We start from the raw sequence: 246620 nt of genomic DNA on the forward strand, positions 1-246620 counted from the left end.
TAAAAGTAACACAGCATTTCAGAAAAAGAACATCATACCAACAGTAAAATATGGTGGTGGTAGTGTGATGGTCTGGGGTTGTTTTGCTGCTTCAGGACCTGGAAGACTTGCTGTGATAGATGGAACCATGAATTCTACTGTCTACCAAAAAATCCTGAAGGAGAATGTCCGGCCATCTGTTCGTCAACTCAAGCTGAAGCGATCTTGGGTGCTGCAGCAGGACAATGACCCAAAACACACCAGCAAATCCACCTCTGAATAGCTGAAGAAAAACAAAATGAAGACTTTGGAGTGGCCTAGTCAAAGTCCTGACCTGAATCCTATTGAGATGTTGTGGCATGACCTTAAAAAGGCGGTTCATGCTAGAAAACCCTCAAATAAAGCTGAATTACAACAATTCTGCAAAGATGAGTGGACCAAAATTCCTCCAGAGCGCTGTAAAAGACTCGTTGCAAGTTATCGCAAACGCTTGATTGCAGTTATTGCTGCTAAGGGTGGCCCAACCAGTTATTAGGTTCAGGGGGCAATTACTATTTCAAACAGGTTTGGATTTCTTTTCTCCCTAAATAATAAAAACCCTCATTTAAAAACTGCATTTTGTGTTTACTTGTGTTATCTTTGACTAATAGTTAAATGTGTTTGATGATCAGAAACATTTTGTGTGACAAACATGCAAAAGAATAAGAAATCAGGAAGGGGGCAAATAGTTTTTCACACCACTGTAACACTTGAAGCAGTAGCCCTAATAAAGCTGAGGAACTGCGTTGCCAATACTGGGAAAGGTAGGGTAAAGGGGTGCGGGGGGGGGGGACATAGGGAATAGCCAAGGATAAACCAAGGTAGCATGGAGGTCTATGCCTATATCACACGGTAACATTAAAGTAGACCATTTTGATATTCCTGTTCTCCCTTAAACAATACCCATGTGACCCACTGAGCCCTATAATCAGCTGCGTGTTTTGCTGTGAGTGCCGAACGTTCCTCGAAATTTTGTATCTCATCTACTTTCAATAACCAATCCTTAACTGTGGGCACTTGTGGTGACTTCCAATACAAAGGGATCAGTAATTTGGCAGAGTTGAGTAAATGTGGAAGAGCCGAATTGTGAAAATGAGATCTATCTTCTGGTGACATATGAAACAAGAGTGAATAGGCTGGGTCATCTAGGTTCCTACCATTAGCAATATGTGAGCAGAGCCTAAGGACTGTGTTCCAATACGGTACAATCAAGGGGCAGGTCCAAAAAATATGGAGTAGGGTGCCCTCTCCCCCCTTACACCTCCAACAGGAGCTTGTTGTATTTGGGAACATCTTATGGAGCCTGGAGGGTGTGCGATACCACTTAGTCAAGATTTTATAATTCAGTTCTTGTATCCTGCTACATCTAGAACTTCTCATCAAGGAGCATATTATAACTCTTGCTTCATCCTCTGTGAGGCTGATGTCTAAGTCCTTGCTCCACGCTTTAAAGAAAGGCAACTCAAGTAGGCTTCCGAGATCTAAAAGATTCTTATATATAATTGAGAGAGTATGCTTGGGTGGTTCTTGAACATTACATAGGGCTTCAAATCGTGTAAGATTCCTGTCAAAGGTACAGTCTCCCCCTTGTTTATTATAAAAAGTTTTGAGTTGATTGTACTGTAGGTGCATGAGGGGTGTGAAAGGGCGTTGCTGCTCTAGCTTATCTTTAGCCACCAGTTTACCTTTGTCTTGCAGGTGGATGATTTGTAGCTGGTCATCTATAAGCCAAGATTTATACTGTTCCCGTTGGAGTGCTGGCAGGAAGTCAGGATTGTTCGTAAGTGGAAGCAACGGTGAGGGATATGTAGTAAAACTTGTCTGTTTGAGGCCGTCCCAAACTTCCAAAGTGTTGTTCAGCAAAGGATGGGTTTTGGTTAGCAGCCTTCTATGGATTTTATTGATCCAAGGGAGATGCAGGAGGTGTGTGGAGGTTCCTTGCTGTTCCACCTCTATCCACAACTTGTTGTCTAGGTGATGCGACCAATCAAGTATCCTATTGAGGATAGTCGCCTTTGTAGTATTTGCGGAGGTCAGGCAATGCAGTTCCTCCCGATACTTTGGGTCTGGTCAGAATTCGTTTGCTCAGTCTGGGTTGTTTATCTAGCCAAACAAATTTAGTGATTGCCGCTTGAAATTTATCTATCCAGCCAGTAGGGTGCTTGAGTGGGAGCGCCTGAAATAAATAAAGCACTCATGGAAGCACATTCATCTTGACTATATTCATTCTACCGAACCACGAGAATGTGCAAGATCTCCATCTCTTTAAATCCGACTCCAGTTTCTTAAAAAGATGGGCATTGTTGAGTTCCACCCATGTGTTGTAGTGTTTCGTTAATTTAATGCCCAGATAGGTTATTTCAGTAGACGCCCATTTGTAAGGAAAGTTCTGGGAAAGACCTTGTATGCTTCGTGCCGGCACAGAGACATTGAGAGCGTATGATTTGTTATGGTTTATCTTAAAATTGCTGACAGTCCCATAATTGGACAAAAGGTTGTTCAAGTTTGGTAAGGAGATGATGGGGTTGGTTATAAAGAACAGCAGGTTGTCTGCATATGCGGCAGTTTTGTGATGTCGATTTCCTATTTCCAGCCCCCAGACATCTGGGTTGTTACGTACAGCAATTAAGAGAGGCTCCAGCGTCAGAATAAACAGGGTAGGGGAGAGAGGGCAGCCTTGGCGTGTACCGTTTTGTATGGAGATCGGGTTAGAGAGTAGGTTATTCACTTTAACCTTAGCCGTAGGGTTAGTGTATAAAGCATTTATCCATTTACATAGTCTAGGACCAAAACCAAATTTTTCCAAGCATTCAAACATGAACCTCCATTTAACCCGGTCAAACGCTTTCTCCGCGTCTGTTGACAGTAGAAGCATTTGTTTGAATCGGGTCTGAGCATGATACAATTAATTTATTAACCTGTTCGTGTTATCCCTCGCTTCCCTATTCGGTACAAAGCCAACTACTTGTTCCGGATCAACCAACTGTTCAAGTATGCGTTGTATTCGTTTCATAATAATTTTGGCCAGTAGCTTTACATCATTGTTGATTAATGATATGGGTCTGTAGCTCCCCGGGTCAGTAGGGTCTTTATTGGGTTTCAGCAAGAGAGTAATTTGGGCTTCTAAGGATTGGGGTGATAGTGTGCTTCCTGTTTGCAACGCATTAAAGGCCCTACATAAATGTGGGGACAGCAAGTGCTGGCATTCTTTATAATATGTCATAGGAAAGCCATCTGGGCCTGGGCTTTTACCAGTCGGTGTTGAAGAGATTGCAGTTACAATCTCCTCCACCGATATGTCCAGGTCCAGTTGAGCACTGGCGGTCTGTGAAAGTCTGGGCATATTCTGCTGGTGAAGGAATTGTGCAACAAGACGTTTCTGAGTGTTTTCATTGTCTACAGACTTGTTATCCGTCTGATACACTTTCGTGAAAAATTTCTCGAATTCTGCTGCTATTTTGTCGGTAAGATGGACCATGTCTCCTGTCTCTGTTTTGATTTTAGGAATGTAATTTTTAGCAAGTTTTTGTTTCAAAGCACTAGCCAACAACCGACTACATTTGTTGCCATGTTCGTAAAATTTGTGCTTAATTAATGTGTGGATGCGGTTGGCGTATGCGTTAAGTCTAACATTTAGTTCCTGTCTAGCCTCGGCAAGTGTTTGCGCATGCTGCTGAACTGAGGATTGCTTGTGCAAAAGTTCCAGAGACTTAATTTTTGCCAGTAGCACTTCTATATGTCGTTTGTGTGATTTTTTCCGTCTGGCCCCTATTTCTATCAAAGTGCCTCGAATTACACATTTATGGGCCTCCCAACAAATGACTGGTGAAACCTCAGGCGTCAAATTTTCTTTAAAGTAGTTCTGCAAATTAATGCCTATTTCTTTGACCAACTCCGGATCCTTCAGAAAGGTTTCGTTAAACCTCCAGGATTTGTTACGGTTGCTCAAATTTGGAAGGGATAATTTGACAGAAATAGCGGAATGATCGGAAAATGTTTGGACGTGAATCTGCGAATCCTGGACCTCAGCCAATGCATGTTGCGAAAGAAATATGTAGTCTATACGGGTATAGATGTTATGTCTAGCCGAGTAAAATGTGAAATCTTTGTCTTTAGTATGTTGGGTACGCCAAACATCAACCAATAGTAGTTTGTGTAGCAATTTTCTAATTTTAGTACCGGTTGTGGGTGGGGAGCTGGACTTCCCGGAGGAGCAGTCCAGATGTGGCTCTAATGGAACATTAAGATCTCCCCCTTAAATAAGAATTCCCGACATGAACTGTTCCAACTTCTGAGTGATTCTAGAGAATTCTTTGCCCTGATCAGTGTTAGGCAAGTATATGTTAGCGAACGTGTATGTTTGCTGTCCTACTGTACCCTTGATAAATACATATCGCCCATCATTGTCACTCTTAATGGCATCGAGTGAAAAATTCAGATTCCTAGAGACCAGTATCGCCACGCCTCTTGTTTTTGTGTCTTGGGGGGAACTGGTATATATGTCTGGAAAAAATGGATTGTTCCACCTGGGTATGTGCCCCTTCTTGAAATGCGTTTCCTGAATAAAGGCTATTTGTGTTTTGTGCCGCTTTAATTCAGCAGAAAGGAGTATCCGCTTTTGTGGGGAGTTTAGTCCGTTTGCGTTAATGGAAATTACAGTAAATGTGTTACGTGCGTCCAATGACCTAGATGATGCCATGCTACCAGTAGGTGTCACAACAACAGTAGCTGGGAATAAGAAAGGAGAGGGTTAACAAGGGAAGGTCGGTAAGTGACCAAAATAACTATTTACACTTTTCCTTCCACCTGCAGTGAAAGGGGTGATATACTCTGCTACCTACTGGGTTAAATGAACTCCAGGGTAGTATTGGTTGGAGATATGAGTATTAAGGAGGGGAAGTGGTGTGTGGTGGGTGTTGTAAGCGAGAACCCCGCCCCCGGGGCCCGGTCACCTCTCTTACAATGGGCCTATACATCAAACCGGTAAAGAGCAGTTAAACAGTGCAGTATAATGTACCCCCTATATCAGCTCTCTTTTACGCCTCTAGCCTGCCGCCTCCCACTCAGCCAGCTCAGAATAAAATCATGCCCATCACAAATAAGAAACCAAACAATTGAAACATCAACAGTAATAGACCAAACCCAAGTCCGAACCAAAAAAAAATGCATAGAACTAGTAAATGAAAAAGGGGGCAAAAGACTGGCTAACAGCATATTATCCTGTCTGCATACATCAAGCACTGTTAAAGGACAAGAATAGGTCTTTCAAACGTAGGAGAATAGTATCTGGCAAGTTCCAGCAATAAAAAGTATTGCCCAATTTAACACACATGGGCCTCGAACATTTCAAACAAGGCTATGCATGATAATCAGCAATTGGTGCTCCCACAAACGGCCTTGTGCTCCGTTGAACGTGGACGTGGGAAAAAAAAAAAAAAGGGGGGGGGAAACTTATTCGCTGAGGATGAAGAAGGGTAGGCCATCCATCCAGAAGGCAAAAAGACAAAAGGCTGCAGGTCGGACATATTGCAATAGAAGGGTACACTCCCAAGATGTAGGCCCGTAGCTGTTAGTAGTCACAACAACAAGTCAATTGCGGCAAAAGTAATTATAAACTCAGGGCCTAAGTGGCCGCTTAATCAGAAAAAATTACCCAACAGTTGTTGCAGCATGCGGTATAAGTGATCCTTCCTTCGTCAATCGGAGCTAACCCTGTTGAACAGGGTCATGTTGCGAATCTTTGGACGATGGCCCATACACATACCGCGCCCAATCGGAAAGGTCTGGTGGAGGAACGCCCAGGTTGCGAAAAAATTGTTCTCCATCGTCAGGTTCCTTCAGGGTGAAATTCTTACCGTTGTGGCGGGCTATCAAAGCGAATGGGAAGCCCCATTTGTACTGAATATTGCGCTCCCGTAGCTTGCCTGTAGTCTCCCGTAGCAGTCGTCTCTGCGTGATGGTAGACAAAGCTAGATCTTGGTACAATTCTATGCTGTCTTCTGCAATTCGTAGGTTTTTGACCTCTCTTGCTTTGGATAAGATCTGCTCCTTTGTAGTGAACTTGTGGACACAGCATAGAATGTCACGAGGCTTATCCGGCCTGCCACCAGCCACTCTATGAAACCGATCAATAGGCATGTCGTGATCTTTGTCCTTCCCTAATAAACTGTTGAAGAGCTCCACGAGCAGTTGCTTAGCCTCAGCAATCGGTATGTCCTCCGGTATACCCCGTATCTGGATATTATTCCGTCTGCTTCGGTTCTCAGCGTCTTCTAAGCCCCTCCGAAGCAGATAGATTTGTCTGGCATGCATCGAGATGGCCGACTCGTGCCTAGTAAGATGAGATTCTATCTCCGCTTGGCGCGTTTCAATTGTGTGAAGCTGCGTTGCAAGCGTGGAGATTTCCGTTTTAATGATCTCGGTTTCAGTGCGCTGAGAAGTTTTGATACTCGCCAGGAGCTGGATAAGATCCTCCTTCGTGGGTAACGCGGCTATTATCTCCGGTAGCCCTCCCGCCTCAATGGCCGTTTTCTGTGGTGACGCACCTTGCGACGAGGCCTCACTGTCTTCCGCCATATTGGTTGCGTGCACGGAGGGATCCGGCTGTTTCTCAAAGAAATCAGCTATTTCCTTCGACTTTTTAGTCGCCGGAGCCTTCTGGTTCAGAGGGGTATTAGTTATTTTGGACGATTTGCCCATATTCCCAGCTTATTGAGGTAGTTAAGCAGGGTTCCCGGGTCCCGGTGCGAGGAGCTGCTAGGATGTGCGTCTGATCAGCCAGCCATTCAGCCACGCCCCCCCAGCTTAGGGTTTTGTCAGGATATGACTGTTTTAAGTGTTTAAAGTAGTGTACAAGTATCACACATACATGAGCTTATGGTGTGGAAATACCTATGTCATTTCAGAGTATAAAAGAAAGTTTTTTTAAAAAGCAAACAGTTCAAGGAAAGAAACAATGCAAGGACACAGCAATCCACTTAAAATAGGTGCCACTGTGACATTGGTACAAATCTATTTTCTGACATCCAGGGTATCATATCACCCATACATTGGCTATTAGAGACCCCAGCACCATGGATATTATACAATGTACTGTTTATATCAACCACTGCCTGCTAATGACAGGTGCTTTTATGAGCAGGATGTGTCGGTGAACTGCCACAAGGGATCATATCACTGTTTCCATTACAAATAAATCACTCTACCATATCAAATTTTATTCCTGAACCAACAAGTGTATTTTTTTTATTGGTATGTAGGCAACAATCTCAGGTCACTGACCCTGATCCTGTGCTTTCAGAAAGAGCCAGCACTTCACAATGTAACTCTTTTCAGATAAGCTTATGTTTCTCACACTCAATGTAGGAGCCTCGGTGGGACTAAGATTTTTACTGTTGCCTGCTATTCTTATATCTACCACTAGGCATGGGAGCATTTTTAGCAATGCTGGAGGATTGGCAAGGGACCAGATCACTGGTACCAGAAAAATGTGTTGGAGGGAAATCAGTCCTGGAGCTTGTACTGGAAGTTGGGCAGTTGTCCCTAGTGTAAATAACAAAGGCGGGGCAGTCAGCCCTGGAGCAGGCACTGGAGGCTGGGCAGCTGGCCTCGAGGACCTGTCTGCCGTGGCTTCCACTTGCTACCACTGTTGGCGGCAGTGATCCTCCTGCTGTATGCAGCAATTAACCTGCCATTGACTCAGTAGTGGTTGCAAGCAGATTTGGGTGGACTTTCAGTTCCTGCTGATGATCTGGGATGTCCTCCAGCTCCTGATGTTGATCCAGGTGGTCCTTCATCTACTGACCCTGGTGACTCACTGGCAACTCATCTGGAGGTAGTCTGTAGGAAATGATAAATCTCTTCCAAAACCTGGACTTGTTATTGTCTGCTCCATATACTGGGGTTTGTCTCTTTTTTTGCATTTCATAATAACATCTGGTTTTGAACCTCAGTATTGTTAATGATTATTTATCAATTGGCTCCTAACAAACCAGCAATGCCTGGCTGCACGGAGCACTCTGGAGCACTGTAGAGCAACTGATGCAAACTGTGGATCCAGAGCGGTCAGTCAGCTTAAATTAGCATGTCAGGAGAGGGGTGTTGTGGGTGATATTTGTTTCAGGCACCCTTAGTTGTCGGCCCGGCTCTGCTAACCTGTCCCTAAAAGGAAAACTCTACCCTGAAATGAACACTTAAGCAACAGATAGTTTATATCAAATCAAGTGGCATATTAAAGAAACTCATCAAACTGATACAGTATGGTACATTATATATATTTAAGTAAATATTCCCTTTTTACATCTCTTGTCTTGAACATCAATTTTGTGATGGTTTGTGTGCTGCCTCAGAGATCAGCTGACCAGAAATACTGCAGCTCTAACTGTAACAGGAAGAATTGTGGAAGCAAAAGACAGAACTCTGTCGGTTAATTGGCTCATGTGACCTAACATGTATTGTTTATTCGGTATGTTTTTGTGCACTGTGAATCGTACGATTCCCAGGGGGAGGCCATTATTTTTGAAAATTGCTAGTTTTCTATTTATGATTACCCAATTGCACATACTACTAAAAAAGTATATTATTATGAAAATGGTTTATTTGCATGAATCAGGGTTTTACATATGAGCTGTTTTATGCAATATCTTTTTATAGAGACCTACATTGGGGGTATAGTTTTCCTTTAACTTATGCATTAGAGTGAATGCTGGCTCTGTGCTTAGGGTTGGATTTCCCACTAGGTGCAGAGCGCAGCTACACCTTTTGTACATCTTGCTTCTGTAGCACTTGTGTCTGAGGTCATGACAATGTGACTGGTATTTAAGGGTTTAGGTAGAAAATTAGTAAAAAAAATTTTCGAAAATTCGCCTGCGAAGTCAAAAATGTTGGACGTGCGTCGGAAAAGTTGCTCACGTCAAAACCGGGTGTGTCAACATTATTCGGACGCCCATTGACTTTAAAAAATTCGAGTTTCGCAAATTATTCACTGTTTCACAAATCTCGCTGGGAATTCGCAAATTTTTCGCCGACGCAAAACAAGACAAATTCGCCCATCACTATAGAAAATAACTACAATTCCCGTCATCCACTATTATCTGCCTGTGAAAGATGGTTACTGCTTTTATATTAACAAGATACTTGAAAGCCCCAGCTGATTTCAGGTTTAAAGAGTTACACATGGTTAAATAAGTTGCTCCATGTAGCTGTCTGGCTTGTTCTGGCTTTAATTAGAGTGATGGTCATGAGTGATCTTTTTTCTGATAGGACCAAGTGAATGTGTTTAGCCAGCTGGCAACTAAAACACTTGCAAATCAAGAAAATGTGTTGGCTGTTGTGAATCTCTTTTTTTTTTGACCCAAATAATGTATAATAGTTAATATCACCTCGTGCATATTTCCAGTGAGTTTGACATTGCCAAATATTTGTCATCCCCATTAAAAAAAAATAACCTTTTTTCGTTTCAGAGTTATCCATTTAAATTAGTTCTGGACACAAATGTGGTGCGATGGACTCCTCTCATTCACAAAGGCCTCCACTTCCAAATGGTTATGTACTTAAGAGAGTCAGAATAGCATAAAAAGTAATAAAATATGATTTAGAACAAGAAAACATAAAGGTTGAACGAAGACTATGCCCGAGACAATATATCATAAAGATTTTTTCCCCTTTTTCTTCAGCTTTTTTTGATTTGTATCCCATTTGTAATGTCTGCAAGTAAGATTACTCTATGTACAGACCGTTTGTAAACAATAGCAAAATATTGCCAGGTGTCTTCTCTAGAAGAGACAAAATAGATGAATCTGGCCCAAATTTTATGTGTGATCAGGTCATTTGAGTTTATATTTTACTGCTTATATTCATACCGATGCACTCCGGTCTCCAGGCAAGAGTACAGGAGAACTGTTTCTGGAATAGTTTATCCTCTGAAAGTATTACAAGATTATTGTAATAGGGCTAGTAACACCAGTGGATATTCCCCAAGTATTTATACACTAAGTAGAATGCTCTTGAAACATCTGTACTATTTAAAAAAACATTTAAACAAAGGATTCCGTAGTCCATGAAGATATTCTTGTACCACATCAAGAATAACATCTAATTAAACATAGTATAATTAAAGGAGACATATAGGAAAAATGAAACCCCCATACATTTTAGGCAATAATGTATACTATATGGTGCTGCTTTTATATTGACTGTAAATTAATATCTTTAAATATAGCCCCTTTATTGGAACTCTCCATAGATTTCTCTGGTCCCTGTCTGTGTTTCAAATGAGGGGTGGGCGTGTCCTAATAGTGCCTGCATGAAGCACAGTAGAAGGGGGACAGCCAATCGCAGCCCTGCAGTCACACAAGCACAGACAGGCTTCAGTTCCCTATCAGGTCCTGCTAGCTGCTGATTGGTTCCTATCCTACAGTGCAGTGTGCTGTTGGCTCCCATACACAGCCTGGGAAAGGAGACAGCAGGAACTGGAACCAATGGGCGGGACTAGTAGGGTTTTTGTAGAAAGTTTCAATAAAGTAACCAGAAATACTTTAACACACACATTCCTTCTATATCTAAAAGAGTTAAATGCACTGGTATATTCTTTTTTTTTTATTTACAAAATATGTCTCCTTTAAAACTTTTAATTTAATTTTGATGCATATATAAAATGCTGAGGTTATTTAAAATTGTGTTGTTATGTTCTATAAACCCAATAATTACATAAACAACTTTATTTTAAGGCAGACTAGTATGACACTGGCAACTAAGCCCTAGCTTGTCAAGATGGTGTTGGCAGCCACAGGAGGACCCATGGCAAGACATAAGCCAACTACCCAAGATTTAAAAATAATGTGTTTTTTTTGCATACACCTTTAATTATATATTATATACTGTATATATAGGGGATTAGCAGAAGCAGGGGCCAAAGGGCCAATTTAACAAGGTTTTAGCTCTCAAACCTTGTTTTTATAAAAAGACAAACCCTCATTTCTTCTAATCTGAATAGATGCCATTATGTCTGCTGGAGGAATCTACTGGTGTATAAAACCCCTCTGTCTTCTTATTGTAAGGCTTGTGCCACTTGGAACATAATCCCAATTGATCTGTACCCATCCAAGGATCCCGTTCTTATTTTTAATGGAATTAGACAGGCTAATGACAGGCTCCTCAGCAGCTGTTCTCCAGCACAGACTATACCTTGGGGTATATTTATCAAAGAGTGACGTTAGACATCACTGCTAGAGTGAAATTCCGCAAAGGCTTATTTATTAAAGGATGAACTTTCACTTTCACCCGTTGATAAATACTCTTTTAAAAATCCCATAGAAATGAATGGAGATAGGCAGTATTTCACGCTAGTGGACTGTGGCGATCTCTAATTTCACTCTTTGATACATATACCCACAAACCTTATAATCTGTAATCGTGGTGATTACATGCACAATATTTACAGTGAAATGCTTCAGTAAACATCACCTGTGCAAGGCAATATATTTAGCAACTCATATTAGTAGGGAAGTATTTAGCCCCAATGCAGTCCAAGGCACCAAACCTCAGAGTGCCCCCTTCTTCTTGCCTATTATGGAAGAGAGGGGCACCTGCCTTGCCTCAGATCCACTGCCAGATTTAATGACAAGTGTCAAAAGGCAGCAGTGCCAGACCTTAGTTTGTGAGTGCCCAAGGTAAACCCCCATGTGCTCCCCCCTCCTACTCACCTCTTCCGCCCAGTCCCTTCCAGCGCAAGTGCACTGATCCCCAGGATTTAAAGGGGTATATTTATCAAACAGTGAAGTTAGTGGTCGCCACAGTCCTCTAGAGTGAAATTCCACCACTCTCCATTCATTTCTATGGGATTTTAAAAGAGTATTTATCAATGGGTGAAAGTAAAAGTTCATCCTTTGATAAATATGCCTTTCAAAATCCCATAGAAATGAATGGAGAGTGGCGGAATTTCACTCTAGAGGACTGTGGCGACCTCTAACTTCGCTCTTTGATAGGCATACCCCAAAGACGGGTTGAAACTACGGGAAGGGAGACAGAAGAGGTTCATGCCCAGCAACTCCCACCATCGTTCCTTAAGGGTGCCTATCCCGAGTTTCGGTCCTAGTGGGCAGGCTGGAGGATTTTTAAAAACATTTTTTCTATATAGACAGAAGGGGGCCACCCAGACACATATGGAAGTTTTTGTGAGTGGAAAAAGAAGGGAGCATGCTAAGGTCTGGCAATGATGCAGAGTGAAGTTTACGCCTTTCAGTGGTACAGGTGCAAGTGCTCCATGTATGGGCCCCATGAGTCCAATTGTGAGGATTTTTCACTTGATTTGTTGGTATAGTATCATAGAAAGTTATACAGAATAAAAACCATTGGGAATTTAGAAAAAGTATTAGAAAACCAAAAGATTTTTTTTAAAATATAGATCCCTAGTTGGAAATTAAGCAAATTGTGTTTAATGTTTATATATGAAATGACTGGCAATGTGTAATTATCCTACTGAAAACGGCATGGTTTTATTTTAGGCGCGTAAGTGTTCCATAAACACTTACACATGCCTCAAAAGCCACCATAAGTCTTCTAATTAACAGAAACAGCTTTAACTTACTGATTGTGACGGAATTTTGAGATTACAAAAGCCTCTGACACATATTCTCTTAGTGAATGACAGCATTTCCGAATGTAACACTGAACTTCTCTACACCCTTCCTCCTAAAAGTCACTCATTCTAAGACGAGGATGCTGACAACCTTCTACAGTAAATCATTTCACACCTCGGCCGTCTGTTGTGCTATCTCGCAGATTACAGTATATATTTGTGGCGTACCGGACGACCCCTTCTATGTGGCTTCCATTCATAGGGCCCAGTGGTTTATGTATCACACACGTCTATCACAAGGACTTAGCTGAGAGGCTTTGATAAACACGTTCTATGTTCTTAAGCGTTTTCAGAATCTGTAAGTTGATCAACTGCTCAGAGTTTTAATTGATATTAGACTGTATAATATATACTGTACAGTGGTGCAGGAAAGTTTGTGAGCCCTTTTTTTTTTCTAAAGAACATCATTTGATTTTCAAAGAAGTCCTAAAAGTACATGAAGAAAACCTAATTAAACAAATGAATGAAAAAAAAAAATATATTTGGTCATGTATTTATTGAAATAAAAAGATCCAATAATATATCCGCGTGTGACAAAAGCAATTCGTACTCTCAAATAGTTGGTGTGACCCCCTTGTGCATCAATAGCTGCAACTAACCATTTTGTGGTAATAACTCGGAGGAATTCTAGCCCATTCCTTCATACAGAACAGCTTCAGCTCTTGGATGCTGGTGGGTTTCCTCCCATGAACCATTTGCTTTAGGTCTTTCCCAACATTTCAATTGGATTAAGGTCAGGACTTGGCTATTTTAAAACATTTAACTTTATCCTTCTTTAACCATTCTTTTGCTGCATGACCCACTGTCTCTTGAGATTCAGTTCACAGACAGATGTCTTGAAATTTTCCTTTAGAATTCTCGGATATAGTTCAGAATTCATTGTTCCATCAATGATGGCAAGCCAGGCCCAAACTTATGTTGGAATGTAGTGTTTTTCTTTCTCTAACTGTCAGGACCAGCCAGGATTTAAACTCTGAGATGTTTAATCCTGGGACTGTGCACTTGCCAGTTGAGCCACTCACGGCTGCTCCAGACCAGTCCACCTACTTGTGTATTCATTGTGTTCTTTCTGTCTGCTCCCTTGTCTCTGCCCACCTCATTAGTTCCATGTGTTCTTCATCCTGTAATCATGAACCTTTATAAGCCTGTCCCTGACAATTGCTCGTGCTTCATAGCCCAGATCTTGCTGTTCTGATTCCTGTTCCTGAGTTTGCTGTTCCTGAGACTCTCCCTCTTTCCATGATTCCCAGCCTTGTTCCTGTGCTCCTGTCCCCTCCTAGCCTGCCTTATTGGATTTCCTGGTTGCAACCTCTGGCTTGTCCTTGGACTCTGTTTTCCTTCTGCCTAACCCGACCTTTTGGCCTGATCACTGGACTAGAGTTTATGCCTGCCGATTCCTTCTGTTTCCGGCTCTCATATTTCTTTATATTTTCATTGTGCACCTGTTTAATTACTTTGTCTCATTAAATCCTGCATTTACTTTACCATGACTATAAGACTAGGTTCTGCCATATACAGGTATACACCGGGTTTCCCACCATACCGATTGCTTCACTTCAGTGTCTGATCATTACTGTAGCACTCCTCATTTAAGCCATAAAAACATCCGTCCACAAAACATTCTTCCATTATCCTTCTGGTTTGTCCTCATGATCTTTAGGAAACTGTAGACAGACAGCAATATTTTTGCTACCCTGCCATATACACCATTGCTGTTCGGTGTTCTACTGATGGTGGACTCATGAACATCAACATTTGCCAATGAGAGACAGGCCTTTAGTTGCTTAGAATTTACCCTGGGTTCTTTTGTAACCTCAAAGACTATTAGACGTATGCAGTTGGAGTTATCCTTGATGGTCAACAACTTCTTGGTAGGTTAACAATTGTCTGACTGTTGATTGGTGGAGACTTTAGATATAGTTTTGTAATCTTTTCCAGCTTTATTGGGAATCAACAACTCTTTTTCTGAGGTCCTCAGACACCTTTGTTTGAGCTGTGATACACATCCACTGATTTGCTCTATGTGTGATCCCTTTCTTTATATGAAAGAGGGTCTCTTACTCACTCCTGATTGTCATCCCATTGACTGAAAACACCAGACTCTGATTTCACCTTCAAATTATATGATACTCCTAAGGATTTACTTACTTTATCCACACACATATGTTATTGTATAGTTTATTTTCAATAAATAAAGTTGTGTTCAGAATAACAGCAGTGTTTAAAAAAGTGAATAAAGCTCAAAATCCTTATAATAGCTTTAATTTCCATAAACAAAAATGCATTGGGAACATTGTACATTCAATTCCAAATCAAAACATGAAAAACATTTATCACATTTGTGTTATACCCTTGCAGACAGTGAAGAAAAGAGAATATTAGGCTGTTCCAAAAAAATCTTCTGCATTTCTTGCATTTGCCTCAGAAACAGCATTTTTGATATCGCCCCCCAAGTTTTCTATTGGATTAAGGTCCGGGGATTTGGCTGGCCAGTGGCCAGTCCATAACCTAAGAAAACCAAACATAGATTGGAGCGCTTGACAAAGGGGCGTGTCCCAGAAACGTTGCACATTGCATTAAGTAAAATTGCAAGGGCTTGCCCTGCTAAATGCATCTCTTGTGTGCCAGTGAATTTCTCAATGCGTTGTAACGGAGGTTGACGATTTCCCCATCACTGAGCACCAAGAAGGAGGATTTTGGGAATGTAAGGTGTGCGGATTCTCCACCTGTCTGTTGTCACCAAATAGGCAACCTGGTTCAGGTGCTCATCCCCCGAACCCTCCGCTTAACAATATTTATCCAAATTGTGCAGGTATAAGGGTCACTAACAGCTCCTCCTCAATAGCCCGAGTGCAGCGCCCCGAATCCTCAGCAAGGGGAGACTTTAACACATCAACACCCAACGACTGGTACGCACTCCATGGGACTTCAGGCAGTGGTAAAATCCAAATAGCTTTTATTTGGAAACCAAGATGTAACCGTACTCACAGGTAACTTTAGTTCTTCTTTGATCTTCCTGGAGCTGATCATTGGCTTTGCCATTTTGGATATTCTTCTATCCATTCGAATGGTAGTTTTACATTATGTTCCATGTCTTTCAGGTTTTGGTTGCCATTTTAAAGCATTTGAGATCATTTTAGCTGAGCAGCCTATCATTTTCTGCACTTCTTTATATGTTTTCCCCTGTCCAATCAACTTTTTCATCAAAGTACGTTGTTGTTCTGAACAATGTCTGCAACAAGCCATTTTACTCAGATTATCAGAGAGAAATGCACTATAACCAGCAGCACAACATTTGCTCCTTCCTTTCTTGCTATTATTATTTGGGACACTGCTGTTATTTGGAACAAGCCTCAATCAATGATTCAGTGACACAGAATCAGCAGCATGTCATGACTGTTGAGTCTGTTGGTTTTCAATTACTCTCCTACATCTACTAGTAAATTGCCATGTAGAAATATCATTTCTACCAAAAACAGTGATTGATCGGTTAGTGATGTCGTATTGCCGTTATTCTGAACACAATTTGACATGACCAAATTTAATAATTTTTGTTTCATTTGTTTAACTAGTTTCTCTTTATCTACTTTTAGGACTTGTTTGAAAATCAGATGATGTTACAATGTTTTAAGTCACATTCATATAAAAAGATAGAAAATTTCAAGCACCATGTACAACAGACCAGCTGTGGGTTTCTGTTAGTGAGCTGTTCCTTCCTCCAATGTACCCCTCTAATTTGTATGTATACAAGGAGGATTCTGTGTATGTAGGCTTGCACCAAATGCACTCATTTAGGGAATCATCTGAAGTGGATCCGAACCCTAATTTACATATGCAAATCAGAGCACAGAAGGAGAAAAAGAACCGCACATGCAACTTTTTTTATTTTTTTTTACCAATTTTATTGTTGTGTAGCCTGAAGTCACATCATTTTAAGGATTAGGTTTGGTCAGGCACTTGGATTCAGCCAAATCCCACATGATAAAGCAGAATTTCAACAAAATCTTACATTCCGTTTAGGTACACCAGACTGCTGTTATGTTTTGGCAGAACTGATCAGTTGTGTTTCAGAGGGTAGGTAGAAGACGCCCAATTTTATTAATTTTAGGGATTTGATACTACCATCGGAAGATCTTAGTCATCAAAGGCTCCAAGTATCAGATCAAAGAAAGTTGATTGTATTTTTTGTCACAGACACCAACAATTGATTCCAAGGCCTGTGCAGACCCATAATGTGGTCTTCACCTGTAGCTATTGACAGCCTTTCTGATTGATATGTGAATAGGCTCAAATATGGAGGCCAATGCTGGATCTCTAATAAAGCTACACATTGCTTACACATTGATTTGTCAAGTGAATGCCATTTGGGAAATATTTTGCCTTAAATTGTGTAATCCTTCTACAAGTAGCAGCAACACCCAAAAGAGGACCACACTCATATGCATCATAATCTGGCTCCACACATACTTTTGTAGCATACTGAGGCCAGTGTCTTAAGCTCCCCATAGACGCGACGATTCTTCTTGCAGAACGACCGATTTTAGGGAAGCCGGACCGAACCTTCGAAATTATCGTGCGTTTAGTGGGATTCGAACGATCGTACATCTTACGATTTTTCGGCCGACATCTGTCAGGAAATTGATCGGCCAGGTCAAAAAAATCTTTGTCGGTCCCAGTGCAATCTATCTATGTTTGCAGGGCCAAGCAGGCAGCTCCCCTTTGTTTTCCTGGCAAATTGGTCTTTTTAGTTGATGGTAAATTCCTACGAGAAAACCGTGGTCTCACGATCAGGATCTGATCTTTTAAAAATCTCAACATCTATGGCCAGCTTAAGACACCGACTCCTATATGGAGCCAAAAGTCAAGAGTGACCAAGAAAGCATGTAGTAACTGCCCGTGTATGACTTTTCTTTCTACTCTCTCTATTCTTTATACTTCAAAACAGTTAATTTGCTTAAATCATTACTTAATCTAACAGTCATCTCCAGTCTCTAACAACTTGACCAAAAATGTCTAATTTTCAATCAGAACGCATAAAACAATAAATACATTTTTTTAATCTAATTGTATGACCAGAAATCAACACAATTCAGTTAGTAGATAAGGACCAATTAGCTGCTATAGAAGTTACAACATGAAAAACTGTATCCAGCTAAGAGGTGTTTTAATTCTTACTGTAGGGATTTTTGCAGATCACTTCTAATTCCAAGATCTTTTTGGGCAGCCTTGCATGTTTAGATTAGGGGACTGTGAGACCCCTTCCAAAATGTTTTAGCTTGCTTTTCTTCATGTAGCTTTTGAGATATGTTTAGGAGCCATCCCTTTTAAGCTTCAGCTCCTTGGTTGTCTTTCATTAGTATCCAGATCCTGCTGCTATTTGGAGGAATACATTCTTCCCTCTACATCTATGTCACTAAGCCCCAAAGCATAATTGATCCACATCCATGTTTAACAATTGTCAAGGCATTTTTTTTTTCAGTTGCAGTCTTTTTTTCCTCCTCCAAACATACCGTTGGTGATTGTGGAGGACTATTTTTTATTTTGTAAATCCACAGCACTTGCTTCAAAGGGCCTCTGGCTTGTTTTGTATAACTTGTTTGACGTTTATGATGAGGTCACAGGTAGGGCTTCCGTCTAAATATACTAGTAAACCCCCAAAGTAGTGCTGCTCTGAGTCCTCTGTCAAAAGAAACACAGCATTTCTTTCCTTCTATTGTGTACTCATGGGGCTTCTGTATCAGACTTCCTGTTTTCAGCTTAAACCTCATTGCCCTGGGCAAGAGCATGCTCAGTTTGCTCCTCCCCCCCCCTTCTCTGCTGTAATCTGAGCCCAGAGCAGGGAGAGACTCAGGCAGGAAGTGATGTCACACCATGTTAATACTGCAGCTTCTATCCTAAACAAACAGTGAGTTTCTAGAGCTTCTTACTCAGGTATGGTGAAACATTCTACAGAATAAATATAGCATTCTAGCTTGCACTATTGCAGCTAATCTATTGGCAATAAACTGCCTCTGTAGCTTTCCTTCTCCTTTAAAATAAAAACAAGGCAAGTTCCCCGCCTAAAGAATACATGAACCACTGTCCATTTTGCGTTCCGTGGCAGCTGCTAAACTGGACAAAGGCAGATCACATAGGACAAATTCCTTCTCATGCAGCCTACTAAATTGAATACTTTACTATCTTGGAGGGCACATCTGTTCAATACCGAAGTTCTAATGCATATTCTATGTTTTTCACTTTATATTTTGTTCCCTAGATAATTTGAGAAAATTACAGTTAACTGGACACACACTGGTTTCCCACCTTGTTAGCATGAGCAATAAAAGCTTAAAGCAAGTGTCTCTTAATTGACTATAGTTGTAAACTCCACTAAGAACATTTGTAGAATATGAGAAAATCTGCAGATATGGGAAAGCCCTCAAGCAGAAGTGGAAACACAAACACAATAAAGGTATTAACCGATTAAAGGCACAGGGGGACCTTAAAGAAAAAAAAAATAAATAATGATGAAAAGGTTTACAAGTAGAGAAATGCCAGACCGAAAGCTCTGAACTGCAAACATGATCAACCTTCAGGCATCAACTTCCCATCTCAGCAGGAGGAAACACCAGGGCAGCAACATATGCAACGCAGACAGACATACTTCTCTCCACTTACTTTGATGTAAGTTAATATGTGCATATATATTTAAAAACATGGTAGAGTTTATGTGCGGAGCTTTGATGTTTAAGTTGATGTGTTAATGAAACATGCAAAGTGCTAAGGTTCTGTTGCTTTTAGCTGCAACACTGCATATTTTATGTTTGAAATTGCACTCTAAACAGTAAAAGTAGTTGTCTGAGGTCCTCAATCATAGTAATATAAAATGTATACATAATATGTACAGTATATGATAAATGTATACAATTGATTATAGCTGTGTGATAATACAGCTTACTGTGGTGAGGAACAACGATCTAGAGCAGGGGTCCCCAGCGTTTTTTTACCTGTGAGCCACATTCAAATTTAAAACGAATTGGGGCACAACACAAGCATGAAAAAATTCTTCGGGGGCCAAATAAGGGCTGTAATTGGTTATTCGGTAGCCCCTATGTGGACTGGCAGCCTACAGGAGTCTCTACTTGGCACTATACCTCGTTTTTATGCAATTAAAACTTGCTTCCAAACCTGGAATTAAAAAAAAAAAGCACCTGCTTTGAGATATTGAAAGCAACATCCAAGGTCTTGGAGAGCAACACGTTACTCACGAGCTACTGGTTGGGGATCACTGATCTAGAGAAATACACTTTTAGGGTGTAGGGGAAGAACCTTTGAGAGTACTTCTGGCACAGTGCGAATACCCAGCATCCTACATCCTTCATACACTCACGTTTGAAAGGAAATCAGTTACACTGTCTAATTTTCTTGGGGTGCAAAAGAAGTTAAGAGAGCTGTCTGATTTAACTGGCACTGTATAAACTAGTTATACCTGAAAGGCAGTGAAAGGCTTGTTAAATAACTAAAGGGGTAGCACCTTTTAGTTTTGTTATATAATGTCCCATTCTCAATTGGTTTTTATTTTAAACGGTTTCAGTTTTTTAATTATTTGCCTTTCTCTTTCCACACTGCAATTAAAAATGCTATCTTGGATGTTGTGTGTCACCAACACAGGCTGCCCAAAATCTATTGCTCTGTGAGGCTACAATTGTATTATTCTTTTATTAGCAACCAAATAGCTGCTGAAATTACACAAAGGAAATCTACCAAAAAATAAATGAAATAGTTAAAAACACATTTTGCAGTGATCAAATATGCTGCAAAGAGGGACTAAGGGTTAATCAAGGACTTAATCTCTTGTAGAGGAAGCATCTCCAATCAGAAGCCTCTTGCATAGGGAGCCCTCTCTGAAGGTCATACACGATAAGATCCGCTCATTTGGTGAGGTCGCCAAATGAGCGCATCTTTCCCCGATACGCCCACCAACGGCAGAGCGATATCATCTTAATCCAAACGTTCGGTCCTAGGGCCGAACTATCAGATTACAACAAAGAGACTGGACGCCGACGGGATGAGGACCGCATGAACAAGCTGATGTGGTCCTCGATCACCAAAAAAAATCAAACCTTCCCGAAGGATATCTTGGCCAGATATCGAACAGGGAGACCCATTGGAAGCCCCCATACACTAGCAGATAAACTGCCGAGTTGGTCTAAAGGACCGATATCGGCATCTTTAATCTGCCGTGTAAAGCCACCTTTAGCCTTAACCCTCTTTTGTAGGAAACCCTGTAGAGAAGGTCTTTCAAGATGCCTCTTGCATAGGAAGCCCTCCCACTGCTGTGAGTTCACTGCACGGTGAAATTTGAAGGATGGCTTCCTATGCAGGAGGTTTCTGAAAAGGGCTTCAGCATAAGAAATTATATTTCATTCGCCAGAGCGCAAATTCACCAGGCGTTAGGTAGTGAAGTATCACTAGAGTCTATCTCCTTCGCTAGCGAAGTTACGCCAGCGACCGTTGGTAAATCAGTGAAGTACCGAAATTATGTCACGCCGGCGAATTTTCGCTCACGTTAATCACGTCGTCCTTAAATTCAAATTAAATTTGCCAAGTAGTATTTTATGCAGTATTGAATACAAAAGAAAACTACTCTGAAAACATATGATTTGATCTTTAAAAAGAAGAGCAATTACAAAAAGCAGCAATTGAAGAACATTTGCAGACATGGTCCTTTATTTCTGAAGTGCCACAAAAAGATTTAAGTTGAATTGTACGTTACAGTCTTTAATGAGGGTGAATGGCAAATATATTAACATGCAAAGAAGATCTGACTGTGGACATAAAAAAAACTGGGTCATTAGTTCATCTTCTCTCTTTTTTCTGCTTCATTATCTTCTTGCTTTCCTCTCTTCTCCTTTTGTTGACAGGATTGCGAGGGTCATAGATTTCAAAAGTATCTTCATCCTGCATGTTTGCATCTTTTACCTTTCCGCTCTTCTCCTCAAACTGCAGGACGTGAGACAACCTAAAACGAAACAAGCATTGTGATTGAGCATGTGGAGTTAATGATACCCATAGTCAAATCATATTGGTCTCCTAGTAACTGGCACCTTGGGAGATGTAGCTTTCCATGCTTCTTATAAGAGAACTATATCCCTTGCTGGCTACTTGTTAATTATTATAACACAAAAGCAGGTCTTTGAGAGGTTATAAGGATTGTTAAAGGAGAAGGAAAGGTTAGAACTAAGTAAGCCTTATCAGAAAGGTCCATCTAAATATACCAGTAAACCCCCAAAGTAATGCTGCTCTGAGTCCCCTATTAAAATAAACACAGCATTTCTTTCCTTCTATTGTGTACACATGGGCTTCTGTATCAGACTTCCTGCCTTCAGCTTAAACCACTTCCTGCCTTCAGCTTAAACCTCATTGCCCTGGGCAAGAGCATGCTCAGTTTGCTCCTCTTCCCCCCCCCTTCCTTCTCTACTGTAATCTGAGCCCAGAGCAGGGAGAGACTCAGGCAGGAAGTGATGTCACACCACATTAATACTGCAGCTCCTATCCTAAACAAACAGAGAGTTTCTAGAGTTTTTTACTCAGGTATGGTAAAACATTCTACAGAATAAATATAGCATTCTAGCTTGCACTATTGCAGCTAATCTATTGGCAATAAAATGCCTCCGTAGCTTTCCTTCTCCTTTAAGCCCAGAAGAATGTAGAACAATTGCAGCAAGCTCGGCCAATGCTCCCTATAAAGAGGATACAAAGCAAGTGGGTAATAAATGACCCATCTGTCTGTTATTACTTCTATTAAATAAGAAAAAAAATGAATGTATTGTTGTGTGTGTTTATTTTATCGAAAAGAAACAAAGATAAACTCATAGCAACTGAGACATAGTATACTGTATCATTGAAACTTAAAATTAACAGTGACAGGAACCAAAATCTGGCACAAAGAGAAATAAGTAGGGGTGAAGGAAAAAACAGTGGGGTAACTCAGTAGAGGACATATCGTAGGCAAATTGTGGTATATTAGACAAATTTCTTATGTCTCAGCTTTTAGAAGGTGAGGGTCTTCTAGCCATTCCAGTGTTTTAGAATAGATGCTGTGGGCACTTTCCAGGGAAGCACTGTTGCTTTTCTAGCATCTAGCATAAAAAAAGCATAGTCTCAATAGGATATGTTGGTATCTTCCAGAAATAAGGTTCTCAATTAAGACCAATTTCTGGGAAGCCAACCTTGGGTAAGATTCCAGAGAATGAGAGGTATTAGGTTAGAGCAGTGATCCCCCAACCAGTAGCTCTCGAGCAACATGTTGCTCACCAACATCTTGGATGATGCTCTCTCTGTGGCATCAAAGCAGGTGTTTAGTTTTGAATTCCAGGCTTGGAGGTAAATTTTGCTTGCAGAAAAACCAGGTGTACTGCCAAACAGACCCTTCTATATGCTGGTAATTCAAGTAGAGGCTGCCAAATAGCCAATCACAGCCCTTATTTGGCCCCCCAGGAACATTTTTCGTGCTTGCGTTGCTCCCCAACTCCTTGAATGTTGCTCACAGGTAAAAAAAGGTTGGGGACTCCTGGGTTAGAGGGTTAAAATTGCAACCTTTCATTCATAGATCATTTTTATAAAGTGATAGAGAAGAAATGTAGTACAGGTATAGGATCCGTTATCCAGAAACCAGTAATCCAGAAAGCTCCAAATTAAGGAAAGGCCGTCTCCCATGGACTCCATTTTATCCAAATAATCCAATTGTTTTTTAAAAATAAACACTTTTTACAGTACAGTAGCTTGTACTTGATCCCAACTAAGATATAATTAATCCTTATTTGAAGCAAAACCAGCCTATTGGGTTTATTTAATGTTAACATGATTTTCTAGTAGACAAGGTATGAAGATCCACATTAAAGAAAGACTTGTAACCTGGTAAACCCTAGAATAATGGATAATATGTTCGATACCTGTAGTGAAAATGTGGCTAAAGTACTAATATGTATTTATATTCCCATTATTTCAATGACATTTCGACTAGGTTATTGGTCAGGTGGAAACCATCAGCAATGACCATCACTTTGCCAAAAATATTTATTCAACCCCCATAGGAAATAGGACTTTCTAGAGCTGAGGTTTAAATCTAATTTAAGTGATACCTTGGTTGACATCAATATGTTACAGAAATAATCTGCTGTTTTAAACACCTAAAGAAGAAATTCATAAACATTTAAATGTGTCTTTTTACGGCAAATCAGTAAAAATTGTGAAACGGAGTTTCAAATATGCAAATGTTCAAGATTCAAGTGCAAAAACCTGAATAAAAAAATTTGGCATTGAAAAGCTGATGAGTTCATGTAGAAGTCAATAGGAGTTTTTTGAATTATAAAATTTTCAATTCAAGTTTTCAAGATGAATTTGAAATTCATCTCCTTAAAAAAGGGTATAAGGTGATTTCACTGCATACAAGTTTTTTTTCACATTTATAAGTGATCAAGTTTCTAGGTTTCTAGCTTTTTTTTTATATAATTTAGAGTCGAGAAGACTTCCGAGTTTTGAATGATTTTCAAATAGAAAAACAAAAACATTTGAATGTTAATAAATCTCCACCTAGGTGTAATGGTTGTAATAACAGACAAAAATGAACATCTTTACATAGCGAATCTGAGTTTAATTGAAGTTGACACTGCGGGGCAAATTTACTTATGGTCGAATATCGAGGGTTAATTAACCCTCGATATTCGATTGCCGAATTGAAATCCTTCGACTTCGAATATCGAAGTCGAAGGATCTAGCGCTATTCCTACGATCGAACAAATAATCGTTTGATCGAACGATTAAATCCTTCGATTGTTAGGAACGATTAGATCCTTTGATTGTTCCTTCGAAAAATTGTTAGGAAGCCTGTGGGGACCTTCCCCATAGGCTAACATTGGCCTCGGTAGGTTTTAGGTGGCCAACTAGGGGGTCGAAGTATTTTTTAAAGAGACCGTACTTCGACTATCGAATGGTCGAATAGTCGACCGATTTTTAGTTTGAATCGTTCGATTCGAAGGTCGAAGTAGCCAAAAAAACATTCGAAATTCAAAGTTTTTTTCCTCTATTCCTAAATGGGCCCCTGCGTCTCAAGTGACAATAGTCTCAAATAAAAGCAAAGCGTTAAATACTGTATTAATCTTTTTGTTCAGATTTGCCAGCGAACAGTCATTTTTGGAAAAATCATACATTTTCAAATTTATTATAAAGGAATATTATAGAAAATGTCAGTCATCTTTGTTAGACAAGGTTAAGAATCAAAAACAGCCATTTTTTAGAATAAAGAGTTACACAGGAAATATAAGGAGCAAAAATGTTTCCTTAATGTCCGAAACAGGAAGAAGTTTTAAGATATTATACAAAACAAACAAACAAACGTGTGGTAGACATAATTTAACCTGTCTGAATGAAGGAAAAATGGTAAAGTTTTGATTTATAACATTAAACAGAACCCAGTTATAGCACTTATTGTATACCGAATGTGTGACATTATAATACTTATGGATTTGTGCCCAGAACACATACATTTTACATTTCCTTTTAGCACAAAACAAACGAATGGTTCGAAAAACTTTTCTAAATTCATCGGTTTGTCTTTCAACATGTTTGACTTGTTAGATTTTTCAAACAAAACAGCTATTGTGATTTTCAGGATAATAATCTGCTGACCTATCCTACTCCATAAATCACAGGGAGCTAAAACTTAATGGCAGCACAATATTCCCTAAAAATAAAAAATGTACTTTTGCCAAAGAAAATTTATGAAAATAAGGTATCTACTCCCCCGGCCCAAAAAAAAAAAACTTTGATGGGATGCACAAGGCATATTTTACATTAAAATACCGCACAGAATGATGCTTATTAAAAAAAGGAGTTTTGAATGTGTAAGTAACATTAAAAAGAGAAAATATTTTTAATATACATTTATCAAAAGTCGAGGGTGAATTTTCAAATTAAAAAAATTCGAATTTCAAGCTATTTTTTTGTTTACTTCGACTAGGGAATAGTCCAAATTAGATCAGAATTTGCAAAATATTTGAAATTTTGAATATCGAAATTTATCATGTACTGTCTGAACCTGCCGAATTGCTGTTTTCGCCTACGGGGGACCTCCTAGAACCTATTTGGAGTCGATTGGTGGACTTTGAAAAAGCAAAGTATTTTTTGGGAAAAACATTGAATCGAATTCCATCGAATTCACTATTCCTTCGATTCGTACGATTCGAATTCGGCACCTATTCGAAAACGGACCTATTCGACCAAAAAAAAACTTTGACTTCATTTCGGTTGGTCTTTTTGAATTCGAATTTCGAACTTTTTTCAATTAGAAATTCGACCCTTGATAAATATGCCTCTTCAAGTTTGTATCACTTTATCCAGCAAACGCAAATAAACTATTATTTTTCAACAAATTACCTATTTACCTATTTAATTTCAAGGTTCAATGAATGGCATTTGGCTTTGAGTGAGAACTAAACCCACTGTATTTTATAGAGCATCTCTGCAATCTGCTGTGTAAACATGTGCCTTTTTGCCCTATCCAGCTTAAATGGCTGCCCCCTTGCATCTTATTTACTGTATATAAACTGGAGTAATATTTCTGAGGCAAACATTATTTGTACTAACACAGGGTAACAGTAGAGTATATAAATACATAAAACACATTTTTTGGTGTTACTGCTACTTTATGCTACCCGAAATAAAGGTTACAAAACATCATTTCACAGGTTGGTCACACATGTGGGAACATTTGGCTGATCTGATCATTGGTCCTGCCTCTTGTGCACTTGATGATTAAGTCTCCGAAATGTTTGCTACAGAAACAAAACAAAGATTTTTGCAGAAGCAGTGGCGTGGACTGTCCCTTTCTCTCTCTATAATGAATTACTAAGTAAGGCTCATACTGCAGCTGAGTAGACATTGTGCACCTCCAAACTAGTTTTTTAATATGTTTAATAAGAAAGGAAAAAAGCAATTTGATTGATCACAAAAGATGCAATTGGGGGCCCTATATCGTATTGGTTCTGTGTAATGGTTTCCGTTTGTAAAATTAATGACACTGGAGACACAATAATGTGAAAGGCACTTTTACAGAAAAGAGGAATATTTTCTTTAAATGTCATTATGTCAATGGCATTTTAAAAACGTTGCCACTTTTATTTAAAAAAAATGTTGTTAGTTGTTTTGTAACTCAAAACAAGGAGAAATGTGGAGGGTTTGAATGTTATAGACTGCTGCCAACCCATGTTAACCAAAAAACTGTTAAACACTTAAATGTTGACTAACGCAAAAAGAGTGGTAGGTACTAACTAGTTTACTGTTAATTAGTCTGCATGTCTATGTAACCATAAATACTCAATGCATTTTAACGTTGTGGTGTAAATAAAGGCTATCCTGTTTAAACCATTGGAATGTTATCCCCAGAATCCAGTTTCCTGAGAATGTAATTTTTTTTTCCAAAAAAATGCATTTTTTGATAGAAGTGCTACCCAGACCTCCTGACTTGACTCACTAAAGATTGCTTAGGACATCAGGCTGCTGTGTGGTTCATAAAGCTACAACTTGACTCCCAGGGCCCATTATTCAGGCAGGCTAGAATTTAGGATGGCTGTAATGCCAAAAGGTATGCTCTTAAAAAAACAACAACCCTGGAAAACAGTTCCTGGGGATTTTGAAAAAGGGTAGGTATACCTAATCCTTGATGAAAGAATAACAATGAGGAATAGGAAGTTTAAGGAAAGTTAGGCAAAGAGGAAGTCAAAATTAAGGAATACAGAGCAAAGTAGTGTGGAACTAAAAGATGCATCTTGGTCCTTTCATTGACTGATATAACCTAGAATGTAGGTTTGCCCTTACTTTGGTGTGAGCATTGTGAGCCAGTAGGTGGTCCTTAGTAGTTTGAAACATCAGTTGTTCTATTTAGAATAATCCAATGGTACATACTACTAGAAAAATTATGTATTATGAAAATGGTTTATTTAGTCGCGAAATTAAGTGGATTTACTTATGTGCCATTTTATGCAATATTTTTTTCCTTAAAATGTGCAGGGGTATAGTTTTCCTTTATTGTTGTCAGCTGACTGCAAATGCTTCTTTCTTCATAGTTATTATACTGTACCGTATTGTTAGGATCAAAATAAAAAGAATATGATAAAAAAGGGTTGAGTCTGAATTGTTGATTATTTCTTCTTTAAAAGCCAGTATACCCCCATCAAAAATAGTTATAAAAATAAGGTTTTGGTTATATCTTGCTCAAAACATGGCAAAATGTGACAATTAAAGCAATGTCACATTCTATTTCCTGTCCCTACGAGGTAAGGTAAAAAACCCTCAGCAGTCTACTGAGAAGCCCTCTTTATAAACAAACCCCTCTCCTCCCCCAGTTGCTGCCTATAAGTCTGTGAGATAAGAAGCAGCACATTATAAATTGGGATTCTTAAACTGGCCATAGATGCAACGTTTTAAATGAAGGTTCATACTATTTACAGATTGTGTGTGGAGTGTCCCGACGTTTTTCAAACCATGTCAATTGGTCGTTTAGATGATCTAATGATAATATCTCCCCATGTATTGACGATATCAATGGCCGAGTGTCACTACAATTTGTTGGACATAACTTTTGCACAATCTGTTAGTTAATGGCCAGGACATCATCTGATTTGTTCTTTTTACTACTTTATATAATCCGAATGTTTAGTTGTATTTCGGGAGATCAGATATAGATAAAATCTACACGTCTAAGACCAGTTGGACTGCTTACTGGTCTTCAGCTTGTTGAACAATTGGCTGCTATTTTAAATTTGAATCAATTAATCAAAGCAAACTCTGAAACATTTTAGACAGCAGACCATTGTAAAGTGGCACTCTTCACATCCTACCGAAAAGAAAGGCTCAAATGTATTTTTATTTTTTTTTTACTTTTTTTTGCTGAATAATCTGAAAAAATATTGTTAAATGTTTCTAGGATATGCACATAAATACCAGACATTTCTCTTTAAAACAGTACATGCTGTTTGAATAATATTTGGTTTATAAGCATCATTTTGTCTTTGGCTATTAAACTATGTAGCAGGATTTTCAGTGCAATCTGGGATTATCACTAGTATCTGACAGTTATACCCTTGCATCAGGCACCATTTCACCCGTCTCGGTTTGCTTTTTCTTTTTTCATGATGAGTGGAGGCTTTGAGACACAGACTGAATAGCTTACATTTCCATTCCAGACTTGATTTCCACTGTCTGACCTGTTATGACCCAAGTTCCCTAAGTGAGGCTCAACAGCTACTTAATATATCATATTTTATTTTCAAGTTTTATAGCAGCTCTTTGTGGACAGCTTTAACTCACATTCCTAGCTGTGTTTAGGTTTTCTGACAGTCTAGGGAGGACAGAGGGAAGCTGATTGTGATGGAGCTCAACTTGTAAAAAAGTGATGAATGAACAACTGCAACGCACACTAAGAGGAAACTACCTTCAAAACAAAAGAGGTCATTAGCAAGATGTTAACAGTAAAAAAACGATTTCTAGGGGTTTCCTCTCATCTGGAAACAAAACAAGTAAAATTTACTTTAGTGTGTCCATATGTAGATCACTTAATAGAAATGTTACTTATTCTTTAAGCAGTTTTGTGGTGGAAGATCTACATCCAAATCCAATAACCCAGATGGTTTCAGCATTGTGTGCCGTGAAAGCAAATAACGGGAGAACATTGTATTTAGTTACACATTGCCATGCTCTTTTTTCCAGTTTAAATGAAATGCAGATTGCATATGACAAATGCAAAAAAAATAACATTATGCGTCTGTAGTTCTGGAATTATAGTTCACAATACTTTTTAGACTGAAACAGAAGAAAAAAAATCCCTCTTAGATCCTTCTTACACATCTCTAGGAAAACCAGTTGCTTTTATCCTAATACCATCTTTATGCAGATGACCCAGATATATTAATATAGTCTAGATCTTTCTCTTCTATTTATAGGCACACCAATCTACCATCTTTGAGTCTGTTCCAATGCTGCCCACTAGTCTCCCCTCATCTTCCTATTCAATATTGGTTCCATGGAAAAGCCTTTGTTTCCCTAATTATTCTCAAATGAAAGGAAAACACTTACCACTGACATTCAAGGCCCTTAACAATTAAACTTAATATATCTTAGCTCTAATTTCAAAATATACTCCTTCCTGCTCCCTATATTTTCTTTAGGAGCCTTACTTCTTATAGACCTAGCTCATTCCTGACTACAAGATTTCTCTTATGCTTCTGCTAGTTTCTCGGTTTCCAAAAACATTAAGAAACGCCAGGCCATCCCAAGTACATGGGAGTCAACATCTAGCGATAGACTTGTATTGTACTGCATTTTCCAGTAGTATGCTTCTCGCTAGAATGAACAAGGCACAATCACAGCATTTCTAATTCATTTTGAGTGGGGAATGATTTAGCCTTTTATCACCCTCTGTTGATGAGATAAATCACTGGGGTCCATAAAAAAAAAAGGAAAAAAAGAAAAACATTCCACATAAATAATTAAAAAAAAGAAGGAGCCAGCATTTTTTGCAGTGCAAGCAAAAAAAAAAAGACAAGAATTCCATCCCTTGCCTTATTTCATTATGTGACTTGACATACTTATGTAAGAATCTGGTAAAACATTTCCTGGGCAACAGAAATCAATATATGTTGGTAATATAAAAACATATATAGACTGCAGTTTGTCATAAAAAGTAATTAAGTATAAAATTTGTTTAGCTATGCGTGTGATGTCAGGTGTGAAAAGGGAGACCTGGGTGCTCATGAGCAAGATGGTGGCCACATCAGCTGTAAAAATATTATATTAAAAGCTAGAAGCCCGGTACAGTACCTACCCACCTGGAAGAAACACTTTATTTCTTCTTCATGTGGAATATGATCAAGATATTGAAATGTGCCTATAGAAAACATAACCATTTAAAGATATCTACTGAAAATAAAAAAAGGTGATTTTATGACCAGATATACGAGGGGTTTACTCAAATGACAACCAGGTTCTAAAATTTTGTGTCAAATGAGTACTTACCTGCTTTACAGTTTTAATTCTTTCATTTTATTTTCCTTAATCTAAACCAGGGATCCCCAAACCTTTTGAACCTGTGAGCAACATTCATAAGTAAAAGGAGTTGAGGAGCAACACTAGCATGAACAATGTTCTTAGGGTGCCAGATAAGTGCTGTGATTGGCCATTTTTAGCCTCTATGTGAATAGTCAACCCACATTGAGGCTGTGTTTGGTAGTGCACATGGATTTTATACAACCAGAACTTGCCTCCAAGCCTGGAATTCAAAATAAGCACCTGCTTTGAGGCCACTAGGAGCAACATCCAAGGGGTTGGAGAGCAACATGTTACTCATGAGCTACTGGTTGGGGATCACTGCTCTAAACCAACTGAATTTAAAGTGAATGGGCAAATTTTCCACCTCAACTTAGACTCAACATAGAGCGTGCCCTTAATCAGCTTTTGGGCTTACCGTTACCATTTGGGTGCCTCAAAATAATGGAATCACTAATAAAGTTTACTATATGAATTTTATTGCCATTTATTTATACTACCAGTCTGTTACCTATTTCAATGTCTATTTGCACTTTCTCATGTGTATTTCCATTCTCATGTATAATCATTCAACTTGGATTTCAGTTAGTCAATGCTATGAGAATTATAGCATACATTTAAAGGGATTTTTATGGTGTAGTTTTTATGGTGTAGTTTTTATTTCTAAATTACACTGCTTACACTGCAAATATTATATATAAATATAAATTCACTCTATCATGTAAAATTTCATTCCTAACTCAACAAATGTATCTTTAGTTGTAATATTGGTGTGTAGGCAGCCATCTCAGGTCACTTTGCCTGGTCATGTGCTTTCCGAAAGAGACAGTGTTGCACTATGGAACTGCTTTCTGGTTACTGTTTCTCCTTCTCAACGTAACTGAACTAGTCACAGTTGGACATGGATTTTTACTATTGCGTACTGTTCTTATATCTACCAGGGAGCTGTTATCTGGTTACCTTCCGTTGTTCTGCTTATGGGCTGCTGGGGGGGGGAAGGGGGGGTGATATTAATCCAACATGCAGTGCAGTGACAACTTTATCAGAACACAAGTCACATGACTGGGGCAACCTGGGAAGCAGTCTAGCCCCATGTCAGATTTTAAAATTAAACATAACAAAACAAGAAAACAACATGTTTTGCCATGATAGTATCCCTAATATATTTTTAATGTAAGTTAGCTCAATACATTTATATAAATATTAAATCTGTACATTACTGCTTACTCTATGAGAATAGCTATGTTAGTTGTGATAGCAAATATATTTTAGATAAGACTTGCTAATGTGTTTTGACATTTTAAACTTTCTCAGAAAAACACCTTTAGTTTTCCCTTGTAAATTTTCTTGTCTAACCATTGCCAAATATAGCCCTAGCACAGTTGGTATCAAAGCACTGGAAATGGTTTGTAAGAATAAAAACTACAGCAAACCAAGCTAGGTTTGGGCAACAAATGTTTTAAATATAAAATTCGGTATTGAACGCCTAACCATGCTCCCTCCCGTCGCACAAAAAACACACATGTCTAGAATTAACTGTAACTGAACAGGATTCAGTAATCAAGAAAAATGTGGTGGTTGGTCATTTTTTTGTCAGGTATAATTTTTAAAAAGAGGTTTGTTTAATCAATCCATGTTTATCACTGAAGCAGAGGCATATTATGAACTGAACGTTATGTGCCCCTAAAAATGAGTGTTCAGTTTCAAGAAAAGAAGAATCAATCACACTTTAATATATCAGTGCAAAAACAATATTGAAATGTAGAGCTACGATTTTTTAATCCCCTAATTGAATAACTGTACACGTTTAGCAAACAGTGCATGACCCTTAAAGCTTTTCAGATGATGCTCAAACACATTGACAGACTTTTTTTTTTTTTACATTCCAGGTACAGGAGAAATATTGTGTCAATTCTGGGAATATGCAAAATCTTTTTTTTTTTTTTACATACTAGGTAAAGGGATATTGCCAACTGTCAGTTATCACTAAACTGTGTAACAATGCTACTTTGGTCTAACAGGAAGTTATTTATAAAGAGGACACGGTAAAATAAAATGGTTGAACCAACATCTTCATTTAATTAAGTTTAAAAATGGCAATATTTTCAAACTCTGGCTATTTTTCTATATTATAAATTATTATAATAGGGGTCTTCCAGCATGTAAACTGTTTTAACCTTCACTTTACCACTTGAGGTCCAGTTTTTGTGCCCGCTTTTACTCTAGCCAAAACACAGGTTAGAACCACAACATTACTGACAAATTATGGCAATTGGGTGATACTTTTATTTCGTAATGTCTATAAAAATTTTCCAGTCAAAAAGGCTACACCCAATAAAACGAGTCAACACATACAAAAATGTGCAAAATATACTTCAGGTGCACTCTTCAGAAATAGATATAGATTTGAAGCAAGGCAACATTTTTTTGATATATGTATGATCAAGAAAACTGCTAAAATGAACTAGAATTATGAAAACAAAGTGCCACGATCAGTAAATGAGGTATTACGTATTTACATTTATTTACATGTAAGAGATGTCGGTGGGTTTTCATCTTGGAATCTGAATGGCAGAATCTAAGGTGTGAACTTGCAGCACTAAGGGCAGCGGCAAACGTGGGGGAGGAAAGGAAGACCACAGAGCAGCCACTGGCAGGGGTTTGTGTAGTGGGGGTGGAGAAGGGGCAGTGGAGGCTAATGAGGGAGGAAGGTTTGTGACAGTCAGGAGCGGAAGTAGGGGACAGAAGGGTAGGGGGGCTGGTCCACAGCTCGTCCAAACCAACAGATTCACCATTTTGGCTGAAGATGCTGGGGAGAACAGCTCTGAACTAGCATGTATGGAGCAGGCTAACTTTCAGAGCACCCTGGGAGGCAGTGGCTCTAATACGTGGTGGGGGGAGTGCACGGAAGCAAAGGCAGGTTCTAGTTATAGGGGATTCAATTATTAGAAAGGTGGATAGGGTAATCTGTGGCAAGGACCCTTCATGCTGAGCAGTCTGCTGCTTGCCTGGTGCTAGGGTTCGGCATGTGGTGGAACGAGTGGGAGATTACTGGGAGGGGCTGGGGAAGACCCATCGGTCTTAGTACACATAGGTACCAATGACAAAGTTAGAGGAGGGGGTGAGGGGGCCTCAAAAATTATTTAAAAAAAACTAGGTTAAGTTAAGTAGAGGGTGAGGACTTAATATGTGGCTGAGAGATTGGTGTAGGGAGGAGGGTTTTGGGAGAACTGGGCTGATTTCTCAGTCAGCTACAGGCTCTTTTCTAGGGAGGGACTGCACCTCAATGATGATGGTGCAGCTGTTTTGGGGGAGAAGATGGCTAGACGGGTGGAGGAGACTTTAAAGTGGGAGGGGAGGGTTCAGTAAAGGATTCTGTGGAAGACTGGTTAGATGAGATAGTGGGCAAAGGAAGGGAAAATGGGGGAAGGGATTCAGGTAGTGGTACTGTTAAGGACAGGGAGGACCACATGTCATATGTTAAATATGGTACCAGTATTAAATGTATGTTTGCAAATGCAAGGAGTCTGACTGGTAAAATGGGAGTGCTGGAGGTTCTGGGGCTGGAGGGAAAATATGATGTGATTGGTGTGGCTGAAATCTTACGGGTGGAGCTCTTCACCAATTATAAAGAGTCCAGCAAATTAATTGTAGGAGCATGCTATAGACCACCTTATATAAGTGAGGAGGAGGAGGCTAAGCTCCTGATTCAAATAGAAAAGGCTGCTAGTTTGGGGAAAGTAATGATTATGGGGGATTTAATTAGCAAAATATTGACTGGAGCAAAAGTACTGCCAGATCAGTTAATGGGAACAAGTTTATAAATGTGTTGCATGACAGTTTTATGGCACGAGTTGTTGAGGAGCCAACCAAAAAAAAAATGTTTTTCTGGATCTAGTGATCTCTAATGACTCAGAACGTATAGCAAATTTGCAAGTCATTTTACCCCTGGGTAATAGTGACCATAATGTGATATCTTTTAATGTCTATTGCAAAAAACAAATATACACTTGGACAACAAAAACCATGAATTTCAGAAAAGCTAATTTTAGTGCCTCGAGGGCTGCCCTTGAGGGCATAGATTGGGGCATTATGTTTTCATCACAGAACAGAAATGGTTATCATTTAAAATATTAAATTAATTTAATAATAAATCGTTATTGTTCTCAATTTATTCCCTTAAGGAGTAAATTTAGAAGCACATAGAATCACCCTATGTGGCTTAATATAAACGTAAAGAAGTTAATAGGAAAAAAGAGAAAGGCATATAAAAACTACAAGTCTGTTGGGACAGAAGCTGCATTTAATGAATATAAACACTATAATAAATGTTTTAATCAGCAATCCAGGAGGCAAAGAAAGGTAATGAGGAGAGTATTAGGGCTGAGGCGAATAATAACCCCAAAGTAAATTAATAGTAAAAAGATGCGGGTTGAGAGTGTTGCTCATTTAAATAATGGTACCAGTATGGTTGTAACAGATACAGACAAGGCAAATGTGCTAAATCATTTCTTTTCTTCAGTGTATACAATTGAGAAGTCTGAGTTCCCAGACTCACTTTATTGCTGCACTAATGGCTCAGCTCAATCTAGTCAGTGGCTGACTCAGGATATGATTCATAAAGCTTTAATAAAAATTCATGTAAACAAGGCTCCAGGGCCTGATGACATACACCCCTGGGTTCTAAGAGCTTAGTTCAGTTTTAGACCAGCCCCTATTTCTGATTTTCTCAGATTCACTTTCATCTGGTATGGTGCATATGGATTGGAGAAAAGCTGATGTTATTCCAATATTTAAAAAGGGATTACGATCTCAGCCTGGCAATTATAGGCCAGTAAATTCGACATCTGTGGCGGGCAAATTATTTGAAGGCTTGTTAAGGGATCACATTCAAAATTTTGTCCTAGTGAATGTCATAATGAGCAGCAATCAGCATGGCTTTATGAAGTATAGGTCATGTCAGACAAATTTGATTTATGACGTAAGATGCAGGACAGTGGGGGGGGGGGGAGCAGTAGATGTGATATATATGGATTTTGCCAAAGCATTTGATACTGTGCCCCACAAACGACTGCTTTCTAAACTAAGGTCTGTTGGGCTTAATGAAGTCGTTTGCACATGGATAGGAAACTGGCTACAGGATCGGGTACAGAGGGTGGTTGTTAATGGTACATTCTCTACTTGGAGTAAAGTTCTTAGTAGGGTCCCCCAGGGCTTGGTATTGGGTCCACTTTTATTTAACCTTTTCAATAATGACTTAGGGGAGGGTATTGTAAGTTATATATCAGAGTTTGCAGATGAGACAAAACTATCCAGCCCAATTAATTCCATCCAGGATGTGGCATCCTTGCAACATGATCTTGACAAACAGTCTGATACATTAGATAGCTTTAAGAAGGGGTTGGATGGTGTTTAGCAAGTGAGGGAATACAGGGTTATGGGAGATAGCTCATAGTACAAGTTGATCCAGGGACTAGTCCAATTATTGTTATTAGTTAATTAAAGCACTAACTAAAGGGGTGGTTAGTCTGAAGCCTCTGATATTTGCCTCCGAGGGGGAAAAAATTCTGATTTTATCTCAACATTTTCTGCTACAAACTCCAGATTTTCTGATTCAGACTTTTCCATTCTCTGTGTTTAATTCCGAAAAATGTGTGATTTTTTTTAAAAGTCATAGTTTATAAAAAAAAAAATCATTTTCGTGATTTTTGCATTCGGAGTTTAGTCTTTTTAAAAAAAAAATCATTTGAAATCATTTGCCTTGTTCTTCTGGCTCTTTCACATGGGGGTTCCTAATTCCATCTAAAAAAACAAATGCTCTGTAAGTCTACACATATATTGTTATTGCTGCTTTTTAATCACTCATTTTTTTTAGTATTCAGGCCTCACTTATTCATATTCCAGTCTCTTATTCAACTCAATGCTTTGTTGCTATGGTAAATTATTCACTAGCAACCAGATCGCTGAAACTGCAAACTGGAGAGCTGCTGAATAAAAATAAATAAGTTAAAAAGCACAAATAAAAAAATCTATTAGTAAATTCTCTCAAAATATCACCAACCCCTTTAAGGGTAGGACTACACTGATGTTTTCAGCGCGATCTGACGCGCTGCTACAAAACGCATCCAACAAATCACATGTGACGGAAATAAAGTAAGAGATACAAATGTCGGATGAAGTTGCAGCGTTGATTCAACGCGACTGTCGGATGCAGACGCAGCCTGCATCCGACAGTCGTGTCACGCCGAAAACATCCGTGTAGTCCTACCCTAAAGGTTAACACATTTATATATAAATGACTATAAAATCATTTATTTATTATACATTTAAACCATTTACATTCGCTTTAAAATGAATGCCTATGAATTTTTAAACAACAGTGTTCACCCCCATACCATTCCATTTTATGGGCAGCATCTTTCCATTAAATAAACCATTTTCATCCAAATAAATATTTCCAATAAAACAGTGGAAAGCAAAATCACATACTCTTGTCACTAATAATTTAGGAGTCCTTATATCACCCTGCTGGTAACAATATCTCATGCTATAAGCCCCCACCCAAATACATATATTACAGTCAGCCTTAAAACGTCAAGACAAGAGCCAAAGAAATATCATTTAATTGATAAAATGCTTCTGATAGGATGCTACTGTATAATTCAATATGACTTTACCTTTCACGCACGCACTGTGTTATGGATGGAATAATTCCCTAAAAGTCAAGCCATACGTAGTTGAAATCTCTTGGTTTGGCTCTGTGCCTAGAAATGCCCCTAGGCATCCATTTTAATCACATAACCAGACATGCTATACGGGTTTTCTTTCTGTTATATTCCAGTGGGTTTGACTTGTTAGCCAGACGGATAAGATAAGTAGCAGGTTTCCCATAGAACAAAGAAACAAATTTAAAGGAAATCAAGGTCACCCTAACAGAAGTGGAAAAGATGTCATCATTTAGAGGTGTGGTTAACGTCTAGTAATAAAGAAGGATAAACAAAAGTTACAGTTAGATTTAAACTCTATAAAACCTTTTATAGTTTTAATGTATTTATATATAGGATATAGGATATATATACATATATATATATATATATATATATATATATATATGTGGGGTGCTGGCACAGCACGTATAATAGAATAGAGTGCCTGGGTGCGGAGCTATAAAGTAGTATACAGATGAAATGGAAGCTTGCACTCACAGGACTTAAAGAAGCAAAAAGCTTTATTAAAAAAAAACGAACTAACGTTACGGCTAGGTCCCAAGCCTTTCTCAAAGTGAGCTTTGAGAAAGGCTAGGGACCCAGCCGAAACGTTAGTTCATTTTTTTGATATGCCAAACAAGGACAGGTTGTATGAGAAAAGAAGAAAAATGGACACAAGTCAAATCCCACTGACCAGGGTAAATGGATATTTAACAGGATATTTCCTAAATACCACAAATCTACTTCAACTTCAATAATTAAAAGAGAATCTAAGCAGCATCTCTGTGACTCACAGTGTGTGACAAACTCGTACACCACTAAGCTGAGTAGTGACGTGCAGGTCGGCAAAAAAGTCGACCCACACCTGCCTGCTCCCAACTGGCACTTTATATTTATCGATCGGAGCTCGTCCCATCCATCTAAAGACAGGAAAGGGGGTGGGCAGATGCATGTCTATAACTACCAGATGCAGAAGATGGCACAGTATCCCGTGACCCGCAAACAGGGTGTGGGTGTTAACCAGAACCTGACCTATGGGCAAATCTGCGGGTGTTGGGCCAGCCCACACGTCACTACTGGCATTTTAAAAGACAAAATGAGTAAGTTGCCCAAAACCTGTAATATTGTGTAATCAATGAGTTGTCTGTGGATCATTCTTTTCTAAATTCGAGTGTGTTTATATCTGGAGGAATGCTTTCCACTCACAAGCTTTGCTACTAACTAATGAACATGGTGGTAGAACCAAAACTGTATGAACAATAAACTTGTAGAAGTCATTATGTGCAACTGCCGTTCTTCATGGCTGTATAATAGTAAATACTATGAGGTCATTTTATAGCAGCAGGTGCTCCTTATGATGCAAAGATGATACCAAGTTGATTATGCCCATATATATATATATATATATATATATATATATATATATGCTGTTTAATGGAGTTACCACCCTTAACATGGTTTAAATCAGTGATCCCAAACCAGTAGTTTGTGAGCAACATGTTGCTCTCCAACCCTTTGGATGTTGCTCCCAGTGGCCTCAAAGCAGGAGCTTATTTTTAAACTCCAGGCTTGGAGGAAAGTTTTGGTTGCATAAAAACCAGGTGTACTGCCAAACAGAGCCTCAATGTAGGTACAATCCACATAGGCCAATCACAGCACTTATTTGGAAACCCAAAAACATTTTTCATGCTTGTGTTGCTCCCCAACTCCTTTTACTTCTGAATGTTGCTCACAGGTTCAAAACATTGGGGATCCCTGGTTTAAATAATACATATTTGAAAGTTGCCTGTTTTCTGGGGTGGAGGGCCCCTTTAGTATTTACGTTTATTGAACACCGGATTGACATCAAACACCTTCAAAGGCCCCCTGAACAGCCAAATCACAACTTAACAAAACTTCAATTGGGTTTTAAGGCTTTTCTGTTTCAAAAAAAACTAAAACAATGTAATATATCACTATGCACAGTTGAGAAACACGCAGTTGTTCTGAAGTCAAAGGGGTGCTATTAGGTACTTGACATTTATTACTGTATGTTGTTGGGGTTTTCTATTCACTTATCTACTGCTGCCACAAACCCATAACTTTATTAAAAAGAAGGTAGTACATGTGTTAAATTAGAATTCCTAACAGCAACTTACTGTTTAAGCATCAACACGGTCATCTCATAGGGGCAGATTCACTAAGCGCCGAATTTGCAATAGCGTCTGATTCGCTCAGGACAACGCTAATTCACTAAAATCAGAAGATGTGCAATTATGGTGATTTATTTAGCCTATAAGATTACTCTCTTAACACTGGACTTTTTTTTTTATAATAAAAGATGACAAATCAAGAATTTTCATTGCAAACATTTTCAAGGGTTACCTGCATAGAAGTTGATGTATGCTCTTGTGTTCAAAAAATTCGAAGTTTTTTTTTTTTTTACAAAGTCATGCCATCCCTATCTAGTCAACCCATAATTGGTGCAAACTTTATTATGCAGTAATACAATGATCTGATTTATACTTCTAATCTATGCAATACCTATTAGGGGAAGAAATAGACACTGTCCTTAATGGACTGGCCAGTACACCCACCAGACATCGACCCTACCCAGCTCTTGTGGCTTTACAAGTTAAGAGTCACACTAGTTTTACCATGAGGGCAAATAAAAATGCATTACCAGCCGAATGCCCCTCAGGAAGAACAGCAGATGATGTTGGTTGAAATTGCCCTTGAATAGCTTTAAAATCTGACAGTTAAAACTAAAAAGGACTGGAGTTGCTGCAAAAGAAGGATAACGTTTGATGCACAGACCAATCTATAAAATGTTATATTATCAGCAACATATTTACTCTAATTTCTGATCAGTGTAATTTTACCTTGTTGAATAAACATGAATATTTCTGAAGGGCCGGGTCAAGTTGACCAGGCGCCCTATAAAACCCAGTCGACTAACCCCGTCCCCACATCGTTGCACCCTAGGCAGGTGCCTCTTCCCACTACTCCTAGTTCCGGCCCTGCATTTCTGGGTACCTAACTTTTCATCACTAGTATATATTTGAATATTTTCAGTACTATTCTGATATTGATCAGAATTTATCAAGAGGAGTGGAATTTGTTTCCAATGCATGCATTTATCCTCCTGCATACAAGCCTTTCAGGCAAGCAGCACTCATAGCTGCAGGGTATGTGTATGTATGAATACTCGTTCTATGTATTCCTGATAAATATCCCAGTGACCCAGAAGAGGTTAGGCAATATCCATGGCTACGGAATGATTCCACTGCGAAAGAAATCTGAGAAGTCAGGACGTCTGTGGCTGACAGTTGATTCTGCGGCTGCAGACTTGCAGACAGGTATATGTTATCACTTTTTCAGAACTGCCAGAAAATTCCACAGCATCTGGCAGTAGCCTTATAAGGATCCTTCAGACATTTAAATGTAAAAAAAAAGTTTGATTTCTATCACACTCCAGATCTGCTAAAAACACTTCCCCAAATGCCATGTTAAGGCAGAACAATCTGGGAATGATTAGCAAACACCGTGCACACTGTTTACAAAAGAATCAGATTGCTAGCTTTTTATTTATGGGGGGAGAAAGGTTTGAATAGTTCTAGATGTTTAAAAATTCCTGGTATGACACAAGTAAACACAGTATCCAAGTTAAAGGTATAAAGGCAATGGTGTGCCAAGTAAAGGAGAACAGCCATTTCTAAACAAAACAGAACAACTGCCAGCTACAGACAACCATCAGAAGTCTGAAAATGACATGAATTACAGCCAGAAAGCCACAGGTTGGCCAGAGAAGGAGTTGATAGCAGTGCAAAAATGAAATGAATACAATATGAATGAATAAATACGTGTTTGTGTATGAATGCACATTGGCTTTAGAATACATAAATCTGGATTTATGTTTTGAGCAATGGTCTTCAGTTTTGAATACTGTAAGGGGCAGATTTATTAAGGTTCGTATTGTAAATCTGAATTCGAATTTTTGGTCACAAATTCGAGTTGGGAATAATCGAAACTCGAATTTGAGATTTATCATACCTGTACCCTGGGAACAACACAAATTTGACTATACGTCACCTATAACCTGCCGAGTTCATGACGAAGTCAATGGCATAGGCCTAGTGACCCATTTGAAGATGTGAATAGCCTTCCCGACAATCGTGGTTTTTTTCAGAGAAAAAACTCTATTCGAGTTTTCGGGTCGGTAATATTCAATTGAGTTTTAGACATTCAAGTTTTTTCTTAAATAAGATACAATTCAAGTATGGAGGTCAGCCGATTTCATTCGAGGTAAAAATTTAAGGTTAAGAATTTATAGTTCACAAACGATGCGTTAAATTTTGCTTTTTACATTGGAATACATAGAGTTGTGGAAAAGTACACATTTACTTGGTGTAGGAAACAATACTTTTACTGGTGCAACAAAGCAGGGTATTGCCAAGGTGTCCTTCTGTCCGCAGCCATTACAAGGCCAACACTTGTGCGTATCCAACACACATCCCATTCTTCTAAAGTGGTAGAAATATTCACAGCCGAATTGCTGTTTAAGTCAATGGGAGACGTCCAAGAGGCAAATTTACTTCCCTTCGAAGTTGCGCCAGAGTTGACTTTGCCGCACTTCAGCAGGTGTAGATTCGCCAGGGCTGCGCAAATTCACGAAGATCCGAAGTTGCGCACACATTACCGATCATTTGCGAAGTTGCGCTAGCGATGCTACGATCAGCGGTTCGCCGTTATGCTAGCGTTTGGAAATTTGCATACAGCGTGAAATAGAAGTTTGAATGGACATGTATGCTGCAGCAAATAAATAACACTACACAAGCCCAGGGAAACTTAATAGAATTATATAGAGGTGTTCTAATGCCCTACATATGTGCCCACGGTATAGTTTAGGTGCCATATGTTAACAAGTAGGGGGGAAGGAAGGTACCCTAAAAAAAAATTCCGATCTTTTTCAGCCTATCACCCTATAAAGAGTTTGGGACTTAGAAACATTTTCAACTTTTTTTTTTTACAAACTCCTATCTACTCTATTGCACTTCCCCTGGTCTGACCTGGCGAAGTAAACTCTGGGGAAAGAGGCAACGCTCAGAAAAAAAACTTAAATTTGTGTAGTTTCGCCCCTTTGCCAGACTGCAACTTCGCCTAGCGTTAGGCTGCGAAGTTGCGCTAGTCTATCTACTTCGCTAGTGAATTTTCACCAGGGACATTTAGTAAATTGGCGAAATGACAAAATTACGTAACGCTGGCGAATAAGCCACTTCGCCGGTTAGTGAATTTGCCCCCAAGGATCAATTTTAAGTTGTTTGCAGCCTTCTTGACATTCAAGTTTTTTTTGGAGAAAAAAACTTGAATCAAATTTGATTACAATTCAATTAGAGTTTTTGGGTCATTTACATTCATTTTTTAAAATAATTCGAATTTCAAATTAATGGCAGCTTTTAAAAACTCATTGATAAATGTGCCTCTAATAATTTCACTTGACTCTTATTATAAATGCTGCAATATGAGAATATCAAGGTCCTGAATTAGGACTGCAAAAACGCAATCTTACTTTACTTGAGTAAGGTAAGATTGTAAGTACTGCTGCTATGGGGAATCATGGTTGGTGATAAACAAGTTTATCCACTCATTTATTGCTCATAGTGATTTAGGTCCAGCCAGGTCCAGCCACGGTGACCATATTTTTTGGTATTTATCCAAGCATCCTCTTCTAGTATAGATTAGTTTGTAGATGGGTAGGGCTTGATTTACTAGAGATTTCCATAGGGAAATCTTGTGTGACCCATTAATTTATATATGCCAGGGAAGGGTGTGCTATGGTGCCATGATCATTCCAGTCAACATGGTGCTCACTCCTGATGGTGACAGAATGGGAGTCAAGCTACTACAGACACATCGAGTGCTGCTTGCTTGAGGGCCCTACTGCAAAAGGCAGTGGGGGGTCATTTATAAAGTTTGCGCATCGCATATTTATCGCAAATGGTTGTATTGCCCATGTTTTTTCCTGAACGCTAATATCTTGCACTGTTCTGCCAGTCATTCTGGTTTTTGCGAATTCGCATTGTGAATACATTTTCACAAATGGCGCACAAATGAGACGGGAGTTTGCGCGAGCGCACCCAATGTGCGAGGTTGTTGTGCGCGAAAATAGCATTGACTAACTTCAATTCGCACTTTGCGAAACTGTTTTGCGAATATTTTCTCAGCCAAAGTTGTGGCGTAATTTAGTTGCAGAGTGTGTGCATAAATATGCGCAATTTGCGAATTTTTTACATATTTAAAAAGCTCTTACAGACATTCGCATTGTGAAAAAATTTTGCAATTCTGTTTGCACCACACTTATTCAGCTTTATAAATATAACCATGCACAGGGCAAATATATTCACTTTGCGAACCAATCTGCCTTGCGCAAAGTTTATAAATTACCCCGAGTGTGTTTCCCTTTGAACCAAAGGGTAGGGATGCTCTCTGTTTATATTATAAGGTTACTAGTCATGTGAAAATACCAGAAGCGCTTCTAAAACAAAAATACAACTACAAGGTTCTCACTGATTGCACTTAATTTGAAACGCAATCATTTTGCAATCTGCCCAGCCCATCAATTTGTGTTTATAAAAAGTGTCCCTGAATTTTCAAATGATCTGGTAACATGATGTTAATATGCTTACAATACACAATCTCATTAAACGCTTCATCATTTACAAAAATAATACCAATTTATATTGAGAGTTGTGTGAAAAATGTTCTGTTTAATGGGTGTCTCCGCCAAAACTGTGAAAAAGTGGCCTTCAAATCCAGATAGATTTGATGTGCTTATTGCGGTGAAATTAAAGAAAGGTTCTCAAGAGCCATGATCTTAAAAATGCATCTGATTTCAGCATACTTAACTAATTACTAGAGCTTTAATTATCACTAAAGACAACATACTTCGATATGACCAGAAAAGTTGGCCATCTGGTCCACCTGCTTCCCTGAAGCCAAAATTCAGCATAACAAAGTTCCAACACATTCTTTAGCAAACACTTGGGAAATGTAATATTCCACTATAAGGCATACATCCCACATGTTTTTATACCTAATGTGCAGCAATGTACCATAGCAAAGGAACCACCATGAGCGTCCAAATAATTATAGCATGGACATTCAAGGTCAATAAAGGTAAGGTGGTAGTATTTTAATAATTGTGATACATTCAGACTTCTCCGCAGTGAAGCCTGGTGGAAACAGCCCTGGAATGGAATATGGAAACAAGCAGGAGTTGCAGTTTATCGAGGAAAACAATATATTGTTTTTTTCAGGACAACCTGAGCTTTCAAAATATGCTAGAATGCTGGTGTAATTCAACTTCTGTAATAGGCTTCTAAGTGTCTAATAAAGTGAAAAAAAGCAAGGCCAAAACAATGCATTATTATAAAGAGCAGATTCTGGTAAATCAAAAATGGGTAAATATATCTATGTACGCCAAACTACCAAGTTGCAATTCTTTCCTGAATTTATCATTTTTTATAGAAATTGGTGAATTTTTTGAATAATGACCTCAAAGCTTCCAATAATGTAAAACAGCCTAAATATGATTGCTAGGAGTCCACTGAACAGTTGAATGCCTAATATGTATTAGTTTACCTAAGCATGTGGCATATAGGGGCCCCACCGCCACCCACCCACCCCATTTGAGCTAATAGTTCTGTCATTTCAGGTACTGCAAAATCCACACATTTACATAGTTGAGGGGGGGGGAGGCAAAGGTAGAATAAAGTACATTCACCCCAGAAAACAAAACAATATATTTTCAGAAAGAACACATTCCCCGGAATTCAAATTGGGTATGCGTTCCTTTCTACTCCAAAGAACCAAGCCGCAAACCTTTTTCTAATTTTGGTGACATTTCCAAAAATCACCTCAAAACTTCCACCCTGCAGCATTTTATTTCCCACATACTATTAGGTATCAAGACAAATCATCCCAAATATGAAAGCCTGGGATCCGCTGAACAGTTTGATGGCCAATGTACATAGGTTTATCAAAGTACACGGCGTGTAAAGACCCCAGAATCTACCTTGTGCATACTTATTTGATGGTTTACATTTACACTAATCTATAAACATTGGAAGTTTTCTGTGGGATAAAAGGTACAAAAAATTATGGTGACCGCTGAAAAACATTTATTTTTGGAAAACACACATTCTGACGAATCTAAAGTGGTTAATTAGGGCTTTCTACTTCAAACTACCATACTGCAAAGCTACGCTAAAAGCAGTGTTTTTTTTCGACATTTCTGAAAATTGCCTAAAAATATTGCAATTGGCCGCATTTATCTCACTCAATTTCTTACATACAATTGGAAAACACACTAAATATTGATGCCTCGGGTCTACAGAACAGTTTGATGCCTAATATGTATATATAAACCAAAGCAGCTGGCATGTGAGGACCCCGAATAAAAATTGTGCATATGAATTTTCTCTGCTGCCGATTCGCCTACTGTGAACAAAGACCACTGACTGTGTATTATGTGCCACAAGACCCTCCTAACAGTGCAAAGACCCCCCCCCCCCAAAACCATATATTTTTGTTAAGTACACATTCGGACTGCGTTTTTTTTTTCTTTTTATAACTTTGCTTATCAAACTTTAGATATTTCCTACTTACAATCAATAGCAGGCACTCTATTTATTTTACCAGTGTGGAAAAAGAGGCTATATAATCCCCTTTAGACATTGATATTTTATGACAATTTTTTCTGGTCTTTCACTTTTCGATTTTTCTTTAAATGCAATCCGGATCCAGGACACAATCCGGATCAGAACCAAGGCAATCAGAGATCAGATAAATTCTGATGCTACATTTTTAAAAAGGTTTCTGTTTCTTGCCTTCCCTATACATATTTATTCTCCCATTCAAATCACTGCCTGGATGCTAGAGTAAGAGTCACCCTAGTAACCTGATAAATGTAATCAGAGGATGACAAGTTTGACCTTATTTTTAGAATTTTAGGTCATACTTTATGTAATTCTCCCATACTGTCAATATGTATTATGTATTTTAAAACCCTTAGGCATTTTAAAAAATAATGTCCTCTAAAATCATTTTTCAGCCAGATCAAGCAGAACATCAAAATGAATAGTTCCATGAGCATCACCCCTCAATGGTTTTCATTTCTACATTACTAACCAGCCAGATGAAATAAAAAATCAACACCACTTTTCTGCATCATCAGATTGGCAGCATTTTCTCTCTAAATGCCTGGCATCTCCCACTGACAGCTGTTGCACATACATTAAAAAGTTGGAATCAACAGAGTCTACTTGATTTGTAGAAACCAACACAGGTTGAACTCTACTGTTAATTGGTAATGCACTGCAGTTTAAATTTGGTGGGGAATGCTCAAGGCACATCAGGAGATCAGGACACAAGCTAAATTCTCCAATCAGGAACAGAGAAATGTAAGTGCAGGTAACACACTAAGTGTTTTCCAAGTATTCTCCAAATTGTGTCATCAGTTGTGCATTAGAGCAGTGGTGGGTTTAAAAAAATCTTCAATCAAAAACCCAATTAAATATTGTAGTAACATACAGTAGAACCACCATTTTACATCCCCTGATTTTAAGTTTCCCCCATTTTATATTGTTGTTTTGTGGTCCCACCTATATATTATGCATATTTTCCACCATTTTACATTTTCCTGGATTTTCCACCATTTTTTATGGTCCCCTAAAAAATGGGGGTTCTACTGTAGTAATATGTTTCTAGCATAACACTCAGTGAGGATTATTTACAAACAGTGGGCACATTTTCAAAAAATGTAATAACCCATGGCACCAACTGAATATTAACTTTCACTATTCTTTCTATAGCTGGCTGGATAAAGCAATCACTGAGTGGTTGCTATGGGTTATTGCCCAGCCTGCTGGATAAAGCAGAAATCCATCAATTTGTATCTTATGCTCACTTAGCTAGATTTTAGTTCCGTCATTGCCAGTGTATCAGTATACACACATGAACCCTTTACCTATTGAAAATTTCTCTTTTGCGCTAATTTCAGGCTTGGCACAGACAGGAACTATGGGATGGAGGCTATTCTTTAAACTATCTTTGCCCATGTCCCATGGAATGGTTTGGTTTATTGCTTGAACAGTTCAGTGTAAAAATAAAAACTGGGTAAATACTGGCTGTGCAAAATAAAAAATGTTTCTGATATAGTTAGTTATCCAAAACTTAATGTATAAAGGCTGGAGTGACTGGATGTCTAACATAACAGAACACTACTTCCTGCTTTTCAGCTCTCTAACTCTGAGTTAGTCAGCGACTTGAAGGGGGGGCCACATGGGACATAACTGTTCAGTGAGTTTGTAATTGATCCTCAGCATTCAGCTAGTGTTCTGGCTATTATGTTAGATAGATAGTCACTCCAGCCTTCATAGATTACATTTCTGGCTAACTAACTAACTATATTTTTATTTTGCACAGCTTACAATGCCCATTGTTTTTATTTCATTTTATACTATTGCGATTCAAATTCATTAAATATTGATGCTCAATTGCAGTCTCTGCTGAAAAGGATGCCATCCATTTTGATATGTCATGGAGCATTTTTTACACCCATTTCATGATGTTATGAGTGGTTTCTACACCTATGCCTCAATCAAATAGTAATTGGAAACATCAGATATCAGTTTGGAAGTCAGATTCTAGCAAAAATTCAGACAACATACATGCCCAAAGATCATAAAGGCATGACGACGTTGATGAATGCCCTATTTTTCTGTGCCTGTTTATAAAATTCTAAAGATGGTATTCTTCAGAGTTGCCAAAAATTTACGGTAAAATAAAAAAAAAAATCATTGGTAAAATAAAAAAACATGTTTGCGGAAAATGTGTGGTTGTTTTGTTATAATTTTGAGAAGAAAGTGTCAAAGCCTCCTAAAAATCAGTGGACAAAAGAGTGTAGATTAATACTGAACAAAACGGTAAAATCAGTATAAACGAAAGGAATAGCAAAATAAACACCATACCATCCTTTATCATTCTCTTCATCTACATCTGACGCTTCTTCCTCTTTTGGTGGTTCAGTAATTGCTTGTGTGAGCTTTGATTTGAATCGATCCAGAAGAGCTAATGTCTGAACGTGAACAAGCATAATATTTAATTTAATATATAATTTCCAAATAACCACAGTAAATCTGGTCAAAGCATAACTAATAAAATAACAGCTTGATAACATTTTGTGCACCTTTTGAGTATTTTACATACAGTTAATTTATTGACTAGATTAAGGGGCAAATGCATCAAGGGTCGAATATCGAGGGTTAATTATCCCTCGATATTCGACTGGGGAATGAAAATCCTTCGACTTCGAATATCGAAGTCAAAGGATTTTGCACAAATATCGAACGATTCAAAGGATTTTAATCCAACGATCGAAGGATTATCCTTCGACCAAAAAAAGTTAGGCAAGCCTATGGGGACCTTCCCCATAGGCTAACATTGAGTTCGGTAGCTTTTAGGTGGCGAACTAGGGGGTTGAAGTTTTTTCTTAAAGAGACAGTACTTTTTAGTTCGAATCGTTCGATTCGAAGTCGTAGTCGAAGGTCGAAGTAGCCCATTCGATGGTCGAAGTAGCCAAAAAAACACTTCCAAATTCGAAGTTTTTTTTCTTCTATTCCTTCACTCGAACTTAATGAATGGGCCCCCTAGTGATTTGAACTTCATGTTAAACCCTAACTGCACTTAATACGCTTCCCTAAATATTACTTTTTTCCAGTAGAGGAGCACAGGCATGGAACACGCTACAGACTTAAAGGAGAACTAAACTCTCCAATAATAAGAAAATCCCCTACCTACAACCCTAGGTAGTCTCTCATTCCTGCTCCCCCACCCGCATAGTTAGTTATCCCTGAAATTGCCCCTAAGATTTTTCTCATGAAAAATTAGCTGGATGTGTTCCACCTATTAACCCCAATCCTCATCGAAAGAAACACGCAGGAGCAGGCCCTTGATAAAAGGATAATTATTCAGTGCATTGAATAGAAATATGCATTATCCACAGGCCAGATGAAGTTTATACCTTACCTAGGAGCTTCCTTAAATGCACAGATTTGAAGATATATAACAAAGTGCAACCAAAAAAATCATAATTTGATGAATGCAACAAAATATTACCTGCTGCTCCCTAGATACCCCTTTGTTTGTATTTTTCTTTCTGACTTCTTCATACTTTTCCTTTTCCTTAAGGTATTCTTCCAGAGCGCTGTTAGCAACTGTGTTTTCAGCTACGGGAATAAAACAGAAAGTGGCAATGTTATTGATTATAACTTGTTCAAAAGTTGTATGACCTTCTGAGACACATTCATATATGCAAGTATATTGTACCGTGCTGTCCATGAACTTGATCACACGTCAATTCAATGGCAGTCCTTTGCTGTCCAGTAATCTAAGCAATAATCAGTCCATTGTACGGAGCCTAAGCTTGACTGTATATCCTCCCTGCTTGTAAGAGTGTTAGGAGTTCTGCAAAACTCTCTACTAGTGATGTGTGGGTCAGAAAAAACTTAACCTGCAGTGACCCTATTCTGCAAAACCTTAACCCGCACCCGGACCTATTGTGCAAAATCTTCTGTGCGTGCATCTGGTTAAAAGACAGGGAATCCTCTGTAAGAGAAAAAGATTGCACTTCATCCCCAGTCTGACCAGCACCCAACGCTAACCCACAATGGTTGGCCAAATTTCAACCCAAACCAGCCCAACCGGTGGTCAAGCTGCAGGTTTATTTATTAAATAAATCTATAATGAATTAAATATTCTGCATTGTTTCTAAAATAATCAAGTTTATGTTCACTCTTCCTCTTTCAACATCTGTTTCTCTTCATTCTGTCTTCATGCAGCAGTTGGGTGTCAGATATTCATTGACAGTTAGGTCCAATACATCTTATAGGGGGGCTTCCTTTCCTAGCGGATGTATTAGAGCTCATTCAAATAACTGATTCCAGTTCAAACAAAATCTAACAAAATAACTGCAAATTCTGCATGTAGAGAGACATGATGTCAGGTGATTTTAATAGAGTGAGCTCTAATACATCTTCTAGGCAAACAGAGCCCCCTATAAGATATTTTGGATCTAACTGTCAATGATTATCCGACACCCAACTCTTGCAAGAAGACAGAAGAGAAACAGATGCTAAGAGAGGAATAGTGAAGATAAACTTTTTCTGTACTATTTCAGAAATAGTACAGAATTTTTAATTGATTGTATTTAGAAAGTTTCTTATTTCAGTATGCCGAAGTTTATATTAAATTTTCATTTTCACGAAAGTTCCCCTTTAATTAAAAAGGATAATTTTACTATTTTTGATTGATTAATAAATGAATACAATTAAATACAGTAATATTTTTTAAAATAAATAATTAATTCATAAAATGAATACAATGACATTTGGTCTATTTTATCATGTACATCTCCTTAACTATTTATATTTCTGTGCAACACATGATGTAGACTGGAAAAATGCAGGGTTGCAATGATCAAAACACAGGGAAGCATCGAAGGTATGCCAAGGTGCTGATTAATATGGAAGCCATATCTATGCAGGAGCTGAGAAAACAGAAGCAGGAAAAACCTGGCTAAAATGATTAGTGTCACCTGTGCCAACGTTATCAAGGCATTGTGCCAACACAAGTAAACACTCTGCCAAAATATAAAAAATAAAATGCAAATAGTAAGCTGTCATTCATTTGAGGGTTCGTGAGCCAACTTTCAAAGCCAAAATGAAATTCTTAAATGAGCTAAAAGAAAAAAAAAGTCCACAGCTGTGCCCAGGATTATTCCCTTTATAGTTAAAGCTATATAATAAACAGTGGTACAAAACTGCTGTTAAATAAAAAGATGGGAAGTTAAATAAATGCTTTAAAATAAATATTTTGGTACAGGTATGGGATCCATTTTCCGGAAACCCTTTATCCAGAAAGTTCCGAATTACGGAAAGGCGGTCTCCCATAGACTCCATTATAATCAAATAATCCAAGTTTTCTAAAATGATTTCTTTTTTTCTCTATAGTAATACAATAGAACCATGTGCTTGATCCAAACCAAGATATAATTAATCCTTATTGGAGGCAAAACCAGCCTATTGGGTTTATTTAATGTTTACATGATTTTCTAGTAGTCAAAGTGTGAAGATCCAAATTACGGAAAGACACGTTATCTGGAATGCCCCAGGTCCCGAGCATTCTGGATAATGGGTACCATACTTGTACAAATAAATGTGGGCATCTAGTTGGCAGGTGAGATTCTTTGTAGGTAAATGTATTCATTTGTCGTTTACACATTTGCCGAATACTTCCAGAGGAAGTCTACCCAAAAAGCGTTATTTGTTAAAGAATATAAAATTCTAAGCATACAAAGTATTTCCAATATACAGTAAATACATTAAACATGTTAAACATATATTTGTAATTGAAAGCAGTATTTATTTATTTTATCTGCACTAACTTCTGATCCTGACTAGTGTAGCAGGTCAGTTCTCTTCAGATCTTTAAGGTCTACTTCTTTAACTAACTAGTACTGAAGAACTGGGCATCAAACTGGGCATCAAACTGGCAAATAAGGTTCATGGCTGATATGTGCATAAATGTTATTTATACGCTTATGGCTTTGGGGGTATCCTTATTTGAGAAGGATCTGGGGATTTTTGCAGATAATAAGCTGTGTAACTCTAGGCAGTGTCACTTAGTGGCTACTATAGCAAATAAAGTTTTGCATACCTGTTTATTTTTGCAGAGAAAAGGGATATAATTAGTGATGAGCGAAATTTTTGGGCAAGAGTCGTGGCAAAAACGTTGCTCATAGACTCTAATGGGTGAAAAAAAAGTGGGCGTAAAAAAAACCGTTATATATTTTGTATGGTGTAGTAGGTTCGGATTTCTTAATTCACACCATGTGTTGGAAAAGGGAAAATATATTGTGCAGATTCCCATTTAAAAAAATATTTACTCCTCCAGAATATAAAAATGTTGGTATAAGTTCCCCTTTAAAGGACAAATTATTCCTCCAAACGAGAATATAGACTTATTCCAAAAGGCTTCCATCAGATTTGGCCAAAGTGCCTACTTACAAGACAGTTGTTTTAGTTATAGCATGGAATAACCAATGTTCTCCCCAGCAGCTCGTTATGCTCCAACATAAGGATACAAAAATTCCACAGCATAATACTGTTTTATTAGTAAAATTAAAGATGTGTTAAAATATTACACTCACATTTATTTCCCATAAGGATAGTTACTCACATACAAGCTTTTAGCAGGTTTCCCCAGTTTAGTCTAGAGAGGAGAGTTTTGCCGGCGTATCTTTCTCCATCATGGTTTTCCCCTGCAGCTTATCTTGAACTCCCTTCTGCCTGACGCGTTTCGCTGAGCCAATCAGCTTCCTCAGATGACTGAAGACTGGCTCAGCGAAACACGTCAGGTACAACTAAATGTGTTTGTAATATTTTAACACATTTTTAATGGGTAGGCAGAGTAGGGCACCAAGCTGGGGGGGGGGGGGGTTGCACCAGGCATGCACCTTCTCTGCCTCACCTACCTCCTAGTCCAGTCTCCGCTCTGGCCAGCATGTGTCTGTCTGTATTGCGGCTCATCTCTGTTTCACGCATGCGCGCTCACAGTTTTCCCCGCACCTGTTGGGTGCTTCGACCGGCCAGGCTGCATATGGTGCCTGGACGGCTTTTGTAGTTAGGCTTGGAAAGACATTTACATATTCTGGATTCAGTGAACATATTTTTTGTGGGTTTACCTCCACTAACAACTTTGAAGGACTGGATCAACACTGTTATACAGATGCTGAACTTTCAGGCTGGTGCTCTAAACTTAGCATTATAAAATATTAAATTGATTTTATACAGTTTAGTTCTCCTGTTTAAGGCATCACAGGTATGGGACCTGTTATCAAGAATGCTCGGGCCTGTGGTTTTCCGGATAACGGATCTCTCTGTAATATGGATCTTCATACCTTAGGAACAGTAACACCAAAAAATAAAAGTATTTTATAGGAATGACAATATAATGTACTGTTGCCCTGCACTGGTAAAACGGTTGTGTTTTCTTCAGAAACACAAATAAAGTTTATATAAACAAGCTGATGTATAGCTATGGGGGCAGCCATTCAAACACAGGACACATAGTAGATAACAGATAAATTCTGAAGAATCCCATTGTATACTACAGAGCTTATCTGTTATCTGCTGTGTATCCTGTGCCTTTTCTCGTTTTTCAGCTTTGAATGGCTGCCCCATGGCTACACATCAAGCTTTTTTTATATAAACTATTGTAGAGTTTCTAAAGCAAACACACCACTTTTACCAGTGCCGCACAACGGTACATTACAGTTTCATGACTTAAAAAACACTTTAAATTTTTGGTGTTACTGTTCCTTTAAGTCTACTAAAAAATCATGTAAACATTAAATAAAACCAATAGGTTGGTTCTGCTTCCAAAAAGAATTAATTATATCTTAGTTGGGATCAAGTACAAGCTACTGTTTTATTATTACAGAGAAAGATTTTGATTATTTGATTATAATGGAGTCTATGGGAGACAGCCATTCCGTAATTCTTGACCTTTCTGGATAACAGGTTTTCAGATAATGGATTCCATACCTGTATTTTAAAATAAATAAAATTGCAATTTATCTTACTATAAAAGATGTTGCCTGACTATATCAGTAAGTGAAATGTTATATATATATATATATATATATATATATATATATATATATATATATATATATATATATATATATATATATATATATATATATATATATATATATATATATATATATATATATATACACAATGAAAAACAAAAGTGTGAATATACATTTTGCTTTTACAATTTATAATATGTAGCCATGCCCTGGCTACACAATTAAATGGTGAAGAGAATGGGGAAATGTATGGAGAGCAGTGACATCTAGGAAGTGCTGAATGAAAAGTAAAAGTAATTGTATGGCTCGCCTCTATGCCTAGGCATAGAGGAGGGGCAGACAATATTTGATTAATAGCTGAGATTTTTAAATGAGCTTACAACAGCTATGAATGCTTTAATAAAAAAATAGAAATTGGGTTTCATGTTTAATTTGAAAAGGACTTTTAAAATACAGATTTTTGTGTCTGGGTGACAGATCCACTTTAAGTCATAGCTAAGAAATACCATAAACATACCCTTAAATCCATATGCCGACTCCTCCCCTGTGGATAACAGCACCCCCCCCGCAGCACCTGATTAAACACCTTAGGGGGGCCCTAACAACAATTTTTACAAATACCATAAACAAACCCTACCCTGCTTATGTCCCAGGGTACATAGAATGGCAGGCAGAGTATGGCACACTCAGGGAGCACAGGGCAGGCAGAGTATGGCACACACAGGGAGCATAGGGAAGGCAGATAATGGCACACAAGGGTAGCATTGGGCAGGCAGAGTATGGCATACACAAAGACCATAGGGCAGCCAGATTCTGGCACACACAGGGAGCATAGGGCAGGTAGGGTGTGTGCCAGAAGTGACATGGGCAGACCTGGTGGATGTCATCTCTGTTGCCCAGCTCCACAGTTCAGTCTCAGGTGCCCGACAGTGGGATAGATGCAGTTGTGGTGGGGGAAGGGAGCACTGTAGCCTGGGGCTAAAAGTTCAAGGGCACTTATTTCAGCTTTAAACCAACTAAAATGCAGAGTAAAGGGATCTGGCTACTTAAGTAGATTAAGTTAATTTGGGTAAAAACAGAGATCCCAAAGGATAATTGGTTAGGATAAAGGCAGGGTAAATGTGACTTGTGCTTGCAAATTTAGGAAGAAGAGAAAATACCATAAGAAAGAGAAGAGTAAAAAATATGTATGTGTAAACATTGGTCTTATTATGGGTTAGAGATAAGATCCAGAGTACAAGGAGTCTCTAAAAAGAGGAGAAGAAATATTCACATATGCAGGATTAGATAACATTCAGAAAGAATGTGGGTATCTACGAATGGAATCCATCTTGTTTCTGAATTAATCACCAAAGTCATGAGAAGAGAGTGCATAGAGGACTGAGAGGTAATCTATGTGGGTTTGATTTATTATTGTTAATGGATGTTGCATAATACTGTTATTTTGTCATTAACTCATTTGACTTACAGGTGGATCTGCAGTAATGCACTCAGGATTTTTTCTACTTAATAACTCAGGCAGAGAAGCTCCACAACCATATCCTCAGATATTACATTATAATGCGTGGTACTACTAGGAAAAAATCTGCAGCCTAGATCAGTAATTCCCATGTAATTTGAATTTTCACATAATTCTCCCATCATGTTGCAATTAATAAAGGCCAACAGAGAGAAAGTCTGTGTGGTCCAAACCCTATAATAAATGCATTTTATGTTTCATAGAAGGTACCATCATCTTCAAACAGTACCGCTTTCTTTAGGTCCAAAACAGCAAGTACAATTCTGCACTGTAATTAATCGTAACAAACAATGCACAGATTAAACTTGCCTAACGTGATCTGCACTGCAGCATATTTACAAGTTCACAAAGGGAAAGTTGTGAAAAGAATGATAACTCATCAAATATTTGATTAAGTGCTGCAAGATGTTGAGGAAATTTGGTGCTTAAAGGAATTATGCTTTTGATGTCATTTTGGCACCACTACAGTAAATGTCGCATAAAAGGAAAATATCACATTTTAAGATCAATCTTGACAGCAGCTTGGCAAGGCAACAACCACCCACTCAAATGAAGAGACCTCTAATGATCAACCATTAAAGAATATCTTCGGAGTTGGTGAAGTTTGTTTTGCATCACTAAAAAAAATAAAAGGTACACATTTAAATTTCACATAAGAGGATAAGGGTAAATTCTGCCACAGGAATGCTCACAAGTAGAGAAGCTCTATGTCAAATATGGCATCCTAAAAGTTTTACTTATACTCCCTGGTGCTATAAAGCAACACACTTTTACAACACCTAACAGAGGAGACCGAGTTCTAACAAGCATTTGCCATTAGCGGCAGATTTAGGTCATGTTGATCGTTTTTCGTTGATAGTTCTGCTTTTGTACGTATTGTTATTTGAAGTTCCTAAACCTGACTATTTTGCCACCTGACTGTCCCGTCTCAGCCTGTTAATAAGAGTTTCTAATTCTAATGGACTAATGCTGCACAAATATGGCAGCCGACTGGCAAATATTTTATGGCAAAATTATAAATAGCATATAAAAGGAAATGCTATGATAGATGTAAATAAAAGCTTTCATTTCTGATGTCATTATCTCTTTAAAGGAGACGGAAAGCTAGCAAAGCAGTTTATTGCGAATAGATCAGCGACAATAGTGCAAGCTATAACACTATTTATTCTGTAGAATGCTTTACCATACCCCAGTAAACAGCTCTAGAAGTTCTCTCTGTTTGTTTAGGATAGCAGCTGCCATATTTTCTTAGTATGACACCACTTCCTGCCTGAGTTTCCCTGCTCACTCATAGTCCCGGGCTCAGATTACAGCTGGAAGGGGAGGAGGGAGTGGGTGAGTAGCAAACTGAGCATGCTCAAGCCCTGGAGGTTTAAGCTGAAAACAGGAAGTCTGATACAGAAGCCCATGAGTACACAATAGAAGGAAAGAAATGCGTTTCTTTTGACAGAGGACTCAGAGCAGCATTACTTTGAGGGTGTATTTATATAGACCTTTCTGATAAAACTTACTTAATTTTAGCCTTTCCTCCTCCTTTAAAGACAGTTTTCTAAGGTAGTGTCGAATTGGCTAAAGGCAGTATCAGTAGCCAATTCCCTAACAAGGCTTGGTCCTCTACTGGACTTTCAGGCAAAAATGTACAATCTAAATAGGTCACAGTACCTCTTTGCTTGTTCTTAGAAAGGCATTGGAAAAGGTGTGTTTTTCCACCCTTTCCAATGCCATTCTAAAAACAAGCAGAGAGGTACTGTGACCCATTTGGATTGTACATTTTAGCCTGAAAGTCCAGTAGGGGACAAAGGGAATCTGATACAGGTATAAGACTGGTTATTCAGAATGCTCGGTACCTGGGGTATTCTGGATAAAGGATCTTTCCATAATTTGGATATTCATACCTTAAGTTTACTACAAAATCATGTAAACATTAATTAAACACAGTAGGCTGGTTTGTGTCCAAGGATTAATTATATCTTAGGCGGGGTCAAGTACAAGCTACTGTTTTATTATTACAAAGAAAAAGGAAATCATTTGAGTCTATGGGAGATGAACGTTCGGTAAAGTCTGTGCTTTCTGGATAACGGGTTTCTGATAATGAATCCCATACCTGTATCTGAGTATCAGCCCACAATCTAAATAGATGGATACCATACAAAAGGCTATATACAATTTTGGCTGTATTCATATTGTTCTACTTTCTAAGATTTTGGCTTATTTGGATAAAATGGAGTCTATGGGAGATGACCTTTCCACAATTTAGAGCTTTCTGGATAATAGGTTTCCAGATAATGGATCCCATACTGTGTTTGGTGAGACCCCAAGGTTCAAATGTCCCATTGTTTCTTTATGCACTCAACAAAATAACCTATTATGAAGATATTTTTTGCATTCACCGAGCTTCTTACTTGTTTATACAGGTATGGGACCTGTTATCCAGAATGCGCAGGACCTGGGGTTTTCCGGATAACGGATCTTTCCATAATTTGGGTCTTCATGCCTTACGTCTACTAGTAATTAATTTAAACATTAAATAAACCCAATAGGCTGGTTTTGCTTCCAATAAGGATTAATTATATCTTACTTGGGATAAGTACAAGCTACTGTTTTATTATTACAGAGAAAAAGGAAATCATTTTTAAAAATTTGGATTATTTGGATAAAATGGAGTCTATGGGAGACAGCCTTTCCGTAATTCGGAGCTTTCTGGATATCGGGTTTCCGGATAAGGGATCCTGTATACAACATATTAACCTTGATTAGTTAACCACAATTTAACCACAACCTGTTTGTTAAAAAAAAAGGTCCCTGCCTCCCAGCCTGTGCTGGAAACTCAAATGTTCACTTTAATTCCTGCTTTCAAAGGATGGACTAATATACAAAAAAAGTGTTTTGTGAGTACTCCAAGGCTAATTAAAGTATTAGTAAAGTATAAACAAAATGTGACTGACCTGGCCAAAATTGCTGAAATACACGTAAAAGGTAATTAATCATAGCACATTCACTGGCCCATATTGCAAAAAAGAAATTATTAAATGCAGGGACAAGTGCATTGACCGGCATGTGGTGGAACGAATAGACAAATTAATAGAAGGGGATTAGGAACAACTGGTGGTCTTGATACACATTGTTACCAGTGACAAAGTTTGGGTGGGGGGGGGTGGAAGTCCTCAGAATGGGATGCACCTTAATGACATGGGGGGGCGGTTGCAGTGGGTAGTTCAGTGAAAGATATGTTTGATGAGTAGAGGGCATAATAAGGGAAACTGGTGGTGGAAATTTGGTTTGGGGGATTGATATTAGCAAGTGGGTCATACATTGTATTTACACAATTTACAAGCTGGTGCCAGGATTAAACACTTGTAGTTAAAAAGTGCTACAGGTCTGGTATAATATGGTTTAGTAGCAGTAGAGCAGAATGTAAATGGCAATGCTGAAACATGGCCGAATGGGTCATTCGACTGGGCAGTAAACATAGGAGGCTATACTTTATAGAGGGACAGGAAAGATAGAAAGGAGGAGGGGTATGTCAATATATTAACCTGGATCTAAATACCAATATAAATGAAGAAGTGATGATGGAAAAGGAGCGAGCAGAAACCTTATGGGTGGAGCTTTTTACAAATTGCAAAGAGTCCAGCAAATATAATAAGTTATTATTATTAAGGGTATGTTATAGACTCAGTTATGAAGAAAGAGCGACCAGGTTGGGTTTATTTACACTAGAGAAGTGGCATTGAATGGGGGATATGATAATTGTGTATAAATGCATAAGGGGATCGTATAAAAATCTCTCCAAAGCTTAATTTATCAGTAGGTCTTTCCAGCAGACAATACATCATCCATTACGATTAGAAGAAAGGCGGTTCCATCTTAATAATCGGAAAGGATTTTTTTTTTACAGTGAGAGCTGTGAAGTTGTAGAATTTTGGCAGATACATTAGAGAGCTTCAACAAGGGGTTGAATGTTTTTAGCACGTGAGAAAACACAGGTTTCTTAAAAACAGCTCATAGTACAAATTTGATCCAGGGACTGATCCAATTGTCATCATGGACATCAAGAAGGATTTTTTTCCCCTCTGAGGCAAATTGGAGAGGCTTCAGAAGGGTTTGGATCAACTGGCAATTAGGGTGGTTTTATAAAGACCTAAAAGATTGTATTCAATGGTGAAATGTCTTTTTTTCAACCTATGATACCCCAAATTTACCTTCCTTAGCAGTCTCTGATTCTTTTATATTATTTTCTTTTTTTTCTTTTGCTGCTTTTAGCTCCCGTTTTAGCTGACGTGCTTCTCTTCTTAATTCTTCACTTTAGGAAAGAAAAAAAGGAATATGTTATTTTCTTAAAGACATTTTGGTCAGCCTTTAATTAAATTCAACAGGGTCTAAACCCGTCAGTCTGTTTTGGATTTTTGGTTTGGAACACAGGGAGAACATACAGTATCAGAAATGGTTCAGAATAAAAGCAGGAGCACTCTCTTGCATTACGGCTGGAGCCTAGATGAACACTCACAATCAGAGCACTTGTCTCACAAGACAAATATAAGGCTGGTGATCTGTGGTGGTCACAAAGCTTAGGTGAACCTTCTCAATATGATGGATCCTAAAGTTTGAATCAAAATGTAAAAGTTTAAATATGCGAACATCACATGACAGTCAGAGATATGCTCCAGAGTAGGCAATTTTAGTCTCTGAGAAGTCTGTATTATGTGCCGTGTGCTACAATTGGTGCATGTAATTGAGATACATTACATTTTTAGTGTTACCATTAACATATGGTCTGATCCAATTAAGATTTTTTTTGTTATTGATGAAGCATAGGTATCAGAAACAGATATGTAAGCACAAACAATACACTTAACCATTATATTTAAAAGTGACTGTGTGTGTGTGTAAGCCAGGTAGTTTTTCTGACATTTGTCTGGCGACTACCTCAAGAAAGACCATACCTGGGTGGTACCTATGATCAAGTGCTTTTTAAGCGCAATGCTACTAAGATAACCTCTTAAAGGGCAACTATCACAGAAAAATTGATTATTTGAGAATGGGTCCCTTTTAAATAATTTACGTTTTTTTGTGTGGCATTTGTGGATCCCTTGAGTGCCCATGAGCTTTGTGTGTCTTAAAATGGAGGCTAGTACCAATGCCTAAAATATGCTGCAGGCCAAAATAAGCAAAATATGCATTGCATGCCCAAATCTGCCAGTGTGTGAACTGACAGGCTGATCCTGTGCCAGTGCATATTAAAGACCGGGCAGACAGGAGTAGAATGTTGCGTTTTTACTATAGTTATCAAAAAATGTAAATACTGGGACCAAAAGAGAGGTTGCACTTATTACATATTAAACATATTAAAGTCATCTTGAAGATTTTAGGAAAAACATTTGTAAGAAGAAACAGGCCTTTTATTTTCTGTACTGGAAACTGAAGCATAAACCTTTTTAGAATGTTCTCAACTCCCAATCTTTTTATCTAAACTTCCTAAGGTTTTCTAGCAATCTGTGAAACGCAATATCACAAGGAACAATTTGTTCTTCGTTTATGTAGAAGAGTTTACCCAATATGATGTTATGAAATATAGTAGTAGAATTAGACAATTATGGGCAGATTTATTTTTATTCAAGGTTCAGATTGTTGGATTATCGCAGAACAAGGGTTATTCATGAAGTTTATCAAATTTGTAAAGTAAAAAGAGAATCTTGCCTAATAAAACTGGACCCTTTCTCTAATACTTACATCAACCTTCTCTTAAATGAACATATAGACTAGGGGGCAGATTTATTAAGGTTCGAATAGTAAATTTAAATTTCACAAATTCGAATTTAAAAGCACAAACTTGAACAGAAATTCAAATGTGAGATTTATCACACTTTGACCATGGAAACAGTACTAATTCAAATATTCGCCACCTACAACCTTTCACCAATTAATTTACAAGTCAATTGCTACGGTCTGTTGACCCATTTAAAGATGTTACTAGCCTTTGAGACATTCAGGATTTTTTCGGAGCACTTGAAAAACTCTAATCAAGTTTTATTCAAATTCGTATTTGAGTTTTCGGGGTAACATTCATTGAATTTTAGAAGTTCGAGTTTTTTCTTAAATAAGATCACATTTTAGTTTTGAGTAGATTCGAATTTATTAGAGTAAAAAAAATATCACATAAATTCGACCTTTGATAATTCTGCCCCTAGGTTTTTCGTTTCATGTTCAGCCATGTATAAACTTAGGGCGTTAATTTATTAAAGGGATCCTGTCATCGGAAAACATGTTTTTTTCAAAACACATCAGTTAATAGTGCTACTCCAGCAGAATTCTGCACTGAAATCCATTTCTCAAAAGAGCAAACACATTTTTTATATTCAATTTTGAAATCTGACATGGGGCTAGACATTTGTCAATTTCCCAGCTGCCCCAGGTCATGTGACTTGTGCCTGCACTTTAGGAGAGAAATGCTTTCTGGCAGGCTGCTGTTTTTCCTTCTCAATGTAACTGAATGTGTCTCAGTGGGACATGGGTTTTTACTATTGAGTGCTGTTCTTAGATCTACCAGGCAGCTGTTATCTTGTGTTAGGGAGCTGCTATCTGGTTACCTTCCCATTGTTCTTTTGTTTGGCTGCTGGGGGGAAAAGGGAGGGGATTGATATCACTCCAACTTGCAGTACAGCAGTAAAGAGTGATTGAAGTTTATCAGAGCACAAGTCACATGACTTGGGGCAGCTGGGAAATTGACAATATGTCTAGCCCCATGTCAGATTTCAAAATTGAATATAAAAAAATCTGTTTGCTCTTTTGAGAAATGGATTTCAGTGCAGAATTCTGCTGGAGTAGCACTATTAACTGATGCGTTTTGAAAAAAACATGTTTTCCGATGACAGGATCCCTTTAATAAATTAACGCCCTACGTTTATACAACAGGCTTGTACCCCCTCCCCCCCAAAGCCCTGATAAATAAAAGTGACAAGTGAATCTTTCAATACATATCACACTTATCAAGCTCTCTCCTCATTGGGAATAAATAATGAAAGGCAAAGCATTTATCAAGATAACCACTAAATGCAATTCCAAGAAAGATTCTTTAGAACGCTATACTGATTCTTAGAACTCTTAAAATAAGTTGAGCACAACATACACGAAAAGATCTGAAATGGAATTCTCTAAATAATGTAATTTTTGCGATTACAATTTCAAAGCAAGACGCAGGATACAAAGGCTCGTTTTAACGATTGCAGTAAAATGAAAACATTCAACAGCTGCGATACAAGGCAAAAAGTGTGCATTTAAAAGTATGTTTTCGTTTACATTTCATTGGCCTTTTGCGAGTTGTAAAATAACATTAGATTGCGGTGATATTCAAGGATGAAAATGGAACCTCTTTATGAGAGCATCTTTCCAACAGGTTCTGAATTAATTTTAAAAAACTGTGCACACAGGACTCTATGGAAAAAGAAATGCAACATTTTTTTTTTTTATATTTTCACATTTTCTGTCATGAACTGGGCTCACACAGTTTTACAGACCAACTTAGATAAGTTTCTGTGCCGTCATGTAATAAAAACGTGGCATCTTTAGAAGCACATATATTCACTGCTACAGGGCTGTGGTTGCTTTGGGCTGCTCAAAACATAACGTGCAACATTTCTAGCCTAGTCCTTTCAGTTTAAGTTCTCCTTCTATTAAGCCCACAGAATTTTTAAGGCCTCTAAATAAATTTTTTGGTATTCTCCATAAAGCAATATCAATCTAAAAAAACATAAATGATGGAAGGTTTAGGATCAAAAGTCATCAAACAATAACTATAAAATATCACTCATTTATTAAATGTGAACTAAACCCCATGAATGAATATGGCATATTTTATATACTGCATTTATTTCAGCTTCTCAATAGCATGAATGATCCAGGACTTCAAACTTGTCACAGGGGGTCACCATCTTGGAAAGTGTCTGTGACACTCACATGCTCAGTGGGCTCTGAGCAGCTGTTGAGAAGCTAAGCTTAGGGCTCGTCACTAATTATCCAGCAGAAAATGAGCTTCCCCTGTAATATAAGCTGATGCTACAGGGCTGATTATTAAATTCTGATGCTAATTGCACTGGTTTCTGTGCTGCCATGTAGTAATTATCTGTACTAATTACTAATCAGCCTTATATTGTGACATTTCTATTCTATGTGTACTGTATATTGTGAGTGGGTCCCTAAGCTCAGTAAGTGACAGCAGCACAGAGCATGTGCAGTGAATCAGCAGAAAAGAAGATGGGGAACTACTGGGGCATCTTTGGAGACACAGATCTTTACTGCTAAAGGGTTGTGGTTGCCTTGGGCTGGTACAGAAGCACAAAACATAATGTACAACATTTCTACCTATTTCTTTAGTTCAACTTTAGTTCTCCTTTAAGAAATGAACTACATTAGGTTAGAATGCATGCATGGAAAAGTTTATGAATATTTGAATCAGTTATCATGTAGTTATGATGTTATCAATTAATGTTGAATCTGAACATGTGTGACATAAGAAGACAATACTACATTTGCCCAATCCACAATGGGTCTGCATTTTAAAGGCAGATCGCTAGCAATGTAAGAATCCATGTTACATTGTGTGTTATGCAGTAAAATTTAAACATTGATTTGAAATCATTGATTTAAAGGATTATTATTAGTTGTTGTCATTAAAAAGTAGTCTAGTATCTTACCAGTACAGATCTACTGTAACTATAATAACCACGAGACAAAAGCTACTGAAAATCTCTTTTTGTATTGAATCCATTCTACTACATCTGAAGTAACACCACTCAATACCGGACAGCTCACGGGAACTATAGAAGGAAACTGCAAGGATTAACTTCATTTTTATGTTCGATTGCCTGATTATCCTGACTGACATGCACTATGGGTATCAATTAAAGCGATATTGACATGTTCCTATAAAAAATCATAGGAAAGTATCAGTATAAAATATGTGCTACACCCGGAATAGTCCCCTGCAAAGCAGCCGCCAACCCCACGCACCTGCACTGACCCGACCCTCCGACACTGTTGAAAGACCTTCTGTGCCGTTTCAGTAGCAATGGGCTTTCTGCTGGGTTCTGCTTTCAGCAAGATGAATGCTCAAACTTATTGTATTAGTAAAAAAAATACCAATAGCTTTTTTGCCTGCTGTGAATGCTGCGGAGTTCTATTTATTTTCTCATTCTGCTGGTCATGTCAGTTTATGCCTTCTGGAATGCTAAGTAACACCCCCTTGCTTGGCTTTTGTTTGGAGATTATAACACACTAGGGGGCAAATTTACTAAAGGGTGATGTGACTAACGCTGGCTATAATTCGCCAGCGTGACGTCATTTCAGGACTTCGCCGATTTACTAACGGGTGCTGGTGTAAATTCGCTAGCGAAGGAGATAAGACTGTAGCGCTACTTCGCACTCGAACGCCAGGCGAATTTTCGCTCTGGCGAATGGGTGTAACTACGCAAATTCACTAAGAATTTAATGAACGTTACCTCTTGCGCCAGACTTGCCTTCGCCACCTCAGACCAGGCGAAGTGCAACTGAGTAGATAGGAGTTACTCAAAAAAATTTAGAACATTTTTCTAAGTCCCAAAAAACTCTGACGACTTTTCAGTTTTTCAGGGCGATAGGCTGCGAAAGATCGTAATTTTTTTTTTAGGGTACCCAGCTTCCCCCCTACATTTCTTTACAAATGTCACCTAAACTATACACTGGGCTCATGTGTAGGGCATTGTAACAACTCTATTTTATTTTATTAAGGTTCCCGGGTTTGTGTAGTGTAATGTATTTGCTGCAACATATACGTCCATTGAAATTTAACTTCCCGCCGTATGCAAATTAACCAACGCTAGCGCAACTTCGCTTTGCTTGACAACGCTAGCGAAACTGCGCCCTGGACGCAACTCTGCATTTTAGTGAATTAGCATTGTCCTGGTAAATTTTCGACTGGCGAAGTGTGGCGATGTGAGCGAAGCCGTCGCTGGCGAATTTCTGGAGGTTAGTGAATTTGCCCCTAGGAGGGAATAAGGAAGGTTGTGGCAAACCAACATGAGACAGTTGTACAGGCAATGTTACTTACCAAGAATACTTCACAGAAGCTTGGGGGGGTCCCTCTAAATAGATCCAACAATTTCAAAGTGAAAAATAAGAATCTAAAAAAAAGTATTAATTTTTTTTTATCCCCTACTTATTATCTTGAGTAGGGATTTTTTTGCCTCGTTTCGCCTAAAAAAGGACGCCCATTGACTGGTATGGCGGTGTGCGTCAAAAAAACCCCATACACTTTAATGGGCGCCTGCGGCTAATTTTGGCGAAACGAAATGGGTAAAATTCGTCCATCCCTAATCTTGAGGCCCACTGAACAACTTCATTGCTTCTAGCATTCATCATCTAACTTAATGATCATAAAATGTCTGGTAAAGCTCAGTGCAACAAAGTAATGTTATCTTCCTTATAAAACCTGACAGCCTCAATACCATAAGGCCAAATCTGCCCGGCCACATGGCACAGGTAAGCTGTTGTGTCTGGGCTAAATTGCCAGAAATTTGAGGCATTCCACACTGGAACAATAGATCCTTGTTTTTTGCCATATGCTAGACAGCATGGTATTTTAATTTTTCATAATCACTTTAGTCTGTTTTAAGGCAGCAGTATATCTCATGTAATTCAGTTACTTTTAAAAGGCAACGTTAGCCTCAGTATTTCATTTCTGTATCATTCAGAAGGAAGTCATCTATTAAAGTGGACCTGTCACCCAGACATAAAAATCTGTATAATAAAAGTAATTTTCAAATTAAATATGAAATCCAAATTCTTTTTTTTTTATTAAACTGTTCATAGCTGTTGTAAACTCATTTAAAAATCTCAGCTGTCAATTAAATATTGTCTGCCCCCCCTCTATGCCTTAAGATGGCCATATATGCAAAGATCTGATCGTTCGAATCCTCGTACGATTGGACTTCGCCATCTCCCGACCTGCCACTAACCATTCTGATCAAATAAAGTAGTAAAAGAACAGATCAGCCGATGTTCTGCCCCTGACAGGAATCGAACGAAAGTTATGTCCGACAAAAGCTGGTGACTGAAAATCGTACGATCGTCAATACACGCAGAGATATTATCGGCAGCCAACAGAATTTTTTAACCTGTCCGATTGACCAAACGACCGATTTCTGCCGGACGAAAAATGTCAGGACTCTCTACACACGGTCCAAAAATCGTACAAATCCTTGATTCGTACGATCAGATCTTTGCGTCAATGGCAAGCTTAAGACATAGAGGAAAAAAACCTGTGTGCACTTTAAAAAACTAATATGCAGAGTGGTCGAGGGAGTCAAGTACACACAAGAGTGTGAATACAAATTTCTTGTAAGCACCGTGATTTATGTGAGATTGCCTCAAAACTTGCATCATTGTTTTTTATCCTAATTATAATTGTTTTCACTTTGACATGAAAGTGTCTTTCTGATAATCAGTGTAAAAAAAATCAAATCCACTGTGATCCAATGCTCTATGACAATAAAAAATTACGAAGCCTTCTAAAGAGATGAATACATTTTATAGGCATTGTATGAAATTTACAAGAATTTTTGTTGTTACAGGTTAGTTAAAGGTCAGTTGGAATCCATAAACTGCAAAAAAGAACTAAAATTTGAGGATTATGAAGATCTGGAAGCTGGATCAAACCTATTTACACTGTAGTGCAAAAACTGTGGGGTTTCTGGTCATACAATAATTACCGTGGCTTGCCTCCCCTGTGCACAATAGAAATGTAGGTGACTATTAACTGGAGCTTTAATGCAGCAGACATCAGCCAATAAAATTGCAAAATCACTTCACATATTAGCACTTTTAAGTCAACAAAATTAAATTTGTCATATTCTTAGGTTAAAACTGGCTATGATCATGAGGATTTTCTGAAATTGTATTGTATTTAAAGTTGTATTTACTTTTTTTTCACAATTATTCACAAAACCCCACTATAGTTGTTGGCAAATATAAAAGTAATCATTAAAATGGGAAAATTGGAGAGGATAATATATTTCTACAATATGGTTTTATCTATTCAACAGATCCAACATACAGTAATTCTCACATTCCATAAATTTATGTATAAAAAAAAACAAAGTCTGGAATATTTTAACCTTGCTTATAAAAATGTTCTTCGGTATTTCTGAGGTATATGAAATTCATTTTCTTTTTATGCACCGTGTGTGTAGAAATACTAGAGAAATCTCAGGTCACTTCAGGATAATGCTTCAAAAGAGCTGGTCCGGTCAATTCGTAACGATTAGAAATTCTTTTCAGAGAGCTGAAAGCTCAGGTTGGGAAAAGAAAGTTAAAAATTTGGTAGACTGGAGGAGAACACTAGGAATGCACAAAAATATGATACTTTTATAGTACTGAAGGAGTTGAAAGGTTTAACGCCATAAAATACCTTGCTTGGCCATGAATGTTTACGGAGGGATGCCAAGAACCTTGTAGTGCATGCTGATGCACAGACAGACAAGTCAAAAGAAATTCACACAGACTTGAGCTGACACACACATATAAAACACAGTTGTGTTTTTTTGCCAATTGCACCTTAAAGGCTTTTGCCAGCAATTTTTCTGCAATAGGTTCTAGCCGGTAAAGGCTCCCATATACGGGCCAATTAAAGCTGCCGACAAACCAAGTCAGCAGCTTATTGGCCCGTGTGTGGGGCCATCCGACGGGCTTTCCCGATCGATATCTGCCCGAAAGTTGGGCAGATCTCGATCGGGCAGGTTAAAAAATCCCTTCGGATTGCGGCCTCATCTGTGCGTGTATGCGGCCCAAGGGCCCACGATCGGATCAGCCCGATATCGCCCACTTCAATGTGGACATAGGGAGAGATCCTCTAGTTTGTCGACATCGCCAAAAGAGCGGACCTCTACATCTATGGACACCTTTTTAGTCCTGAGTGTGCAGTCTTTAGGACTATATTCTACCCAAGCTGCCTCCTTTTTTAAAGCTCCACAAATTAAATTCCTGTTTTGACCTCCTCTTTCTTTTGCTCTGCTGCTATTTGCCCTGGCCTCTGGCTCTTTAAATGAGAAGGAAAGGCTAGAATAAAATAAATGTGTAATTATTGCCCATTAAGGGGCAGATTTACCTAGGGTCAAATATCGCGGGTTAATTAACCCTCGATATTCGACTGCCGAATTGAATTCCTTCAACTTCGAATATCGAAGTCGAAGGATTTAGCACTATTCCTACGAATGAACGAATAATCGTTTGATCGAACGATTAAATCCTTCGAATCGAACGTTTCAAAGGATTTTAATTCATCGATTGAAGGATTTTCCTTCGCTCAGAAAATTGTTAGGAAGCCTATGGGGACCTTGCCCATAGGCTAACATTGGCCTCGGTAGGTTTTAGGTGGCGAAGTAGGGGGTCGAAGTTTTTTTTAAAGAGATAGTACTTCGACTATCGAATGGTCGAATAGTCGAACGATTTTTACTTCGAATCATTCAATTCGAAGTCGTAGTCGAAGTAGCCTATTCGATGGTCGAAGTAGCCATATTCCACCATTCGAAATTCAAAGTATTTTTTCTTCTAATCCTCCACTCGAGCTAAGTAAATGGGCCCCTAAATGTATGTATTCTTACCAGCAGGCATTTCATCATTCAGTTTTTCATGAATTCTTAAACTGTAATACTTTTTAAAATAAGTGGCAAGCTGATGTGAAAATGATATCCCTGCTGCAGTCTAGAAATCCGTCTGTTCTGGGCACACGCATGTGCAATTAATCTCAGAGGTGCCCTGCGCAAGCTCACAATGATCTTCAGGCTTCCCTGTAAAGAGATGACGTTCGGGTCACATGATCTACCCGTTCATCATCCCTGACCTCTTTGCCCCTGCCTGATCTCACCCGCCAATCAAAGGGAACTTTGAAGCTCCTGCGCTGGCTCGGGTTTTAATTAATAGTTTGTCAGTGAGCGGAAGAGCAGAAAACAAGCGAGTACACCCAGCGTTTAGGTCTGTGTGACTGAGGTCTGTAGTAATACCGTATATACTAGAGTATAAGCTGAGTTTTTCAGCATCCAAAATGTGCTGAAAAAGTCTACCTCGGCTTATACTCGAGTCAGCGGGCAGTAGATGAGATTGCAGTCACTTTTAATCATTCCTATTCCAACAGTTCGCTTGGGGAGAGACTGCAATATCACACAGTGCCCTCTGTTGGTTATATGAAAGAATAACAGTGACTGCAATATCACACAGCGCCATCTGTTGGTTATATGAAAGAATAACAGTGACTGCAATATCACACAGCGCCCTCTGTTGGTTATATGAAAGAATAACAGTGACTGCAATATCACACAGCGCCCTCTGTTAGTTATATGAAAGAATAACAGTGCGCCCTCTGTTGGTTATATGAAAGATTAACAGTGACTGCAATATCACACAGCGCCCTCTGTTGGTTATATGAAAGAATAACAGTGACTGCAATATCACACAGCGCCCTCTGTTGGTTATATGAAGGATTAACAGTGATGGCAATATCACACAGCGCCCTCTGTTGGTTATACGAAAGATTAACAGCGATGGCAATATCACACAACACCCTCTGCACATGGTAGTGGGACAGTGGGATAATGCACACAGTAATCCATTTGGCAATTCTCTGTCAACATCAACTTTGCAAAGAAGTCCGGTTGATCACTGGGGGGTCGCTTTGGCGGAATGTGCGCTGCTGGGAGACAGGGCTGTAGTTGTGTCTAGGCTTATACTCGAGTCAATAAGTTTTCCCAGTTTTGGTAGGTAAAATTAGGAACCTCGGGTCATACTCGAGTATATATGGTAAATCATTCATTTTTTAAATAGCGCAATTTTAAAAATTTAGCTTATGTTAACAAAATAATGTTTCCTGCACTTTTTTCACGAAGAAGTGGGGGTGGAAGTGACGTGCAATTTGAAAATGGCTGATGCAAAGTTTCAATTACGGACACATTTTGGAATAGCCATGCACGAAGAGGGTAATAATATTGCACATTATAATGCAGCGTTCCAGGAGGGGGTAATAGCTAACAGGAAGAGATAGGTTTCTTTTTCAAAGTTTCCTTCTCCTTTAACGCTCATGATTAGAATGACCCTAGCATTTTGGTATTGATCTGTAGAGACTAGAGAACTTATTTACAGACACAACCATAATACTCAAAATACACAAAACGTAAGAAAATAAAGCCATCTGAACACATCTCTCTGATCGTACAGTAACAGGTACTGACCGGGAGATGGCAGCGTTGATACAAATTTCATTATATAAACTGTTACGGGTACAGTTTATACCACTTTTTAACATAAGTTCAATACATAGTGCATGTACTGAACATACTTTTTGCATATTCGGTTTTTATTTCTTGCACTAAAAAAGTATGAAGCCGGTTTCACTTTGTACTTCCTGTCACTTCCTATCCCACATAACTTCAGAGGAGTTCATCCACGGAGAGGCCCCCGATAATGAGCTTCTCAAAGACAGCTGCTTAGAGAAGGGAGGGGTCTGTTAAATAGGGAGCACTGAACAAATTGCACGGTTTATAAAGGAAGGGTAAGGATTAAATTCTGTGACAATTCAAATTAGTACTTTATAATGGGAAAAAATATGGATTTTTAGAAATTTAAATTATACGCAGAATGCAATTCCAATACAAGTCATATTTATAGTGCTCATTTTAAGCAAATGTGTTTTTAGGTTTACACTCCCCCTTTAAGATATACTTTAATAGCTCTTAAACTTAAACTCTAAGGGGCATATTTATCAAGGGTCGAATTTCGAAGTGGAAAAAACTTAGAAATTCGACCATAGAATTGGATTACTTCAACTTAATGTTGAAGTATTTTTTATCGAATTTTAATCGAAGTTTTCTGTCGAAGTCAAATCGTTCGATCATAAGATGAAATCCTACGAATTAAACGATTTCATCGATCAATCGATTTTACTTTGACTTCTAAAAACGTAGGCAAATCTTGGCTATCGGTTCTAGAAGGTCCCCATAGGCTAACATTGCAATTCGGCAAGTTTAAGGTGGCGAAGTCGAACTTTTTTAAAGAGACAGTACTTTGATTTTCGAAGTCGAACTTTTTACTTCAAATCGAAGTCGAATTTGACCTATTCGATGGTCGAAGTATCCAAAAAATAGTTCAAAATTCAAAGTTTTTAACTTTCACTTTAACTTAAGTTTCTTCACTTCTCCCCTTGGTAAGTCTGCCCCTTAAAATTTATGTAAAATGCAAATGTGCTAAAAAAGCACCCTGAGCAATTTTACATTTTTTTTTTAAAAAAGGTTTTCTTATCCTTAAAGATTTTTTTTAAAGAAATCCTGTAATTTGCTCAACAAATATAATTTTCACAGTTCTCTTCTTTCACCTACGAGGCCTTTTAACACATGGTTCAAAGACTCAGGGATTAGTCAAATTAACAAATGACAGGTCTAACCAATTAACAGATAAATGACGTAATAGTGACCTTTAGTGTTTCATACTATTTAACATGAGGCATTTTCCTCAAGCAACATTTTTTTCCCCTCAATGAGTTCAGTATGGCTGCTTATCATTAAGACAAAAGAGGACTTCAAACATTCTGCACTGCTGATTCATTCCTCATTAAAAATACTTTTGGTGTAAAATTAATCAGCTGTGACAGCAGTGCACTCTGTATTTAACTAGACAAGACTGCTCAACAGCATACACCCACATGGACTGGCTGCAATTAGTGGACAGCAAATATTTAGGAGGTTTTTTCGCTTCTCTTATTTCTGACAGGTTAACAATACATAAAAAATAATAGAAGAAAATGTATAAACAGAATGTAAAGGAATAATGTGAGTTGTTTTCGAAAGAATCATGTCTACTGTATGTTTATAACATAGTAATTTGACTGTAAACGCACACTTTTTTGTACGTCTAAAATGGGCCTCAAGTAAAGCCCAGCTATGGGACCTGTTATCCAGAATGCTTGGGACCTGTGGTTTTCCGGATAACAGATCCTTATTTTGGATCTTCATACTTTCAGTCTACTAGAAAATCATGTAGCAATTAAATAAGGATTAATTAAATAATTATATTAAATAAAGGATTAATTATATCTTAGTTGGGATCAAGTACAAGGTACTGTTTTATTATTACAGAGAAAAAGGAAATCATTTCTAAAACTTTGGATTATTTGGATAAAATGGAGTCTATGGGAGACAGCATTTCCATAATTCGGAGCTTTCTGGATAACGGGTTTCCAGATAATGGATCCCATAACTATATAATCTTCTGAACCCACAAAAAAAAAAAAAAAAAATGGTATGAAACTGTTTTTTTTATGATTTTTGAATTGAGTGTGGAATAATCGCCCTGACTATTTTGTACCATGGCGATTGGTTGTTTAGTCGACCAGACAGGTTAAAACATTTAAGTTGTACAATGATAATATCTTTGAATGTACTTCCTATCTGACGAAATCAAGTTCTGAAATGCAAGTTCTGTATTTGGCATTCATATTTACTGGACATATTTATAAGAGAAAACAAAATCTGTTTTTCAAAATAAAAACAGACACTGCTTCGTGCACACGACTAATCATAGCAAGTTCGTACATATAAACATTTATTATAGGTTTAAGCAAGAAAGTAATTTCCGGGATGAAGGTTTCCATACGTCACTACTATTTCCTAAAAATAAATTTCGTATGATTGTTGCCCGTCAATGGCCAGAACATCACTCAATTTTTTATTTCTAACAGTTTTATTATTTTTAATGTTAATCCTACAATTCTGAATGTTATTTTTAGTTTCTTGCGTTAAAATGTATGATTGATATCTGAACATTCGCCGTACGATGAATTAATTCTGAACACATCTGGCCACCTTAAATCTACTTGTACCAATCACAATGAAGATGAAATTGTTAAAAGAAGAGAAAGATAGTCATACCATGTACGGCCAAATCCATATTTAAAGGGATACTGTCATGGGAAAAAACATTTTTTTCAAAATGAATCAGTTAATAGTGCTGCTCCAGCAGAATTCTGCACTGAAATCCATTTCTCAAAAGAGCAAACAGATTTTTTTATATCCAATTTTGAAATCTGACATGGGGCTAGACATTTTGTCAATTTCCCAGCTGCCCCTGGTCATGTGACTTGTGCCTGCACTTTAGGAGAGAAATGCTTTCTGGCAGGCTGCTGTTTTTCCTTCTCAATGTAACTGAATGTGTCTCAGTGGGACATGGGTTTTTACTATTGAGTGCTGTTCTTAGATCTACCAGGCAGCTGTTATCTTGTGTTAGGGAGCTGCTATCTGGTTACCTTCCCATTGTTCTTTTGTTTGGCTGCTGGGAAAAAGGGAGGGGGTGATATTACTCCAACTTGCAGTACAGCACAGTCACATGACTTGGGGCAGCTGGGAAATTGACAAAATTTCTAGCCCCATGGCAGATTTCAAAACTGAATATAAAAAAAATCTGTTTGCTCTTTTGAGAAATGGATTTCAGTGCAAAATTCTGCTGGAGCAGCACTATTAACTGATTCATTTTAAAAAAAAAATGTTTTTTCCCATGACAGTATCCCTTTAAGCATAAAAGTTTCACCAATGAAGTTACTCACCGAATTACATTGGTGGCCCAGGTGAATAGATAAACAAAAATGTAGGAGCAAGGCACTCTGATAGGTCACGCATAGTTCAGACCAAAAATTTAGTAAAAATATGAACATTTTATTTATATAAGCATCTCTCGCCTCGTTTCATGTCACTCGGACACTTCGTCATAGGCTTAGCCTGGGCCAAGTGTCCCAGTGACACGAAACGTGTTAGGTGAGAGATGCTTAAATAAAATGCTCATATTTTTACTCATTTTTTGGTCTCATCTATGCGTGACCTATCAGAGTGCCATGCTCCTACATTTTTGTTTATCTATATACCATGTATGGCCCCCTCAATCGTTCTCCGTCCCTTCAGTTGGAGAGAGTACCAGATTGGCTTATGAATGGCTGCCTTCACTCTTTGGTCTGAGCATGGATTCCATAAGCGCCTAACTCCTTTTATGGATAGTGTAAATGTTCCCCCTTTAAATAATTTTAAAACACTTAGTAAGCTACAGTTTCTTTGTCTGAACTAAAATAAAGAATTAGACTTCTAAATTATTGCACGTGTGTCCCAACCAAACAAGTGGATTTGTAAAATGGCATTTTAGTGCACAATGTTTTTGTAATTAAAATACTGTACAAAACCACATGTCCTGCCTAACAACTGAAGGTTTTTGTATGGCTTTGAAATGATATCTTGCACTCTGTGCTATGCAAACAATCCACTGTAATACAGATTACACTTTCTCAACTTTCATCACACTAAATTCATTTTCACGGGTCATCTAAGCATTTTTTTTTTCTGCAGATGACTAGACAAGTTCTCACAGAAAAAAACTCAATGTAAGAACACACAAAGTTGTGCCAAGCGGCAGCAGGATAAAATGCACCACACTAACAATCCACTCTTTGTACTAGGCTAACACTATACCTAAAGATATGCTTTGATGCAGAGCCAAGAAAAACCTCGGCTGGGATACAGTTTTGTGCCTAAACAATCTGTGATTGTGTTTAATGTACTATAGCAGGTCTGACTTTAGGACATTGCCAGTCATCCAATAGGGTAGAGTGCCTTCACCGCTATGCATTTTCAACATGTCCCTAATTATGTATAAAACATTTGATGGAATACATTTATTTAAGCACAGTAAAAAGTAATCGTTAGACTTAGGCATGGTTGTGTTGCTCTTCATGAAGCAAATGCAGGCATATCGCTTTGTTGTACCTAATATGTAACCTCTGACTACCCTAGGTAGACAATTGTAAGACTTTCTTTTGTTTTCTTCTGTACTTTTGTATGTCTTTTTGGAAAAGTTAATAAAAACAAATTTAAAAAAAAAAAAAAGTAATCGTTATGCATATTCCCAGGTTCAACTCATTTACAGTTTCAACCCCAATTCTCAATTTGCTAGGAAAGCTCAGAAGGAAAATTGGTATTTAGTGGTTAGTGGAAAAGAAATAGGAAAACAAAACAGTATCTGATAGATCCTCAATAACAAAGGGTTACAGCCTTTTTCAATAGAGACATAGGAAAGCGTAAGCGGCTTTTCTATGAGACTCATTAATGGGCCCCTCAAGACATCATAGCATTGTGTGTTCTGACAAGCGGCTAAAAGGTGGGCAACTTTAAAGTAGAAGTAAAAGAGCCACTGAGTACAGCTTTAAAGCCATGGCATCGATCACTATCAATTCTGGCTTGCCGAAGCTCAGAGCCGATACAGTAAGTTCAGCATAAAAAATACAGAACTTCTAGCCATATTCATATTCTTTAGTTCTCCCAAGTGGTACATTCATTCGCATAAAAGTTAATGTTGTCTTTACATTTTGTTAATCCGATTCTTTTAAACATTTAAACTTTATTCAAAATATTACTGGTTGTTAAAGAAACCCAAGACCAGGCATTTTTATCAGAAAGGCATCTATGAACTGTTGAGTGTAGGCAGGGGAGGGATCACCTCATTTTATCTGGGGTATAAGTTTGAGGGGGCTAAAGGATGTGGGATCTATACAAAAGGGACTTTGTCTTGGACCAATAAAAACCATAAGCAGCCTCCCTTGGTACTTACTGAATGTCTGGCTTATCTGTCTGATCAAAGCAGTAGTAGCTCACATTAGAGCCTGGGTAGACCAGCTGTGAAGGAAGTGAAGTTATGGCCCAATGGAATTTTTTAGAAAGCCCAGCTAATATCTGGTCATGTCTCAAGTGGAATCACTGTGGCCAGGGCCGGCCTATTGGACCAATTGGGCCCAATAGGGCCCCGCACCTCTGGGGGCCCTGCACCACAGGGCAGCACAGATAATATTTCCCTCAGCACATGATGCTGCCTGGCCTGCCTCCAACTTTGAGAATCCAGCCCACCCCTAACTCTGATAAGCCAGCCTATCCCATAGGTCTAGCCTGCCCCCAACTCTCATAGGCCCAGCTTTCCTCCAACCTTGATGAACCTGCCTGCCCCCAATCCAACCAAGCCTGCTCCCAAGCTGAATCGACCCAACCTGCCCCAAACTAATTGGCCCAGTCCACTCTCCTATTTCCTCCCTCTCTCTCTTACCCTGTGTGCCCCTATTATGTGCCCCTATTTCATCCCTCTCACTCTCTTACCTTGTTTGTCCCTTTCCTTTCTATTTTTTGCCTGTATGCCCTTATTTTCCTAAATACTTGGTGTGTCAGTAGCCAGCAACACTTTGTCTAGGGGCCCCGCCAACATGGTCCCAATTGGGCCCCACATTTGATAGGATCAGCCCTGACTGTGGCCACTGCTTTGGTCCCATACATGGGTGAATAAGTTATAGGGTATAGTTGTTATAGGGTATAGTTGTTATAGGGTAATTGAAACACTACCTACAGTTAACAGACAGCACCAGCAAAAAAAGCTCGAAAAAGGACTGATGACGGTCCTATACGTTGCTAAGTGCCCGGGTCAGATAATGAAACCTTTTAATAGAAGACTTTCCTTGCAGGTTGGATTGGCAGATGGATGTGGATGTGATTGTGTGACTTGCACCGGATTTAAGATCTGAGGTGGGAGCATGCTTATAAGAGGGTTCTTGTGAACTGAAACACACACAAACTTGGTCCATTTTATTACATATAGGGGTTCATTTGAACCTCTATCAAATTCATACACATGAAGGTTAGTTTTACCTGTTGGATGTTGTAGCACAATCTATGTTCGATATGATATCAAATGAAAAAAACCTTCCCTGAGCTCTTACAGAGGTTCATTTAAAGGTCTCCCCTGATTGGTAGCAGCCTAAAACAGTGTTATTTTACTACTGCAAATGCTAAAACTCAATTCCACAGGGCAGACACAACAAAAGTTAATGAACAGATTAATCTAGTTAGTGGATTTTTCCTCTCAAACACTTCTTGTCAGTACAACTCCAGCAGTTCTTAATTATCCATATGTCGTAGTGTTTCCTTTCAACAAATGGAATGGTTCTTGTAGGGCCTTAATCCCTGCTATTTGCAGACAGTAGGCCTGTTAAGGGAGAGTGTATGGGGTGAACTGGGCTGCTGGCCAAGTCTGGAGCAAATATGCCATGTGTGCCGTGCACACTATGTCTGACTTCTGACAGGGAGCTGTTTCTACTCAACAGGCTGAAATGATCTCTCAGATGCTCCAGCGAATAATTCAGCACATTGCATAGTCACCTATTCGCCACTTTCTGAAAACAAAAGTCTGGCCACATAAGGTTTCGGAAAGACAAGTTGATTAGGAGCTATCTACATTGCCAAACATCCTTCAAGGGGAGGAGGGTGGGTCAAATACAGTCTCTCCTTTAAAGCATAAAAAGGAAAACGGTATACAGCTAGGATAAAAAAGGTAAATATCACAAGTACAAAAACACTTTTATTGCCGGAGAATACCTTGGAATGTGTTGCAGTTGGGGTTCACCCCATTGCCACCAGGTTAAGTGGTGGAATAAACCTAGCTATAATATATTATCTGCCCAAACTAACCCATCATGTTATGCATTTTGCTGCAATTTTGTCAATACCAGTTAGATAACACAACTTGTCGGGGTAAAGAAGCAGAGTAATTACCAGGGTATGTGCATACCCCCATAAGAGTGAAGCACCTGGTGTAATAAGGTGTCTGCATATTCTTTAGGTCAGTTTCCATTCTTCTTAAGCACTTGTTTATGGTCTAAGATTTGTTTAGGTTGCACCGCCTCATTAAAATCTCAAAGGTATGCATAATCAGCATCATTATCCATCATCCTTCTGTAGATTCATCTAGGATATTTTATAAGCCTTCACTGAAAATTTCCCCCTAAATGACCGTAAAGGAAAACTATATCCCTCAAACAATGTAGGTCTCTATAAAAAGATATTGAATAAAACAGCTGATATGTAAAAACCCTGCTTCGTGTAAATAAACCATTTTCATAATAATATACTTTTTTAGTAGTATTTGCCATTGGGTAATCATAAATAGAAAACTGCCATTTTAAAAAATAAGGGCCGCCCCCTGGGATCGTATAATTCACTGTGCACACAAACATACCCTACATGTTAGGTCACATGAGCCAATTAACAGACAGAGTTCTGTCTTTTGCTCCCAAACTTCTTCCTGTTACAGTTAGAGCTGCAGTATTTCTGGTCAGGTGATCTCTGAGGCAGCACACAGACCATCACGAAATGGTGGTTCAAGGCAAGAGACGTAAAAGGACAATATTTATATATAAAAGAGATGATAGGGATCGCACTCGCAGGTCTTAGAAGAAATAAATGTATTTTTATTTGTGGACAATCGCTGACGTTTCAGCTGATGCAACAGCCATTCTCAAAGTGAAAAGTGGTTCAAACAAACGGAATAAATACCTGGTGTGGCGGGAAACAAAAGAATAGCAACTGAAAGCAGGGGGAAGTGACGTGAGAAAGACATCATCAGTGAAAACTTGACTATACGTAACAAAAAAATTATTTAGAACGAAAAATAAAGATAAAATAGAAGTGTAATAATAAGCATCAAAATAAGTGAAACGCATGTAATTAGATATAATAGGAAGAGCCGCGGTTACATCGATCTGCGACCCTCTAAGTGGTTACTTTGAACAGTGTAAGGTTCTTAACAATCAAACTTACCGGTATCCATCTTAAGTCAGAAAATTTTTTCAAAACGAACCAGTATCAATTAAGGATCAAAAGGAAAAAGAAATGTCAGACGCTATGTAACACAGTGTATCCATACAGTAGTGTATGCGTCTAATCGAGGCTGTTAAGCAGGGGGCAAGATAAGGAATAGAGGGAACGAGGGGAAAAGGAAAACTAGAGGCTTCAGAGGGACCAAAAATACAAACCCTTTTCACCCCTAATTTGCATATGCAAATTAATATTCGGATTCAGTTCGGTATTCTGCGCAAATCTTTTGCGAAGGATTCGGGGGTTCGGCGAATCCAAAATAGTGGATTCGGTGCAAACCCTAGTAATACATAATACATAATACATTTGAATTTTCCCATGGAAAACCTTATACTGAATTATGATTCGATTGCCATGCCATGTGTCACTTGCATGCCCATATCCTATATTCCTATATTTACGCCTTATATTTATATATGTATATATATATATATCTATATTTATATCTATATCTATATATAAATATATACACACACATACATAAATAAATATATTAATTAAATCGGTATGTGCAGGTATAAAAACAAGAAAAAAAAATCATGGGCAAAATGTGTTCAACAGTCAAGGAGCACCACCTACAGGATAACTTTACATCTGCAACAGTGAAACATTTCAGTAAACCAAAAGAAGGAAAGGCTCCATTTACTTGGGGGTGCCAAAAGTTAGGTAACCTCAAGTGATAGGATTGTGCTCCTATCAGCAGAAACCTGCACCGGGGTTTGTCGCCCATGTTTTTAAAAAGAGAGTCTCGGCGACAAGTCGTTCGTTTTGTCGTAACATAGAGAATCCAGGAAATTGCCAGGTACCATGCACACAATGCTATTTAAAAGCGACAGTAGCCTGAAAACGCAAAGAAACCCTTTTTAGAGCAATAGATCAGTCATAGAGAAGTATAGAAAAACGTCAGTAACAAATAGACAAGGAGACAAGTGGCCGCGACAATATGCAAAACGTAGTACACACACCATGACATGAGCGGAAATGCGTACGGAAGAACACAGATTCTACGGCGTCAAGTCGTGAGCCTGCTATCCCATGATGCAGGGCGGTACACGTAGATAGTCTTGCAATGCACAGTGGGATAGAAATTGCTTGGGAGCCAAAATCACTAGGAATATGTGCCTGTAGAGTTGACGAGACTTGCTTTTTAAAAACGTGGGCGACAAATCTTCCCGTGTGAACCAACCCTTACAGGAACTTGTCCCTTTCAATAAAAAACACCAATTCTGCTCCCATTAGGGTAGTAGAAAAAGTTACAGGGGTACCAGAAAATAGATTTCTCATAAGCTTAAAAGCGCCAAATAGTCTTTAAAAAAATAAATAAATAAATAGATGTAAAGAATAAACATTTTCCACAAATCTACACTAGTCTATACATTATTAAAGGGGGAACCATCGCAAAAAATGAAAATGTCATATAAGCTTCCACATACTGAAACAAGAAACTTTCTAAATACAATTAATGAAATATTCTGCATTGTTTCTGAAATAATCAAGTTTATGTTCACTATCCCTTCTCTTCATTCTCTCTTCATGCAGCAGTTGGGTGTCAGATGAATGATCCAATATATCTTATAGGGGGGGGGGACTCCTTTTCCGAGCTGATGTATTAGACTTCACTCAAATAACGAATTCCAGTACAAATTAAATTAACATTTTGCACAAATCCTGCATGTAGAGAGACATGATGTCTGAGGATTTTAATAGAGTGAGCTCTAATACATCTTCAAAGCAAAAGGAGCCCCCCTATAAGATATATTACATCATCTGACATCCAACTCCTGAATGAAGACAGAATGAGGAGAAACAGATGCTGAGAGAGGAATAGTGAAGATAAACTTGATTATTTCAGAAACGGTACAGAATTTTTGATTAATTGTATTTAGAAAGTTTCTTATTTCAGTATTCTGAAGCGAATATTAATTTTAAAAAAAATTTCCCTTCCAAATGATGACACTGCATTACAGCTGAAATGCTAAAAAGTATGACTTGTACTACATATATAGTGGTGTGTGTTAATATGTCTGTGTATTCAAGGACAGACTTTAAAACAAGGAAACATAAGCATCTGTTTAAGAACACACATGTACAGTAAGTTATTAAACGTGCTCCAATAAAGCCCTGCCTGCAAGAATCACACCTGTAACCCTACAGACCACACACACACACACTCAGCCTCCGAGCCATAAAATGCTGAATTAGCCACAAACCGGAAAAAAAGGAACAATAACGGCATGAAACACCTGGATATCACAAGGCAGTTTAAGTAGCCCCGGCAGTGAAAAAATAAAATCTGGTTAAGAAGAAGCTTTTAACTTCACAGAAGTGATTAGCAGCACTCATATTTTACTTTTTAATGTACAATTAGGTCATATTGAGTTCCAATATCCTCTCCAAAAAACTGGACGACACAAATGTTTTCCCCTATTGACAGACTAAGCAAAAACTGGTTTGTTTGCTTCAGCAACTCTATTATAGTTTATATAACAAGATACTGTGTAGCCATGGGGGCAGCCATTCAAAACTGAAAAAGGAGAAATGGCACAGGATACACAGATGATAACAGAGAAGCTCTATAGTATACAATGGGATTCTTCAGAACTTATCTGTTAACTACTATTTGTCTTGTGCTTGAATGGCTGCCCCCATGGCTACACAGAAGCTTGTTTATATAAACGTGAAGCAAACACGCCAGTTTTACCAGTGCAGCGCAACTGTACATTATATTTTCTTACTTTAATCGGCTTTAAGTTTTTGGTGTTACTGTTCTTTAACACCCAGGCATCTCTACTAAATTTACAGACACAGCTACAGGTAGCTGCAAACAGTACTGTTAAATGAGTGTGAAGATTTTCATTCATTAAGGTCATGGTAGAACTAGTATAGGTAAATCTTAAACAACTGAACTCAGCAAGTCCAGTTGTTTTAGATTTACCTAGTAAAGTACTGTTAAATGCAGGAAAAAAAAAACCTGGAATTGTTTTAATGCAAACTTACAGAGTTATAGAGTCAGTGTGGGTACAACAAAAAGATAATTCTCCCTTAAGTTTAACACTTAACTATATCTCCAGCATCATTGACCCCAGAGCCGGGCCAGGCAAGCCAGGTGCCCTAGGCAACCTGGCCGGTAGCGGCGCCGACTGGGCAGTTGCATGTGAGCGAGCATCCATCGAACCCTCGTGCACATGTGCCAATAAACGATTGTGCGCATGTGCAAGTACATACCTGCTCGCCTGCCTGAGTACATGCTCACGCGCCTGCGCAGAACAATGCACATGCGAAAAATACAGAGCAGAGAGGGGACCGGAGCATAGGTGGACTAGTCTATGGGTTTCAGGAAGAGAAAATGCGTGCCTGGCAACCCCCCCCAGCTTTGCGCCCTAGGCATGTGCTAACTACCTATACCTATTTCCGGCCCACATTAAGATATATGGCTTCAGAGCCAAGATGGTTTCTGATATGTATATCAGAGGAGCACAGGTGGATTGCCACATTATAATAGTGCAAAGGTTCCATTCAGGACAGGCTGAAGTGACCAAAATGCAAGCAAGTCGTATAAGAAACACTATTATGGATTGAATGACCAGCAGCAACTATACTATTATCCCAGTTTTCTAGTTATCTTAAATAATAATAATAATAATATCAGTTTTTAAAGGAGAAGGAAAGGCGCTCTTTACTTGGGGGGTGCCAAAAGTTAGGCAACCCAAAGTGATTGTATATAATTACCTCACACCCCATTATTCCAGTGAAGAACTACGGATTGGTTGGTTTACTGCTTCTTCTTTCTGCATACAGGCGAACATTTGCAGTAGTGTGAAAAAGCCGAACTTTAACGAAGAAATCGGCTATTTAGTTTTACTACGTATGTGTCTGCCCCGGGAAACTGGAGGTAAGAAGGAGGAAGTGATTGCTCCATGGTGCTCGCTGTAAGAACCCCTGGACTGCTGCAGTTTTCTCCGGATAGGAGCAGCAACTCGAGTGTAAGGAAAGCCATGGATATCCTGTAAATTATATACGGTTATAAACGGTGACTAGTGATGTCATCAGTTATAAACGGTGACTAGTGATGTCATTCTTGTCACATGACTCACTAAAACTTGTGTATTATAATAAAGTACCCCTTGTTGGAAAATATGAAGATATTAGAAGTCAACATACACACACACACACACACACCCCCCCCCCCCCTAACTTTTGGTACCCCCAAGTAAATATGCCTTTCCTTCTCCTTTAGCAGGGCTTCCATCATTGTAAGCTACTTGCTTGCCAGCTTTTAAAAATGTAGGGACAGATTTGCCAATGTGACATAAACTACCCTGAAAGCATTTCAGATCAGTTCCAAGTCATGACCTATGCATGCTGAAAATGGCTGACACATACTGGGTTACTTGCTCTGAATATTGTAAATAATTATTTGAATGGCCATATTGGTGACAGCTGTGCATAGTTACTGCAATCATCAAACCTTGTGAATTGACCAAATTCACACTTTTTACATTAGTAGGAGCAAGCAAGCTTAGTATGGAAACATTGCTAGCTAGTGGTGATGTACAAACTTAAATATTCCAAGCGGAGCACAAATGTGAGCAAATCAACATCGCTTAAAGGATCATCAAAAATGAAAAACGTGTTAAAAAGTAATTAAAATATGACTATGAATACTATTGCCCTGCACTGGTAAAACTGATCTGTTTGCTTCACCAACACTACATATGTTTATATAATACACAAAAAACATGAATATCTTGTAAATTATATCCTTACTAGACATTAAGCCCGTTAAATTAACGGGCGCTAGAACATATGTAGTCAAACATTTATAAAAACAGAATTGTTCTAGGTCGGCGAACGGTAACGTATTTACGTTTTTCAGACTATCACCCACAATGGTAAAACACGCCACAACGTAAGGGTGCGAAGTTGCACATCTATCTACCATACCTCCCAACATTTGAGACTACAAAAAGAGGGACAAAAAATTGTGCTGCGCGTAGCCCACTTTATGGCCACTCCCCCTCATAAGTCACGCCCATTTAACAAAAACACACAAATTATTTATCTATAAAGCATCCGGTATGTGCATTTTGCAGCTGAAGAGGATATCAGCCTAGTGTATGAGCCTGACATGTGACTGCACAGCCAGGGTCCAGGAATTTACCATGGCGGTCAGGGGAGGGGCAATAAGTGTTTCATTCAGGTGATTTGCGATGTCTTATTGATATGCTCAAGAATAGCACCCAGTACACAGTGAGAATCCTCTATATGGATTTCTATATAAGTTATATAAGTTGCCCTACCAAATTACTGCCACACTGAGCCTTTGCACAGAATGACAGATTGACCAGATTAGTAACAAATGCGCCCAAACTGTAATGACCGAAACACAAAACATTTCATGTTTCACATTTAGAATTGTGAAACTGCATTGCCCGACTGCATTGTTTGTTTACCTATCACTTCCCGGAATCTTCATGTTTTCCCTGCCTCCAGCGGCAGAAGTAAGGGAGAGGAGGAAGCATGAATGGGCGTGAGTAATGAATTGAAGGATCTAGCACTTCTGATGGGCACATACGTGCAGAAGAAAATAATGCCGCATGCCATCGCCTAATTTTTCTCTCACCCCCATCCGGCTGCAGTCACACTCCGCACCTCTGTCCTGGCTCCTCCCTCAGGCTCAGCCGACAGATTGTGACATCAAGCGCATAGTCTCATCTCGCGAGACTTCGGCAGTGAATGCGAGACATTGCACCCACAACCCGAGAACTGACTGAAGTCTATGGAAGCAGCATAAAGGTTTTTCGCTAGAGGGGAGGAGAGAGAGGAGCGCGACGCAAATTAAGAGTTCAGTTCCGGGACTCCCTTTGCAAACGTCACGCTCCCTTGGTTTATTGTCGGTTTCCTTTACAGAAAGCACGGTCGAGCGCGGATATCCTCCGCAAGAACCCGCAGCAGGACTTCGAGCTCGTCCAACAGGTTGGCAGCGGCACCTATGGGGATGTGTATCCTACAGATCCTGTCTCTGCGTCCAGTCCTTGTGGCACATGCGCAGTAGCGCAATTCCACGGACACAGGGACTGGACGCAGAGACACTTGGACTTTATTATATAGGATAAACGGTGAGTTCTGATGTCATCAGTTAGAAACGGTGAGTTCTGATGTCATTTCTGTCACATGACTCACTGAAATGTGTGTATTATAATAACTAATGTACCCCCAGTTGCAAAATATGAGGATATTAGAAGTTACCGCGGAGTTCCATGATCTGTATAAAAACACTCGGCCTTGTGTTTTTATATTGTCATAAAACTCCTCGGTAACTTTTAATTTCCTTATAATTTACAAGAGGGTGTACTTTATTCACTATATAAACAAGCTGCTGTGTAGCAATGGAGGCTGAAATGGAAACTGAAAACAACTGCTAGGTGCCCATTTTGCATGTTTTTATGTGAGTGTAACTTTTAACTTATGATTATTTATTGAAAAAGTGTTTACACTATATGAAGCACATCTCTCATAGCATATTCAGATTGAATTTCGCATAATAAGGATAACAGAATCCACAGATAGACACAAAATAATCTTAAACGTTTGTGAGTACCCACCTTGCCCTGATGGTGACCCCCTAGAAACTATGGTGAATGCTGGAGTGGGTTTCACAAAAAATGAACTACTCACACAAAGAGGTGGCCAAATTGGATATAATCTACTACACTATATTCCTGTCATTTTCTTTCTTGTCTTTCCCTGAGCTTCCTTGCGAAGCGCTGTTTCACAGATTTCTAAAGCATTTGAATTTTTCACCGGTTGGAGAGCGGGATAGAAATGGCTACAGGGACGAACTTCTTGAAACCTTAACGTTTTTCTTTCTACATACACCCCTTGTGCTCTACCACTGAGGCCTGTGGGATTGCCAAATCTCACAAACCTGGGCCTCCAGTTTTACGGTAAGTTCCCAGTGTCTGTTAATTGTGACTGTGAAAAGCTCATTTAAGCCTACCTGCACTAGTATGAAATTACTTCCCAAATCGTTGGTGTAACAAGCTACCTAGATTGCTATTAAAGGAGAACTAAACCCTGAAAATGAATATGGCTAAAAATACCATATTTTATATATTGAAAATGAGGTTGGGGCATAAAACATAGGGGCAGATTTTTCAAGGGTCGAAGTGAAAATTCTAATTTTTAAATTTCGAATTTCGAGGTAATTTTAGTGTACCTCGACTAGGGAATAGTCCAAATTCTAATCACATTTGAAAAAACGTTGAAAATGAGAAAATCTAAATTTATCATGTACCGTCTCTAAAAATTCGACTTCGACTATTCGCCATCTAAAACTTGCCGAATTGCTGTTTTAGCCTATGGGGGACCTCCTACTTCTATTTGGAGTCATTTGGTGGACTTTGAAAAAACTAAGGTTTTTTTTAGAAAATCTTTCTATCCGTATTGAATACGTCCAAGTTCGAATTGAACGATTGAATACAGCCTATTCACCCGAAGTTAAAAAATTCGTTTTTTTAATACATTTCGGTCGGTCTTTTTGAATTTGAATTTCGAAAAAACTCCCATCACCTTGAAATTCGACCCTTGATAAATCTGCCCCATAATGTACAACATTTATAGCCAACTTATTAAGTTAAGCTTTACTTCTCCTTTAAATCCACAAAATGAGTGCTTCTAACATGCCTTCATCCTATAACCATACATCTGAAGAACATTTGTACCTACCTGCGGCTACTTTTTCTTTCCTCTGCTTCATCAGAATTTTCTGCTTGTTTTATGGATTTGCTTGGGTCTTTTCTGAGCTTGTTGGAAATACGGTCTTTCATCTGATGCTTCTCATCACTATCCATTTCATCATCTTCTTCTTCATCATCATCATCATCACTCATTTCATCCTAGAATTAATATTATAAAAGGTCATCTGTGCACTGAATTCATGGATGCTGTGTGCAATGTTTTCAATAATAATAATTTAAAAAAAAAAAAAAAAAAAGACCATTAGTGAAAGTCATCCTTTATATGCGAGTACAGGTATGGAATCTGTTATAACACCGTATCCAGAAAGCTCCGAAGTACAGGATGGTCATCTCACATAGACTTCATTTTAATCAAATAATTTTAAAAATGATTTCCTTTATCTCTGCAATAACACAGTAACTTGTACTTGATCCCATCTAAGATACAATTAATCCTTGTTGGAGGCAAAACTATCAAATTGTTTTTATTTTAAATTTATTGAAGGTTTAAATTAATTTTTTAGTAGACAAGGTATCAAAATTACAGAAAAATGCTTTATCCAGAAAACCCCTGATCCTGATAATGGATAACAGATTCCAGACCTGTATTAAGAATATTTACCAATAGCTCCAATATATGCAGTTATTATAAGTTGGAAATTGTGCGAATACTGCTTTTAATAGATTTTATTTATTATACATGTTGTAATGGCTGCAGCAAACAAGTTTTTATCCTCAGTCTAAGTATTTCTTTTTAGTAGTAGTTCTTTGTAAATACATGCACTTGCATAGATACTAAATTACTTATGAGACAGGGGACCGTGGAATGTGCATTGATCATTTCCCTTTTTTTTTTGTATGCTTTAATTACAACTTACCCAAGATGATTACAAGATTGTATACCTATCACATCTGATCATCGATAGCATTATTGTTCTTTTACAATAGTTGGTGTGATGACCTACTCCAGCCCATTATTATTACCCTTTCTGCTGTATGTGCGATGTCCAAGGTTATTTTGCCATATCTGTAGGCAGCAGTTGTCTTACTTAATCTAATTAGCATGCACTCATCCAATCTCTATCGCAATGACTCAATTGCAATTAAGAAATGTAGGAATGAATTAATCATAAGATGATGGTCAATTATAGAAAATAATAATGGTACTTTTGTCAAACCACTGCTTCTATGCACTTTTAAGCGATTTAAGGAGTCAGGAGACATTGGGGGTTACTTCGGATTCCGGGGGCACAAGTGCAAGAGTAATAAAGGACAAAAGAGAGCACCCCCTTAGTGTTCACTCGCACTGGCGCCAGATCAAAAATCCTGTGTTCTGCACAGAGAGGTTGATTTTCCCCCACCCATCCTTCACCAATATAGCACTAACTTAGCTTTGTACAAGTGCAGGTCAAAACTAAGTGCAATGCATGTGGACAGTGTGGTTTATTGTAACTGAGCCCTATTACCTTCCATTTTTTAAGGAAAAAAACCAAAGCAAATATCCACTAGCCAAAATTCTAAATATCTATTTCCCATTGATTTCTACGACACTTTGGTAGATCGGAGCTGATGAGATCAAACCTCTGCATTATAAATACTGAAAATCGCTACATTTGGGATTGTGAAATTCAACTTGCGAATTGACTAGAAAGGCTTTCATAAATAAAAACAACTGCAGTTAGTTTACACCAGCCTATAAAAATATACAAATCTCTAAACACATCTTTGGGAGGGTGTTGGAGGGCCTTTGCCCTGGAGCATAGACTAAAAATTTGCTTTATTTCACCTTTAAGATAAATAAGATCGTTTGGGGGGGGGGGGTTTGTACCAATACTGATGCAATAGTCATCACTGAAAGTTGTTTGGCCTGTGGTAGAGTCCTGCAGCAGGTGGCATATCCGCAGGTTACCGGCAAAAACCTTCAGTACCCTGTGTATTGCAGGTAGAAGTTTCGGGAGCGGGTATAGATGCGGCGGTTCTCCGGGTTTGCGGATCTTCTCAATAGCGAGTTTTACTCATTTTTTTTCTGATCACACCCACTTCTCATGAGGTCACTTCCGGTTTACAATAACAGCACTTCCCGTTTCTTGATGGTCAGCGGGTCATGGATCGAGTACTTGCGGGTTCAAGCAGGTAAGTATGTGGGTCAAGTTCGGGTTTAACAAATTGGTTCCACGCAGGACTCTAGCCTGTGGTTTCTTATAGACTGGCAAAAAGTTTCCTGTTAGGGTAAAACACCAACTTCCCCACAGAAAAAATAGACCTATATCTAGCCAGCTACAGTAGCAGATTCTTAATTCTCTCAGTTACATAAACAAAACCGTAAAATCCTCCTTTGAAAAGCTCAAAAGGAAGTATCACAACAAAAGTTTATAGAAATTAGGTTTATCCAAAAACACATGCTACTTACCTCATCTTTGTCACTGTCTGCACTCTGAGAATCTTTTTCTCTAAATAAAGCGAACATAAGCAAATTGAAGTTTTTCCTCTTACGTTATACAATGCTTTCACAACAGATATAAAGATATTATTAATATAATTATTTTGCATACAGTAAAGCAAAAATAATGGAGACATGCTGCCCAACAGACAAACATATCAGTTCTGTGCTAGCACTGCAAAATAATCTAAGGCTTCATAAAACCTGCATCAATTTATAAATGCTTTATCCCTCTACTGAGCCTCTAAGGGGTTTATCAAAGAGTGAAGTTGGAGGTCGCCCAGTCTGCTAGAGTGAAATTCTGCCACTCTCCATTCATTTCTATGAGATTTTTAAAAGAGTATTTATCAATGGGTGAAAGTAAAAGGTCATCCTTTGATAAATATGCCTTTCAAAATCCCATAGAATTGAATGGAGAGTGGCGGATTTTCACATATTTCCTAACTGGAAAATACTAGGGATGCACCGAATCCAGGATTCGGTTCGGTATTCGGCATTTTTCAGCAGGATTCAGATTTGAGCCGAACCGAATAGAGGGAAATCTACTCTTTTTTTGTCACAAAACCAGGAAGTAAAAAAAGTTTTCCCCTTCCCACTTCTTATTTGCATTTGCAAATTTGGATTTTTTTCTCTACAAACACACTGGATTCCACAGCTTGAAAGGAAGTCATGTTACTTGTAAGAGCAATTTCCAATCCACCCATCTGATGGTTTCTGGGACTTGAAATTTATCTGCTTTCTATAGTGGGTGGTGAACTGATTCTCTGGAAAGCAGAGGGACCTCAAGACCCAGCATCTATCACTTCACAATGAAACAAGATGAAGGTTGGGGTGAAATACACTGTAAAACAAAGGTGAACTGGTCCCAAAAGCACAATCAGATGATCATGGCTACCTTTCCGGAAACCAATTATCAGGAAAGCTCTGAATTACGGAAAGGCTGTGAAGTTAGAGTTCTCCACAGTCCGCAGAGTGAAATACCCCCTCTCTCCATTCATTCTATGGGATTTTTAAAGGCGTATTTATCAAAGGGTGATAGTGAAAGTTCACCATTTGATAAATGGGCCTTTAAAAATCCCATAGAATGAATGGAGAGGCAGTATTTCACTCTGCGTTGTGGAGATCTCTAACTCTAACACTCTTTGATAAATATACCCCATAGAATCCACTTTATTCATCCAAATTTTTAAAAATGATTTCCATTTTCTCTGTAATAATATAACTGTACCTTGTACTTGATACAAACTAAGATATAATTAATCCTTATTGGAAGCAAAACCAGCCTATTGGGTTTATATACATATACACACACAAACATTTATACTTATTTTTGGGAGTGCAGATTGTGTTTATGCACTACAGGTAGGGGACCGGTTATCCAGAATGCTCGGGACCCGGGGTTCTTCCATAATTTGGATCTGTATATCTTAAGTCTATTAGAGAATCACGCAAACATGCAAATTAAATAAGACAAGTAGGCTTATTAGGGGTTTGCTTCCAATAAGGATTAATTGTGTCTTAGTTGGGATCAATTACAAGTTACTGTTTTATTATTACAGACAAAAAGAAAATCATTTTTAAAATGTTGGATTATTTGGATAACGGGTTTCTGCCCATATCCAGTCAATACCATATCACAACATAGTACAGGGGCCAAATGGAGTCTTTACTCCAATATGGAGATAACTGCAAGCAATGGGGTCACTCATATGATGCTAGCCAAAGCATAAATTGTCTGCCGGATGCCCAGCATTGAATGTAAGAAAATGCTTTTTTTTTTTTTTACATTACTCATTGGATGGGTTTTTTCAGTCTTCGTGATCCATATTTACTCAGGCCTGATTAGATATTTATTATGCAGGCCATTGTTTTTTCAACTTCAGAGTGGCAGTCAGAGAGTCAACATCCATTACTGTCTTGTGTGCAGCTATCTTATTTGTCATATACCTAAAATCTTAACCCATTTAGCAGAAACTAATGAGATTCTGTGTTATGTGTTAATTAAACTTAATTAGAAAAAAAGATGAGAGGAACATTGGCTTTATACAAATAAATGAACATTAAACAAACACGAGGATAAAAAAAATAAAACATTGGCACATTTTGTTTAACTTACTGTTTTGGTGCTGTATAATAATCCAGGGAACATAGCAGTTCATTCTCTGAAGTTTGGCATCAAAGTAGCCATAAAAGGCAATACGATTTCATACACATGAACAATGCAGTGTAATAAATTATAAGTTGATTTTGCCAGAAACTGATCTCAGCATTTAAAATCAGTTTTTATAAACATATTTGTTAGAAAATATACAAGTTTTAGCCTCCCACCTTTCCACTGCTGGAACGGAACTGAGTCGGGGGTCATCTTTCAAGAGATCGTGGCTGCTTTTACTTTTGCCTCTCATGACCTGCAGAAAGAGAAAGAAAACAATGCATTTATCATAATGAACTTAAAGCTAGCCGAGAATTTGTAAGAGGAAAGGAAAATCACATTAAAAAAAACAAAAAACAATTCTACATTAAAATCGAAATTCCTGCAAGGCAAGCAAACGCATTTTAAGTTGGGTGATCCCTGGCCAGACAGTGAATCAGATCATAAGGCATTTTGATTGCATACACGGCTGTCCAAACAACACTGATCCATTTGAATGGCCAGGAAGACTTTTTTATTGCAAGACAAGTGGAGTAGCATGCGTTTCCAGGCAAGCCAACGACCCACACAGCAGACAGCAAACAAAGTTTGTGAGGTCAAGCAGATTTTCTTTTTAAATTAAAATGCACAAGATTTGTGATGGGGTCTCATACACAACGGGATTCGGCCAAATTCCCGAATCCATGGTGAAAGATTTGGCTGAATACTGAGCCGAATCCTAATTTGCATATGCAAATTAGGGGCAGGAAAGAAAAATTTTGAAAATATTCTTGTTGTGACGAAAAGTCACATGATTTCCCTACCGCCCCTAATTTACATATGCAAATTAGGATTCAGATTCAGTTCGGCCAAGCACAAGGATGAGGCCGAATCCGAATCCTGCTGAAAAAGGCCAAATCTTGAACCGAATCCTGGATTCGGGGCATCTCTAATTATAACCAGATTTAAAATGTACCTTGCTGACTTCATTCACCTCTTCCTCATCCTCCTCTGCTTCTTCTCCAAAAGAAAGCAAATTAAAATTCCTAGAAGGAAAAGACAATTGTTTAATATTTTACAGAATATAGTTTGATAAGTTATAATTAGTTATTAATTTGATTGTGTTTTCTACATTAGCAATGGGGTCCCTCTACAAACCGTTACGAGAAGTTGAGGTTCACATAAATTTGCCCCTTATACAAAACTAGTTATGAAAGGTCTAGGTCAGAGTTTCATGATTAATAAGAATAATATGAGCTAAGTGAGTTTGCCCTTCATTAACAAATAATATAATATTTTATAAATTTATATTGTGCAATTCAGGTTTTTATGATATTACAAACATGTCTTGATTGGAAAATGTCATCTGTCTAGCTTAGATCCATTGAGAAATGGATATTTAAATTTTGGGATTTGGATAGATGCTTCTTCTCAATAATGCACGTTTTTCTCTTGATATGTCACCAGCCACTCAAATAAGTGAAGTCTGCATGGAATGCTGGGATTCAGGAAAATACTGGGAACATTCTAATAGAATTACTTTGATCAAATTGATCAAAATCAACTTGCTCTTTCAGAAATACCATGAGATTCTAGGCCAGTTCAGTTAAAAATATGTTAGAAATAAACAAAATTACAAGACATCATCCTCAAAACGTAGGATTTTTGATAAATCTGCCCCAAAATGTAACTGTGCCCCAAGAAGGCATAACCATATTGCACTGTTCTATTCATTTGTATTAACAGAAATATGCAAAGAAAATGTCCTGTTTATAAAATAGGCCTGAAGTAGCATGGTCTAATGAATTAGAAATAAAACGTTAATAAAGATTTATTTTCTTTTTAAAGGAGACCTAAAGCTTCATCAAATGTAGGCATTAAATGCTACATGTTTTGGGCATCTGTACCAGCCCAAGTCAACCACATTCCTTAAGCCAAGAAGGTCTGTGAATCTGAGGATGACCCCCAGTAGCTCCCCATCTTTTGTTCTGCTGTTTTCCAGCACATGCTCTGGGCTACTCATTAACCTGAGTCTAGGGGTGAAAAATATACAGTACAGGTATGGAACCTGTTATCCTGAATGCTTGGGTAAGAGATCTTTCTATAATTTGGATCTTCATACATTAAGTCTACTAGAAAATCATGTAAACATTAAATAAACCCAATAAGATGGTTTTGCTTCCAATGAGAATTAACCATATCTTAGTTTGGATCAAGTACAATCTACGGTTTTATTATTACAGAAAAAAAAAAAGGAAATCATCATCAAAAATTTGAATTATTTGGATAAAATGGAGTCTATGGGAGACAGGCTTTCCGTAATTCTGAGCTTTCTGGATAACGGGTTTCCGGATAAGGGATCCCATACCTGTATATATTAGTAGGGATGCACTGAATCCAGGATTCGGTTCGGGATTCAGCCTTTTTCAGCAGTATTAGGCCAAATCCTTCTGCCCGGCCCAACCAAAAATCCCAATTTGTATATGCAAATTAGGGGCGGGAGGGAAATCGCATAGTTTTTTCCACTCCCCATCCCTAATTTGCATACGCAAATTAGGATTTCGGTTCTCGGCTGAATCTTTCGCGAAGGATTCGGGGGTTCGGCCAAATCCAAAACAGTAGATTCGGTGCATCCCTGATTTTAAATGTTAAAATACAAGGCCAATTAGTAATTAATTTATATTTGTATTACATGGCAGCTCAGATACCACTTGAATTTGCATCAGTCTTTAAAAATCAGCCCTTGAGCATTATCTTATAGCACAGGCAAACTTATTCTCAACCATTTGTGACGATACCTAAAATTAGCTTCTCAAAAACAGGTAAAAGCACAGTGAGCATGTGCAGTGCCACGGACACACTTACAAAATCTAATATGGTGATCACCTGTGCACAATTTGGAAGGCCTGGATCAATACTGTTATAAAGAAAATTTAGGCTGGTGCAGTGAAGAAATTATATAAAATCCAGCATTTCTACCTATATCAGGGCCCAGCAAACTTTACTATCAAAAGAGCCCTTTTGCCCCCTCTTCCACTAAAGAAAAATAGTCTGGAGCCGCAAAACATAACACCGCTTATAAACTTTTAAAAGTTTTAAACTTTTTTTAATTGTAACTGTTACAACAACCGAATACAACAAACAGCAGTGCAGTGTGTATATGTAGGCCTACTTTGAAATAAATTTAACACTGAATCGCCCGATTAAATGCTAGTGTTCTCATCTGTTTAATGTGACTTCTGTTTCTGAAGCTCAATGCTGATCTTCCCTCTCTTGTCTTGAGTGTGTGACTGCGGTAAGGACCATGATAAATCATTTTGCTGTGGCTCGGTCTTGCCTGTCACTCCTGGGACTTCTATACAGACTTCGCACCTGCTGGCGGCTTCCTGAGTGTGCGACCGCAGTAAGCTAACCATTAGCTTAGCGTGGTCTCACACTCAAGAAGCCACCAGCAAGTGCAAGGGCTGTATAGATGACAAGACTGAGCCGCAGCAAGCAGGATGAAGAGCCACATGAGGCTCCGGAGCCGCGGGTTGCCTACCCCTGACCTATATGAATTGAGGGTTTCGTTCTCCTTTAAAAGATTCCAAATGCATTAAATATAGCATTCCAGCTGGAGACTGACATATCAATATTTAAAAAAAAAAAATGTGTTATAGGAGGGAAAAAATAATGTGAACTGTATAACTTTTGCTAATGATTACTTCAGGTTGATTTTCTCCTTTTGCAAAAAACGCCAATTGTTAACCAAAAGCACTCACTGGGGAAGAGAAAGCAATGCCCCCAACACACAATGAAGCTGCTGTAAGAAACAAAGGCAAAAAAGAAGAGCTACTGACTTTGTGCCTTTTGCTTTGGACTTCTTGCCTTCCTCTTCTTCATCCTTTTTTGTCTTTTTATCTATTCTGGGGATTATGTCATCAAAGGGATTAAAAAGCACCTGAGAGTATAAAAAAAAAAATTCAAAAATAGGATATAAAATTCTTCTCTATGGGAAAAGTTACATTCCAATGAAATGACACGCAAATGCTTTTCAATTTAGGAAAAAAGGCTAAGTCTGAAAAATAGCATTCATAATACATCTCTTCTTCACAACTAATGGCTCACAAATCAATTTTCCCAAGGAAGGAAAAAATTAGGAGCAGATTTATCAAGGGTCGAATAGTAAATTTGAATTTTTAAATTAAAAAACTTCAGATTAGAATTTTAATTCCCCTATTCAAATGCAAATTCAAATGTGAGATTTAACCAACATTCACCGAGTTCATGTACAAGTCATGTACGTTGAGCCATTTGGAAATATGACTAGCCTTCCTGACATTCTATGTTTTTTTTGTAGAAAAACTTTATTTGTACGAATCAAATACGATTCAGAACCATTTAAAAGATATTAGGCATTAAATTTTTTTCTTAAATAACACCCAATTGAATTGAGAGTATATTCGAATGAAAAAAAATTCACATGAATTCGAAATTTGACCTTTGATAAATGGCCTCCTAGTGTCAGGAATGCACTAACAACATACAACATACAACATAACATGATCCATTGGCAAAGGGCAGGAAACACTATGGGGCAGATTTATCAAGGGTTGAATTTCTAATACATGGGAGTTTTTTTTTAAAACTCCCATAAACTTGAAATTCGACCAATCAAAATTGATCTATAAAATCAAATTTTCAAAACTCGTATGAATAGAATCTGAAAACTCAAATCGAATTAAGAGTTTTCTCTGAAAAAAAACTCGAATGTCAGGAAGGCTGCAAGCAACTCCAAATTGATCCCAGGACGTCTTCCATTGACTAAAACAGCAATTCGGCAGGTTTTAGGTGGCTAATAGTCAAATTCTAGTTTTTAAAGGGGCAGTGTATGATAAATCTCAAAAATCGAATTAGAATTTTTATTAATCTAATTTTAATAATTCCCTAGTCTAAATTTTCACTTCGACCCCTGATAAATCTGCCCATAACTGTAAGCAGCCAACAAGCAGAAAAGTATTACCCAATAAATACTTAAATAATTAACTGAATACTCAAATGAATGATGAATTGTTATGAAGATTACTCAACAAGTCCACTTGCTCTGACTTTCTATTACTAGATACTATATATCATGACCCTTAAAAGAACAGTTCAGTGTAAAAATAAAAACTGGGTAAAATAAAAAAAGTTTCTAATATAGTTAGTTAGTCAAAAATTTAATTTATAAAGGCTGGAGTGACTGGATGTCTAACATTATAGCCAGAACACTACTTCCTGCTTTTCAGCTCTCTAACTCTGAGTTAGTCAGCGAATTTAAGGGGGGGGTCACATAGGACACAACTGTTCAGTGAGCTTGCAATTGATCCTCAGCATGCAGGTCAGGTTCAAAAGCAACAGTTATGACCCATGTCACTGATTGGTTACTGCCGGGTAACCAATCAGTGGAAACCAAGAGAGCTGAAAAGCAGTAAGTAGTGTTCTGGCGATTATGTTAGACATCCGGTCACTCCAGCCTTTATTCTTTTTCCTGGTCAATGTATGCTGTAAGTCCTACAACACACATGCCTGTAAAGATTGAGCTGGGTCACTCACTCATTATGTGTAAGCATAGCCATTTTCTTGCCAAAAAATATTATAAGGATAGGTGGATAGGACACCTGTAAGGAGCAGTAAATATAAACATATTTTTGCACACTAGAAGGCAAATACTGATGAAAGTACAGCAGCTACACGAATATAAAGGAGGAACACACGGTGACTACAGAGAGCAGTTGTTGTGGAACAGTAGCACATGTTTTGGTCACTTATGTCACAGATAACAGGAAGTGGAAGTTATTGGTTGAGATGAGATGAGATTAGACATGGCAGAAGACAAGTTATATTGGCTGCAATAGTACAATATAAAAACCACACATGGAGAAAAAAAAAGCCATTACACAGTCCACAATCAAAGACAGGTCAATTTGGGCACATATTGGAACAATTAGCTGGTGAATAGACCAGGAGTGGGCACACAGAACACCAAGTAAACACAGCTTAAAGGACACCAGAGATCTGGTCTAAGAGCCCGCACTCCGGTTAGGGTAACAGTAGTTTTTTTTTTCAATTGCCCCCCAGCACTAGGCCACCCACACCGGTAGGGAGCTCCTGGTATGCTCGGCCATGTTGGGACACATGCATGCGCATAATGAGTGAATGCCGCAACTTGCTCATTATGTACATGTGCTATGCACAACATGGCCGATCACACCAGGAGCTCCCTCTTTGTAAGTGTCCTAGTGTTGGCAGGGGGCAATTTAAAAAAAAAAAAAAAAAAACCAAAAACTACTGTTACCCCAATTAGCCCACACCTTTGCTTGGAGAAAACAGGTGCCCTTTAAACTGTGTTTACTACGGTTACTCCCAACTGGAGTGCACACTCTATTAGCCCACACCTTTGGTTGGGGATAATATTTTTGGTCAACAGGCTCCCTTTAACTTTAATACATGAAAAGGTAAATGTTTAACTTCACCCAAACTTCTAAGCACCGTGAAAAATCACACTGAAGGTATGGTTCGCAGAAAAAGACATTTTTCCATTGCACAAGTTGAAAAAATATTAAAGGTACCTCTGTGCATTTTATCTTGTGTGGGTTGACAGGTCTCTCATCCTCTCCAATATCAACCTCTGCTAGTCTCAGAATATTATATATGGTGTCACCAGTCACCTGTAAAGATAGAATTTATATTTATGTTCAGAAAGCTTTAGCTTGCATTCCATGGACATGTGTTGCACTGAGATAAGTCAGGAGGATGAATTTTATTATGAAAAAAAAATTTGCAAGGGGACTGCAAAGTCATACCAAGGACACATGACCTATGAAAAGGGCTCTTAGATGAATGTTTTGGCTTATCTGGTATTTAAAGGGGATGCTGCTCTGCAGGGAAAGGGCAGGGGGGAGGGACTTCCCAGGACTAAAGCAGCTTTGTTTGTTTCCCTGTAGAACAGCCAGCGACCATGTAGAGATTCATATCCGCAGCAGTCAGAGCAAGTAAATGAAGGGAGAATTTCACTGCATACAGTTAGGTTTCTTATAAACACTGTACAGATTTTTTCATTGAATGGTATTTTATTTTTGCCTTTACATACTCGACTAACTAATGACCTTTTAACCGCTAAAGTCAACAATCATTTGTCACTACTAATACTGCTTGACCTCTCAGCCGCATTTGACACTGTAGATCACCCTCTCCTCCTCCAGTCCCTCCAGTCGCTTGGCCTTCGTGACACAGCCCTGTCCTGGTTCTCTTCTTACATCACCAATCGTTCCTTCAGTGTCTCCTACAATGGAGTATCATCTTCTCCCCTACCTCTTTCTGTTGGAGTTCCTCAAGGCTCTGTCCTGGGACCATTACTATTCTCCCTCTATACTTCCTCCCTTGGCAAATTAATAAATTCGTATGGTTTCCACTACCACCTCTATGCTGACGATACTCAGATCTATCTCTCATCTCCTGATCTCAACCCAGAACTCCTAACTCGCGTCTCCTCCTGCCTGTCCGCTATCTCTACCTGGATGTCGCAACGCTACCTTAAATTAAACCTCTCTAAAACTGAAATGGTTCTCTTTCCTCCAAGAAACACCAGTAGCATCCCCGAAGTATCCATCATAGTTAACAATTCCACTATCACCCCCTCTCCCCAGGCCCGGTGCCTTGGGGTTATCCTAGATTCTGCCCTGTCATTCACTCCTCATATCCAGTCACTTATTAAATCATGTCACTTCCACCTAAGGAACATATCCAAAATACGATCATTTATCACCCAAGACGCTGCCAAAATTCTTATTCACTCTCTCATCATATCGCGTCTAGACTACTGTAACTCTCTTTTAATTGGCCTCCCCCTCCAGAGACTGTCACCTCTCCAGTCCATAATGAACACTGCTGCGAGGCTCATACACCTCAGCAACCGCTCATCCTCTGCCTCGCCATTCTGTCAATCCCTGCACTGGCTTCCGTTACCTTTCAGAATCAAATTCAAATTAATGACACTGACTTTCAAAGCACTTCACAACTCTGCTCCACCCTACATCTCTGAACTCATCTCTATATACTCACCCACTCGCTTACTACGCTCCTCTACTGACCTGCTACTCAACTCTTCTCTCATTACCTCCTCACATGCTCGCATTCAAGACTTTGGAAGGGCTGCACCCCTCCTCTGGAACGCTCTCCCACGATCTGTCCGACTTTCTCCCAACCTTTCTGCTTTCAAAAAATCTCTGAAAACGCACTTCTTTCGAGAAGCCTACCCTCACTCTGCTTAACTACCAAACGCAACACCACATTTCTCACCCACTTACTTCGATCTTGCCCACTCCCACACCTTGTGTATTACTCCCTTCCCTTTAGACTGTATGCCTATGCATAGGGCCTTCCTCACCTCTTTGTACCTGTATTGATTGTGATGTTTGTTACTCCATATATTCTATGTATGTAATTCATGTGATGTAGTTGTATAATCACAGTTACTTTACAGTGCTACGCAATACTTCAGTGATCCCCAACCAGTAGCTCGCGAGCAACATGTTGCTCTCCAACCCCTTGGATGTTGCTCTCTGTGTCCTCAGAGCAGGTGATTATTTTTGAATCCCAGGCTTGGAAGCAAGTTTTAATTGCATAAAAACTAAGTATAGTACCAAATAGAGCCTCTTGTAGGTTGCCAGTCCACATAGGGGCAACCAAATAGCCAATCACAGCCCTTATTTGGCACCCCAAGAGACTATTTTATGCTTGTGTTGCTCTCCAACTCTTTTTACATTTGAATGTGGCTCCCGGGTAAAAAAAGGTTGGGGACCCCTGCTCTACTTTAATGTTTCCATCTCCAGCTGCAGGGACAAAGATCATGGAGCCAGATTTAAACAGATAAACTGGGATTCTACAGGTACTGGTTCTGCAGAGTTGTAGAAAGTTTGTATTAAACAAAACAAAAACTATAAAATCCAAATTAGATTACATGACAGCACAGGACCCAGTGCAGTCTGCATATTGATAATTAATCAGTCTTGCTGTATCTGCTTCTAAGGCAGATATTATTTGACTTGTGCTGTTTTGATCATTATGAAGATCCCTACGCAGCCCAGACCACACTGAGCATGTTCATGGTCTTGGTCTTGCAAAGATGTTTAACAAAGTTACAAGATGGTGACCCCCCCTGTGGCCAACTTTGAAAACATAAATCATTTGTTTAATTAGGTGCAGTAAGTTCATGTTTATGTTTAGTATACAAAATACAGCATTTATAGTATTATTCTATTTTAAACTTTAGTTTCCCTTTAAGATTAAGGGAATGGCTATTGGATAACCTGATAGACAGCCATGTTTAGCGTTAAATGCTAATCTACAGAGGGGAAAAGTAATCAAAAGAAACAATGAATCTGAGCTTTACAAAGACAGGGAGAAAAAGTACAAGACTTTCCCCCATCATATGGACATTTTCTGAACAATCTGAACTGGGACTAAGAAGCTCAATGATTACTTAATTGCATTATAGAAGCATTCATAAAAAAGGGAGGGGGAGACAGAAGAGGCTTTCATTTAGCATCTGGATATAATTGCTTGTTTTAAGAGAATTCTTCCTCAATGATCATCATCTAACCTTTCCAAAGATGGTATGCTTGTTATTAAGCTCATCGGCACGACCAAGAGTAAAGAAAAATTGGCTTCCATTATCGTGAGGTCCAGCGTTTGCCATGGCAACCAGTCCTCGGCGATTAAACCGGAGACGTGAATGGAATTCATCCTGAAAATAAAAAATAAAATCCATAAGGGAAAATATAAAGGGGTCTGAATACTTTTTCAAAGGTCAATTTTTGTTGGAATACATGGAATAGGCAAAAGTAGTAATCTAATTTCATTGAATAAATCCTACACGCAAAGCTTTTTTTTTTTTTTTGTAACGTTTTATTGCAAATGTCTAAATATTCTAAATTTCTAAAAAGAATTAATTAATAATTAATTAATGTTGTATTAAAAAATATTTCCTATCTCCATAATTGAATATTATTACCAGAGCCATCTTATGCAGCAATAAGTATAAGTAGTAATTTCCACACTCCTCACAAGCAATCCTGGCATATTTTTTTCCACCAAACAGTAAAATTGAAATGATACTGGATTTAATCAATATTGGTACTGATTAATTCCATTTAAAACACAAATAATATTTAATGAATTGTACAACACATTCTGAAGGCTAGAAGAATGATAAAACACCCATTTTTTTGTTTTTTTTTAATTAATCTTTGTTTTCTTTTTTTAATGGTTTCCAGATATTTACCACAGCAACTTTAAGAAAAACTTCAGGAGCAGCTTAAGTTGTGGATATCTTCAAAACGCTTCATTCAAAAATAACCACTATCAATTACAAGACTATTTTAATGGCACTAGCTTTTCAAATGTGGAGATTGAACACCCTCTTTCGAATTTTCAAATTAAATTTTTGGTCAGAACTCAAAATTCAAGTTGGGAATAATCCAAACTCAAATTCGAGATTTATCATACCTTGACCCTGGGAACAACTCGAATTCGATAGCACGCCACCTGCCGAGTTCATGTAGAAGTCAATGGCAGAAGTCCAGTGACCCTTTTGAAAATGTCCACAGCCTTCCTGACAGTTTGTTTTCAGAAAAAAAAACTCAATCCAAGTTTAGTCAAATTAGATTCGAATTTTTCGGTAGGTTATATTTGTTCGAGTTTAAGACGTTAAAGTTTTTTCGGAAAGGAGAAGGAAAGTTATCCTGCACTTGGGGTGCCAAATGTTAGACACCCCAAGTGATTGTATTTACTTACCTGAAACCCTGGGCCGGTGTAGTTTTATGCTGATAGGAGCACCGGCCCGGGGTTTCAGTGAGCACCACGGAGCGCTTTTCTTCAGTTTCCCTCTTTCTTCGCGTGGCTGCGCAGGTGCAGCAGAAAGAAATGCCAAACTTTCACTAAAACGTTGCCTATTTCGTTCAGCTGCGCATGTGTCTGCCCAAGGAAATTTGAAGTAAGAAGCCAGAAGAGGATCGCTCCAATGGTGCTGACTGGTATAACCCCGGGCCAGGGATTGGATTGGTGGAGTATAAAACCCTTTAGAGATAGTCTTGTAACCTTTTCCATCTTGGACAAAGCTTGGGTATCAACAACTCTTTTTCTGAGGTCCTTAGACACCTTCTTTGTTGAAACCATGATACACATTCACAAATGTGTTGTATGTGTGATCAGGCTTTATTGGATTCCTGCTGTTTAAATAAAACAGGGTCTCTCACTCACACCTCATTTTCATCCAACTGAGTGAAAACACCAGCCACTGATTTCACCTTACCTACTTTTTCCACATGCAGATTTTTAATAAATATATGACCAAATATAATAATTTGTGTTTAATATACTTTTATGACTTGTTTGAAAATCAGATGATGCCTTATGTCACATTCATAAAAAATAGAAAATTTTAAAGGCTTCACAAACAAAAAGTATTTATTATTGCACAAATCGACGTTTCGACCCTCACTGGGGCCTTTGTCAAGATCTTGACAAAGGCCCCAGTGAGGGTCGAAACGTCGATTTGTGTAATAATAAATAATTACTTTTTTGCAAGACCCTGTTGTGCAACAGCTTTCATTCTACTTTTATACATATATCCTGTTAGCACCAGGGCAACAACCCAGATAAGTGAGTGCAGGAGGCATCCTATGATTTTTGTGTATATATATATATATATATATATATATATATATATATATATATATATATATATATATATATATATATATATATATATAAAATCATAGGATATATATATATATATATATTCACACACAGTTCTTAAAGCAGAAAGAAAGGAACACTATAAAAAAGACATTATCAAAAACTGTTAAATCCTCAAATTTTATCACAGTTAAACCTTAAAAAAAAAACTTAAAATAAATTGTCACAGTTATTAATGCTTTACTGTTTTAATGGACTGGCAACTTTGTCAAAGGCTTTTTTTTAAGCAGACAGTTCCTTAAAGGGACAGCATACCCCATTTTTTTCAACATTGCAACGAATAGACTGCGTGCTCTACATGTAGTTTTTGTTATTTCTTGCTCTAAAAAGAGATACATTTGAAAATGAAACTAAAGCCACATTCTACTTCCAAAACCAAAAACAAACCAGCAGTCCACTGAGAAGCCTCTGTATAATGAGCTGCTCTTTATCTAACAGACTGTAACCTGTAAACAGAAATATTGCTTACCCTAAAAGGTTTACCGAACACAGATTCACCTCCTGTTCCAGTACCTGTAGGATCTCCCCCTTGAATAATAAACTCTGGAACAACTCTGTGAAATATGGTGTTATCATAATAACCTAAAAAAACCAAAAGGACAACATATTTTAAACATAGCATAAAACTTTACTAAGCACATCACTGTTCAATAAACGTGTGGGGTTCACACTAGCAACAAATGTAACAGTCAATATGGCTCTTCTCACTGCAGACACCGCTATGGTCTATAGGAGATGGTTGAGCTACACCGTTCTATGAATCAATTTTTTGACGTTGAGCCTTAAAGTTAAATTAGCATAAAAAAATCTATCCTTGGAATGCAAAAGTCTTCTTAGTTACGTTGACAAACTAAAACTAGAATTATCAGGGTCAGGACCCTGGTGAAATCACATTCCCTGCTCCCCTGGTAGTTCCACCATGGATGACATACAAAATGTTAAACTAAAGGTGAACCACCCCTTTAAGTGGAGAGCAATATTTGGAGAAAGGAAAGAGAAGCTTAGGTTATTTCATAGGTAGAGACAAGGCTAAGCATGCTAATGATGATAAAGAAATTATTTGGAGAAGAGAATGATGGAACAAAATATAAGGACAATTAGAATAAAATATATAAGAGTATATAAGTCAATTTAGAACCTAGCAACAACCAAGTTTCCCATTCACAAATACACAAGTAGCTGCCTTTAACATGAACTTGCTGTTCCATCTGGGTCTCCCATTTACACAATATTCCATAGGAGTCCTAATGTATTACCTACCTATCAAACACGTTTCATTAACAAATATAGGAATTAAAGTTGTGCTTCTGCAAACAGATCTAGTAATCTAATGTTGTGTGTAAAAATAATTATTCAGCAGCCACCAACCAACCAGTTGTAGCTGCCATGCTTTGACCTTAATAAACAAATGCTCTGTGTTAGCACTACAACAGGCTTAGCTTTTCTTCTGTTATACATAGTATAGATTTAGGTTTAATTAAGCAAAAGACAAGTGCAGGAGCAATCTTTGAACATATTATCTCCACATATAGTTTTAGCAAAATAAGTGCGTTACCATACAGCAGGGGTTCATAACTTATGGGTTGCGACCCATACACAGGCTCCTTGCCATTAAGAATGGGTCTCCTTGCTCTCTCTTAAATGGACTGTTCAGTATAAAAATAAAAACCGGGTAAATAGATAGGCTGTGCAAAATAAAAAATGTTTCTAATATAGTTAGTTAGCCAAAAATGTAATGTATAACGGCTGGAGTGACTGGGTGTCTAACATAATAGCCAGAACACTACTTCCTGCTTTGCAGCTCTCTTGGATTCCACTGATTGGTTACCAGGCAGTAGCCAATCATAGACTTGAGGGGGGGGGGACATAGGTCATAACTGTTGCTTTTGAACCTGACCTGCATGCTAAGGATCAATTGCAAACAGTTATGAACCATGTCTCCCCCCATCCTTAAAGGAGAACTAAACCTCTTCGGTGCTAAAATCCCTCCCCCTCCAATGTGTTGCCCCTAAGTTGCTACTTAACCCTTGGCGCAGGTCCTGTCCACGGAGTTCACAGGCGACATCTTCTCCCGTGCAGTCTTCTTCCTGGATTGCCCGACGCATGCGGCAATGCAGGAGAATTTGCCGGTTCAGCTCTACTGCGCAAATGCCAAAAGTTACAAAGTTTCCGAAAAAAGAAATGAGAAAACTTTGTGCCTTTCAACGCATGGGCGGTAGAGCTGAACTGGCAGTAGAGCTGAACTGCAGGCGCAATCCAGGAAGAGGACCACACGGGAGAAGATGGAGCCTGTGAACTCCGTGGACAGGACCTGTGCCGCGGGGTAAGTAGCATTTTGGGGCATTTGCCCGGGGGGGAGGAAGGCCAGGGGGAGGGATTTTTGCGCCAAAGGGGTTGACTTTAAAGTCAATAACTGACTTTAGAATTGAAAAGCAGAAAGTAGTGTTCTGTTCTATTATGTTAGACATGTTGGACATCCAGTCACTCCAGCCTTTATACATTACATTTTTGGCTAACTAGCTATATAAGAAACATGTTTTATTTTGCACAGCCTATTTACACCGTTTTTATTTTTATACTAAACTGTTCCTATTTTTTAATAATGTGAAATATCTTCCTACAATAAGAAACCTTTATTAAAACAAAGTGCATAAGGGGGTTCTAATTCAAGGTTTAGCTTGTGAAACTGATTACCCTATTTAAAGGGGTTGCTGGGTTAAGCTTTAGTATGATGTAAAGAGTGATATTCTGAGACAATTTCAATTGGTTTTCATTTTTTATTATTGGATTTTGAGTTATTTTGCTTGTTATTCAGCTGCTCAGCGGTTTGCAATTTCAGCAGTCTTGTTGCTAGAGTCCAAATTCCCCTAGAAACCATGAATTGATTTAAATAAGAGATTGGAATATGAATAGGAGAGGCCTGAATATAAAGACAAGTAATAAAAAGTAGCAATAACAATAGATTTGTAGCCTTATGTAGCATCTGTTTTAGATGGGGTCAGTGACCCCCTTTTGAAAGTTGGAAAGAGTTAGAAGAAAAAGGCAAATAAATGAAAAACTATATAAAAAAAAATAATACAGACCGATTGAAAAGTTGCTTAGAATTGGGCCATTCTATAACATACTAAAAGTTAACTTAAAGGTAAACCACCCCTTTAAAAAGTAGGGGTACAGGTTAAATCAATAGAAAACAGGTAAACTTTTCAATTGGCTGCCACTACTGTTTTGTCCTACAGATTATCTTTAGCTGAAGGATCACTTTAGCAAGGCATCTATTCAAAAGGTAAGTTATTACTAGTACTTTAGGTTTTATTGCAAATGTATTCTGTTTTTGTTTGAGTTACCTTCTAAGCACAGCTGGACGAAGTTTCGGCATGCTTTTGGCGCCTCTTTTGACCACAATTCAATATCAATTTCTCCAGCAGTTGTTTTCAGCAAAACCTGAAAAAGTGGTGAAAAGAATCATTTAGGTGGGATTACTTCCCCTTCTTGCCCCCTTTATTTTTTGTTTCAATCTGTGGCATACAGTATCATAGGAGTTCACACCAGCTCTTCTTCACACTTGAAGGCACCACATAGTGGCAGAACTACCGGGTACATCAGATAGCTGGAAATGGTCTGAAAATGACAATAAAATAGATCTCCTTGTTTTTTTATTAGCGATGTGTTCTTTTTGGTATTTCTGACCTTATGGTCAGGATTTCTAGAAACATCTAAAAGCCAATCCTTGTAACTACATTTCCTGCAAAGTACGGTAAGTACACTTTACGCCAATAGCATCAGCTGTGTGAGGAATTTATAATACAGTACAGCTATTATAGCATAAATGATAATAATATGGCCAGGAAAACAGGAATTGGCTTATAGCAGTATCGTTTAACCTAAGCATAGGGACCTAGAAACTGCTTGCTATTATTATTATTAACAATAGTATTAACAGTATTATTAGGAGAAGGGCAGGGGAGGAGGAGGAGAAGAAGGGGAAGGAGAAGGGCAGGGGAGGTGGGAGCAAGGTTGCCAGGTTGGCGGGTTTCCAGCCAAATTGGGATACTAATTTAAAGCCCAGGCTGGTTTTAAAAGAACAAACTAACCAAGGTATGGATTTGGGCTACTTTTTGGGCTATTGGCTTGTTTGTACTTTAGAAACCAGCCAAAGTTTTTCTTGTCCTAATGTGTCAAGCCTGTGTCTCCCAGTGCATGTTGGGTAATGTAGTTTTTGCTTCATTTGTCGACTGTCAAGTTTAATTTAAGACTACAATACCCAGCATGCACTGGGACTGACTTGTGAAGTTATCGGATTTTAGGTTTTGTACCCCAGTCTCACGTCCCTCTTAAGCCTTCTCACATTTTCCGGTGACTTTTCTCAATTTGACAATTTTGGGGCAAAAATCTATTGGCCACCAAAATGTCTGAAGGTTAACCTGTTTTACCAATCTTACTGAAACTGTATATGTATTAGGGCTTTATCGGGCCCTCTACCTCCTGGACCCCCTTTGTAATTACGCCCCTGGTGACGGGTGAATTTGTCCCATTTTGCTTCATGGAAAAATTTGCAAATCAGTATAAATTTGAAATTAAGCCTTTTTCAAATTTTTACTGATTTGCAAATTTTTCCATGAAGCAAAATATAGAAAAGTTTTTTTCATTGCACATGTGCTATTTTTTGGGCTACTTTTGAAGTGCCTCTTGGCTAGTTTTGGGCTGGTTTTGTAGCCGACTTTGGTTGGTTTTGAAAATTGACAGGTACCTGCCCAGCGTCCCCACATCGTTGCACACTAGGCAGGTGCTTTTCTGCCTACCCCTAGTTCAGGCCCTGCGACAAACTACAAAGGTGCCTCAATTGCGAACGACTCCTTTCAACCAAATCTGCATTTCACTACTAGTGAAACCCCCCGTGTGAATATGGCACATGTGTTACAGGCAGTATAATCCAACCTCTGAATGAATTTACAGGACAGCAGGAGGCGTCTCCATTGAAGCAAACTCCTCTCTCTCTCTCTCTCTAGGGTTGACACTTTTGCTGGCGCCTAAACCCGAACAAAGGGGGTGGGGCTGATCGCATGAGGGTGGAGCAGTGGTGACATATGAGGCAGATACATTCAAGTAGGTGGAGTTATGTTGCTAGGGTGGGGTTATTGCATCACTAAAGGCCCCCATACACAGACCGAGTCGTCAGCTTATTTGTTCGAGTGGGGGACCATCCGAGGAGCGACCCGATCTATATACGGCCGAAAGATTAGATCGCAGCCTCATCTGTTTGTTGATCCAACTGCCCGTATTGCTTCCATTCTGATCCGATCGTTGGGCCCCATCTCAATGTGGGAATAACGCCAAACAAGCGGATCACTCTGTGTACGACTACCTTTAGATGCAACTAGCTCGATTACCATCCAGTTTTCTCAATGTTGTAAACCAGACAGAAAGTTTTGATGTCCAGTTCAAAACCACACCGGCGGCAACCCTATATCTTATCTATATTCTGCCTGATGAGTAGGGTTGCCACCTTTTCTGGAAAAAAATACCGGCCTTCCTATATATTTATCTTTTTTCCCAATTAATAACATTGGGTTTAGCCATCATTTTTACCGGCCAGCAACCCTACTGATGAGTAAAGCCCAATCCTTTAATTACAGATATGGGATCTATGATACAGAAATCAGTTATCCAGAAAGCTCTGAAATACAGACATGCTTATTTATAAAAACAGATTCTTATTTTTAATTGATTTGCTATTTTTTTTTTTGTTTCTGTAATAAGACATTAACCTCACTTGATAATTAACTGGCCAGATTATTGTTCGGTTTTCACAAGGCTGAAATAGGAACTGGATACTCGAACAGGCCTTAGAAAAGCCGAAAATTCTGAGTTCTTTTGTCACTTTAGTATTTCAGGGACTTTGCATGCCCTTTACTAGATATTTCAGCAACAGCAGGTGGGAATCACAGGCTACATATTATTTCTGCATCCCCTGGTTTCTTACCTTGCCGTTTGACGGTGGCTCCTGAATATAAATATTACTCATTGTTGTTCAGCTTCTTGCAAACAAACTCCAGCGTGCAACCTGACAGCACGGAATCGCCCACATCCAGCCCCAGAGGGGTGTCCGAGAAAATTCTGATTTCAGAATCACTGCTAAACAGACAAAAAAAAAGGCGCCCCACCTAATTATATTATTGTACACATTTTCCGACCTGAAAGCTCCAAGATAACAAGTGTCTAGCGCTCCACAAGAGTAGTATTTCTGTTGTATTGCTTGTACTACCACCTTTCTCTTGTGGCCGAAAGTAAACTTCCGGGAAACAAAAGTATTCATGTGCGTGCGCACCGCGTATTCCATCCGCACAGAAACAGGTCCCGGAATTGATTGAGTTCCGAGGAAGTCAATTGTTTAGGAGGCGCGCAGCAACTGTTTGAGGGGTGCGATTTTCTGTATTTGGTCGCTGAGAATCGTGACTTATGGCTGTTCCAGGTTAGTGTTGATTTATAGAGTAGATTTATTACAGAGGACGTCTATAGTACAGGCTCTAGTGGGAACCGGAAAGTCACTGCAAAGTGTGTATGTTTGTACTGTGCACATTTGGGATGTCCAACCTGTGGCTCTCCAGCTTCTCACCTGCAATTCTCGTCATCAGTTCCCTGAAAGTCATTATTTTATGCCCGAGATCTCCAGCCCCGACCCCGGAAGCAGAGGACAATGTCTCCATCCCGCAGTTTCATTTGGGTTTTGGCTTCAGCGTTTTTGGCGGATGTTATCAACAAGCAGTGTTCATAGGGAGCAAGTTGTAACATGCTGTGTGTGTGACTGCTCGTGCTGCACCTTGCTGCCCTCCTTTAGCATATATATTATATGTATTCCCTGTTCATAAAGAATTGTTATTGGCAGACCCAGGAACACGTGTCCCCCAGATATAGGCATGTAGTTACAGGATTAATTCATTTGTTTCAAAAATCCTCATTCGTGAGTGTAAGGAGGGCCCTTCCGTGGGCACAGGCAATTCTCATTGATATGGTGCCACATGTGCCGTAGAGTCTAAAGCAGACATGTCCAAATGCGGCCCGGTTTCAAATTTACACCAGCTCTCAGCCTCCATCATGAAATTAATAATAATGTGGCCCGCCAGCACAGTGCAATCAGGAATTAAGTAGCTGTAGCCGCAATATTTGGGCACATTAGTGAAATGATCTGCCACTTGGTCTATACAGCTGCCTGTGTGCTGAAGGTGTTAGTAATAGACACATAACAGCACATAGTGACGCGCCGCTTCACATACATCTTTAGGGCTGTAGGTGCAATAGTCGTACTGACATGCCAGTACAGTAAACATGGGGGCCCATTTACTTAGCTAGAGTGAAGGAAAAGAGGAAAAAAAACTTCGAATTTCGAATGTTTTTTTTGGCTACTTCGACCATCGAATGGGCTACTTCGACTTCGAATCGAACGATTTGAACTAAAAATCGTTCAACTATTCGACCATTCGATAGTCGAAGTACTGTCTCTTTAAAAAAAAAAAACTTCGACCCCCTAGTTCGCCACCTAAAAGCTACCAAAGTCAATGTTAGCCTATGGGGAAGGTGCCCATGGGTTTTGAGGGTTAATTAACCCTCGATATTCGACCTTAAGTAAATTTGCCCCTAAATGTGCCCAAATATTACTGCTACGGCAACGTAATTCCTTGTTTAAATGAGTTAAATGAATGTCAGGCTGAATAGTCGGCCCCCACACATTTTAACCTCACCAAATCTGGCCTTCATTGCAAAAAGTTTGGACACCCCTGGTCTAAATAAAACTTTTCATGACAATAAGCCAAACTGCCCCCATGTGCCAGAAGAGACGTGCCTAGGGTGAAACCGTGTGTGGTGCTGGCGGCACATACTTCTTTTCTCACCTACCCCTAGTTCAGGCACATGTCCCCACTACTGGCAGCTTCCTCTCCCGTACACAAACACCAGACGCACAAACCAACACCAAATATCACCAACACCAAACGACACAAGCACCACACAAACGCCACACACACACAAATGACGCACACGCCACACACACACATAAACGCCACACACACATAAACCACACACACACACAAACGTCACACACTCTGATAGGGCAAACAAACAATTATGTAATGGTGGCTCAAGGAAAAAAAGTATTTACTCAAATATATAAACCATCTGTATTTTGGAGTATAGTTTTACTTTAAATAGCTTGTATTGCTGTGTGAGGTAGTGTGTTCTGGTTAAAACTGATTTACTTTACTCTTGATAAAGTTTTCAGTCACCTTTTTATTTTAATGGCTGGAGAGGCCTTGATAAAACAAGGGCGAAAGGGAAGCAGAGTACAAATAAACTTTTGGACTGGGAAGAACCGTATCCTCCACAAAAGATTCACCCAAACATGTCTAGCCTCATATCAGATTTCAAAATTAAATATGAAAAATTGATTTCAGTGTAGGAGTCTGCTGGAGCAGCACTATTAACTGATGCATTTTGGGGAAAAAAACATGCTTTCTCGTGACAGAATCCCTTCAAATGAAATGGTTTTGCCAATGATCAAATGCATGCTTCAAGTATTTGTTCTGCTACACTTCTGAAACCTATACTCGCACATCTGTGAATGTTATTGCCTTTTTTATATGCCTTCAACCTCTATATTTAAGATTTGTAACATTTGACTACCGGTAAGAAGTGTTTGCAGTATTGAAAGCTAATGCAATTGACCATATTTGTTTTTTTATGTATTGTTGTTAAAAAAGGTAGCAAATTTGTTGTCACTCATCTTGCTGAGAACTATCATGAAATGAAAAAAAGTATAAATAGTTGAACCAGGGTTTTTTTGCACCATATTGCAGAAAATAGATAATTTTGACAGTTTCTACTCCTCCCCTTCACTTTCCAATCCTTCTATTGTCCATTTGCCAAGTTTCCTACTGTCGACTTAGAAGATTTGACACATTTAAAGGAGAACTCAACCCTAACGTTAAAAAACGCCACCCCCTACCTTACATAGACCCTCCCCCCAGCCTAAGTGTTACCCCGGGCAAATGCCCCTAACATTTTACTTACCACTCGGTGCAGATTCAGGCATCGGATTTCACGAGTGCCATCTTCAGCCACTTCAGTAATCTTTGGAATGAGACCGGCTCTCCAATTGCATATGCGCCGCCACGCCGGTCTCATTCCAAAGAGAAGAATGATGCCCGTGAACAACGATGCCTGATTCTGCACCAATGGGTAAGTAAAACGTTAGGGGCATTAGCCTGGGGTAAGACTTAGACAGGAGGGAGAGGGGGTCTATGTAGGGTAGGGGGTTTGGGTTTTTTTTAACATTGGGGTTGAATTCTCCTTGAAGAGGGTCCCAAAAGTGAAAAGAGTTTTATGGACAAATAGAAGCTCTTTAAGCACGAGTGGGTTGTCCAGTTTATTCTGGCCTCATCATTTTGTGCCACTTGTCTTGGTTGATAGGCATAGTAAGTAGTCTCACACACCGTATTATAAGGACAGTGACACCTCAGTGCTTTATGGTCCTTGAGCTCCTGCCATCCTACGTGTATCGTGCCATTGGACCCTTCATAAGAGGACTTTTTTACATATATATATATATATATATATATATATATATATATATATATATATATATATATATATAAAATTGTCTGTGGTGTCCGCACTCCTTAGCTTGTGAGCTCGAGGTGCACGATCAATAAATCATAGATAAAGGTTGGAAGGATCAGCACACTCCATTTTGCGATGAACAAAGTGTTTTTTATTAAACACACATAACTCCAACGTATAGGTTCCGCCTGGGATCCTTGATAAAGGTTCCCAGGCGGAACCGAAACGTTGGAGTTATGTGTGTTTAATAAAAAACACTTTGTTCATCGCAAAAAATATATATATAACCTGAATCAGATGCTTGCACTCTGAACCAGTTTTCCATAAACGTGGGTGCAGGGTCAAAGTATTTATGTAAAGTTCAAGAGGATCCGCACTCCTTGGTTAGTGAACCAAAAATATCTTTTTATATTTATATATTACCGACTTTTATTACATTTCCCCATAAAAGAAAGATTAGAAAGGTAGCAGGGAATCCAAGAGAATAAAGACACTGGAAGGGATGGGTGAAAAAACCATCCCTATTTCTTTGTGCAAAGACTCCAGTATCCAGAGACTGCAGTAGAGGGCAGAGCACTTGTCTCCTGAAGCTTCTAAGTGGACTGTACTGTCAATAAAATCTGGCTCAGTCCCAGCATCAGGGCTGCAAAGGAGCTTAGCGGAGAGTTTATCCTTAATAACTGAGTGTAAGGAGGGCCCTTCCGTGGGCGCAGGCAATTCTCATTGATATGGTGCCACATGTGCCGTAGAGTCTAAAGCAGACATGTCCAAATGCGGCCCGGTTTCAAATTTGTACTGTCAATAAAATCTGGCTCAGTCCCAGCATCAGGGCTGCAAAGGAGCTTAGCGGAGAGTTTATCCTTAATAACTTTCTTTGAACTTGTGATTTATTATATTTAGGGGAAAAAAATCTAATTTCTAACTTATGTAAAATGTATTTTCAGAATCCTTGCCTTTGAAACATCATTATGTATTTATAAAACACACAGAAGACTTATACTCACCCCCTATAGCTTACTGTATATTTCTGCCCAAATAAGAATTCTCATTTGAGCACTTTTGCAATTTACATTCATTATTATACATTACGATTAATCTTGCAGTTCAACTGCTGCCTTGAGCTTTCTTCCTTCCTATACCAATGGTTAGTCTGCATGTTCTCACTTTTTCTTTTGTTTGGCATGCACCTGATCTTTGAACTTTGAAAATAATGAAGTTTGATTTTAAACTTTTTGTGGTTACATTATACTGTTTATTGACTGATTGGAAGAGTGCAAGCTTTCACAAAACTATAATCATGCATAATATATTCCTCCTAATCATGCATAATATATGCATTATGTATTCATGAAGATCTTGAATATATTTTGAATGATAGAGAGAATATTTAATTTAAAATCTCGAAAGCTTGCATTCCTTTTTTTTTTTTTGTCTGAACGATGGCTAACACGGTACAGTGCTCAAGCACATTTAGAACATTATGATTTTTTTTTTTCTTCTATCTATGCAGTAAAACCCCAATTTTACATTCGCTAGTGAACTGCATCAAAACAGTTTAAAATCCAGCAACTTTAGTCTTGCCATAATGTTCTTTCTGAACATAAAAGGTTCTTGCTCAACTCACATACATTGTGACATGAGTAGCGGTGAGAACCTGTAAGTCCTGTGTTGAAATTTTTTTTTTTCTGCTTTTGGGTTGGCCTGGTCTGAGCAATTTGGCAGTTATCCACAATGTTTTGGACAGTGGAACGATCCCTACCAAGATCATAGTAATCTATAACCTCCTTTATAAAGGCCTCAGAGAGCTCTTTGAACTTATGCATGGTGATACCGCACTTTCCAACAACAAAATAATAAAGAACCAACCAACCTTAATGTCTGAGGTCATGATATTTGTTATATCTACTGTATATATTTATTATATATATGTATATATTCTAAGACCTTTATCAAGAATGATCTGTGATTTTTTTTTTTTTTTTTTAAAAATAAGTTCCAGTGTTCACTTCGCCTTTTTAAGTAGGTTTGCCACCTGTTCTATTCTGACCCGGACAGGATTTCCTATGATTGACGTGGCGATCAGGCAGTCACTGATCGCCACATCCTAGTCCCGCCCCTTACATCATGACCTGCCGCTAACATTATGACCCTACCCCATTATGTCACGGCTCCACCCCCTGCCCGGAGTTCTACGAGACAGATGGTGGCAGCCCTATTTCCAGGTAATTTTTTGTGTGCAGCTTTGCTTAGTAGCACCAGGGTCATTTATTCTATTTCGGTGGAGCCCTTTTGATAGATATATATATATATATATATATATATATATATATATATATATATATATATATATATATATATATATATATGATCCTAATGTGTATCGAAACGTTGGAATTAGGGATGCCTTTTTCAACAAGATTTGGGCAAATCCTTCTGCCCATCCGAATCCTAATTTGTATATGCAAATTAGGAGCAGCAAGAGAAATCTCCTGACTTTTTGTCACAAAACAAGGAAGTAAAAAAGTTTTCCCCTTCCCATCCATAATTTGCATATGCAAATTAGGATTTGGTTCGGTATCCGGCCGAATCTTTTGTGGAGGACTCGGGGGTTCTGCCGAATCCAAAATAGTGGATTCGGTGCATCCCTAGTTGGAATGCACAGTGGAATAAATATTCACTAAAAAGAAAAATTGGTGTGCGGATCCCCTTGACAATTATATATATATCTATATATATATATATATATAACAAACAAGGGAAAGTTATGCTCACCACTATTTTTTAAAACCATTAGGCGGGGGTGCAATGAGGGTGTGACCACAAAATACATATAGTCAACTACAAGATTCCTCTGCACTCAACCCATTATCAAATATATTTAAGACAGCGACATTTTGTGCATACTGCTACTGAAAAATGCCTTACCCTTTAAACAAAACAGGGATTGTTTGTCCATATATTGCAATATATTTAAGCTGGCCAACTACCTCAAAGTCATCCCATATCTGGCCAGTCCTACGCTTAATTTTCAAATTAAAAATTAAGCGTAGGACTGGCCAGATATGGGATGACTTTGACGTAGTTGGCCAGCTTAAATATATTGCAATATATGGACAAACAATCCCTGTGTTGTTTAAAGGGTAAGGCATTTTTTAGTAGCAGTATGCACAAAATGTCTCTGTCTTAAATATATTGATAATGGGTTGAGTGCAGAGGACCTCTTGTAGTTGACTATATGTATTTTGTGGTCACACCCTCATTGCACCCCCGCCTAATGGTTTTAAAAAATAGTGGTGAGCACAACTTTCCCTTGTTTGTTATAGTTGTGCAGGAGCAGTGACCAGCTCCGTGTTGTAGCTCCCACCCCTCCCAGCTATAGTCAGGTGATCCCACTGGTGTCTAATAAAAGGGCAGCCAAGTTTGGGAGTTTTACTTTGAAAGCAGCTAGTAAGTTGCAGGTAAAACTTAGTCCCTTTGTAAAATGTATAATTAAGCAATTGAATTCTTAATGAATCAGATGAAAATTAAGCGTAGGACTGGCCAGATATGGGATGACTTTGACGTAGTTGGCCAGCTTAAATATATTGCAATATATGGACAAACAATCCCTGTGTTGTTTAAAGGGTAAGGCATTTTTTAGTAGCAGTATGCACAAAATGTCGCTGTCTTTAATATATTGATAATGGGTTGAGTGCAGAGGACCTCTTGTAGTTGACTATATCTATATATATATATATATATATATATATATATATATATATATATATATATATATATATATATATATATATCCTTTGTGAAAGATTCGGGCGAATCCAAATCCTAATTTGCATATATAAATTAGGTGTTTGAAGGGGAGAAAAAAAATCTTCCTTGTTTTGTGACAAAAAGTCACGTGATTTCCCTCCCGCCTCTAATTTGCATATGCAAATCAGGATTCAGTTCGGCCGGGCAGAAGGATTCGGCTGAATCCGAATCCTGCTGAAAAAGGCAGAATCTCCTGGCCGATTCGGTGCATCCCTAATATAAATATTAATAGAGCAATGTAAGAGTGTGCATTTAGCCCATGCCTGGACCCGACCTTGTATTCTATAAACATACATTCCAGTGGATCTATGTAGTGCAATTTTATTTAATCCAAGAGGTATTCAAGTCCAGCTGCATCCATATAGTAAGCTTCTATACATTGTCATATCTGTTTTTGTGAGGCTGCTTTTATTAGGGAACGTCACATGCAAATTAAGCCAATACATAGCTTGTCTGAATACCCCTAATTCAATTAAGATGGTACCACCAAACAGGGCACAGTATTACTTACCTCCAGAGTCTGCCTTTCTACGTTCATGAGTTAATTCTGTTACTCCAAATAGAAAATATTTGAGAATTTTTTTTATTTTCGGTGTCCGTGCAGTGCCATTGTACTCAAACACGTTTTTAATTTATTTTGGATTAAGATCTCTGTGCAGTAACCCAAAGCAATCCTATTAAGCCAGGATTGCTGGTTTAATATAATCAAATGAAATAAGCGCACTGTTGGTTATTATTTTATTACATACATATTAATATTGCCTTTCAGCAGTAGTGTGCTCGTGTAACAGTATCGCACAGCTGCACACACCTGTGCAAGGGGGAACCCTCATATCATTATCAGTCAGTGCAGCTTTCACACTCATAAATATTAAATGTATGATTCTGAAACTCCATATCAGTGAATAAATATTTAATTTGAGAGCAGTCCCTTTCACTATCAAAAAAATTATATTTATTGATGTTTCGTGCCTTTTTTATTAATGCATTTAGTTCATGCAGAGTAGGTACAATTTCAAACAGCTGGCATTGCCTCTAGCACAAGTACTAGATCACTAAAGGAACAAAGTTAAACCCCTTAGGGCCCATGTACAGAGCACTTGCATCCAGAGCAATGTTCTTTGCATGTTAGACTATGCACCTTATGCTATATTTAAAAATCCAGTGCTAGGTGCAGGCTGCAGTGCTGCTGGGCATAAGGGAGCCCTTTACTTGGGGGCTAATTAATAATAATGTTCAAGCCTTTGGCCTCAAGCATTTGGGTACTGAAACAACGCACAAGCATTGCTATATCAGCCTCCCATGTGGAAATGATAAATACAGGGCACCTAGCTCCACTGGTCCTCTCTAGCTTGCAGATGTAATTTAGTTTCAAGATGGCATTTCAAAGGATGCCCTTGTGTAAACTCTTGTGTCCAATTGAAATGAAATGGGCTGTGTGGATTCTCTTTAAATACACCATTCTTCTCTTCTGGCTAGTCACATCTCTCTTGTAATACATTCAAGTTTTCTGCTCAGGTATCAAAAAAATAGAGAAAATACAAAACCCAATGAATCCACTTTTCCACAAACCTGCACAACATGGATCAATTTCAGACCTGTGCTATGGCACTAAAGGCCCCTATACACGAGCCGATAAAAGCTGCCGACAGACCAAGTCGCCAGCTTATCGGCCTGTGTGTTGAGCCCCCCCCCCCCCCCCGACGAGATTTCCCGATCGATATCTGGCCGACAGTCGGGCAGATGCCGATCGGGTAGGTTAGAAAATCCCGTCGGATTGCAGCCGCTTCTTTTCGTTGATGCAGTCCCGCGATCTGACCGCCTGTTTGGCCTCCGTTCTGATCGTTGGGCCCTAGGTGGCCCTCCAAAGGAGTTTTATGGCCTCTAGTCTGCTAAAGGGCTCCATAGACTTCATTGTAGTATATCATCATAATTTTAAAGGGGAACTATAGTGAAAATGAAAATTTAAAGGGGAACAATTGTGAAAATTTAATCATACAGAAATAAGAATACAATCAATTAAAAATTCTGTAACGTTTCTGAAATATTTTATCTTCACTATCCCTGTCTCAGCATCTGTGGTGCTTCATTCTGTCTTCGTGCAGCATTTGAGTGTCATATATTTATTGACAGTTAGATCCAATATATCTTATACCGGGGCTTCATTTCCCAGCAGACGAATTACAGCTTATTCAATTAACTGATTCCAGTACAAACAAAATGTAACAAAATAACTACCTATTGTGCTAATTCTGCATCTGACACACAACCACTGCATGAAGACAGAATGAGGAGAAACAGATGCTGAGAGAGGAATAGTGAACATAAACTTGATTATTTCAGAAACAATAGTTTTTAAATGATTGTATTTAGAAAGTTTCTTATTTCAGTGTGATGAAGCTTATATTACATTTTCATTTCCGCGATTGTTTCCCTTTAATATAATCAGACCCTTGAACATGATGCATAAGTAATAAGCAGCCCACTCCATGTCATCAGTTTAACAGCAATGATATAGAGTAACCTTGAGACAGGTAGTGAGTGTCTTGATACGAGGCATAAGGAAAGCACAGTTCTATGTAAATGTCTTAAATTTTTTCCATTTCAGAGTTTATCCATGTCACAAACATCAGACAGAGGTTAAGGCAGGCTGTGTGTGCAAACTAGTCTGGGACAGACCAGGAGTCAGAAACCATGACATGAAGCAAAGTAGAGCACCCCAGGAATTGGCCAATGAACTACAGTCTCTGCATCTGGTTTTTCTTAATGTGGGTGTGTGTTCATTGACGTCCTTTGGTCACACTCATCGGCAATATCCGTTTGACCTTACAATCCCTCTATATAAGTGTGATATAAGTGGAGATAGGATGTCACAGACATGTGTATGTTAAAAGCACCTGTCACACATAGATATAATTTTAGATTATATAACCACCCAGGCTAGTTTCTGACCCAAGCCTTGACTGATATTCCTACAATTCTTTGCAAAATGTCCTTTAATGTATCTGTTCATGTTCACCACTAAAATCCCAGTGTACAGACTGCCATCTTCTAAACTTACAATTCAGGTCCTACACACTGGGTTTTACAGAACCATAGGTAGAATTAAGCAACATCTGCTGTATTGCACTGGACTGGCAGGGCACCACTTTGTCCCTTTAGAACAGAGATCCCCAACTTTTTCAACCTGTGCGCAACATTCAGAAATAAAAGGAGTTGGGGAGCAACGTTAGCATGAAAAATGTTCCTGGGGTGCCAAATAAGGGCCATGATTGGCCATTTGGTAGCCCCTATGTGGATTGTTATCCTACATTGAAGCTCTGTTTGGCAGTACATCTAGTTTTTATGAAACCAAAACTTTCCTCCAAGTCTGGAATTCAAAATAAGCACCTGCTTTGAGGCCACTGGGAGCAACATCCAAAGGGTTGGAGAGCAACATGTTACTGGTTGGGGATCAGTGCTATAGAACCATGTGCAGTGCCATGACAAGTTAGATACTGGGAGCACCGAGCAGGCTTCTATTTGAAAATCCCCTGTATACGGAATTAATCCCCTGCACTCTCGGGAAAAAAAAACTTTTAAACTTTTTTTTTTTTTTTTAATTTTTAGATATTTTGGGGCTCTTATACTAACACTAGGAAGATTTGCACCTGGGTAACGATCCATAGCCACCAATCAGATGCTTACTTTTGTTGTTTTACTCAAGCTGGCTGAAAAAAGGTTATCATTGATTGGTTGCCATGGATTATTACCCAGGTAATAATTTGCCCAGTGTTAATCAATAAGCTCCTTCTTATAAACGTAGGACTTTAGCTATCTCGCTATAGCGTCAAAGAAATGGAAGCACCATTTCCAAAATGTCAGATTTAATAGAACAGATTAGCTTTAATTCTGCTCTCGGAGAAATTGGCATGGCAGTCGCCATCGTGAAAAAACACATGCGCAGATTTAAACCTGTTTTCTGTATATTGTAAAAAATGGAAACCTAAATCTAACTTTAACTTTAAAAATGATAGCTGCTTCTTTTAAGCCAGTCTGACTGTGCTCTAGCATTGAACAGTTTTACTAAAGGAAAAAAAGAGCATTGTAAAGCATTCAGCGTAAATGCAAATTGTTGTATGCAAAAAAAAGCAGATCTGAATTCTGTATAGTCTCCATTTTCGTTCAATCAATTAAAATAAAGGGAACAGTGAATGGAAACAGTAGGAGAGGGAGAAATGATTTTCAAGCTATTTTTTCATCTACAATGCATGATGGCACTTAATGGCCTTTTCCAAGAATTTGATGTGATTTAGTTCAGTTTATAGTTCAGCAGGAGTCTGGAGTGGTGATAAGACTATTCACTCAAAAAGCCTTTATGTTCTAAAAATGCATTTCCTTTTATAGTCAATGGGGTTTTCTTGTAAAAAGAGAGGTCAAGGTAGTTCTTACAAAAAAAAAACATAACATCGGAGTGTAACATCTTTCCGAGATGAAAAAAGAGTAAAATGAGAGTGGATTTCAACATTAGTATTATACATGGAGACCAAGAAGCTTTTTATTTATTTTTTTAAGTTCGCTGTTGATTTAATTGAAATGTTTAAAGAGACAAATGTATAATATTCATGTTAAATATATTTCCTTTGTTTCACTCAGGCTTTATATTAAAGTGCCATTGAACTGTCTTTGCTTCCAAAATCCCTTGCGTTATAGTGTGGCCTAATATTAAGAGGCACATTTATCAAAGGTCGAATTTAGAATTCATGTGAGTTTTTTTAAAACTTCCCTCGAAATTTATTAAAAAAATCGAATTTGTTAAACTCGGGTGAATAAGATCGCCCCCGAAAACTCAAATCGAATTCAAACCGTTTTCCTTTTTTTTTTTCGGAGAAAAAAACTCGAATGTCGGAAAGGCTGCAAACAACTCCAAATTGATCCCAAGATGTCTCCCATTGATTAAAACCGCAATAGTCGAATTTTAATTTTTTTTTAATCTATTTATTTATGATTGTTTGTCAATAAAAAAATAAAAAGCAAAAAACAAAAGTGAAAAGGTGTCGAATTTGAATTTTTAAAGGGCCAGAGTATGATAAATCTTGGAAATTGAATTAGAATTTTTAAAAAACTGTAATTGAATTTGAACAATTCCCTAGTCTAATTTGACAGTTTTGGTCATAAAAAAACTCAAAAAATCGAAACACAAAGAAAAATTTCACTCACCACTATTGTTATTAGCAGTCATGTTTTTTCCATTCCTTAGTTTCTTATTATTCTACTATTGTGTTGCATATCAGGCTTTTTTTGTACTAACCCCTTTTCCAACTCAAAAACATTCTAGAAAAATGCATTGTTTTTAAAAAATTAAAAAAATGATAAAGCTGTTAATAAAGTAAGCCAGTCTTCTGTTTTGGAGCAAGACTAAGTGGATACCAAAGGTGTATAAACTTCTAGTACTGAATATAACCATTTAGCTGTGTGTGCAAAAATTATGCAAATGTGTACCCCCTCCCCAGCCATTACACAGATCTCCCCCAAAGTCTTCCCTCATCCCCTGTACTTGGGCTTTAAATGCTGCCTTTGCATTTACAAACCAGGTATAGGAGAAGGCAGCCTTGCAAGGCAAAAGGAAAGACTAAGGGTGTTTTCACCTTTTAGTTATCTTTTAGTATGCTATGGCTAATTCTAAACAACTTTTCAATTGTTCTTCATTGTTTATTCCTTATAGTTTTTTAATTATTTGCCTTCTTTTGACTCTTTCCAGCTTTCAAATGGGCGTCACTCACCCATCTAAAAAACAAATGCTCAGAAAAGCTGCAGATTGATTGTTTTATTTCTTATCTTGCTATTCAAGTCCTCTACTACTCATATTCTAGTCTCTTATTCAAATCGCTGCATGATTGCTAGGGTAATTTGGACCCTACCAACCAGATAGCTGAATTTGAAAACTGGAGAACTATTGAATAAAAAGCTAAATAACTCAAAAACCAAACATAATAAAAAATTAAAACCAGTCGCAAACTGTCTCAGAACTCTGAGACAATACATCATACTAAAAGTTAACCCAAAGTTGAACAAACCCCACTCCAACCAAATTCTGGCTGATATTTTTTTATTAATGAATTTTCACCAAAAAATTTGTTGTGGGAAGAGAATTGGAAAAAAGAATTTGGAAAAAAAAAATCAGAATCGTACTATTATTTTGGATTATCGCCTGAAAACCACAAAATCTTTGGGTTATTGTACAAAACCCAGTGCAGATCAGGATATCTTCCAATTGCAAATGGGACATCTGCCATTGACTTCTACATGATCTCAGCAGGTTTGAGATGGAGTACTTTTATTCAGACTTTTAACACCATCTGAGTTTAATATATCCCGAAAAATTTTGAGGGTTTTTTTTTTCTCCTTTATAACTCCAACCAGAAAAATAAATGCCCCCCCCCTTAGTATGTGTGCCCAATGCTGCAGTGGGGGTCATTTATCAACACTGGGCAAATTAGCCCATGGGCAATAACCCATGGCAACCAATCAGATTGCTGCAATCATTGTTCTACTAGCAGCTGGCTTTAAAAAGCTAATGACTGATTGGTTGCTATAGGTAACTGCCCATGGGCAAATTTGCCCAGTGTTGATAAATGAGCCCCAGGGAGTCTTGTTATACGGAATACAGAACAAAGTGGGCAGGCGATCCTGCTGTGGACTGGAAGTCATGAGGTGCCTGATTGGCAGACCTTTTAGCTATATTAGATACAGACAACTAGTGGCCAAAGAGCCATACACTGTGCCAAAAACAGTCAAAAGGAAAATATATTAGAAAATTACTTACAGCAGTAAATAGAATGAAAAAAGAACAAATCACACAATAGTGCGGATACTTTCCTTGTCATTAATATTTATAATATAAATAATTGACCCTTTAAATTGAATGACCTATAATTCATTTTTTTCAGACATCATGTTATTTCCTGAATTCTCCTCCTAATTAAAAAAAACACCTTCAGATTTATGTGTATACCCAACTAGAATACTTAAGTAGAATTCACAAGGTCATGCTAACAATGGACTGATGCATAAAAAATGATTTGTGATGATAGCTCCAGCAATCTTTCAGCCCAGAGCGAAAATAAATCGAATTATCTTCCATTTTTCTTGACTTATCTAGGACCAACAAGTCATTCTTATATGGACAGAAATATAGAATTCAGTGGCAAAAAATAACTTAATGGTCCATCCAATCTACCCATTAAATGATAGATGATGGACAGATTTAATATAGATCTAACCGGGGAATCTAGAAGATTTTGTTTTCTTTTGCTATCAAAATGTCAAGTTTATATATATATATATATATATATATATATATATATATATATATATATATATATATATATATATATATATATATATATATATATATACCGGTATATATATTATAATCTGATAGCAGCTTGAGTTCATTAGAATGTGTTTGACAGCTTTAAAAATCTTAAGTCATGCTGCCAAATGGGGTGATTATGCTCAGTGCTGATACTGTTCAGCACTGAGCATTATAACCTGTTTGAATCCTTTCTTCCCAATGCAAATTTCTTGTAATGAGGAAAATAATTTAGGACAATTCAGTAGATTGTTTCATTTATATAAATTGTTTTATATTTATTTTGGGTTTAGCACTTTGGGGCATATTTACTTACCTCCGAGTTGGCGCCAGCGACGGCTTCGCTGACATCGCAAAACACTTCGCCAGGACAACGATAATTCACAAAAATCCGAAGTTGCGTCCAGGGTTCAGAACGCTTGCGAAGTTGCGCTAGCGATAATCCAATAAGCAGTTCGAAGTTACGATACTGATGCCTAATTAGCATACGGCGTGACATTAAAGTACAATGGACGTATATGTTGCAGTAATTTTCGCCAGCGTTAGTCACTTCGCCCTTTAGTAAATTTGCCCCTTTATTTGCTCTATATCTATCATTGATCATGTCAACTTTTTTCCTTTCTTAAAGGGATCCTGTCATCAGAAAACATGTTGTTTTTTTTTTTTCAAAACGCATCAGTTAATAGTGCTACTCCAGCATAGTTCTGCACTGACATCCATTTCTCAAAAGAGCAAACAGATTTTTTTATATTCAATTTTGAAATCTGACATGGGGCTAGACATTTTGTCAATTTCCCAGCTGCCCCTGGTCATGTGACTTGTGTCTGCACTTTAGGAGAGAAATGCTTTCTGGCAGGCTGCTGTTTTTCCTTCTCAATGTAACTGAGGATTATACTATAGAGCAGGGATCCCCAACCTTTTCAACCCGTGAGCAACATTCAGAAGTAAAAGGAGTTGGGGAGCAACACATGCATGAAAAATGTTCTTTGGCTGCCAAATAAGTGCTGTGATTGGCCATTTAGTAGTCCCTATGTTGATTGGCAACCTACATTGAGGCTCTGTTTGGCAGTGCACCTGGTTTTAATACAACCAAAACTTGCCTCCAAGCCTGGAATTCAAAAATACGCACCTGCTTTAAGGCCACTGGGAGCAACATCCAAGGGGTTGGAGAGCAACATGTTGCTCACGAGCTACTGGTTGGGGATCACTGCTATAGAGTGTTGTTCTTAGATCTACCAGGCAGTTGTTATCTTGTGTTAGGGAGCTGCTATCTGGTTAACTTCCCATTGTTCTTTTGTTTGGCTGCTGGGGGTGGAAAGGGAGGGCGTGATATCACTCCAACTTGCAGTACAGCAGTAAAGAGTGATTGAAGTTTATCAGAACACAAGTCACATGACTTGGGGAAGCTGGGAAATTGACAATATGTCTAGCCCCATGTCAGATTTCAAAACTGAATATAAAAATATCCGTTTGTTCTTTTGAGAAATGGATTTCAGTGCAGAATTCTGCTGGAGCAGCACTATTAACTGATGCGTTTTGAAAAAATGTTTTTTCCCATGACAGTATCCCTTTAAGTGTTTCTTTACATGACTGTGTCTTCCTTTTAACTTCAAGTATTCTCTAATAGCTCTAGAAATCTTCTGCTTTTGCGAAATGCTTCTTTCCTCTACTAATTGAATTCCATTCATAGAAAGATGTTTGATGGAGTCGGAAAACTAAGGTTGGGTGACCGAATACGGTTTATGGCAGATCAACACTATTGTTTAAAGGAAACAACAACTGCTCTTCTGCACTCAACTGTAAAATATTAAGCACATGAAGACATTTTGTTCCTATAGTTTGTTTACAAATCCGATAAAAACCCTGCATATATATAGGGTGTTATAACATATCAATAGATGTCAGCAGTGTGTGTAAGCTCTATTCTAAAAATAAAGAAACGGTTAAAAAATAATTAATGTGTAATAAATAAAGCCTTGATGGTTTAAGTAATGGATGTTCTTATTACGTAAACCTCCATCTGTGAGTTACAGGTCATCACCAATAAGCAACTTAAATGCAAACAGCAGTAGTGAAAATAATAAAAGCCATTTATTAGGACAAAAAAAGTAGCCTAACACATTTCGTGCCTTATTCACAGACCTCTTCATTTTCAAATTCAGTTCACTACTGCCTGAGATTTTGATGGTGAAGTTGCTTATTGGTGACAACCTGTAATATATCTTGTGTGACTTTTTCTTCCATACTTTTAGGGGCAGATTTATGAAGGATCGAATTTCGAAGTCTAGAATACTTTGAAATTCGACCATCGAATTAAAATACTTCGAATATCGAAGTCAAAGTATTTTTCACCGAATTTGGGCATCGAACGATCGAAGTAAAATCGTACGATCGTACGATTAAATCATTTGAATCGAACGTTTCGAACTATTTTAGCGTACGATCGAACGATTTTACTTCGATGTGTGAAGACTTAGAAAAATGGTCTGGAAGGTCCCCATAGGCTAACATAGCACTTCGGCAAGTATTGAAGTCGAAGTTTTTTTAAAGAGACGGTACTTCGATTATCGAATGGTCGAATATTCAATCAATTTTTACTTCGAATTGAAGTTGAAGTAAATTCGAAGTCAAAGTATCCTATTCGATGGTCGAAGTATCCAAAAAATTACTTTGAATTTAAATTTGTTTTACTTTGAAAATTCCCTCGAATTCATTTCGACCCTTAAATAAATCTGCCCCTTAATGGCTTAACATTAAACCACAGGGATAAACTAATATATTCATATAGTAGTTTTATGTTTTCGAACACTTCTTATAATTGCTTCCTAGTGGCCGTTTCAATAATTCCATACTTTTGTACCTCTAATTAAAGCTTTACCCAGTAAGTGCCCTTCGGTTTCCTCTTTCAAACCATAAAGCAGTCCAACTTCTCAGACAAGTGCAATAATGACCCTTATGATCATATTCGTAATTGTTTCAATGCAGTTCCCCGAAATATGTTTTATACCAGGACTAATGCAAGGTCTACTTTTAGTGATTTTGTCCCATTATGATCTACATCCATAAAAGCATTGTTAGTATTCTGTTCCATTGCAAATATTGTTTGAATACTAATTAATGAGAAAATGTATATTGCTATATTTAATAAACAACTATTTCTAATGTAACCTTACGATAGTAAATATCTGAATGAAAAGCATGAACTAGGAGGGTGATTTAGACAAGCTGTTTGTTGACAGTGTCTTGAGATCTACTGATCACCAACTAAAGCTCTACTGGTAGATCCTGATCTAACTTTTTTGTCCACCCCTGTATATTCTTGGATGTAGGACGATTAGTCTCAGTTTATTGTGTCATATTTTAAAGGAAAACTATACCCCCCAAACAATGTAGGTCTCTATTAAAAGATACTGAGTAAAACAGCTCATGTGTAAAACCCTGCTTCATGTAAATGAACCATTATCATAATAATATACTTTTTTAGTAGTATGTGCCATTGGGTAATCATAAATAGAAAATTGCCATTTTAAAAAATAAGGGCCGCCCCCTGAGATCGTACGATTCACTGTGTACACATACAAACCACATGTAAGGTCACATGAGCCAATTAAAAGACAGAGTTGTGCCTTTTGCTTCCTCACTTCTTCCTGTTACAGTTAGTGTTGTAGTATTTCTGGTCAGGTGATCTCTGAGGCAGCACACAGACCATCACGGAATGGTGGCTCAAGGCAAGAGATGTAAAAGGGCAATATTTATGTAAATATATATTCCAGTTTGGTAAGATTCTTTAATATGTCATTCAATTTGATATAAACTATCTGTTGCTTAAGTATTCATTTTGGGGGTATAGTTTTCCTTTAAGGTTTTATAAAAGGAGTTGTAAATTCAGGTTAAAATGCTCGAAGCAAATTTGATTCTAAAGTACTTTCCATTATCCTGTGGCGCTGATTGTATCTTGATTTGATGATCCAGTGGAGGAACTGTGAAAAAGATCGGCCAAGGAAAAAATTCTGAGGGTTTACTTTTCCTTTAAATCTTGCAAACATTTGTTGTTTTTTGCCATTTTAACTCTGTTATACGTATCACTTGTTCACTTTTTTTTTTACTGCAAATCAATTATTAATATTTAATTATTAATATAGACATTTGCAAAATTATCAGCTTCTGGCTTCCTTCTCCATTACCTAAATACAGAAATTGGTAGAGGAATGAAAGCAAACAGAATACTGCAAGTGGTACTGTGCATGTTTATTCACTACAACACTTTATTTACATACCCTTAATCCTATTGCTATACATCTGCCTCATGCCTTTATATTGCTAAACTACTCCTCGTAAGTGATGTGCGGGCCGGCCCGATACCCGCAGGTTTACCAGCGAGACGGGCGGGTTCAGGCCGACCTCGCGCTCTCCTTCTCTGGTGGCAAAATGGCGACTTCCAGGTCCCCCTGTCCTTTTTGTGACGTCATTGGCGGGTCGACCCGGGTATATAAAAGAAACCCGGAAGGCGGGCGAGTGCGGGTCAGGGAAATCCTCATTACTCCTCGTGACTTGTAATATTTTTATATTTTACAATACGGAGTACATCATTCACTATATAAACATCATACTTTTTATTTAATTCATTTGCTTCATTATTCCCCTTTTTTGTTTTTAGGTGTAAACAAGGATAATATCAGAGCAGGATGTAAGAAATGTGGCTACCGTAAGTAACTTTCCGTTTATATAGGACATTTAATTTACTGCATCTTTTTATTCTTTGAGACAACTTTGCTATCTGTGGTTACTTGTGTCCTTCTAAGGAATTTTTTTTACAACCTGTGTTTATTTGTGTCCCCTGAAGGAGGCTCCCTGGGTCCATTTATTCCCCTCTAAGGAGCCTTACTACCTTGAGAAAGTTGTGTCCCTGAAATGCACCTGGGATTATTTGTGTCCCAATAAGGGGCCTTGCTTCGTGGAATTATTTGTGTCCCTCTAAGGGGCCTTGCTACCTGGGGTTATATATGTCCTCTAAGTAGCCCTTCTAAATTTGATCATTTGCTTCCCTTGACACAGTCTTGCTTTCTTGGATCAAGTTTTTTTTTTTTTAAAGTAGTGTAAATGCCTCTTAATTTTTAACTGTAGCAGGCCAATCAAAACTAGTGTCTAAATAGTTGCTCACAACAAATCCACTGGCCCCTCATGGGAAGCCTTCTGAGGCAATACAAAGGGTTTTATTGCTACTAGCACTTATTTATTTCCTTTTTCCGAGGCGCTCTTGTGCCCAGCTGCTTTGTAGTTAGAGTTTGAGCATAAAAGTGATATATACATAGTTCTAGGCAAAGCTGTTACAAGCAGTTGGAATTCATATATAACATATAGTCATGTCCATTTGTACAATTTATGGAAATAATACTAAGGTATAAGCATGATATTGAAGCTTGATATCAGTTTCATTGTTGTTATAATGTTGAATGATGAAGCCATTCACCAAATTAAAAGAATCCATGAATCCACCTCCATGAATTTGGCTTGGTTAGAAGAGACTTTCTTTTTTTGACTTGATAATTTGAAAGGCTCAAGGAAATAAATGTATATTGGACTACAAAGGTGTGATGTGAAGTTACCCTATGTATTTGCTTTGTCTGTTTATGTACAACATACCATTTACCTCCATTGTAAAGCCGTCATTATTATGCACAAAGCCATCATTAAATATGAGTATAAAACTCTTTTGCGCATTATCAGCTGGCCACCTAACGTTTGAATGCAGAAACTTCCTACGCGTGGATCCACAGAGGGACATTGTGTTAGATGTCAGCAGCACCAGCACCGAAGACAGTGAAGATGAGAATGAAGAACTTGCACAGGCCCCTGGTTCTACAGATAAAAAAAGTAGGTTTCAGTGATTCTAGTTGCATCTTTGGTATAAAATCATTTAAATTGCAGAATTTTTCTTGCCAATGCATTGATATATTGAACATGTTATAGTCAGGGGATGGATCTACCTATTAAAGCTCAAGTCAACTGTAAAACTTAGGGGGTGCTCATTGTGTTAGGAATCTCTCCCTTCTCGTGACCTTGTTTGCTAACCTGGTCTCACTTGTTTGTGAGCCTGGTTTAAAAAAAAAAATTGGCTGCCTAAGGCAACTTATATTAGCAGAGACGTTCTCGAAGAATACCTACACAGGTAAGATGGTTCAGCTGCGGGTTAATATAAAGCAAAGGTTTCAGTGAATTTTTTAACATAGGCTTACCAAATAGGGTCACGGTGGTGTGTTTTACAATTTAACACTCCCATGATCTTAGAATTGATTTCCACATTGCCCTAAATGATATGAGCAGGACCACATCCTTACTGCACCAGGCCAGGCAAAGCTATCTGCTGATTGGTCACTGTGTTACAGGGCCTGGATGCATTTCATTTGTACTGTACAGATATGGGACCTTTTATCCGAAATGCTCGGAACCTGGAGTTTTCCGGATAATGGTTGTTTCCCTAATTTGCATATCCTGACCTTAAGTCTGCTAAAAAATCATTTAAACATCAAATAAACCCAATACGATTCTTTCCAGAAAGTTTAAATTATTTTGTAGCTGGGATAAATACAAGGTTATGTTATCAATTATAGAGAAAACTGAAATCATTTTTCAAATTTTTAATAATTTGGCTAAAATGGAGTCTATGGAAGACGGCCTTCCTGTAATTCGGAGATTTATGGATAATGGTTTCCATATCTATACTATATCACAGGATTACATCACCTGAAGCAATATGTTTTTTTTTTTTTATTGTAGCTGCACAATGAGAATGTGCTGTAGTATTTCTCTTTACGATTGCTATATCTCACGGCATGAATTTATCAGTTCAAATGCATTTATATGGAACAATAATTTGAAGCATATAATATATACTTGTGTCTTAGATGCAGTTAAAATGTTGTGGCAATTTCCCATCTCTATGACTAATGGTTTTACCTTATCATGAGACACTAATAGCATTGACTGCTCTGGCAAAGGAAAGAATAAGGTTCCATTAGATGTTTCTGATGTGTACAGCTGCTCTAAAGCTCTCTACATATATAATACAGATAGGCCGGTACAGCTTGTACTAGCAGCATTGTCTTGCAGAAATCTAAAAGTCAACAGTTTAGTTCAGACTCCAGAACTGCATCCAGAACTGGGCAATTATAAATACACATAAGTGGATTTTTAAACGTAATTGGGTTTCTCAGATTGTCAATTGCAAGCATCTTTCGGGTGTTTTGAATTTTGTTTGGCTTTTTACTCATTATTCCCTTCCAAATATTTTTGCCAGTCGTGGTTATCAGAGGCACAAAATCTACAATCTTTAAAACCACGATTACATAAAGTAACTGCGCCAATTCCCATCCTATAGAAATTAATGTGGAACTAATACCACATTTTTTTTAACCATAAGGCCCCTTGCCTCCTCCCCAGCTGTATTAACCTAAAGTGGCCATACACGGGCAGATTTCTGTGGCCCTTCTATGGGCCCACCTGACAATATTTGACAAAAGTTGGCCAGATGTCGATCAGGTAGGTTTGAATCTCCTGTTGGATCGAGGACCGTATCCTTACTGCCCCAGGCCAGACAAAGATATCTACTGATTGGTCGATATTTGTTACAGGTCCTGGATGCGACCTCGACAAACAAGTGGATCTCATAGTGTACAGTTAGCTTAACTCTCAGAAATAGACCCATTCCCTTAAACCCATGATAGTGATCACCAACTACACACATTACTGGCTGATGGCAGACCAATATATCAAATTTTTTTATGTTTTGGTACCTTTTAGAAATGGTGCTGCAAATCACAGAACATACTAGCTACTAGAGTCCTTCAGCGGGTCGGGTACCCGTGGGTTACCTGCAAAAACCTGCGGTACCCTGCGGGTAGAAGTTCCGGGTGCGGGTATAGATGCGAGATGGCGGTTCTGCGGGTCTTCTCAATAGCGATTTTTACTCCTTTTTTCTGATCACATCTACTTCTGATGATGTCCGTTCCAGTTTACAATGACAGCACTTCCTGTTGCACTCCCTTTTTTTTTGATCACGCCTACTTCCAATGAGGTCACTTCCGGTTTACAATGAGAGAACTTCCTGATTCTTGATGGTCAGCGGGTCGCTGGTCTGGGTTGCGGATAAGGTACTTGCGGGTCCAAGCGGGTAAGAATGCGGGTCCGGGTTGCAGGTATGGGTTGGGTGCGGGTTCCAAAAAATGGTCCGTGCAGGACTCTACTAGCTACTACTAACTACTCTATCAAATGATAACCGATGCCATACTTGCCTCTTCTGTTTTTGTATTCTTCGTTATTAGATTCCACTTTTCCCATTATTTTGCTTTCTGACTAAGGCTCCATCTGCCTCTAAAATTAAATCTGTGTGTGTGTTTATGTAAATTAGTTGTTGTATATTTTCCTGATATGTTTAGATGATGGGGAGGGTAATGGTTGTTCTCATGCCCTCGGTTACAGGAATGGTGACGGGTGCCATAAACAACCCGCTGCTTCCACAGATGGATGAAATGAAATATAATTAAAGTATCATTGAAACATGACAATAGGCTCCAGGCTGAGAGAAGATTATCCAGTTCCTTTGTTATTTTATGGGCTCTAATGAATTGGAAACACATTGGAATACCTCTATTCAGAAACAAAGACTAGGGCACTTTTTTATGTGCCGTTTTATATGTATTTTATCAAATAATTTTCATAATTTCATAATAATTGTGCTTTTGTTTTTAGGATTCCCTGGGGTTTGATAAAGCTATGTGCAGTAGGTCTGTCAGAAGAATCAATGAATTGTAGTGGATTCTTCATATACTTGTTCCTCAAATGGATTTTATGATTTTTGTTTCCTGAGATTTTTTTAAATAAATGGTTCCTTATTTTGTTCCCCACGTAACATTCTTCTCTACTGCAAACACCCAAATGATTATGTTTTGTTAGTAGTACTGGGTAGAAATCAGGGCAGAACAACAGACTTCATCAAGGCAACATCAGCATACATATAATCAAATGCGTCTATTGGTGGTAATGTGTGGCTAATCAGTGCATTGCTATACAGGTCTCTGGAAACCTGTTATCCAAAAAGACCCATAGACTCCATTTTATGCAAAATAACCCACATTTTTCAAAGTATTTCCCTTTTCTTTGTAATAATAAAGCAGTAGCTTGTACTTGAGCCAAACTAAGATATAATTAATCCTTATTGGAAGCAAAACCAGCCTATTGGGTTTATTTAATGTTTACATGATTTTCTAGTAGACTGAAAGTATGAAAATTCAAATTGCACTAAAGTTTCGTTATCCAGAAAACCCTAAGTCTCGAGCATTCTGGATAACAGATCCTATACTTGTAATTCGTAAAAAAGAAAAATGTACACATAAAGGATCTGTTAGCTGGAATGCTTGGGACCTGGAGATCTCCATATCTTTCTGCAGTTTGGATCATCATACCATAAGGCTACTGAAGAACATGTGAACTAACCCAATAGGATTGTTTTGCAGTCAATATGGATTAATGTAGCTTAGTTATCATCAAGTTCAATGTTCTGTTTTATTATTTCAGAGAGATTTTTAGAAATTAGAAATTTTCTACTATGTACTGTATTTTACTGTACATGGCCGAAATGACAATGAAATCCACTTGACTTGACTATGTAGTATTGCCTCCATAGAGCATTGCCTCCTTTGTTTACAAACAAACAAATTGGATGCGGCCCGCATCGGAGCTCATTCGGCTTGCGTGTCCTCTCTTCCAGATGCTGCCCTCGCGAAATGACGGCTACTTCAAGCCGATATACTTCTTTAGCACATGACTTGGGCTATTCTGGACATCCATGCCTTTCTGTAATTTGGAGTTTTCTGGATAACTGGTTTCTTGATCAGGGATCCCATACCTGTATATGGTGACTTAGGACAATATACAGCACTGAATAAAAATGAAGTATGTCGGCTTAGAGGAGAATGAAACCTACCCCACACAAACTATATAGGTGCCTGCCCTAAAAAGTCCCTGGGCCCCCTGGTGGTTGGTTTCTGCACTTCCCCTTAAAAATCGCCAGCAAAGAATATTTTCCCAGTGTCCGTGGCCTTGACAGACAGCCCTCAGTTTTCATGTATATCAGTGGAACCTTCTGGTTTTCTTTTGTCTGTAATTTCCCACAGTTTTACAAAATATTTTATTATTTAATGTTTTTATACAATTTATCCGAAAATCCATAATTCTGATTTGTAAAATGTATTTCCTTTTTGTCTTTAATAATAAAACAGTACCTTTTATTTGATCAAAAACTAAGATGTAACAGAGTCTTACTGGAGCTAAAACAATCCTACTGGGTTTAAAGGAGGACTAAATCCCCCAAAAAGAAAAGCCCCATCTACTACCTGCTTTTTACCCACATATGCGGGTAGGAAGCAGGATGGAGGGACTATCTAGGGTAGTAGTTTTCTTATTGGGCGAATTTAGTTATTCTTTAATTAATTAATGTTTAAATTTTAAAATTAAAGTAGAAGGATGAAGATCCAAATTACGGAACAATTACGAACAATCCCTTATCCAGAAAAGCCCAGTTCCTGAGCATTCTGGATAACAGGTCCCATACCTTTACTTTGCTGTAATATATAATATTATTATTGGGATTGCTAAAATAATAGATAATAATAGAGATTTGTGCTGGAAAGATGCTAATGTTTAGTATGACTACTCTGTGCTAAATGTCCCTTAATATCTTAACAGATGTCACAGACCTAGCAAAGAAAAAGCTGAAAAAGAAGAAAGAGAAAAAGCTGAAAAAACACAGAAAACGGTAAATAGTTATTTTTGTCGTTGAACAGTTTGCCTGGCAACATTGCTGTTTGATTGTCTCAGTACACTTTGTGCCAGTTGTGACCATATAAGCAGTGTTGTGATTGGCAGACCCCAAAAGACGTGGGTTTTTTTGGGCAGGGAGGAGGCAAGTGAACAACATAGTCTTATGGGTCCCAGTTGTCCTATTCGGAGAGGCAGATGGAGGCAGCTGGATTAACTGAATGCAATACATACATGCAGAGCTCACTCTTGCATTTTCATCATATTGGGAGGAAAATAAATCAGTCACAGGAATAGCAATGGTGGGAGAATCCATTACATTCAGTTAAAAATAATCAGGCAATTATGGCACAGGCACATATTGATTGGTTGCTTGGGTTACTAGACTCATAGCAAACATTCATACATTACCTCTTACACTGTTTACTAAAAAAACTAAAGATGCTCAGCAGAATTAGCAGCCATGACAGTACAGGTGCTGATGTTCTAATGATGTTGTTTTATTAGAGAACAAGGACACTGGGGTTCTGCTTCAATACTTTCTCTTCTTCTTTTGTGGGGCCCCAGTGCAAACTTCCTTTATTTTCACTTTCCAAGTACAGAGAGGGAAAAAAAGAAAATAAAGACATGTAAGAAACATGATTGACTCAAAAATGCATCCCGGGTAACATACAAGATAGGGACTGTAGGTTTGTTCTTAAAAAAAAAATGTGATCAAGAGGCCCATATAACACAGAAGCCCCTAATACACCCATCACAGTTACCTGTTTCTTCAAAAAGTATGAATAAATGCCATTTTCTATGCTGAAATCCAGGTGTTTAACAGTTCGTCTCTTTCTGCATCATTTGAAATCCTGGCAGGGAAGGAGGGACTTAACACTGATGTTACAAAATGTAACAACTTCTCCACAGCTTACAGACAGCATGCAGGAACTACATAACCCACAATGCATTGCACTATGATGTTCCTTTCCTTATTGAAATCACGTGTGCAGGGAATTGTGGGGTTTGGAGGATGCAGGCTGAGGACAGATTGCTTTTGATACAAAGTTACAGTAGTCAGACAGCTCTGCAAAGTAGTCAGACAGATGAGCAGGAGAGCAGGGGGCTAGGCTTAGGGAACTGTCAGAAACCATTCAAAATCATGAAAAGTCTGCATATTTTTTTAATTGATGTATATTGCAAAGTTGCTTGAAATTGCATTTACTTTTCAAAAAGCTTAAGTTATGTTTGTGTGGAGTTCCCCTTTAAGTTGAATTTGTATGTAAGTTGAAACCTATACATGTTACTTTGTTGTTTGCTTTATTTTTGTTTCTACATATTTTTTTCTTATCTTTTCAAGATCTCATTCATCAAGTGAATCTGATGACAACTCAAAAGCCAAAAAACGAAAAAGTCAAAAAAAAGAAAAAAAAGCAAAGAAATCTAAAAAGGTAAAGCAGCACAAGAAAGATAAGAGAAAAGGGAAATGTGAGCGTCGTTCATCATCATCTTCATCATCCAGCACCAGCCAATCATCCAGCAGCGACTGACATGTACCTGTATACCTGCAACACTGTACAGAATAGATCATTGCTTCCTTCATCGTTAAAAGTTATACTGTCACTATTTGCTACTTTAGTTTATAACCCAACACTTAATGCAAAGCAAGGCATGAATTTTCTATCAGATGACCAAGTATTTGATTGATTGGACAATTTAAGGCCACAAATTGTTCCAGCATTCTAAGCAACATAATGAATGTAATTCATAAAAATATGTAACAAAAACCTGCAGTGGATCAGGTACCTACAGAATAGTTAATAACGGGTTGGGTGTCCGGTTGAAAGTTCCCAATTCACCAACCAGGTGGGTGGTCCATGGGTTCCCTGCTTGGTATCCGGTTCAGCTGTGGGTCTATCTCGCACTCCCCAATCTAGTGAGTTTTTTTCTAGGGATGCACCGAATCCAGTATTTTGGAACTCCTAAATCGTGAAAGAAACGGCCCGAATACTGAACCGAATCCTAATTTGCATATGCAAACTAGGGGTAGGAAGAGGAAAACATTTTTTTACTTCCTTGTTTTGTGACGAAAAGTCACAAGATTTCCCTCCCTGTCTCCAGTGTCGGACTGGCCCGGCGGGATACCGGGAAAAAACCCGGTGGGCCCAGACCCTCATGGGCCCCCACCGTACCAGACCCCTTCTCCCGAAGACGTCCGTGCATGCGCAGGGTGCCATTCGTGCATGAGCGCCTCCATGCATGCGCGCTGAGAGAGGGGCCTTAGGGGGTCCTAACAGCAGTCCCAGTGGGCCCCGGGCCCCCTAGTCCGACCCTGACCATCCCTAATTTGCATATGCAGGTTCAGCCTGGCAGAAAGATTCGGCCGAATCCTGCTGAAGGGCAAATCCTGAACCGAATCCTAGATTCAGCGCATCCCTATTTTTTCCCTTACCTGGTTTATCTACCTGGAGTGACGTCACATCTGGTCACATGGGTCCACAGTTTAGTTGGTGAGTAAACCCATGCAGGTGTGGGGAAGGGGCTCGTGCATAGGGCAAAACTGAATATAAACTCTCTACACTGCTTTAGAAATTGGCATGATTCTATGCACCTTTTTATGTATTGAGTATGTCCCTAGCAGCTCTGGGCACTTTGCTACTATAGTATAAAACATCATATTAGCACCACCTGCTCTTTGATCATGACCATTGATCTTAATACATTTGCTTTATGTTCGTTGCTTTCTCGTGTTCAGCGCGTATGTACATGAGCGAGCGCATTGAGTGCATAATCATTACCAGTCCTGGATCTATTTCCTAATTAGTTCTTTAAATCCATCCCATAAAGCATCGTTAATGACGTTCATTTGCTCATATGCCTAAGAAAATTGGAGCTTTATTTACATTTTACTGAAGGCAAACGAAAGGAATGGGTTTAAGAATGGAAACGGTTATAATCACTTTCCTTCTGTTCAGAAAAGCTGCTGGTTAATTCATGTGCCGGGTAGATACTGAAAAACTCCAGGGTAATGAAAATATTAATTCAATTTAAATGTAAATCGTACTTGTAACCAAGGCACCTGGCTTCCTTTTTTTTCCCCCACAGTAGGGAATATCTGTTCTTATTTTTCCCTTGAACGATGATCAGTGGTGTCTATTTTCTTTTTAAAGAGTGATATTAAAATCTAAAGTGGCTTTGCGTTTTGGTACAGTTTTATTAAAAGTATTTTTCTTATTCCTTGCAGTAGGCATATGTTTTATTGCTATAATAAATCCGACATCGTGTTTGTATTCCGTAGATACATGTCCCCATATTGTTATGTTTTTTGGTAATAAAAAGCATTACTATTCTTTTGTCTTAATTGCATCTTTTCCTGCTGCTATTGCGCCATTAAAGGGATCCTGTCATCGGAAAACATTTTTTTTCAAAACACACTTTAGGAGAGAAATGCTTTCTGGCAGGCTGCTGTTTTTCCTTCTCAATGTAACTGAATGTGTCTCAGTGAGACATGGGTTTTTACTATTGAGTGTTGTTCTTAGATCTACCAGGCAGCTGTTATCTTGTAATTATTCAAATGGAGAAGCGGTTATGGCGGAGCTCCCTGCGGCGTTCAGCGATCCCTTCCTGGTCGCAGCTATCGCGAGACTTTGGGTGTTAGCCCCATACACACCAATCGTCACGCAAATTATTCCTCGCTAGCAGCGCCGGCCATTCAACGGAGGGAACAGCTGTTATCTTGTGTTAGGGAGCTGCTATCTGGTTACCTTCCCATTGTTCTTTTGTTTGGCTGCTGGGGGGGGAGGGAGGGGGTGATATCACTCCAACTTGCAGTACAGCAGTAAAGAGTGATTGAAGTTTAAAGCACAAGTCACATGACTTGAGGCAGCTGGGAAATTGACAATATGTCAGATTTCAAAATTGAATATAAAAAAATCTGTTTGCTCTTTTGAGAAATGGATTTCAGTGCAGAATTCTGCTTGAGCAGCACTATTAACTGATTCATTTTGAAAAAAAAAAATTTCCCCATGACAGTATCCCTTTAAATTGCTGAAAATACTGGCTTCCTATAATTTTTTTCTAATAATACAGTATATTGAAGCACAAGCGTTTCTCAAGGACATTGCTATTTGAAAAGCTATAGACTGAGCATGTCCTTCTACAAGAGTCAATATGGTTGACTGGCAACAACGGGGAGAGAATCAAGAGCGGAGCAGATGTGCAGTTCACCTCTGAGAAATTAAGTATCATTTGGCTATAATGAAATTAAATTAAGGGAAAAATGTATTCACAATGGCAATCTCGTTTCAAGCATGTTAGTAACAAAGTCTTTTTCCCCCACAATTTTATGCCATTTTTTTTTCTGAAATCAAGCAAATTTTGTTAAATATGCCCCTTAAAGAACAAGGAATGTCTTTTCAACATCAGGATTCAGTATAAAAGCACACCAACAATAAGTTCAGCACTAGTCATAAAATGCTTCATTTGGAAAGAGTTTGCCTGTGGCTAGATTTTTACTCACCATTGAATGTGATTACATTTGCCTGGTATGTCAAAAGCGAATTTGACATATTCTTAGCATTGTGATTTGAAATTAATTTAATATCTTATGCTTTACCATTTCCTTCATAAGCTTCCCTGCTACAGACACCCACCTGGCTCTTTACATATAGGGTCATTTATAAATGCACTGGACTTAAAGACGGCACTGAGTCACTGATCATAGCAGCGCCGGATCCATACAAGGAGGAATCTACTGCACGAAACAGAACACAAGGTACAGAGTGTGCAGAGAACCCTCAGAGACACATATATTGGCAATGTGTAAGATGCAGACACCATACAGTTGTGTTCAGAATAATAGCAGTCCATCATCACTAACTTGATCAATCAATGTTTTTGGTTGAAATGATATTTCTACTTGGCAAATAATTTACTAGTAGTAGAGTAATAGAAAACCACCAGACCCAACAGTCATGACATTCTGCTGCTGATTTTGTGTAACTGGATTATTAATTGAGGCTCGTTCCAAATAACAGCAGTGTTCCAAATAATAATAGCTTGTTCCAAATAATAGCAGTGTGGAGTTCAATTAGTGAGCTCATTCATTCTGTGAAAAAACAGGAAGGTACTGACCTTTTCTGTAGCCTACCCCTAGCCTGAGACCTTGCTCCCACTTATTTTAAGCAATCCATTTCTCCTCTTCCGTAGTGCTAGCAAGAGCATTCATTCACACATGCCACCGGGAGTGAGGAGTGACAAAGCCGGCCTGCCTAGGGCACCTGGCTGGCTGGCTTGGCTCGTCCCTGTGTGAAGCCAAGCTATCGGCAAGAAGGCCCGGTAAAGTCCCATTGTTGAAAAAAAGACGTGCTGAAGAGCTTACAGTTTGCCAAAGAACATTTAGACTGTCCTAAAGAGAATGGGTGCAACATTTTGTGAACTGATGAAAGCAAGATTGTTCTTTTTGGGTCTAGGGGCCCACAGACGGTTTATCAGACGAGTCCCAAACACTGAATTGAAGTCACAGTACAGAGTGAAGCCGGTGGCACAAGGATTATGATATGAGATGTTTCTCATACTATTTATCACATACCAGGGATCATGGATCAGTTTCAATACATCTAAATACTTGAAGATACTTGAAATGGGAGTTTCAACAAGACAACGACCCCAAACACACCAGTAAATGAGCAACATATTGATTTCAGAACAACAAGATTGACGTTATGGAGTCACCAGCCCAATCCCTGGACTTTAATCCAATATAAAACTTGGGGTGACATAAAAAATGCTGTTTTTGAGTAAAAAACAAGAAATGCAGAAGAATTGTGGAATGTAACAGGTGCCAGAAGTTGATGGACTCCATGTAACACAGATGTGCAGCAGTTCTCACAAACACTGATTATACAACTAAATATTAGTTCAGTCATTCAAAGGAAAGTAAAATCTTGAAATATGTTCAGTTTATACTAAAAAATGTTTCCTCATCTTTTGATTTGGAATAGAATGTACAGTGTTCCCAATGCATTTGTGTGTGTGCTATAAGCTATTATAAGGATTTTGCACTTTATTTGCTTTTTTAAAGGGGACCTGTCACCCTAAGAAATAATTCCAAATACTTTTTTTTGTCATGTTAGCTAAGCAAAATAAACTTTACGTAAATTGTATTTATTATTTACATTTTTTTTAATTGAGTCTTGGCAGTGTCGGACTGGGACACCAGGGGCCCACCAAAAAACCTTAGACCTGGGGCCAACCAAAAGTTTTTAGACCAGGGGCCCACCCTCAGTCCAATTTTCTTCCTCTCCTCACTCAACCTCTATTCTCCTGGTCTCTTTTCTTTACATACTATAATCTATTATTCCACCTATTTAGACACTTTGTTGTCATAGAAATAGGGAATGGCCATGAAATAGGCCAAAAGTTTAGCAGCATTTGGCCCCACTGACATCTGTGCCCACCGGGAGTTTTCCTGGTATCCCAGTGGGCCAGTCCGACACTGAGCCGACTTCCGGGTTCCAGTTTTATAGCCGCACACCTCTTTGCTGTGCCTCTTTTGTGACATCATCTTCGGGCGGCACGGGTCTATAACAGGAAACCAGAAGTCGGGCTCGGGCGGGTGATGGGATATCGGGCGGGTGCCTATCAGCAAAAACCCGACCCGCACATCACTAGCGCAGAACCCTCAAACTCACAAGCCTCTGGTAGAAGAAGACCAATGAACACATGGTCATTGCAATCTCTCTCCTATAGTTCCAGACAAAAAAAAAGCACTCATCCTCAGTTTGTATCCTTGCCCATCAGATTGGCACCTTTTCACCAGTGCTGTAGATAAAGGACTAAAGGCTGCAGCTTGGGGAAGGGAGAATAATAAAGTTAATCTTTGCTATCTCCCTTTCAACTATGTATCTCTCCACTTGCAGCTACTGTATGTGCTAGTTTTTTGCATGACAGTTAGCTCTAATACATCGTCTAGGCAAAGGGAGCTCAGACCATTGATGCATAAGACATAACCGTCCACCAAAGAAAACTACACCGACTACGGCATGTAGAAAGACAGAGAAGGGAATAATGAAGAGTAACTCGATTATTTCAGAAAATGTTCACAATTTGTATTTTATTGTATTTAAAATGTTTCTTCTATCAGCGTGTCAAAGCTTATCTGGTAATTAATTATTTTTTTTAAATGACCCTTGTACACAGAATACACTTTAGCTTGGTTGCAAATTATGAGAACTATTGTCCACCTTATCTCTATACATCACTGTTCATAGTTCACTTAGTAAAAGAGGGAAATTCACTCAAGGAGATGATTATGGTTCATCAGCGTGATGTATCAATGTAATTGCTCACATAAAAGGATGAATGCATTGTACTAGTTCAGACACTTTCTAGCTGAATTGCTTTACTTCTCCTCCATAATTTCTTTATTTTTCAAGGCTGCCAGGGATCAGGTGTTGTAGAGTAGCTATGTTTCATGTGCAGCCCAACCCCATCATGGGGTGATTAGGAAGGGGGTATCTTTGATTAAGGTGGACTATCATGAAAATTATTTTGCCTATATTATATATTATAAGGCTCATATACACAAGTCCCTACAATTACCCGTACTCCGTTGTGCATAAAACCACTTACATTAATGGGCAGATTTATCAAAGAAGGGAAAGTTGTGCTCACCACTAATTTTTAAAACCATTAGGCGGGGTGCAATGAGGCTGTGACCACAAAATTTGTGGTCACAGCCTCATTGCACCCCGCCTAATGGTTTTAAAAATTAGTGGTGAGCACAACTTTCCCTTGTTTGTTATAGTTTATACAGGAGCAGTGACCAGCTCCATGTTGTAGCTCCCACCCTTCCCAGCTATAGTCAGGTGATCCCACTGGTGTCTAATAAAAGGGCAGCCAAGTTTGGGAGTTTTACTTTGAAAGCAGCAAGTAAGTTGCAGGTAAAACGTAGTCGTCCCTTTTATAAAATGTATAATGAAGCAATAGAATTCTTAATGAATCAGATAAAATTGAGCGTAGGACTGGCCAGATATGGGATGACTTTGACGTAGTTGGCCAGCTTAAATATATTGCAATATATGGACAAACAATCCCTGTTTTGTTTAAAGGGTAAGGCATTTTTCAGTAGCAGTATGCACAAAATGTCTCTGTCTTAAATATATTGATAATGGGTTGAGTGCAGAGGACTCTTGTATTTGTCCAGATTTATCAAAGGTCAAATGTATGTGAATTTTTTTTTTAACGCTAATAAAATCGATTATACTCACAACTCGATTTGGGAGGTTATTTAAGAAAAAATTCTAATAGTCTCGATATGAAAATTCAAATTGAATTCGAATCGAATTTGAATCGTGTTCTCCCTCCGAAAAAAAACTTGGATGTCAGGAAGCCAATAGCATATTCAAATGGTTCAACAGACCTCCGCTATTGACTTGTAAATTATCTTGGCAGGTTTTAGGTGGCGAATATTTAAATTAGAACTGTTTCCATGGTTGAGGTGTGATTAATGTCACATCTGCATTTACATTCAAATTAAAAATGTGTGAATGTTGACACCAAAAAAAATTGAAAATTCAAATTTTCAATTCGACCCTTGATAAATCTGCCCCTAAAAGTACTTGTGTCCAAATGTACTCCTTGCACTTTCTTATAGGTTTTGTGCTGGAGCTACAGTCCCACCGCCTCCAGTCTCCACACCCAATATCAAAGCCATAAGAATAGGGCTCCCGTGTCACTCGCATACTGAACACCAATAATACCAGACAGACGGTGAAAATATTTTCCACAGTAGCACCAAATTTGAGACAAAGTGTTAATTATGTTGAATTGGAAGCAGTTGCAGTGCATCGTCTCCCATGCAACCACAATGGCACTGGAATTTTGGGAAAATACTCACAGTGGGTTGTATGAAAAAAAAACATGGCAATTAATCTCAAAATTGCACTCACTGAACTTGCGAACCTATAGTACATGTGCCCTTATGTTCCGCTTTTTTCTCTGCTCATGTTACTTGCACAGGAAACACTTTGAATTTAAAATTATTATTATTTATATAGCTCACTGTTTATTAATGACCTGGAGGTGGGCATTGAAAGTAATGTTTCTATTTTTGCAGATGATACTAAATTGTGCAGAAATAGGGGTTTTTGTAGATAACAAATTGTCTAATTCTGGGCAGTGTCATTCTGTGGCTACTAAAGCAAATAAAGTTCTGTCTTGTATAAAAAGGGCATTGACTCAAGGGATGAAAACATAATTATGCCTCTTTATAGGTCCCTGGTAAGGCCTCATCTGGAGTATGGGGGCAGTTTGGACTCCAGTCCTTAAGAGGGATATAAATGAGCTGGAGAGAGTGCAGAGACTAAGTGCAACTAAACTGGTTAGAGGGATGGAAGACTTAAATTATGTGGGTAGACTGTCAAGATTGGGGTTGTTTTCTCTGGAAAAAAGGCGCTTGCGAGGGGACATGATTACACTTTACAAGTACATTAGAGGACATTATAGACAAATAGCAGGGGACCTTTTTACCCATAAAGAGAATCACCGTACCAGAGGCCTCCCCTTTAGACTAGAAGAAAAGAACTTTCATTTGAAGCAACGTAGGGGGTTCTTCACAGTCAGGACAGTGAGGTTGTGGAATGCACTGCCGGGTGATGTTGTGATGCTGATTCAGTTAATGCCTTTAAGAATGACTTGGATGATTTCTTGGACAGACATAATATCAAAGGCTATTGTGATACTAAACTCTATAGCTAGTATAGGTATGGGTATATAGAATTTAATTAAAAGTAGGGAGGGGTGTGTGTATGGATGCTGGGTTTTCATTCGGAGGGGTTGGACTTGATGGACTTTGTCTTTTTTCAACCCTATGTAACTATGTCACTATGTAACTATGTATGTAACTGTTTATGCAATTCTTTAAAAAAAATATTCCTCATTCCCTGCCTATCCACAAAATACAATTCTGTTACTTTTACCAATATCTGTAGTGTGGGTGGAAAAATACAAGTTTCTTTTTCTACTGGCTACCATGTGAAGGGAACATATATATCTGCCCAGGCCAGAGTCAAACTCAGGACCCCAGCATTGCAATGCAACTAATGTTTTTGAATTCTTGGTGTTCATCTTTAGTTAGAATTCTGACAATTGAATGCTCAAGCCAATGATCTTAGGAAACACTTACCCGTTTAACCCATTCCCTGCACCAAAGTAGATTTTTTTTGTCCACAGCAGCAGCCTGTGAACAATGCAGTTATGGTGTTATGTCAAAGTCATTGGCAGTAGCAAGTTTCAAGGAAATGTACTTTTTCCAGAGTTAGGTTAATTGCAGGTTAAATAATTAAAATAAGTACTAGTAATGACTAGTGGAATACATTATTTGAGTACGGCTGGTTGAGTATTAAAGTAAAATTTAAAGGATAATGAAAGTCCAATTCAATGGGGGACAGACACCCTCCTGTAAACCTAACTGCTAAGCTCCGAATTATGGGAAGGCCGTCTCCAATAGACTGAATTTTAATCAAATAATTAAATTTTTTCAAAATGATTTAATTTTTCTCTTTCATAATAAAACAGTAGCTTGTACTTGATCCCAACTAATATATAATTAATATTGGAAGCAAAACCAGCCTATTGGGTTTAATTAGGGGCCTATTTATTAAGCTTCAAATTTTTCTGGTCAAGATTTTTGACCACCTTCGAGTTACCTTTTATTTTAATGGTAGAGAGTGATATTCTGAGACAATTTGCAATTGTTTTTCAATTTTTTATTATTTTGGGTTTTTGAGTTATTTAGCTTTTTATTCAGCAGTTTACCGTTTCTAGGTTTTGCTGGTTGCTAGAGTCCAATTTACCCTAGCAACCATGCATTGGTTTGAACATGAAAATGGAAAATGAATAAGGGAAGGCCTGAATTGAAAGATGAGTAATTGTGGCCTTACAGAGAATTTGTTTTTTAGATGGGGTCAGAGACCCCCATTTGAAAGCTGGAAAAAGTCAGAAGAAGAAGGAAAACCACTATAAACTCAAAAACTATAAAATACAAATAATTAAGACCAATTGCAAAGTGGCTAGGAATTGGACATCCATAACATACTAGAAGTTACCTCAAAGGTGAACCACCCCTTTAAGGGGAAAATTCAAATTTTTAGAAAAAAAAATCTCAAATTTTTTGAGATTTATTATGCTCCAAAGCTGCTAAAATTCAGAAAATACTCCAACTAAAACCTGTCAGAGTCATGTAAAAGTCAGTGGCAGATGTTCCTTTTACAGTTGGAAGATGTTTTTTGCCTTTGCGATGTTCGAGGGTTTTGGGCTGTTTGATGCAGGTTTTAAAAAATGGTGGTTTTCAGGCGACAATTTGAAAAAGTTGCACAATTCAAATTGACGCAAGTTTATACATGACTTTTCCCGCACATAAAATGTTTTAGTATATTAAGCCAAATCTTGGTTGGGAGTTGGGTCGAATTTTTATTTTTAAATGAAAGATAAACTTCATGTTGGAAATTATTTTTAGCAAACTTAAGGTATGGCAATCCAAATTATAGAAATCCCAGATCCTGAGTATTCGGATATTCTAAGGGTTCTATGGTTTCTTTGGAACGGTGGAGCTATAATATAAAACATTCATGTAACTGAATGTGTTCCCCTTTGCTCAGACTGCAGTCAGCAACCACTCAAACAACCTCCACATTGGAAAGCACAATAACTATTCTCCAAGTAAAAAGAAAAAGCTTTAAAAAGGTACACAATAAATCTTTAATTATCCGTTTATTTTATAATTAACACTTTAAAAAGGAAAAGTATAAAAAGACCAAATTGCTGGTATGTTACAGCTTGCTAGCGTTGATTTGTGTAATTTCCAGGAGTTTCTCTTGCACGTTCCTTTCGGGATCAGGAAAGGTTTCGTTCTCAGAGTTCGCACGTTTATCAGCACAATCTGGTTTTGCCTTTTTTTTAACTTTGTCTGAAAGAGAAATATTCATTGTTTTTGGTTAGAAAGAAAGGCAATAAAACCATATTCGTATTAACTGTGTTTAATCATGTACATGTACATTATTACAAAATTAAAGGGCACCTCTCATCCGAAAATTGTTTCCCCAGGGGTGTAACTGCAGAGGAAGCAGACCCTGCGGCTGCAAGGGAGCCAAGGAAGTATAGGGGGACCCATGAGTCCCTAATTAACGAGCAATTTCAACATATATTGGTTAAAGAGGACAACCTCTGGATATGTTGAGTGCACTAAAATTAATTTCCTGTGGGGCCCAGTATCATCTTGGTGCACCACTGGTTTGCCCCACCAGAAATTTTGGCTAATATTACCTCTCTGGGATTTTAACACCTGCCTGGTTGATATTAGGCCAGATATTGGTCAAACCTTTAAAATAAGTGAATTTTGATGAAAAAAATTGATGACTTTTGTAATTTACATTCATTATTTATTTTGTTTTTATTCCAAGATATTAAGGGATACATGTACTGTTAATATGAATGAATTTTGCTACAACAGCGCCAACTGCTGGTCAGTTTCCCACCAGTCTGACCACCAAGTAGTCAAGGAAGTTGTCAGAAAGAAAGAGGCTGCTCTGATGTTCTTCTGCTTAGGAAAACAATTAGGAACGTTTCTCACATCTTTCCTAAGCAGAAGAACATCAGAGCAGCCTCTTTCTTTCTGACAACTTCCTTGACTACTTGCTGGTCAGACTGGTGGGAAAATGACCAGCAGTTGGCGCTGTTGTAGCAAAATTCATTCATATTAACAGTACATTTATCCCTTAATATCTTGGAATAAAAACAAAATAAATAATGAATGTAAATGACAAAAGTGCTTAGAATAGCCCCCTCATTAATTTTACATTCACTTATTTTAAAGGTTTACTTATCCTTTAAAGCTTGAGCATTCTCAGTAGGGAATGCTTCTGCTGCTGTTGCTGGCCAATGTATGGAATAGAGCATTACTAATTGTAACGGTTTTATTGCACTACTGCAGTGGATGGTTGCTGTTATGAAGGTGTCATTGTGATATGGAAGTTGTATCAGGCTCATGTATGAATTTATTCCTTAAACTGGCATATTCGGCATATTCTAAAGGTGTCATTGTAATGTGTTAAAAATAAACCCCTTAATGCTCTTGAGATGTCACAAAGAATTGATTGTATGGCCAGGAGCACGGAACTGAGATGTCATAATAACCTGAGGAGATCTATCTGTGATCTAACCCACCAAAAATTCAAAAGGAAATTATAAATTCATGTGAATATTCTACAGTTTGTCCTTGAAGCACGTGCAGGGGATGTTTGGGAAAGGTCTTTTAAACTTGCCACTTGCCTCAGGTTCTTTATTGAGGTAGAGTTCCCAGGTGGTACAGCTTCTCACAGATTCTCTTCTGAGACTGGAAAGAGCTCCTCCATCATCATATATAGAGCTCCTCCATCCTCATATATAGCCCCATTTATTTTATCTTTCAACAAAGGAGCAGATTTATTAAGGTTCAAATGGTAAATTAAAATTTTCAGATGTTTTGGGGTCGAAACTTCAATTCACCACAATTAGTACTTTGTCTCAAATGGGGCACTACTGCAGCAAATGTTTTCACTGTCTGTCTGGTGTTATTGGTGTTCGGTGTGTAAGTGATATGTGAGCCCTATTCTTACAACTTTGACATTGGGTGTGGAGTGCAAAAAGTGCATATGGACACAAGTACGTTTAGAGGCAGATTTATTAAGGGTCGAATAGTAAATTTGAATTCGAATTTTGTATTTTTTTGTGTCAAAATTCACACATTCGAATTTTAATCCCCAAATTCGAATGAAAATTCAAATATGAGATTTATCACACCTTGACTGTGGAAACAGTTCTAATTCGAATATTTGCCCCCTAAAACCTGCCGACTTCATTTACAAGTCAATGGCAGAGGTCCGTTGAACCATTTGCCTTGCTGACATTCAAGTTTTTTTCCGAGGAAAACTTGATTCCAGTTTTATTCTAATTCTATTCTAATCTTCAGGTCGGGACTATCCAATCGAATATTAGACATTCGAGGTTTTTTTTATAAATAACTTCCCATTTGCGTTGTGAGTACATTCGAAATGTATTAGAGCAAAAAAAAAAAAATTCACATAAATTAGAAATTTGACCTGTGATAAATAACCCCCATAGTGTATGGATCATTACCCTTTTCCTCTGTCCAAAAATCACAATATATGCTGCCAATGTGTAGGGTTTATTGTGCTAAATGTAGGGGAATCCTAGAAAGTAGAGTCCTCTTAATGTTGTTGAGGGATTTCTTATATTCATCTCCTAAAATGTTGCAGCCCTCAGTCCCCATTCAAACATTTACAAAGAAACCCCATTTTTATTGAATCTCCAGCAAGTCTGTGCCCTATTCTCAAAGGAGTTGTTCACCTTCCAAACACTTTTTTCAGTTCAATTGTTTTCAGATTGTTCACCAGAAAAAATGGGGAGGCTTAAGGTGCAACTGCTGATTGAAAATTAATTTCTAATTCCGAGAGCTGAAAAGTATAAACTGACGGAACTTTAAAGGAGAACCAAACCCTTGCTACTAAAAATCCCTACCCCTATTCTACATAGATCCCCCTCCCTGCTCCCCCCCAGCCTAGGTGTTACCTTTGATAAATGCCCCTAACGCTTTATTTAGCCCTAGGTGCAGATTCAGGGCATCGGAGTTCACGGACGCCATCTTCTTCTCTTTGGAAATCTTCAGGTCTTCTTCCGGCACTTCAGCAATGTCCGTGACTTTTGATGCATGCGCAGTTGTCGCAAAACAGAAGATTGCTCCAAATACGCATACGCTGATACGCCACCCTATTCCCGAAGATTACCGAAGAGAAGAAGACAGCGCCCATGAACTCCGATGCCCTGAATCTGCATCGAGGGGTAAGTAAAGTGTTAGGGCATATAGCAAAGTTACCACCAAGGCTGGGGTACCTTTGTAGGGTAGAAGGGTAGGGGTTTTTATTAGCAAGGAGTTGGTTCTCCTTTAAAGCGTGGAGTCCTAGATAAAATGGTCTTAGTGAGTTTTAGCTACTTTGTTTTTGAGATACAGTAATCAGTCAGGATTAGAGTTTTGGGGGCAGATGTATTAAGGGTCGAATTTTGAGGGGTTAAATCCCTCGAAATTCAACTGGGGAATAGAATCGAATAGGCAATTTGGGCAAATTTACGTGCTGGCGAATAGTCGAATGGGCGAATATTCACCTGGCGAATAGGCGCACGATCGAATATTCGCCCGGCAAATAGGCGCACGGTCGAATATTCGATCGAATGCCTTTTTATTCGATCAAAAACTTGGAAAACAAGCCTATGGGACTTTCCCATAGGCTTTTAAAGCAATTCGGTGGTGAAGTAGGCAGTCAAAGTATTTTTAAAAGAGACAGTACTTCGACTATCGAATGGGCGAATAGTCGCAGCGTTTTTCAGCTCGATCTATTCGAATCATTCTACTCAGGCGGATTTACGCCAATTCGATAGTCGAGGAGCACAAAAAAATACTCGAAATTCAAGCTTTTTTCCCTCTATTCATTCACCCGAGCTTGGTGAATGGGCCCCTTGGAGTTTCTGGCTTTTAATTAAAGGTCTAACACTGATAGGGCAAGCAAAAAGGTCCACATAAAAACGCTACATACACATGGCTGCTGACCTGCTTTAGATATGCATATTCTGACAGCTCTCACAGAAATGATATACAGGCAGCTAGTGTATGCTGGCAAAGTATATTATATACAGATATGGGATCCCTTCTCGTTATGCAGAAAGTTCCGAGTTATGTAGAGGCCACCTCCCATAGGCTCTATTTTATAAAATTACTCCTAATTCATAAAAATTATTTCCTTTTTCTCTGTAATAATAAAACAGTAGCTTGTACTTGATCTAAACTAAGATATAATCAATCCTTATTGGAAGCAAACCCAGCCTAATGGGTTTATTTAATGTTTAAATAATTTTCTAGTAGACTTAAAGGGCATGTAAAGTCTAAAATAGAATAAGGCTAGAAATACTGTATTTTGTATACTAAACATAAGCATGAATTTACTGCACCACAAGCCTAATCAAACAAATGATTTATGCTTTCAAAGTTGGCCACAGGGGGTCACTATCTTGTAACTTTGTTAAACATCTTTGCCTGACCCTGACCCTGCACATGCTCAGTGTGGTCTGGGCTGCTTAGGGATCATCATAAACAAAGCAGCTTGAGTTCTACATGGCTGGGAAGTAAGGTGGGGGCTCCTGCTGTTCATAAGTATGATTGTTTCCCTGCTCAGCAGTTAGGGACCGTCTGACAATTCCTATCCACAGCAGTAAATGAAGGGAGAATTTCACTGCATACAGTCAGGTTTCTTATAAAAACGGTACACATTTTTTAATTAAAGTATATTGGAGATAGGTTTCTTTTTCATTCAAGAAAGTAAAATTGGGATTTTATTTTTTTGCCTTTCCTTGTCCTTCAAAGGCATGATGATCCATTATCTGGAAAACTAAAGGCAGGGCCGGATTTACATAGTGGGCGCCCCTAGGCCGACTGCCGTTCGTCGCCCCTTTTCCCTCCCCTTTATTCGTGCAAATTTTCATCATCAATGGGGATTGGCGCATAGGAAATTTAAAAAATGATTGTATCTTCAGCGCATTCCCAGCGTTTTTGAACCAATGTTTGTGTGGTTGGCAGTGCCGGGCCAAGTCAGCCGGGCTCCCTAGACAACCCGCTGACTATGTAGCCCTCTTCTCAAGCATGTGCGCACGCATGCGCAGAGGCACGCATGATGCTGATTCCAGAGTCAAGTGTGTGTGTGCACTTACGCGCATGTGAGCGCGCTTGTGCACAGGTGCGTGCTCGATGCTGACGGCGGTGGTGGACACGAGTCCGATGTGTGTGTTTGCGCGGAAGAGCGAAGCTAAAAAGGCAAGAGGAGCTGCCCGAGATGTGAGACACAAGGGTCTGAGCTAGGGTAAGGAGGCAGAAGAGGTACCTGCCTGGTGCCCCTCCACCCATGCACCCTAGGCACGTGCCTCTTCTGCCTACCCCTAGTTCCGGCCCTGGTAGTTGGCAGCATGCCGCCCCCCTAAAAACCTGCCGCCCTAGGCCCGGGCCTAGATGGCCTTTCCACAAATCCGGGCCTGACTAAAGGTCCCGTGCACTCTGGATGACAGGTCCCATACCTGTACTGAGAAACAGTGGGTACTGGAAATGTAATTCTATTATATATAATGATGTATTAGTTTATTAAGTGAACTGGCATATCTTAATGGTGTCATTATAATGTGTTAAACCCATAATGCTGTTGAGATGTTGCAAAGAATTCATTGTACGGTCAGAGATACAATGAACTGAGATGTCGTAATACCAATGATCTTACCCAGTACTGGTTTAAAAGCTTTTCCATCTGGCTCATTAACAATCACTCCTACAAAAGGGGTTAAAGATTTTATATGCATGACAAAATGAATTTCACCATTTGGTTAAGGATATACAGTGTGTACTTGTTTTAACCAAGATGTGGGAGCAACACCCTATTTTCTGCAGATGCACAAATAACGGAGGCCATATATATAATAACACACAGGCTGTAGCTAATATAAGAGAGTCTGTTGGCGAGCTACAGGTTATGTATGTATCTAGCAGTTAAGGAGTTAATGAGAGAGGCACAAAACACTAATTACAGCACATAATATCTACTTAAACTGGGTAATATCAAATCCTGGACTGTTTCTATCCTTTGAGATGTACCTCTGTGAAAACCATGTCTGCACAGCACATCCAAGTCTCTAAAATGTGTGCTTAAAGGAGAAGGAAAGTTACTGAAGCATTTTATTGCCAATAGATTGGCCACAATAGTGCAAAGTAAACACTATATTTACTCTGTAGAATGCTTTACCATACCTGAGTAAACAGCTCTAGAAGCTCTCTCTCTGTTTGTTTAGGATACAGCTGCCATATTAGCTTGTTGTGACATCACATCCTGCCTGAGTCTCTCCCTGCTCACTCATAGCTCTGAGCTCAGATTACAGCAGGGAGGGGAGGAGGAAGGGGGGAAAAGGGAGAGAGGAGCAAACTGAGCATGATCAAACCCAAGCCCTGGAGGTTTACACTGAAAACAGGAAATCTGATACAGCGCATGAGTACACAATAGAAAGGAAGAAATGCTGTGTTTCTTTTGACAGAGGACTCAGAGCAGCATTACTTTGAGGGTTTACTGATGTATTTATATAAAACTTTCTGATAAAGCTTACTTAATTTTAGCCTTTCCTTCTTTAAAGGGGCAGATTTATCATGGGTCGAAGTGAATTCGAGGGAATTTTCGAAGAAAAAAAAAATCGAAAGTTGAAGTAATTTTTTGGATACTTCGACCATCGAATAGGATACTACGACTTTGATTCTAAGTAAAGTTCTTCGAATATTCGACCATTTGATAATCGAAGTACTGTCTCTTTAAAAAAAACTTCGACTTCAATACATCGCCAAATTAAACCAGCAGCAGTGCTATGTTAGCCTATGAGGACCTTCTAGAGCAGTTTTCTATGTTTTTTTGAAGTCAAAAAAAAATTGTTTGATCGATCGCTGAAATCGTTTGAATCATTCAATTCGAACAATTTAATCGTTTGATTCTTACTTCGACCGCAGAATAGCCAAATTCAATGAAAAAAAGTTTGAATTCGATATTCGAATTTGAAGTTTTTTAATTCGATGGTCGAATTTCAAAGTATTTTTTACTTCGAAATTCGACCCTTGATAAATCTTCCCTCTAAGTGTTCTTGTTTATAGCCCAGCAGTCCTTTCATTTTCTGCTAAGCTGCCCCAAACATCTGCATGAGCCGCATGGCACAGAGTTACGTAAACATCGGAGTCAAGAAAATGATACCTGCAGAAAGGCAGAAGCCTATTACCGTTCCCCGAATAATATAGAAATGTTACATCTTGGGCAAAATGGCTTAAAATTGGAGTGAACCCTAATGGAAAAAATGTAGCGAATTGGTGTAACAGTTGAATAAAACAACATAATACGAGGCTGTCTCGGAAATAGAGGGTAATCTCACTGCTGACAGTGACAGCGTTTGCCTATTGTTTGGTAACTATTTTTATTTCCATACTACGAGAAAATGTACATAATTATTTCGGTACAGTTCCCTTCAATGGCTGTTTCTATTTATTCAGCAGTAGGTGCCATTATAAAGGACTGCACTATCCTTTATCATCTACTTTTTTTTCATAGACAAGCATTCTGGAGGCTATTTTATTCTGAATTGCAAGATGAATATAGTTTAGAACGAAGCCATTATCTGAGTCGCTGCGCCCACTTACCCGCCGTGCATGTTGGACTTCTAGTAACAAACGTGTAAATGTGTCAGCAGGGTTGTTAACACGCTTCAGTGGCAACAAAGAGCCAACAGACACTTATTTTTCCATCTTTACATAACAGGGTTGGCAAATGATGTATTTGTGTATTCACACAAAAGGCAAAATAAAGTGCTTTAAATAATTGACAAAACCAATCAATTTGAACTGTACACACTGAGCTTATTATATATGCTGTGCAAATGCAGTGACCCCGTGTGTGCACCCACAGCAAATCCTCAGCACTCACATATGCCTAAGATCAACACAATTTGAGTTGCAATTACAAGTTGCAATTACTGACGGCTTTAAACAAAGATACTTATGTGCACTTGTACTCAGCACCATGGCATCTATCCTGCCTCTTTGGAGTGTTGGGACTAATTCCAAGGTTCCCACAGCGGGTCGTGTCAATAAGTGCAGCAGACTCGAACCACAGAATCGCACTGAAAAGCCTTTATCAAGTCTCATTTTTGTGGTTTTAGAGGTACCACAAATAAACTCATAGGGGCATATTCACTAAAGGGCGAAATTTCACCTGTGAAGGCTCCACCACACTTTGCACCACTTTGTCAGACGTCAATTTGCAGTGCATACGATAATTCACTAAAATGCAAACTAGCGTCTGGGCAGCCAAAGTTTCAATAGCGTTAATTCATCAGCGCGGTCTTTCCATAGCAAACTTTCGCTAACGTTCATTTCTGCCATTAGTACTCTACGCTTAGGTCAATTTGAATTACATAAAAGTCATATGGACGTCTTTATTAGAGATGTTGGTGCAAATGCTCAAAGTGGCCACTTATGATTAAAAATACTCAAGGAAGCAAAATAAAGGCAAACGAGATCCTAGACATGAGCCCACCCTTAGGGCAAGGCCAGACGTGTCGTTTTTGCGGGGTTTTTATGTTGCGTTTTTAAAAAAGAACAGCCAGGCGTAAATACGCCACTGAAACCACATTCGACCGTCAACATGCGTTTTTCATGCGTTTTTCAGCATGTTGGATTCTTTTCCCAACATGCACTTCTCATTGTTCTCAGTGAGAATTTGGACACCATATTTAAAATATGCTGCATATTTCCACAAAGTGTGGTTTCAAATGTGCAGATCTCATAGAGTCTATTGATTTGGTAGTTTCTTGACATATTGGGGTTTCTGCTAAAAATGCCAATACTGGCGTCCTGTGGCGGATTTCAGCTTCCAAGCGCCCTGTGTGAATTGCCATGTGCGTTTTCCATTAGTTTCAGTGGTAGTGCAGTTTATGCGTATTTACGCCTGGCTGTTCTTTTTAAAAAACGCAACATAAAAACGCCATGTCTGGCCTGGCCCTAAAATGGTAAAAAGAACATTTAAGGGCAAGGCCAGGGCCAGACGTGGCGTTTTTGCAGCATTTTTACGTTGCCCTAATAGTTACAACTTTTAAAGACAATCCCACTTTTAAATATGAAAAAACGCCAGCTTTTTTTTTATCATTTTTATGACACTTTGGCATACAGGATATGATGTCACTGACATAAGATTGAGGAGGATGTAGCTTCATCTTATCAATTCACCAGGTCTAAGGTGGCGAAGGAAACTCTGGCGAATACTGTAACGTTTTGAAAAATTTGCAGTTTAGTGAATTTGCGGAGTAACGATCATTCGACTGAGCAAAAATGTGCCTGGCAAAAGGGAGCGAAAATGCGCTAGCAACGGTTTACTAAAATTTAACTTAAACACTAAATAAACCCAATAGGATTGTTTTGGCTCCAAAAGGATTCATTATATCTTAATTAGGATCCATTTTTAGGGACATTCTAAAAAGTAGAATTCTATGTTTAAAATGGAATCCATGGGAGATGGCCTTCCTATAATTTAGAACTTTCTGGATAACATTTTTCCAGATAATGGGTCTCATATCCATATTGGTACATGCCATCCCGTGACATCATGATAAAAAATATAACTTAAAGGAATTGTTTAGTGAAAAAATAAAAACTGGGTAAATAAAAATTTATCTAATATAGTTAGTTAGGCAAAAATGTAATGTATAAAGGCTGGAGTGACTGGATATATCTGATCGCTGTCTTGATAAAATTTCAAGTTATCTTACTTTTGATATTTTGAATGCATTTTATGAATCCTTTATACACAATTCCAATTAAGTATAAAAAAAATGAAGATATTTTAAAATATGATCTTCACTCCCCTGACCTGTTATGATTGGCAAGTTTAATAGCACAATGTCATCAACAGAGAGAATTATTTTTATCCTGCGTCGGACTTGCCGGAGTGCCTGCCAAGAACACTGATCTTGTACCTGTAGCAGAAGTTATGATATTCATTGTGCCCCCCCGTCACATAAATTGATGGAGTCATAAACCATTTAATGATTGAGCTGTAACGATCTCATAAATACGGTGAAGGAGACAAGCCAGTGACAGTACAGTTGAGGTTATTTCATTTTATTATCTATGGATGTGCTAGGTAATGGTAGGGTTCAAGCTAAAGGTACTAATATTATTGAAAGGATTTTAATTACTGAAGTCATATTCATGGGGGAACCAGTAGGACCCAAGGCCAGTGCTTCTCTTCTTTAATGAGCAGATTTATTAAAGGTCGAAATTCGTATTTTTGTGAATTTTTTTTACTCAAATAAATTTGAATATACAGGGAGTCCTCGAAGTTACATACACCTGACTTACATACAACTCACACTTGGGGGCACATTTACTTAGTTCGAGTGAAGGAATAGAATAAATAAACTTCGAATTTCGAATTATTTTTTTGGCTACTTCGACCATCGAATTGGCTACTTCGACCTTCGACTACGACTTTGAATCGAACAATTCGAACTAAAAATCGTTCGACTATTCGACCATTTGATAGTCGAAGTACTGTCTCTTTAAAACCTACCGAGGTGCAATGTTTGCCTATGGGGAAGGTCCCCATAGGCTTTCTAACAATTTTCTGGTCGAAGAAAAATCGTATTGCGAATTGCAGTAAATCCTTCGACTTCGATATTCGAAGTCGAAGGATTTTACTTCAGTCGAATATTGAGGGTTAATTAACCCTCTTTATTCGACCCTAGGTAAATGTGCCCCCTAGAGATGGGGGCTGTTACAGTAATGTACTGTGGTTTGCTTGACTTTTATTAGCATTTAGCTTTAATAAACCACCTGCCCCAATCCTCTATGGCGTGTGTTGTCTACTGCGGAGCACAGAAAATACTATGTTAAGACAGACATCTGTCTAATTTGCATCTAATAAGTAAATGTATATGTTTCAACTTACATACAAATTCAAGTTAAGAACAAACCATGTACGTATAAGTAACTTGGGGACTGCCTGTACTCACAACTCGAATGGGAGGTTATTTTACAAAAATTTGAACGTCTAATATTCGATCAAATAGTCCCGACCTGAAAATTCTAATTGAATTTGAATCAAGTTTTCCCTCCGAAAAAAAACGTGTATATCAGGAAGGCAATTAAGTGTGCACATGCACGTGAAGATCCGGTTCGGCACTGGAGACATGCGGACGTTTTACAAATCTCCTGCACGCCAGTCTCCAGTGCTCGTATTTGGATGCGGCTGGGCGGCGTGCTGCTCTAGGCCCAGGCATTTGTGGCTTTGCCTGACAGTAGCGCCCTCATTCGGGTCTGTTCTGGAGAAAATGTTTTAATTGTGCACATATGGAGGAGCTTGGCTTAGACTACACACCTTACAGTATGCCTGAGTTCTAATTAACATCCACTCATGATCACTGGTTTCTCCCCAAAGATCACATCATATTATAAACACGGTGCCATTCCCTTATACACATTGAGGAGCTAGAGAGGATTTTCCGCTGTGTGTCTGGATAGCAGCCAGTTATTCTTATCCACAATATCCAGTCAATTGGGTGCACAATTAGACAACATTCTTACACATCTCTCTCCCCAACTGTTGAATTAATTTCTCCATAGGGATAATGCTCTACTTTTAATATAACAACCTTCAAATGCCAGCATCCAACTTCCGGGTTCCTGTTTTATACTCTCGCGTCTGCTCAGCGCGGGTCTATAAAAGGTGCGGGTGGGCGCGGGTCGGTGCAGGGCGGGTAAGGGTCGGGTGCGGGTCAGGGAAACCCTGATCCGCACATCACTATTATTTGGGTCACAGACCAACGTACTTTTCTCTGGATTAGCTTCTTAACTAACTTTCCTTGCAATCACTTCCACCAGTCTTCGGTGGTGCATTTGCAGTAAAGTCATTTATAATGTGCATGTGTTGGCTCAGGGTGACTCAAGGGATTGCTTGGAAGTCCAAAGAAAAAGGTAGCATGGTAAAAGTACCCTGGGCTGGTGCATATGGGGCAGATTTAACAAGGGTCAAATTCAAATCTTTCAAAAAAAATTTGGTGTCAAAATTCACACATTCGAATTTGAAACCCCCAATTCAAATGTAAATTGAATGGGAGATTTATCACACCATGGAAACAGTTGAAAACCTGCCGGGTTCATTTACAAGTCAATGGCAGAGGTCCGTTTAGCCATTTGAAGATGTTAAGGAAGGGGACGGGTAAGGGAAGGGAAAATCAAAAGGAGACGTGGAGGGGACAGGGCAGGGAAGGAGACAGGGAAGTGGAGGGGACGGCCAGGGGCGCCTGGACAGTAAATACCGGCCTGGCTACTGGTTGAATTAATAATCACCATTTACCCACATGGAACAATCGTCGGGGTATATTTTGCAAAACTTATAACTCTAAGTACAAACACATACTACTGAACTATAGTTCACAACTCATGTTTGAAGGATTATGCCTGTGTAGTAGAAACTCTATATCATATTGTACATAAGCATGGAGGAGGGTCCCTTTACTGCATATTGTTGATCTATAACTGACAATTTGCGTTAAAGATTATGCCTGGAGCAGGAATCTAAATCATAAGATATAAGGGAGGACTCATTTGAACTCCTGAGAGGTGTTGGAAACACGGTGCTGGTATTATTGTGTCATAGTCCACAGATAAAAAGTATGTTAAGACGTTTTGTTATATGGAGTAATCTAACTTATGTCGATTACATGGATGGTACATTGTATTAAGGGGGACGCCCCTTGTATTTTAAACAAGGGGCTTACCAAATAAGGGACACAAATATGGATTCCAAAATTGTTTATTAGCTAGATTGTGTTGGTATTAGCATGCCCAACAATACACCACTGTTCTATTATTCAACTAGGAAATTTGATGAACAAGAAGAGAAGCGGAGCAAGAATAGCTATTAAAGGTCACAGGGGCTACCTAAAAACAGGGCACCCCGTAGAGAATATTATGCGGGGTTCTATCATAGGCTGATAGTGTGTAGATATTTTACAACCACAGCAATATTTATATTGGGTTTAACCACCTGTATATGTTGGACAAGTTCAGCTAGAGTACACTTTCTGCAATGCGCATTTGCACAGCCAGAGAACATGAAATGGAATGTGCTATAAATTGTGCAGTTGCTAGTATATCTCCTTATTATATTTATGAGTTCATTACATAGCTCAATCATGAAACTGTTTAAGGCTCTATCAATCTGTGTAATGAATTGGAGCCCCCAGTGGATATGCTAAGGGATCAGTGTTCTTGCCTGTCTGTGTGGGGTTCCCCTGGGTATTATAATTTTCCCGAAAACCGAGAACATATAGTCAGGTTTACTGGTTCCTGGTGAAGATGACCCTTATGTAAATGTTTGTTGTATAAATGTAACAGGGACCTAAGCCTGTAAGCTCCAGTGGGGCAGAGGCTGATGTGAATGAGGAACAATTCCTGTAGAACGCAGCATAAATATCAGATTACTCTTTAAGTGCAAACAGTACTAAGATATAATTAATCCTTTTTGGAAGCAAAACCAGCCTATTTCATGTTTAAATGAATTTCTAGTAGACTTAAGGCATGAAGACCCAAATTACAGAAAGATCCATTATCCGGAAAACCCCAGATCCCGAGCATTCTGGATAACAGGTCCCATACCTGTATATAGAATGCCTGGGTTTGGAACTGTTTGGGTGCTTCCACGTACTTAAGCAGTTCTGTGAAACCCAAAGCATGAAAGGGTTAAAACATATGTTGGCTTTACCAGGCTTTTGTGTGCTTCAGAGTCTGTAGCATTCTGTATATTCGTTTTAACTGAAACATATATATAATGCCCTCTTTGATATAGGAAATAGGGTGTGATTAAAGCCTTACCCTTTCCATCAACTTGGCTCACTGAGAAGGAGTTATACCGTATGTAAAATAGAGATTTGTTATATTAGTAAGGAATCTATTATTTGGAATGCTGGGGATTTTCTGGATCACCATAGCTATTAAATCATTAAAAAGAAAAAATTGTCCACATTTTGTCATATTTGGAAACATGGATTTGTGTAGAGTTAGCATCAAGTCCAAGTTACTATTTTATTATTACAAAAAAAATTGAAATTCATAAAATAAGAATTGTTTGATTAAACAGGACATGGCATGCCTATACTTTTGGAGATTTCCAAATAAAATATCCCACACCTGCACTATACTCCTTGACTTATAAATGCAGACTAATATCTTAGCTTTTCTCAGCTCCTGTTTGAACCTACCTCCATGTGAAGCTGAAGATCCTACGCGCTGCAGTTTCAAACCAGAATCTATCCTCTGTGGCTTTGTGTATAGAAATAAATAGCAGAGCACACACACGCTGACAATGAAGGCGAGCAGGACTAGTGCTGCGATTCCCAGGCCAATCAGAGCTCCTACGCTGCAAGAAGAAACAGTCAATTAACTGAGAACGTGCATCATGTTTCGTGGAAGTGGGAAAAGGAAGCAGATTTGCCATTAAATGACTCCGATTAACCTTTGAGATATTTGCAGTGAATTTGGGATAATGAATTGCATTATTTATTACATATATCTATCGCTATACTGAAATGAATCAACCTTCCGAGTAATCTAATTATTCAATAAAAAGATACAAGATTGTCAAACAAAGGTGCCATGGAAGCAAATGCTGCTTTCATTAATAGACATCCCCTGTAAAATATGTCATTATTACCTGCTGCTACTGTATAATGGTTAAGCTAGTCTCTGTTAAAAAATTACATTTTTAATGTAAATAGGAACCTTAGTAAATGTCCATGTTTTGTTTTTTTGGGAACAGAAAGCCTGACAACAATGTCAAGATGGCAGTCCAGCGGCAATCAAAGATGTCTTAGCCCTGGGCAAGAGATTCCATGATGAATTAACTTGACACTTGCCCCACTGGCTTTTCCAAATGTAGAGAAATGGGTCATATGGGGGAAGAGAAATTGTAAACACCAACGATTTCAGCAAATCGCACCCATTTTACAGCCACATTAACTTCATCAAGATCAAGGGAAAAATAAACCCCTTATTTGTTGTCTGAACAGGTTCTGATAGAAAACCAGGACATTGCAGTAAAACTAGGCTGTTTTATTAACCTGACATCAAACTATCTGGGCACTGGATACAGAACTGGGTATGAAATGGGCATGGCCCTGGAAAAACTGGCACATGTGGGAGTCCTACCCATGGCATGGGGGGAAATGAGTGTTAAAATGTTATTTCAAGTATCCTGCCATTTATGTTAGTTCATACACATATTTGAGATTAGTTTTGTTTTAGCATGGGATAACATTGCTCCACATTTTAGGGGTGCTGCTTCTCTGTATCTCCTGCTGCTCCAATGAAAATAATATGATGAGTCAGAGATTTTTTCTAAAAAGAAGAAAGCACTGATGCTGGAACATGGAATGTGATGGAATAATATCTTGACTGAAGCTTTTAATAATGACAATGCTTTTAGATTCAGTTCTTTGTATCATTCCTCTAATACTGGATGTATACTGTGTATACATTTCCTTGGAGATCATTATGGCAAATGTTTTATTTCAGCCTTTCATTGCTGCAAATGTATAAACGTTCTGCTGTCATGACCTGTTGTATAATTAGAATTTTATGAACCCCCGGTTGTCCATGGATTTTTGTAGATAACAAGCTAGACAGTCCTATTCAGTAGAAATAAACCGATGGCTTCCATAACAAGGGGCTGAAAAGGGATGAAAACATAATTTTGCTTCTTTATAGGTAAAGGTAAAGAGGCAAGACCTCACTTGGAGTATGCAGTGCAATTTTGGGTTCCAGTCCTTAAGAAGAAGGAAAGCTACCAAGGGAGTTTATTGCCAATAGATTAGCCAAAATATTACAAGCTTGAACACTATATTTATTCTATAGAATGCTTTACCATACCCAAGTAAAAAACTCCAGAAGCTCTCTGTTTGTTTAGGATAGCAGCTGCCATATTTGCTTGGTATGACATCACTTCCTGCCTGATTCTCTCCCTGCTCCATATAGCTCTGGGCTCAGATTACAGCAAGGAGGGGGAGAGAGGAGCAAACTGAGCATGCTCAAGCTCGTGCCCTGAAGGTTTATGCTGAAAACAGGAAGTCTGATACAGAAGCCCATGAGTACACAATAGAAGGAATGAAATTAGGTTTTTCTTTTGACAGAGGACTCAGAGCAGCATTACTTTGAGGGGTTACTGGTGTATTTATATAGACCTTTCTGATAAAGCTTACTTAACTTCCCCTCTCCTTTAAAGGAGAAGGAATAGCATTTTACAATTGGGGTGGCAAAAGTTAGGCACCCCCAAGTGACTATTTTCACTTACCTGATCCCGGGCCGATGTTCCGATCAGCAGAAAACTGCCCGGGGTTTTTGTAACGAGCACCACGGAGAGATCCTCTGCCTGCTTTTTAGGTTTTCAAATTTCCCTGGCTGATGCCAGCGCAGTAGAGCGAAAAGTCTGGCTTTACGATCTACTGCACATGCGCAACTGCGAGAAGACCGGAAGAAGCAGGAAGAGGATCTCTCCATGGTGCTTGCTAGAAGAAACCAGGGCCGGTGCGGTTTTCTGCTGATAGGAGTGCCGGCCCGGTGTATCAGCAAAGTAAAAGTAGTCACTTGGAGGTGCCTAACTTTTGGCACCCCCATGCAGGCCCGGACTGGCAATCTGTGGGTTCTGGCAAATGCCAGAGGGGCTGCTATAAGGTCACATAGAAAGTCAGTATTTAGTGGGCTGGTGGTGGCTGTTTGGGCCTCTATGTCGGCTGATTGGGCCTCTGTGTACCTGAAATGCCAGGGCCTATTTTAATTCTCAGTCCAGACCTGCCCCCATGTGTAAAATGCTATTCCTTCTCCTTTAAGAGGGATATAAATGAGCTGGAGAGAGTGCAGAGACTAAGTGCAACTAAACTGGTTAGAGGGATGGAAGTAGGGTTGCCATCTGTCCTGTTTTGACCCAGACAGCCCAGCTTTTTAAAGGGCTGTCTGGGTCAAAACTGCCTGCCAAGTTTTCCAAATTAGGAAAACCGAACAGGATTCCCTATGATTGATGCGGAGATTGGCAAATTGCCATCATAGCACCTCCCCTGACATCACGGCTCCAACCCATTGTGGGGTGGCAAGCCCCATTCACGGACTCAGGTGGCAACCCTAGATGGAAGACTTAAATTATGGGGGTAGACTGTCAAGGTTGGCGTTGTTTTCTCTGGAAAAAAGGTTCTTGTGAGGGGACATGATTACACTTTACAAGTACATTAGAGGCTTTAGGAAATGCACTTTCATTTAAAAGTAGGAGGTTCTTCACAGTGAGGACAGTGAGGTTGTGGAATGCTGTGATGTTGTGATTCTTTTAATGCCTTTAAGAGAAGCTTGGATGATTTCTTAAACTAGCATGTAGAGAGATAGAATAAAGTTTAATAAGAAGACACAATGACGTGTCTGGTTCTCAGAAGGGTGAAGTGTAAAGGGATAAAAATAATAGTTAGCTATGCTGTAGCGCAGCCAGCAGGTGATGCCAAATCCACCTGAGAGCCTATATATGACAGTTCCTTGCTGGGACACTTTCTTCTTTTAGCCTGTAAGATCCAGCAGCAGCAGTAGACTGAAGTGGCAAGACCCGTGGGAAGGTTGGTACCATTAGGGCTAGCTAATGGAAAGCAGTGGCAAGTGAGTTCACTGTAGGAGTGAAAGTTACAGAGGGCTAGCGTGCACAGACAGCCTGTTGTCCCGACAAGGAGTAATAGTTTGGGCTAGAGCCCTGAGGTGATTGTACACCAGAGTTATGGAATTGAGCATTAGGGTCGCCATCTTTGCTTGCAGATAGCATTGGTGGGGCAGATATCATTGGGGGAGGGGCAGTGATGTTGGGGTGGGCATGATGACATCAGATGGTGGATTTATTATGCCAGGGAGGGGATATTGCATCACTTACAGCAAAAATGCAGCTCCTGGTAATGATGCCCCTGATGTCAGGGGCAGGGCTATGACACAGCAATCTGCAATTGGTCGATAGACGTGTTAATCATGGGCAATCCTGCCCGGTTTTTCTTATTTGGAAAACCGGGCCGGAAGTTGTGACCTGGGCAGCCCTTCAAAATATTGGGCTGTCCGGGTCAAAGCTGGACAGATGGCAACCCTAGCCCAGGTCTGACTGTAAGCTGTTTCCCTGCAGAAGGCTGCTATATCAATAAAAATACTAAAAGTTAATTTAAAGGTAAACAACCTCTTTAGGGCCCTGACAGTGGTGGAACTAACAGGGGTAAGGGGGGGTGCACCTGGGCCCGCACCCCCTTGAGGCCTGCCGGACGCTTGCACCAACGTGCATTTGGCGTGAAATTGTTTCAGTTTTTTTAATTATTTCACTTTTTGTGCAGCTCTCCCGCTTGCAATTTCACCAGCTAACTGGTTGCTAGGGTCCAGATTACCATACCAACCATTGAGTGGTTAGAATGAAAATCAGGATAATGAAGAATATCTGACTAGAAAAATAAAATCTAAAAAAGACAATAACAATACAATTGTAGCCTCACATAGCAATAGCTTTTGCCCCATTTGAAAGCTGGAAACAGTTTGAAGAAGAAGTTAAATTGAAAAAAAAAAATTTATATATATATACTATATATATATATATATATATATATATATATATATATATATATATATAATATCAAAACAGGGGGGTTGTGGGAGCACTCTAAAGGCTTTAAAGTATATATAAGTATAATAAATGCTATTGCATATGTACCCAAAACAGGGGTTATTTAGTTACAAAGTTATGATCATAAAATTGATAAGCCACCATACCACGTAAATTGGGCGTTTGTTTTGGGAATATCTCTCCTTTAAAAGCCTGATTGCTGGCTGGGGAGGATTTAGCCCTTAGTGAAAAAACAGCGTTCAACGGACATTGATTACAGGTAATGCTAAAATGCACATAAAATATAAAACAAGTTAGGGACCGCCATTCGGGGTTTACCTTGACGTGGTATGGTGGCTTATCAATTTTATGATCATAACTTTGTAACAAAATAACCCCTGTTTTGGGTACATATGCAATAGCATTTATTATACTTATATATATATACTTTAAAGCCTTTAGAGTGCTCCCACAACCCCCCTGTTTTGATATTATATATATATATATATATATATATATATATATATATAGCTACAAGCAGTGGTGGATGTACTGATTCAGTATAATACTAATGTAATAAATATGTTAAATAATACAAAGTGGCAGATAAATAGAAATGTAAGAATCAGCAAAATTGGCCATTATCTCGTTTTTTATTAAGATTACAGTAATTGTTTCTCCTATTCTTTCTTCTCTACATTTGTTCCTTTTAGCATCTTGAACATCTCATGCATTTCCACTGATCTTCCATTAACCTTATTCACAAGTAATTGATTTCCATTTATATTAATGCACAAGAAAATCAATGGACTTATCATTCTTGTAAAAAAGACGTTTAAATGGAATTTATTTACCTTTCTATGCTGTATTTTTTTCCTCAGACCTTTTTTTTTTTTACAGTGGAGTATAATTCCACCCCATCTTTGGCACTTAGAAATGCTCAACGTGTGGTAAGTGGCTGAGTTGGAAGTTTGGGAGCCTTTATTTAGCTCCACCCTTGGGGGCATCTTTGGCCATTTGTATTGCATTGATACTGGGGTGTGTACAGTAAAGGCAGACTGGAGACATCTTTAAGGGAGGAGGAAAGCTACTGAAGCAGTTTATTGGCAATAGATTAGCCACAAAAGTGCAAGCAAGAAAGCTATATTTATTCTACAGAATGCTTTGCCATAAACAGTAACATAAACAAAGCTCTAAAAGCTCTATCTGGTTGTTTAGGATAGCAGCTGCCATATTAGTGTGGTGTGACATCACTTCCTGCCTCCTTCTTAACTCTGGGCTCAGATTACAGCAAGGAGAGGAGCGGGAGAGAGAAGCAAACTGAGCATGCTCAAGCCTGTGCCCTGGAGTTTTAAGATGAAAGAAGGAAGTCAATAGAAGGAAAGAAATGCTGTGTTTCTTTTGACAGAGGACTCAGAGCAGCATTACTTTGAGGGTTTACTGGTGTATTTATATAGACCTTTCTGATAAAGCTTACTTAGTTTTAGCCTTTCCTTCTATACCACAAAAATGAATACTTAAGCAACATATAGATTATATCAAATTAAGTGGCATATTGGTAAATATCGTCCTTTTACATCTCTTGCCTTGATCCACCATTTTGTGATGGTCTGTGTGCTGCCTCAGAGATCACCTGACCAGAAACTGTAACAGGAAGAAGTGTGGAAGCAAAAGACAGAACTCTGTCTATTAATTGGCTCATGTGACCTAACATGTAGGGTTTGTTTGTGTGCACCGTGAATTCTACGATCCCAGGGGGCGGCCCTTATTTTTTAAAATGGGAATTTTCTATTTATGATTACCCAATGGCACATACTACTAAAAAAGTACATTATGATGAAAATGGTTTATTTACATGAAGCAGGGTTTTACATGTGAACTGTTTTATGCAATATCTTTTTATACAGACCTACATTGTTTGGGGGGTATGGGAGGGGGTTTACCTTCCTCTTGATAAAGGAGAAGTTTGGTAGCTATTATCTTGAGCAAAGGTTTGAAATAGACTCAACGTCAGACTGAGGGGTGTGGGGCCAACCAGGGCTGTTACCTCAGGGGACCCCACACCGCCCAGCCCCCCCACTCCAGTTTGTGTCCTGTAAGAAATATGAGATGCCACAAGCACCCCCCTACCCCACCATGTGTACTAGTGATGTGCGGGTCGGGATTTTCCTGACCGGCACCCGCCTGCCACCCTCCCTCAGCCCACGCCCGCCAAAGCCCGACTTCCATTTACAGACTCGCGCTGACCTGCCCCGTCGATGACATCACAATAAAAGTTCAAACCAGAAGTCTGAAGCCGGTGTTTGTAAGGTCGCTGGTGGGGAGAGCAATCGGAAGAGCTGAATCTGCACCTGCCCTCGACCCGGAGAGGGGGGTGCAAGGTCGGCCCCAACCTCCATGACCCACAGGTCTCAGGCTGGCCTGCACATCACTCATGTGTACATTTTAATCTCTGATGTCGCCAAGATCAGAGGGGAGATCAGACGGGAGCAGGTTTGGAGGGGCAAATCAGGGCAGGGCCCAGTATGACACTGAATGGAATGACATTTTTTATTTTCTCACTTCAACTGTACCAGTATATAACTTGTAGCGATTACAGATAGTTGGACCGTGGTCTCACTGGGGAAAAGACCTTTGGGTAAATTTCCAGACACTCCAAAACAGAAGCAAAGACAGTTCAGTTCAGCATAACTGGTCTTTGGCCAGTTTATTGGAAGATTTTCAGTGAGACAAAATACAGAAAACAAAAAACCTAAGCCTGTCCGGCTATAACTAATACAAAGGTACTTCCCTTACTAACCGAGGACAAGGGCCTTGTGCCCCAGTCCCTTACAAAGCAAAATGCCCGAAATAAGTTTTTCCACACTTACATGGCAGTTAGAACACAGAACAGCAACTCCTGCTTTCCCCAAGGTTCTCTCTCACTCTCTGAAAACCCAGCTCCTTTTTGTAGGGAACCAAACCCTGTGCAGCTGCAGCCAAATCACCTTGCAGCTACAGTACCTGTCTGGGAACCCAATTCACTTGGAGCGGCCTACTGGACTGGAGGATTTTGTACTTTTGACTCCAGGATTTCTTAAGCCAGCTTTTAATTGAGCTGAACAATAGGCTTTTCACCTTTGAATAAACTTTTTGTATGGTGTAGAGTGTGAGATTCTGAGATAATTTGCAGATGGTTTTCATTCTTTATTATTTACTTTTTTTTATAATTATTTTACTTTTTGTTCAACAATTCTCCAATTTGGAATTTAAGCCATTTTCTGGTAGCTAGGGTACACATTACCATAACAACCAGGGAGTGGTGTGAATGAGAGTCTGATGTATGAATAGGAGAGAACCTAAATAGAAAAAATAATTAATAAAAAAACTATAAATAACGAAGACCAATTGAAAAGTCACTTAGAACTGGCTATTCTATAACATACTAATACAGTGAGTATTTTTAGATGAATTGTGCATATGTGAGGCAATTGACTCTGGGGAACAATTCAAAGGTGGCAGTATATATATATATATAGGGTTCCCACAGCATGCTGCATCAAAATGCACCTAAAGAATAGATCTGGGATTTATTATGACAACTCCTCATTGATGAAACCCAAAGAAAAATAACTCAGTAAGTTATATATGATGCAAATGATGTGCTTCTGAGAGCTTACAGTATAACAGATTTGTTTTCAATTATAACTGGAATTTAAAAACAGTGACCTCTGGGTTAATATATCTATAAATACCCTGTACAGCCTACAGCTACGATAACAGCCTATTAAACTCCTAACCTGTTATAAGGTAAACATTTGCATTTCATTTTGAGCCTGTAATAAGAAGGCAGCTCTTAGCAGGACTACAGAGATTTGATTGGGCTACTAAAAACCCTGATCAAAACATTGTTGTTGTGCACCATAATTTGTGTTGCTTGCAGGGCGTGCCATTTCTGGGGGTGATCTGCACTTTAAAGGAGAATTCAACCTGTAATAATAAACCCCCTTCTCCCTACCCTGGGTAAACCACCCTCCCTCCTCCCCCCAGCCTACCTGCCCCCCTGGGCAAATGCCCCAAATCTTTTACTCACCCATACGTGCAGATTCTGGCCTCAGAGTTCACGGCAGCCAGTTGGATTGAATTTCCGGCCCTGAACCACTGCGCATGCGCCAAAAGTCATGAAAATTTCAGAAACATTTTACACCAACTGCGCATGCACCAAAACTTCTGAAAAAGACCGAAGAAAGAAGATGGCGTCTGTGAACTAGAATCTGCACCGAGGGCTGAATAAAAAAATGGCATTTGCCAGGTGGGCAGGTAGGCCGGGGGGAGGATGGAGGGGGGTCTACCCAGGATAGGGGGAGGTTTTTTTTTTATTACAGGTTGAATTCTCCTTTAAAGGAGAACTAAAGCTTAACCAAAGAAATAGGCTAGAAATTTTTACATTATTTTTGGGGTTTCTGTACCCAGAGCCGTGCCAGTTGTCCTAGGCAACCTTGCCGGTCACAGCCATGGCTTGTCGCAAATTGACATTTACATGCACAAATAGCAAATACAGTCAGAGAGAGGAGACCGTAACTGGGGTAAGCGACAGAGGAGGTACGTGCCTGGCGCCCCCACAGCTTTTGCGCCCTAGGCACGTGCCTACTCTGCTTACCCCTAGTTTTGGCCCTATCTGTACCAGCCAAAGGCAACCATAGCCCTTTAGCAGTAAAGATCTGTGTCTCCAAAGATGCCCCAGTAGCTCCCCATCTTCTTTTCTGCTGATTCACTGCACATGCTCTGTGCTGCTGTCACTTACTGAGCTTAGGGACCCACTCACAATATACAGTACACATAGAATATAAATAATAAGGCTGATTAGTAATTAATACAGATAATTACTACATGGCAGCACAGAAACCAGTGCAATTAGCATCAGAATTTAATAATCAGCCCTGTAGCATCAGCTTATATTACAGACCAACCTCATTTTCTGCTGGATAATTAGTGACGAGCCCTAAGCTTAGCTTCTCAACAGCTGCTCAGAGCCCACTGAGCATGTGAGTGTCACAGACACTTTCCTAGATGGTGACCCCCTGTGACAAGTTTGAAGTCCTGGATCATTGCTGCTATTTAATATATAAACTTTAGGCTGGTGCAATAAGTTCATAATTTAAAATATGGCATTTTTAGCCATATTAATTTTTAGGGTTTAGTTCTCCTTTAAGCATCAATCTGTGAGCCATAAACCTTCATTTCATATTTTCCAGATAATAAGAATGACATTACTGTCTTGGTCTCAGCTCTACTGTCACATCCCTGGAACGGTGTGTCTTGTCAACGCTTTGTATAACCCTACAATAGAGTTGTCTGTCAACAGAATATAGTGAAAGAGTGTTAAAGGCCACACATATACATTTGTAAAGAAAAAATATATAAATCTTTAAAATAAAACATGATTGAATTGTGTGTGTTTCTTAGAATATTGTACACCTTTGTTCTTGGAAATTCAAGAAGGCAGCCTTTCACCTTCTATTTTTTTATTCTTTGCTAATTAATACGGGTAGACAAGAATTGATACATGTCCACTAAAACATAGGCACTGGGAAATGTGTTTTTCTTTCTTTTCCTTCAATATTTTCTACATAAAAGGCAGCTATCATTTGAAGGCCATTTGCTTCTTCACATCATAATGATATATATGGATCGGGGTATTCTCTTTGCCACACACATTACTTTCCCCCTTGAGTGATTTGCCTTATATTATGTGAAGGTGACATAGATAATGAACTACTGGACTTAATTGCATAATTAAGCATTGATGTGTCAAATCAATATGACTTATTTAGGTTCTGGAATATCAGGTTCCTTACTTGTAACAAGTCAGCCTTTGCGCTCAACACTAAATTCAATATATCAGCTGTTTTATTCATGTTGAACTGCTAAACCAGATTAGCTTAATAGGTGTAGAACATTGGTAATCAAACAAGCACAGATATTAGTTTGGCCTTTTGAGAGATGTTTCTGGTTCTAGATTACTCAATTTGAACCTATAGGGAATTTACAAAAGATATTGCACATACACTGTAGGGCAGTTTTCCCCATCAGTGGCCAGGCTCAGATTTCTGGGCATGCCACATAGGCCCGGGCCTAGGGTTGTAAGATTATGGGAGCGGCATGCAGCCCTCTGGCCACAACTGAACCTATCCCCACCTGGTACTCTGAACCGCCGGCCACCGCATCTAAACCTGCCCTCCCAGTGCCGGCAATTGGAAGAATTGCGAAGGAGGTGAGCGGGTCGGGGGGCGAGCTGGCCGGCGGTGGGGGGATGATCATGTCGGCGGTGGGGGGATGAGCGGGTGGGGGGTGAGCACAGTCGGGCAGGGAGTGTGCGGCCTAGGGGCGCACATTTTAATAATCCGGCCCTGTCGGTACCTCTTGAGCAACATTTTGCTCATCAAACCCTTAGATGTTGCTCCAAGTGGCCTCAAAGCAGGAGCTTGACTTCCTGGTTTGGAGGCAAGTTTTGGTTGCATAAAAAACAAACGTACAGCCAAATACAGCCTGCTGTGGAATGCCAGTCCACATACCAAAATACCCAATCACAAAATGCCCTTATTTGGCATCTCCAGGGACATCTTCATATTTGCGTTGCTCCCCAACTGCTTTTACATTTGAACGTGGCTCACAGGTAAAAAAGTCTGGGGACCACTGATGTAGGGCTAAAATTGCAAGTGCAAGATGAAAACCAAAGTCAATACTGAATGATAAAGACGATTCCATATACAAATTTGTGGTTGGAGGCAGCCAGCAGGCAGAAACAAGTCCATATATACTGTACATGCCAGGGGTAAAACCAGGAGATTAGATAAGGAGGATAGGTGGCAAGACTTAGTAACAAGGAGGAATCAGGATCAGTCACTATAATACAAACATGAGCCAATGATCCAGCAATAGCTAACAGACAGTCATTGGTTTATATAGAGGTTGGATTAGTAATCGTCTGCAACTGACCTTAATGTGATGAGTACTGACTGCAGTCTGGGTCTGGTGGGCTATTCCTTTTCAAAAATATGTTCCTTTTGGAAACATAGTTAGAAACTGCAGCTGCAAAATTGTGCAAAAGGTCAAATAAACTGTGTTCCCCAAGACTATAGCAGCTAAAGCCAGAACATCTATACATATCTAATGTATCAGCCTGTACCACTGATTCAGGGAGAGAATTCCACATCTTCACCGCTCTGTTAAAAACCCCTTCCGAATATTTAGGCGGAACCTCTTTTCTTCTAATCGGAATGGGTGACCTTGTGTCAGCTGGCAAGACCTACTGGTAAATAAAGCATTAGAGAGATTATTATACGATCCCCTTATATATTTATACATAGTCATCATATCACCCCTTAAGTGCCTCTTCTCCAGTGTGAACATCCCCAATTTGGCCAGTCTTTCCTCATAGCTAAGATTTTCCATACCTTTTACCAGCTTAGTTGCCCTTCTCTGTACCCTCTCTAATACAATAATATCCTGTTTGAGTGATGGAGACCAAAACTGTACGACATATTCTAGATGGGGCCTTACAAGTGCTCTATACAGTGGAAGAATGACCCCCTCCTCCCATGATTTAATGACCCTTTTAATACAGCTCAAGTACCTTATTTGCCCTTGATGCTGCTGACTGGCATTGCTTGCTACAGCCAAGTTTATCATCTACAAGGACTCCAAGGTCCTTTTCCATAATGGATTTGCCTAGTGCAGTCCCATTAAGGGTATAAATGGATATTTTTACATCCCAGGTGCATGACTTTACATTTATCAACATTGAATCTCATTTGCCACTTAGCTGCCCAGATTGCCAGTTTGTCAAGATCCTGTTGCAAGTGCCACATCCTGGATGGAATTAATTGGGCTGGATAGTTTTGTGTCATCTGCAAACACTGATACATTACTAACAACACCCTCCCCTAAGTCATTAATGAACAAGTTAAATAAAATTGGACCCCATACCGAGCCCTGAGAGACCCCCACTTCTCCAAGTAGAGAATGTCCCATTAACAACCACCCTCTGAACAACTTCATTAAGCCCAACAGACCTTAGTTTAGAAAGCAGTCGTTTGTGGGGCACAGTATCAAATGCAAAATCCAAATAGATCACATCTACTGCTCCCCCACTATCCAGAATCTTACTTACCACATCATAAAATGCAATCAAATTTGTCTGACATGACCTATCCTTCATAAAGCCATGCTGATTGCTGCTCATAATGCCATTCACTAGGACAAAATTTTGAATGTGATCCCTTAACAAGCCTTCAAATAATTTTCCCACCACAGTTTACTGGCCTATAATTGCCAGGCTGAGATCGTAAATCCTTTTTAAATATTGGAATAACATCAGCTTTTCTCCAATCCATAGGCACCATACCAGATGAGAAAATCAGAAATAGGGGCTGGTCTAAGACTGAACTAAGCTCTCTTAGAACCCAGGGGTGTATGCCATCAGGCCCTGGAGCCTTGTTTACATGAATTTTTATTAAAGCTTTATGAATCATATCCTGAGTCAGCCACTGACTAGATTGAGCCGAGCCATTAGTGCAGCTATAATTCTAAAGAATTTTTTTGTAAAAATTTTTGATGTTACTGTTCCTTTAACAGGAGCAGGAACTGCAGACCTTGAGAGGAAAAGTTCAGATGTAAATGTCCATAAGTAAAGGTTGCCTTCAAATAGGATAAAAAAGGCACAATAATCTTTTAGAAAGTGAGCTTTTTCATTAATGCACAATTCTGCCCATTCAGGAGTGTCACCCTCTAAAATATGATTAATAATAAGTCTGCTTTTCAAAGAATTAGGTAATTTTAAAAAAAAGGAGCTGTGGCAAGCTCTTAACTGGATTTCAAAAAATGAATCGTCCTCAACTCTATAGTTCTTGTGAGAAGAAACACTGAAACACTGAATAGTTAAAGGGGTGGTTCACCTTTGAGATAATTTTTAGTATGATGTAGAGAGTGATATTCTAAGACAATTTGCAATTTGTTTTTATTTGTTATTATTTATGGTTTTTGAGTTATTTATCTTTTTTATTCAGCAGTTCTTCAATTTGCATCTTAACCAATCTGGTAACTAGGGTCCAAATTACCCTAGCAACCATGCTTTGATTTGAATAAGAGACTGGAATGTGAATAGGAGAGGCCTGAATAGAAGGATCAGTAATAAAAAGTAACAATAACAATACATGTGTAGCCTTACAGAGCATTTGTTTTTTAGCAAAAGAGCCAGAAAAAAAGGCAAATAATTATAAAACTATAATAAATAAATAATGAAAACCTATTCAAAAGTTCCTTAGAATTTGCCATTCTACAACATAATAAAAGTTACCTTTAAGGTGAACTACCCCTTTAAGAGTTGTAGTTCATCCACTTTGCTTAGCACAGAGGAGTTACCAGCAGGCTCTTTATAGTATGGCTTGGTAACATGGTGTTCCCATATATCCAACAACTTGGATATATTGGGGGCCTAAAATGAATTTGCTGATGTTTGTTACTGGCTGTTATTGGGCCAGACAGCAAATTAATTTTAGGGCCCCGACATATCCAGAGGTTGTCCTTTTTTTTTACCAATATATGTTGAAATTGCAGGGTCTGCTTCCTCTGTAGTTACACCCCTGTATCCAAAATGAAATGGTATGCCAATTTGCCAAGAATTTGCGTAGAAGTAGAGGGTAGGGGAGCACCATACATCAAAATACAGTCATAGGACGATGGTGTGCAAGGTCAAGTAGATTAGTCAAGTAATAAGCAAAAAGAAAGAAAGAACTGACCATTGAATTGCACTTACCCATCTGCAACATCCAAAACCTCATAAGTGTATTAATAAAATGTAACTTTTAATAAATTGGCAAATAGAAATTCTAGCATAATTCATTTAAAAGGGTCGCAGAAAATCCAGGGGCAGAGGGTTGGTCTAATGTGGGTATAGCAAAAGAAACAGTGGTATGTAAACCTGTGATGTTTAAGGGAGACTGAAATAGGCATCCATATATACACCCCTTTCACCCACATAGAGCTCCCTCCTGCGGGTGATATCGTTAAGATCACTGTCTGGAGTAATAAAACTTCAATGTCTGCACATTGATTGCCAAACAGACCATATTGTGCCTCAGGCGCAAACAGCTGTAAACCAGGCTCAGTTGTGCCTCAGGCACATCTCTATAGTTGAATGCACTGACTAACCAGCGAGCTGTAGTGTGCTGTCAGGCACGCCTGCACCATGTGTAACCTCTCTATCTGAGTTGCGCCTCAGGCACACCTATGCAGTGAGTAACTAACTGTCTAGCTAGCTATGTTGTGCCTCAGGCACACTTACTAAAATGGACAGCGTTCACAAGTGGTGCTGATCAAAGCCTTAAGTAAACCCACCAACCCCTTCACCCACATCAAGAACCCTCCTGGGCCAAGTCCATGAAACCACTGACCTAACGTCAGAATACGATTCTGCCTCCCCTCGCAACCATTAATTAAAAATGCGCCAGACACGCATTTCACCCAAATCTGTCTGGTTTTGTCAAAGGCATTTTCTGTCCCCTCACTTTAAAGCTTTGTTTTAGATGAATTATGCTCGACTTTCTATTTGCCCATTTATTAAAAGTTATGTTTTATTAATACACATATGAGGTTTTGGATATTACAGATGGGTTGGTGCAATTAAATGGTCAGTTCTTTCTTTCATTTTGTTTATTACTCTATTTGTCAAGAAGCAGAACAGTAACATTCCTACTTCAAGGCACTTGTTCTCCTACCTCACACTAGTAACAATCATGCTGATGCCCTTGTACCATTTTGGGTTGGATTATCCTTGTGGTGTGTTTAACAGTTTTAATCCCTTCCCAGTCCTGGATTAGGAAAGGGGTATAAGAACAGACCCATATTGTTCCACGCTATGTACAGGAAGGACTAAGAGTTCCCAATACAAAGTAAGTAGCAATATAACACACATGCAAACTTTGGGATTAAGCACAAACTCTGAGGGTTGCCAGAATTAAATTTAAAAATATGCAAATGCATAATGGATTAAGGGCAAAGTGTGAGCTGTCTGCCAAGACAAACTCGAGAGTACAAATCAAGAGTATGTGTACCTAATGAGAACAGGGAGTACCATAATTTAATAAAAGTAGGGACCTGAACTTATAAAGCAGCTGCACCTTAATAAAATGCTGAAAGTTGTGGGCTGAAGGAGCACCATCCATCACCACCAAGAACATAATAGAACATATACCCACAAAATGAGTTATCAACATGAAAAGCCCCAAACAGAGACTTTCAATAAGCAGAATGAAAAGAAATAAATATTCTGCATGAGAGTACTGAAAATTTGCTCTTCATATGGGTGGGTTGTGTGGTCAAGGGCTGGACACATCTGGAGATCACAATTGCTTGGTGAGTACAATCCTAACCTGGCCCATGACTCTTTTATGCAGTTTGCAGTTTGATTGAAGGGACACCAAAGTTGACCGTTCTTGTCAGAATGATGGACAATATTGTCCATAGAAAAAAATAGATTGAATCAGATTCAGATGGTACTTAATGTAATTACATTATTTAGCTTTTTTTTACAATGGCAACATTTATTTACTGATACCACAATGAATGAAAATGAATAAGGCTCGTCTCAGACTACTGAAATTTTGCCATTAAGCAACTCCCAAAAGAAACCATATAATTTGATTCTTATTCACATTGATTTTTTTATTTACTGGCTCACAATGAGAGGTAAATTTGACTCGGTATTCACAGCCCTGCATGCACACTGAGTTCAGTGTCTTGTTGTAGAACACAAATCCAGAAAGTGAAAAGCTCAATTTGCACAGACGAGGAGCAAAATGCACAATGAATTTGGGGCTATCCTTTGCACATAAAGGTTAAAGGAAACCATGATACTGGAAAATACATTTTAGAGTAGATTAGTCCCTTATGAAGAATACTCAAATATAGCAATAGAAACCTGAGTTAAGTATTGGTCAAGAGCACTAAAAGGTGCCAAAGTCCATAGGACAGACAGTAGGTATAGAGTTTTGCTCACTGGCACTCCCTAACTTGTGTGTCTCGGGGGAGATAGATAGGTGGTGGTAGAGATCTGATTGTTAGGGTAATATATACCATTGCCCTAAGCCTTGGCCATAATATGACCCTGCCGTTGAATTCTGGAGGACTGTCACTCAATATCACACCTTATTTTTACCTTTTGACTCTGCAGTCACCATAAGAATCTTATGGTGGAGACAGTAGCCTCTAGAGAAGTAGTGTATGAGTACCTTTGAATATAGTCTGCCAAACATGGACCCTGTATGAGTAATAATATTAAATAAATACATAAAAAATAATCTAAATCTTTGCTAAGTTTTAACATATTTGTCTACTGCAAAGGAAAGTACATTAATTAAGGAAAGGTGAAAAATTATTATTAATAGCAGTCTTTGCAGATAAAATAAAATAAAAAACTACTGAAATTTTATATAAAGTGGGTCATTGAGAAATCCTCACACTCAAAAAACGAGGGAGCCATAGAATACTAAGGCTTCCCCCCAAAAGCAAAAATAATAATAATAATAATAAGACAATCAGGGTAATTTATCAACAATCGGCACATTTGCCCATGGCTAGCAACCCATGGCAACTAATCAAATTACTGCATTCTTTGTTCTACTTGCAACTGGCTTTAAAAAGCTAATCATTGATTGGTTGCTATAGATAACTGCCCTTGAGCAAATTTGCCCTGTGTTGATAAATGAGCCACATTTGTGTCTCAATAGAATCTATAATCAGTCTACACCCAGTGGCTATCAGTTAATCCTTTTATTCAACAATAATAACAATAAGTGGTTGGCAATCCTACTCATTTAAAAAAAATCCATTAAATACTGTATAAAAACAAGAGGACTTCTGGGGTGGAGACAACCAGGCAAGCCATATTTTACACAAGCTCCTCTGCACCTAACAAAGAAAAGTGCGGGTACCCTGAATTCTGCTTCATCCCCCCTGGGGTGCAAAGGTAAGGAGAGGATAAGCTAGCAGACAAAAGCCCACCTGCAACTGGGCTAGCTATCTGCTATACTGTATTTACCCGGAGTCCAGAGCTCCATGTTAGCCTCATCTTCCGAAGTTGCCTGAAGTTTCCGCATGAGGCAACTTCGAGTGACTTCGGATAACTAAGCACACCGATTGCCATCCCACCGGCGGTTTACATTCTAGCCGGCGGGAGGCAGTTGTCACTGGGCAACAAATCTTCCAGAATCTGAGCGTGTGTCTCTGCCCTGAAGCTGCGCATTGATTAGGAGGTGCTGACAACGCCATGAATTCTTGAGACCATGGTCCACTTGTGGATCCTACATACCATCTCGCTAGCCTTCTGCCCACAAACAACTACCAACCTGACCAGGTGCCGCTTTGATTTTTTTGTCACACTGGCCCAGGCTTCTACCAAAGGCACAACGTGGAGTACCCCATGCCAAGCCACATTCACCGATACCTTGGAAAACAAGGTACTGGGTATACAAATAGCAGAACAGTGATATATATTGTACCTTGGGGCCCATATAACTACGGAAGGATTCCCTTCTCATGACAAATACAACTCATACTTAAAAACTGGACCACAGGGAACTCGTGCTGAATTTCTGCTTGGCTATTGCCATACTTATATTCACATGACTCTTCCCCAGCTCATGCCTCATAAACAGGGGAAACAGAACTGTGGGAGACTAGGGGGAGGCTACTAATAGAGAGGGATCTTTGCCCAGTTGCAGGCTGGCTCAGAAAGCAATGAGACTTACCGTGCAGATCTTCTGAGTGTGTCAACTTTATCACAGGCAAGATATGTGAAAAACATTTCCTCTGGGTACCTTTTGAATCTCGAGATGATATCCTTCCCAGACAACATCCCCTTCTGGCTAGAAATATATTTTCCTTTTTGCAAGCCCAAACATATACCAGTAGAACCATTGGACTTTTATCTCACACAGACTGTAATAACACCCTAGATAACATTCTCCTAAAAACCAACTTCAGAAAGGGAGCTGTATCCCATAATTATAGGTTTTTACAGAATAAGTGTAGACTATACTAACTTAACCACCGGCCTAGACAATGGAAAAATGCAGACATATCAGGACTAAATATGGAAATTATATTAAAAGACAGTTTTGAGATAATCTACCCTCTCGCATATATAGAGAAATTACTCAGAACTTGTTGCACAGAACCTACCTAACATCAGAAATCTTGTTTAAATTGCAAAGAAGGGAAATTAGCAATTGCCCAAAATATGTACAGACAAACGTTGACTTACTGCATTGTCTGCGGAAGATTGTGGAATCAGGTACGAGACTATTCCCTGAGACACTTGGTTAACTACGTCCCACTATCACCGACGTAGGCACTTTTGGGCATAACCTCTGGTGTTCATACCAAAATGACAAGAGGAGCAAAAAGATTACTGCTAATACTTATCGCCGTGACCAAAAAATCTATACTGCAAGTCTGGATTTCAAACAACCCTCCAACCATCAAACTAATTTTGAAGAAACTAGTTAGGGTGCTCTATATGGATTGGTTAAAGGCATCCTTAAATAAAGACGCTGTAGTCCAAAATGTTTTTGAAACATGGGAAACTTTTATTGATATTGTTCCAAGGACAGTGAAAACCAAAATTCATGCATGATCCAACCTACAGATTGAGTCACACTAAGGTCCATAAATCCCACCGTTATCCCTGTAATGGGATTAAGAAAAGTGTACATAGTGACCCATATAAAAGTGCCTACCAAACAAAGTCTTGCTGATGATATTGGAAATCTCATAAAGACAGAGAGTATTCAACTTTCTTTCATCTTTAATTGTTTTTCATCATTTTTTTCGGAGTTTTTTCCCGAATCCTACACATTTTTCGTGATTTTTCCAGCGCAGACCACAGAAACTGGTCTGGGAAAACTGGGACCTCTCCCACTGACTTACAACCTTAGTAGGACTAGGGATGCACCGAATCCAGGATTCGGTTCGGGATTCGGCCAGGATTCGGCCTTTTTCCACAGGATTCGGATTTGGCCGAATCCTTCTGCCGAACCGAATCCGAAACCTCATTTGAATATGCAAATTAGGGTCGTGAGGGAAATCGTCTGACTTTTTGTGAAAAAACAAGGAAGTAAAAAGTGTTTTCCCCTTCCCACCCTTAATTTGCATATGCAAATTAGGATTTGGATTCGGTTCGGTATTTGGCTGAATCTTTCACGAAGGATTCGGGGGTTCTAAGTAGGGCTGAGATGCTGGATTTTCGAATTCAAACTATTTGCAGCCTCACGGTTTAATAAATCCTGAAAAGTTAGTTTTTTTTTTCCACTAAATATTCAGATTTTATATTAAAAAAACACAATTATATCGAGCATTTGGACTTTGATAAATAACCCCCTATATATATATATATATTTGTGTGTGTGTGCTTTTGTATTATTCAGTCTGACTTATTATTGTACTACGGGATCTATTTAACAAACCGGCAGCATCTTGGGCATTCACATGATGAAAACAATAAGGGGTAAAAATGCATCAAGGGTCGAATATCGAGGGTTAATTAACCCTCGATATTCGACTGGGGAATGAAAATCCTTTGACTTCGAATATCGAAGTCGAAGGATTTTGCGCAAATACTTCGATCGTTCGATTGAAGGAATAATCATTCGATCGAACGATTAAATCCTTTCGAAATGAACGATTCGAAGGATTTTAATCCAACGATCGAAGGATTATCCTTCGACCAAAAAAAGTTAGCCAAGTCTATGGGGGACCTTCCCCATAGGCTAACATTGGGTTCGGTAGCTTTTAGGTGGCAAACTAGGGGGTCGAAGTTTTTTCTTAAAGAGACAGTACTTTGACTATCGAATGGTCGAATAGTCGAACGATTTTTAGTTCGAATTGTTCGATTCGAAGTCGTAGTCGAAGGTCGAAGTAGCCCATTCGATGGTCGAAGTAGCCAAAAAAACACTTCGAAATTCGAAGTTTTTTTTCTTCTATTCCTTCACTCGAACTTAATGAATGGGCCCCTAAGTGTCAGGCTGTACTTGCTGTACATTTGCTTTTTTCCAACCTACTGACTATGGGTAAAATGTAAAAATGTAATTTCATGAATGCAATAAAAAGTAAAAAAGAATCAGTGCAAATTGCCCTATTTCGTGTTACAGCAAAAAGCATTTTGTTTTGTAATGATTTTCAGCCTCGGATAAAATCTGTTTGTTCTGACATATAAACCCATTGTTTAGTCTCTGCTATATGTTAATCTGACACTGCTTTTGGATGTTGTTTAGGGATGAAATGATTTTCTTAAGCCAATTTAGAAAAAGTAATGAAAGATACAGTGTGAGGTTTGGCCGGGGGGGGGGGGCGAAGCCTGGAGATTCTAATTGCTTGTGAATGACTCCAGTTCCTCGCAATCAGCCACCGGAAGGCCTCAGAGAATAACTTGATTTAAGCTTCATTTTCTTTCAGTTCATCCTATTTAAAGTTAATTTGAAAGCCCAGCTTGTGTGCACTGTGTGTGCAGTGCAAGTTATTGTTATGGGTTTATTTCCCTGAAGCCTTCAAAGTATATGCCACAATAACTAAATAAACCCAATTGAATATTTACTGCTTTGCTCTGTGCTGCAGGTCTCATCAGGGCTAAGATATCAGAGTTTATTAGACATGTCATTGGACTGCTGCAGGGGGACGGCAGATTTAATATTGGGGATCAGAGGACCCTCAAACCCTGCAGTACTCAAGCAAGCAAAGCACAATGTGGTCCCTGGTAGCACTTATAAATGCAACTGGTGAAGATGGGGTAAATAGTGTAATTTATGACACTTAAGGGGGAATGTTATTAAAAATGGCAAGCATTATTTAAAATGGTATTTTTGTGAATATTTAGCGCTAAAAAATAAAACAACTCACTGGTGAATATTACATTGCACATTATCGCTAATCAAAGATTATGTAACTAATGCAAACCTAAGCAACTTTCTAATGTTCATTAGCTTAAGCTATGCAATGGTCTTAATTTTATTTGTAGGTGACATTTATTCAAAAAGACTCTTATGATTCCTTCCTCTGATGTAACTATTCAGATGTCGGTCCAATCTATATTACAATTAAATAATGTATAGTGGGTTCCAGGTATAACAGTATTCAGCATTAGGATGCAGCTGGATCAGCAAGACCTCTCTCTAACAGTTGTTGAGTTTGAAAGAAGACATGGCTCCATAAAGTTCAACTGCTTTGTCCAAGTGAAACCTGCCTAACTACTGGTTGATGGAGAAACCCCATCTGAAGCCTCTCCAATTTGACACGGAGGGGCCAAAAATTCCTTCCTGCCTCCAAGAAGGCAATTGGAGCAGTCCCCGTTTGTACTAAGAGTTAGTTTCTTTCTAAAAAGGCATCTAATCTTCTATATATAATCATTTCTAATTAATAAATTCTATCTGTGAGTCACACTGAGAGCTCAGGCACTTACATAATAGAGTTCTAGCCACTCTTAGGCTTGCTTAGCACTTGAGGCACACTGGGCTTTTTACTTACCCCTCAGTGCAGATTCAGGGCAGCTGAGTTCACGGGCACCTTCACATCTTCTTCTCTTCGGTAATCTTCGGGAATAGAGCGGAATAACAGCACATGCGCAGTTGGAGCAATCTTCTGTTTCGCTACAACGGAAATTGCCGAAGCGCCAGAAGAAGACCCAAAGATTTTCGAAGAGAAAAAGATGAGAAGGCGCCCGTGAACTACGATGCCCTAAGGGGTAAGTAAAGAGTTGGGGGCATTTACCAAAGGTACCACCTAGGCTGGGGGGGGGAGCAGGGAGGGGGGTCTATGTAGGGGGGGACGGACAAAATAGTTAAGCACAAAGAACCCCATGCTCAGTTTCATAACTAGGGAAAATATTTACACTTGCAAAAGAAAAATCTCGCTTGCTGCTCCAGAAAATGAATTTGAATTTGAGTCAGTCACATAAAAAGATCTTTTATCTATCATAAAACATTTTTCAGCCATACCTTTCCCATGTTTTTATTTTATAACTAGGAACGAAGCCACAGTGTATGACAGTTGCATCTCAGTACAGAAAACACCACGAGGACAAGGCTGCACTTGGGCTTGTTGCTTACCTTAGAGACCACATGTAGCCATGCTTGTATGGAAAGTAGTTCCCCGGCTCACCGCAGCAATATTTCAAGTCAACAAAACCACAGCAGTAGATCAAATCTGAACCATCTTCTTTCCTGGGACATCCAAAAGTATCCACAAATGTGTTGTTGGCTGTGTAGTAACTGGCACAAGACTCTGCAAGACTTCTTATCATCCTGGAGAACTGAATATTCTCTTGTAGCATGAGCAACAATTTATCCAGGTAGAGCCACCTAAACGCCTTTGCCTCCCCTTTCCTCCCTCACTGACTCTGCAGCTGCAGCAGATCTTTTTTTATAGCTCTTTATATACTTTCATTTAATGCTATAATGGACAAAGATACCTTCCTGATGTAGCTCATTACTGCCATCTACTGTACGTTCCCCCATATACATTGATACTACCATCAACCCTACTCATGCCTCCCCAGTTTGGGTACTTTATCACTGTAAATGCAAATGTATATATTTATTTAAGCTAGCTAATTTTGCATGTTTTCCCCAGGAGACCAAGACTTATGGATAATTTAATGTAATGGAAAATTATGCTTCGGTGTAAATAAAGTGCTGTTAAGTATAATGAACTATAAAGGGGGTTCTGTAACCAGCGTACTTGGATTTGTATGGGAAGTTATGAATTCATAATTAATTTATTTAGCTTTCTAACTCTAATGAAAGGGCTGCTCAGGGATCATGATGGAAAATGTGTTTAAGAGGAAAGAAATGAAAATCTTTCATCACTATACAGCGCTTGGATTTCTATAACAGATGGAGGAGAGAGATTTTTTTGAATCGAAGTGCTCTATTAGCATATATAAAGAGGGGTTAATAGATACAGAGGGTGAGGGGGAGGGAGGAATAGGAATAGAATATATATATATATATAATAATCTTTAGGTTTAAGTAGCAGTAACCGCTGAACAAAGAATCCCTGACAACAAAAGCCCCAGGAAACGGTTACATCTGTGCCTTTCTCAATAAGACTTTGAAGCCCTTGTAACAGAATAGAGAATTATCCAAGTGAAGTAGCTCAGCAACTGCCTTTTAGCACAGAACCAGCCAGTGAGTGCAGAATGGCAGCCCTGGGAACAATGGGAATCAGTGCAGGAGCCAGAGGAACTCTATTTAATACACAGGTAGCATTTGCAAAAAAATATGTGACATTATAAAACAGAATTCAGTTCTAATAAAAAAGAAATTCCGTTGCCGTATCAGTATATTTCTAATTTACCTCAATTGCCAGTGAGCACATTACACTGCACATTATCTATACTATCTCTATCTATCTATTGTATCTATCTATTGTATCTATCTATTGTATCTATCTATTGTATCTATCTATCTATCTATTGTATCTATCTATCTATCTATCTATCTATTGTATCTATCTATCTATTGTATCTATCTATCTATTGTATCTATTGTATCTATTGTATCTATTGTATCTATTGTATCTATTGTATCTATTGTATCTATCTATTGTATCTATCTATCTATCTATCTATTGTATCTATCTATTGTATCTATCTATCGTATCTATCTATCTATTGTATCTATTGTATCTATTGTGTCTATCTATTGTGTCTATCTATTGTGTCTATCTATTGTGTCTATCTATTGTGTCTATCTATTGTGTCTATCTATCTATTGTATCTATTTATTGTATCTATCTATCTATCTTATCTATCTATTGTATCTATTGTATCTATTGTATCTATTGTATCTATTGTATCTATTGTATCTATTGTATCTATCTATTGTATCTATCTATTGTATCTATCGTATCTATCGTATCTATCTATCGTATCTATCTATCGTATCTATCTATCTATCTATCTATCTATCTATCTATCGTATCTATCTATCGTATCTATCGTATCTGTCTATCTATCTTATCTATCGTATCTATCGTATCTATCTACTGTATCTCCACAAGTTAAAAAAAACATTGGTAGCCAGGGTCCCCCATTAAAGTAAAAAAAACATTGGTGTCTTTAGTGATGGGCGAATCTGACCCATTTTGCTTCACCAAAAATTAGCGAAACAGCCCAATGGACATAATTTTTGCGCGAAACTTTGGTAATCACTAGTTGTCAGGGCTCTCCCAATAAAAGTTAAAAAAAAAAAACATTGGTGGACCAGTCCCCCAAATAAAAAAAAACATTTGTGGCCAGGGTCCCCCATTAAAGTAGAGAAAACACATTGATTATCAGGGCTTTCCCCCTAAAAGTTAAAAACAACACTGTGGCCAGAGATTAAAAAATAAAAAAACACGATTGGTCTTCAGAGGAAACTTACCTTTAAAATTTTGGCTTTGCCCCTATTCGGCTCCAGCCCCCATTCGGTTTTGGCTACCTTTTAGCTTCAGCTCTCCCATTCGGCTTTGTGTCTCATTTGTTTTCGACTCTCCCATTCGCTTTGGCTCCCATTCGGCTTCAGCCTCCATTCTGTGTCGGCTCCCATTCAGCAACTCCACTTCCCTGGCGCACTAAATTCTAAATGGACTGGCCCATTTATTTCATTTATAAATTTAACATGAGGCTAACCATTTTGTTACTTTCCCAAGTGCCCTCAGCCATATGACTTGTGCTCTGTTAAACTTAAGTCATCCTTTACTGCTAATTTTAATGAAAAATCCCCAATTAAACATATGAATCCTATAACCATTGTCTTCTCCTGCATTTCCTAGCAGTGATTTTTATGTTTTACCACATACAGTGCCTTCTTTTGCATTTTCCAGAGATGCCAGATTGCCTCAAGTAATGGGTTTTCCATTCGGTGATTCGAAATACATTGGGTTACATCTCAACTACGTTAAATACATTGTAAGGTAGTGTGAATTTCCTCCGCAAATAATTAGATGCAGTGAGAGACAGTAGGAACTTTATCCCAAGATACATTATTATATAGTGAGGAGCAAAGGTTTCTGACATAAAAAGCAGGTAACTCGAAGGCTTAAAAATGTTCCTGCATTGTATGGAAAAAAATGAACTCAGAGATAACTTGCATTTCTTAAAGTGCTTCCCTGCCCCATCTAGTGGTACATATGAGAACAGCACACAAGCAGGTGAAAGCCAAGTTGGGTTTTATGACTTGGGAGATTGCATTGAATAAGAGAACAACAATAGCTCATCTAAGAGTAGTTCTATTACACAGTGCTGGCACTATCCGAAGTTTTTTCTTAAAGAGACAGTACTTCGATTATCGAATGGTTGAATAGTCGAACGATTTTTAGTTCGAATCCTTCGATTCGAAGTCGTAGTCGAAGGTCGTAGTAGCCCATTCAATGGTCGAAGTAGCCCAAAAAACACTTCGAAATTCGAAGTTTTTTTACTTCGAATCCTTCACTCAAAGTTAGTGAATCGGCCCCTATGACTTTGACTTCGTTTCGAAGTAAAATCATTTCGAATATTCAACCATTCGATAATCGTACTGTCTCTTTAAAAAAAACTTCGACTTCAATACTTCGCCAAATTAAATCTGCCGAAGTGCTATGTTAGCCTATGGGGACCTTCTACAGCATTTTTCTAAGTTTTTGGAAGTCGAAGTAAAATCGTTCGTTCGATCGATGAAATCCTTCGAATCATTAGATTCAAAGGATTTTATCGTTTACTTGGACCACAGGATACTCAAATTCGATGAAAAAAACTTTGAAGTGTTTCAATTCGATGGTCGAATTTCGAAGTATTTTTAACTTCGAAATTCGACCTTTGATAAATCTAACCCCTAACTATTGAGTGCTATTCTTAAGGCTGGTGGCACACGGGGAGATTAGTTGCCATGCGATAAATCTTCACTGTTGCAGGTGAATAATCTCCCCGAAATGCCGAGGCAACTTCAGAAAACGAAGTGATGCAAATGCCATCCCACCACCGGCTCGCCAACTAATCTCCCTGTGTGCCACCAGCCTTAAGAATAGCACTCAATAGTAAAAGTCCCACTGCGTCTCCTTCAGTTACATTGAGTAGGAGAAACAACAGCCTGCCAGAAAGCAGTTCCATCATGAAGTACTGACTCTATCTGAAAGCACATGACCAGGCAGAATGACCTGAGATGGCGCCTACACACCAATATTACCACTAAAAAATACACTTGCTGGTTCAGGAATTACATTGTATATGGGTGAGTGAATTTTTTGCAGTGTAATTGAGAAATAAAAACATCACCATAAAAGTCATGACAGAATCCATTTAAATAAAATCCATTCTTTTTTTCATACCAAAATGCATTTATACTTCTTGCTATGAAGCCTGTAGTAATTGTGATTGCTAAATTGTCTGAAAGAAAAGTTGATACAATTGTGGTGGAAGAAAAATTCAGACAGTCTTAATTAAAACATTTTATTAACAATGTAAAATATGGAATATATTACAATCTGAACTAATTTCAGCATGCCTAATTTTTTTTAACAACATGTCAATGTGTAGACACCATGCTTCAACTTTCTGTGGTATTACATGATAGAATTTGTCTTAAGCTGGCCATAGACGCACCGATCCTATCGTACGAATCGAGGATTCGTACAATTTTCAGATCGTGTGTGGCGAGTGCCGACATCTTTCGTCCGGCGGAGATCGGTCATTTGGTCGATCAGACAGGTTTGATTTTGACCCGACCGATCCCGCCGGAACCCTTTGCGCATCGTAATCGGATCTTTCGGCCGTACGTTCAGATTACCCCCGATATAGCCACGCTCGTTAATGGCATATCGGGGAAAGATCCGCTCGTTTGGCGGATCTTTGCGTCTGAGGCCACCTTTACTCTTTTGAAGGATATACCTTAGGGAAAATGTATAGTATATTTTCATACATATATTACTATATTATGTTCACAAAATTGTGAATATCACACTATTTGAAGTTCAGTGAAAATACTGATGGTCGTCATCATGTCTACAACATATTTACAAGCCATAAATGTTCACTTTGATTTCATTACATAGTCACTGGTAAATAAACTTGGCTGAGGTCTCAGAAACAAAAAATTCTCTTGTATTGTGGAAGACTAAGTATGAATGGTACAAAATAATATCAAGATACAAAATAACGGAATGTCATTGGTGCTAGTTCATGGCCCAATCTACTAGAACACATTAGACAATGTAAACCATACATTTCTTACTCTGGAGCAGATTTATCAAGGGTCGAATTTTAAAAAACTTCGAAATCCGACCATCGAATTAAAAAACTTCAAATTCGAATATCGAATTCAACGTTTTTTCAACAAATTTGGCAATCCTGCAGTCGAATAAAAATCGTTCGATCAAATCGTTGGCATCGAACGATTTTAGCGATCGATCGAAGGATTTTCCTTCGACCTCTAAAGACTTAGAAAATGGTCGTAGAAGGTCCCCATAGGCTAACATACCACTTCGGCAGGTTTAATTTGGTGAAGTATTGAAGTCAAAGTTTTTTTAAAGAGACAGTACTTCGATATTCGAACGATTTTTACTTCAAATCGAAGTCAAAGTAAATTTTAAGTCGTGGTATCCTATATTACTTTGAATTTCGAATTTTTGTATTTCAAAAATTCCCTCGAATTCACTTCGACCCTTAGTAAATCTGCCCCTCTATGTCCAGACTTTGTTGCGATGCCTCTAAAGTGGTATTCCTATAGTACAACACTAAAATATCAACAAAGCATTTTGCATATTTTGCCTCGGATGCTGATTCTTTTCTAGCTAGCAAGTTGAGAAAACTTGAGCAGTGAAAAAAATCCAATGCCTCGGTTATCTCTTACACTCAGGTACAGGTTTGTTTTTTTTTTTGTTTTTTTTCCAGTAAACATGCTAATATTGTTAGTAATGCTTTTTAAGTTGATGCTTGAGTCTTAAATTCTTGTACGCTGATGCCAATAATCCCAAATTAACAGTACCAGGTTTGCTCTAAGGCAGTGTAGGCAACATAGAATCATGGATAAGCTTCTATGGAGGATTAGGTCAGTTCATGGATGTTTTTGAAGAATGGCTTTCATGGGTTTAACTTGAGATAAGACAACACAATCCAAAGAATCTTTTCTTCCTTCTTCTCACCAATGGATATGGTGTTAAATTTAGGAGGCTGCTATCATCTGTAATTAAAAAAGAAATACGTATATCAGTTAATGCTGTAGGTGCCACTGTAGAAAAACGTCTAACCTTCCAGATGGAGATATCCTATCAAACATGTTGATATAAAGTATAGCACACGTTCATTCTGCACTGTACTCAAGTAATTTAATTTATCTGTCTTGAATTTTGTCTTTATTTTTCAAAAAAAAAAAATTCATATATTTCAATATATAAATACAGAGAAAAATATTATAAAATAATCAAGTTCTAAGATTTTCCTTCTGTTACAGAAGTTACTAACAAAATGACAAATTAAGGCCATTGGGGCAGATTTACTAAAGGGCGAAGCAGCCGTCGCTAGCAAAAATTTGCCAGAAATCCCATCCGCAGGCACATTGCCAATTTACTAACAGGCATCGAGGACAATTCACTATTGAAAGAGACTGTCGCTAGTGTAGTTTCGAGCCCTATCGCCAGCTGAATTTTCGCTCAGTGGAACAATCACAAATTCAGAATTTCGCCAGAGTTTCCTTTGCCACCTTAGACCTGGCAAAATGATAAAATGAAGCAATATCCTCCTCAATCTTATGTCAGTGACATCATATCCTGTTCATAAACGTTGGCGTTTTTTCATATTATAAAGCAGTATTGCCTCCAAAAGTTTTAACTATTGAAGATTTTTATGTTAATTTTTTTAACCAATTTAAAGAGGCATGCCACATTTGTTTTAGGGTGGGCTCATGTCTAGGGCATGGCAACTTCAAGCATTTGCACAAACATCTCTAATAAAGACGTCTATACGACATATATGTACCCGTCCTATTCAAATTGACCTAAAGCTGGCCATAGACGCAAAGATCTGATCGTATGAATCGAGGATTCGTACGATTTTCGGACCATGTGTGGAGAGTCCCGACATTTTTCGTCCGGCGGAGATCGGTCGTTTAGTCGATCGGACAGGTTAGAAAATTTCTGTCGGCTGCCGATAATATCTCTGCGTGTATTGCCGATCGTACGATTTTCAGTGGGAGACTGTCACTAGCTTTGGTTGGACATAGATATCGTACGATTGCTGTCAGGGGCAGAACATTGCTGATCTGTTCTTTAACTAATCTGACTGGTAAGACTTTGATCTGAATGGTTAGTGGCGGGTCGGGAGATGGGAAAGTCCGATCGTACGATGATTCGTACGATCGGATCTTTGCAGCCATGGCCAGCTTAAGCGTAAAAGGACTAACGAAGTTTCGCTAGGTAGAAATGAAACTTCGCCAGCGTTCAGCTACAGAGATGCCATATCCCATTTTAGTGAATTATCGTAGTGGTAGCGAATTTGCGCCTGGCGAAGTGGCGCAAAGTGTGGTGGAGCCTTACAATAGTGTTAAATGCATTCTTTAATTTCAAGAGAAGAAATCAGAATCCGCATAATCTGAAGTTGATTTGATGATAGGTTTCATTTGAAAGGAAATTGAATCCAAGTTTACCCTCACTTTAATTTCTTTTAACTAGGCAGTAAGCTTAAAAACAGCTTATTCTTTGCACAGATATTCCTTCTCTGTATTCTTGCTTTTGAATAGTAAATGCTATATGTGTATGAGTTGTCCTATCCCTTACCTAGGATTAATGATCCAATACACTCTTACATAACATCCAATAAAAATATATTGCTAATGTAATCTGGTTCTTGTATATTCTTTTAAAGAGCTCACATTAGACATGGATTTTATTTTTGGTTTCTACCTCCACAATGATAAAGAGCTAAATGAGAGAAAAATAAATGTTTAGTCCCTTCTATATAAAGATATCCTACTTAGGCAAAATCTAAAATCTTGGGGGGAGGATATCTGCTGCTCTCCTTGGGAATGCAACTCATTGACTGGGGGTCCCATGATGAAGGCCTAGAGAGAAATTTGGGAAGATTTAGAGAAAATTCCAATTTATGGAGTTTTTGTCATTGCAGTATAATCTATATTTCACAAATTGTATTCAAAGCTATAATTACAGCTGGCGGAGTATATTCTAAAATATTTTATTCAAGAAAAAGCTCTTTCTTGTCACAAGTAGTAGACAGAGACCACCAACTCTCATGTAAGTGCACTAACTGCATGGGGGACAGACAATAACATGGATGTGTTGTCCGAGCAGCTACATACGGGTTCATTTACAAGTGCAAAGTGACATTTCAGGAGCAAGACACCATGGGGCAAATTCACTAAGCGCCAAAGCGCCTAACGCTAGTGTCAATTCGCGAACGATGGCATAAATTCGCTAGTGTTACTTCGCACCCTTACGCCTGGCGAATTTTCGCTACGGATGTAACTACCCAAATTCACTAACTTGCGCAGTGTACTGAACGCTACCTTTTACGCTAGACTTCCTTCGCCACCTCAGACCAGGCGAAGCGCAATAGAGTAGATAGGGATTGTTTCAAAAAAAGTTCAAAGTTTTTCTAAGTCCCAAAAAACGCTGGCGTGTTTTCTACATTATGGGTGATAGGCTGAAAAAGATCGAAAATTTTTTTGGGGCTCCCCTCCTCCCCCCCTACATTTCCTGACTCATGGCAAATTAACTATACAGTGGGCACATGTGTAGGGCAAAAAAAAAATTTTATTTGATGTTTTGAAGGTTTCCCAGGCATTTGTAGTGCTGATACGTATTCCTCCACTGAAATCTGAATTTGGCGCCGTATGCAAATTAACCATCGCTAGCGTAACTTCGCTTCGCTTAGCGAATCAACGCTAGCGCAACTTCGCAACCTTATGCTACCCCTGTGCGCAACTTCGGATTTTAGTGAATTTGCGGAGTGCTGGCGAAACTACGCCTGGCGAAGTGTGGAGAAGTGCCGCAAAGTTGCGCCTGGCGCAACTACGAATCTTAGTGGATTTGCCCCCATGTTTTTTTTTTACCCACATGGCAATGATTTTCCCACAAATCCATTGTAATTGTAATTGTACCTGTGAGCTGGTGAAGCTCTTGACACAATTGCAGCGGATAGGCTAAAGCTTGCACAATTGCGCGTGGGCTTTTCCACAAATCAGATGCAATTGCCAAGTAATTCATCAGTGTTGGGATGTTGTCATCCAGCTAGAGTTGCCACCTGGCCGGTATTTTACTGGCCTGACCGGTAAAAATGATGCTTAGTACCAATGTTATTAATAGGCAAAAACGCCAAGAATATAGGAAGGCCGGTATTTTTTTCCAGAAAAGGTGGCAACCCTACATTCACCACATTGTATCAAAATGATGTTCATGTCCAATACTTTAGGTGCTCTACTGATGTTGACCGCTGTGATAACCCCTGCATCAATAGGCACACTGCACACAATTCAAACCAGTTTTTTAAACTAATAATGTTTTTTTTTTAAAAAAAAAAATACAAAAAATACCTTTTTGAAGGCTCCCAGTGTGCACTCACTTTACCTGGATAAGCATTTACTACATTTCTGTTAGTAGCACCTGGGTTATTTGCTATATATAGTTGTGTACAGAAAAACAATGACTTGTTTTTTTTCGCCGAGGCAAAAGCCGGGTGTTCACCAACAATAATAAAGTCCAGTAACAGAAAGCACTCACGGCAAGTAGGATTGTGCAAAAACTTGATTAAAGTGTAATCAAGTTACAATATTCCAGAGTGTGGAAGTCAACCTGTATGGTCTGAACCCCAGAGTGGGGAAAAGTCTTGAATGCATGCTGTTAAAATGTTGATAAACTGTGTTCCTGTATGCCAGTGACTATTTTGGAAGAGTTTCCCTGTGTTTTTTGCCTAAAGATGTGGTGTCCCTGTCTCTATGCTCCTGATACTCTGCTTACCTGCCTTCCATAGCTAATTTCCCCCAAAAATGTTGTGTACAGGCAGCCCGCTTGTCATAATATATATATTAACAGGTGTATACAATGCATATATATTTACACATCCGAATGAGATGGTAACAATCATGGCTCTTGTTGAATTTGTTTGATTTTAGCTAGGGATGCACCGAATACACTTTTTTGGATTCGGCCGAACCCCTGAATCGATCACGAAGGATATGCAAATTAGGGGTGTGAAGGGGAAAACATATTTTACTTCCTTGTTTTGTGACAAAAAGTCACATGATTTCCCTCTCCACCCCTAATTTGCATATGCAAATTAGGATTTGTATCGGCCAGACAGAAGGATTTGGCCGAATCCTGCTGAAAAAGTCTGAATTCTGGCCGAATCCCGAACCGAATCCTGGATTCGGTGCATCCCTAATTTTAGCTATCTTTTCTGATACTTTTCATTGTCTTCAGCAGTTGGTGTGTAGGAATCACCCAAATACATGAAGACACACAAGACCTGCAAATGTTCCCTTTCCATTCTATTATATACCAAATGTGTGGCGAAGCACATGGGCTGAAGTGATTAGAGGAAGCCTCTCTAGTGATCATGATGTGATTTACATATCAAACACTCAGCCTGGATAAGCAGATATAGTCTGGGTTGGCATTCTCACTTATTCTTCTTTTGTTTCATTTCACTTTCATGTTGAACATTTTCTGACACTTGGCAGCCATAATCACGGCAAGAAGGTGAGACTAACAGCATCCCAAATAAGTACAACGACACCACCAGGCCATTGGTTTGAAGTAATTACAAAGGCAGATAGACTGGTGAGTGATAATAGACTAAATGCCATTCGCAGTGTGTGTCAGCTATAAAAGACATCTGACAGTCAGCACTTGTGTGATGTGTGAGTTCTGAAGAGGCCAAATAGTCAGTATCTGAACTGCAGGTGCGTCAATAACATACAATTCAACATGATTTATTGCACCAAGGGGAGCATGACAACAAACAACAAACAGACACGAGGCACAATGGCCTATGATTTCCACTGAATAAAAGGAGAATTGTTATCGATATAAACATGTACCCAATCTGTACTGAATGTTAAAAGTTTTTTTTAACAAATATGCTTTTATTATTTTTTCTTATAGTCGCATGCTGGAAACTACCATTTAGAGAAAGTGAAATCTGTCAGTGACTCACAGCATGAGTGGCAGCCAGAGGAAAAAAATGTTAGGTTGAGCAGCAAAAAAAGTAATATGGTGTGACTTTCAGGGTCAGACTGGGGGGGGGCCTGGGGCCCACCGGTGCTGCTGTCCCAGGGTCCCCCACGGACCCCTTCCCTCCCGCAGCATGTGTGCGGTGTTCAATGTGTGTGCATGTCCTTTTTTACGCGAGTGCACTTTTTTTTTTGCTGCGCCAGTAAGATTATCCAGGGTGAGGGGATGGGCCGGCGGGGCCAACAAGAGTCAGGGCCCCTGCTTTCTCCTACATCTGAGCTTGTTTGAATTTGTCCCTTGGGTCAGGATTTATGATTGAAGTCAGGGGTTCCCAGACCATGAGGCGGGCCCAACCAGGGGACTTGGAAAATTTGCTGGGGGGATCAGCACGATGGTCAGTTATGGTGAGATTTTGGAAGAGTGTCTATTTGTTCTTCTAGATACACTTGAAAGCCCAGTTTGAAGTTCAGTTAGGTGAACTTTGGGTTGAAACGTATCAGTTGTCTTGGAACTGTGGCTGAATGACCGATACACCAATGATTTCTCCTTGATGTCTAAAAACTTGTTGAGGTCCTGACCATAGGTTGGATTTCCATGGTAGGGCTTGAACTGAAAAAGTCTGAAAACTGCTGGTTTGAATTTTAGATGGTAGCTATTCCTTCCTGAAAGTTTAACTATAAAATCTGTGTACAAAGCTTCAAGTGCCTATTTATAAAACAGTAAATGCCAACATGTGTGTACTTATTTACGATCTTACATCACTAAGATGCCAAGTTACATGGCTTAACAAAGTCCATTGAATCAATGACACCAATGATATTGAAAACCCAAATGTAAAAAAGCAGCAAGAACTACAAAATAACTATTTTTTTAGTGGCTATACTATTAAAAACATGAAACAATAGAATAACTACACACACATTTACACAGCAAACTAACAAAAACCTGACTGCTCATAAGTGATGTGCAGGTAAAGAAATTCTCGACCCGCACCGACCCTAACCCGCCACTCTCAATCCACATCCGGCCCAGTCCGCTGCTGCCCCTCTATTTATAGACCCGTGCCTGCCCCGCCCGGCAGTGATGTCACAAAAGGGGTGGGCGAGCCAGAGTCTATAAATTTAGGCGACAGAAGCCGGCAGTGCTAGGTCTCGTGCGGGGAGAGCAGGAGAAGAGCTCGACACGGACCTGCCCGCGTCCCGAACATTTGGTGCAGGAGTCGGCCCGAACATGTCCCGCGGGTTTTGGGCTGGCCCACACATTACTACTGCTCATATACAGTATATCTGCAAGTGCAGTTACAGTTCTCACAATGTTTGCACAGTCAGTTCCCTCAATACTCTGCATTTATCACTGCAGTTGAGTTGAACCAATAAAATAGGATCCCAATGGAGCCCATGACTAAGCACCCTGAGGGATGTGAAACGCGTAGGGTGGATGGAGATGAAGCTACATTTTTAACTTTTCTACTAATAAATCTATTTTTTAACTGAATATCTGGTCTTGTGGATCCGTTTGAGTCAGCCCTGCTTCCTTATCTTCTGCAATAAAATAGGATCCACATGTCACTAAGAAATTCAGTAATATGGGCATTTTCCACTGTATTTGAATTTATTTATCACCTGGATCAGTTTGCAGACTCAGTGGGCAGTTATGGAGATTATACGGCACTGTCATGAAAAAAAGATAGTAAGAGCAGGCATAACAAGTTTGCTGGGTTTCCCCAATATGTGGGTTTCTGTGTTAAGGGAAAAGGTGCAAAGGGAAGGGAGAAAAAGAGTAAAACTTGTAAATAACATTCTAAAGCTTACCTTGATTTTTTAATGGCAGTGGCATGGTCTCCCTGAGTTTGCTTAGAAGGTTTTTCATTTCTCGCATGTCCCTAAGAAAATAAAAACAGAATGACTTTGCTTAGAATTCTAGTCACTGCGCTTCCTTTCAGAACACAGAGACTTGTACCATGTCGAGTGGATCGCCCTAAGAAGGGTGGCCAAGGGGAGGCATGAGGATGCTGCCCCCTATCCTCTCCTAAATTCGCCTCATGTACATACACATATGTTGGGGAGTGTCAAGAGGTGGCAAGGACAGGGCTGTGCTGCACCTCCTGATACTACTCTCTGGGCTCAGCATCAGAGTTTTGATCCATCTCTCAGTTCAAGGAACCAGCAATCCCCAGGGCACAAGTGCTACTTGGATGATCACCAAGGGATGTGGTCCTGCACCCCTTAGTACTCTTGTGCTTGCACCCAGGGGCAATGAAGGGAGATGATGAAGTGCCTCTAGTGGCCAAATCATCAACCATGGGCCTGAGTATCCAGAGATTGTTCTTAGCCATAATGCATTTTCTTCTTATCAAATGATTGATTTCTAGTTTTCTCTTTCAGGCTCTTCTTGTGTTTAACATTCCAGAATGTTGCTGGTGCAAGTACTTTGCATGATTATAACCATAATTATTATTGAGTATTTTTTTTTGCATGAAAACTGGGCATCGTTTATTCCTCAATTTATAGTGTTTGTACAGAACCAATGGAGATATAAATGCTCGGCTGTGAGCAGAGGCCACACTTACCTTTCTGTATTTTCAATATCTGTGGAAACCTGCCAGCACTGCTGCTGCATATCTGTTGGTGATGAGGAGGTGTCGTCTAAAATTGGAATATCTGAACTTTCTTCAGGTTTGTAATCTATTATCCTGGGGCCTACACATGGTTCCTTCCCTTAAAAAGAAAGATAGTATATTATTTAATAAGTATTTATACTGTATAGCAAGCAAAGTCACCAAAGCCAAAACACTTACCTACACTCTTTAGATAAATAGGAATATATACTGTGGGAGAACTGGAGGACACTGCCTGATGTGCAGTTATAATACATGGACTTGACACAATAACTATCAATCTAATAAAATTTCACATGCATATTCTGACCTTGGGTTCTTATGAGCTCTGGGCTTGGTTTGATTTACCAACTCATAATTTGACTTAAAAACTCATATGTTTAAAATTTACATGCAAGTCAGACAGGTTCAGGAAGATTAACTCTAGGTGCAATCTCGGGCACTTTATGGGTCAGACAGGTTCCTCCCTGTTGTTGATGTCACTGCTAATACTCCACCCCTCCAGTGACATGTCTACCCATGAGCAGCCCCTTCTTAAAGGGCATGTAAAGTCTAAAATAGAATAAGGCTAGAAATGCTGTATTTTGTATACTAAACATAAGCATGAATTTACTGCACCACAAGCCTAATCAAACAAATGATTTATGCTTTCAAAGTTGGCCACAGGGGGTCACCATCTTGTAACTTTGTTAAACATCTTTGCCTGACCCTGACCCTGCACATGCTCAGTGTGGTCTGGGCTGCTTAGGGATCGTCATAAACAAAGCTGCTTGAGTTCTGCATGGCTGGGAAGTAAGGCGGGGGCTCCCCCTGCTGTTCATAAGTATGATTGTTTCCCTGCTCAGCAGTTAGGGACCGTCTTACAATTCCTATCCACAGCAGTAAATGAAGGGAGAATTTCACTGCATACAGTCAGGTTTCTTATAAAAACGGTACACATTTTTTAATTAGAGTATATTGGAGATAGGTTTCTTTTTCATTAAAGAAAGTAAAATTGGGATTTTATTTTTTTTTCCTTTCCTTGTCCTTTAAGGCTTCAGCTCAGACTCATGCAATTTCCTAGGTGTAACTAGTTGGTGGCATAGCTTTGTTTTCAGAAATATAAAAATGACTTGATATCATCAATGGAGTCCAAATGTATCAAATCCTCAAAAAATGATTGTAATAAATATTAAAGGAATCCTGTCACAGGAAATTTTGTTTTACAAATTGCATCGGTTAATAGTGCCCTCCAGCAGAATACTGCATTGAAATTAATCTTCAAAAGAACAAATAGATTTTTATATTTCATTTTGAAATATGATTTGAGGCTACACATTTTCTTACTTTCCCAGTTGCCCTCAGCCATTTGACTTCTGCTCTGATAAACTCTTTATCACTGCACTGCAAATTGAAGTGATGTCACCAATCCCCCCGGGGGAACAAATGGGAAGGTAACACCTCCATGACACCTGCCTGAACTGATAGTGCCTCCATGTTTCTATGCTGCTACCACTTGTCCTCATTTGGGTGAATAGCACTACTGGTAGACAAACCATGCCATGAGAGAATGATGGCACATGAGGAGATTTGTTGTCTTCAGAAAATCTGTACAACAAATATAGAAAGTAGTATGGGTGGTTTAGGTTAAAAAAAGCATACAGTGAGAGGGTAGTAACACCACAAATACATTGAATACAGTGAGAGATGGTGGAAACGTTATCACCAAATACATTAAAGGCGGCGAGATGCAATGCTTCCTGACACTATAGACCTCCGTAACCATCTAAAACGCAGGTTACCTGACGTCTGGAGAAGCTTTCAACATTAAATAGATTAAAATGAACCCAGAAATAGAAGCAGGAGAAGGAAGAACTTGGTAGTTAACAATGAGTAGGAAATACAATAGCTTATCCGAAAGCAGTTCCATTGTGCACTACTGACCTTTGCTGAAAGCACATGACCAGGCACAATGAGCTGAGATGGCTGCCTACACACCAACATTACAACTAAAAGATACATTTATTGGTTCAAGACAAAAAAAGTTTAAATTGCAGAATGAATTATTTGCAATGTACACCATAAAACCATAAAAATCATGACAGCAACCAAAAACCTGAATAAGTACGGTATATCTGTAGACACATCAAACACATGACACTTTTACATCACAATTTGGAAAGATTCAGTAGCAATCTGAGTTCCATAAGTACAAAGCGGTTTGTACCATGTTCTTTTCTCTCCTTTTATCCCCTAAAAATGCTCCATAGACATGACATTTATATATATATATATATATATATATGTGCTCTGAAAGATGCCTAGAACTGCAGCCTTAGGGATGAGGCCCTCCTGTGCCTTTATATAAGCAAAGAAACACTGATGGCAGAGATGGGAGGTAGCCATTCTCTGGGCCAAAGTGGGGCATTTTTGGGTCTGGTGCCCAGGCAAGTGGGACACCAGGAACCCAAGGCCCACTCCCCTGCCTACTCCATCCATTCTCCCCCAATCACAGCTGCATGTATGGAAGTGTGCAGGGTATGGGGGGGACTGGTGCGAGGTTCGACTCACCATTAAGGGCCCTTGAAGTTACTGTTCCTGTGGATCCAGATGCCCAGTCTGACCCTGATGGTGCCTAGAGCAGCATAGACCAAAGAAACCACCCTGCCCATAGTGCATCTCTCCTTGAATTCTTAGGAATTTATTCAATAATGGCCAAATGTACTTTTCAAGTACCTTCTTTCCCTAATCACTGTTGGAATACATACAACAGCATAGATCATTGCAATCATACATTAACAATATTCACAGCGCCACCTTGTGACCATTTTAATACTCCAGTGTTTAAGCAAGAATGCTGTTGCATGTATTCCAACACCCCTTCTCAACAGAAGAAATCTACATGGAACAGCCACAGGGATTTGAGAATCCACAAAGGCCAGACCTAGTGTGCAAACTCCAGAAAAGGCTCTACGGCCTCAAACAGGCAGATCCCTGCTTGTATACTACTGGTAGGTGGATCTTATACGTGGATGATCTATTAGTATGCTTTGAGGAAGAAGGGGATCACATCGAACTACTACAAGCTCTAAATGAGGACTTTTAGACCAAAGACTTAGGTGACACAAAACATTACCTTGGCATACAGATTGAAAGAGAAGAAGATGGCAGCTATCTTCTCAACCAAAGTCACAACATACAAGAAGAAATTGAAGCTTTTGGGATGAATGATGCAAAACCAGTCAACTCTCCCATGGAAACAAATTACTTAAAAGAAATGAACAATGAAGTTAATTTGCTACCAAATAACTGTCAATACAGAAAAGCTATAGGAAACTGCTTTACATTGCTACAGTTGCAAAACCCGACATCGCTACAACAGTGGGATTTTTATGAAGAAAGGTGTCTAAGCCAAGTCAGATGGACTGGAATGCTGTAAAACGGGTCATACGCTACCTAAAGGGAACAATACATTTCAAGTTAAAGCTGCCTGCAAGGAGCAAATGTAACCTGATTGGATATGATGTCGACTGGGCTGGAGACTGATAGAAAATCTACTAGTGGTCACTTGTTTCTACTCTCTGGTGGACCCATTAGCTGGACCAGCAGAAAACAGTCAACTGTGACACTTTCTTCAACTGAGTATGTTGCAGCAGCACAGGCAAGTCAAGAATTAATTTGGCTAAGACAACTCTTAGCAGACAACCAAGGGTGCGTTGCACTTGCACAGACGGAACGAGTCAACCCAAGAACCAAACATATTGATGTGAGGTATCATTTCCTAAGGGACTTGCAAGAGCAAAGACAGCTTGACTTAAAATATTGTCCAACTGAGGACATGGTTGCAGATATGCTTACCAAGGCTCTACATGCAAAGAGACACTTGGAACTGTTTAAGAAGTGTGGATTTCGCTGTTGAGAAGGGGTGTTGGAATACATGCAACAGCATTCATGCTTAAAGGACAAGGAAAGGCAAAAAAATAAAATCCAATTTTTACTTTCTTTAATGGAAAAGAAACCCATCTCCAATATACTTTAATTAAAAAATGTGTACCGTTTTTATAAGAAACCTGACTGTATGCAGTGAAATTCTCCCTTCATTTACTGTTGTGGATAGGAATTGTCAGACGGTCCCTAACTGCTGAGCAGGGAAACAATCATACTTATGAACAGCAGGGGGAGTTACCAGCCATGCAGAACTCAAGCAGCTTTGTTTATGATGATCCCTAAGCAGCCCAGACCACACTGAGCATGTGCAGGGTCAGGGTCAGGCAAAGATGTTTAACAAAGTTACAAGATGACAGCCCCCTGTAGCCAACTTTGAAAGCATAAATCATTTGTTTGATTAGGCTTGTAGTGCAGTAAGTTCATGATTATATTTAGTATACAAAATACAGCATTTCTAGCCTTATTCTATTTTAGACTTTCCTTGTCCTTTAAACACTGTAGTATTAAAATGGTCACAAGGTGGCCCTGTGAATATTGTTAATGTATGATTGCAATGATCTATGCTGTTGTATTTCTACACTCTGTTGTTTCTGTTTCCTTTTTGTGTCTCCACCATATTGTCCTTGACCTTCCACACTATTACATGTGCTCTGTATTATCCCTGAGTGATTCACAAGTAAATCCTTTCCCAAGTTGCTGTGCTGAGTGTTCCCTGCGTGATCATCATAAAGACCACCTCTACCAACAATCACTTCTCTGTTGTTTTGATTCACATTAGATTCTGTAGGTAAAGAATAGATATTTCTGAATGATAAAACACAGAACATTATCAAAATGTAATGACCCTCCCAGGGCTGATCTAACACCCTACAATTTAGTAGAACTTTAATGTGCGTCACTCATAATGGGAAGTAGAAGAAATGGACAACAGTAGTTCCGCTGTGCTTTTCTGCAACTACAAAGTGCTTCTAAGTTGCTTTTTAGTTTCCTTTGGTTTCTTCCCAGCACAAAAGATAAAAGCCTATTTCTTATATTACTGCTTCTCATGGACTATAGAAAACCATGGCACCATGACCCAGCACACATTTTGACACCAATGAAGGAAAAAGAACACATTAAAGTGCCCTGATGTGCTTTCAATTACCGTCCTGCACTTTTTATATTCCCCAGCGGGTCAGTTGACATCTGCAGCTCAGATAAATGAACTCATTCTTGGCAAAAAGAGACAAATTCTTTGCCTTGAAAAAAGTATTCAGACCCTTGACCAATTCTGTCCAATTAAATAACAAATCCTATAATGACATTTTGTTCTCTGGGATATTTTCATGCAATGAAACTCAAAATCGTTTTTTCAATGAACAAAAGGGAAGGTGAATGTGCTATAAAAGCCTTGTTCTCAATCCAGCTGAAGATTTCAAGGGGCAAATTCACTAAGATGCGAAGTTGCGCCAGGCGCAACTTCACCGCACTTCACCAGGCGTAGTTTCGCCAGCGCTTCGCGAATTCACTAAAATCCGAAGTTGCGCACAGGGGTAGCGTAAGGTTGCGGAGTTGCGCTAGCGTTGTTTCGCTATATAAAGCGAAGTTGCGCTAGCGAAGGCTAATTTGCATACGGCGCCAAATTCAAATTTCAACGGAGGAACACGTATCTGCACTACAAATGCCTAGAAAACCTTCAAATCTGCAAATAAAAATTTTATTTTGCCCTACACATGTGCCCCCTGTCTAGGTAAGTTGCCATGAGTCAGGAAATGTAGGGGGGAGGAAGGGGAGCCCCAAAAAAATTTCGATCTTTTTCAGCCTATCAGCCATCATGTAGAAAACACGCCAGCGTTTTTTGGGACTTAGAAAAATGTTTGACTTTTTTTGAAACAATCCCTATCTACTCTATTGCGCTTGGCCAGGTCTGAGGTGGCGAAGGAAGTCTAGCGTAAAAGGTAGCGTTCAGTACACTGCGCAAGTTAGTGAATTTGCGTAGTTTCGTCGCTAGCGAAGATTCACCTGGTGTAAGGTTGCGAAGTAACACTAGCGAAACTACGCCAGCGTTCGTTAGTGAATTTGCGCAGTAGCGAAAATGCCAAACGCTATCGAATTAACGCTAGCGTTCGGCGCTTCGCGCTTTAGTGAATTTGCCCCTAAGATACTATTGGGTGCAAAAAAATGTGGCAGAATGGGCCAAAATCACTCCTTAGGGTCAGGGCACACGCTCAGATTCGGGGAGATTAGTTGCCCGACGACAAATCTCCCCTTCTTCGTGGCGTCTAATCTCCATGAACTGCCTCCCACCAGCTAGAATGGAAATCGCCGCGACTTTGGAAAACTAATTGATCAGAGTGCCATCCTGCTGGCGATTTACATTCTAGCCGGCGGGAGCCCTGACCCTTAGCAGTGTGCATAGCTGGTACAAGTCAACCGAAGAGAATTCAAGCTGTTATTATTGCGGCGGGGTTGCATGCAGGCACTAATGCATACAGTGTGAACTCTAATTCTTTGAGCTCCACTATAATAGTGCAAAAAGGTACCTCAGGGAGCCTGGTTTTTGTACTGTAAATGAAGTCCTAGGTGTGGGCTTAAAACAAAAAGAGCTAGTCATGGATCAAATGTGTCATAGGAAATGTGACAAAGGTAACAAGCCTAATTGGCAAGCATCAGCCTCACTGGCTACTAAAGGAAATAAAGTAACGTCTTGCATAAAAGGTCCCTAGTATAGGTTTCTGGTATAGAGTCCTACACGGGTCCAGTTAAGCAGACCCATGCCCAACCCAGACCCTCTAGGTGAGAACCAGACTCGCTGGCTCTCTATACATTCCCCTATTCCTGCTGCCAGAACCTACTGGTAGTGCCTCAATCTTTGTCCCTGACCGGGACCCAAAAACTGGAAGTGATGTCACTGGTGGATGGAAGTGATGCCACTCCATGACACAGCTCAACCAGGTCATGGGGAAATCCTTATATTTAACTGCAGGAGTTGGGGGCAATGCAGCTTGCAATTGGTCCATGGTACCCAGGTAGAGATGTGCAACTAAACTGATTAAAGAAATGGAGGAAAGACTGTCAAGGTTGGGGCTGTTTTCTCTGGAGAAAAATACGCTTGTGAGGAGACATGATTAGAGGACATTATAGACAGATGGAGGGGATCTTTTCTCCCTGAGAAAAGACCAGAGAAACATAGGTTTCCCTTTAGACTTGAGGAAATGCACTGTGGTTCTTCACAGTCAGGACAGTGAGGTTGTGGAATGCACTGCCGGGTGATGTTGTGATGCTGATTCAGTTAATGACTATAAGAATGGATGAGCATATCCAAGGCTATTGTGATCTTAAAATGTACAGTTAGTTGGTATAGATATTGGTATATACAGTTATATATGTGAGTGTATAGAAAGGTCTGTACAAGTATGTGTATATATGTGCACTGGGGTTTAAGTGAAGGAGTTGCACTTGATGGACTTTTTTTTTTCCAACCCAAATTAACGATGTAACTATGGTACTACCTAATTAGGTTTAACCAAAAGATTTGGGCTCTAATGATATAAAACTTCACATATACATTAAAATCCACACACTTAAATGAATACATCTCCCTATATATTGTGACAGTATATTGTAGCACAAAGGGGTAAAAGAACACAGTACAGTATATCCATCAGTCTCTAGACTAGAGCGTAGACTAGATATAAAGGGATGTATTTAGTACAAAATGTCAATGCCACTTAGAACATCCATTATCTCTGCAACCCTGTTGTGCCAATAAGAGCATCAGACCCAGACTGGCATTCTATGGGTTCTGGCAAATGCCAAAGGGCTGCTGAAAGATTATTTATTGGGCCTGTGGAAGGTTGTTTGGGTCTCTGTGTACTTGAAATGCCAGGGCCTCTTTTAAATCCCAGTCCGGGCCTGAAGGGCATTAACCCCTTTTTACAGGTAAAGTTTCTGTACCGTGTTAGCCGGTTAAAATTTACAGGGCAACCCTTTTGAAATAAAAAAAATAACAAAGTGGTATAAAGGTGATACCTTTATTGGCTAACTAATATAATCATAGCAAGCTTTCAGACCATTTTAATTCCTTTTTCAAGCTGATTACACTGAAGCTGTGGTGTTCTCTGGTATATATATATAACACACACACACAACATTCAGCTCATAGGTCAAATGACCAACAAAAAGGAACATCAATCTGTGTGTAAGGTGTCAAAGTCATTTACGAGGGGATCTGCAAGAGATAAAGTACAAGATAATGTGGGTCAAAGAGGCTGAGTATAAATTAGGGCTGAATTATTGGAGTGTAGAATCAAAGGAATTCCATTTGATCTCTTAGTCCATATCCAGACATGTTGGTATTTCTGACCTTTCTTAGTCCACATAATTAGCCATAAATCCAAGGCCCAGGTTTAGTCCATTCTTCAGAGAATTGAAAATTGACTTTGACACCTTACACTTAGGGGCAGATTTATCAAGGGTCAAATTTCGAAGTGTAAAATACTTAGAAATTCGACCATCGAATCGAATACTACGAAATTCAAAGTCGAATTCGTAGGATTTTTTGCATCGTACGATAATACTCCTATCGTACTTCAAATCGTAAGATTCGAACGATATACCTTCGAATACAAAAAACTTAAAAATATGCTCTGGAAGGTCCCCATAGGCAAACATAGCACTTCGGCAGGTTTAAGTTGGGGAAGTATTGAAGTCAAAGTTTTTTTTGAGACAGTACTTCGATTATCGAATCGCCGAATTGTCGAACGTTTTTACTTCGAATCGAAGGTCGAAATCGTAGTAGCCTATTCGATGGTCGAAGTATCCAAAAATTACTTTGAATTTCAAATTTTTTAACTTCGAAAATTCCCTCGATTTCACTTCGACCCTTGATAAATCTGGCCCATAGAGTGATATTTCTTGTTTGTCATTTGACCTATGAGCTGAATGTTGGTCCTGCGCGGGGGCCATTTTTTGGAACCCGTACCCGCAACCTGCAGTCCGCAACCCGGATCTTAACCAGCCGACCCGACCCGCAAGTATCTTATCCGCAACCCGGACCTGCTGACCATCAAGAATCAGGAAGTGCTGTCATTGTAAACTGGAAGTGACATCATCGGAAGTAGGTGTGGTCAGAAAAAAAGGAGTAAAACAGGAAGTGCTGTCATTGTAAACCGGAAGCGACATCATCGGAAGTAGACATGATCAGAAAAAAGGAGTAAAAATCGATATTGAGAAAACCTGCAGCCCGACCCGCAAACCCACAAAACCACCAACCCACATCTATACCCACACCCGGACCTTCTACCGGCAACCCACAGGGTACCACAGGTTTTTGCGGGTAACCTGTGGGTACTCGACCCAGTGCCGGGCCAGCCCAGGATGGCGCCCCAGGCAGCATGGACAGTCCGAGTGCCCAGCAATCGAGTGTGTATGCGCAGAAAAAATGCGCACATGCGCGTGCACGAGAGGCTGTGTGCGCATGCGCAACAACCACCATGCTTGCCAAAAAAAAAGTTAGGATAGGAGAGGCAGATAAAGTACGTGCCTGGCGCCCCTCCAGCTTTGCACCCTAGGCACGTGCCTACTCTGTCTACCCCTAGTTCCGGCCCTGACTCGACCCACTGCAGGACTCTACCCCCAGCAACTGCGGGTCTGCTTCCTCTATAGTTACACCACTATCAAGTACAAGTTACTGTTTTATTATTACAGAGATAAAGGAAACCATTTTAATCATAAGACTTGCAGTGTGCTGGTCTCTAAGGGGGTGATGTATGAACATTCACGTTCAAAAGTTTTCCGCAATTTGATTTTTTTGGGAGCTTCTAGACATTTTGAAAATTATGAGTAGAATACAAATTTGATGCCTTCAAGTTCTTTTTAGCCACAGTTTTTTTTAATTCAAATTGTTTTTTTTAATTAGTAGGCAAACATTCAACTTTGGCAAAGAAAATTCACGTTTATTTGAAATAAAAAACCCCTCTAAAGTTCACAAATTAAAAGGTTTATAAATAGGCCCTGCTGCATTCTGGTCTCTTTATATATCACCAGTGTATAATGAATCAACAGTAGAGGAGAGGGATAAAGGTACAAATGATATGACTGGACTGTGAAGTGCAGAACACCGGTCACTAACATACCCTTCTGCTGATGCTGAAGAGACCCTAACAGGCACATGGATTTCAGCATTTCCGTTGTGTACATCTCTAGGCAGCACTGCAGCTGGATGTAAAGTCTACAGATCTCCGGGTGGATCTCTCCATCTTCTGGTCTGAAAGTGATAAAACAGCACAATTAGAATGGCAAATGCAATTAAATTCATATACACATTCAACAGGCCTAGGTTCCACCTAACATCCTTTTACATTAACATTAAATACAATAAGGGGCACATTTACTTAGGGTCGAATATCGAGGGTTAATTAACCCTTGATATTCGACCGTCGAAGTAAAATCCTTCGACTTCGAATATCGAAGTCGAAGGATTTACCGCATTTCCTTCGTTCGTACGATCGAAGGAAAAATCTTCGATCGAACTATTAAATCCTTCGAATCAAGATCTTTTCCAGGAAAGATTGTAATTGTAACATCTATGGCCACCTTTATACATGTTGCCTTTAGTGACACCTCCTACTGTCTTCTTATTCATCTCCACTAGTGAATGAATGACCTATTTTATAGCAGCGCTAGAACAAATGTAAGGAAATGATGGATAAAATATACAGTAGAATGCCGACATTGTCACAATATATTCTTTCCACCATATAAAATAAGCGAGGCCACAAGTGTAACATATATTTGTATATGTATTTGATTCACTGTCAGAGAACAATGTACAGTCTTGAATAAAATACCAATATAACCTCCCATCGCACACATTTCTACTCTAATTGGATAGATGGTCCTTTATACAGACAACAACAATAATAATAACCACTAGATGGTGCTCTAAACTTTCTGAAGCTGCCTCCCGCCATGCAAAAGAATATCTGTGTTTTGCAGGGTTTTCAGATGTTTTATGTAACAAATGAACCTTGAAAAGAAATGGAGCAAAGACGAAAGTCTAAATGTAGGTGGTGTTCAGCAAATGGGTGCTATGTTCCAAATAATCTCATCTAATTGTTAGTGTAGAGAGTGCAGAGTTCCAATTCCTTTGAAAGTGCTGTGGGCAAAGGGCAATTTTGGACGAAATCTGTAATGTTTTTTTAATCATAATGCAGGGTTTTTCCCCCACAATGCCATAATAATCGAGGCCACCCGTGGATTTGCATTTGCTGCAATTATATCCAATACATTAAAAACAAAATGTGAAATTGAAAAACTGAGCGAAAAAGACGGCTGGAAGAGATTATATAATTTCCGGACGCTCGATGTTAAAGGAACCCTAAAAATGAATATGGCTAGAAATGCCATATTTTATATAGTGGACTTGAATCTGCCTAAATGTTCAGCATCTCTATAGTAGTAATGATTCAGACCTTCAAATTTGTCACAGGAGTTTCCATCTTGAACTTTGTTAGAAGTGCCGGTGACACTGCACATGCTCAGTGCACATTGAGCAGCTGTTGAGAAGCTAAGCTTAGGGGGCGCTGCAATTCCTCAAGCAGAAAATGAGGTTGGTCTGTAATATAAGCTGATGCTACAGGGCTGATTATTAAATTCTGATGCTAATTGCACTGGTTTCTGTACTGCTATGTAGTAATTATCTGTATTAATTACTAATCAGTCTTATCAGTGACGTAACTATAAAGGAAGCAGAAACAGGGAGGCTCGAACTGTGGGGTCTGCTCTTCCTCTACAGGTATGTGGACCCCCACCTTACCTTTGGCCGGGAAGGGGCATGCAGGCAGCTCTGGTTAGAGTTGCCACCTGTCCGGATTTCACCCGGACAGCCTGGTTTTTGGACATGCTTCCATGGGTGAAAAGCTCCTGTGTCGATTGCCAAATTAGGAAATCTGGACAGGACATTAAAATGAATGACATGGATATCAGCCAATTGCTGATTGTCACATCATCAATCCTGCCCCGCCTCCCCATGTCACCTGTCCCCCGACATCACATAAGAAGGGTGCTGCTGGTAACTCTAGGTTTCCCTGCGTCAATAGGTGCACTTATGTGATCAGAACAGACTTGGCAGGAGCAATAGTGTGTAGGGATGTGAAATCTTAGACACCCTTTACACACTTTACAGACAGGCACATCCCTAGTAATATGGACACCTAAGTGGGTCCTTATGGGGACCTTGTGCTTATGTAACCCCTGTAGTTCTCACAGTGTACACCAGATGGCACTGTGTCAGAGTATAAAGGTTTTGGGAACTCTGGATATCTGATATGTTGAATAAAGACAGTTTATTGTTTAAGAGTTAAAGAACTACTGGCGCCCATCATTGTGCTATTGCACCTGGTTACAGTTACACTACACCCTGCCTCCACCCCGCTGCGAGGGCTTACCCCTGAGAGAGAGGGCCTCATTTGTGGTATAACCACACACTGATAGTAGCTTAAACTGACCAAAGTAAGGTCAGTTTATTATAGGTTATAGGTTTTAAAAGCAGCTTGGGATTCTTTAGCAAGAACTAGAACCACAGTTCCAGCAGAAAAACAGGGATTTGACGTAGCCTGCTAACTCAGGCTTTTTACTGTAATCCAATCATTTCTGGCAAAGGTATAAAAATTAAAGGGAAAGTATGACTATGATAAAAAAAAAATCACCAAACTGAATTGATATTGGAAGCAAAACAATCCTATCGACTTTAGTTAAAGGGCAAGTCAACCCTAAAACAAAATTTGCCTAATAAAAGAAAACATAATTCTATGCAGCTTTCTAATATTAATTTATTAAAAATGTTCAGTGCTTTTAAAGTTATATGTAAAAACAATTGTTATTTGTTAAACAATCTTACAAAAGTTTTGGTTTCGCAGCAAAGAGGGATCTGTTAATCAGCTGCCTTGTCTTACATTATATCAACAGACTTAGACATCAGGGCAGAGAATAGAAAGGGACTGACGCTGCTTCCAATAGCAATACATATACATATAACTTAAAATGCAAAGTTGCTTAGAATTATGTTTTCTTTTATTTGGCAAATTTTTATTTAGTTAGGGCCAAGTTTACAAAACCAGAAACCAGCAGCAGTTCCAATTTTATCAGATTTACTTTACATGAAAGGTAATTTGGGTGACGAGATCCTCTCCACATTTGTATGCACAGTAGAAGAAAATTCACTTTTGCTCTTAAAATTTCCCTTTTCATGGAAAATCCTACAGGCTAAACCCACTGGGATTTAAAACACAGATGATCTGATCTCAACTACAGCGTGCATGGAGCCTAGAAAGTGGATTTAACAAGTCCCCAGTTAATGGGGAATTCACAATTTGGAAACAGTTTCTTTCTGTTCTGGAACGGTTTCACCCGGGAAAAAAATAATGGTGTATGATAAGAATGCTCCATTGTGTTATCTCAGGTGCTGATTCCAGTATAGGGCAGCAATTTGTTTAACAGCATAATTTGTTAGGGGCACAGAAAATGTTAGGTTAAGGAAAGAAACAAATGAACAGAGACGTCAACTTAGAACTGTGGCTTTCCAGAGGGAAACAGCATGCATAGTGCACCAGTGAAAATTGTTTGCGTGGGTGAGTGTGAATGTCACAGACACTTTCCAAGATGGTGACCCCCTGTGACAAGTTTGAAGTCCTGGATCATTGCTGCTATTGACAAGCTGAAACCTTAGGCTGGTGCAATAAGTCAGTATATAAAATATGGCATTTTTAGGGTTTAGTTCTCCTTTAAATCTACCTTCTCTTAAAATCTTGAGGTGATCGAGGAAGCAGACCTGCATACATGCACCAAAGGCTCACAGCATAAACGCATAACTTAGTCGCAGTTCCAAAAACCAGGGGAATGGCATATAGTCATGGGAAGAGGTTTAAAGGAATAGTTCAGTGTGAAAATAAAAACTGGGTAAATAGATAGGCTGTGCAAAATAAAAAATGTTTCTAATATAGTTAGTTAGCCAAAAATGTAATATATAAAGGCTGGAGTGACTGGATGTCTAATAAAACAGCCAGAATCCAACTTCCTGTTTTTCAGCTCTATAACTCTGAGTTAGTCAGCGACTTGAAGGGGGGCCACATAGTACATTTCTGTTCAGTGAGTTTGTAATTGATCTTCAGCATTCAGCTCAGATTCAAAAACAACAGATATGACCCATGTGGCCCCCCCTCAAGTCTCTGATTGGTTACTGCCTGGTAGCCAGGGTAACCAGTCAGTGTAAACCAAGAGAGCTGAAAAGCAGGAAGTAGTGCTCTGACTGACTTGTTATACATGAAATCACTCCAGCCTTTATACATTACATTTTTGGCTAACTAACTATATTAGAAACATTTTTTATTTTGCACAGCCTATCTATTTACCCAGTTTTTATTTTTACACTGAACAATTCCTTTAAAACCAGGTAATGGAATTCTAAGAATTAGCGGTTTGTTCATCTTTACCCATCTCCTGGCCCATTTAATTGCACCTACACCAAAATATAGAAGTGGCCAACTTGACCCTTTCAGAGGTACTTTCTAAAATGCTTTGGCTTCTTATTATTAACAATGAAGACCACTAAGGCAGGTTTGTTGCAGCTACAGTACTTGAGGTCTTGGCTCCCACTATTCCTCATGGAGCAGTGTGCACTACTGACTAAGCTTGAATTTCAGGGATAGAGAACTCCTTTGTGTTGAGTTCTATTTATCCTTAAAATATAAACCAAAATCAAATAACTCCCAAGTCTTAGTTAAACTATTAGCAAAAATGTTAGATGTCTGTTCTACATAACTTGAGACATCAAAGGGTTTGGGAAACTGGAACAGCCTTATCTGTGGTAACATTTTTGCATAAAAATGTGAAATTTAGACCTAGTCAGCAATATTATTATTTTTTTTTTTTAAAGCTTTGCATAAATCTTAATGTTTTATTGTTAACGAAGGCTTAAACCGGTCTCAAGAGTCACGCCGTGGAACACCCTCACCAGCGAGATCAAAGGACTCATGAACATTCTGGAAACATTTTATGAAGCAAAAGTAAGATGAAAGTATTAACGCTGTGAACTGTAGCACCCGTATCTGCAGGCAATATCCTCCGACTGCAGAGAAATCAAAGTCAGCTAATAAATGTACAAAGGGATATGGAACTGGAGCATCGGCCTGGTGTTTAGTAGCTTAGTTAGCTGAAGGAATGTTCCAGGACCTCGTTTCTTAGAAAAAGGCTACTATACTCGTAACCTGTGTGATGCCCCTGAGTTGCTCACTACCATCCCCCTATGAATATAGCTGTTAAACTGCAGGCATGGTTGGATTCAAGCTAATGAGGCTCAGGGGTTTCTATTAATTTATGGGGGTTTTTTTTTGTTTGTTTTTAAAAGGGATACTGTCATGGGAAAACATTTTTTTCAAAATGAATCAGTTAATAGTGCTGCACCAGCAGAATTCTGCACTGAAATCCATTTCTCAAAAGAGCAAACAGATTTTTTTTTTTTTCAGTTTTGAAATCTGACATGGGGCTAGACATATTGTCAATTTCCCAGCTGCCCCAAGTCATGTGACTTGTGCTCTGATAAACTTCAATCACTCTTTACTGCTGTACTGCAAGTTGGAGTGATATCACCCCCTCCCTTTCCCCCCCCCAGCAGCCAAACAAAATAACAATGGGAAGGTAACCAGATAACAGCTCCCTAACACAAGATAACAGCTGCCTGGTAGATCTAAGAACAGCACTCAATAGTAAAATCCCATGTCCCACTGAGAGAAGGAAAAACAGCAGCCTGCCAGAAAGCATTTCTCTCCTAAAGTGCAGGCACAAGTCACATGACATGGGGCAGCTGGGAAATTGACAAAATGCCTAGCCCCATGTCAGATTTCAAAATTGAATATAAAAAAATCTGTTTGCTCTTTTGAGAAATGGATTTCAGTGCAGAATTCTGCTGGAGCAGCACTATTAACTGATTCATTTTGAAAAAATTTTTTTTTCCCATGACAGTATCCCTTTAAGTTTCAGCTTGTAAAACATTGATTTAGATTAGATATTTCCAAACAGTGGGGCTGCTCCACCTGGAACACTGGCAGTGGAGTTCCCAGCTTCAGACAGGTGATAAAAAACAAAAAGTGACAAGGAAAAAAACATTTTAACTTTCTCCTGCCGATCTTCACACAGTCTCTCAGCTGTATCCAAAAAAATCTCCAAAATTTGTAAATAGATCAGAGCCTATGGCAACAGAAAAAAGAAAAACAGAAAACCAAAATAGTGCAGCATATTTGGATATTTGGACAAGGGATGCACCGAATCCACTATTTTGGATCGGCCGAACCACCAAATCCTTTGCGAAAGATTCGGCCGAATACCGAACCAAATCCTAATTGGCATATGCAATTAGGGATGGGAACTGGAAAATATTTTTTACTTCCTTGTATTGTGCAAAAATTCACACGATTTCCCTCCCCGCCTTTAATTTGCATATGCAAATTAGGATTCAGATTCGGTTTGGCCAGGCAGAAGGATTCGGCCTGATCCGAATCCTGCTGAAAAAGGCCGAATCCCGAACCAAATCCTGGATTCGGTGCATCCCTAATTTGGACGGCACCCGGTGTTTAAAAATCTCTGGCTGAGGAAGCCAGCTGATTGGCGAAACGCGTAAGGCAGGAAGTGACATCACATCAGACTCACAGGGAGAGCCACGGGGGAGCTACACACGCCGGCAGGGCCCCTCCATAGAAGCTGCAATAGCCTGTGCAACACAGATGTTGATATGTGATTTTACTTCAAAACAAATGTGAGTGCAAACTTGTTTTTAATTTATATATTTCTATATTGGGATTCGTTGATCTGAGGTAAAAGGAGAGGAAGGATCTGCTAATACTACGGGCAATATACCTTAATTTTGGTTTGTAAGTAGGCATTTTAGCCACATGGTTGATAGAACTACTTGGATATAAAGGGATCTTTCGTTTGCATGCAGCAGTGGAAGATTTAAAGGGGAAGCACACCTTATAAAGAGATTTTTAAACACCGGGTGCAGTCCAAATATCCAAACATACTGCACTATTTTGGTTTTCGGTTTGTCTTTTCTCTGTTGCCATTGATCGCTGACCTATTTACAAATTTTACAGGCAGGTGAACCCAATGGTGGGAAATAAAAGGGCAAAAGATTTTGGAGGTTTAACCTTGAAAGCAAGCAAGCAAGTTGCAGGTAAAACTTAGACCCTGTGTGTTATGTTTTGGGAAGCCGAGGATGAGTAGAGTATAACAGTGCTTTATTAGCAAATTCATGCAGCCATTACACATCAACAGTAGCTTCCCTCTAACACCCCAAGCTGTACAGAAAGTAATGTGCATGCACAGCACAACTCATGTGCACAGTGACACCTACAGGCCATTTGTATAAACACCACACTGTGTAAAATGTATAATAAAGCATTAGAATTCTTCAGACGAATGTAGACCAGGGATGACTTTGACATAGTTGGCCAGCTAAAATATATATAGCAATATATGGACAAACAATTCCTGATTTGGTGAGGGCATTTTTAGTAGCTTAATATGCCAAATGTCTCTGTGTCCCTTATATATTGATAAAGGGTTAAGTGGAGAGAAACTTTTGTCTTTGTCTCAGTCTAAAGGAGACTTAAGGTTAGATTTTGGTATAATGCCTATTGTCTCTTCTAGTGATTTCTTTTTGCATAAATTCATTAAGAGTGTGCAAAATATCTGGATTGCAATTTGGGGTTGTTGTTGTAATGGGTAGTCCCCTGTGAATTTATTTATTTATGTGTGTGTGTGTATGTATATATATATATATATATATATATATATATATATATATATATATATATATATATATATATATATATATATATATATATATATATATATATATATATATATATATATATATATATATATATATATATATATATATATATATATATATATATATATATATACACACACAACCTCCATGTTGCCAGCACTCTCGATAAAAAGGTTTACATGCCTGGGTGCAGTGTCCCACGTATTTATCCAAACCAAAATGCAATAAGGTCCGCACTCTCAGGACTTCTTAAAAGGAAAAAATGATTTATTGTAGAAGTTACAGACTGACGTTTCGGCCTGGTCCCAGGCCTTTCTCAAAGCCTGGGACCAGGCCGAAACATCAGTCTGTAACTTCTACAATAAATCATTTTTTCCTTTTAAGAAGTCCTGAGAGTGTGGACCTTATTGCATTTTGGTTTATATATATATATATATATATATATATATATATATATATATATATATATATATATATATATATAGACACATACAAGAGTCCTCTGCACTCAACCCATGGTGTCTAATAAAAGGGCAGCCAAGTTTGGGAGTTTTACTTTGAAAGCAGCAAGTAAGTTGCAGGTAAAACTTAGTCCCTTTGTAAAATGTATAATGAAGCAATAGAATTCTTAATGAATCAGATGAAAGTTGAGTGTAGGACTGGCCAGATATGGGATGACTTTGACGTAGTTGGCCAGCTTAAATATATTGCAATATATGGACAAATAATCCCTGTTTTGTTTAAAGGGTAAGGCATTTTTCAGTAGTAGTATGCACAAAATGTCTCTGTCTTAAATATATTGATAATGGGTTGAGTGCAGAGGACTCTTGTATTTGACTATATGTATTTTGTGGTCACAGCCTCATTGCACCCCCGCCAAATGGTTTTAATAATTAGTGGTGAGCACAACTTTCCCTTGTTTGTTGGGGAACGTCAACCATGGCCGTTAATGCTCATTCAAGAAGCACTTGCAACCAGGGTCCTGCTGCGCTTGTGCAAGGTACAAAGATCAATAGTAACGGGCACAAGGCAGCCTTGTCCTTAGGACAGTAGTAAGTACAGGGCTCCTATGGAGTCTGTGCCTTGTTGTGATACCTAGCTTAAAAATCTAAATGACAAACAAGTTAGGGGACAGGTAGGGAGTGGGATGGGTAATGCCTATTTGCTTCCCCCTACCTGCCCCTCATGAATACACTGTGGTGAAATGCAGGTAGCACTGTATTCATGGAGAAAAAGCAGCTCAATTCTAGACGCTCACTCATGAGTCAGGGTGCTAAGAATACATATCACAGCCTTTTGCATGGTTGTTACACTTTGCTCCCTACACTGAGTGACCCTGAATTTCTCTTGCATATATATGCCTGCTTTACATGTTTTTTGGGGGGTCAACCAGTGCGGTGTTTTGCTTCAGTGCTGTTTTAGGCACCTGGCCTCAGAATGCTCCACCGGCGCTTCCGCAGTGTGTATGTGGTGTAATGAGGTTGCTTGTGCGCCAGCAGGTACCCTCTACCCACCTCCTCCTCTGCTGCCAGATTTAGTGAGGAAGGATGTGTGGTGGTAGGGAGTTGCTTTTTATTTATTTTTTTGGCAAAAAAAAAAAATATTTACCATGTAGGTTAAAGCTGCGGCCCCGGAGCACAGGCCCTTGTGTGTCTATATGGTAAATACAGTCCTGCCCTAAACATCGATATTCTACTGAATGCAGATTGCCTTTAGTAGAGGTAAGTAGCACTGCAGCATTCACAGCAACCTGAAGTGACACAGAGCAAAGCGTCTGTGCCTGGAATAAGATACACATTGCACTTACTGTATATTTTATTGTTAAAGAAGCTGTCAAAGAATGTCAGAATCGTCTTGGCACAAGCAAACGAAGAGACGGGTTAATGACTCAAACTGCACGTATTTTCATCTCTCCACTGCCGGGATCTCACACACATTTGTGGCTTATGACAGCTATGAAAAATCAATATGCAAAGCCGATCACTTCCCTGGAGCTTCCTATGAATACTGCTCTCTGCTAATTCTGCATTTGCTTAGGAAGGAAACAGTGATGTTTGTTGGAAAGACACAGCGACACTGCCCGTGTGATACCCTGGGGTAATTCTCCTGCTTATGGAGGAGGATTCTATTTCTATTTTATCTAGTGTGCTTCAGTGATTAGATGCCACTTAAAACCCGGATTCGTTTTCAGAGCAGCCAGTGAATTGTCTGTAACCAGTGATCAATGACAAGCTTTCTACTTGGAGTGTTTAGCCTCCTATTCAATATGCTATTACCTTGTCTCTATATATCTTGTAAATGGAGCTTTGGGAAACAGTCTTAATACTTACTGAGTAAACTGCTCGACGGGCTCCTTCCATTTAATTTCCCTGCTCTACTTGTGTGTTATTTGTTTCTCGCTCATGTAGGGCAATGACACGCTGGGCTGTTTTGGGTACTTTAAGCTCAAAATTCTTTTAGTGTCTAAAAAGGATTCCTACAAGGTCTTGTAAGGTGGTTGTTGCCTGGAAATAATGCTAATGTCATTAGTAACTGTTAACATACCACTGGTGTAACATTTGAAAAGAATACAAATTTACAATGCTGCTGAAAATGTGGTTGCATTGAAATAGAAGCCAACGTGGCCTTACTGAATTTATTAAAGGTTTTTGTGTCCAAAGATGCTCCATGCACTTCTGTATAGTCGTACTAAGCACCACTGTGTTTGCTCTGTCTTTTCTACTAAATTGTGCACTTGTTGTTTCTGGGGAACCCAAGAGCTACAACTGCTGTGACTGTGGCAGTAATTGCATGGATCCTGCAGTGGGTTGCACCAATAGACGCAGCAGATTTGCACCAAAAGTATCACGCACTTATGTTGTTTTAATGCCACACGGCCTACTATGTCTGCTGCAATCTGCATCTGATTGTTGAACCTCTGCATATGCAATTGAGTTTGTCTGGGTGCAGTCAGGATTGGACTGGGCTGGTGGACCTCAGCCCTCGTGGCCTCCCATTGCCCTGACCCACTGCTTGCCCTGTACCTTACTTTAGAAGGTATGCTAAAACAAATACATTTTTTTATTTTACCTTTGTCCCGCTATATCTTTGTCCCCTTCCCCACTTATTTCCATTGATGAGATACTGGTCATCACAGTCCATCATTTTACAAAAATGTGTAAAAACAGATATTTAAAATGGTATCCTATCAACATACCTCCCACCATGTGAATTCTCAGATGATGGACATAGAAGACCATGCTCCTGTGCAGCCTTAGCCACGCCCACTTATGCCAGACCATGCACCAGCCCTGCCCACTTTACAGCAAAGACTACAAATTTACAAGTGCGGTTGCATTATAATGGATGCAAATATTGGACACTGGCCAAATGTTGGACATTATACCAGATATCTCTGCTGTAGGTCATGGTGCTCCAGATAAGATCAGGTTCCAAGCAGATAATAGATCCCATACTTGTAGAAATATTTTACACAAAAATGATTCAATGAATCTTACGCAGGGGAACAGGAATCCCTTGGAGAACCACCGCCCTCCAGTAGGACTTCCCTTGTAACAGCAGTTTCATGGAGGTGACACACCCAGACCACGTCAGCACTTACATCTCCGAAAGTATCTGGTCTATATCAGATTAGCATTTCTCAGCTGTATTTGAGCAGTATTACACACACCAAAGCTGGTTACAAGAAAGCCACAGCACCTCTTAAATGCAACATTATCCTTGCCGTTGTTAATGCGATGCAATTTGTAAGGATTCAGATGAAAAGCCTGGAAGAGTAAAAGCTTTTAAGAGAAATATAATCTGGCATATTTGCTTGGAACAAAGCAAGTAAAAGAAGTATTATATATCAAAACCACAGAATAGGCCTCTATGCGAGTTAAAAGCTCAGTGCATTAAGACTATAAGTTTAAAGGAGAACTAAGCTTTAAAAACAAATATGGTTAAAAATACCATATTTTATATACTGAACTTATTGCACCAGCCTAAAGCTTCCGCTTGTCAATAGCAATAATGATCCATGAATTCAAACTTGTCACAGGGGGTCACCATCTTGGAAAGTGTCTGTGACACTCACATGCTCAGTGGGCTCTGAGCAGCTGTTGAGAAGCTAAGCTTAGGGCTCGTCACTAATTATCCAGCAGAAAATGAGGTTGGTCTGTAATATAAGCTGATGTTACAGGGCTGATTATTAAATTCTGATGCTAATTACACTGGTTTCTGTGCTGCCATATAGTAATTAGGGATGCACTGAATCCAGAATACGGTTCGGGATTCGGCCTTTTTCAGCAGGATTCGGATTCGCCCGAATCCTTCTGCCCGGCTGAACCGAATGTGAATCCTAATTTGCATATGCAAATTAGGGGCGGGAGGGAACTCTCATGACTGACAAAAAGTAAAAATTTTTGTCCCCTTCCAACCCCTAATTTGCATATGCAAATTAGGATTTGGTTCGGTATTTTGGCCGAGTCTTATCATTATAATAATGGAATGAATCTTCTGTAAATCATGAAAAGAGTTCAATATTACCTTCCCCTGGCCAAATCATGGCCACACCAAGGTAAAAATAAGTTAGGTGGGCAGGATAGGGGCGTTTTCATTTTTTGTCAGGAAACAACGTGGCGGAGGGGGTTGTAGCTTCAACAGGGGACCAAGTGCCGTAGTGGGGTTGCAGCTTTGGCGAGGGGTTGCGGCATTGGCGAGGTGCTGTGGGGGTTCTATGTAGCATCGGACCCCCAGCCTGACTCTGGATAGAACAATGCAAGTTAAAGGTGCGCATGCAACCAAAGACATATGATTGGTATGTTGCCACCAATATTAATACCATTGACATCAAATGATGTATCTGGTAAAATAACAGCAAATATAAAAATGCTACAGGCTCCCAGTGGCATGGAATGATCTATCAGGTGAATGTAGGTAACAAGTTTGACAAGCTGGCTGCCTGCACACGTAGTTTTGGGGGAATTTAACAATGGTAGGCAGGTCGGCAGAGGATCAGGAGCAAAAGGACAGGGACACCACGTCTTCAGACAAACACAGGTTTAATTCACCAAGTTTTTCCAACATAAACTCACAGGAATAAAGTCCATTAAGCATTTCAACATCACACCTTCAGTCAAAACTTCCGTTCTCTGGAGTTCTCGCCATACAGGGCAGCTTCCACACTCTGGAACGTTCAGGCTTCTCACTAAGGAGCAAATTTACTTAAGAGCAAATCGAGTTTTTTTAGCAAAAATTTGCCAAAATGACAATACGCAGGAACATCGCCAGTTGCACCAGGCGAATGAACGTTAATCTGCAATGTGTGAACTAGTGGCGTAACTAGTGGCGTAACTAGATATTACTGCGCCCCACAGCAAATTATGTTTCAGGCCTCCTAAATGTCTAGAGGTTGACCTGTTTTACTAATAATTATTGAAATTGTATATGAATTAGGACCTCATGTGGCCCCTATACCTCCTGGGCCCCCCTGCACCTGCTGGGTCTGTTTCCTTTGTAGTTACGGCCCTGGTGTGAAATTTTCTATATGTTACCCTTTCGCCAAAGTCTATTTTGCCAGGTCCTAGCTGGTAAATTGATAAGATGAAGCTACATTGTTAAAGGAACCATCTGCCATTGACTTTTAAATGACTTTGACAGGTTTTAGCTGGAGTATTTTTAAATTTGGATTTTTGCAGCTTTGGAGCATGATACATTTTGAAAAATTCAAGCGTTCCTTTTTACTCTAAAAATTCAAGTTTTCCCCCTTAAAAAACGCAACCAGAAAAAATTCGCCAAAACCACACTTTGCAGGTGTAGAGCACAATTTGCTAGCGAAAAAGCTCAGGGCTAACAAAGTTTCGCACCCTTTTGCCAGGCGAATCTTTGCTCAGGCGATCGGTCTGCTTCGTATACCTGTCAAACTGATAAGAAGAAGCTACATCCTCCTCAATCTTAAATCAGTGACATCATTATATGTATGCCGAAAAGTCATTTAAAAAAAAGTCAAAACGCTGGCGTTTTTTCAAATTTTAAAGTGGGATTATGTTTAAAAGTTGTAACTGTTAAATATTTTTTTAACCATTTGAGGGGCATGCCACATTTGTTTTAGGGTGGGATCATGTCTAGGGCATTAGAGGATCTCTTTTGTCTTTATTTTGCTTCCTTGAACATTTTTAATAAGTGGCCACTTCAAGCATTTGCAGCAACATCTCTAATAAATTCGTATATACAGTGGAGCCTTCCGAGGCGAAAATTTAGTAAGTTTCCTAAGAATTGTATTTGGCTAGAAAGAACAAGTAAATATGTTGGAACAGCCGGCAAGTACTGTATATACTGCCAACACGGTCTCCTTGTCCTTTTTAAATTTAAAGTACAGGCATGGGATATATTATTCCAAGCCTGGGATCTAGGGCCTAGGGTTTTCTTTAATTTGGATCTCCATAACGTAAGGGTGCTTTAAAAAAATGTAAACATGAAATAAACTCAAAAGTATTGTTTTGCCACCAATATGGACTAGTGCTAGACTAACTACTATTACTTTTGTATGTATTTATTATATTCCCTTTTGAATGTAGGTGTTAAAGGTATTTGTCTCCCATACAGATGAGGATACATTGTAAATTAACAATAACTACCATGTGAAAAGGCAAAGCTCTGACTCACACCAAAAATATCTCATATCAGTTGTACAGGGAATGCTGAGGACAATACAATGTTTATGTTCCATTATTTCAATGTTATTCCACTCTCAGCATCCCCGGGGCCTCATTTGACATCACTGCTTATGTATGAAGTGGCCCTAAGGGCTGTAAAGGGGCGGTGTGTTTGGCACCAGTTTAGGAAGTGAGAGCCATATTCGGAGAGGGAGCACCTGATCCCCGCCAGCTCCAGGAGCTAAATATCTCACAGTGACTTAAGGGTTCTTGTGAGAACAAATGGCTTATTCATTCAAGAAATGTAAACCCTTAAAACAGGTTCCATCACTTTCACATGGTTTTCATCGTGCCTCTTATAATGAATCGGTCAGCCCTGGAGTTACGAGGACTCTAGACCTGGTGGTAGCTACAAGGTTCCCACATTGAATTGCATCAAAAGGCACTCCAGACTCACGCCCAATTAAATAGATGTAAACGTCGCTTTGTACTGTAAAACATACAGTATGACTCCAGTATGATATGTATTATTTATTATTAAAGACAGTTGACCGTGTGATCGCGATGAGGGAATCTGTCCCTTTTCGCCAAAAAATTTGTGAAACTGGGAGAAAATTCGTCTGTCAATGACAGTTTTTACGCGCGACAATTTTGACACACGCAACAATATTTCTCGCTCCAAATGCATTAATTTGAAATTATTTTTTTGTCCTCATTATTAAATTAAATTCATTAAAGTCAATAAGCGTTTTTTCTTATGGCGGACTTTTGTCCAAATGCATTGAAGTGAATTTGCTGCGAATCCATGGCTGGCGAATAAATTTGCTGATCACTACTGTGTGCGGGTTTATTTGGAAGAGATCAAAGACAGTTGAACTGCAATCAAATAATAAATCAATTTTAGGCAAAAAATACTGATTTAACTTACTTTTTTCTTTCTATACTGGCTAGGGTTGCCACCTTTTTGCCCAGTGGAGACCGGCGCAGGGGGAGGGGCTGTGACGTGGAGGGGGCGGGCTGTGACATTGGGACACTTAATTTAGAAAAACGGGCAGGAAGTTTTGACCCGGCAGCCCTTCAAAATACTGGGCTGTCTGGGTCAAAACCAAACAGATGGCAACCCTAATGGCACATTTTTTTTACTTATGAGGCAAAGTCAAAAACATGTCTTGGAAGGAAGTAAAGTAACATGGTGCTTATTTTCTAGTGGGTGTGGCTTATAATTATCTTTAGCACACAAAGCATTTCTCAACTTTTTTCACTCCAGTTCAAGCACTGAATAAAGGAGAAGGAGCTTTCACCAGACTATCGTTGGGCAGTACAATATTGACAATGTCCTCTCTGACTTTGCTAAATAGAAGTTCTTCATCCTCCCATAGGGAAATAATTTGGGTTCACACGGTGTGGCCTGGCAGTTATTTGTATTTTAGTCAAAGTGGATGGCAAAGTTCTTTATAAATAGGGCAGCAGAAGTTGAAGTAAATTGGAGTGGAATATTTATGTAACATTCATAGAATTACAGGCAGAAATTTTAAAACTGGACAAATCTGCAGACATCACAACATAAAGCAATGCTACATCGGGTGGTTTGCTAATGGGGATTAAATAGAGCAATTGGCTACTCTGCTCCCCAGGCCACAAATGGAATTACAATGGACAGATGTCAAAATTAAAATGTGAGCATTATAAAGGCAGACACATGTCCTGTAGGTTTATCAGTCTGGTGGGTTAAGGGGAAAGCCATTTCTTACCTAAGTGACAAATTATTTAAGCCTTTGCCAAGCTTTCAGTCTCAGAGAACATGACAACAGCTCTTAATTATATACAGGTATTGGGATCCATTATCCAGAAATTCATTATCCAGAATGCTCCGAATTACAAAAAGATTGTCTCCCATAGACCCCATTTTTCCAAATTTTTAAAAAATGATTTCCTTTTTCTCTGTAATAATAAAACAGTAGCTTTTACTTGATCCCAACTAAGATATAATTAATCCTTACTGGAAACAACACCAGCCTATTGGGTTTATTTAATTTTTATATGATTTTCCAGTAGACAAGGTATGAAGATTCAAATTACGGAAAGATCCGTTATCCGGAAAGCCCCAGGTCCCGAGCATTCCAGATAACAGGTCCCATACCTGTATCAGATATCTGTCTAATAGAAAATGTGGTACTTGGAACTTGGCAACCACCATATGTATTTTGATCCAGTTCCAATTTCTTGGTCCCATATATTTAATGTTATAAGAAAGAGTTCAAGTCTTACAGTCATAGAAATTCAACAGACATATATGGAGGAAATTTGGAATTTTGGAATAGGGGGTACAGTATGTTTTGTCTGTCAAATTCAATCTGCCCCATGATGAGAAAAAACGTTTCATTATGAAAATGCTCAGAAGACCAGAAGGAAGTAGGGACCAGCATCAAGATGGATGTATTCAATCACAATCATAATTAGAAGCTCTAAAATTAAAATTCTGGAAACAAGGCCACTACAACTTGCCGCAACTACTGAAAACCACAGCTAATGTCTGTACAAGCTGAATTCAAACCATTCCAGCCATAAGATTGATTGATTCAATCACAACGGTTATGAATAGAAGCTTTGGACCAATACAAATGTTGGGATGTTCTGGAGAATTACTGGAGCACTTTTTGTCTGTTGTAGCACCTTGGTCCTAGAGGAACGTTGTTTCGTTTCACTGTGTACTGTACAAACGTATATGGATGAAATGACAATAAACTCACTCTTGACTCTTGAGAAATATGGTCACCAAATGTTGAAATCAATTTGAAGGGACATAATATGAATTGTAAGAAAACAATTCATATGGATTAGGTGGGACCATGAAGGCCAACTCCAAACAAACTTATTGTGGCACTGTCCCAGGTTAAAGGGCATCTGTTACCCTAACATAATTTCCCCGACCAAATATGCCTGCACTAGGAGGGAAGCTCTCCGTTTGATCGGCCATACTGGGGCAAACGAAATCGCATAATAAATAATAAATAAAGTGCTGCAACTTGCTGTTTATACGTAAGTGTGTAATGTCAGACACTCATTGTGCGCATGCCAACTAAACAACATGGCTGGTTAAACCAGGAGCTCCCTCCGAAAAAACCCCCCAAAAACTCAAATGCAGGTAAACTTGGTTCCTTATTAATTTGACCCTGGTGTATGGGTGCTGTGTGCAGGGAGTTCTGAGGCAATTCTGATACAGGGGATCAGTTGTTGAACTATAAACTGACTGTAAGTCAAAACAAATGTATTTTCACAGTGTCTATTCCCAAAGATCTCATTGGATCATTAAAAGACATGTCATGGATCTACATGTGGAGCCTGGGTTATTGCTCACAATGCCGAGCTGCAATACTCATAATTCACACTTTAATACATTGATAACTGGTATCAAGCACTGACTTTTTTCATTCGTTAATCCTTATCCTTATCATTACATTTACACACACACACATATATATATATATATATATATATATATATATATATATATATATATAGCCTGCCAGAGGTGCCTTCATCTGAATAGATTAGCACTTTATATTAGCCAGTATATTTTTAAATCAAGAATGTGACTCCTTTGACAAAAAGGTTTATTTCCCTCACTGCTCTAATTATAAGCAAAGGTGAAAATGAACCAAATGTGTGAAACAATGCTGAACACTTTGTTCTGAATCAATTGGGAATGACACCATTTATTGGATTTTCCCATCTTAAATACCATTTTAAAGGGATACTGTTATGGGAAAACATGTTTTTTCTCCAAAATGCATCAGTTAATAGTGCTACTCCAGACTTCTGCACTGAATTTTTTTTTTTTTAGAAGGAAGCAATCAGATTTTTTTTTTTATATTTAATTTTGAAATTTGACATGGGGCTAGACATATTGTCAGTTTCCCAGCTGCCCCCAGTCATGTGACTTGTGCTCTGATAAAAATCAGTCACCCTTTACTGCTGTACTGCAAGTTGGAGTGATATCACCCCCTCCAGATAACAGCTGTCTGGTAGATATAAGAACAACACTTAATAGTAAAATCCAGGTCCCACTGCAACACATTCAGTTACATTGAGTAGTAGAAACAACAGCCTGCCAGAAAGCAGTTCCATCCTAAAGTGCTGGCTCTTTCTGAAAGCACATGACCAGGCAAAATGACCTGAGATGCACCTACACACCAATATTACAACTAAAAAAAAAATACACTTGTATCAGGAATTAAATTTTACACGGTAGAGTGAATTATTTGCAGTGTAAACAGTGTAATTTAGAAATGAAAACTACTCCATACAAATCATGACAGAATCCCTTTAAACTGGTCTATTGATAATAACCTCTGTGGAACATAACCATTGCAGGGAATATAACCTATATAATCCTACAGTATACCCCCAGGCTCAAACCTCACCAACCACTCAATTCATCTCATGTCTCTCTCATCTACTTTATTTAATGTAGATATTAAAGTCTTTCAAAGCTGTCCATCTCCACCTTTTGAATCAGTCTGTATTTGAAATGTAGGTGCTGCCTCTATTGCTTCCTAAATGTACAGAGCTGGGGAACACTGGAGATTAGTACTTGATTCTTATAAGATATTGGGAGAGGCTCTCCTTCAGACATTATGGGGCAAATTCACTAAGATGCGAAGTTGTGCCAGGCGCAACTTCGCCGCACTTCGCCAGGCGTAGTTTCGCCAGCGCTTCGCAAATTCACTAAAATCCGAAGTTGCGCACAGGGGTAGCGTAAGGTTGCGGAGTTGCGCTAGCGTTGTTTCGCTATATAAAGCGAAGTTGCGCTAGCGAAGGCTAATTTGCATACGGCGCGAAATTCAAATTTCAATGGAGGAACACGTATCTGCACTACAAATGCCTAGAAAACCTTCAAATCTGCAAATAAAAATTTTATTTTGCCCTACACATGTGCCCACTGTCTAGGTAAGTTGCCATGAGTCAGGAAATGTAGGGGGGAGGAAGGGGAGCCCCAAAAAAATTTTGATCTTTTTCAGCCTATCACCCATCATGTAGAAAACACGCCAGCGTTTTTTGGGACTTAGAAAAAATGTTGACTTATTTTTAAACAATCCCTATCTACTCTATTGCGCTTCGCCAGGTCTGAGGTGGCGAAGGAAGTCTAGCGTAAAAGGTAGCGTTCACTACACTGCGCAAGTTAGTGAATTTGCGTAGTTTCGTCGCTAGCGAAGATTCGCCTGGCGTAAGGTTGCGAAGTAACACTAGCGAAACTACGCCAGCGTTCGTTAGTGAATTTGCGCAGTAGCGAAAATGCCAAACGCTAGCGAATTAACGATAGCGTTCGGCGCTTCGCGCCTTAGTGAATTTGCCCCTATATGTTTTAAATGAGTTTTCTGAATGTTTGCCATATATAATTTGGTACATGTGCCTTTTAGGGTGCACAAGGCAAGTTGCACTGTCTATGATACCACCATATTCTGTATATTCCTTAAAGGAGAACTAAACCCCCCCCCAAAATGAAAAAAAGCAAATGTGTGCTGTAAAATATTACCCTCTAAGTAATAAAATTTATATAAAGTTCTGTCTTTTTTTAAAGGATAAATAACCCCCCCCCAATAAGAAAAGCCCCTACCTACTACCCTGGTGAGTCCCCCCTCCCCAGTGTTGGACTGGAGGGGCCCACTGCATTTTCACCCAATGTCCCACCGGCCCGAGGCGAACCAGTGCTCCTGTCTTAGGGGCTCCTCTCCGACCCCTGTCCATACTGCAAAGCCCCCTCTGGACCCCTGGTGCACACACACACCTCCCTCACACGCTTGTACCAACCACCGCTAGTGCATGCACTCTTTACTAAGCGAGACCAGGACAGGAGGTTCGGGGCAGCAGTGACAGGGAGCTGGCCTGGGCCGGCGGGGCCCACAAGAGGCAGGGCCCAGTCTGAACCTGCCCCTCCCTGCTTCCTCCTGCATAGTTAGTTACCCCTGAAATCACCCCTAAGAGTTTGCTCGCGTATCAGTGCAGAGTAAGTGCAGCGGAGCTCATGGGCGACATCCTATGGTAGCAGTTATAAGTGAGGTTTAGAACTTTATAGAAATTTCATTACTTAGAGGGTAACATTTTACAGCACACTGAGCAGTATTATGTGCACATTTGCACTTTTTCATTTCAATGGGTGCAGCCATGATTGCATGAATGAAATAACATTTTTAACAGACTGATGAAACAGTGCCTGTGGCTAAATAGTCAGGAATATGGTTATATCCGTTCTTTATTTTGAATGAAGCATTTTGGCATGGGAGCAGCCTTGCATTAAACTATACCCCAAAATGAATACTTAAGCAATGGATAGTTTATATCGAATTAAGTGGTATATTAAAATCTTATCAAATTGGAATATATATTTAAATAAATATTGCCCTTTTACATCTCTTGCCTTGAACCACCATTTTGTGATGGTCTGTGTGCTGCCTCAGAGATCACCTGACCAGAAATACTGCAGCTCTAACTGTAACAGGAAGACGTGTGGGAGCAAAAGACACAACTCTGTCTGTTAATTGGCTCATGTGACCAACATGTATGGTTTGTTTGTGTGCACCGTGAATCCTAGGATCCCAGGGGGCGGCCCTTTGTTTTTAAAATGGTAATTTTCTATTATCCATTGGCACATACTACTAAAAAAGTATATTATTATGAAAATAGTTTATTTACACGAAGCATGGTTTTACATATGAAATATATTTTTTATAGAGACCTACATTGTTTGGGAGGTATAGTTTTCCTTTAACAAATGTCCATATATAGTATGGATTTTCTAAAACCCTAACTGTCGGTATAATGTACCTTTAAAGGGATGTAAAAACCATTTAAAAACCATGAAAGTTGTGGTATTCCCTATCCCAATCCTGCTAAATGAATAGCTCAGGAGAAAGCTGCGAAAGTGAACGTACCATATTCCTTATACTGGTCTGAAATAACCTCTTTCAATAACCTCTTACAATTAATATGCATTATATTTGCCTTGTACTCTTGGCCCCCAAGTCCTAAAATAGCAGTCGTCTGCAGGGAAACAATTCCTTTATCCTGTTATTATTCCTGTTATCCCTTCAGCTTGATAACAGCTTGTTGTCCTTGCAAAGACCTCTGAGCCAGGCTCTGCCAGAGTCACATTAAAGATAACACCCAGGATCGCTCCCCATTTATTATAATGCGACTACACCCACTAAGGCTCATTCATGGTGCAAAGTGAAAATTTAAATAAAAATTACCGTAGTTTTAAACCAATAATACAAAAAATGTCCCCCTGAATTCCAGCATCACTGTGCAAGCCGCTAGCTTGAATTTACTGCAGCTTGCACTGCTTGCGGCAATATGGATGTAACTTCTGGCAAATTGCCGAGGGTAGTTGTAGGGTGAAACCGACATGTGTGGGTGCAAATATCTTTGTGAATGGTGTCAGTGTATTTTCAACTGTAGCACTAGTGTACGGAGTGGGACACCAGGGGCCCACCCAAAAACCTTAGACCAGGGGTCCACCAAAGAACCATAGACCAGGGGCCCATTTTCAGTAATATTCTTCTTCTTCTCCTCACTCAACCTCTATTCCCCTAGTCTCTATTCTTTACATACTATAATCTATTATTCCATCTATTTAGCCTCTTTGTTCTCAAAGAAATAGGGAATGGCCATGAAATAGGCCAAATGTTTAGCAGCTCAAGGGCCCACAGACACCTGGGCCCACCAGGAGTTTTCCTGGTACCCAGTGGGCCAGTCCGACACTAAGTGTACTTGCATAAGAAATGGGTCTTTCCTGATCAATTAGCCATTTCGGGTGACAAAACACTGCATGCCGTTGCCATAGCAACACGCGATTAAGATAGAACAGAAGATCCTACCCGGAAATTGCAGAGAGTTTTTGGTGAGCATGGAGTGCCATCTCGCAGCCTTTGGTTCGAATTTTGTGCATTTCAGCCCGCAGGGAGGGGCAGTTCACGGAGACATCCCCAATGGAAATGACCAGCTCCCGGAACAGAGCCACCTGGGTGTTGAAGTCCTGGACAAGCTTAAAAAAAAAAAAAAGACATCACCATCAAAAATGGCAGCCCATATGAACTCTATCTTCCTAAATGCAGGAACCCCTCCAAATTGGAGAGGATAAAAGTAACCATACTCTACTTTTTTTTAGATGGTGAGCTCTTTTGGGCAAGGTCCTGTTTACCTCTTGTGTCAGTTATTGGTTGTTTGGTATATAAATCTGTATGTTCAATGTCTACCCCAGTATATTGTACAACACTGCTGAATATGTTGGCGCTTTATCAATGCATGCTAAAGCGACAACAGGCCCCTTTAAACTGGGAACCCATAGTAAAGTTTTTAATGCAGGGCTGGATAGAAAAGAGCATTTATGTACTGGTGCAGCCTGCGCCCCAAGTGAATGTTCCCCAAACTAAAGGGGTGTACTGGCAGCTCTGCTTTTCTGCTGGTAGATGTGGGGGCAGTTGAGGACAACTTGTTGGTTTATACTAGGGATGTGCTGATAGCACAATGATTAAAGGGGCTAATGATTAAAGGGATACTGTCATGGGAAATTTTTTTTCCCCAAAATGCATCAGTTAATAGTGTTGCTCCAGCAGAATTCTGCACTGGAATCCATTTCTCAAAGAGCAAACAGATTTTTTTATATTCAATTTTGAAATCTAACATGGGGCTAGACATATTGTCAGTTTCCCAGCTGCCCCCAGTCATGTGACTTGTGCTCTGATAAACTTCAGTTACTCTTTACTGCTGTACTGCAAGTTGGAGTGATATCACCCCCTCCCCAGCAGCCTAACAACAATGGGAATGCTGTGGATTATTGTCTAGTTACACTAGGAATTTAACAGGTGGAATGTTATTTGTATATTGCCAAACAATAGAAGGAAGTTCCAGTCTTGCAGGAACCAATCAAGTTACGAACACATCCCCCAGCCGACAGTGAGCTCTGTGCTGCAACCAATAGGAACTACATTTTCCTCTACTTGTGCAATGGAAAGGGAGCTGTAGGTATGTCACGGAGGGGGGCGGTGAAGGGGATTTTGTCCCTTTTCTCCTAAATGAGTGAATTCTCTAGAGCCAGATGCTGTAAACTGGATCCTTGCACAGGTGTGTGTGTATGTGAAGGGAGGGATGCAGCCTAATCCTGCTGTATATAAATGAATGTATATATAAATGTGCCCTCTGATCATGAGTGAACCTGGTATGAACAGCCAATACCCAAGATGTTACTGCAGAGGCAGTGATACAAGATAACAGATCCTTATGCATTGCTGCATGAACCTTGCACGTGGTCCCTAATTCTCACCCGATATGTAAGAATACCTTGCACCCCAAGCCTCTCCTTAGCATCACAGCAGCAAAGACTTACTACCAACACACTGCAGGCTGCAAGATGTAAATTAGGGACCCCTGCCCGCTTAAGCATAGCAGAAAAGCCAAGCCTGTGGCCCTCCAGCCTTTAAGATAAAGTCACCGACCTCCTTTGTCAGTCGGAGGTGCAACCAAACATTTGCTTTCATCAAGTCAAAGGAATTCGGTCTGTGGTTTTTCCAGCTGTTATTGAACTGCAGTTTCCCCCTGAGCGAGATGCTGGGAGTTGTACTTCAGTGACAACTGGAGGGTTAAAGACTTGCACTGACTTAACCTGTCAGAGCTCAGGGGAGGGCAGTTGCTAGGGACAGTTTTGCACCTCTGTTAATGAATGAAGCCCGGTGCTCTCCTGAGGGTGCTGCAGATTTATAAATAGTGTATGTGCATGTGATGTGAATAGACAAGGAGGCCAGGGGATGGGTGGGGGTGGCACTAGAGCAAAACCCTTATCTCTTTTTTATATACAAGTGAGAGACCAAGAGGACCTCACAGGAGACAAACAGGAGCCTCTATTAGACATGGATGGAGTTGTGGAACTCTGTATTTCCCTTGGATGCTGAGACTGGGAGTTAAACAACAGCTGAGGGGCCACAGTCTGTGAACAAATATAAAACCTATTATACATTTTATTTTCTCCCCCTGAAATGCTGGGGGTTCCCAGGGTAAATGCCCCCTCTACCCATCCCTGTAGCACTCACTCGTATTGTCTTCTGTTACCCACCATCTTGCAGTGCTCCAGGGTTCTCTGGGGTGTGAGGGCGCTATCTGCGCTCCCTTTGCGCTCACAGTCTCTGGGGAGCGCTTTGTGGCTGATCTGGAAGCGCGATCCCTGCGAGTCCCTGGGGCGGTTCTTGCGCCCATTCAGTGCAGAACTCATGCATCCACGTACACCAGGCAAAACCAAGGCGAGAGGATGATGGGGGGGAGTGAGAGGGAAGCGGGGCGCACACACTGCGATCTCTCTCCGGCAGTCGCTGTATTACAGCAGCAAGTCTTGCGGCGGCGGCAGGTAACCTTGAGCCCGACAGGGAGCGGAGCAGGCGGCTGCTGTGTATTGTTCTTGCATAACTGCAACCTTCCAGGGATCACTGCAGTAATATCAGCCCGTCAGTGCCATTGAGATTCAGCTACAAGCAGCGATGTCACAATGTCGGCTGAACGCGGCGGATCCTTCCTCTTGTCTTGAGCGCGAGCGAGAAGTAGCCGGGCGGAGTTGCCATTCCCAGCGCTCAGTCGCTCTCTCTCTGTCTGTGTCTCTGCATAGCGCTCCCACCTGGCGCTGTTTCCCACTCAATGAGCTGAATGGCACTGGGAGAGGCTGCGAGTCCGACACACTGACGTTATTAGTAGCGCGGCACATTGATAGGATGGGAATACTAATGGGCTCCATCCTTCTATACTTATCCAATCACAGCCTTAATAACACCAATTTCACTTCATTCTACTCTATTCATAGGAACCCAAATGGATTTATTATCATACTCACTGTTATACACACACGGGCTTAATTATTCCTATTATATGTTACACACAAGGTAACTACCTCTGCCTCCACCTCAGCTCCCACTTCCACCTCATTTCTACTTCCTACTTGATCCCATACATTAGAGGAGCTCACATCAGCAGGGACATTTGTCAAGTGTCTATTACACACTATAGAGAGATGTGCCTATAGTAACAGTGGATAATAGTCTCTGGGAAGGGAGTGTGACTGTGGGATAGCAGGTATAGTAGGGAGAGATGGTGTCTATAGTAACAGTGGATAATAGTCTCTGGGAAGGGAGTGTAACTGTGGGATAGCAGGTATAGTAGGGAGAGATGGTGCCTATAGTAACAGTGGATAATAGTCTCTGGGAAGGGTGTGTGACTGTGGGATAGCAGGTATAGTAGGGAGAGATGGTGCCTATAGTAACAGTGGGATAATAGTCTCTGGGAAGGGAGTGTGACTGTGGGATAGCAGGTATAGTAGGGAGAGATAGTGCCTATAGTAACAGTGGGATAATAGTCTCTGGGAAGGGAGTGTGACTGTGGGATAGCAGGTATAGTAGGGAGAGATGGTGCCTATAGTAACAGTGGATAATAGTCTCTGGGAAGGGAGTGTGACTGTGGGATAGCAGGTATAGTAGGGAGAGATGGTGCCTATAGTAACAGTGGGATAATAGTCTCTGGGAAGGGAGTGTGACTGTGGGATAGCAGGTATAGTAGGGAGAGATGGTGCCTATAGTAACAGTGGATAATAGTCTCTGGGAAGGGAGTAGGGATGTAGCGAACTGTTCAGCTGCGAACTAGTTCGCGCGAACTTCGACCGTTCGCGTCCGCCGAATGTTCGCGAACGTTTGGGAACGTTCGCATTTTGAGTTCGCGTTCGATTCGAATACAAGTCTTTCGACCATTCGACCATTCGAATTCCTTCGACCGCTAAAATCGAACGATTTCCATTCGTTCGAACGATTGTAAGCATTCGATTCAATGAAAAGCATTCGATCGAATGGCTTCGATCGTTCGATTCGAATGAAAATCCTTCGATCGAATGATCAAAATCCTTCGATCGTTCGAATCGAACGATTTTAGCGGGTGTTCGAAGTTCGCGAACTGTCCGCGAACGTTCGCATTTTTTGCCGGTGTTCGCGAACGCCGTTCGCGAACACCAAATCGGCAGTTCGCTACATCCCTAGAAGGGAGTGTGACTGTGGGATAGCAGGTATAGTAGGGAGAGATGGTGTCTATAGTAACAGTGGATAATAGTCTCTGGGAAGGGAGTGTGACTGTGGGATAAAAGGTATAGAGATGTCGCGAACTGTTCGCCGGCGAACTTGTTCGCGCGAACATCGGGTGTTCGCGCTCGCCGGAAGTTCGCGAACGTCGCGCGACGTTCGCCATTTTGGGTTCGCCATTGTTGGCGCTTTTTTTTGCCCTCTCACCCCAGACCAGCAGGTACATGGCAGCCAATCAGGAAGCTCTCCCCTGGACCACTCCCCTTCCCTATAAAAACCGAAGCCCTGCAGCGTTTTTTCACTCTGCCTGTGTGTGCTGAAGAGATAGTGTAGGGAGAGAGCTGCTGCCTGTTAGTGATTTCAGGGACAGTTGAAAGTTTGCTGGCTAGTAATCGTTTTGATACTGCTCTGTTATTGGAGGGACAGAAGTCTGCAGGGGTTTGAGGGACATTTTAGCTTAGGTAGCTTTGCTGGCTAGTAATCTACCTTCTACTGCAGTGCTCTGTATGTAGCTGCAGTGGGCAGCTGTCCTGCTTCTGATCTCATCTGCTGACTGCTGCAATAACAGTAGTCCTTGTAAGGACTGCTTTTATTTATTTTTTTGTTGTTTTACTACTACTACTACTACTACTACTATAAGAGCCCAGTGCTATTAGTCTAGCAGTGTTGGGGAGTGGGACTGGTGTGCTAATCTGCTGCTCCTAGTAGTTCAGCAGCACCAACTTTAATTTTTTTTTTTTAATATTCATTTTTTTTTTATTTTACTTTTTTTATTTTACTACCGCTGTAGTAGTGTATAAGTTGACCTTTTAGGCATTATTTGCCCTGTAGGCATTATTTGCACACTGTTTTCTTCAACCCGCCATCGAGCTGTGTGACCTTGTTCACATTCTGTCTAAATATCCATAATATTACCGTCTCCAGAAAAAACACCGGAGTCACTTTTTCAAGCAGCCATAATATATTTTACGTAATCCGTATCCACCGCTGTAGTAGTGTATACGTTGGCCTTGTAGGCATTATTTGCACACTGTTTTCTTCAACCCGCCATCGAGCTGTGTGACCTTGTTCACATTCTGTCTAAATATCCATAATATTACCGTCTCCAGAAAAAACACCGGAGTCACTTTTTTCAAGCAGCCATAATATATTTTACGTAATCCGTATCCACCGCTGTAGTAGTGTATACGTTGGCCTTGTAGGCATTATTTGCACACTGTTTTCTTCAACCCGCCATCGAGCTGTGTGACCTTGTTCCCATTCTGTCTAAATATCCATAATATTACCGTCTCCAGAAAAAACACCGGAGTCACTTTTTTCAAGCAGCATTCATATATTTTACGTAATCCGTATCCACCGCTGTAGTAGTGTATACGTTGACCTTGTAGGCATTGTTTGCCCAGTTTTTTTGGCCACAGCCACTGAAGCACAGAGGCCAGAAAAAATATGCCATATAAATGCTGAAAATAGTCATTTTTTGCCATACGTTGACTCAACGTATATGGCAAAAAATGACTATTTTCAGCATTTATGTGGCATATTTTTTCTGGCAACTGTGCTTCAGTGGCTGCAAACCAAAAAAACTGGGCAAACAATGTCTACAAGGTCAACGTATGGCGAAAAATTACTATTTTCAGCATTTATATGGCATATTTTTTCTGGCAACTGTGCTTCAGTGGCTGCGTCCAAAAAAACTGGGCAAACAATGTCTACAAGGTCAACGTATGGCGAAAAATGACTATTTTCAGCATTTATATGGCATATTTTTTCTGGCAACTGTGCTTCAGTGGCTGCGTCCAAAAAAAACTGGGCAAACAATGCCTACAAGGTCAACGTATGGCAGTTGTTTAAAGAGAACAGTAGATTACTAGCCAGCAAAGCTACCTAAGCTAAAATGTCCCTCAAATCCCTGCAGACTTCTGTCCCTCCAATACAGAGCAGTATCAAGCAGATTACTAGCCAGCAAACTTACTATCATCTGTCCCTGAAATCACTAACAGCTCTCCCCCTACACTAGCTCTTCCAAGCACACACAGGCAGATTTTTCAGATACATTTTTGCCCTTGATCCCCCTCTGGCATGCCACTGTCCAGGTCGTTGCACCCTTTAAACAACTTTAAAATCATTTTTCTGGCCAGAAATGTCTTTTCTAGATGTTAAAGTTCGCCTTCCCATTGAAGTCTATGGGGTTCGCGAACCGTTCGCGAACCGCTCGCATTTTTGCGCAAGTTCGCGAATATGTTCGCGAACTTTTTTTCCGACGTTCGCTACATCCCTAAAAAGGTATAGTAGGGAGAGATGGTGCCTATAGTAACAGTGGATAATAGTCTCTGGGAAGGGAGTGTGACTGTGGGATAGCAGGTATAGTAGGGAGAGATGGTGCCTATAGTAACAGTGAATAGTCTCTGGGAAGGGAGTGTGACTGTGGGATAGCAGGTATAGTAGGGAGAGATGGTGCCTATAGTAACAGTGGATAATAGTCTCTGGGAAGGGAGTGTGACTGTGGGATAGCAGGTATAGTAGGGAGAGATGGTGTCTATAGTAACAGTGGATAATAGTCTCTGGGAAGGGAGTGTGACTGTGGGATAGCAGGTATAGTAGGGAGAGATGGTGCCTATAGTAACAGTGGGATAATAGTCTCTGGGAAGGGAGTGTGACTGTAGGATAGCAGGTATTATTGCCTATAGTAGAAATGCAAAAAACCCAGTAGTTAATAACATGCAGACAATAGTTTACATCAGTCTAACATGGATATACAACTAGTAGTCCTTTAAGTGTTGGTGAATTACCAAACCTGACCTGTTATAGAATGCTGGGAACACTGCCTTACATTTGGGAAGGCAAAATTAAATTTGTCCACTGCTTTGCAACGATCAGTGTGCCGCTAATTCTTCAGATTATCTAATTTTGATTCTGGGAATGAGAACATCCGGACAAGAAAAATATTCTCAGGCACATCACCGACTCACAGCCGCACTCATGCTTCAATTATGGACAAACACACTGCATTGTGGGTTAAACACATGGCAACTTGTGCCGGGCGTTGCACTTGGCACTCATGAGTAAATGACCCCTATAAGCGATTCTATTGAATAATGATGTTGAACCAAAAAGATAAGATATGAATATAGTAACTGCCGCCTTCCTCTTACCATACGCAGCCCCTGAGAATCATTTGTGTGGATGGAAGATTTATACTGTACATGGAGGGTTCCTGCAAAAACCAATTACACTTTAGTAACAACCTGGCTCCAACCTTCCCTTATAATAAGCATTAGCACAAAACTTCCTGGCACTGGAAAACATTATGAGTAATATGGCAGCATCACAACCAGACGCACTGCAGCATGGATATAAATTTATATTAGTAATAGCTCCTTTCTACTTTAGATCTCATTGGCTGCCAAAAGGACTTTGCAGTCATGTTTCCATTTCAAGAGACACTAGCACTAAAACTTTATATGTGATGGAAGACAACTCCCCCTAGAACAGTTCTCAGTTTTTTACCCTTGAGTCAATTTTAAATATAAATAAAATTGGGGAACAACACAAGCACAAACACATTTCATAAGGGGTACACAACAAGGGCTGTAAATAGCTTGATAACCCCCTATGGGGACAGACAGACTACATGTGGGTCGGTTTGGCAGTCCCCTTGGCTTTCATTCCTCCAAAACTTGCCTCCAAATCAAAAAATCCAAAAATAAGCACCTGCTTTGAGGCCACTGGGAGCAACATCCAAGGGGTTGGAGAGAAACATGTTGCTCACGAGCTACTGGTTTGGGATCACTGCTCTAGAATAAAATAGTATAAAACTCTTTTATTCAATAATAAAATTGTTTAAAATCGCACTCACAAATTAGGGATGCACCGAATCCAGGATTCGGTTTGGGATTCGGGCAGAATTCAGCCTTTTTCAGCAGGATTCGGATTCGGCCGAATCCTTCTGCCCGGCCGAACCAAATCCAAATCCTAATTTGCATATGCAAATTAGGGACGGGGAGGGAAATCTTTTGTCACAAAAAAAGGAAGTAAAAAATCTTTTCCCCTTCCCACCCCTAATTTGCATATGCAAATTAGGGTTTGGTTCGGTATTCGGCCGAATCTTTCACGAAGGATTCGGGGGTTCGGCTGAATCCAAAATAGTGGATTCGGTGCATCCCTATCACAAATATATCAAGGTTACGAGCATCGTATATCAGCCAGTCCAATTTCCACCCACACTTGCAGGGATCGCGCCCCTTTCCACCGTGTGTTTCTCCTCCGGGTGCCTGGTGATGACGTCAGGTGCTTACTCCTTGTTCTACCTGACGCGTTTCCTCAGAGGCTTCAAGTCTCTGACGAAACGTGTCAGGTAGAACAAGGAGTAAGCACCTGCCGTCATCACCAGGCACCCGGAGGAGAAACACGCGGTGGAAAGGGGCGCGATCCCTGCAAGTGTGGGTGGAAATTGGACTGGCTGATATACGATGCTCGTAACCTTGATATATTGGCGAGTGAGATTTTAAACAATTTTATTATTTAATAAAAGGGTTTCATATTATATTATTGCTCCTATTTAAGCTCCAACGGAGGACTGTATTTGCTGATCAAGCCTAACTTATTCTGATGGGCACAGATTATTAGTAAACGCTAGTGAGTACCCACTGAGACCACAGTTGGTGACTTTAGACTACCAGGTATGTGAGGTACAAGAGGAAGGTTGTGGGTGCACTCCTAAGGCCATATAAAAAAATATTTAAATACAATAATCCCCTGTCTAAAAAAAGAAAAACAGGGGTTTTTGTTACAAAGTTATGATCATAAAATTGGTAAGCCGCCATACCACATCAAGGTAAACCCCATACGGCGGTCCCTAACCTGTTTACCTGTGATCAAAATATAAAACCTTGGTTTCAATCTGTGAACTAGATCCTCCCCCGCCACCTGCATATGCGGCTTTTGAAGGGGAGACTGCCCAGACCAACGCCCATTTTAAAAAAAATGTGATTGTGAAGAGACTATAATGAAGGAAAAGTAAAGTTGTACGTATATATATAAGTGCATACTTGTGTGTGTATGTGTGTTAGTTTAAGTATAAGTACAGGTGTGAGTATAGATGTAGAAGGAGATGAAAAAGGAAAAGCTAAATGTGGAGTGTAATAGGTGTAATGTGTGTGGGTCTGTGCAAGTGTTACCTAGTGATAATTGCAGCAAATATAATGGGTGTCTCACAGGCGTTGGTAATTAAAAGGCCAAAGCCTCCCCAGCCACTAGCATTTGTGGCTTCTAAGGGAGAGAAATTGCCCAAACCAAGGATTAATAAAAAACAACAAGGACATAGGGCCGCCATTAATTTAAAGGGGTGGGTATGAGGGTGCACTAACCACATGAAGCTCAGCCACAGCTTCTGGCTACATTTCAGGTACAAGAGGAAGGTTGTGGGTGCACTCCTAAAGCCATATAAAAAAATATTTAAATACAATAATCCCCTGTCTAAAAAAAGAAAAACAGGGTTTTTTGTTACAAAGTTATGATCATAAAATTGGTAAGCCTCCATACCACGTCAAGGTAAACCCTATATGGCGGTCCCAAACCTGTTTAGGGACCGCCGTATGGGGTTCGAACGATCGTACATCTTACGATTTTCCGGCCGACATCTGTCAGGAAATTGATCGACCAGGTTAAAAAATCTTTGTCGGTCCCAGTGCAATCTATCTATGTTTGCAGGGCCAAGCAGGCAGCTCCCCTTTGTTTTCCTGGCAAATTGGTCTTTTTAGTTGATGGTAAATTTGTACGATCGTACGATCGTTCTGAGAAGATCGTGGTCTCACGATGAGGATCTGATCTTTTAAAAATCTCAACATCTATGGCCAGCTTTAGGGTCAGGCACATGCTCAGATTTGGGGAGATTAGTCGACCAATGACATATCTCCTCTTTTTCTGGGCGACTAATCTCCTCTTTTTCGGGGCGACTAATCTCCCCAAACTGCCTCCCGCCAGCTAGAATGTAAATCGCCGGCGGGATGGCACTCGGAGAGCTTTGTTTTTTCCGAAGTGGCCCAAAGTTGCCTCGTGAGGAAACTTTGGAAAATGAAGTGCTCCGAGTGTCATCCCACCGGCGATTTACATTCTAGCTGGTGGGAGGCAGTTTGGGGAGATTAGTTACCCCGAAGAATAGGAGATTTGTCGCTGGGTGACTAATCACCCCGAATCTGAGCGTGTGCCCTGACCCTAAATAAATACAGGCAAATAATAGAGCAGTTCTATAGTGTAGAATGTCATTGAATCTGAGAAACAAAGCTCTCTAAAATGCCACAGCCCATTGGTTGGGATCTGTCATTCAGCTACAGGGTAACCCTTAGTTGCCCCAATAATTATGCTCATGGGACAGCAGGTAACATTTAGAGGCACATTTATCCAGGGTGGAATTTCGAACTAGTCAAAATTTATTAATGAAATTTAATTTTTAAAACTCGGACGAATTGAATCGACCAGAAAACTCGATTCGAATTCGATTCGATCAAACTCGATTGGAGTTTTTTCTCCAAAAAAACTTGAATGTCAGGAAGGTTGCAACCATCTCCAAATTGATCCCTGGACCTCTCCCATTGACTTGAATAGCAATTAGTCGAATAGTGGAATTCGAGTGAGTATGATAAATCTCGAAAAACGAATTCAAATTTTTTTAAAAAAAACTTAAATCGAGTTTGGATAACTACCTAGTCGAATTTGACAGTTTTGACCATAAAAAAAAAATCGAATTTTCAATTCGACCCTTGATAAATCTGCCCCTTACAGTATTTCTTCCCCAAAGCTGTTTCCTTGCGAGGTGGCCATGTATTCCATGTTGCTTTTAATTCCTTCCATGGCAGTTTCTTAATCTTCTTCAATAATCTTAGGAACAAATGTCTCCACGTAAATATGTAAACTTTATCTAAATATTTTACTTTCATCTATAATTCATGCCTATTGCCTTAATGTGAGTGCTCTGTACCGAAATCAATACAACAAAGCCATGGCAGAATTGTGCAATTAGCTATGGAATGTTTATTCCTCAGTGGCAGCTAAAGACAAGGAAGCTCGATCCCATGCACATTGCAAGGGCAGAATCCATCCTATAGAAGCGATATGAGGACTATAGTATAGTACAGGGGTCCCCAACCTTTTTTACCCGTGAGTAGTGATGGGCGAATTTATTCGCCAGGCGCGAATTTGCGGCAAATTCCAGCGATTCGCCACCTGTGAATAAATTTGCGAATTTGTCAAAAAAATGGACGCTGGTGTCCGTTTTTTGGACGCCAGCGCATTTTCGCTGGTGAATTTTCACCAGCGTCTGCCCGAAAACCAGACACCAGCAGAAAAAACGGACGCTGGCGTCCATAAAACAGACGCCGGCATCAAAAACCAGACGCCGGAGCCGTTTCGCAAATTTTTCGCTGTTTTTGCAGATTTCGCGGGAAATTGGCGAATTTTCCGGTGAAGTGAATCGGGCCAAATTCGCCCATCACTACCCGTGAGCCACATTCAAAAATAAAAAAAGTTGGGGAGCAACACAGGCATGCAAAAACTTCCTGGGGTGCCAAATTAGGGCTGTAATTGGCTATTTGGTGGTCCCTATGTGGACTGTGAGCCTACAGGAGGCTCTGTTTGGCAGTACACCTGTCTTTTATGCAACCAAAACTTGCCTCCAAACTTGAAATTCAAAAATAAGCAGCTGCTTTGAGGCCACTGGGAGCGACATCCAAGGGGTTGGAGAGCAACATGTTACTGGTGAGCCACTGGTTGGGGGTCACTGGTATAGTATATAGTCTTCCTCACAAGGGCCCCAGGCATATGGATAGGAGAAGGGTTGCTGATATAGTTATTAAATGCTCAATGGATCATATCATTATGGACCAGTTTTTACCCAACAGTGTTGGACTGGGCCACCTAAATAACAGGGAAACTCCCGGTGGATCCTCCTGCTCACCCAGCCATTTGCCTGCCTATACCATGGTCCTTCCCCATTTCTAGGAGAATAAAAAGAATTAAAAAAGCAGGGTTCCTCCCAAACACTCCAATTTGAAACTGTCAAAACTGATTCATTTACTTGAAAAACTTGCCAAAACTCCCCCCAAAACCATAGGATTTGACACCTTCGCTCGGTTATTGAGGCTTGAGGTCTCTAATCCCAGAAGGGCGACAGATCATCCGTGTGCCACTACCCGTAAAAGAAAAGAATTCAGTGGCAGATGCTGAATGGCAACTCTTTGGGCTTGTTCAATTGTTTAGAGAAGTGAGGAGAGCACACCAGATGCAGATTGCTGCTGCAAAGTGCTTTATTCCTGACTACATACACACAACGGGGCAGATTTATCAAGGGTCGAATTTCGAAGTAATGGGAGTTTTTTTGAACTCCCATAATGTCGAAATTTGAATAAAAAAAGACCAATGGAAATGTATTAAAAAAAAAAATCAAAGTTTTTAACTTCGGGTGAACAGGCTGTATTCAAATAGTTCGAATCTGAGTTTTAGTGCATTCGATCGAATTCGAGACTAAGGGGCAGATTTATCAAAGGTCGATTTGAAAATTCGAATTTAAAAAATTTCAATTTTGAGCTAACTTTTGTGTACTTCGACTAGGGAATAGTCCAAATTTGATTCCAACTTGAAAATTTTTTGAAATTTATCATGTACTGTCTCTTTAAAAATTCGACTTCTACCATTCACCATCTAAGACCTGCTGAATTGCTGTTTTAGCCTATGGGGGACCTCCTAGAACCTATTTGGAGTCAATTGGTGGACTTTGAAAAATCAAAGTTTTTTTGGGGGGGAGAAATTCAAATTGTACGATTCGAATGGCTATTACTTCAATTCGTACGATTCAAATTCGATCGAAATGGACCTATTCGCCAAAAAGAACCCTTTAATTTAATTTCAGTTGGTCTTTTTGAATTTGAATTTCGCAGTTTTTCAAATTCGACCCTTGATAAATCTGCCCCTTAAGTATTTGCCCCAAATGGTTTCTAGGAGGTCCCCCATAGGCTAAAACATCAATTTGGCAGGTTTTAGATGGCGAATGGTCGAAGTTTTAAAGAGACAGTACATCATAAATTTCAATATTCGAATAGTCTAATTTTTTTCAAATTCAAACTCATTTTGGTTGATTCGATAGTCGAAGTACACTAAAAAAAATAGCTTGAAAATTGAATTTTTAAATTCCCTTGATAAATCTGCCCCAACATGTTTAAGGCTTGCTCATAAAGGTATGAAGCCTTTTATCTGGAATTCTTGCTTTGCAAATAGGCGATTCCATTGTATAGAGAATATTTCTAATCTTATTATAGGTATTTCTCATTTACTGTACATAACAGTCCCTCTGGTAACATGTGACTACAGTTAGTGGAATCAGGCAGTGCTGCCATGTTAAAGGGAAAGTAGAACTTGTGTTTATAGGATTTCCATAGTGACATTGTATTGTCTGTTGTTTTACGTCTCTGGTTTACGTTTTTCCATTTGTTCATATATCAAGTTTCTATCTGTCAGGTTTATTCGTTCTGTTCAGTGAGTCGATGTGAAGGGGAGGGTGTCTATTTTCTGGCTAATTATCAGGGGAGATGGCTAGTGATAGGGGGCAGGGAAATCATCCAGGCAGTAAGAGTGTTCTTTAGTCCTTTAGAAGACATTCTACAATGGTATTATACAATATTCTTTATCTAAGGGAATTTCCACAAAATGGGCAAAACAATAGTTGGAATGAATCCATTGTGCTTATTGGAGTCACAGATCAAACCTCCATATGTAATATAAGGCACTGAGTTTGCCCAGGAGCAGTGACCCAACCTCTGCCTGTTTATTAGATTCTCCTTGTTTGCCGCTAGTTCTGACTAGGGATGCACCGAATCCCCGAAACCTTCAAGAAAGATTCGGCCAAATAACGAACCAAATCCGAATTTGAATATGCAAATTAGGGGTCGGAAGGGGAAAATATTTTTACTTCCTTGTTTTGTGACAAAAAGTCATGCAATTTCCCTCCCTGCCTCTAATTTGCATATGCAAATTAGGATTCGGTTCGGCCGGGCAGAAGGATTCGGCCGAATCCCGAATTCTGCCAGTTCATTGGATCCTTCTTGTTTGCCTTGTAAAGAATGTGTATATATTAGGGATGCACTGAATCCACTATTTTGGATTCGGCCGAATCCTTTGCGAAAGAGTTGGCCGATTACTGAACCAAATCATAATTTGCATATGCATTTTTTATTTCCTTGTTTTTTGAAAAAAAGTCACACGATTTCCCTTCCTGCCCTAATTTGCATATGCAAATTAGGATTTGGATTCGGTCCGGCCGGGCAGAAGGATTCGGCCAAATCCGAATCCTGCTGAAAAAAGCCAAATCGCGCACCGAATCCTGGATTCTGTGCATTCTAGTATATATATTTATTACTATTGCATCAAAGCTGCTGAATTGTTTTCTTTAAAGGGGACCTGTCACCCAAAAAATTATTCCAAATCCTATTTTATCTCATTAGTCAAGCAAAATGAACTTTAATTACACTATATAAATGATTTGAATCTTGTTTCAGTCTGGGAATTAATAATTATAACAAGCAGGCAGGAGCCATTTTGTGGACACTGTTATTAAGACAAGTCTTGTATCATCTCAGAATCTTGTTTGTGCACCAGAATGGGGGACCTGATGTCCATCCCCATGCCCTGGCTACACAATTAAATGGTGAAGAGAACGGGGGAATGTGTGGAGAGCAGTGACATGTAGGAAGTGCTGAATGGAAAGTGAAAGTAATCGTCTGCCTGCCTAGGCATAGAGGAGGGGCAGGCAATGTTTGATTGACAGCTGAGATATTTAAATGAGTTTACAACAGCTATAAATGCTTTAATAAAAATAGAATTTGGATTTCATGTTTAATTTAAAAAGGACTTTTATTATACAGATTTTTATGTCTGGGTGACAGGTCCACTTTAATAAATCACCTTCCTCATATAACATGTCATCTGCATTTCATCAACTCACCTGTGGCTATGGTTGCCACCCGGCTGGTAAAACTCCTGCCAAGGCCGGGGCCAGTATTACAAATGTACCGGCAATGTAGTTGACAAAAGCCCTTGAAACATACCTTTTCTCTGCCCCCTTTTGGGTCACAGCCTGTGGCTCCACCCCCTTTTGGGTCACGGCCCTCCCCTTAAAAATTTTCTGAAAAGCTGGCAACCCTACCCGTGGCTCACCTCAACAAAGGGAGCCATATCTTCGTTTTGATTTTAGAAAGCACCAGGAGAAGAGCAGGAAAAAAAACAGGAAACATAATTTGACATTTTTTTTGTAACTGAAAATAATGTTTAATATAAATAAAAATAGCAGTAGAGTAAAGTCTGGAAGGGTTTAAAATAATTGGCTATTTTTCATTCTACCTTTCTATGTTAGTGAGGGTGAGTAGTGCTTCACGCTTCAATTTCATAGGGAACTAATGCCAATCATTTTTAAAAAAAAAAAAAATTCACATTTCTCTTCCAACAGGGTGCTGGGAAAATATTAGGGATGCACCAGATTCGGTCCGGGATTCAGCCGAATCCTTCTGCCCGGCCGATCCAAATTTGCATATGCAAATTAGAGGAGGTGAGGGAAATTGCATGACTTTTTGTCACAAAACAAAGAAGTAAAAAATGTTTTCCCCTTCCCACTCCTACTGGATATGAAAATTAGGATTCGGATTCAGTCGAATCTTTCACAAAGGATTCGGCTGAATCCAAAATAGTGGAATTGGTGGATCCATAGAAAATATGTCTGATGAATTGAGGTGAACTTCGGTGATGATATATAGGAAGACAATTTACACCTTCGTAAAGATGCTCCTTAGTGCTCCATCCAAGTACAGGTAATGGACCTATTATCCGGAATCATCGGGACCTGGGGCTTTCTGGAAAGCGTGTCTTTCCGTAATTTGGATCTTGACACCTTAAGTCTACTAGAAAATCATGTAAACATTAAATAAACCCAATAGGCTGGTTTTACTTCCAATAAGGATTAATTATATCTTAGTTGGGATCAAGTACAAGCTACTGTTTAATTATTACAGAGAAAAAGGAAATAATTTTTAAAATTTTGGATTATTTGATAATAATGGAGTCTATGGGAGACGGCCTTTCTGTAATTCGGAACTTTCTGGATAACAGGTTTCCGGATAACGGATCCCATACCTGTACAACACTAAACTTGGATGACCAATGATTGGAAAAGTTTGAAAACTGGACAAGCATCTTAAAATATGTGATATGAGAACCCAATTTTAATGTAACTATTGGAAAGATGTTTCAATCTGTAAAACTGATTTAGTCACGAGGGAATTGTTAATGAGAATGAAATGTGAATGAGAATGAATCAAGTCAATTTGTAACACCAAAAAATGAAAGTTTTTTAAATAAGGATGCACCAAATCCACTATTTGGGATTCGGCCGAATCCCCGGTGAAAGATTCGGACGAATACCGAACCCAGATCCTAATATGCAATCTCATTTGCATATGCAAATTAGGGTCAGGAAAGGAAAAAGTGGAAAAAACTCTTCTTTAGTTACGAAAAGTCACGTGATTTCCCAACCCGCCCCTAATTTACATATGTAAATTAAGATTCAGTTCGGTCAGGCACAAGGATTTGGCCAAATTCGAATCATGCTGAAAAAGGCCAAATCCTGTATTCGGTGCATCCCTAGTTTAAGGGTAGGGGCACACCTGGAGACTAATTGCCTAATTGCCTCTTCTTTGGGGCGACTAATCTCCCCGAACTGCTTCCGACGACTTTGGAAATCGAAGCGCCGCGAGTGCATTGCCGCAGCCGTTTTTTCATTGAAGAAGGCAGAAGACACGAGGAAGCAGTTTTGGGAGATTAGTTGTCCCAAAGATGAGCCGATTAGTCGCCAGGCGACTAAATCTCCCT

General features: G+C 39.3%; 4 protein-coding genes across 6 annotated transcripts; 1 reads left to right on the plus strand and 3 right to left on the minus strand.

Annotated features, from left to right (window-relative positions):
* Window positions 1-21346: 21346 nt before the first annotated feature.
* Window positions 21347-109774, minus strand: cwc27.S (CWC27 spliceosome-associated protein S homeolog). Of its 2 annotated transcripts, XR_005963982.1 has the most exons (15): window positions 109465-109774; window positions 106829-106925; window positions 103954-104066; window positions 101329-101472; window positions 98297-98395; window positions 95546-95646; window positions 92683-92752; window positions 91904-91983; window positions 89546-89585; window positions 87125-87294; window positions 59858-59958; window positions 49600-49709; window positions 48453-48559; window positions 37414-37665; window positions 21616-21656 (listed from the first exon to the last, which is right to left on the minus strand). XR_005963982.1 is itself a non-coding variant. In NM_001092730.1 (14 exon segments), coding segments are annotated over 14 exon segments (1437 nt in total). In that variant the 5' UTR covers window positions 109507-109743; the 3' UTR covers window positions 21347-21493.
* Window positions 109775-109799: 25 nt separating this feature from the next.
* srek1ip1.S (SREK1-interacting protein 1 S homeolog) lies at window positions 109800-138400 on the plus strand. Of its 2 annotated transcripts, NM_001127830.1 has the most exon segments (6): window positions 109836-109953; window positions 128912-128959; window positions 129982-130128; window positions 134998-135067; window positions 136412-136455; window positions 136458-138400. In NM_001127830.1, coding segments are annotated over 6 exon segments (363 nt in total). In that variant the 5' UTR covers window positions 109836-109940; the 3' UTR covers window positions 136499-138400.
* Window positions 138401-146810: 8410 nt separating this feature from the next.
* LOC121399529 (protein shisa-like-2B) lies at window positions 146811-183953 on the minus strand. The gene is made up of 3 exons (XM_041580558.1): window positions 183518-183953; window positions 160984-161141; window positions 146811-147019 (listed from the first exon to the last, which is right to left on the minus strand). Exons 1-3 carry the CDS (start codon window positions 183739-183741, stop codon window positions 146883-146885), a joined length of 519 nt encoding a protein of 172 aa, XP_041436492.1. The 5' UTR covers window positions 183742-183953; the 3' UTR covers window positions 146811-146882.
* rgs7bp.S (regulator of G-protein signaling 7 binding protein S homeolog) lies at window positions 165958-232300 on the minus strand (the record flags this gene model as incomplete). The annotated part of the gene is given in 16 exon segments (NM_001092181.1): window positions 165958-165993; window positions 166889-166909; window positions 169795-169807; window positions 174644-174658; window positions 177830-177855; window positions 179440-179460; window positions 183976-184011; window positions 184401-184422; window positions 186719-186749; window positions 188663-188682; window positions 189127-189604; window positions 196418-196488; window positions 197176-197323; window positions 207267-207397; window positions 229491-229657; window positions 231722-232300. Coding segments are annotated over 6 exon segments (765 nt in total). The 5' UTR covers window positions 231878-232300.
* Window positions 232301-246620: the final 14320 nt, after the last annotated feature.

This window comes from Xenopus laevis, chromosome 1S (genome assembly GCF_017654675.1).
Source record: "Xenopus laevis strain J_2021 chromosome 1S, Xenopus_laevis_v10.1, whole genome shotgun sequence".
NCBI lineage: Eukaryota > Metazoa > Chordata > Amphibia > Anura > Pipidae > Xenopus > Xenopus laevis.

Bases quoted from the DNA above. Each gene is read 5' to 3' on its own strand.
- LOC121399529 (XM_041580558.1), bottom strand. From the start codon at position 183,741: ATGCTACAAGAGAATATTCAGTTCTCCAGGATGATAAGAAGTCTTGCA. The intron at 161,142-183,517 runs GTAAGCAACAAG...TTCTTCTTGCAG, and splicing joins GGCTACATGTGGTCTCTAAG to CGTAGGAGCTCTGATTGGCC. The intron at 147,020-160,983 runs GTAGGTTCAAAC...TTTCTCTTTCAG, and splicing joins ATCTTCAGCTTCACATGGAG to ACAAAGTTAAAAAAAAGGCA.
- srek1ip1.S (XM_018241528.2), top strand. The intron at 130,129-134,997 runs GTAGGTTTCAGT...ATATCTTAACAG, and splicing joins TGGTTCTACAGATAAAAAAA to ATGTCACAGACCTAGCAAAG. The intron at 135,068-136,411 runs GTAAATAGTTAT...TATCTTTTCAAG, and splicing joins CTGAAAAAACACAGAAAACG to ATCTCATTCATCAAGTGAAT.